This window comes from Pezoporus wallicus, unplaced genomic scaffold (genome assembly GCF_028554395.1).
Source record: "Pezoporus wallicus isolate ANWC-B61680 ecotype Strahan unplaced genomic scaffold, APGP_CSIRO_Pwel_v1 contig_4710, whole genome shotgun sequence".
In the NCBI taxonomy this organism is placed as follows: Eukaryota; Metazoa; Chordata; class Aves; order Psittaciformes; family Psittacidae; genus Pezoporus; species Pezoporus wallicus.
Window position 1 is genome coordinate 367,747 of NW_026640647.1, and position 288,358 is coordinate 656,104.

Sequence of the window (288,358 nt, forward strand, 5' to 3'; positions counted from 1 at the left end):
AAGGCAGCTTATGGGAAAGACAGTAAAACAACACTGACCTCCTGACCATTATAAATTAGGAAGTGCAATTCTAAATCAAAAACAGCACCAGAAGCTCTGGGAATGGAAACAAGCTTAATTCTCTGTTGTGCAAAGAACCCAAGATTTCCGTAGCAGCAGTTCAGATTTTCAGCCCTGTGTACATGTCTGCTTGTCTCATAAATTCCTGACAGTGTGCGTTCTGCTGTCCTTGGGAACAAGCAGAAGCCAGTGGGGGGAGATGCAGGGTGGGTGGCTGGAGATTGGTACTCTTTCCATGCCAATGAGATGCAGAGTTTCCCGAGAGTGGAGAGATTTGAATAGTCCTTTGTTCCCACTGGGGAATCTCTTTGCATTTGAGAGCCTCCTTCTCTTCTGTGTCTACTGGACAGGGTGACCACTGCCACTGCCTTAAAAAACATGCTGCTACCATCAGGAAAGAATGACCCAGACCAGATCTCTAATCTTAAAATAAATATTAATCAGATATAGTAGCATTCACTGAGAGATACTTTCCACATCTGCTTATTTTAATTTTCTGCATGCAAGATTTCTTCAATAACATGGGTCCTGGAGCATGACTGATCTCTAGCAGGAGTGTAGTAGAATATCCCTTTGAGCACAGGGAATTTAGCTAGGGCAGTGCAGGTGAGGTTACATGTATTTTCATTTAAAAACAGACTCTTAGTTCTTTGCTTTCAAAATCAAGATTATGGCACTCTGTTTTTCAGTATATTCATGCCTGGCTATTTACTGTTCTGCTGTTTGAAAAAAGGGTTTCTAATACCTTCAAATACTGATTTAATTAAGTAGACACTTATCTAAATTTCCCATGCGTGTAGAATCTGCTGAACAGAACATATTCTTATATTGAGAAGTGAGATTTTAATCCTCAAAACTGTGTATTAAAAAAACCCATTGTTGTTATATTCTTCCAATAAAATTTTTTTTTCTATTGCATTCATTTCCACTACTCCATGAGACACAATTGTTAGGAAAGCATCTCTTATCTTTAGGAAACAAAGAGTAAACGGAACTCTAGTGAGGCATGATATTTGGATTCATAGAATAGTTTAAATCCAATTCGTTCACATAAGTGTTTCAAATAAAAATATAAAAAGAATTCTATTATTGCTACTCTTCATGACATAGAGTTTGCAGGGAAGAAAAAAAAAAGAAAAAGAAAAAAAAAAGTGTGGTATTTTCACTCTGTTTTCTAGATGAGTCTTTCTAAATATTTAACTTGGTCACCAGAGACCACCACAACTTTGTTGTTACTACTTTGAGATGGTTTTGTGGTATGTTCTTTAACTCAGAGTATCTAACAAAACTTTCCCAAACTTGCCTGTCATAGCCCAAACAGTTCTTGCCAACATGCAGTTGATGTTTGAACTAGGGTTTTCTGTACTGTAATATTAAAAAAAAAACAAACTGCAAGCCTGTATAGAACTTAGCCATGAAATGAGTTCAGATGAGCAGTGTAGCTACATACCTATTTATGATTTTCTTTTTTAATATCTTTGTTATTAGTATAGACTTCAAAGGGCTCAAATACAGGTAGCAATTACAGGTAGCAATTTAATGTTCTTAGGACGGAAAGGAAAGCTACCTTTGAAAAGCAGAACAGATTAATCCATGTATCTAAGCTAGGGTCCCACATTGTTCTTCTATGTATGACACTGGACAGATTAAGTGCCACCACTTTTCAACAGCAGATGCATGATGGGCTAAGTGGCAATATACTAGAGTAAACAGCAAAGAAAAGAATGTGACAAGAGGTCATGGATCAGAAGAAATCCCATTAAATAGAGATAGAGAGAATCCTTGCAGTCCGCCTCCCAGGCCACCCACCCACCAGCGTAGCAGCAGCAGGGCTGAACCCAGTGTCATACACTTCTTGCAGAAAAGCAGCTGGATGCTGTTTCTCCATTCTAGGAAAACAGTGTACTCTGGGACACACAGAGCCCTTACAGTCCAGAAGAGAATGTCATACCTGTCTCACACTGTTGGCAAGTGCAAGAATTGTATTGTCATATTCTTTGACCTACTTGCACATCTTCAGTGCCTTCATTTAGGATTGGTTTTTCTTTGCTTCCAATCACGTTAATACTGAACAGCTCAAGAGTTAAAACATTTAATCTCTGTTCTTCTGTTTTCTGTTTTTTCTGAAGAATGAGTCATATGAGTACGAATGGCCTTTTGTTATTCTTTAGTAAATTCAAAAAGAATATTTATGCTCTCATTAGAAAAACAATAAATCAGCAAACAGAAATATGTGAAACAATATTTAAAAAAAAATCTTGGCTGTATCTTACAGTTATTGTTCCTTTTTTTATTTTAGAAAGTCAAGCAAGAAAGAGTGCTCATTAAACGTGCTGCATTGCTAGTGCTGAAGCCTAAAACCTGGAACCTTTCAGTGCTGAGGACCAGTAGCTGAAGTATAGTCCACTTGAACCCTTCTGGAAACTACATGTACTGTTTGGAGAAACACTGATTTGAGCAGAGACAACAGAGATAGCAACTGGTCCCTGAGCAGGACCAACAAAGTGACTGCCTGATTTGCGTGATGCACCCTCACCTCCTACACAAACCTCATGGTATGAAGGATAACCTACTTTTTAAGATAACTCACTCTCAGATTGCTCTTCTGGTGGATTCAAAGGGGTTTTGTTACTTTAAGATACACCAAAACATGATTTTCTCGTGAATGTGTAAAACTAAACATAGACCCAAATTCATGACAAAATTTGTTCATACATTTATAAATCTTTTGTACCATTTTATGTTATTTTGATGTCCAACAAGCAGAAGTTGTAGAGTACAAAAGCCTTTACAAGATATTCTCCTGCCACAGAATCTTGTAACTGTTTCATGAAGTACTTCCTTAGGGGGATAGGACTGTATTTCTTTAAAAAAGTGAAGTTCTGAGATTATTTCACTTGTATGGTGGAAGTAATTTTGACACCTTGCTGAAAAGGATGAGCATCTTCACAACAGCATGGGGCCAGTGCTCCAACTTAACAGATTCCTTTGCTGGCAACAAGAGTAAGTACGTGTTCAGTGCAGAAAAACCACGCCCTGGCCATAGATTTTTAATTCCCTAGCATTCAGTACACCCAAAGGTCATTAAATTAGCTTGGCTTGTGTCCCTCCTGCTGTGAAGAAAAATTGCTGTGGGTGCATTCTGCTTTACCCGCATGCAGTCATAATGTTGGCTCTGCCTTGAGAACCTTTGCAGCTGTGCTGTAACACAGCTAGTTCCCAGCGTGACTCAGATGAAAGATTTAATTTAATCTGCACAGGACTTTTGAAAAGTTTTTATTTGTAAAAAGTTTTTATTTGTGAAAACGTTGAAGCTGTGCAAAGCTGAAAACAGAGCACGTGTGAACAAGAGACTGTGTCTCAAAAGCTGATTTCGCATTGTCATAGGAAATAATTTCAGTAAAAATTGAAAGGAGAAAGATGAAACGATTTCATTGACTTGGCCCCCTTAATTCTTGTAGTTGTCCATCAGTCATAATTTGTATTACTATAGCTCATAAATAGGAATCATTAAGGAAGCACATGGGTATTTTTATTTAGTGGCTCTAGATTCAGCTTTTCTTGTAGGTCAAATGTTTTTTAAAGGAGGGCTTTGAGAGGAAAATAATGCATTTTGGCATTTGTATTGATTCACTGAGTACAATTTGAGCAAAACCAAAAGCTTCTTTACACTTACCTACCTTGGTTTTTTGTTTTTTTTTCCTTTCTTACCCTCTGCTTTTGTTTGCTATTTAAATGTTTTATTTCAGTGAAACTATACACTGCTTTTAAAATTCTGATCATTAAAATCCACACAGAACAAAAAATATCTATCTTATTCCTGACATTGGGGTAAATGCAATGGCAAAAACCAAAGATTCTCAGTTCAGATTGAGCTCTTCTGGAAAAAAGGGATAGTTGCCAGCATGTTCTGCAGGTCAGAACTTCATGAACTTTTAAAGTAACACTTAGATCATTTGCTTAAGGATGGTCTTTTGGGGAGGTGGACCTGAGGTCACCTGATAAATATGTAAAATCATGTCTCTCATTTGTCTTTTGGAGGCAGAATGTTATTATCCACAAGACCCAAACATGCACAAGGAATCCCAAACTGCACATGTAGCATGAATGCTCCAGTTATCTGACGTAGAGGCTGGTCATTAGTTTTGGTCTACACATTTTTCATGGAATCTGCAGTAGAGCACAAATAAGTTTAAGAATTTAAGTATTTCAGATTCCCCCATGCAAAAGTGCTCCAGTTCTGATATGAGTACCTTTTCCTGTTTAGTCCAGATGCCAAGACATTATATCTCTGGGAAGGTGAGTGTTAAATCAAGGACTACTTACTAAATATTCCAAAACTGTGCGCAGGTCTCAAGGAAAAGGGTGGGTGGATTTATAGATGGCCTGTTTCTCTGCCGAGTATGTGAAAAAGAAGCCTTTGATTATAAAGTGTCCATGGTGTTCAAGGAAAGCTGTTGTGCCACAGTCTGTTCAGGCCAGGTAATTAAAACAAAACAAAATGGTGAATACTTAAAAGGAATTGACTTATGACTGCAAATGGCAATTGCCTCGTGGTTTTGCACTAAAATTATAAAATCAATTCTACAGCCGCTGTTATGTAAAGGTAGCACTAATGAGAAACTCCAGTGTAGCTGAGCATTGCCATTCATTACTTGCTGAACCACAGCAAATATACTGCAGAACCAAAGAAGATAAGGTCATCTAGATTATTTTGGGTTTTTATGGGATGTAATCATTAGGTGATATTTATTATGCTTCTATAAAGAAACCTCAATATTCATTTCTGTACTAATTCAAGCCCACAAATTGAAGACCCAATGCCTATGGGAAATAGTAGGCATCATGGATAAATCTGGATTCCTAATCAAGTTAAAGAACAGCTCAATTTCTAAGGTGAACAATACAGAACTGTTCTTAGAATTTTAACATTACTGCAACAATCAAGTGTTTTTCTGTAAAAATTGAAGCTTTGGTGAAATGGTGCAAATAAGGGTGTCATTAAGGGTGTTCTCTTTTTTTGAAAGGAGAAACTTAAGAAATGTAGAGAAATCTTTACTGTGGTCAAATACGCTGAATAAAATGTAAAATTGAGTATGAAATTGGCTCTAAGTCAAACACTGTGATCAAATTTATTTTTTCCTTAGCCATTTATATATGAACACTTATAACATTCATTAAGTTTCATGTAAATTAAACAATCACTGTGATGAACATGTGGGCATTAATACAGAAAACAGAATGGCAATAAAATGATCTGCATGCAATTTTGATAAACAGTTTAATTCTAATTCTGTACTTGAGAATGCAAAGATCCAGTGTTTAGTCTGTATGCTCATATTAAAGAGAGCTAAATGATTCAATGCAGGTATTATTAAATATTGTGGTTCTAATTTATGTCCTGAGCATAACTCCAAAAGAGAAGAAAACCTTGCAGGCCTGTGCACAAAAATTTGACGCATTTTGTCTTACATTCCAAGATAGCTCAACAGGGCATGGTTAGCTTTGTTGATTGTTATAAACCTGAAGTTTATAAACCAAATAACCCAACCTGTTAAGTAATATGATACTGGATATGAAATTGCACAAAATGATTCCACCATCCCAACAGAGTCAATGAGGAAAATTGGGAGATATTTAATTCATGCCCAAAAGATATGTTGAAAGTAACATCAAATTGTTTAAGATCTCTTCATACTTGCTTCAACCTCTTCCACCTCAGGTGACCCCAGCAGGAAAGGATTACCCAGTTTAAGTGCAAATGTATTTCAGATAAATAGGTTTTGAAATGAGAACTAATACCTTTCAGGTTAAAAGGTAACATTAAGCTGCTCTTGTTTTGTAGTGCATACAGAGATATGGGTCACTTTTTTGGGGATGACAGTTCATGGCATTAATGAATTATTGGTAGGAGGCATGGTTCCCTGGTCACTGTAATCTCAGCAACACTTTAGAACAAATGAATGAGCACTGCTGCAGTCAATGACCTGTATCAGATTAATCCACTGAGAGTAGCAATTAGTTTGCTAATTGTTTTATCAGAGATGCACACTGTGACAGGTTTCTGCATTCACTTTGGAGTCTCCCAAACTTCATAATAAAATTACATTCACAACAAAGCCTGCTTAAGCCAGTTTATTTGAAAATATAAGGTTTTGTGTTCTTATCCTATTCTCTGTAAAGTTTTGCATGGAACGAAGAAAGAACTAGGCTTAAAAGGGATCAGTAGTCATAAAATGTCTTTTTTTTTTTTTTGGTCCACTGTATCTTCTTGTTTGAGGAGCAAACAGTAAAGAAAATGGTGGTGCTTGTTCTACATTCCTGTCAAGTGTAGTAATGACAGAATCAAACTGAATTTGAAAAGTTTTAGTTCACGCAATTGCTGCTTCTATTTGAGACCTTATTTTCTTCATATATTTTTTTTTTACATTTGCTTTCTCCCCGGATCATCCAAAATCATGGTGTGAGGCAGAGATAGTGAAAAAAACACTGGAACAGAAGTGTTGCCATTTTCAGGCCTCCCTTTCATTAACACCAACTGTTCATCAGCAGAAATATCCACTTCTGGGAATCTTTCAGTTTGTGCATCCACATCAGGTACTTACCTTTTACCTTTGTTAGGGAGCACTAAATTAAAAATCCTCTTTGGGCCGTACCCATTGACTCTAATTAACATGAGAAAATGCTTCACCACAGAGGCTTTACCACAGGACTTCTTTTTTTTCACATGCCTATATATCACACGCAGCGCACACTAACTGTTCATATACAGTCTCAGTGTGCATTCTGTACACACACAAAAGTTCCAGATGTGCTGTGTATCTTGTTAGTTGACTTTGTTCTTCTGTAAAGCCAAGGGAAATATTAATCATTCATTTACTGTTAGGGGATGGGTCTTCTTCTCATGTTTCAGTAAAGGGGGTGGAAAAGCAAAGTAAGCCAACTTTTTTCCTATTTAAGGCCAAAGCTGGGGAATGCGTGTGGCTGAGTTCTGTACATGGCCCGGTGCTGGAAGGGCAGGGAACAACCGATGTTGCTATTTTGAATAGATTTTTCTTCCCCCCCCCATTTTTATTTTTGCACAGAGAGTCTCATGTCTAATATTTAGACATGATGAGCTTTGTGCAAAAAGTAACTTTGCTCATTCTTGCCGTGTTTCAACCCTCAGTTATTTTGGCACAACAAGACGGTGAGTAATTCAAGCTTCTTATGATTTAATGTTTTTATTTTATTTTTATTTTCACCAATGATTTTAATAGCTTTTAAGAAATGTGTATTCACAAATCTCACCAGAACCCTCTTCCTTCACTAATTCAGCAGTCAGATATTTAATGCTAAAGCTGAAAGCTGCAGGAGTTTGCATTACTATCCGCAAACGTTTTTCTTCACTTTGTTTTCTTCTGTGATTACAAGGACTTTATAGTGCTGTCTGCCTTAGCTGCATTTGTACTTGTTCTTACTTGTTTCCCTATTACAGACAGCGGAGAGTTTTTAAGCTATTTCTTTTAACTCTTGGAATACCATTTTAACTGTTTAACTCTGTGCTGCCATGAAGTTATTTGTCACAAGCAATAAGTCTTTGCTTCCAGCTTTTTTATTTGAAGTTCTCCTCTGTACTTGTGTGTTTTCCACTGGCACCGTGGGGGTTTCTTTAAATAATTTGCATGCAAAAAAAAAAGCCTTAAAATTCTAACCAGTTTTAATGAAACAGTTTTTAAGAGGGTATATGAAAATATGTCAGCTTATGGGACTTTTACTTAGTCATAACGCAGGAGGGTAAATTAATTCCCTCAGCTGCAATAGTTTGAATTGTGCATCTGCAGGCTGTTTCAGTCCCTCAGGAGACTGATTAGCAGCTGATCATATCTGAGATTCCGTGGGAGTATGTGTGTGTTTACGGAGAACGGGAACACCAAAACCCAAATGTACATGGAATTTAGAGGGGGAAAAAAATACTTTGCATACAACAATTCAACTTAGAGTGAATATAAGTTTGGTATGAGTATTTCAGTTAAACAGATGACATTCCACAAGTACAGCTGGACTTTTTTGGATGTGCTGTGTTCTACTTGCCAGACATTGTAAACCAGAGCTTCAAGATAACACATTTTCCTTTCTTGTAAATAGAAAATATCTGCAATGTATTTATTCCTGCATCAAGGCAATGAATAACCTTACAGACAACTTAGTAAGCAGCAGCCAAATAAACTGTAGTGCAGTAAAACAGCACCCTACCCAACTCTATGATACAAATCATGAAAATGATTACTTTAGCCATTTCACAGCAAATCTGTCTGCTGCAGCATATCTGGAGAGGCACCTCTGCCAAGGAGGGTGACTGTGAGTCCACCAGCAGGCTGTTAGCAGTGGAGCAGTTTGAGCTCAGGGGGCTCTGTGCATGAGCAAATCAGGTAACGTCATCTGCAACAGCAGCATGCCCAAATACCAGCCTCCCTCATCAAGCAGCACAGACACAGGCTAAGCCTTGCAAGGACTTTTTTTTTTTTTAAAAAAAAAAAGAACAGAAAGATGTTCTTTAGAAGAGAAACATAATATACTGTGAACTGATGTTTTTCTGCTTTCCCAGTACATAAGCTGTTCCTTCAGTAATCCTTGGTGAAGAAAATGCTGTAAAATTTGAGCAAATGTATGCTGTAAGTTTTCTCTGCTTATAGCACAAGTAACATAGTGCATACAATTAATATGCATTATGTATATTTTATATTTATATATAAATGTATATACCTATGTTCAGAGGGACAAGTACTAAGGGACCAGCTAATATAAAAAGAAGGAACATCAGTTTTATTTCTCCCAATAAGTAAATCCCCTCTGAATTTCAGGTCTCTTACCCTCACTGTGGTAGTACCCCTGGACACTTCTGAGGTACAACAGATATTTGACTCAAGAAATGGTAAATTTGGGGTAGAAGAACAATATAGAAATGAAATGTGAGGGTGTATTCTCATTTCTTTGCCACATTCCTGTTTCATGGTGTAGTAACATTTCCTTATTGGGCTAACTTCCATACTACTTACAGGGATGTGGTTTCACAGAGACACTGATAAAACACTAGTTATCCCTTAAAATATCTGACTCTGTCCTCTCTTTGGAATGTTCCTTTCCACATATTTGGATATCCTTTTCTCACAGAAAATAATAATTGAAGGAGTAGATTATTAGTATCACTAATTCACATGCAGAGCAGCAATGGACTGGAAACCAAATTTTCCACAATTCATAAGAGAATTTCCAGACATGCTAAAATGCTCCCTCTTGTCAAGAAAAATATTTATATGGTTAGTATCAAATGTAAGTCAATATAAAATTTTCCTTGGAAAAACCTGGCAGGAGACAAGACTTGGCAAGACATTAAGGAAACTGCTCAGTATACACTAAGTTTAGGACAGTCAGATGTACCTCCGGGCTATGGGTTTCTTTGTCTTGCTGTAGTATCTAGGAAATACTAGCATTTGAGTATGCCCTCAGGCTGAACCTCTTCAAAAGCTCAGGAGCTGGATATTGTGGAACAAGGAATTTTCTGTGACTTCTATCCTGGTAACCTCCTAGGATGCTTTTAGCCTGCATGTGAAATCACCTTGACACAATTCAGGCTTCCTGATGTGTGTCCAATTACCATAATGTATTTGCAAGTCATAACTGTTCAAGATAAAATGCCTCCTAGTGGCCGACGTTAAATAAAGCTGGTGCTTCAGACTTGACAGATAATTCATATTCCAGCAATGTATACTCAATTCCAGCATTTGAAGGCACTTTTACATCCTGCATATTAAACTAACAAAAAGTGTAAGAATTTGGAATGGTTCTTTAGGAAAGAAATCCGTCCTCTACCAGCCACCACAATTTGTGCAAGTATATGCTAGCCTTACAGCCTACATTCATCCTATTTATCTTGAGTTTCTAGAGTCAATTAAGACAGCTAATTCCAGAAGACAGCATAATTTTTAGCATGTTAGCTACATTAGAGGTAGTTGGTAGGTTCCACCAGCTACAAAGGAAGCACATGCACAGCCCTGTACTCATTGGTGCCAAAAGGGAGGTCAGATGGATTTGGGCCTGTCTCAGCTGCATCTAAGATGGCTAATGGACATCTCAGTCACCTGAAGTGTGACACTTACCATACATACACTGCATCGTCCTTAAGGAACTTAACTGAGGTGATCAAGAAAATTCGACTGTTCTAAAAGCAGTATGAGAGTAGAGCCAGAAACCCTTCCTTACTATTCCAAATATTGTTTTGTTCTAATGTAATTAAAGCATTTTCCTTGTAATGTAAATATTATCTTGGATGTTTGGTCAGGAAGCTGATTTCTGAGGTAATGACTGAATCCTGAAATATCTCTGAGAAGACTTATTGACCTTTCAAATTACTTTCAGTCACAATTGCAGTTTTAAAATTAGATATAACCACTCCTTGTAGGTTTCAGGAGGCAGAGAACTTTTTATGCTGAGCATCCACTTCTGATCCCCTAGAAAAGAAGGTTGATATTTTAGGAAAACTTGTAAACACCTTGGTTTAGCCATTTTGCTTTCTTCTTTCATTCATTTATAAAGATTTGATAGGTAATGAAGTGGACAGTTATTGCACAGATGCAGTGCATTTATGAGACTGCCAGACTGACATTATTAACACTTACTTGTATGCAACAATGCACATAGGCATTCTTTGTTGATAAATTAACTAGTTTAAGGGTAATGACTATCCTTAATTAGTGAAAACTTTTTTTCCTCAAAGATTTTGGTAATACAGAAAAATCTCCCTTCAGTGTTTGGAAGGTAAAACCAGATGAAGCATGTCTGCATGCCAACAGATAATTACACCATCATAAGTAACCTGGGCTACGTGAAGGTATGAAAGTTGGGGGTTTACTGCTGTTCTTCCTTTTTTCTTAACAGTTTTTTGCCAAGCACACAGCAGGCAAGGTTACACTTAGGAAAACTGCAACATTCCTTTCTGGTCTGGAAAAGTCATGCTAAATGAAAGCCTGGGGAATCCACCCCTCTAAACATTATATATATGTTCTTGGAAATATGACAAATTTCGTAAAGGCATTTTAAATCACACATCCCTGGAAGACATTAGCTTTAGGAAAATGAGACCATTATATATCCTTTCCATTATTTTCCATATTTGTTTCTGATTTGAGGCCAAATCTACATAGACTGATTTTTTAAAAGAGGAGGTGGAGTTGGAAACACCCACTCCTTTATCACATGGGGAAGAAGAAGAGGTAGAAGGGTGTTGTCTCTGGTATGAATATTACTGTTGATGCCTCAGAGTCATTATATTTGCTCCAGTCTTAGTGCTGCAGGTTACAAGCAGATCCTATTTCCTCTTCCAGCTTCTGCAAATGGTTTGAGGTTTGCAATAGGCTGCCAGGTGTCACATGCAAAATCTTAGTTGATGCTAGCCTTATACAACAGATGTGTTCGCTGGATGCTAGGTTTAATAGATCCCATTCAAGAGAAGGAAAGGAGTGAATTACTATCGCGTTTTGTTTCACAGACCGGCTGATAAACTGGATTGACATGGATCCATTAGTCATTGTTCCAATTATGTACTAATATTGTCCAAACCTTGTTTTAATCAGAATTGTGCAGAAAATGGGAAATACCTGACTTCATAATTAGGAAAGTATGCTGTAGGTCACTAATGGAAATGATGCAGTCTGTCATTTAGCATTTTGGATTAAAAGCTATCTCCTCAGAGTTAAAAGGTGAAGCCTAACTGTAGGGGGAAACAAAGTGTGCTTTCCCAGGAGTGGGCACCATGAAAATTATATTGCTTTTGATATTTTTATGGTAGGTTAGTAGTCTGGAGAAGAGCACAAGCCACAGCTGCTGTAAGAGTTGCAAATTTTAATTTGTTGGTTTGAAGTAATAATTCATCAAAACCCACAGAAGTGGAAATTAGTGCAATGGTCATGTCCATTAATACTTCAGATTATGCGGGCCTTTAGTCATGTTTGTTTAAGAAATTAGGCAAAGTTCTTGGCTAAGAAAACAAAACCTGTTGGCCATGGCAAAGATAAGATGTTAACAAAAGGGGGGGAGGGGGGGGGGGAGGGGAGGAGGGAGTGCGTTGGGTTGAAGTAACTGGGTTAGATTCCCACATCATTGCAGAAATTCTAGGTGATGGACCAAAAATTAATTTATTTTTGGCAACACCCCAAAAAAACCAAAACTCATACTTGAAAAGTGTACATATAATCTTCTGATTCAACAGGACAACCGCAAGAGTATTCTCCTTGTGGTAGGTTGGTGAATTGCACAACTCTAACATGGTTTAGGGTTCAGTACCTACCACCTGTACGTCCACAATTTTGAAATGTTGTGATTTTGGATTGAAAAATAGCCTTCAACTCAAACAGGAACAAAAATTTTAGTGTCATCATTTTACCTCCTGCAGTTCTTTACCAGCCTACCCCTCCTTTGACATATTTATGATAATATACCTTGTGCAAAAGGAGAACTGGGCATATATGCAATTCCTTCTCCAGGAGTGGTGCAGAAAGTGGAAGTGTATTTTGCTTCTATACCTTCAGGTCACGATGTTGAGGAGTGCATGGATGGATGCAGAAGAATGCTACAGCCCCTGGCCCTCGGCTTGCTGCCCATCTCCAATCCAGGGGATCTAATGGATTCTTTTTGGGGAGGAGGCTGTTTGGGGCTGTGTGGCTCATGGTGATGTTATCTTTGTTACAGAGATGCTGTATCATGACTCACTGCATTTGGCTTCCCATGGCCATGCTACTACTTGGTACCAGAGCCAGTACCCCGGTTTAGTTACTGCTGCAGGACAGCAACTTCTCCATAGATTTTCTTTCTTTCTTTGAATTTTTTGATTTGTACAGGTTTTGTGTAGCTTTACTGTCAGTCCTCTCTCCAGCTTCCCTGACAAGAGGTGGTTTGTACCTGGAAAAATCTGTAAGGAATTCCCAGAGAATTTCCTGATCTTTCTCCATTCAGCGCAGTCAGACGCTTTGTGTTTCAGGGAAATTTCCATATTTATGTATAGGGACCATGCCATTAATATTTCTCGCATTGCTTTGAGACTCTATAAGAGTTTCAAAGATTAACCGTGTTCCTGGCTGTGGCTAATGAACTGATCTCTGAATCTTTAGAGACAGTAAAAAATTATATGTTACAGGAGTCAGAAAGTCTCTTCTGTGAGTATAAGAGTTAGAGATGTGTGCTTATCCGGTCTTAAACACTGTAAATGTGCAAGGAGGAATGAGTTCCAACATTGTAGAGCAATTCATCTTTCATGCAGAGGCACAGTAAATGATGGTTTTCATTTACACTTTCAAGCAGTCTGTATTTTTTCTCATCTTGTACTTTGTAAAGGAAGTTTCTCTCCATTTTGCTTTTAGAAAACCTATGCAACTTCCAACCGCTGCTTTTATTTATTTATTTTCACTTCAGAGACAATCTTCTTGTCTCCAAGTTTGTGAAGTGGAAGCCTCTGCCTGTTTCATGTCAAAATGACAACGGAAAACATGATATAACCCCCTCCAACAATAACCATTTTTTGGCTTTAGTTTGGATAAACTTCATCTCTGGGACTTCTGGCTTTGTTTAGTTTAGCAGAAGAGATTCCTTTCAGATTAGCTAAGAGACTACTTCCATTTTCCCTGATTTACATCAAACCCTTCATTTAAACATGAACTATCAGAATGAGAGTGAAAACGGTACCTCCTGTAACAGTGTGTGCACATTTTTCTTTGCTTTAATTCCCACAAGTACTCCATGAAGAGGTGTATGCCAGGGAGGAGAAAGCACGCACAAAATATTGAACAGCAAGAATGTGATGGTCGTGATGGAAAGATATATATTTTAAGCTGAACATGTTTTGTTATTTTGAAAGCCTCAGCCTTCTCTTAAAGCTAAAGAAGCACCCATACGGTTCTCAAGAAATGGGGGATGTGACTTGTAGTTTTAAGACTCTACCTGAGTTTGTACCAGGATGGCCTTCAATATAACACAAAGATATCCCTAGCCACAGGAAACCCATCCCTTTCTGCAGCTATTGTCTCTTCCAGTCACTGTGAATTCCATCTTGGAGGGTGGCACAGACACTTCTCCTATCCTGCCAGGCAGCAAAAATTTCCTTCCATGTGCAAAACCTCTGTGGGCTGCAATGGTGCCTTCAGGCTCTGCTTTAGATCCAGCCCCAGCACTGCGAAGGGCAGTAGAATCACAGGAACATCCTGTGCACGTTTGCAGCAGTAGATATGAAAGAATGATCTGTGTCTGGAACTGACTTCCCACAGCAATCCAACACTGCCAGTTCTTGGGAAACTTCTGGACATAATTAGTTCCCACTGCAATTCCCTGCAGTTCACACCCAGTGAGCAGTGGGTGTCTGCTGCAAATATCTATTTTTCTTTATTCTTTCCCTTTGTGCTGCTTCTCTTTTCCTTCCTTCCACTTTCTTTTAGGAAAAGAGGCAAGAGCAAAATCGCAGTTACTTTTTCAAACAGACATGAGAGAAACAGTTGCTCACCCAAACAAAGTTAATGAAAAATACAGGAAGCATCGCTCATCATTCCTGTGATGTTCAGTGTAATATCCACTCTGAGCATCAAAGGAGAATGAACTACATCCCCCATGCTTTCCTTCAGCTATAAGCAGTGAAAATAGAATTCATATTATCTCTAAAAACACTTCTATTTTCATGAGAGGCTCTCTTTAAAAAGTCACTTTTTTTTTTCTCTGTTTGGCTTTACATCTGCTGTATGGTATTGGCTTGTTTTCCTACAGAGCAGTAGTCATTCTGTGCCAGCTGTTTAAGAGAAGAATGTCCTAGAGAAAAAAAAATAATGGGCTGTGTAGTGGGAATTGTAAATCTTTGAAAAGAGCAATTGAAATCCACTCAGACATTTTGAAGATTCTGTGCACAATATCCAAAGGCTGTTGATGGCTTAGTCATTGGCAGGGTGGTCTTCTTTGTTGATCCCTCTTTTTTTTATATGAACAGAATAGCATAAATATGGAAGTAGGGGGAGGGAAAAAGAAAGAAGAGAGGCATTCAAGTCCAACTGATTCTTATCCTATTAGTGCAGCTGAGGAAAGAGTGTTGTAATCTTCTTTCAGTGAAGAATCAAAAAAAAGTACAGAGTCTCTTCAGTTATAAGGTGTCCTGTGTCTCAGGCTCTTCCACTCATACCTTTTAAGGGGTCCAGCACATAAATTCTGGTTCTAGCCCTTTTCTGCTACACAGCGCTGTTTATTCTCACCCTGTGCCAGCAGGCGTTGTTGCTGCACAGAGCAGGGAGAACTAAATGTGTGCCAGGCTTCAGGCTGCCACTTCAGTAGCAATGACTCTGACCTCTGATATTAATAAAAAGTCAGCTCTGTGTTTGAAGGCTCTTCAGCTGACCAGAAGTGTGGATTTTCACCTGATGAGGGTATTGGTTAGGAAGATCCTTAGCTCTTCACACTTGAAAAATAGGCATAAAACTTGCTGCTTAAAAGTTGCCCTAAAATTAAGAAAATTGTCATTTGTACCCTGAGAAAACTCTCACAATACTGACTTTGGTAGCCTTAGGAAAGTGACAATAAGAACGTTGTATCCAGTGTAAAAATAGCCATTTTATTATTCTCTATGAGGCAGATAAAGAAGAATTTCAAATACTGCCATCTGTATCCAACAAACTGTCCAAAATGGATGTGGGGTGAGTTAGTACAAATTGGAGTAAATAATGAATGAGTGCAAACAGATACAAGCAGATGCAACTAGGTTAATGATACTTTATGCGCTCAATCTCCCCTGTCCCCAGCCTTCTGAATTAGAAGTATCTTTCATTTACTGGCAGCCAAAGATGCAATTATTTTCTTTAGACAAGACGCCAGAGTTCATTCATCCATCACTGGAATATGGAATATAAGAACCAAACTCTTCATTTACTTCCAACTTCTGAAATTACAGAGAAATCAAGAGAATAGTGTGGGGAGTTAAATTATTGTAGAATTTGAGCCCCTGCCGCTGTTTTCATTTCTGATGTAAATTCACTATGGCCATGAAGATATGCTGGGGCTGACATTGTCCAATGCATCTGAAAATATAAATGATATTGCCATATGTACTATACTGCATTGTTAGATTTCTCATCTGTTTCAGTCTCAGGAGAGAAGCATTGAATCAAGCTGATTTCTTCCAAAGCAAAACACACAAACAGTATTGCATAAAGTTGTTAGCCCTCTCACTGAGCAAAGGGGAAAGAGAAGATCATATCCCACTTGAAATTTTAATCACCTGATAAAAATTGCTTTAATTACAAAGTTAGGTAATGAAAAACAAATGTCATACTTCCTACCCACCCACCCACCAGAGCCTTTGGGTTTTATCTTGAGAGATGCTTAAAGTATCATGTAGTTACAGTAAGTGTTTTACAGGAGGTGCTATGTAAAGCAAGGTGTAACAGTAATCAGTTTCCAGTGGTTCCCTTTCACTTAGCAGCTCAGAAGGTGAATCTCACTTTCATGGTGCTTTGGATCTGTCAGAGAGGTTGTACAGTCTGGGAAACCTGCTTGTGCATAATGACTTTTCCAGTTTTTCTTTATTCATGCCAGGACAGACCTACTGCAAGAAATGTTGCAAAGAACCCTCCAATATTATAAACTATTCCTTGTCCTAGGGAAAATCAGAAATGCAGAAGTATGTTTTTGAGATATACTCTGGATATAAAGTTCTGGAAAAATGTGCTGGATTTTGTTAAATTTTCCACTTCATTGATACTAGTAATGTTGAGCTTGAAGCTATCACTTTTCTTTAGAAATACATTAGGCCAGCTTCTTATGGAATAAAATTAGAAGTATACATGTGTTCAAGTGTTCAAAATTAAGATTACCTTGATACTTGGACTCGACTGTAGAAGTCTGTATTGACTGCCCAAGGAGTGGGCAGGATATATGTTTAAAGAAACTAATAAATTTATAAAATCATAAGTAATCACATAAGACCTGGAATTTATGTCAGTTACTGCTTGGTTTAAGACACCAGTCTTGCTGACATTTGGCATCATTCACTCTAAAGACAAGAAGCACATTAAAATCAGATTACTGCAGAGTACTGAGAATTTGTTCCAGCATTACAACTAAATAGCCACAAAAAAAGCAATTGCAGATTGCTGCTTATTTTTAGAGTGACATCAAATGGCGCAAAAGTTGATGTGCCAAAAAATATTGTAATAACTGAGAGGATGGAAAAATCTCATAGGCATTTTACCAACAGTTGGAAGAGTGACTGAAAAAAAATGTGCAAAGGCCAGTAAAATCAAGGGAGATTCTGATGAGGCAGTGTTCACCCTTAATCAGGAAGGAATGATACACATTATGCAGAGTATAGCAAAAGAGGTCCATTACTGCTAAAAAGACAGGAGTGTAAATATAACTGAGTTACAGAGTCGACTTGTTGAGAGAGGGCTTTGGAGAGGAAATCCTAGAATAACATCTCAATATAGATGGTCATTCAGGAATATCTTCCTCCCTTACAAAGAAAACCCAAACAATTTAGGCCATGATGTTGTCAAGGAATAGCTAACAACAAAAGGAGTATAACCATCTCCTGCACCTATAAGATGTTTTTCTCAGTGTTTAGAAACAGGTGCAACAATTTTCTGGGCAGCCCCAAAGAAAGCAGCAAGGTGATAGACATACAGCAATCTGCTCTACACTGCCCCTTGTATGAGTCAGTTTGAAGTCACTGTTCTGCCAAAGACAACCCCCACCAACTAAACAAACAAAAAACCCTCCTTGCACTTTGTTTTCCTATTAGCTGTTTTGAAACAAGAAAACTTTTCTTCCATTGTTTTTTATGCTCAACACCAGCTGAAGCTAGTGGGACTGTTGTGTAACAATACTGCTGATGGGATATCACTGGTCCCCATTTCAAAGCGACACTTACAGGGCCGGGTGACCTTTAAAAGTTGCATGAAGAACATAATTCAAGGATATCAACATGCATGCCCGAATAGAACAATTTGTGAAACATAAATGTTGAGGCAGAACAATTTGACAGCTTCACCCACTTTAGACCACATTACCTTTGAGAAGAGCAATAGACCTTTGAAGAGAAAGGAGAAAAATTAGAGTTCTTTCATAAATCACTCTTTGAAAGATCAGGAAAAACCCAGTAATCTTCGAGGAAAATAGAGGCATTTTGTGTTTTAGTTGGTAGCAAATATGGCATAAGGTTATTTTTATAATCCTGATATTTCTAAGATTTCTAAAAGCTGCAGAATGGTTGCAGCATTTGGAGCCTATAAAGACAAATGAATGGAACAAGCAATGACTTGTTTAAAATGCAAACACTTGTTTGTACCAGTGCAGGCCTGATTTCTTGGGGGTGTGTGTTCCATTTTGTAATCTGAAAGACAGATTGGGTAGGTCCAAGCCAAGGACAGTTTGGCTGTATGACATAATGATCATTTGCCTGAGAATCCAGCCTCTTCTATACATTGCTACTGAAACAGTGCATGTCTCCTTTCTGTAATACCTCTGACAGACAAGTGCAGTATTATGATTAACCACCATTCTTTTTTGCTGCTTTCTATTTCTTGCACTGAGTTTAAATAAAGAGGAAAACATCTGGGACTAGTGCAGTGGCAGAACTGTTCAAACACCAGTTTTTTTGGCAGACAAGCATCCCTAGAAGTAAGAAAGCTCTGGTTTCAGAGTGAAAGCACAGGATGTAGCCATCTTTTTTTGGTTATAAAACTCGAGAAATCTGTGAACCTTTCATTCATACTCCTTTTCCATTCCACCCAATAGCAGTTCTTCCTCCTAAAGGACATGGACAAGGAAAGGATTTTTAAGATGGACCTGCTCCGATTTTTCATAGCCTGAATTTAAGTGTTTCATCAAAGTTTCATTCCTTCTACCTCCAGTCAAACGGAGGACGAGCATCAGTACTGTTAAATCTGCAAATATCTAACAGATAGGTACACCCTAATTGTCCCTCATGCACCATGTGAATGGATTCAATTAGTTAGCTGGTTAAGAAAATTACAGCTGAATGTCTGTAGGCCCTACAGTTGAAAAAAATATAATCTTATTAAACCATTTATTTTCTTACATTTCTGCCTCTTTTCCTGACTCCACTCTGAAACTGACACTCTCAGTACTCGGCACTTACCTGACAGGAGAACATGTTGACAAACCAGGCCATTCAGGCTCAGCAAGCCACTTAGTTCATTATGAGTCTCTTTGTTTCCATTACTGACCACGGGATGGAACAAGTATGTTTGATTTTCTTATAAACATCATCATAATACCAGACAGGGAGCCCAAACCATTTGCTTTGAGGTAGACACTGTGGCATTCTTTTCTGCTCAGTAAATGGAAAGCTGCTATGCTGCAGACGCTGAGATGGATTCCTCTCTCTACTCCAGTGCAGGAGAGGATTAGAGCATTTCCACTGAAAAAGAACAATATATCTCCTAAACAGTGCTGGAATACACAATAAATGGATGTGTTTGTTGTAGAAGAAATTTAAAAACACATTTTAAAGTAGTCATCCCATAAAACAAATCACCAAAACCTGGTCAGAGTAAGGAAGCACAGGCATTGTACATTTAAAAGTCCACAAAAAGCAACAGAAAGACCCTTCTTAGCTTCAACAGAATTTATATTTAGTCAAAGTTGGAGGCAAGGGCCTCTTTCATCTCAGTGCTTTAGCCTTTGCCAGATTCACTTTAAATAACAGCAAAATCTGTTTCCTTGACTCATTGTGTTTGTTATCAGATCCTCACAGATCAAAGTTCCTTGGTTTTGTTTCCCAAGCTACCATCCTGCGGCTGTTGGAGGGTAGTGAATCACCTCGTGTGGACTATTGCCCTTTCTGAGACAGAACCAGACAAGTTCAAGATGTTCTTTAATTTCTAACCACTTAGTCATATCTCTGCAAATGGGATATATGAGTCTGCTACTAAGGCAATAGCTGGACATTTGCTTTGTCCAAAATGGAAAAGCTGTGGGTTTTGAGGATACTATTAGGAGATTTTTCCCTTTTGCCATATAAATGTAGTTGTCATGATCATAGCACTTGCACAAATGCAAAGCCAAAAGCAACGATAAAACAGGTCATCTTCTCAGGTCAAAGCACTAGATAACAAATTCCCATTCACCTCCCTGGGAATCAGGATTATGATCCATATGATGTCTGTCACCCTTCAGGCCTACCACAATCATATTTGTTTTCCCCTGTGCACATTTGGGCTCTTTCTACGTACCACACAGGTCCGTTGAGACTAAATGGGGATTTTCCTTTCAGCTTTTGCTATTCGTCTGCTTACATACAGCTGCTACTTAGAACAACATTACATTATTGGTCTTACTTACATATGGCTACTTAGAAAATAGAAAATAATTAAAAATCAGCATATGACAAAGCTTATGTTGCCTTTTCTTCTTTTTCTCACTTTTTATGCTGGCCCAGGGAAATGCTACTCACAGCAAAATCTTTAAAAATGTGAATGCTCAGTAAACAGCATAAATGCAAAGTTAGTCAGGCTTTCAAATATTAAACATAGTTTTGTACAAAATCTCCAACAAACCTTTACAGTAACTGCAGAGAAGTGCTGTATAGCTAAAATATTTAGGTCTTTGGGAAGAAGAATAAGATTTTGCATTTCCACAGATGAATACTGTTGAGTTCTAATATGTTTTTAAATCTTAAGATAATATATATGTTTAGGGAACAATAAGAAAAGCTGGCTAAGGCAAATATGTGACTGTTTTACCACAAGTCTAGAAGCAGTTAAGTCAGCTTTTTTTATAACCTTGTTATTTCTATATGTTTCTTGCCAGTGCTTTAGCACAAATCAGCTTTCCTTTTCCAAAGGATTTTGGAGCTAGCAGTTAATCTTTACAAGAAATGCAAAATGCATTATGTCATAACATGCTGACACACAGATCTACATCTGAACACAGAGGGGGTGTCTTGAACAGACTAAGTCTTCCCAGATGTAAGTTTCCTTTGGAAACCCATTTAATACTTTTATTCTGCCAAAGGCCACAGTGATTTTCATTGCAGCTCTCCTAGCTTATTTCTTAATTCATTTAATGATGTCCAGAAAGTTAGAAGCAAATATAAATGTCATTAAATCCATGCGTCAATTTTTTGTCTCTTTTCCTTCTGTTAAATAATGCCATCTACTGTAGAATAATTGAATGACAACCTTTTACAAATGCAGAGAAATCCACTTTTCTTATTACTGTAAAATTATGTCAGTCATTTTGTGACACATTCCAAATTTCCATGATTTTCATCAATAATGTTGACTAAAATGTGGAAAGGTGAGTATTTCCAGTGTGAAAAATCGGTGACTGAGAAAAGCCTCTGCTTAAGAAAAGGGCAGCTGTCTTGAAAACAATCTTTTCTAACCAGCAGGTCAAAAATATGGGAAAGATGGCCCTTTTTTGCTCCCCGTTCAAGGACCTGTCCTCTTAAGTTTAAGTCAGCAGGAATACATCTCTGGAAATAATAAACAAACAAACAAACAAAAACAAAACACATACAAAAAAAACAAAACAAAACAAAAAACCCACACCAACAACCAATACAAATCAATGAAAATTAAGTAAGGATGAAGAAACAATAGACATGAAAATGCAAATTCTTGGATATAAGTTTACTAGTGAATAAGAAAATTGCTGTCTTAAACACATAGTTAAAAACAAAATGTGGTTTTGAAAGCATACAAAAGTGAAGAGAGATGAAAATGTGAATTTTAAAAATAATAAAACACATCTTATGGGTACAGAAGTGTGTACACTGCATTTTTTTTATATGTATATGCAGTTCATATGACTGTACATTACATATGCACACCGTACTATGTTCTTTTAGATCTATATCATGGTATTTTTATTTAATAATTATGTATAAACTATGTTTTGCCCTAAACTAAAGAAAAATCATCTCTTACCTTCCTCATTACATTTGTAAATGAGAAGGATGTTTTAACCTGTGGAGCTGGGAAGTACTTAAGTGGAATGACAGCTAAGTACATAGCTCTTGGGTGAAGTGGATCTATGCCCACCTGTGTTCCCCAGGGTGTATCCAACCAGTTCCTTTTAAAAGGATAACAAGCTCTAACCTCCCCTATATCTTTGGCGATATTCTGCCTCTCACAGTATACTACTGTTGAGGTCTTCCTCTGTACCGTAAACCACTTATACACTGAGCTACTCAGCTTTTGATAATTCAGGTTTTTCCATGTGTCATTAGAGAGATTACAAACAAGGCTTCATTTTTAATGCTGCACTTGCATTTATTTTTGAGGCTTTTTGCATCTTGTTGTTCTAATCAAACTGGTGGTAAAAACCAACTCTTAACCATAAGACAGTCAATATTTTGCTGTTTGCTTCTTTTAAAACTGAAGTGCAGAAATAACCTAAGTTGGTAGATGGAGAAAGCCTGTAGTAGGGTTGATATTGGGAAAAGAAACCTCCTGTACCAGGCAGTGCCCTGCTCTAAGATTCCCACTCTGGTTCTCCGCAGAGTGAGCCAGGAGGTTTTGGCTGTATTCTCCATTGCCCTTCCAGAGCTCATAAGAGAAGGTGATGTATTTCATGGGTGACAGATGAAAAAGGTTAACATGGGTGAGAAAAAGCATCTCAGTGAGACACTGGGAAGGGAGTAGAATCTGAAAATCTAAGCTCAGTTGTGTACGTGGCAATAAAGAAGGTGAACTGTTCAGGTAGAAAAGGCAAGAGGATTCAGGGAAGATGAAAAGGAATGTTACAGATGGGAAAGATGAAACCAAATAGAGAATGAAGGGACTGAAGCAGAAGCAGAATGAGAAGAGAGGAAACACATCCAGGTGTGTACCATGCCAAATAGCATGGGTGCTGGTATGGAAAAAGATATACCCACAAATACAGAGAGAAAGTTAAACAAAGAATGTGAAGAGAAAAAGGAGACCAATGTGCTAATGCAGTAGTGGAAAAGAGAAAAAACATGATGAAAGATGCCTCATGGGAAAAAAGAAAAAGGGACTGCATAACCCATAGGAATGGACTGCATTATAAATTTGGACTCAGCTTTGTACTACATAATTATGACCATTATAACTCTTTGATGGTATTCAGAATTTTCTGTGTGGAGCCAGTAGCAATTTTAATGTCAGGGCTTTGAATTACATTTTTTGGTATTTTTTCTCTTTTTGAAGGGTGATGTGTAGTCGGTAACTTATTTGATATTAAATTTTTAAGGACAATGTAGGTACACAGATAGCCCTTTCACCAGAATTTTTTGTTTATAAACTTAATTCTTTTGAATTATTAATGGAAATAAAATCTTATTCCATTATTTAATATATTCACTAATACTTATATTTGCAATCTGAGACTTCCAATAATTTCTACAAATTTACAAGGAGGTTGTCTAAATTTGTACTGTTATTTTCATTTTGGTTTCTTAAACTTTCTGGTTGTTGTTTTTCTGAGAAAATCCAAACCCACAATTTAATGTTTGAAGCTGGTTTTCACCAGTATCTTCAAATTCATTATCTACAATAAATTTGATCAGTAGAATATCTGTAGGAAGAAATTCACAAATCCATGAGTATTAGAGATGAATAATGTTTTTTTCTGAATATGCAGACCCTTGTAGCATTTGAATGGGGAAGATGACACAATAATTGCATACCATTTGGGCATTTAATGTGAACATTCTTTTGCATCTATCACATAGTTGACTTTCAAAAACACTTTGAAAACACTTGGTGCTAGCTCTTGATGCAAGATGCTAGCAACGAGAGTGCACGCTGGACAGATGGCTTATTCCGCATCCATGTGTAAGTGATCGTGTTGGCACATGGGGCCAATGATACACTTGTTTGAGAGATCTGGCACGTTTTCATTTTAGCTGCAGCAGAAAATTCAATTGCTAATTACACAGTAATTCAGTTTGACATTAAAATTACTCAAGACAGAAAATTATCACAGATTTAATTGGGCTTTGGATCAGCGTCAGGAGGTTTCCATTGGTGTCTATTTATATATTCAGAGCAGACTGCAATTAATGTAACAGATCCTCCCAATGCCTGAAGAGAAACATTTTGCCTTTTACTTCACATGCATAAACCATATTACAGTAGAAAATAAAACAGAATATCCAATAGCTTTCATGTTATACATCTTTGATTTGGAAAACACATTTGAAATCTAATTGAAAACTATTTTGTCTGTATTTCTAGTTGCAGGATGTACCCATCTTGGGCAGGTTTATGCTGACAGGGATGTCTGGAAACCAGAGCCATGCCAAATCTGTGTGTGTGACTCAGGATCTGTTCTCTGTGATGACATCATCTGTGATGATCAAGAGCTGGACTGTCCCAATCCAGAAATTCCCTTTGGAGAGTGCTGTCCAGTTTGCCCACAAACAACACCTCAACCTACAAGAGTAAGTTTGTTCTCAATGCTGTCACATTGATTTTGCCACCTTCTTGATCCATGTCAATCTCATTTTCATTTAGATGCTCTTAAACACTTTTAATGTTAAGCTTGCCACTTTCTGAGTGTAGACAAATACTGAGAATGGGCAAATTTTGCCAAAACAAATCTAAAAAAAACAGCTTGAACTTTCACAGAGTTTTATCATTTTTGTTAAATTCAAGAATCATTCTGTATTCTGTCAGGTACCAGATCTGATAAATACTTTTTTAGTAATTTGGGCTATGCAGCTGAAAGCATGGAGTCCTTCAACCCAGTTTTATAGAGACAACAGGCACAGATGAAAAGTAGAAAGGGATAGAGAGCATCAATTAGCCATTACATTTTTAATTTTATGGAGAAGCATAGGAATAATGCAAACAGCTTATTTGTGGACTGCATGCTCAATCTATATCCATGAAACTAATGCCAACAGAGAGTTCAACTTTGACAGTTTTCACAGGATACTGCAAAACTGCATTTCTTATCAACTCAATTCAACATTATCCAAGAATAAATTTCCTTTTGCAGAGTTACTGCTGACTTAATGCCCACTAAAGAAAAAGTGATTCAAGCTTTACATCCCTAATTTATCACATCTTGTTTATAGACACCAACATTATGTAAATCAGACTTAAGTCCAGGAAAATCAAGAATGCTAGTGCATGCAAGTCCTCTGACTAAACCCTTTCAGTAAGTGAGCCAGCTATAATGAGCTCTAAGGTTACCTGAACATTTCATCCTTGTTTAAGATCCATGAGATTCTGTTAAAGTACATAGATTTCCATAGGCAGATTGAAGATTCTTATCCAGAAGATAAAAGAGTGAAAGAGATGTGTGCACAGAAAAGAAAGGGAGATTTGTTTCTGAGCTCTATAGTATATCTACTTAAACATGAAGTGTCATATACAAATACATCCCTAATGTTAGTTGCCCCATGTTAGTGCAACTGTATTGCATCCACAGTTACCGGAGATATTTCACTGAACAGTTTTCAAGGTGTAAATGAATGATACATACAAGCATGCTGGAGACATGCTCAGTGCGTGAGACACTGTGCTGTCCTAGAGGCACAGCTCTCTCTCTTGTTGAGTCTATAGATTTTTATTAGTTCTGTGGCTCCTGACACTAAGGGGCATGTGGACTACTTCCTACAGCCTCTGTGTTTGGTACGTAAGAGTTTGGTCAGCCCACTGGAAGCTGTCCTGCTAACTTTGGATGGTATATTGGGGAATGCCACCTTGAAAGCTGCTATGACTAGCAGCTGAATACATAAAAACTGTTCTGAACTATTGAGAATCCAGATAGTGATGTGTAATTGAATTATTAATTGAAAAATAAATAAATAGAAGGACTAAATCTGACAAATTAAAATTAGCTGCATTATCACACTTTAACATGCTGGACTGAGAAGTATACAAGAAAACTGTCACTTACAGCTTCCCACAGTGGATTTCTGTCCCCATCAGACACAATGGCAAAGCCCTACTGACTTCCTAAGTGCCACATTTTTGCCTAGAGGAGAAGTGTTGGTTTTAGTTTTGTTTTCTTTCTTATTTTAATTCCATTTTCTTTCTTTCTAGACTCCTGGAGTAATCAGCCGAGGCCCCAAAGGAGACCCTGTAAGTGTAGTCTTTTCCAAGGAAACTAACAAATCAAGATCAAATTCCTATAGTTCTATATATCCCATTCAAGCTGCTGAGATATTCAGCTTTCACTGATGTCTGCACTATCTGCAGGACTATGCCACAAAGTTATTTTGAACTAGCCCTTTAGCTTCAATAAAACTCTTAAAAAATTAAACTGGAAAAAGAGAGAGAGAGTTTAGACCAAAGTAATTTGGACTAACTTCAGAGACAGCTTAGTCCATACTCTATTAGATTTTTGTTGTTGTTGTTGTTACATTTCTTTCCAGTAGGGAAAAAAAATAAATGAAAATCTATGGACTCCACTATCAGTATTGATTTTAGATTTAGGAATTGATCTGTTTAATATTTCTAGTGTGTTTGATCAGCGGCAGCAACGCTCCAGCAGCTATGAAGGGTTTCCATGTCTGAATTTTGTCTACTGTCTGTCTTTCCTAAATGTTCAGTTGTGGCCTTAGTTATATTTAATAGAGAAAGTTTCCTACCACAATTGCACAGACTTAGTTACAAATGGAAGGATTTGTCCTTGCAGTTGGAGTCAAGTGCCGATGTTTGTATCTGCTCTGTGTCTTTGCAGGGTTCTCCTGGAGCTCCAGGCAGAAATGGTGCCCCTGGCCCACCAGGAGCACCAGGAAGTCCTGGTGCTCCTGGCCCCCCTGGGATCTGCCAGTCGTGTCCCAGTATAAGTGGAGGTGTAAGTCATTGCATTCAGCTTCTACCTTGTTGCCCATAAGCATACAAAGTCATACTGTAGGTATCTATCCCTTCTACCTTCATGCATATTTTGCTTTCAGTAGCATCTGTCTCTTATTTGTGCCTTTGAAAAACACAGCTGAGGGGTAGGTGGTGTTTTCTTGGGTTTGGGCTTTGTCCACAAAATTTGTCTGGAGTGCAGTTAAATCTCTGCCTTATCTTATTTTTAAAAATCTTTTGCAGCCAGATCTGAGGAAGGACTTACCTAATTCAGAAATAACCTGACAAGAAAGAGTGTAGGAGGAAGGATGTCCCCTCAAGCTTAATAGTTAGGGAACTCTCTTAGTTTCCTATGGTTTATCCAATGCATGTTTAATAAAGAAACATTTCTGGGAGACTAGACTGAAACACAGGTCATCTCCTTTCAGGGAAGTGCCTGTTTGTCATGCTCCTTCTTTATTTCTGACCCGCTTGAATTCTCTTCTGAAGAGTTGGACAGAGTAAACAAGAGAGCTGATTTTAACTAAAAGTTCTGTGCGGTTGGATTTGTTAAGGGAACTGAGTCACAGCTAACACTTTTTGTCTCCTATCCAATGGAGCCAGCCTAGCTTTACAAGATGAGATTGCTTTAGCACAAAGCTGCTAAAAATCGTATGTTAAAACAATTGCTGCTTTCGAATATGGACCAATGTTTATAGCTTCCATGTATGTTTCCCACTCCCAGGTAAGCCAAAAAACTGAGGAGAGATGTCTTGCTTTAATTAATTATGAAAGAGTTTGCATCTAAAAGACTAAGCTTCTGGAAGAGGTACCCATGGGATCAGTTAACCAGTTTCCGTAGATGTCACAATAATATACCAAGAGAGCTACTGGTTTTCGGTTGGCAGATGCAGACAAAAGAGAGGTTGATAGGCTGAATTAGTTCCCCATTCTAATGCTGCATCAAAGATATGTGGCTGAATCCTGATGAAAGGGTGCTTCAGTAGCACAGGAGTCTTCATGTACCTGGTCAGCAATGGGACTGGGGCCACAGTGGTTTGGGTTATCAGGCAGAGCACTACATGTATTCAGCTTTTCCTGCTCAACCAATGATACACCATGAACACATAAACTGTGTTAATGCCATATTATTCAACTGAGTTTGCTAGTATCTGCATAATAAAATCAATGTATAAGGAGGCTTACATGGGAATTCCTTGAAAACTAACTGTAGAATTTAGAGTTTTCCTTTTCTAAGCAGTATCTTATGTAAACGGATGTGTCAAAGGTGCTATCTGCTCTCAGGACCACAGAACACATTTTTGATCCATGCCTTAGACTGGAGCTTCCACTTGTTCCAAGAAAAATTGTCCAAAGCATTGAAGCTTGGCTGATTAGGTTCAAAATTGATGATTGTATTTGAATTATTTGGAATGACATAGTGAGTGGGAAGGGAGAAAGGGAAAGGTGGGAAATGGCATTAGGAAAAAAGCGTAAAACTCAGTTTTCTAAGATGTGTAAGTTCCCACACATGAGGTAAACTAAATTATTTACAATTCAGCAAAGAACAGACTTACACATAGGTAAGAGATTTTTTTTGCTACAAATACCCTGAAATGAGACATTCATTAGTCACAAGTAAAAGAAAATAGGAAAACAATAACAAAGTGTTATAGTTTTTAGTGCAACAGAAAATACTTCTTCAGAAAAGAGACTAATAAAGAAAATGGGGGGGAAGCTTAACAAGAAAGCTTCAAACAAGAATAAGAGGAGAGGGGATGGTAATTTTTTTGTTACAGCTGAGGCCCAGCTGCCAAGATGAAAACGGGATGCATACAATGCAGGGAGATAACATCACCATGGCATCAAAAGAAAGCTATTGGCTGGGTTTCTCTTGTGGATTATTTACATACATGGCAGCTGTATGTCAAACAAGTACTGCTCCACAGATAATTATTTCCATGTGTTTGCCATACCAGTGTAAGAAAAGACTTATTTGATTCATAGCAGTCAACTTTTTTCCTTTTTCTTTTCCTTTTTTTTTTTTTCTTTCTGTTTTTCTCTATTTCTTTTACAGAGTTTTTCTCCACAGTATGACTCCTATGATGTGAAGGCTGGCTCAGCTGGTATCGGCTACCCACAGCCCATTGTAAGATGATATAGCCTTTTTTTTTTAAAAAAAAACAAACAAACCAAAACCAAAACAACACAAATTTTCTGCTCATAGATTATACCGATGTATGTATCCTGTTTTTAATTTAACAAGATAAGTTTTAATATAATTGTTGCCTGCAAGTGGAATGAAATGCAAAGTAGCAGTGTGCTTGACAATATCATTGTATTAAGTAACTGTAGGTCATCTGGGGTTTTTGCCTTTTCTATTTCTTTCTTCCTTTCTTCACTATCTTTTTCTTCTTCTCTGTCTATGTTTCTCATGCTATCTAAATATTTATCCCTTTCTCCCTTGCATATATTCCTTGTTTATCTGCTTTGGTATTCTACAAATTTCTTCCCTGCCACCACTTTATAACCTCTTCCATTGTGCCTAATCTGCCTTTACGCACTCAGCAACATTCTATCTTTAGTCAGTATGATACTCCTTACTTGTTTACTTTCCCACAGCTCAAGTTTGCCTGATAACAAGTGAGTAAACCCCTCTTATAATCTTTTTTTTTTTAATGCCAGAAGCAGTCAAAAGCTTTTAACTTTTTCTTTTTACAATTACCATTTTTTTACCCACAGCTATTCAGACTGTGCACTAAGGATGATGTATCTGACTGCTAGGCCTAGCTGAAGTTTTTCACAGGTTTTCGTTTGGTTTTTTTTTTAGTGAAATAAAGCATGGATTGACTAAACGATTTATGCATGAGCTATGCTTCCTGTATAAAATACATTTGAGTGTTGTACCTCATGATTTTCTTTTTAGGCACTGGGATTTAGAGATATTCATCACCAATTACATGAATTGTTCTTGATTTAGGCAATCTGCTATATAGAGGATGTGGTGAACTGCTACTATTTGAAATTGGCTGTTGCTTCATTAAGCATAATCATTTTCAGTCCAATGCTGCATAACTAGGTTTGGGTATTGTGTTGTAACAGACCAAAGCAGTTCCAAGAAAAAGTGTTATTTCTCAAGGTTCCATCAGATCATCTAGTGAAATAAATTTTACTAGTAATGACAGCTGTTTATCATGAAATAGAGTTCTTTGTTTTCTCACCTTTATTTTAATATCTTTATTTCTACTTTGTTCATTTGCTAGTATGATCATCCATGTGTTGGTCTTCTTCAGCCATCCGTTTTTGTCTTTGTTTTATTCATTTATTAATATTCAGTTCCTCACAGTTTTTGCCCATGGCTTATATGTCGTCTACATTTTACTACTTGGTGGCTTAACATGGGATGTGTTGAACTGCGCAGATACCCAAGATACCTTTCAGTTAACAATTATGGCTACTTCTCTCCATTTTGGCATTTTTTCCCTGGAGGTTCTTAGTGATTTTTTTGTGCTCTGTCTCCTGGACTTGGGTTTAATAAAGAGCCCTAGAATGCCTTCAGCCAGGATTGTCTGTATACTCTCAGCTCATATGGTCTTTCATATTGCAGCATGCAATACATGACTGCAAAGTAAGTAACAGAGCAGTTACAGGCAGATGTGACTAAAATTGCTAGAACAAAATAATGTTTGTCATTAACAGTAAATAGACTAATTTCTTTATTAATTTATAAATTTAATTTATTAATTTTCAACTTAAACAGTTTGAATAAATACCCAAACTAAAATAATTTGGAAGAGTAATGAAATAAAAAATGTCAGCTGTAGCACCAACATTTCTCCACGGGTGGTTACCATGCCTGGTATTTTCTTGGTCACACATCTCTCCATTACTGTCTTCCTGATGCCTTCCCACTGCTTGTAGACTGATTTGTATTTTACATTAGTTTCTCTTTACTTGCTTGTACAACCTCCACATATGACTTTCTTCTGCTTGTAGACTGACTTGTATTTTACATCAGTTTCTCTTTACTTGCTTGTACAACCTCCACATATGTCTTTCTTCTTCCACCAGTGAACATCCTCTAGATGAAATACACACATTTGTTCACAGTCTGGAGATGCTGCAGCAAGAAAATGTCATACCTACCACTTTATCTCCTCAGTGTGCACCTTGAAAAAAAATAATGCTTTGTTTGTTTATAGCTGTATGTCTAATCAATTGATTGCAATTGGTGAGTTGATGGCTCCAATTCATGTTTAATCAAACTTTTAACAATTAACAGCAAGGGACTGGACATTGAAGGCACCCTGATTTACCCAGAAACTAACTGCTGTGCCACTTGGTGTGCTTCTTGTCCTAGAATATAGCAAACATTACGACAATTCTCCTTTTTTTAGACAAAAGACTATATCTGTGAACTAGTATTAACATAATATATTTGTAGTATAGTAGTATTGTGTACTGGGTATACCAGTACAGCATAGCAATACTATTAATCTTGTATTACAAAAATTAGGTTCACATAACATATATAATACATGATCTATTCTGATAGAATCTCAAAATATCCCATGAAACACATTATGTGCAATATTAAGCTATGGAATATACTACCAGTACTGCAGCACATATTGATTCTCATGTAATTTGTATACTTCAATTGTTTTGGCTGTGTCAAATGCATGAACAGTGTAACAAAACATTTTTTAAAGAACCACATATAGTTGTAGTAAACCACTGTGTTAATTTTCAAATGTTTTCTGTTTTGCAGTGTCAAATGCTTTCATGGTTGTTGCTAGAGGAATTAAAAACATTAGTAGTCTTCCCAAATTGAGAAATTCCTCAATATTTTACTCCCTTTCTACCTGTTAAAATGAGGAAAAGTATTACTGATTTGAATTAAACTATATAAATTATTGAGGTTTCATCTTCCAAGTCCTTTAGTTAGTCTAGACATCATTTCTTTCTTATGGCTTAGTACTTTTAAAGCTCAGAAGAGATTTAGTTGGTGAAAATGCCTTACTGACAGTAACAAAAATATGACCTTAATTCAATATACCTGTAAGTCCTAAGAAGTCTAGGGTTGTAAACAAAATTTATCATACAAAGTTCTTCTAATGTTTTGTTTATGTATCTGTAATATAGCTCCTGAATGCGGGTCAGAAATTTAAAAAATAGTTTTAGAAAGCAAAATCTGGTGTCAATAGACTCGCAAGGAAGGATATTAGTACCCTTTGGCTCCACCACTGAAGATGTAGGGTTAGGCTAATAAAGCTCAGTTACATGACAGAGAAGCTGAAGCTCATCAACTATCTAACAAATTGAGAGTTCAGTTATCTATTCTTCCACTACAGGTAGCTAAAAAGCTGAGCTGTGGGCATCCTTCTGGGTGTCTAAGGAAGGGGAAGAGTGACTTAAATGAAAAAAAAACAGCCTGGAAAATATCTTGTGAAATATGTTAGCTAAGGCTGCAAAAGGAAACTCAGTGGTCCCTTTTCTGAAGAGACTGTAGGTACTAGACAATGTATTTAGCAATGTGTGTATATACTGCTGCTTCTTTTTTACTGCACCAAGTGCATGTCACTGTGGATTTTTCTCTGTACTAATATGTAAAAATTTATTTCACAGTTATTGGCAACTATTGCAACTACATTAATCTTTATAGTTTTATTACATTAATATAATGACTATCTTTTCATCTACACTACAGAGTGGCTTTCCAGGACCCCCTGGTCCCAGTGGCCCTCCTGGCCCACCTGGTCATGCAGGTCCCCCTGTAAGTTAAATCAACCTTTCCATAATCATCTCTTATTCTTTTTAATTCAGCTTCTCCTTTTCTCTGTCATACATACTAGGTGATTTTCAACTGATAAATTTAGATACTATGCTGAAATTTTTTTTCTGTGGGGTGTCAGCTAAGATTGTCTTAAAACATACCACTGGCATTTGTTAGTACTCCCAAATGTTTATTTATCCAAATATTTAATAGATAAAGGAAAGTGGGAATCCTAATATATATTCAGGGAGCACACAAAGGGTTTGTGGTTTTTGATGTACAGCTCTTTTTAGAGTTGACATTTTAATTCTTTTTTCATGGAAGCATATTCTGTTTGGTTCTGCTCATTTGTTCACATTTCTGGCCACTATTTTCCTTACAGTTAAGAGATTATTACAAAATATAGAAGCACCATGGAATGATGCATGTAATTGTTCACATCTTAACCATTTTCTGCTGTATTAAAGGGCTCTGCTGGATACCAAGGTTCCCCTGGAGAACCAGGACAACCCGGCCCTCCTGTACGTATACATTATCTATGACTGTATATGTTAAAGGCATGATTCTACAAGGAATCATCACTGGAGTGGGTTGAAATTTTAGAGAAAATTCCATCTGTTTACTACTATGTATGTCAAATGTACAAGTGTTACATAACACCTAATCTTTAATTTTAAGGAGACAATGTTTTTTGTTATTATAGTTAATATTAATTATTTTTCTACAGGGACCTCCAGGCCCTGTTGGAATGATAGGCCCAGTTGGTCCACCAGGAAAAGATGTAAGTTTACAATTATTCATCCAGTGATTAATAAATGGGGAGAAAGAAAATTCATAAAATAGTAAAACAGCATAGCGTATTGATACTATTGCTTTTAAGAATTTTTATCGTCTCCCTATCACTTAATTTGACAGCATAACTGTAAAAATGTACATTTGGCTTAGGTATAAATGTCCATTTCAAAAAAGTTTTCAGTGGGCAACTTGATTGACACAATAAAAAAAAAGAAAATAAATTAAAAAAAAGAAGAAAAAGAAAACTTAAGCATTAAATATGTTATTTTGATCAAGTGCAAAATAAATTAGCAGTTATAAAGATAATCAGTAGTCTGATTCCTTCGAATCTTGCTTTGAGAGTTAAAGCTGTTAAAACCATCTTTTATGTCACAGCTAGTAGTCCTGAAGAATAGGTATAGTACAAGGCAGGACAAGCAGCTAAAGTTTTTGTACATTTTGAGTGTATCTCCATGAAAAATAAGTTTCTGTAAACATCTCTTCCTAAAAGTTGGCCTGAAATAAACCAGATTTTAACCAAAGTCTTGTTAAAAATTGAGTTTATAAATACTGGCAACTATTTTTCAAAAGGCAGTAATTTAGTGAACCATCACCCTGCTGTAATTTTTCCCCATTATCTTCGGTGGGAGTTTCATCTGCTTATTCCACCTCACCTTGATCTACTAGGATCAGATCTTTGCAGTAACTGAAACAGTAGCAAAACAGCAAAAAAAAAAAAATCACTTTCTTTCAATAGGGAGAACCAGGAAGGCCAGGCAGAAATGGAGACCGTGGAATCCCTGGACTACCGGTATGGAAAAGCCCCCAATAACAGTGGTCTCCTAATCAAGGTTTTGTTCTCCCAATTTAAGTTAGTTGTGTGAACATGACACACAATGAACATTTGCTTGTGCCCTTAATACAGTAATTATGTGATTTATTAATCCATATTTGTGTGTTCAGGGTCACAAAGGACACCCTGGAATGCCTGGAATGCCTGGGATGAAAGGTCAACGAGTAAGTACTGAGTATAGCTGTTTCTACTATGGTGTTGCACTGTTGTGCCCTTTCAGTCATCAATTCCCAGCTAAAGAGACTGAATCATAGAATTAAAGGCCAATTTCTGGACAATGCAATCTGACATTCCATAACAAAGGCCTTAAATTTTATCTACTTACCTCAATTGTAAAGCTTCATCCCAAATGAAGCTGAAGCATACTTTCCAGAAAACATCCACTCTTAACTAGTAACCATGGAGAGATGGAGGATTCAGAATTGTCTTTTCAAAAAGTGTTCCAATAGCAGGTAGCACTCACCATTAAAAATATGCCCCTTTATATGAGTTGGTCTTGAAGCTTAATATTTTGCTGAGGGGAATTAAGTTTTCCAGAATGTAAGATGAATACTATTCACAGATATATATGTATATTCACAGTTTTATATATATGTATATATATATATATGTATGTATATTCACAGTTTACCTTTCCACACAGGGTTTTGATGGAAAAGATGGTGCCAAAGGTGACAGCGGTGCTCCTGGTCCAAAGGTAAGAAACTATAGCATCTTCTTTGTAATAGGTAGAGTAATATGCTCTACCATTTATTTTATAGATATGCTTTGAATATTACACAATTCTAAAAATCCATCAAGAAACTCATATAATATCTCCATGAAAAGAATTGAGAATCATTCCAAAGAGTAAGACATTCTGAACTACAACATGTCCTGACTTTGTAGCTGTATTAAAGATGAGATTCCAAAATGAAAGGACATGCCTGGACCAGCTGACTTTATTGCGTAATATTGAAGGACCAGGACTTCCTGCCTTTTCTTTTTTTTTCTATTTAAATATTTTGTCCTGGCACTTGTTTATACTTCTCAGACCTCACAGACCTCAGTTCATGCTGATGACACCCAGCACCATGCAGAGAGGAGCTGTCTCATTTTTATGTCTTTTCCTCTTGAATAAATCAAAAAATGTCCTCACCAGAGTTCAGTCTGCCATTAGTGTTTTCTTTCCATAACAGGGTGAAAGTGGTCTTCCTGGAGCAAACGGAGCGCCGGGCCAACCGGTAAATATGTGTATCCTATAGTATTTAAATTGAAGTGCTACTGTCACTTCCTGTTTAACAGAGTTACTCATCTTTCTTTCAACTATAATTACACCACCGCATTCATTGAACAACACTGAGATACGCAAATAAGATCAATGTCTCTTTGCTCCACCATATTATTTTGGAAGCCATAGAACTGACTAGCTTTCTGTTTTCTAGGGACCAAGAGGTCCAGCTGGTGAAAGAGGAAGACCTGGGAATCCTGGTGGCCCTGTAAGAAATTGCAGCTGTTTATCTTATCCAGAAGTATCACATATTTTGTTTCAATATGTTAAGAATTCCTGACATCATAGTTCTACTTTAAAATAGTTGCAATGCAAAGGATTAGAAAACGATATAGTATCTGTAAAATCATACATGAAAATCATACATTCTGTGTCCTGGGTAGTTCTCGGCACCCAACACCTCTCTTCTTTCTGTAGGGTGTCCATGGCAAAGACGGATCTCCAGGAGCAGCAGGCCCACCTGTAAGATGACTTACAAATGCTTGATTTTAAGTATTTGTGTTACTCAAGTCTTGCTGCTTCTATCTGGTGTTCTGCAATGCTAGCAAACCCAAGACTGGGGTTGCAGTGGTTTAAGCATGAGCACTTGAATTAATTATATTTCATAACTGTATTGGATGGGATACTTGAAACGTGCAGTGCAATAGGAGAGCTTTAACACTGTAAATTAGAAAATGCATAAATCCAAAACCAGATTATTGTCAGAGAACATATAGATTAATAGAACTGCTGTTCTCTATCCTGATCAAATTGTCTTATCAAATACGTTATTTAGCTAAGTTGGGCAAAAATTTTTCTTTCCTATCTGCCTAGAAACCTGATCATGTTCACTTGTGTGTGTCATAGCTATACTGGCTTTTTTTTTCCTCCTATACTTTTCTATAATTAGATGAAATTTTTAACATTTTTTATAACTTAATCTCTTTTATGATAGTTTTCTTTTTTTTTTTTTAATTTGCACACAGTAATTTAGCTGAACATGTAAAAGTCAGGGTAAGTAAGATGTAGATGTAATATTTTAGGACTAGCCAAACTTCACCTTTTACAGCATGAATTATATTTGTTATTTTGCCAGGTGTTTCCTTACTCAGAGAAAAATCCCGTAATCAGACATTTTTTTTTAATTCAAGGTTAATTCCATATGGCTTTTACCTTTCACATGAATAATATTTCTTTCACTTTTAAGGGTCCCCCAGGTCCCCCTGGAACTGCAGGATTTCCAGGCTCTCCAGGTTTTAAGGTATTCCACTAACAATGCATACTAATATAGCATTTGGTCCTCTTTCTAGTTAGCCAGCTTATGCCATTATACAACTTTATTTTCTAAGTCCTCCATTTCCTGGCTATTATTACACTGGTTGCAAGCCTAGAACTGATGTATTTTCATATGCATCACAGGAGACAAACCCTATCTTCATAATCTTCGTTAATACCCGCACTAAAATACCATTAGGTGGTAGACCCAATGCTTTATGTTGCATAATGGGAGGGGCTCAATTGAACTTCCCACAACCAGAGGAGTTGTGCAGTATGTGCTGGCTGGAGTGCAATGGGTACTTTGTGCTTCAGCATAGAGCTGATTTGGCTCTTGCACTCAGGTGATAACGATAATTTTTCCCAAATTATGAAGATACCACAGTAGAGGAAGAAATCATGAAGCTAATACTGATTGCCCTGAAGACAAGGCTAAAATGCATTCATTTTCTCCTTTTACTGTTTTTCCACAGGGTGAAGCTGGTCCTCCTGGTCCTGCTGGTTCTAGTGGTAGTCCTGGAGAGAGAGGAGAACCTGGTCCTCAAGGTCATGGTGGGCCACCAGGGCCTCAGGTACATGGGAACTGAGAAGTGATATGCCAGCCTGCACTTCAGAAAGCCCTACATGTCCTTTGGTTTAGTTCTAGGTTACCAGCACTGGTTATTTATACATTTGTTGTTCTCAGGGCCCCCCTGGAAGAGCTGGAAGCCCTGGCAACAAGGGTGAAATGGTGGGTACTCTTCATATGATTGTCTTTGGACTGGGCAGAGTGCAGAAATGCCATGCTCTCTTCATCCCCACCTGCCATTCATTCTCTGCAGGGACCTTCTGGTATTCCTGGTGCTCCTGGTCTACCAGGGGGTCGTGGTCTTCCTGGTCCTCCAGGTACAAGTGGAAACCCTGGAGCAAAAGGCACTCCAGTGAGTTACTAATATTCATCACAACGGGTTTACAAACAAATATGGTGGAAATAGTTCTGATACCATTAAAAGAAAACCCAAACATTGAATTTGTCCCATTCACTTGAGATGGTCTCATAATTATTTTATAATAACAGTAGGCAATTATTTTTCTAAATATATAGGATATTTATCTTTCAGGCATGTGTATATTACTATATATATAAATTATACATAAATGGTAATATTTTCTTGCTTTCCTAAATTATCAATTCAGAAACACACAACAAAAAAACAGCTTGTCTAAACCAGCTACATTAGACAAAATCTGTTGTTTTAAAATCCCAGTTAAAACTGTTTAAATTTACATTGGCTGAGTCCACAGACCACTATACCTAGAAAATTGTACCTACTGTTATACTGTCACTTGCCCCAGCGGGTTCTTTTCTGATAGCCTTACAATGCATGTAGTTTATTGTCAGAGAAAATACTCAGGGACTTCAGGCATCCCAGTGACATCCAAAATAGCTCAGAAACAGTCATATCGTTTTACTCAGTGGTTTAAGATCATATCAGCTCTTTCATTTATTGGATTGTTAAGGAGACCTGTACATCCTACATTCTGGTTCAACCAGTGCACACTAATTCTTTTGCAAAAAGTGAAATAATAAAAATGAATCCATAATTTGAAAGATACTACGTCTAGTTCTTAGTATTTTACTACATCTAGTAGCTCTAGCATAATAGCCTGCTGCAACTCATAATTTGAATAGGATTTTATTCCTGTCTAGGGAGAACCTGGTAAGGATGGTGCAAAAGGAGATCCAGGCCCAAAAGGCGAGCGTGTAAGTGATATTAAAATGCATGCAGAGACTTATTCCAAGGAAGTCTGAACCTTGAATCATTCCTCATACAAAACCCAAGTGCATGTTGTGTGTTGAGACTTCTCATTTCACTGGCAGGCTGGTTTCTTTATTGTTGCTAGGGTGAAAATGGTACCCCAGGTGCTCCTGGTCCTCCTGGTGAAGAAGGCAAAAGAGGTGCAAATGGTGAACCTGGCCAGAATGGCATACCTGGTACCCCTGGAGAAAGGGTAAGCTTCTGTGGATGGACCTGTACATTTTGAGTTCATACAGAGACATCAAACTCTGATGTTCCAAATTGAGAAGAAATGTTGCTCCATATCTATTCTCAACAAAATCCAGATGTGAAACTGGGTTACAAAACTGGGAGGAATTCATATCTAGTTCTCCGTATGAATCACAGCACTTCTCTCTATCCCACTCTGAAATACATTAAATTATTTGGAGTTTTAATATTAAAGCAGCAGGGATCTTACATAACTGGAAGTTGTATTGAAAGATTTGTGCTGAAAAGCAACAATAAACTGTGAGAACTACACGGGGAACAAAAATAAATACAAATTTCAAAATTACTTCTTAGCTAACAAAAATGAACAATCACAAAATTTCAGCTCTGGAAATTGAAATTAATGCAATTTTTTCTACATTCAGGATATGTCCTTATGTCAACATTGTCAATAGGTCTGAAATGTTAATAATGTCAATAATAAAGTTATTGTCAGGTTGTCTGTGTTTGAGTATCTTTATTGCCAACAGGTTTTTTTTTGCTAATAGATGCAATAACTTTCAAAAAAGCATTCTTACAAAGGAATTTGTGAATTGGTTTATTCAGCAAAATAAAGAGCAACATCCTTACAATTCTAGATTTCTGTTCCCAAGGAAATTTTGCTGATCTACTTATAACTCCTCATTTAATAATTGATTCTATTATTTGCTGAAGTTATGGTGAAACCAAAGATGCCCAGTGAACAATGTGATCATACATTTTATCTTTTTTTATAATTCACATTTCTTGTAAGCAGTGAAGACAGTAGTAAATACAAATATTAAAACAATACAATAGAGCTCTTTTCAGTATTGAATAAAAAAAAAATAACTGTTCAAGACTGTTCAAGATGTGTTATTTTTGGTATGAATTTAGGTAACTCAGAGAATAAGTAACACAGAGCAGGCTAAAAATAATGGAAGACAGGCTATAATTTAAACAGGAGGGTTATGTCCAAAGAGACAATAATTTTGTAGAGTTTCTTGCTAGAGTGAAAGGTCATTTCATCTATTTATTTAATAAATTTTCGTAATAATATGTCTACTGTTAAATACTTAACAAAAAGTAACAGTTGCCATTACTAAGTCACACTGCCTATAATACATATTCTGTTCTTTTGTTCGGCAGGGCTCCCCCGGTTTCCGTGGCTTACCTGGTAGCAACGGACTTCCAGGTGAAAAGGTACAAGTCTTTCTCTAAAAAAAAACCCAAAACTTCTGGAAAATCTATTGAATTTGAATGGACAATTTAATGTTCAATATGATACTGATTTCCTTGCTGTGAATTTCAACATCTTTTTTAGGGGCCTGCAGGCGAACGTGGTAGCCCGGGTCCTCCTGGCCCCAGTGGACCTGCAGGAGAACGTGGACAAGATGGAGGCCCAGGACTTCCTGGAATGAGAGTAAGACAAGATGTCTGCAAGAAAATGAGATACAGTCTATTAGAGATGCCTTATCTGAGCTGATGAAATAAAGGAGGCCCATTAGAACTTTTTTTCCTTTAGGTAGAGTACATATATTCTAGTGCAATAGATAACCATGCAGATACATGGAGAATTCAGGTAACATCTGTCACAAGTGAGTGTTGAAGCTTAGTGCATGGCAAACTCTGAGAACAGGGGATCATGTTCAGCTTCATCTATCATGAGATTACTTTAATGTGAATTAGCACTGGATAAGTAAACAGATATGTTTACATTTTAGCAAATTTTATCATTTAGTAAAAACTACTCTATGATTATTATATGTAATACTTATTTGTCCTATTGGGTTTATATAGATTGCTATTTAAATTATTATTTAATAGGTTTAAATGTAACATTTAAATTATACACGAATAGTTATATTTCAATACACTGAAGTATTATATTTATTGCTTATTTGCAATTAAAATAAATAAGCTTTTGGTCAGGTTTTCATAGTACATATCAAGATTTTCAGAGATAACATATAGCATAGTATGTACAGGATGTAACAACATTGTGAACTATACTAAAAACTAGAAACTGCTGATAATAAATTTAAATTCAGAAGTCAGCTTGACTGCAGGCTTCTGGGAGCTAACAAGATTTCATTGGAAATATAAATTAATTACTTAAATTATAACACAAAGAATATTTAAAAACATAAACCAAGTTAACTGTGTTATACATCATGTTGCTTTGAAGCAAAGGTACATAGCCAAAATTGTTTCATTCCTTGATTTTACCATCTGAAATTAGTTTTCTTCCCAAACAATGTAACACCACAGTGGTTTTGTATGTTGATTAATATCCGGTGCTTTGATTATATACAATGATTTTCAGAGAAAGCAGTGGACTTCTAACAAAAGAATTTGTTTGTTTTCTCTCATTTTTCCCTTTAATGGGATGGGGATAGAATGGGAAGAGTTTTAATGTTTATTAAAGAGGTTAAAATTAAACAAGTAGTTTAAAATATATTTTCATATATTTATATATTGTAACCTAATAATACATTTTTTAAACTGAAGAATAACATTTTTTTTTTCAATTGTAGGGTTTGCCTGGAATTCCTGGAAGCCCTGGAAGTGATGGGAAGCCTGGCCCTCCAGTATGTACATTGCACAAATATTTTATACTAGTCCTCCTAGTGACCTTACTCACACACGACAGTATCTACATGGCAGGTTGTTGTCACAGTCAGATTAATTGTCTCTTTTTTTGTTTCTTTTAATCACCAGATCACTTTACATGCTGTGTCATTGTAATAACCTTCTGCAAATCTTACCATTTCATACTGTTTAAGATACAGAGTAGGCAGAAGCTTCGTTGAAACACAAAACACATAAGTTTTGAACAACAATGTCTCTAGCCTGATCTCATCCTCAGTCACTATTTAATATCCTGGGTATTCATTTATTTCAGATTCATTTACATCAGATGGATATTCATTTATATCAGATGTCATGTCTTAATTACTTTTTTGCTTATCCCAGGGCAGTCAGGGTGAATCTGGCCGCTCTGGTCCACCTGGCCCTCCAGGCCCACGTGGTCAACCAGGTGTAATGGGTTTCCCTGGTCCTAAGGGCAATGAGGTGAGTGGGATTTCTCTGCTTCTCTTGTGTTTATGCTTGTTCAGTCACATGTTAAAATAAAGTGCTCCATATAGGAGCTATCTCATACTGCAGCTTTATGTTATTGTATGCAATATTTCAAGTGTAATCTTCTTTTGTAAGGGTGCACCAGGTAAGAATGGAGAAAGAGGCCCCGGTGGACCACCTGGAACACCTGTAAGCTTCATTAACATTTTGTTTAATTATATAATAATTTAATAATGACATAATATTAATAATAATTCGGTGAGTCTTATAAAAATTATATTAGCCCACAACCATAGACTAATTCTGTCTTTGTATAGGGTCCTGCTGGGAAGAATGGTGATGTTGGCCTCCCAGGTCCTCCTGGACCTACTGTAAGTGTTGTAGTCCAATTAGAGGCAATTACCAGTTATTGTCAAGGTGATCTGGCATCTACAAATAGGGACTGTAAATTTAAGGGAAGGAAAATATTTTTAATGATACAAAAAATTTCCTTTTATGAAGACAAATAAAAGAGCTCTTCTTTACCTTTAATAAATTAATACTCAAAACTTATCAAGGAGAAACCTAATTCAGGCATACATGGTGTAAGCTGAAATGCAAAGTGAATTGAAGTCTTGGGAATCTACCACCTATTCAAATTGAAGTGCATTATTGTTCCATTTAGCATGTGGAGCATTTCAGACTAGTATCAAGTATAAATGTTTCTTGTGAATTACATCTAACTGTTGGAGTGAAAAGAGGAAACACTAGAACACAAAGATATGTTAGTCTTTGGGATTGTGCAATGTCATCATCAGACCACAATAAAAAGGCATAGATTAGAGGTGGTGTTAAGGTGTTTATATGTGGAAATATTCTAATTTCTTTTTGTCTTTTATTTGATTCCAGGGTGCTTCAGGGGAGAGAGGAGAACCAGGACCATCAGGTCCACCTGGCCTCCAGGTGCTGTGTGTTGTTTTTTTATTGTTTATTAATTTCTGATGTTAGTCTTTTTAATAGACTAAAAAAAAAAAAAGAAGAAGAAACAAAAAAGAGAGAGAGGAATGAAGGGGCATCTAAACAATTTCATTAGGGTGCATGTCATCATATTTTCAAGTAAGACACATCAAACGAAGTTACAGCTTAAACATTTCATAATTGCAAACCAGCTGGCTAGTTTAGTAGATTATGTCACATAGAACTTCCAGCTATCAAATTAGCACCTCCTCCTTTGTAACAGATTGTAATGAGTTGGGCACACATCATCCTGTCAAAAAAAAAGTCTGCTAGATAGGCAAATTAATGATTTATCTATGTAACTTGGATGATAATACGGTTCCTTCCAATAGGGATTGCCTGGTGGACCAGGACCAGCTGGAGAAAATGGAAAACCTGGAGAACCAGTAAGTAGTGATTCTTTTTTTTTTTTTCCTTTAAAGTAACAAAAAAATACATGAGAAGTCTTCCTAGATTACATTTCCAAATTCAGACAGCTTTCGGCACTCTGCAGAGCAGAGAAGTCTGATTTTAGGAATAATAGAAGAGAGAAACAGGGTGCCAACCACAATGCAGATTTATTAAATAAACTGCACAGATAACTTGCATTTATTTTCTCATTAATAGGGGCCAAAAGGTGATATTGGAGGACCTGGATTCCCAGGCCCTAAGGTAAATCATACAGCAAAGTTTCTTTAGTGACTAGAATAAGTTAACAAACTATGAACCTGGAAACAGAGAACGATGCATTTCTTTGTCACAGGGTGAAAATGGTGTCCCAGGTGAACGTGGTGCACAGGGTCCTCCAGGACCTCCTGGAACAAGAGGTGGGCCAGGTCCTGCTGGTTCAGAAGGTGCCAAGGTACCCACAGAGTTGCTTGTTTTCCTGCTGTTATGTCTAGCATTCAGGTGAATATTATATTTTTATTTTCCTAATAATTTTTTGTTACTCTTTAGGGTCCTCCTGGACCTCCTGGTGCCCCTGGAGGCACAGGGCTGCCTGGCTTACAGGGAATGCCAGGGGAAAGAGGAGCTTCTGGAAGTCCTGGACCAAAAGGGGATAAGGTAACACTAACCCTCTGCTAATTTTGTGCTAATTTGATGTTAGCTTCCCAGGTGACGCTGGGTTTGTTCACATACTCACTTTTGTCCCTGTTTCAGAGGTGCTGACTGTGTAGCTGACTGCTGATTTTGCAGTGTGATATGGAACCTATATGTTGAAAATATGTAGGAATTTTCAACTATTCTAATATATGCTAGATATTTTGCTGTTCTAGGTCTCCTGGGGGAGACGTACATCAGAAGAGTTCTAATGAAGCTAATTAAGGATGAAAATAGTTCGTACCAGGGTAAACAGTTTGGCATAGACTCCATTTTGAATCAATTTGGGTCTTTTTTCCATCAAATTATTCAGTATCTGATGCTGAATACTGGTCAGAATGTCATCCCCAGTTTTAGATTTGTATGACGACAATAAGGAAATCCTGTCATTGAGATACCATCAGTACCAGATCCTCTTCTCTATGGTGCTTTAATTCTTCTCTCCCCACTCCGTGCTTGTCTTATTCTTGCTTTCTTGCTTATGCTTTTTTTTTTTTGTCTTATGCTTGCTAGGGAGAACCTGGTGGCAAAGGTGCTGACGGCATTCCTGGTGCAAGAGGAGAGAGGGTGAGTAGTCTTTAAACATCTGAGAGTTACTCAGTTAGCTTCATACAATCTATCTTTAGAAAATGATTAAATTTAACAGTGCATACCATCTAGGAGAGATAAAGTAGTAAACCCATGTATTACGTTCATGTGGTACAAATCTAGTTTTATAAACTAAACCTAATACTAGTATTTTGTGATTACACCTTCTTGGGTATATATAATAGATTTTTTTTTGCAACCGAGAAAATACAATTAATTGGGTCAATGCTTTGGAGGGAAAGCAGCAATACAAAAGTGGAGAAAATGTTACTAGCTTCTTAAATCTAGCTGATTGATGGGGAAAATGCTGGTTATAGTGAAGCACAAATGACATTATGATAGTAAGTATTCTCATAGAGAATACTTCTACAGGTTACTATATGTGATATATTTATATGTCTATGTAGCATATAAACATAAAATAGACCCTTGAAACATATACATGTATCTAATGACTACATGCAAGCAGTATATGCACCAAAATAATGAGGGATGACAAACACAGAAATGCAGCTTGCATGAGTTGGAGGAAATATAAAAAATTAATTTTGAACCATAAGGTGCACATGAAATTCTCAAGAAAAAAGTCAGGGAGTCTGTCAAGAGATGTTGAGCATATACTGAAGAAATGTGGATAATGGATAACTTGCCTAGCATTGAAAAGACCTAATAACTTCATGTAGGTTTGGATTAGGTTTATGTGGTGGGGGAAAAAACCAAACAAAACAACAGAGAGAATCAGTTAATTGGAGTTCGCTTGTGCTGTAAAATGGTGTGATCTTGGAGTGTCATTCCAAAATGTGTGTGCAACAACACCCTGGCATTGTAGACTTACTTCCATTTAAATATTTTTAGCTGTTTTTTAAACTGAAACATAAATGGAACAGAACAGAGGAATTAACATTGTCATATTTTGATACAAAATATATTATTTTCTAATTGTTTAGGGTAATGTAGGTCCCATTGGTCCTCCTGGTCCTGCCGGCCCACCTGGAGATAAGGTAAAGCATCTTCCATAATAGTGTTTGATACTGTAAAGTGTCACACCAGTGACTGTCTCACGGAAAGAAGAAAAACACATACTAATCATTCTTGTTCCTTACAGGGAGAGACTGGTCCAGCAGGTGCCCCAGGTCCAATGGGTTCCCGTGGTGGTCCTGTAAGTGATAGCACTTTTCTCCCACTGTGACTTTGCCATGGTATAGATATTGGTGTTGTACCTATCCTGTGAGGAACACATATGGCTCGAGTTCAAAATAAACTAAGAACATTTGGCTGTTGTTGACTCAGGATTTATAGGCACTAAGGATTTCAGAAAATTAGTGCTTTTAACATTGTAAAGGGGTTTGAGGGCTGCACTGATAGGTCAAGGCAAGTATGCAGAAATAGTTGTTTCTATCTGTCTTCCAGTTAAGCAAACTTTTAAAAATGCTTATATTTAGCTTTTAGATTGGTAAAACAGCACTTTTGGATCTCAGTTGCATCTGGGCAACACCTTGGATTGTGCTCAGGGTTTTGCAGGTATGACTGAGATCAGTTTGTCACACTTTAGATAAATTATTGGGTAAATCCTGAACAGCTCTTTTTAGAGCTCAGGAGCTCAGGTTAGGTTGTTTTTTTTCTTCCAGAAGCTGATAAGATAAAGAAACTAAAGTGCTGTTTATGGGAGTGTTATCTAACTTGTAAACTGAAGCCTATCTTTCTAACATCTTCCACTGGTGACGTTTTCTACAGGGTGAACGTGGAGAACAAGGTCTTCCTGGACCTGCTGGCTTCCCTGGAGCTCCAGTAAGTATAAATCAAAAGCAATTGAATGTGATTGTCAGTGTTTAGTTTCCCTAAGTTCATCTGCATCTCAGAAAGGCTTGCTGTACCTCCTTTAATATACATACTTGTTACACACGTGATTCATCTGATACTCTTTCTGTACTCAGTCACACATACAGCAACATTTCTTTATGCTTCCCTTCCTGTATTGGTAGATCAATAGAGTTCAACTGCATTCACATTTAATTTTATATTTAAATTCCCTTCAGAAAAGTAGGGTTTCTTATGACAATGATATCATCTGTATTTTTGAGTCGTAATGGAATGGCACTAATTCTCTACAGGGACAAAATGGGGAACCTGGTGGTAAAGGGGAAAGAGGCCCACCTGGTCTAAGAGGAGAGGCTGGACCCCCAGGAGCTGCAGGTCCACAAGGTGGTCCTGGTGCACCAGTAAGTTATTCCTGTTCCTCATTGCTAAAGGAGAGGTTTCTTCAGTTCTCCCTCAGCCTCAAGGTGGTTGGGCCCAAGTGTAAGCATTTGAACTGCCTGAAACTTAATGACACTTCCTATAATTTTAATTGACTTAACAAATCATTTGCTTTATCTGTTTTCTTCCATGTAGGGGCCACCTGGTCCCCAAGGAACAAAAGGAGAACGTGGATCTCCTGGAGGCCCTGTGAGTATCTCTTTGACTTAATCACTGATAAATGATTTTATCTATTATAAAAACCATCACGTCAATGAAAAATAAGACCTTCAGTGGCTTTAAAATCTGCATAAATAAAGAATAATTAAAGTGCTCCAGAAAGAATAATTAAAGTTGAAGTGTTTAGTGATTTTGATTACAGTGATTTTAATATAAGTAAGGTGCCAAAATAGCTTTTGCTCAATGACACAAATCTCTAAAATGGTTTATCTCAACTGTAATTAGATTTATATGCTGCCCTTGCCAAGTTTCTCAGAGCCCATTAGTTTACCTTTGAGGAACATATTTCCCTTGAAGGGAAAATAAAAATGAAAATATTTTTAAATTCTTGTTCAGTTCCAGGACATTTAATTCATGTTTTAAGCAAAACATCTAAATATAATTCCAAGTCAGCTGTTATATAAAAATTGATTGTTCACATTTTTCCAATCTTAAGAAAAATGACAACTGAAAGTAGTGATCTCTTATAGGGTGCTGCTGGTTTCCCTGGTGCTCGTGGTCTACCTGGTCCCCCTGGTAGCAGTGTAAGTTGTCTTATCGCCCTTTTCTTTTATTCTTATCTTGTGGATATATTTAGACATATATTAATACATTAAACTGTATTAAGTTGTAGGTACCTTGACATGAATGTATCACAATCAAAAGCACCCTGAATATGATGTTTGGACTTGAGGAAAAAAAATCTGCAAAAGAGATTTTCTCTCCTCTTATTTCATATGGAATAGCAGTTCATTCACTTACTGTCTTGATACTCCTCCTTCTATTATGGTTTGTTTTCCAAAGCCCATCAGAGGGGAGTCTTTCTCCTGAATCAGGTTCTTGAGTATTGCTGTTGGTGGTATATATGTCTTTTGCTCCTTTATGATGCAAGAAATATTCAGTTCAGGATCTTGAACTGGTGTGCATTTTCAAAACCACATTTTGTAGATCACTGTTGAGGTTTTTGTTTTATTTTTAGTTGCCTGTAGCACTGAATGGCATTAAGATTTCATTACATTGTAACAGAGGAGTTTGGAAAGATTCTTGTAGCAGAAGTTCTTGTCTTATGATATGGCCTGCATCTGAAGTTTAATCTACCAGTGTGCAGTCTTATTATAAAAATGTATGCTGATGCACCAGCTAATTCCAATATTTTGTACAATATCTTTGAAGAAAAGCTGTTTTATTCAACATGCACCTACTTTTGACTCATTGTAAAAATTAGATTCTGATTTTTGATTCTTTAAAAATTAAGACAATACAAAGAATACACTGGATTTTACTATTTTAAGGTTAAAATTATAAGTCATCTTTTGTATGCTGAGATATAAAGTAAAAAAATCTTTTATATTTGAATAAACAGATTTTTATTTTCCATCTTTTAATTACAGATAGATGCAAATTAGAATATTGCTGAATAAAAAGAAAAAGTAGGATTTAATTTAAGGTACATTAAAGTCATCATAATTCTTTCCATTCATTGGCTATACTGAGTTTTAATGAAAGATACTTCATTCTGCACATGTATGAGACACCACCTTAAAGGTATCTGGCACAAGTGACAATAAATCAGCAAGGTCTTCTACTATTCCAAATTTCTGTGGCAGAGCCATGGGTAAGGAATGCGTATCCTGTGTTGGATGCATTACAGCCACTGGGCATCCAAAACATGCAGGTGTTGCATTATGCAAACTGTTAAGTCCAGACAGCAGGAAGAAAAAAAATGTTTTGAAAGTGGTAGGTGGAAAGATTCTTTTTATAAGACCAGGTCAGATTTGGGTGAATAGAGGCTGGGCCTTAAATCTGCCTTCAGGCAATGATTCAAGACTGGCTGGCTTTCATAAGGAAAGACCAGTGCCAGTAAGTGTGTGATACTCGTTCAGATAACACAGATCACACTTTTCTTTTTAAAACTTCTTAGGGCAGCCCAGGTCCCCCTGGTAATACAGGGCCTGCAGGCAAGGATGGGCCTCCTGGACCCCCCGGTAATGCCGGTTCTCCTGGCAGTCCGGGACCTGCTGGAACAAGAGGTGAGCCAGGTGCACCAGGTGAAAAAGGGCCACCAGGCGCACGAGGAGAAAGGGTAAGTACATCTCCAGCCAGGGACTGTTACACCAATAGACAAGGATTACGTCTGTCAAGAATAAGAAGCTCCCAACTGAATGTTAAAGATGCTCAGTACTGACTGCTCTGACGTTTTCTTAAACAGGGGGCACCAGGTGAACCGGGTCCTCAAGGCATTGTTGGTGGCCGAGGTAACACAGGTTTGCCAGGTCTGCGTGGCCCCAGTGGTCCACCTGGTATGGCAGGTGCCAAGGTGAGAGCACATTCACTGCAGCAAAAACATCAAAGTTAACACCACACTTGTAACTCAGCTGCTAAAAATACCTTAGAGATGTAACAAGTAACGAACATGTTGGGGGGGGGGGGGGGGGGGGGGGTTAAATGCTTTTCAGTCCAGAGACAACAGAATTTACAGTTATTTGTGTTTACATCCATAAGATCAGGCTTTAAAATGTCCAGTAACCAGCAGCTGTGAGATGCAAGATTGTCTTTCAACTCTATTATCAAAAGCCCTGGATCAGATTGTCTAGAAGCAAATAACCAGCTTCACACACTTAAGGCAGTCATGGATGAAAAACCGCCCTTGAGATGAATCTCACTTGCAAGTTATTTATCTTTGTTTGATTCTCAGTATGTTTCTTGCTGAAATATTCTTACCCAAACATAAAAATACTTTCAAATACCTCCAGAAAATGTTGTGTGAGGCTTGGTTTGTATTTTATCACTAATACAGTGATAGACTTGCATTTTTTTCCTTTGGCTATTGTTTTGGGGCACATAAGAAGAAACATACTCATTTATTACTTCTTATTTGACAAAACAATAAGGAACATTCCTTGGGCTCAATGACCTTGTGTGAATATTACAAGCAATGAAAAGAAACCAGTTTGGCCAGGTTTTTATCTTTCTTATTTGAGTATTCACAACCACCAGTCACATTGGCCCTTTAAATCATGTCACATTTAATTAAAGATATGTAATACAATGGTATTTCACAGGTACATTATTTTGCAGTAAAATACTTTCCTTTTTTGCTCAGGGTGAAGATGGTAGACCTGGCACCAATGGTGTCCCAGGAGAACGTGGTGCTCCTGGTCCACAAGGTCCTGTTGGACAAAGAGGGCTACCTGGAGAGCCTGGCAGAGATGTGAGTGGATGTTAGACCTTCATGCTAGCTTGTGCATTACAAATGGGAAGCTCTGAGAGTAAATACGCTTTAAGGTTCCCTCAAGTGCCTGACACACAGGGGTCTGGGCAGATTGCGTTCTCATGTAACTTAGCGTAGCCTGCTGTCTCTGCTATAACTTTTACTACCTGTGGGCCACATCTTAGTCTCACTGGGATATGAACATGAGACTACACTGCCTAAATGCCTACAAAATAATGCTGGTCTTCCAGATCCTTTATGGGCCACTCTACCTGCAGGAATTCTTCCTTCTTGAGAACTCTCTCTTTCTTTGATAAATATTCTTAAAGCTTACTGGAAAACAATCTGTGTATGCATCATCTGGTTTATGAACAAACTGTACCATTCTTTTTTCCAGGGTAACCCTGGCTCAGATGGCTTACCTGGACGTGATGGATCCCCAGGAGGCAAAGTAAGGAGTCACCAATATCTTTAGATTGCCAAATAAATGTTACGTAAAGATGACAATATAGGTAGTTCTGTATTATGTAACTTGTGCCTTGAATCTCTTATGCTCCACTGAGTATAGTCTCTACATTGTAGTTCTGTAAAACATGAAATTTATTATCCTGTCAACTGTCACTATCTTCAGGGTGACCGTGGTGAAAGTGGCTCTCCTGGCCCTCCGGGACCTCCTGGTCACCCTGGACCTGCAGGTACCAGTGGTGCACCTGGAAAAGCTGGTGAAAGAGGATTTCAGGTAAGACCAATGTAAATAGCTTACTGCTTATTTAGATATCTTTTCTATTCAAAGTCTATTTCATGCAGTAAAGTGGAAGTTCGGAAGAGTCATACATTTGTCAGTCAAGAGTTTCTTGATGTGTTTTATAAGCGTATCACTGGAAAAGACATCACTTTATACTCTTGATGACTTTATAGAAATTAAGCTCTAAATCCACATACTCCTCAGGATGCCAAAAAGCAGACAGGGCCCACCAAGCCCTATCTTAATTTCCATCCCATTTGGTGCTCATGCAGCATGAATGATGTTATTTATTTAAAATAAGGGAGTAACTTTGGAAGTCTTCAAGTTATTTGAGAAGTGCTGACACCAGCACAGCTTAAGCACTGAGCACCTCACAAAATAAGGAAGGAGTGTAGTGCATGTGGTATGTATCAGTGCCTACAAGCAACTGAGTAAAACTAACAGTGGTAGAAAAAGGAACTGGCCAGTATTCTTGTTGATTATATATAGTGTGTGTGTAGCTTCCCCGTGTTTCCAAACAGCTGCCAGCTTTGAACATATTGCTTATCTGTAAATAAAAAGGTGAACGCATTAACTCCAAGTGATCCATACCATCATCTCCTTATTGTGTCACAGGGTCCACCTGGTCCTCCTGGCTCTGCTGGTCCTGCTGGTGCTCGTGGTCCTGCTGTAAGTCATATTGAAAGTATTTGTGGTATCATACATTTACTATTTCCTATTATTTGGGCATTTCTGTTATTTCTTTTATAAATTCCTTTTATTGCAAACCTACTCTTAAAGGGTCCTCAAGGTCCTCGTGGTGACAAAGGTGAAACTGGTGAACGAGGCAGCAATGGCATTAAGGGTCATAGAGGATTTCCTGGTACCCCCGGTCTCCCTGGTCCTCCTGTGAGTATTTTGCATTGGATTTTGCTGTTCTTAGCTTCTGTGGCTTAGGTCCCAGGTAGTTAGTTAAATTTAATTAATTTACTGAAGACAGATGAAATTAAAAAGAACCTGTGTAATTTGACAGTCAAATGTGTTCAAAAGCCCAGGTTCCCTGAATCAACTTGAAATAAGTAACAGTAAAGCACTAGAAGAAACTGCTGGCAGCTAAAGATGGGTTTGGTATAACCCCTTGCAGGTATGTGTCTGACTTTGTCTGGAACAACACTTCTTGCATTCATTTCTATAGGCTATTCCTGATTAAATTATAAAAGATAAAAGCAAGGGTTTAAATTTATATGTCTATTAGAAATATATGGTAGACAAGCAACTAAATCCATGAAAAAGCTACTTGGACTCCAAATACCTCTCTTCTGTCATGCATCTTCTGCAATAATTAATATTAGGGCAAAATAGGCATGAAATAGTAAACTGCTGAATTGTAAACATATATTACCATGCTGAATAGTTCTTAACAGCTAAAAGAATTGAAGGGTGATAGACAGGCATGTCCTAGGTATTTATGACAAGTAAATATTTAAAAAGGTATTTGTACTGAAAATAATATTATTACTAGCATTCATGATGTGAGAATCAAGAAACCAAAACTCACTCTATTAATTTACCAATGATGGAAGTGTCAAGTGTAAATGCCGCTGATACCAACCTATTTAACAACACAGTATGACTTGTTGTCTAACATATGAGTAAAATATCCATACACCAAATAAATTCTCATTTACACTATGACAGTGAACAGTCAGTTTTAAACATGTATTTCACAAGTGTTTGTCAAATTATTTAAATAACTCTACTGGTAATATGATTAAAACTGCAACATTTTGATCCTACAGCTCTGTATTCTTATGAATACAGGATTTCATCCAGAGCTCACTGATGACTATTGGCTTTCTTGCATTTTGGATACCACATCGTTAATATTTTTCATATGGAGAATATCCAAGGGTTTTTTTTCTGGTTAAAGAATGACAATAATTCTCTCTCATATCTGACATAGTCTTCTTATAAGGTTGTTCCATATAACCCTAAGGATGTTTTCAATGTCTCTATATAAGGCACATCCAGCTAGTTCAAAATATTACTGAGAGGTACCTGACTTTTCTTCATAGGGTCCCCTGGGTCCACAAGGTGCAATTGGAAGTCCAGGAGCTTCAGGCGCAAGGGTAAGAAAAACTCCCTACTTAATGCAACTGGAAGGAAGATTCAGAGTGTGTGTTTTGAAACAAATAGAATTTATTTATTAAAGTTTGTCATCTTAACAAGCAACAGTTAAAGAAAGAGAAAATGCCTGATAAATCATATAGAAATGGTCAAAATATCTCTCAAAGCCTTTCTGAATTTGAGATTATTTGGTAAACTGTTTTGACTATGTTATTTGTGTTCAACATTGTCCTAGGGTCCCCCAGGACCAGCTGGGCCACCTGGAAAAGATGGTACAAGTGGCTATCCAGGTCCAATTGGTCCTCCTGGCCCCCGCGGTACCAGAGGTGAAAGTGGCCCCGCAGTAAGTAAATTGTGCACACTCAAACAAACAAATCTTTAGGGATTATTCATGAAACATAAGGCTCTCCCCTATTTGATTATCTCCCTCAGAAAAATCTGTATTTCACGGACTGATTTTGTTATAGGGTGTATCTAGCTATCGAGGCTAAATCCAAAAAAACCTACAAATCATTTGTACTTGAGTGTAACTATTAATGCATGTTAGTCTCAGATAATCACTGAATTTTGTGTGTAGAAAGGGAAGATAGGATCTCCACTTCAGGTCACGGACTCCCTTTGTATCTTGGGAGCTATGAAATGAGTTTCCTAGAGTACTCCAAAGAGGCCAGTGCTGCAGTGGTCACTAGCATAGTCACTTCTCCTAAAGCCAAGAAATGGTTATTCGCTGGATTTTGGTGCAAAGGGTTCCATCTCCTTCTCAAAGCCCAGACAGAAGGAGGACAGACACAGCCTGACAGAATTAGGAAAAGAAAATTCCAATTTTAAGAAAGTAAAGGCCGGGAAAGTCTAACAGATGTTTATGCATAGCAACTGCCATTATTTAATGAGTAAGTAAACTGCATGTGAGAATTCTATTTTTTTTAAGATTGAGGTGCACACAGGCACAAGTTTTAACTTGTGATCTCTGCTCAACACTATATTCATAATGTTTTAGGGTCCACCAGGCCAGCCTGGTCTTCCTGGTCCTTCTGGTCCTCCTGGTCCATGTTGTGGTGGTGGTGTGGCTGCCCTGGGTGCTGGTGAAAAAGGCCCAGTGGGCTATGGGTATGAATATCGAGATGAGCCGAAAGAAAATGATATCAATCTAGGTGACATCATATCTTCAATGAAATCAATTAACAACCAGATTGAAAACATCATTAGTCCTGATGGGTCACGGAAGAATCCAGCTCGTAACTGCAGAGATCTGAAATTCTGCCATCCTGAGCTCAAGAGTGGTATGTTAGGTTTTAATTTCCACCAGAAATCTTGATGTAGCAAATTTAGCAGATCTTGAGGCGTTTTTTTTTTTTTTCTTTACATGAATACTGTTGTCTTTGAGTATTTAAATGCAGAGATCTGCGATTAAAAAAATTTTTTTTTAAATGTCATGATAAAGATGATAAATGCAATAATAATTTCAAACTTTAATTTACTATGCATTTGCACAGTATATACACTGACTTAACTTCATTCCTTACATGCTTATAACTGAACATTTATTTAAAAAATTGTATGGGAAAAAAAAACCTTGACAAGTAGAAATTGTATGTGTTTCAAATGCCAGTCATATTACAGTGTGCAGATGCACTCAGGATATTTTTATATCATCTTATATTCTGTGGCATCTCTTCTTGTCAAAATTAATATGCTACCTAATTTGGCTCAGGAATCTGGCATAGAGATAAGCTTCACCATCATACAGTCAGATTCTCCTCCAAATATATTAAGTCCCTTAACATTTTACTTATTTTTACCTCTAGGAGAGTATTGGATTGATCCTAACCAAGGCTGCAAGATGGATGCTATTAAAGTGTACTGTAATATGGAAACTGGTGAGACATGTGTCAGTGCTAACCCCAGCACTGTGCCAAGGAAAAACTGGTGGACCAGTGAAAGCAGTGGAAGGAAACATGTTTGGTTTGGAGAATCTATGAATGGAGGCTTCCAGGTAAGAAATTACCTCAGTTATCAGCCTAAAAGGTAATGTACATATTCTACTCATGCACATCACAATGTACTAAATATAGTACTGAAATTAAACTAAGCTAAAAATTTAGTGGGTGAAATAATAGTTATATGGACTGTCCTTAGGCAAGATTAAACAAAAAACTCTTGCTTATGTGTTGTACTGTGCAGTTCAGCTATGGAGATCCCGAACTTCCAGAGGATGTCTCAGAAGTCCAGCTGGCCTTCCTCCGCATCCTCTCCAGCCGTGCTTCCCAGAACATTACCTACCACTGCAAGAACAGCATTGCCTACATGGACCAATCCAGTGGAAATGTTAAAAAAGCTCTGAAACTGATGAGCTCTGTGGAAAGTGAGATCAAGGCTGAAGGAAACAGCAAATTCACATATGCTGTTCTGGAAGATGGCTGTACTGTAAGTAAACAAGACTTTAGTATTGTAGTTTAATAAATAATTCCCTCTAGAAGACTAGACCCATGATCAAGGAAGAGAGAGCTTTGCATGACTTGATAAGGAAAAGACAGAGCTTCACCTAATTGTGGAAATTTAGATTCTGTGCACCAGCAATGTCACTCCTGTAGCAACTGTAGAAAGTTTAAATCTGTGGTTCACAGGTATCTCCTTGCTTTAGAATCAAAGTCAGTGAAGTCACAGTGACCAAGTTTTTATCCATCCCATATCAACTCTAAAACTAAGAGTAGCAAGAATCAGCTTAGTCATACAAAAAAAAAAAATCAATGCTATTCAAGCCATGAGCTATGATTATGGGAAGGGGCAAACACAGTCATCTATCTCACAGAAGCAACATTGCTCACTGTGCCTTGCTCACAGCTGCAGGAAGTACTGGAAAGCAGCAATAATTGATGAGCATGCTGCTCTAGGTGCCTTTTAAGGAACAAATAAAAACCACAGTAACACCATCCACAGTTTCTCCCTCCTGCTGTTTAAGGTCCCAGAAGCACCACAGCAAACTCAAACATATGGCAAACTTACTATTTAAGGATGCATAAACACATCTACTTTGCAACATGAAGAGCAACCTCATTTCTGCTGTCACTTTTTCCTGAATCCAAAACTACTTTTCAGAGTAGCCATTTGTACCATCTCACAGAATGCACAGCACATTTCAGACCTAAGTCAGGGCACTGGCACCACTCCAGAGGATTCTACATTCCACTATTTATCCTATCCCTTATGAGCTGCAAGGTCTAAAACCGTATAAGACCTTGCATAAAAGGTCTAGAAATGAAGAATGTCTACCTATCTACAAGTCTGCATTGCTACAGAGACTGTAACCGGTTTTCATGGTGTTGAGAGGGACACATTGGTATGGAAAGTATGAAGTCCAGTAAACTGTATGATAACTTTGGCCTAGCCCAACACCAATTTCTCTAACATGTTTGGTTTTGTCTTTTCTTTTCAACTTCATAGAAACACACTGGTGAATGGGGTAAAACAGTCTTTGAATACAGAACACGCAAGACAATGAGGTTGCCCGTGATTGATATTGCACCCATGGATATCAGTGGTCCTGATCAGGAATTTGGCGTGGACATTGGCCCGGTCTGCTTCTTATAAACCAAAAATCCTGCTCTTTCTGAACCCCCAGCAAACAGATTCACACTCCAACTGTGCTCCCTTGTTTTAGCCTTGTCAGCTAGTACAGGTGACCATCTGTATCCCAGTTATTTATTAACGAGATTTCTGGGGGAAAAGTCGATTTGATATCAAGGGTTATCTTTTTGCTATTACACAAAGTACAGTAAAAATGCTTTTTTGCTCTATTTTTTTTTACCAAATTCCATTTTCAAAACATGTCTCCGTGGTGCTATAACTTCAACACTTAATAAAACAACACTGCGTTCTATTAGTTGAATGTTAGCCAATTTACAAAGCACTGATTGCTCCCAGTACCAAAGTTTACCCTTCTTTCAAAGATACAGTCCATAAAGCTAGAAAGACCTCCTTGTTTCAACTACCTCAACATGGACAGAAACTGGGATGTGTCTAATGAGTCACACCAAAAATCAATCAAACTAATCAAAACACATTGAACCATGGTCAATTCTGTGGAATTATTGGGTACAAAATTGTCTGTTTCTGTACTGATTAGCTGTGAAGTACAGTGTATTTTAAGAGTTTAACACCTTAATGTCAGTAGTCACCATAATTTTACTGTTGGATTGTATTCTGTTATCAAAGGTGCTTCTCTACTTTCCTGTCATTGCTGGTCAAGACCACTAAAATTAGGGAAGTGTAAAAAACTAATATGATGGTGCTAATGTATTTTTCTCTCCTAACTCTGCAAGTCAGGGTTATTGACTTGCTTAAAAAAAATAAAAAGGGATTTAAAGCAATGGTAAATGTCTCCTGTCAAAGATTATCATTGGCATGTCATTGTTGAGAACTTTCTCCCTTCACTCTGTAAAAGTCAATAAAGATGCAAAATTGTGAACTTCTTCTGTCACATTAACACATTTATAGTGTTGAAGGTTATCCATCTTTATAAGCTTTTATATGGTTGTTGGTCTATTCCTTACAGAGACACATAATAACATATCTTAATAAAACTCCTTGTTTCATAAAACTCACTTTTTAAAATGTATTTTACTATCTGAATCTCTTTCTTTAAACAAGTTAATAAGGCAGGCCACAACTCTGGTACTACTTTAACTGATTTTTCTAAGATAATTTGTTTGAAGGAAAACTCAGTAGCTCTGAGTGATGCAAGTTATTGCATCATACTCTGACATTTCCTTTGTTACTTTTTTCACTCTTATCCATCCAATGGCTCATTTTTGAAGCATGGTAAGCCTCTTTGACTACCAGCATGGATTCATCTCTTACATCAAGAGCCAAAATAGGGCTCATACACCAAGGCAGGTAAGATTGAAGGAAATATAAGAGCTTAAACCTACCTAAGTTTAAATAAATAGGCAGTCATAGGCTACCGCTATCCTTTCAGACTGCAGCTTAAATAAATGTTCTAAAGGTCTCCAGCAGTGCAGGCTGGAGGCAATGGCAGTTTGATGAAGCTGACAATCTAAGCATCTTGGTATTTTTTATGGCCATTGGAGCTGCACAGCTGAGTCATCCCTTGATCATAGCAAAAATTCAAGGGTATGCAGTTACCACAGTAGTTGAGCCGTACCTGAGTTTCAGGCCAGTAGAGGAAAATTTAGCTGTACACCAATATCTGGGCTGTGAAACCGCTCCCAGAGGTAGATTTTGGTAGATGCTACTCAGTCTTTCGTGTGAAGGAAGATACAGAGCCTGCCCCCACATCATTACTGCACTGCCACACATTGCTCTACAGCCCAGCATTATAAGGGTCGGACAACAAGAAGTAGGAAGAAAAAAACCCCAGATTCTTAAAGGCTCTCACTGATGTTTATGGGTTGTGCATCCTCTGAGAACACTTTTAGGATTGCACCAAACAGGGAAAATGGACAGAGAGACGCTGTTTTTTAAGAAACCTCTCCAAATTTGTTATTAAGCCACCATGATTCTGATACGTGTGTACTTTTATAGAAAACTTTGACATAATAGACATATGAAACAGCTCAGCTTCATAAATAAAAATTAGATTAGAAAATAAGGAAGATTTAGCTTCTAATCCTTTGGAATTCTTTAGATTCTAATATTATGGTATTTTTTTACTCTGATTTAATGTGTCAGCCTGCAAAAGGCTTTTATTTTACATAGGAATACAATGAAAAATAAATAAATCTTACTGGACACTTTCAGGTTAGCAACACCCTTACTCACTGTTACAGAGCAGCACATCAAGTTCATAGACTACAGAACTTCTGGGACTAACCCATTTTCATGCAGGTAACTAATAGAGGTCTTTCAAGGCTGGCTGGAACCACCTACTTTCAAGCTATAAGATAAGTTGGGGTTTAGGCATCTATTTAAGTAAGTGAGTGCACCTTTCTTTGGCACATAAATTTAAAGTTGAATTGAATAAATTAAAAACCAAATAATACCATAGGATACACACTTGAAAAAAGAGGCCTGGAGGTGAATGAAAGGCTTGAAGTAATAAGGAAAGATGCTGCTCACACAGTAGTAAGACTCATACATGAACTTTCTCATTCTGATCCACAGTTTCTTATTCAGTTACGCCAGCTAATATGCAAACACTTCGTAACACCATTTACTATGGTTCTTTGGGGTAAACAAGAACAGAAATTAAACAAAAAAAAAAGCAAATACATACACACAAAATAAAAATATAACCACAAAACCATCACCAAAACAAAGCCAAACCAACCCAAAAGTGCCTCAGTTTCCCAGACAATACCAACAGTTTTAACATACCACTAATTTAGGTTTTAATATTTGGTTTGAATGTCACCTTTCCAGCTGATTGCAGGTTATCACCTAAAAGGGTAACTCTTTTGTAGGACACCAGAGTTTTTCTTGTGGTGAAACTGGACTCCCTGACTACTGTCTGTGACAGTGGTCTATTGCAACACCTTTCTGCATTCTTTACAGAAAAGATGTTTGAAAGAAACCCAAAACAACCAAAAAACATGACAAGAAGCCAGCAATCCCTTCTCTAACCAGAAAACTTGACTAGGGTGTAATTTAAAACAATTTAGAAACACTTATGAATCACTTGCAGAAGCTTACCTCCCTTTGGGTGATAGGTAGGGGCCTCCTACCTAGCAGCTGTGTGGCTTCAGGCAATGCTTTAAAAACCCTGCAAGCACCTTTCACAGCCTTTGGTGGGTAGAGCATGAGAGATCACTGCAGAGGCAGCTTGGCTTTAATGCTCTTCCCTGCTGGAGGTAACCACCTAGGGACTGCTACCAGCAACAGAGGAGCCCTTCAGTAACCTTGTGTCTGCAGCTCTTCACCTCAGTGGTAAGTTTACAGTTAGAACCAGGCCAGGACAAACAGTCAACTTATAATGGGGTTGTGATGAACTACTTTGAACTACTAAGTTTTTTTGGAAGCTAATTACCAACAACTTTCCTTGCTAGAAAAAGGAAGTCAAACATTTAAATGAGCAGCAATGTAATTTGTAACCTGTGTTGTGACACCAGTTAAAGAGTCTGTTTGCCGGCAGTAACTTGGAGGAAAAACTGCGTATAACAATTTTGAATTCGTAAGGGGAAAGATCTTCCCAACTCACATCTTGCCATTCTATGACTGTCCTGATAGCATTAGTAGAGAAATCTCATTTCCAGTGTTCCTAGTCAGCTGCATGTTGATGATATAAGCTAGAAAATGAGCTCTGCTGGAGGACTGGTTATTATTTAAGACTAACACATCTTCATTGTAGCCACCAAATTAGAATATATTTCTTATCACAGATAACATACCCATCGCAACCAAGACTGAAACTCTAATGGTTCTCTGAAAAAACATACCAATTTCTTATCACCACAATGAAAGTCAGGTCTGTCAAGCTCTCATTTTTAAACCAAGTGCCTCTCTCCTGGACACGTGAGTAATGAGGCACCAGTTGCAGAGATCTTAACCTATAGTAATATATGAAACTTTTTTTATTGTTTACTATTTTAATACAGTATGTGCTCATAATCAGAAGTCCTTGATTGTATCTTTTTATGTTTTAAAAGAAAATGTGGAGAAATCTGAAGTAATAGGACAGAAAGGTGTTTGGGAGATGAAGAGATGCTTTCTGTGTTTCTACTTACCTGTTTACTGGGAGAAGGTGACATGTAGTTCACCCTGTATGGAAGGATTGCTGTTGAGGATGAATTAAGTCCACAAAGGCCATTGGTCATCATATTCTCTTTTTTGCCATAAGTTCTACCTGGCAAACCTATGCTTATCCAGAAATTTTCTCTCCCAGAGGAGGTTCATGAGATAGATACATTACTCCCTTTCACTATACCTTTAGTCATGGACATCTCTGGATTAAAAGTCAAAACTTCAGTTTTATTGCTGAATCCATATTCACTGAAAGCACACAAAAAATGTGCCAGAAATTAATCTGGCAGATGGAAGAAAAATTGACTCTACTAGCATCCTGCTCAAACTACTGCTGCCTGCTACCTTAGTACTTTTCCAGATCTCCCAGCAGATTATAAAACTTGCAATACTGATAGCACATTAGACACATTAGCAATCAAGCTCTCCAAGTTTCTCCTACGTTCTGTAAATCTCTAACGCATTCCAGTCTAAATTTTTGCATCCCTCTGCTCAGGTCCTCCTGCACATTGTCCAGTCTATTGACTCTACTACAGTGTGTCATGTTTCTCATCTCTGACATTATGTCGTTTCTTCTTTAGCTTGCAGAAAAGAGGATTTCTTTTACCATTCTTGTAGAGATGCTGTGCAATAATCACCTCAAAGGGATGAGCAGCAGCTTCACAAGAAAGCTGGTCTTTTGTACCTAGTTTTCCCTTTGTGACCAAACATATGGTCTCTTGGGGTGGACAGGGTTTAATACAGGTGGTTTGCAATTGTAGTTCATCATATTCTTCACAATGGTTCACTATTTCTGAATAGCATCACAGCAGGTAAAATAGGCTGGCTAAAAACACTGCCTTTGAAGAAATTGAATTTAACTCTCTGGTACCCATCTAGCAACTTTGCTCAAGAAGGCTCCTTTATGGATGTTTTCTGCAGAATATGCTTGAAATTGCACACTTCAACAAAATCTTTAAACTTCAAGCCAACTGCAATGCACTGGACACAAATAATCCAAAATCAAAACTTTTTCTAGCATAAACACACCATTTGGCCAACTAGGTCTACAGCTCCACAGTTTCTTTGGCATTTCTACTTCAGCTATTGAACTGATGATTTTGATTTATATTTTGTCTTTTTTTTTATGTTAATACCATCATTGCCTAATACTGTAAGTTTAACCTTTGTTTCTGTATAGTATTTGCCTGCTTGAAGGAAATCTTTTTTCTTCAATTGCATTTTTTCATTTCCATTTAGCTACATTTTTCCTTTGCTAATTGTTTTACACTGTTACTTCCTGGTATCCCATTTTTTTTATAAATAGCCTCTCAGCGAGGCCAGCTACCTAGCAGGTATTAAATCTTCAGGACAGCCTTTATTTCCTGAAAATAGAATGTAATAGTGTTTAGCAGCCCAATAACTGCACTGCTCAATCTCAAGCACCTATATGAGATAAAAGAAACCTAGGGGCTCTTACCCTACAGTAATAAGAAAAATAATGCTTTTTGCTCTTAACCCATCTTTAGACCTTTTTCTTGACTTGAGGAAAAGAAATCTCCCTCATTCTCCTATATTTGCTTGCTGTGTTTTGTAGACGTTGATTGTGTTGGTTTTATTTATATATTGTACCACCTTCTTTCTTATATTTGTGTTGTTTGATGCATTCTTCTACTCTACTCTACAATCTTTTCAGTTTAAAAAACTTAGAGCTAAGTATCTATAATAGCTACAAGGAAGTTATAACAGGCAAGGAATGAATCTGGGAGGGAGAGGCTACAACATTTGAACTTATGCTCTCATGCACCCAAACCCAACAAAATAACCACTGAGCTAGAGGGGAGCACCAAAACAGAAGAGAAAGGAAGATGTCTGGATGGAAGGAGAGTGGAGATGAGATGCATCTTCAGCTGCTCCACCAGCCTAAAAGAGCAAACATTCAGACAAAATACAAATTTTTCTCCATAGTTTCTCTAAAACAGGTTCAAAAATCCAAAGTTGTGATTTAAAAAAAAAAAAAACACACAAAATCTGTTGTTCAGGGAGGACTTAAACTATCAATTCCTTGTTGGTCTTTCACTTTAAGCATCCAGAACTACTAAAGAGCTCTCTGCAAGAAGGCCCTGATGCAGTCAGTAGGGGGGAAATGACATTTGATGTACACATTCAGAGCTGGGCTCCTCTAGGAAATAGAAAAGGAGCAAGAACATTTTATTATTTTTATAACATCAATATTAAATTATATGGTATATAAATCAATATTAATACTTCTCATTTAAGCCACTGGGCATGTAAGCTGAAGTATCCAATAAACTGTATCACTGTGATCAGTTCTGTCCTCTGTATCTCTTTCTGCTCAAAATAAATTAAGGAAATGTTGAGCAAGAGTAAGAAAAAAAGCCCTGGAGATGGCATTATTGAACTCCTTTCAAAATATACATTTAAATGTGAAAGATCGCTAAAACTAGTCAACAGCAAAAGAATACGCTAATACCTGAATCTCAATTCTTTGTTCATTGTGCTTGCAGATAAACTTTATCTGGAAACATTTATCTTAACCTCTAAGGTCCACTGAGCATATCTGAAAGATTTCTTTTTTACATTTTTTTCCCCTCTCTAATCTAGAATTTATTCTTTCAAAGTTTTCACTTGAAATAAATCCAGAAGTAAAATACACTGTAAAAAGTTGCCAGTGTTAGGACATACTGCTTGCAAAAAGAAATCCAACATGGATTCTGCTGCGTAGCTGCATAAAATCTGAGCTGTGAAGGTGAAAAAATTGTGTTAAAAAACCTCAATAGCCCTATAGACCAAACTGTTGCTTTTCATTCTTGGCTGCTTTATTTGCTCTCTTTGAAATACTAGAAAGGATAGGCTCCCATTACACTGACAGGGCCCCTCGCACAAGTAAGCTCTGCTTAGTCCCAAGCCTGTAATCAGCTGTGTGATTACATACAAAGTCTTGTATTTTATATCTAGAGTTCAGTGGCACAGGGATAAAATCATGACAGTGATACTACAAACACCTTCGGAGCAAACAACAGCAAATCCAGATGATTTGGTTAAAATCAAATTATAAAAGAATCCATAAATCTTTCTTTAAATGTTTAAGATAAACTACCACATTGACTCTACCACTGATGTAAACATAGTGTAAGTGCCAAATTATGAGCAGCAAACAACAGGATTTTACCTTCTAGATGAGATTTTAGTGAATTGTTGCCACACAACTATTGCACTACTGGTTTTGAGAAACCGAGAGACCATGTAAGCTATTAGAAGTCTTGGGGCTCATTGCTCACTGAGGACACGTCAGTTATGGAAAACAATAGCAATGACCATATAATATATGATAATTTAATTTAAATGTAAGCTCTAAAATGATATTATCATAACCATTCTAAACTACATTTTCTACCCTTTCGAGGCCATCTGCAACAAAGAACTGTGCTATATGTTATAGCTGGTATGTATTTAATGCTACTTTATAAATTAAAATCAACTTTTTTGCAAATTGTCAGCTCATTCATTCTAGGTTCATGAAATTAAACCTGTATTTACAAGAAGCTGTGCCACACTGCCTGCATAACAAATAAAGTAGTTTAGAGCAGTGAAATTTCCCCCACCATGCTTTTTAATTTTTTTGTCTGCTTAAAAGGATTCTGCAACACTTGAAGGAATGCTAAAACAGGGAAAGAGATGTAATACGCATGTATGCTATAAACATAGCCAAGAGACAAAAAAAAAGAAAAAAAGACACGTCCAACAACTTGCATTGCAAAAGTTCCTTAGTCAACTACTTGGATTTCCCAAGAGCTCACACTTCAAGTGAGACTTTACCTCTGTGATTCTCCAGTGGTGGTTTTTACAGAATATTACTTAAGACTGCTTTCTAGTTAAAGCTCTTTTTCAGTGCCCAACTCACCTGACTGGGGAAATACTGCATGCATCATATGGAGAGATGCAAAGAGAGGCTTGAAAAGAAAAGAAAATGTCCCTCAAAATTAAATACTCTTTGCCTTCAACAGCCTCACAAAACATTTATAATTACTCATGGATTATAATAGTCTGCTGATGAAAATCAGAGATTAAAAACGAATTTCAAACGAGCACCTATACTCTGAATGTTATTTATTTTGTACATCTGTATAAACATCCAGTAGAGGTATGATCACAGCCACTGGTATTTATTTAATGCTACTTTATAAATAAACTTTTTGCAAATTGTCAGGTCATTCATTCTAGGTTCATGAAATTAAAGCTGTATTTACAAGCAGCTGTGCCACACTGCCTGCATAACAGATAAAGTAGTTTAGAGCAGCAGACCTACCTTTACATCAACATGTTGAAGTAAGCCATTACACCTCAGATTATCCAGTGAAATTAATGTTATCTAAAACTTCTCAGGGATCCAGTATCATAAACTCACACCTGAGTCACATTTATAGAAATTATTTCATGCCAGTAAAAAGAAATTACTGAGCTCCAGCTTGGGTAAAGAAAACCAAACAGATAACATTAGTGTGAACTTGTCAAATTCCCGATTCCCAGTCCCTACTTACGTGTATGGACAACCTTGAAAATGTCAATGCTCCTACTCTTTCAGAAGGAAAGGAATATAAAATTTTGCCTACAGTGCAAATTTATGTCTTGTCCAGAAACTTATCTATCTGATAACTTACACTGACAATGGAAATTGGCTAAGTCACATTGTATTCAGTCTTGAATAAAAATTCTTTCTCTGGAGTCTCAAATAATACTAGTTAGAGGCAGCTTTAACAGGACTGCTGGTGATTACTTCATACAAACTGCAGAATTAGCCCAGAGGGCATTATTTAAAATGCCCTCTTATTCCTATGTGTAAATTACTTCAGAAGAATGTATTCCAAATCAGCCATTCAAACAGCAACAAAGCAAAAGATAAATACTTCTATCTTTAATTTCCTGGAAATAATCTCATATGGGATACACTGGAAGGAATTCTACAAAAGGAAACCACTTGCAAAACGAGAAGCATGTATTTAATTAAATGCTTTGCAAAGATACATGAACAAAACTATGTGCATGACTTTCTTTAGGGATGGCCCCAGCTGTTTATTTTTATTTTTTTTTTTAAGGAACAAAAAAAAAAGTGGAGAGCACAGATGCAATAAAGAAACAGCCTAAATAAGTTTGTACCCACATACTTTACAAAATAAAGCATGCTAGTGGTACAAAACATTCTATATACTGTATGACCAACAAATAAATGCACTGTAACATTGTTCTCTCAAACACCATAAGCCTAAGAGCTAAGCTCTGAAAATGACACTGACAGTAGGCATCTTTCATTTCATCAGCCTTCTAGAGAGTCATTTAGCACCATCACTTTTTTTGTTGATTTTGCCCTGCCTATCTCCTTTCTTGAAATAACAACAGAAGCATAGCACCTTTTGATATCTAAAATAGAAACAGGAATATTAAATGCATCCCAACTTCCAGAGATGAGGTAGCTCATGCTAAGAAATGATGGAACTTTTTTGCCTTGACAACTCAAGACCAGTAAGTCAAATTACTGGGGATGCATGTCTGGATGTCAGCTAAAACCAATGAATTTCTGAATTTACTTTCTTTTTATTAGAAATTGGTCTGGTATACATGTGAATGACTTGCAACGTATATAAACTGGCACCACATGTAAGACATCTGTATCATTTGATATGTAATGGCTTCTTAGATGGGCAAATATTGGAAAATCAACAAGTACTGGGTTTAAGAAGTGTTTTGAAGATTAAGGGTAATGTAATGGAATTACACAGATACACTGGAGAAGTGAAGTCTGGCCTTAAAATTTCAGATCTAGGACACCCCTACTGAAAACTCATATTTACTCCAGTAGTGTTTTTACTTCATAAATTAATCATGGCTATGGAATACTCTTCTGAGCAGACTATTTCATAAAAAGTGCAGGAAAGACAATGCCAAATTAAGATGATCTTGTATGAAGACATTTTTTTCTACAAAAGTCAGATTTCTGTGAATGGCTATTTTACTGGCAACCACAGGAAGACAAACTGGGGTAGAAGGAGGAGGTATGATTGAAATGTAGCCAACAGGTCACAAAAGTGCTCTACTTTTCTGTTATTCAGTATGCATCCTAGCAAAAGAAATAATCCTTAGAGCTTTACATAGTCCCACATTAAAACTATCTATTTTGAATACCTGTAAATTTCAAAATAATTTGAAACAAAAGTGAGGAAAAAGATTGGTATTATTTTTAAAACATGGTTATCAATCCTCTTAAATTGTACTGCTGTACTAAACAGTTTCAATCATTTAAAACAGAAGGTTTGAAAGTAAAATAAATATTCAAAAGGAGGCTGGGCATTTAAAAAGAACCGTATATACAATGCTGATCCAATATCAGCCATTACTTCAAGAGTCTCAGGATTAACTTCAATCAGTCTAAGTTCATGTGTTTAATTGCTGCTGTTGCTGGGTAGTGTGTTAATTTCCCCCCTTCCTCCTACACAAAGCAAACTGGCCCAATTTCAATTCCAAATTCCTGGTCGGTACTGCCAATGTCCACCGGTGCCAAATCTATGATAGGTAAGCGTGCCACATTCTGCGTTCTGTACTCAAAAACAGTCTTGCCCACGTTCCTATTACGTTTCTGGAGGAGAAAAAAAAAAAGAGAAAAACGTAGCCAGAGCTCATGTCAGAAACAGCCCAAATTCTAGCTGGTGAGTCAGTTGTCTGATAGGTCAGAAGAAACAACAATAAAGGATGTTTTGCTAAGCAACAACCCCTGCCCTGTACTGCACCTTGGTTATTTTAAAATGTATGTATCTTGCTCTTACAGCAATGAACAGACACGTCAGATTGACACACCAGGATTTCTCCCTCAAGCCGGACTGATTTTTCTCTATGTTATGAAATTCTTCTCTATGTTTTAATATGCACCTGCACACACAACCTTGGGCCATATTACTTTAAAGCACAGAGAGTACTCTAACTTTTCAAGTGCCAAACTAATTTTAAAAATATTTTGCCAGTATCTTGGACTTGGCTGACAATGCTACTGAACATAAGAAAAAATTACTACTTGATGGGTTTTATGCCCACTTAAGTATATGGGGGACATTTTCCTTTCCAACTCAGTCACTCACAGTACCAGCAAGTTTCCTTCAGTGCATTGCTGCAATAAACTTACCCATCTGGCAGACAAATGCTTGTGGTTATCTGACCAATTTTTGTGATTACACACAATTAAACAAATACTAGGAAGTGCAAAATGCTCATTGACAAGTAGTAATTTGTAAAAATCCTCTAAATACTGCAGACTTCTATTATGTGAAGAATTCTAGTAAAATACTGATTTGATCAGTTACTTCTACAATTCATAACAAAATTCTGCAGCACTTTAATTACTTCTATGGATTTTTTTCTAAATAAAAATGACAAAAAGGCCAAACTTACGGAACAGCTGTCATGAAGAACAGTGTATCTGAATCGGCTATTGCCTTCTGCTTTTATCTCCAGGTCATTGGCCCCTTTCAGAATCACAGCTTTTTTAAGGTTCTTTGTCTGGTCATCCATGTACCCAACACTGTTCTGACAGATGTAAGTGATATTCTGAGAAGCTTCCTTTGATAGGAGGCGCAGGAATGTCATCTGAGTAACAGCTGTATCCCCATACACGAACTGTGAAGATAAATAAATAAATCAACATGTATTTCATAAAAATGAATTAAGAGTTCATGAATTTTAGAAACGTCTATCATTACCATAACCCTTTCCAGACATGACTAGCAGAAGCCCCATTACATGGTTTCTTTTGTAATATGCTACCAGTTAAGGACAAAGAAATGTAAACATCCTGTAACAGGGGCCATTTTGGAGAATTTTGACCATAAAACTGTGCAGCTGAACAACTCAAAGGCGGCTGGGCCCCCACAAACACACCAAGTTTTGGAATGAATTCTGCCTTGTTTCAAAAAGGGATTCAGTAGAAGTTAAACCTCACATATGAAATAGTGCATTAGAGCAACCTAGGTAGGTTGTAGGTAAAAAACATCAAGCACAGAAACCCCTTTTATAGTGTATCTGCTATATTGCAACTTCAGCAACTTGTTTTCCATAGGTTTTGTAATGTATTTAGAAGCATTACAAACAGCCAAAGTTTAACAATATAAAAATTAACTATACATTTGCATATGGGCTTTATTAACTAATTAACTTTCACAGAAGTTTGACAAATGCTTTACAAAGAGCCAATGTTTCTGTAAAAAAAAACAAACAGAAGCTATTTTTCTACTAATAACAAAAATCGGAAATTCATGAGGGTCTTTTTTTTCTCCTTGTACTGGTTTTATTTTATTCATGCTTTATGAATCATTGCAACATAAAAATCTATAGTCAAGACTTACTAAGAATGTATACTTTTCACTGAAACTGGAGAAGAAAAGAGAAAAATCTCATACATTGACACTGCTATTTTATACAAGATGTTTATCCTGCTTAACAGTCTTAGACACACTTGTTATTTAGAATTCATAAGGAGAGCATCTGACTATTACACAAATACTACCATTAGTTATAAAACCTGACAGAGTTTTCAAAAATGAAATACTCCTTTATAGTATTCCTGAAGATATTTTCTTCCTCCAAAGAGCATTTGACTTACAAAACCCCTATGTGTAGCTCTGCAGGCAGCTGAACATGAGCTCTGACATCTTCAGTCATGGTAAGTTCTGCTGAATTTAGTAATAACTGAAAACATCTCAAGAAACCAATCCATACCACATCTGTTCTCAGTATCACATGTTCTCATTTGTTCAAGTTCTGAGCTGTTTTCAGGAGTCCAGTTGATAGCAAGATAGTTTTTTACTCTCCAAATACTAATTTTAAAGATATTTAATTACTCCCTAATGAAATAACAACTGAAAATATTTTCTGTAGTTTTGATTGGATAAACTAGGTATAAAAACAGCAAAAGCTAGTTATTATGTATTTTTCATATCATAAACTTCTGTTATTTGTCAGGATCATAAAGCTGTCTTTGAGACGTTAACACAGCAGGAAAACGCAACAGAAAACTGAATGGAATTTTTGTCTGCCTGGAGACTGATGCGTTCAGCATGGACCATCCTGACACATGTGGTAATACTCACACTTTCTTTAAAAACTGATTTCTAAAGTTAAGTTTTGTATTTTTTTAGGGGTAAAGAGTTTTCCATAACAAAGAGTAGAATTCAACTAAAATGGCAGTGGCTTAAATCTTGCATTAGGGTAAAAGTACTTTTTTTTAAGGCAAGGATAGTGAGTTACTACAATAGATTGCTAGAAATGTTGATAATTTTTGGATCAAGAGAAATAAATCTCTTCCAGCAGTGGTACACTTGTAGCCAACCCTGCCTTAGATGCACTTGCATTGTTTTTCCAAGCTCTTCCTCTGTATACTGTATCATAATAATAACCAATTGAATATAAGCCAGTAAATCAATAGTTATAACGTTCTGACTGTAGTAGAATCTGCCCAGAATAGTAGATGAAGCTCAAAACCAGAAAGAAACAAGTTTCACAGAAATTTTATATATTTAATTACCTGTGATCCTCTGTTCATATCAAGGCCATACCAAATGGGCTTTAAGTCAGATGACCTGCTGGCCCACCATGTTTTACGTGGTATAGTAGATGGATTTGCAGAAATACAGGTCTCTCCAGTTTCCATGTTGCAGTATACTTTTATAGCATCTTCAACACATCCTTGGTTAGGATCAATCCAATATTCACCTACAAAGCACACAAGTTTCAGAAAATGGGGCAAAAACCTGGTAAGGCCTGCTACAAATTATCTCTAACTTTGTTCCGATTTATCTGCATATAATCCATATAAATTAGGAAAGCTCCTAAATGGCATGTTAGCGCATTAGCACCTATAAACTGCTAGTATGGAGCAGCAGCAGCAGCAGAAGAGAATTCTGGACAGAAAGCATTCACAGGTTGTCAGCCCACAGGTAACATTTTGAGCTAATAGCAATTAAGTAAATATTCACAACTGGTGTACCAATGTATCTCTGTCACAATATAAGCAAAATTCCATGGTAATAAGCCTTTCTGAAGAAACATTTCACGGAAGCCTAAAATATTTCAGATTTTAAAATACATTTCAATAAAAAACCTGAATAAATAAATATGGGATACATCAGCATATATAATTTATTGGCAAGAAGAAATACATTTTTGTGAGACATTTTCAAGCTCCTAGTGTGAATGTCGATTTAGGCCATCAAAAATCTGTATTACATTTTTTTTCCAATGTACAAGTATATACTGGAAACAAGACAGCATTATTTATACACACCACTCTTCTTGGATGGGTGGCAAAGCTTCAGGTCATCACAAGTCCGTGCTGGGTGTTTCTCTGACCCATCCGGGCTGCGCATAGTCTCAATCTGGGTGCTCAGTGACTTCAGTGTGGCATGGACTCCTGGGTCTGTTTTGTTATGGTCATCTGGGGCTGCTTCATCTTCAGTGAACTCTGGTAGAGGATCTGCCATAGCATCATCATAGTGTCCCATAATGTCACCAATGGCAGCAGTGAGGTGGCCTGGAGGTCCTGGAGGACCAGGGGGGCCAGGATCCCCTGGAGGACCCTAAGGTTAAAAAAAAAGAAAAGGGGGCAATAGAGGCAGCAGCAGAATAAATACTACACAAAATGATAGTGTCAGTCACCCTAACGCACAAGGAATGTTCAGATACAGATAAACAATTCCCATTTCCAGGAACAGGGGTAAGAGATTAGAACTGCATGTGAGGTACTGTCTCTGTTTCATGCCTTTTCTGCTTTTCTTAATACCTTGCTCAACTTCGTATCACTCATCATTTCAGACTTAACAGCTAGAAGGAGTCACCAAGGAATGGCCTCAGTCCATTTCTTGTTAAGCCATCTGTCCCTCCTTGTTCAAAACCCTACCCAATGACTTTACTTATTAAAGTAGAAGTAAGTGATTTTTAGAGCAATTGAAAAATTTTGCTTCCCCTGAGTCACCACAGGTACATTTTAAATTAGTAAAGCTTGGATAGCAAAGTTGGCACTAGAAACATCTTTACATTCATCCTGCACAGTGCTGAGATTTCTGGCCACAGATATGTGAGATAGGATCAACATCATCCTAACTTGGCAGAACAGGTGTTTTCCTGACTTAGTAGATTTTCCCAAATGATGGGTTGTGAGGTCCTTCTGTCAACCTGACTGTGACACCTGGAGTGCTAATTGAGTCTTAACACAGAAGATACCTGTTAATAAAACATTATCTCCACCTGCAGGTTCTGCCAGCTCTTCTTTGGCAGCAGAAAGTCTGTAACATACCTCCATTTGAAATTTAATGCTCTGGTGCATCAGACAATGTATCAGAATGTGGCATTTCCTTTGAGAGTAATTAATTCACAACTAGTAGCCCAAATGCTTACCACAGAGCACACACCCAAGTTTACACACTCTGCGTGTGACAAATGAAATCTCAAACTTTTATTTCTTGCTTTTGGTTCCAATTTATAGTTGCATGCAATCCACCGTGGAAAGTAAAACTAAAAATACCGGTACATGCTATTTCTTGTACTGTCTCATTACACAGATGAAGTAACTGGACACACAATCTTGCACTCTACCACAGACTTTTCATTCAAGTGTTGGTGCCTTGGCAAAAGTGGAAATACTGATAATTGGCAGAAATTGAAATGAAAAAGGGATACTATAAGCACATGATAAACACAGGAAACCTTATGTCTTATGAGACAATAGCAGCAGAAACTCTCTTCCCTTTCTTACTACTTTATTCTACCTTTTCCGCTTTTTCCCCAAGAGAATCATTCATGTGATCATCCTGATCACACTATTCTCAAATCCCTCTAATTTTCTAATTTATCTTCTTTGGTATAGCCTACCTTATGTTTTACGGCTTAGGGTTTTGTGAATTGGTAACTGTGGAATATGGATGGGGTATTTAGCAAAGGTTTAGGATTTTTTCCAAAACAGCCAATACATTTTTAACTGTCATGGTTGGTATCTGTAAAACCCAGATCAGCCTGAAGATCAGCTGATGTGAGTGTCAGAGTTTGGGCTGTTTGTTTGGACTGAAGGATTTCTTTAATGGATGATGGAGTATGCTGCTAGCAATCAGTCAGATAGCTGTTCTAATTTAGTACCATCTTTGTGGGACTACTGGCTTGAACAACTCCAGATTCCACATACACTAAATGACCTATGCTTAGGCCTGAGGTTTTAAAACCCAGCCTGACAAACAGCTGTGCTGAACTGCAGATCCGTCAGGATCCAGTGAGGTAACTGCAGTAGTAGCCCCAGGCTTGCCTAAGGAGAGCAGAGGTAGATCAGACTGGGACTGTCACAGGTCTGGAAGATGAAAATGAGTAAGAAACAAGCCCTTTCAATACACAGGTACTCTGGCTATTTGTTAGAGAAATTGTATCAAATCTTACCATTTGTCTTGAGCTCAGGGATGTTTGAGGAAGTGGTGCAATGGACTGTAAAAAAGCCTGATAATTTAAAGGTAACCTTTTCCCTCATATTCCCATCAACTTACCTCAGGTCCGGCTTCTCCTACACTCCCTCTAACACCAGGAGGCCCAATTGGTCCAAGTGGACCAGGACTTCCATCTTTGCCAGAAGGACCAACTGGACCTGGAGGACCCTAGGAAGTATAAGAGAAAGAAGGAATGTATTTTAGCATTTAATAACAAAAAAGCAGGTTACAAGCAATAACTTTTCAGGAAGCAAGACAATTATTTGTGTCTATTACAAAACTTTTAAAAATCACCCTTTTACTTCTTCTTTAAAAATAAGAAGGCAGTTTCAACGCTGGTGTTCTGAAGTGAATCACCTCCTTGTACATACCTTGGATCAAATGTATACTTTTTTCCTGTTACAGGAAAACAGTTACGTGGGTTCAATTCCAGGTGCTACATATACTGGAGTAGTGCTGTACACCCACACGTATATGGACTAAGAGACAGACCATCACTTAGAAAAACCAAGGGAAGTCATTGTTCTCCTTTAATTTTGGGTGAATGACATACGCAGGGGTATGACAGGCAAGAGTAGCAATTAGCAGAGCTGCCACATATATGGCTTTACATTTGCTGCAGCAAAATTGTCCGTAAAAAGAGACTGTAGCCCTGTAGTTATTCCGAAATAATTTTTTTTCTAGCTATAAACTACACCAATTTCAATTTTACTACATTAAACAAAGTAATGACTCTACATGATACTGAAGTCAATAAAAGTCAGTGAAATAAAAGTGAAGCAGAAATAAAAATCTGACTTGGACAAAAACAAGCAAGAAAAACCTTAAACATAATACTCACCCGAGGGCCAAATGGGCCTGGAATGCCAGGACTGCCCTGTTCACCAGTAGGACCCTAAAAAGAAGGAATTATCATATCATTGTAACGTTTAAAGCATATTCCTTTAGTTTTAAAGAATTAGGGTGTGATATATACAATTCTGTAGGAATAGGATTTTAATATACATAAGCTATCAGTAGCACCTTTCCCTCTTACAATTAATTTTCATTTTACTGTTCTCTTTTGTCACAAAGTAACAACTATTCACAATTTAGATTAAGAGAATTTACTGGTGCTTGTCTATATCTAAAGTTGTTTCTGCAAAAGGCTTTGCTTTCATAACATTTAGAATCAGACTGGCTTACAAAAGAGTAACTGACAGCACTACTATGAAGTGGAAAGACGCTTTGGATGTGGGGTTTTCTTGTTGAATCTTTTCTTGCATGTTTAAACTTCCAGCTCTTGCACAGAATCAGTGAACAAATGTAAAAAAAATTAAGATTTCCACAGCACTTCCATTCAATTGCCACTGAAATGATGAAGTTTTTGAAAATATTACCGAGATACTGTCACAGTACTCCTAGGATTTTGCATTTGATTCCTTGACTGTCAAGAGTTCAAACACTGGCAAAAAGCATTTCACACTCTAATGTACTTATCTGAAACTATCAACTTTTGTTACCAACTTGTGCTGACAGGTTATAGATTCGGTGACTGGCATAAAATGGAACAAGAGTAGGAGAACACATATCTTGCAAAGCGCAAGTTTACTTCATCACGCAACAGTATTGCAAAATTACATTAAAAATATTAACAAGTACAGACAGGTTACTTACAAACACCTTGTGGGGGAAAAAAACCTCATATTTACCTTTTTTTCATTTTAAATAACTATGTTCCTGATACATTATTTAACTATCAAGGAAATAAAATGATAGTAAAAATAGAACAACTTACAGGAGGACCTGGAAGACCTTGAAGACCAGTGAAACCCCTGTGTCCTTTCTGGCCCCTGTCACCTCGATCTCCATTGTCACCTTTGTCACCACGAGGTCCTTGGGGACCCTGTAAAGATCAGTGTTGAAATGTAAAATTCTGAACTGAATAAAATCCCCAGCCTCAAAAACCTCTCACTCGCTTTTAGACACTGCATTCAGACCCCCTTTACTTCTAAAGCTAGAAAGAAGGTCGTGCTGGGGCAACTCCAAGAACTAATTTTTTTACCAAAAAAAATAAGTAAATAATCACAGAAAACAGTACTATACTTAATTATAGTCTAGCTGTAGTAAATTTAGTCTATTTAGCTTCATAATACAGTCACAAAAAGCTCACAGTAAAGATACTAAATCATTTACCTAAAATTTGTAAGATTGAGAATTTTTTTTGTCTTATTGGAATATGGCAAATGATTTTTGCAGATGAGACTGAAATATTGTGGATCCCTCACAAATTCATAATGATAAAACATAATTTCAGTATGAAATCCTCTATCTTGCATCTTCACTTCTGAGAGCTCCTTTCACCTTCACTATGATTAAAATACAGCTGAAGTTCCATCTCTAACTAAAGACAATAATGTTCAGGCTCCCCAGTACAAATAGTTTGGTTCTATTACCATCACAATTTCACTCTTTCTATTTTTGAAAGTTTTAAACTTTTTATACTAATTCAAGAATCACTGGAAAACACAGCTTCTGCTTTCAATTCTGTATTTCTCAGCCCAAACTGCATGCTAAATTTCTCAATGCCAGATTCCAAATAGCTTATCAATGGCATTATTATTACTAACTACTCAATAAACCTTTCCTGTACCTCATATGACATCTGCTTAGGGACAGGACAACATTCTTTTGAATTTCTCAAGATTCCAATTAATTTTTTGTTCCAAGCTTGGATTGTAAAAGAGTTATGTAATGCAAAAAGATGGGTGTTCTTTGTTTTTCTATTTGGACTGAAGTCAATCTCCTGAGTTTCATTAAGGCAGTTTCATGGAAACAGGTGATTTTGTTATATTTTTGCCATTTTTGTCAAAAAACGTGCCTTTTTGTTCAGCATTCATTTCCTTACCCGTTATTTGAATTGTCAAACACGGACTCCAGCAATTTGCTAACTGAATTCCTACCATCATCTGGACAGCAACAAACTCCAAATAAATAGGCTTCCAAAGCATTCATTATATCTTTGCAGTGTTGCTAAAGACAGCTAGAAAGACTAGTATATCCAAATAGATTTGTACAGGTTTGCAGCTCAGAAAACTACCTGTATCCACTTGCAATCTGAACACTAGAAGTTGAAGCCCTCAATAAAAGTTGAGGCCATGAGGCATTCTCATTTAGGTTCAACTTCTCATGCACTCTCCTCTAAAAAGGAACTCGGATCAAACCACAGCGACCATGGAGTACTTACAGGCAAACCTCTTTTTCCTGCACGACCTGGGGGACCCATCGGCCCTCGAGAACCCTACAAAGATTGCATACAGAAGATATGTGAAGCAATGCACAAAAGCAAACACAAGTTTGTTGTTCTGTTGTTGGGTTTTTTTTTTAATTTAGGAGGTATTTAAAAAAAAAAAAAAAATCACTTACAGTTTCACCTCTTTGACCCGCATCTCCTGGAGGGCCAACAGGACCTGGAGTTCCTGGGCCCCCTGGGGCACCTGGTAAGCCTGCAGGGCCAGGTTCACCACGATCACCCTGCAGAAGATAATTTCAACATTATTGATCTAAAGAAGACTAGACTAGAGCAATGCAACAGGACTCTAGCATTGCTGATCTATTTTGTATCAATTAGAATCCACAAAGATATTAATTCTGTAAGAACTCAAGTCTGAGTTTGTGGAGACAGGTGTTCTTAGCCAGGTTTCCTCAACTTTGAAAGGCACTACTTATTCAAAGCTGTGAAACAATTTCAGAACAAGTTCTCCATTTAAGTTAACTGAATGGAGAGAAAATCTACAGTAAGTCAATAATGGAATGGAGATTTCCAGAAGTGACTTAAGAAAACAATATATTCTTACACGTTCTCCAACTGCTCCATCTCGTCCAGGAGTACCGTCATTGCCAGCAGGTCCCTAGAGTTACAGAATAAAAACAGAGAGTATTGATCAACTCTGTAATTTTGAATTGCCATAAGAACTAGAAAGTTCTCCACCTCTAACTTCAGGTAAAGGAGAATAACCACTGGACTGTTTTTTTTGTTTGTGTGGGGTTGGTTTGTTGTTGGGGTTTTTTTTCATATTATGAGGTTCTATTACTTACCTCTGGACCAGCTTCACCTACAGGCCCAGTGGCACCTGATTGGCCAATAGGTCCTGGAGGACCTTTATCACCAGGTGGCCCTGTGGGACCTTGTTTTCCTGGTGTCCCCTGGAAAAGGTGAGAAATGTATCAAAATTCTAATCACAAAACAAAGCACAAAAAAAACCTTGCTGCCTGCAAAACACTACTCATTAATCCAGTCTGAAGTACCATTTTTAACTTCAAACCTGACAATGAAGGAAAATGTTCTAGGTTTTGAATATATATTTAATTCACTGTGTATTTTTAAGCAGTTTAATTGTGTTATCTGCCTTTGAATAGGCTTTTATTGACTAGGCACTGAACTTGAAATTGGTCTATCTAGCAGCAAATCTCTTGCACACAACCTCTCCTGATATATCAATATGTCTGATGGCATTACCTGCAATAGGTAATGTCTTTCGCCTGGAAAAATATAATGTAGTTTGAAATAAGTAACATGACGTTTTTGTTGCTGTTATTGGAGTTTTTTGGCTTTTGGTTTGTTTTTTTCCCTCCATCTCAACACCAACAAACCTTGTTAGCATGAAATAATTTCTGGCCAATTTTATCTATGAATTGATTTTATTGATCCAGTGATAATGGCAGATCCTCCATACCATTCTTTTTAATAATAGTCCATTTAATGATTTGATCTCCTGGATCATAAGGCTATCCAATAAACATCTATAAATCCTACCTTGAAGCAAAGAGAGCACAAATGGCAATTTTGAAGACCATAATTCACAATTTATGAAATAGCAGTTATAGAGTATTTACTTATACTCAATGACCTTTGGGAACCTAAATGAAAAGTCTGAGATTTTTATTTTTTTTTTTCAAGTTTTTAGTTTTAGTCAAATAGGAACATTGTGGCTAGAAGTCTTAATGCCATTAACCACTTACTCTTGATCCAAGCTGAAACCTTCCCTCATGGCAGAAGCAAAATCTTCCACCTCATGCACCATGCCTGGGATTTAACTATTTACTATTCTCTCTATATTCTCTCCTACAATTGGATTTTTCCAACTTTCTCCTCATGCTATGGGGCACTATGTTCTGAATCCCACAAAGATTATGAGAATGCCCCAGGTGGTGGCATATTGACTTGGTTGTTACTTACTGCAGGACCTGGCAGCCCTGGCATGCCTCTTTCCCCTCGTTGTCCTGGCATACCAACAATACCTCTTTGACCAGTAGTTCCTGCTGGACCAGGGGGTCCATCCGGGCCCTGAAATCCGCAAAGGATAAAACATTACAGTAGCAATAAGGGTAAGTATCAATGAGAGCAAACCTAGAGCTGGCCAAGGAAGAGTTAGTAACATCAACCAGGACTTACCGGCTGCCCATCTTCCCCTGCATCACCCTTGTCCCCAGGACCACCAGGAGGCCCAGCTGGCCCTCGATCTCCCACACGGCCATGAGAACCGGGATCACCACGAAGACCTGGGGGACCTTCTTTTCCTGGCTCACCAATAGGCCCAGCAGGCCCTGAAGCTCCCTAGGAAAATTAAAACACCTCATTACATTGGACCTTTTTCTGATCAGGACAACCAAATTCTAAGGATAGTGTTTTGATTAACTAGAAATGTGCATATGCTAAAGGAAGGCCCAAAGTGTGAATGAGTTAAAAGCTTATTAAAACCTTATTAGTTCATAAACAAGATGAAACAAACATCAAATTATGTCCAAGCTCCCCTCCAATTTGCAATTCCAAACTCCTTTCTCATGTTTTTTTTTTTTTTTAACTTCGGGTGTACAACTACTGCTAAAAACCTCGCCTTTGCCCATTCTTCCCAATATCATCAAGCTAAAGTCTACATTCAAACTTTTAGTTTATATAGTACAAATTCGCATTTTAAATGGACCTTTGTTAACTTTTCAAATACTTTTCAAAGAGTTCACATGTATATTATGCTTTCCATAAATGTCACATTTTGATAAACTCACAGTGAATGCAATCAAAACATTAAAAAGCATAGGAAGAGAGTGACAGTTTTCTGTGTGGAGTTGGAGCCTTACTTGTTGATTGACAGATAATCTTTTCGTGTGTGTGTTTCTGAAAATGTTTAGATATAAGGAATTCTGTGGGGGTTTTTATTTATTATTATTCTTATTTATTTTAATGGATTTTATGATCCACCAATGAAATAGCCTGGTAGGGGGCCCTTCCTTTCCCAAAAACTCTCCTAACTTCAGTCACCACTGAAGGGAAAGGAAAGTAAAGTATAAAGTGCAAGACAATATAGGTTCTTGTTTTGTTCCTGTAAGCAATTAAGTCATTAGAGCAGCTCAAACAACTCGAAGCCTAATTACAGTGTAAAATCTTGCACTAATTTGGACACACTGACACCAGATCAAGCCCAAGACTGATGACTTTTATTTAATACAGTCGGATGTAAGCATGAAGTCACAGAAGTCAGTGCTGACAAGCTGTTATCTATAGCATCAGGCCATAAAACACTTCTTTACCTTTCCTGCTTTATTCTGTCTTAAAGTTTTTAAAATTTATAAAACACACCTATTAGGAATATGAAACTTGACTTACAGTAGGTCCTGGAGGCCCAACTCTTCCAGCAGATCCTGGGAATCCAGTAGCACCCTAAAAAAAATACATCTTAATGCCAACTTTGTTGCAAGAAATACAGCACTAAGTACCTCAGATGTTCCAGTTGAATTAGTAAGCAAATAATAATTATATATTATAATTAAGTTAATATGTAATATAGAATACATTATACATTATTAAATCTAATGTTATTATATGTATTAAATACTATAGAATATATAATACATAATAAATAGATAATATTGCATATTACATGTTATGTAAGTAATTGCAGACTGAAAATCAAGCTGAGCTGAGGAATGATATACACATTATATAAAATTTCAGGACTAAATTATCTGCAGCCAGGCCACAAAAAGTAAAATTTACTTACAGGTGGACCCTGAGTTCCTCTACCACCTTTCAGACCAGGAACACCTGGAGGACCCTAAGAGGAAAGGAGAATGAGAGGGGTGATAGTGAACACCCAGAACATTTTTTAAATAAGCAAGATCAGCCTATGCCACTGGTTCTCTGATTATGTTACTTATACTCACTGGTGGACCAGGAGACCCAGCAAGACCCTGTGGTCCTGGAGATCCAGCATCTCCTTTCTGTCCAGGTTCTCCAGGTTCACCTTTCACACCTGGCTGACCATCAGGGCCCTGTAAGAATATTTAGGAGAGAAATAATATATAGGAGAGACATTAGGTCAGAGAACAGCAAATTTTTCCAGCCTAAAAAAGTAATTTTGTAGGGAATTTCTAGAAGGCAAAAGATAATAGGAGAATAAGTCAGCCCACAAAACACATTAAGCATTTGCTTAACAGTTAAGTTGAAGAGAACTCTAACAGTTCACCACAGTCTTTAGAAGATCACAGATGAGATTTTCTGAACAGTCTGTGAAGTCAGCATTTCCATTTAAAATATTCTGTTATCTAGCTCACATTTTTCTTTTCTTTAGATTTTCTATTTTCCTCATCATCTATTACATACTTAAAAGTAAAAGGGACTAAAAAGGCATTGTCTTTTCTAGTCTTGTTTTTTTCCCTCCAAAGGAAACAGGTGCCTGATTTTTTTTGAAAGGTCTGATACAGAGTATTTAGGCTGTGGGAATGTTTAGGGTATTCAGTGGAAAACTCATAAACCTTCCATTTGGTCCATCAGCTCATTCCAGCCTTCACTACTCATGGCACAAATTTTTGCTGCCTTCAGTAGATGACACTTTATAACTTGCCTCATCCTAATCTCAAAGGAGCAACATAGCATATTCATGAAAATATGAAATCTGGTGAACAATTACATAATTTTATCAACAAAATCACTTTTCAACTGTCTAGGGTATTTATTGGCCCTTTACCTGAAAAAGAAACAGCTCTTTCTGCAACAAAAATGCTACTCACATTCCAGAACACTGCAGTATTACTCATAATGAAGGAAACTAAGCATGTCAAAGCATGACTAAAGGGAACTTATTAGTGTCACAAAACACATACCGGGGGACCAGCAAAACCAACAGCGCCAGTTGGGCCATTTTCTCCTCGGGAACCCTGGCCAAAAAAAATTAGAATAATTGTATTTAACAATTTTCTTTCTATATACAAAATAATTCACAGAAGGATGTTAACTATTTGCTATCATAAACATGCTTACACTTTTGCTCTATTAATCAGAATTAACTTTTAATCATGAAATAAACAATGCTAACTGTGATGTTAACATCTGCCTCGTGTTCAAGACTATATTTAAACTTTCAGAATTTAGAGATGGAAGGCATAAGCAAGCACTAAAAGCACAGTAGGTGAAATTCTGCTCACAACTACTTCCAGAGATGGCACAATTAGCTGAAGAGTACATATTTTATGCATATTCCAGCGAGATAGACTGGGAAAAAAACACAGTAGTTCAAAGATGTATTATTCTACAAGATCAGAATGGCTACGAGCTGCTTCAACTGAACTTTCCACACAACATTTGTTTGGAAAAGAAGGAGCTGAAGGCTGCCAAAATCCAGCACTCCCTAGAGGGGTGGAAGCTGTTCCAGTTTATACTGGAAATAAGATTGCTCTGATTTATGACAGAGACATAATCAATTCCAAGTAGTATGAAGGATCTAGAAGGGCTGAGCCTCTAATTTCCTAATCAAAGTCAACCCTTAAAATCACAAATTAACAGAATATGACAAGAGTTAACATAACTAGAGGAACTTAGGTATACCTCTGCTCTTTGTCCATCTAGACAGTTGTATGTTTACAGTAGTATCTGGTATAGGCATGCTTTGAACAATTAAAAGTGGTGGTGCATTTTCAGGAGTGAGGTAAATGAGGGTAAGTCTCTGTAAATTTTGCCGTAACACAAGTATAGGGCCAAGGGAAAAAATATGCTACTTGTTTTTGCAAGTGCCCAGCATCAAAAAAGAACTACAGATTTTATCTACAAAGGAAGGGGAGGAAAAAGAGGAAAACATATCAGCAAATGAGACAAATGGCTGGAGTCCGGATAAGTGTTATATATTATCAACTTATGTCAGTAAAAAACCGAACATGTTTACTCACAGGGTTTCCACGGGAGCCAGGAGGACCAACTAGACCTCTAGGACCTGGTTCACCCTTAAAATTAAATTAAAGGTTATTATTTCCCAAGTAACTTATTTGACAAGTAGTAAAAGTGCCAATAAAGTGTGATAATATTGAAAAACTTCAGTCGGGAATTGAATAAAAATCTGTTTACCTTTTCACCAGTGGCACCTGCTGGACCCATTGGGCCTATTGGACCAGGAAGACCCTTTTGAAAAATTAAGATGAAAAGAAGTTAGAGAAGTTGTGCTTCAAAACAGTTAATTTAAATCTTTACATATGCTAGTATTTCCATACGATTTTTCATTCCTTTAAAGTCTTGTCCTTTATCTCAGAAAACTTGTTGGGCTTTCTTTATCTAAAACTGACTTGAATTCCCTCTCCCAGTGACCAAAATCCCACATCTCAAAGGACCAGCTTTCCTTCATTCTCTTTTTCACTTACTTCATCTCCTTTATGTAGTGTTTGTGCATAAGGCCAGTGATTAAAAAAAACACCACACCGGCATTATTTTGCTCTCTCAGGAGAAAATTCAGTCCTTTTTCCCCACTTGCACTGAAGCTCCTTCTCTTATGCTAGTATTTAACTGTTTCAATTATCTTTAAAGTGTCCATCATTACTTCTGAAGATTCACTGATATCTTGCAAACTCCTCAAGTGTCCTTTGTCTCTTCAGGGGCTGTTAAGTTGCAAATTTTCCATTCAGACCCATCAGCTCCACGTAATGATCCTATAACATTAACTATATTACCTTCCTGAATATTTAGATATCCCAATTACAGTTCTCTTTAATTAGAAGCAAAATACCAAAACTTGCACCATGTTTGTCTTGAACAAAATTCCCCCTCCCACAAAAGAACTGGTCTGGAACTTAGTTCAAACTGGAGAGAAATATAGAAAAAGAAGGCATTAACAAGGGATACTGTAATGCCATTAATGCTCTAGTGGTCGTTAGCAGAAATATCTGCAGATACCCGACTATAGAATAGGGACGTACATTTAGCTCACCATTATTTTACCCTCTCACCAGTTACTGTAAGCTAAGAACACACCTTATAATGCCTAAGAACTATTTTGTATCCTTGGATAATATCTGACTTGTATAACTTATTCCAGCTCAGAGATGATATTTTTAAGTTAGTGCTTCGGTATACTAAGGTTTCACCAAAGACCTTTTGCTCTTTTAACAATAAATTTAGCCCAGGCAGAATCCTTATCTTTTGAATGTATCTCGCTTTGCAAACACCTAGCAGTTAGTACTCCAACTGGTTTGCAAAACCCAGGATCCTCAGATACATGAGATTCATGTAAAAAGTAACTCAACACTTCGGAAGAAAATATGGCCAGTGCATACACAGCAAACCCAGTGCTTCGGGGATTATTGCACAGCTGGTCTATGCAGAACAGCATATGTAATATGACTTGAAGAGATTCACCACGTTATTTATGCATAGGAGATTCAAAGCTTTACAGTAGAGTCAGTGACTTACTGCCCATATGGGGCTTAGTACATTTACTGGAATTTCCACCTGTGAAACTCAGGACAGACCATGGGGAACTCAGTCCAAACAAGAAGGTGGCATCTGCCTTAGTACAAGAGTAAGAGCTGGAAGGGCTGCTTTTTTGTTATATATATATTCTGCCTGTCCCTTTTTCAATATTTTTACTATAGTCAGCTTAGCTGAATCCCAAATCAACACACTACTTCTGGAAATCCTTTGATATCTTAACTCTCACTATTGATGATACAAAATAGGGGTGTGGGACACAGACATCCCAAGCCACTCTGCACATAGTATCACCATGCTGAATAGCATTTAACTCCATGAGTTGAGTACCCTAGCAAAATAGACAATCTGGTGAGTGAAGAACAGGTCTAAATAGGGCAATGGATTTACTTACTCTTGCCCCGTCGTTGCCAGCTGTACCTTCAGCACCCTTCTCACCTGAGCCACCCTATGGAAAATATACAGAAAGCCTCAGTTATGACACTAGATGCTGAATACCCTGGAATAACTGCAGTATTAAGAGACTGGTGACTTGACTCAAGACAACAGAAATAAACACTTACTCTATCACCCTTGGGGCCAGGTGTTCCAGCGATCCCTCTTTCTCCAGGCATACCTTGAAGTCCTGGTGGGCCTGCATCACCAGGTGTCCCACTAGGGCCTGGACTTCCCTGAAGCAAATAAAGAACAAGTTGCTGTCTATTCATCTGTGAAGTATCTTTGTCTCCAGGCTACAGAACACACTGTGCCTGTGTTAAAGTCTCTAGGGCACTGTTTTAAGTAATAATTTTCTCTTAAATTTGGACTTTATTCATGTCCAAATACTTTTCCCATTGTGTTACTCAGGAAGTTCAGTTGTAATACTGAACTGTAATACTGTAGTCCTTCCAAAGACATTATTATTTACTTAGTGCATGAGAACAGGCAAAAAAAAGAAACTCCAGCATCTTTCTACCTTGATGCCACATGGTTCTATTACACAAAGTAGCTACAGCTAGAAGTTGCCAGGAGCAGAGTGGCTGTATTTATGCTTTGCTTTTCAGAGCTCATGTCTCACATTGCTAGAGACAATCCCTAATTGGGGTGACCTTCTTAAGCCTAAGTAAACAGACTGCAGGTGAAAGAAATGCATGGTGTTTTCAGCATTTTCTTTTAAACGTTCATCCCTGCCAAATGTCTTTATGTAAACTGAAATGGCTCTTAAAACATTGCTAGAAGGTTTTCTGCAGTTCAGAAACAGATTTGCCCGGTTTTACTGAGAAGCACAAAAGCCATTCTAAACTTCAGAGCTATATAAATTAATACAAAATATGATTTCTCAACATTTTAGTATCTTGCAATTTATTAATATTTTTTATACTGGTATAAAAATGGATTTTATGTCACCCTAAAGCCCTTTTCATGAAAGAGATCTTGTTTATACGAGCTATCCCTTTTATAATGAAAAAAAACCCTCCTCTATGTTTGCATGCATGAGCAGTATCATACATTACATCACTGCAGCAACACAAATCTCCATTCAGCTTACCTTTGGACCATCAGGACCATGGCCTCCAGCCATACCCTTTTCACCCTGGAGTCCTGATGCACCTGGTTCTCCCCTCTCTCCTGGATTGCCCCGTTCTCCCTGCAAAATAGAAAATTATTACTTATTTGGGAATCAGGGTTCAGTTCTGGTAGACAAAATCCTAAATACACTGTAAGTGCAGCACTGCTATTTGAACAAAGAGCCTGTGATCAAGTTCTAGGAGAACTGATCAAATAAAAAAAACAGCTTTATGCTTTTATTGTTAAAGGTAGGGGAAATAGCATGCTCAGCCTGGAGAAGAGAAGGCTGCATGGAGACCTCATAGCAGCCTTCCAGTATCTGCAGGGGGCCTATAGGGATGCTGGGGAGAGACTCTTCATTAGGGACTGTAGTGACAAGACAAGGGATAAAGGATTCAGACTTAAACAGGAGAAGTTTAGACTGGATATAAGGAAGAACTTTGCTGTGAGGGTGGCGAGACACTGGAATGGGTTGACCAAGGAAGCTGTGCTGTCCCTGGCGGTGTTCAAGGCCTGGCTGGACAGAGCTTTGCGTGACATGGTTTATTGCAAGGTGTCCCTGACATTGGCAGGGGGGTTGGAACTAGATGATCTTAAGGTCCTTTCCAACCCTACCTAGTCTATGATTCTATGTTGTTCAGCAAACTAAAACCCATCATTTCATAGGTGTAAACCAAATCCTTTAGCAGCTAGTACTCAACGCCACTTCATTACCTACAAAACCATTAAAGGTGGTAGGTTTTACAGAAGCCATTTTAAAATGTATCCATGCTTACAACCATTTTGTTGGTGGGGAAAAAGTAAATAATCACTTTAGCTGTTGAAGTCCACATTCTGTATCAATTGGCAACCTCAGAGAACTGTTACAAATGTTTAAACTCTGATAGAAAACACTTACCCTAGGGCCCAATGGACCAACTGCTCCAGGATCTCCAGGCACACCCTAAGCAGAACAGAATTCACCATTAGAATGAGAGCATTACTTATGAATAATGCCTTACAGTTATGCAAGTTAGAGATAAAAAATTAATTTCCAAAGTGCTATGAATATAGATGGCTAGTTCTATTATTTGTCCGAGACAAGAGCAGAGTCCAAATCAGTCTGTCGGTCAGATTCTAGAAATTATTTTATCCAAAAAGCAGTCCTCAGACAGCTTTCAGACTACATCAGTACATATTTTGAAATAGAGTGGGAAATTAAATTACAAAGAGAAAAAATGGTAAAAGTACTTCATGAAATGAATTCTTGTAACATTACACAGAAATTACCTGATCACCTGGCTTTCCTCCCTCACCTGGAGGACCTGGTGGCCCAGGCAAACCCTGTAAAAAAAGTAAAAAAAATGATAACTAAGATGGTAGGAAATTATGTAAATCCAGGTTTAACTAAGACACCAAGAATATCAATGTAATATTATACCCCATACTAGAGTATGTTGTCAGAGACCCCTAAGAAAAAGTTACATGAATACTGCAGCAAAGTGGTTTTCCTCTTCTAAATGGCAGCCTTTCTTTAATGCTAATTTGTAGGACAAAGGCGTATCAGCCCTAAAAATAAAGTTCTCAATTAATAGAGTTTGACTTAATTAATATTCTATTATCAAAATAATTCTTTGGCTCTGTATTTGGCACATCTTTGGAAAGTCTCCAAATTAAAACAAAAACAACAAAGGTTCTCTCAAGGGATACAGAGCTGGTATTTAAGCCTTTGCCAGTTCAGTTCAGCACACAGCTGATGTGAAAGCTAAGTATCACTCATTACTCTTAACGTTGCTGCCTTAGTTCTGAAGTTGTGTTTTGTTATACATCACTTGCTCAAATTTCTCCAATTGAAGTTGACATCGGTTTTTAATCTTTCTTTAAAAAAAAACATGAATGCACATACCTGAAAACCTGTAGGACCTGGAGGGCCTTGTTCTCCTCTTTCTCCTGCTAGACCCTACACAAAAGAAAGTAGTAAGTATATAGCAAAGGAATATAGGCAGGCCTCACAATTTTTCTTCTCTCTGAATATGTATATTTTCAATTATGTGTTTATTATACATTTTTACTTAACCCCAGGACAAGGCATACCCTATCTAAAAGATGTAATAAAATGCATATCATTTCTCTAGGATCCTCCCCCAGAAGTTCTATGCTGGCATGGAGACACTCAGTTCCATTGAAACTAAGAAAGCTAGGAGTATGAACCATGAGAAAATTTTGCTCCTTGCCCTATTTTTTGTAATGGTCAGTAAAAGGAATTGACCTACTAATATATTATTAAATACAAAATTTCCCATTTTCTAGGAAAAAAATTTCTTTAAATGTTCTTGTAATTTTTTGTTTGGAATCAACAACTGGCATGAAGATAGATAAAAACAGAAGCAGAAGAGCAGTGAATGGATGGAATGACTGGCAGGTAGGCAGAGTGGTAAAAGCTGACTTACGGGTGGGCCAACAGGACCAGAAGGACCAACTTCACCATCTTTACCAGGGGCTCCCTGAATTAAAAATGGCATAGGAAGTATTGTATAGTGAACATATATAACAGAAAAGCATCATATTTTGTTATCATTACAAATAGCAGTCACACTCACTCTCTGTCCTGGGACACCTGCATTGCCTGCTTCTCCGGGTTTTCCAGGATCCCCCTGATTTGCAGAGTTAAAAATTACTGCATTTAGATACTGTTTTCATCTATTAAGATATATGCAAATGTTTAAAGTTAAACAGATCTTTAGTACCAGGTGCCGTACTCACACTACTACCCTTTGGGCCAGGAAGGCCCATGCTGCCTGGCTGACCTCTGATTCCAATTGAACCTGCAGGACCTGGACGTCCATCTTCTCCAGGAGCACCCTGCAGAGATAAAGCATTTTCCACATTCGATTATAAATGTATTTATTCTTATGAATTTATTTACCCCTGTAAAATCCTTGTGTGTATATTATATATATATACAAACATTAATCTAGTTCAGTGCTACAGTTATCAATCAACATGTTTTTAAGGCAGACACAGCTGTAGCCATGCTGCTGGATTTAACTAAATATTATGCAATTTTTATAATAGAGCCACTATGTACAGATACTTTAGTGTTTTCTTGAAGAGACAGTTAGAAAAGATACTGAGTTCAGGATGGCTTAAAAATATTGCAGCAGCTGCTGAACAACAGATACTGCTGAAGAGGCAAAACTAAACGTACAGTATCTGCACTAATTTTGGAGCCAGGAATCTAAGGTGAACAGTTAGAAGATGAACTTGCAGAAATCAAGAAAACTGAAATCAATAAAGTAATTTCAGGGAGCTGGGACCCTTGAATTAATCTGGCATTAACTGAAAATACTAAGCTTTTGTGTCGCTTACCAGGGGGCCAAGTTTTCCTTCAGGGCCTTGAACACCTGGATTTCCTGTCAAACCCTAAAAGTGGGAGTAACATTGATGTTAAGGTTCTGCATATAATTCTAGAACAATAGAGAAATGCAAATAAATGCAAAAGACATGCTCAGTTACTACCATGTATCAAAGTTGTTCATCTTTGTCTTCACTTTACAGCCTCCTCCCTCACTGTCTTTGATCTTCCTTTTTCCTATTCTTATTTTCCCTATTCTTGCTTTTACACCTCTCAAGCTTCTCACAGGCTCATCTTTAGTTCTGCCATTATCTGATCTGTAACATCCCTTTCTCTGCTTTTGTGATATTCCAAATTCTCCTCAAATATTTTTCCTGAAAAATTCTCTAGATGACATGCACCACTCAACTATCAATCACCAGTTTAATGTAGGTTAGACTTCAATTAACTTGGCCCTTAGTTCATGTTATCTGTGGCAACTATGTGCTTTACAAGCACACCCCCTTCAGTTCCACTGGCTGGTCCTAATCAAGGTTATTTCTCCTTCTTCAGAGGCAAGTGGAACGTGTGCTTACCAACATCAGCAGGAAGACAGACATTTTGGCCTTTACCCTTTAAATAGCTCCACTGAAACAAGTCTGTCCTTCTATAACAGCTTCTTAATTCTGCAAAGTTCATTGTGGCTTTCTGAAAATGAAAAATGCTGTTGTTTATAGTGTACTGCTATTAGTTTCTTACCCTTGCACCCGGGAGGCCAGGTTCACCAGGACGCCCAGGATCTCCCTGACCTCCTTTAGGACCAGAAGAACCTGCAGGACCACGCTCCCCTTGGGCACCCTAGAAAGATACCATTAGGCTACAAGTTAAGAGGTGGAACAGCAACTGGAAGGGAAGGTTAAATAAAACAGGTATCTTCTATTAAGGATCTATTTTTTTGCAAACAAGAGTTCCAAATAATTAATGCTTATTATTACTACTACTATTTTTTGGAATGATTATTTAAAAATTGTCTCTTCAATTAAAAAAAATATTTTGGGAATTTTAGAATCCCTGCATTTTTACCAAGTCAGGGATTTACAGAAACACTAGACCAATAAATATGTGAGTCAGTTTCCTGGAAGTGTTAAAAAAAGATAGGAAAGCCAAAGACAGATAAGCACATCCGTTCAAGGGACAAGTCTAGGAAAAACAGTCCACACACAAAGAAAAGGCTTTCATACAGTTACCTGCTACAGAGCAATACATTAAGAAAAAAATAGTAGAACAGGTCAAATCTATCCATATTTCAGCAGGAGGGAGCATTAAGTCAGGGACAAGCAAGCAAAACTGAACATCACAGGAACTGAAAGTGATTTTTCCCAAAAAGCTTTTAGCCTCAAAACATTCAAATCCCTTTTTGGCACCTATCAACTCCTTTTGATCCTGCTGCCAGTGATTTTGAGGACCTGCCTACTTGCCTAGAAGCACACATTTTTAAGGGAACTCTTTCTTTCTATGTATCTCCATGTATGAAAATTTAACAAATGATCCAATAAAAGATGGACACATTAATTTCATTACCTTTGGTCCAGGCAAGCCATCAGAACCTGGAAAACCACGGTTACCAGGAGCACCCTAGGAAAAGCCATAGATATGGGATGATTATCTTAATTTTTACACACCTTATTGAAAATAAAGTACTAGATTTAGGTCTTGGGGTTTCAGTTCATTTCCTTACAAATTCCTTACTTCAATACTTTAAACTTGTCTTTTTTACCACTTGGAGTGGTAACAATGCCAGTGCTTCATTAATGCATGCTGAACAGCTCCTTCTATGTGAACAGTCTCATTGAAAGCAAGGTGACAATTTATACAGGATTAAGCAAGAAATCTGAGATTTGCCTGTCATATCTCCATCATTTATCCTACCATACTATCTGAGGCACTGAATCCAGAAATGAAAGTATCCAGTATAAGAAGAAAAAAAAGATAACTATCCTAGGCTCAGCAGGAGTAGTCATTTTTCTCCTTCTTAGTAGCTGGTGCTGTGGTTTTAACTTTCAGCCTGGGAACAACACTGATAACAGTTGTTGCTAAGTGATGTTTACTCTGACCAAGGACTTTCCGAGTCTCATGCTCAGGAGAAAAAATGACTGCTACTGCTGAACCTAGGACATAGCAGCAGTGGTTTGTGTTTTACCTTAGTTACTGGACTGTTCTTATCTCAACCTGTGGGTTACACGCTTCCAGTTCTCCTCCCTATCTCTCCAGGAGCGGGAGGAGGAAGAAGGTGGGGAGTGAGAGAGCGGCTGCGTGGTTCTGAGTTGCTGGCTGGGCTTAAACCATGACAAACGGTATGAAACTACTGTTAGGAAAATAGTTGGACTATACCCAGAATGAACCTGCGATAAAACTTGTGGTTAGCTCAACAGACATATTATTCCTTTGGATTGCTTACCCTCTCTCCAACAGGACCTGGTGGACCTACTGACCCTGGATCACCTCGAGGACCTCTTTTCCCTTCTTCACCTATAGGGCCAATGGGACCCTGAGCACCTTGTGGGCCCTAGCGAAAGTAAAATATTTCAAAAAGACAAAATTACTGTTAGCTTACCAATCCTCAGGTACATTGAAAAGGACTGTCTTCTAAACATGACAAATATTTTTCCAAATAAAGGAGGAAAAAAAATAGGTTCTGGATTACTTAAAAAGTGCAGCTCTTCAGCATTAGTTTTTCTCTTTTACAATGTTTATAATTTTTCAGTAAGTGCACTTCAAATAAACTAAATCTGCAGTTCAGCTGTATAGCGCTTCTAAAGTCACCTACTCGGTCAGACACAACAATTTGTATTTACTATTCTCAAAAGGGCAAGCTGCAAAGGATCCAAAATTCAGTAAGACTCTAGTAGAAATTCTAACAGGAGAAGAGAGTCAGTGGAAAGGAAATCATTACTTTGTCTGTATTTTTCTGTCAGTTATCACATGATCATTCAACTGGTGAGAGAGAAAAACTAAATATTGGTTGAGAAGTCAAACTGATTCTCATTCTGCAGAATCACTTTTCTTGCAAAATTCATATGATTACAGCATGGAATTAGCCATGCTCTCAAATAATCTTTCACAAATATTAGCTATGTGCTACACAGCTCTTCATACCATAAATGTATAAATATTCATATTATTTTAATGCATGAAGAAAATATAATTAATATATACATAACTGCATAAGTATAAATGTATTAAATACCAGTGTAAAATAAAAAAGGATGCTATTATTATGATTAGCATGCAGACCTGTGTGCTCTTAAATGTCCAAGATCACATGAATCCATTTCATAGGAGATTGGGAAATTGAAATACAGTCATTGGGAGTGTTGCAGAAACCTCAGCAGATGCACTAAGTTTTTTCTGTCCTTGAGTCTTGTAAGGCCTATATTGAGTAGGCGATTTGTAACAACAAAGGATCTGCTTCACCAGTCACTGTTAGTACTGTCTAGTCAGGCTCGCTTTGGTTTGTTCCACTATAATTACCCTCATGATTACGAGCATCAGAAGTGTCTTGAAAAATTTAAGAATCTATAAAATATTCATACCAGCCTTTGTGATTTCTTTTCATCTTATACAATGGAGACTTACAGGTTCACCTTTAGGTCCTGCTTCTCCCTTGAAACCTGGGACACCTGGGTCTCCCTGAAAACACACGAATAACATCCATAAGATTAAAAGGCTGCATAGATTTTTTTGACCATTTTGTATTATGCTATGAAACAGAAAAACAGTTTCTAGTTTAGTGACTAGCTGTAGGCACTATAACAGATGCTTATAATGTTTTGTCTTTCCCCTTAGTGTGCTTATTTATATATGTATATTTTGTTATCAAAACACACTTAAATTTGACAATTCCAGGAGATAACAGTTACTGTTTGTACAAGATTATACAGACACTCTTTTTTTCTTAGACCTTTAAGAAAGCAATCCCAGTATTTTGGGCACACAGAAGATTCACAAGATCCGATTTTGGCATACTCATTAGCAAGCTATTAACTTATTTAAAGGAACTCCACTGTTAATTGTAGAATCACAGTGTGGTTTGCGATTGGGTTGGGCGGGAAGTTAAAGATCACCCAGTTCCAGCCCCCTGCCATGGGCAGGGACACCTTTCACTAGACCAGGTTGCTCAAAGCCCTGTCCAGCCTGGCCTTGAATGCTTCTAGGGATGGTGCAGCCACAGCTTCTCTGGGCAACATGTTCTAGTGTCTCACCACCCTCACAGTAAAGAATTTCTTCCTTATATCTAATCTAAAACTACCCTCTTTCAGTTTAAAGCCATCTCCCCTTGTCTTATCCCTACACACCCTTGTAAAAAGTCCCTCTCCAGATTTCTTGTTGGCCCCCTTTAGGTCTGCTATAGGTCTCCCCAGAGCCTTCTCTTCTCCAGGCTGAAGAAGCCCAACTCAGTCTGTCTTCACAGGAGAGGTGCTCCAGCCCCCTGATCAACTTCATGGCCCTCCTCTCTGGACTCCCTCCAACAGGTCCATGTCCCTCTTGTGCTGGGGACCCCAGAGCTGGACACAGTACTCAGGATTGTGCCTCAGGAGAGCCAAGCAGACAGGGAGAATCACCTCCTTCAACCTGCTGGCCACTCTCATCCTGATGCAGCTCAGGATACAGGTCACTGTTTTAGTTTCATAGACTGACACATTTGCAAGACATGACAATTTCAACAAAGACATCATTACCGGCTGGCCTCGAATACCCGTTGGGCCAGTACTGCCTTGTGGTCCTGGGGAACCAGGTGGACCTGATAAACCAAGGGGGCCTCCAGTCCCTGGAGATCCCTACAGATAGAAAGAAAAGCAACTACAGTAAGGAAACATAATAAAAATAAGAAAATAAAGTGAATTCACTTACATGATTTCTTCAATAGGTGGTAAGATTACTTACAGTAGGGCCCTTAGCACCTGGGGAACCATCTGTCCCTTCAGTACCCTACAGATAACATACCAATCATTAAAATTAATTCTAATGAGAAGGATATTGATAACAAAAGCAGATGATAATTATTTTATCCACTTTGACCAATAAAGTCTGGTCTCATAAGACATTAAATTAAATAAATACGGTAACATATATGATCTACTTGTGTAAATGCCAATTGGAGTAACAATGCAAGCAAGTTAATGTGATTCTTAATCTTTAAGATCTTAAGTTTAAGATTTAAAGTACTTCTAGGATTGAGACTATATAAAGCTGTGTACCTTCAGTTTTCCAAGTTGTTTTAATTAATCAATGAAAAGTTATTTTCAACAAAATAAGCACAAAACAAACGAACGAGACCTTTCCATTCCTGAGAAAAAAGTAATTTGAGTACAAACCAATGTCTATGAAGTTGAGTTGGGTATTAGAACTCCTCACAAACAAGCAACATGCACAAACTAAGCACTGAGAGGCTCAGTTTAATGTACTTACAGGAAGACCTTGTGATCCAGCTGGGCCCTGTGGACCTGTTTCACCTCTTTGTCCTTGAGGTCCTTCAGGACCACGAGGTCCTGTTGGACCTGCTTCACCCTAAGATTTCATAGGGGAAAACAACTGGAGATTATTCTGCTCTACAAAGTAGTGCTATGAAGTAAATAAGGAGGAATACTGATTTTATAAAAAAAAACAATTCAGAATTTTCAATAGTTCATTATCCTTAAAATATATTTTAGTTTACCTAGTTCTGCTTCTACTACTTTTATGTGAATGTAAACTTTAAAAGGACAAACAGAATTTTTCCTCAATGTATACAATGACAAGGAAACTTTCTACAGAGAAGCAGCACTGTAACACCAGTGACTCAGATCAGATAAAAGAGATAGACATCTCTCTCTAAAATCCCAGTATGTATCCACAACTTGGCAACTTTTTTTTAGCTTCAGTAACAACTAAAGCTTAAGATTTGGAAATCAAATACACACAGTCTGCTTAGCTTTTTCGAGTTCAACACAGCTCTTCCGATTTTACATCATCCAATGATCAAACTTGAAGACAGCACCTCCTTTCCAAAGTTTCCATTAATTTATCATATGACAGCTTCTCCAAACATTTATTTAGGTATTATCTGGTGTTTAGCCATACCAAAACATTGATGACATGCACTAAAAGGCCTATCATTTAATTGTATACGTTATGTTAATTCTCTTATTAAGACTTGTTCCCCAAAAGCCCTTTTGTGAATGCTGCCAGCTTCAGAACACAAAACATCTGCTGAACTTGGCTACCTGACTAATTGGGAGTTTCTTCTTACATAATTTTTTCCTGTCATGTGTAAAGGAACAAAGAGGAGCAACTGGGTGGAGGACAAGTACAAGAAATGTAAGGAAGTCGTATGAACCATAAAAGGTGGTAATCATCATGTGCTCTATCATTACGTACATCTCTGATAGGGTTCAGTCATTTGTCTTACCAGTCTAGGTCATCTCAAAAAGTGTCCTCAGCTGAAACTAGAAGTTTCAGCACTATAAGGTTCTGCTTAAATATTGTCTTAGACTAGTTCTCACAACTTAACTTGTAATAATGCATCTCGTTATTCTTTGAATGCACTGGACAAGATTCCTGAGGCACTGCATGACAATCATCTTATAATCACCCCTCAGCTCAAGCAAAAGTGAAAACAAAGACAGCATCCTAACTGTGGTAAATTGCAACTGCTTCATTTGGCCTCTGATTTCTATCTTCCATCTCAAGGTCCTGACTAAGACTGATTTCACAGCAACTCTTAATGACCTGTATACATGTCAGCCTGAACCCTGTGTAGTCTAGCACACATTTTTTATTCTATGGACTTAAGACATATTAACAAGGTATTTTATTTTTTACCTTTACACCTGGAGCACCTGGAAAACCTGGAGAACCAGTTATGCCAAGTGGGCCCTATAAAAGACAGACAAAGCTGTAATTCTGCAGTTTAGATCACAGATTAGTATCTAATCGCTGGGTGAATATGCTTCTGGGATTAAGTGTATTTTTTAGTCATAAAACATTTGTTTATAACAAAAAGAAAAATAACAATAATTTTTCCAAGTGATACCGATACATTTTATAGAATCGTGGTGCAGTATTTTAATAATGTATTTACTGACCAGCAAAGTTACAGATCTTGATTAGTTATTAATGCACAAATTGCAATGTGCACAGTTGACAATTACAGCAATTGTTTTTCAAGTTTAGTTTTTAACAAACTATTATATCCTCTTTCTAGATCTATGGTATTGTTTTATGGAAATAAAAAGATCAGATATGTGTTAAAGGATAACAATTTGTCCTACAGAATGTAGCAAAGGAGAGTTTCACTTCTTTCAGACTTAAAACAGTAATCTAGGAAAAAAGAGAAATACAAGCCACATCTACACTAAAACAACTGGATTGCTAGACAAGTTTTCTGTAGCAAGCAACAAGTGAAAATGACAAGTGGAAATATAACTAGAGGCTAGTTTCCAAGTTTTCAAAATTCACAGGAAAATTCATTCACAAGCTTTAAAACACAGATTTTGTATCAAATTTTCAAGGCTGTATAGACACATACTGCAGATACTTTACTGCTTGTATCTTTGTTCAGAGATAGGCAGGTATTTCTCGAAAAGGAAATGGAGAAGAGGGTGCCCCACCATGAAACACAGTGCTGTGCAGAGGTACACCTTCAGCTCCTGAAGGCAGTGTAGCTCTTCCCAAACAGCATTGTATCTTGAGGCAGTCGATGCTGTGTCTAAGAAGGGAGAGGCTGAGCAGAGTGTAGTATTGAAGTGGCTACACAACTGCTGTTTCTAGAGCAGAATTCTTGGTGGTGCTGCAGAGTGTAGGTTTACCTCATCTGACTGTAAGGACATGAAGTATGGGGCTGGGATGAAAACAGCTGGGGCTGCATTATATGGCAGACTGTCCAAATTCACTAGAAAGCAAACTTTAAGTGTATACACTTGAATATACCTGTACAATATGATATAAACCTTGTTTTGCTAAACAGAAAACTTCCAATTAAGGGTTTTTCAGTAAATCTGTAAATTCTTTTCATTTTCATAATGCTTTTTGTGCTGAACAAGACATTCAACAGATCTTTCTACTGTATTACAAACTCTCTGGATGGTGGCACACAGTGGTTATTAATATTCACTACAACACTGTTCCCAGATGGTTCTGCTTTATCTTTTCCTGATTTTCTTTTTTGTAAAATATGATGCATACTGTAAAAAAAAAAATGTTCTATGTAATAAAGCTTCACTGAAAAACTTAATAAGAACAATCTGCCCCCCAGAGCACTCATTACAGACAACATTTCTGCCACGACCTTGCATGGATTTCTACAGAACTGATGTAAGAGCTCACTAAGTATAATTTTGAAAACTTATGTCCCAGTTTACTGCATCACAAATGCATGTCTGCCAAATCTCTCTCTCATTGCAGGAAGAATTCCAGAATTATGCTGTACCACCTCACTGACCCAAATAACAATGCATTTCATTAACACTTCCTCCAATGAGAAACATATGCATTAAGTACCACTATCTCCCTTGTGACACTACATGGAATTTTACCAAAAATGTTAGCCAACAAGATAACAAGTCCAGTGAAGCTGAGCTCATATATTATGCCAAAGAAAAAAAAAAATCAAGTTTCAGGTAGAATTTCATAGCTCAAGACTCAGGTTGTTTTGTTGTTTTTTTTAAAAAAAAAACAAACAAACAACTAAACAGTTTCAGATACTGAAATATCTTTTAATTGCAAGTTTCTTCTAACGAATTACCCTTCATTCATGATACACTAAATAAAGTAGTTTTGCAGCTTCTAGACTATTTTTTCGTTTCTTATTTCTCACTGAAGATCTTAATAAAAGAGTCTTTTGATTAAGATGACACAGGAAAATGAATTTTTCTCAGGACTTAGATCACTTCTAAATAAAGACTATGCAGGGAATGAAACTTTAATTGCAGACAGTATGCAGGTGTTTGGGGGTGGTGTGGTGGGTTTAGTGTGGGGGTTTTTTTGTTCTTTTTTTTATTCTGGTTTGTTTTTTGGGGTGGGATGTTTCAGGGGTTTTGGTTGGTTTGTTTTTACACAAAGTGGGAAAGGTTCAGGCTGTCTGCATAAATGGACAGAGACTGTCAACCACATCCCAAAAGTAATGCTTTGGAAAAAAAGGAAATAAAAAAGAATACTGCATTTTTTAAAGTGGAAGCTGACTTTACACAAATAGTACAAACTCATCATAAGCCTTCATTTGCAAAAGCAACACATAATTAACTGTTTGTATGTGAATAACCACACTGGCTTCCTAATACTCACGTGAATTCACTCAAACACATTTTGCAAATGCGCTGTGAGACCAAATTGTAGGAGTGAAAGCACCACCCTTTTGATATACTGACATCCACAGTTTAAACAGCCCTGTTGCAGTTGTGACAGATTGTCTGCAGTCATGCAAGCTTTCTTGGTTTGGCAGATATACAGACACAGGCTTCTGTTTCTTCAGTTCAGTGTGTGTCTCTCCATATTTAAAAGGCTATGGTTTACACATTTTTTACTATCAGTTACAGGCTTCTGTTTCTTCAGTTCAGTGTGTGTCTCTCCATATTTAAAAGGCTATGGTTTACACATTTTTACTATCAATTTTTACTAGCAAATGCAGTGAAATGCATTTTTTCTTGCTGAGAATGGGTACAATCTCATTTACCAACTTTGTATGTGAAGGAAGATAATATGTAATTATAAACTGTTTTATATTGCAGTGTGTATCTTTAAGACACTTTCCTCCCTACAGTATGGGCCTCACTTAATGAAAGCAGCAAAGCACCACCCCTCCAATGAAGATGCTAAAGCCTACTCCTCTGCAAATTAAAACCTTTAGATGAAGCAAACCACAGAGTATTATTTCTCAGAGGATATCACTGGAGCTAAAATATGCAGAACTAGGAACCATTCATAGATAATTCCATGTGCCCTTGGCCAACAATTTTCTCATGCTTCTTCAGGTAGTATGAGAAGGAAAGTGATTATCATATAAGGTAACCACCACTATAAGGTGAAAAAAAAAAGAAAGATGATTAAGAAAGAAACTTACCATTGGCCCTGGCTTCCCAGGCATACCATGCTGGCCACGTCCACCCTAGACATGAAAATACACAAGACTGAATATTTATAACATGCTCACCTTCAAGTTAATAGCTTCCTCTCTTCAGACAGGCCAGTAGTTAGACAGTCTCATTGTATGAGCACATAACGTAAGTAGAGCACGTAAGTGTCACAGGGAGAAAAAATACAATAAATACAAAATAAAAAAAAAATACCTGACACTGGATGTAAAGCAACAGAAAGAAATTTCTGCTCAACTATGATCTCATGTCAAAGCTAAACCCACTTTTTCTTAAAAATCAAAATATTTTTAAGACAGTTTTATTACCAGCAATTAAATTATAAGACTTAATTTAAATTGAAAGTCTAAACTTTCATTTTAAATTTTCTCCAGAAAAATCAATACATATTATTTCTATTTCAGTAATTTTTGGTGAAAATAGCCTTTCACAAGAAATTTCACAGAAACGACAATTTTGTGCCACAAAAATATCAAGTGCAGTAAGGTACTTGGCCCTGTGGGCAGCTCTGTTATAAGAAAGTACCATACAGCATTCTTCTTTCAAAACTGTCAACTTTTAAAATATTGAGTAAACGCCTCACCCCACAACACTCTGCTCAGCCCTAACGTTTTTAAGCTAGGGCAGAACTCCCTGTGGAATTGACTAGCAGTTATATGAATAAACACTTCCAGGTTCAGGGATTTAAATTTAAGTAAAACAAGGAAAGAGAAAGAAGATCCTACTTACAGGGGCACCCTGTGGTCCAATTCGACCTCTTTCTCCTGGCATTCCTCTAGGTCCCTTGAAGAGAGAACAAAAAGCACATTTAGGAACTTATCATGGCAGAACACAAAAATGGGGAAAAAGTTCAGTTGATTGCCACATACCCCCCCCCCATGCCAACTCCTCTTATTTTTCTCTTCTTTGCTTTTTACTTTTTTTAACATACTTCCTTTTCCTTTGTGTCGCTTTACACTGCATCACTCTCCAGTGATTTTCTGCTCAATCTTCTTCATTTGTTTTTATCAACATAAATAGGTTTACTGAGACTACAAGCACATCACAGATGATGTGAACAACAGTTACAGAATCAAGCTGTATTTTTCCCTCCTGCAAGTAGCTTATCTTGTCCTACAGCAGGAAAGAAGTAGCAGCTTACATAAACCACTGCAGTCTCACAGGCTTGTCAGTGGAAATAAAATAGACAGTGATTTCTCTTTTCCTATTCCAACAGTATTCCCAATTTTAAACACATTAGAATTCTGTATATACTCACCAAGGACACTAATGCAATCTCATTATTTACTACGTCTCATTCACAAAGTACGTTCCACTTCAGGGATATAACATTCTGCATGACACCAGATGGTGCTTCACAGAGAGATGTCATTATCAGAAAAGGTGCTTTAGTTCCAGAAGCACCACTATGAGTCTATTTTTGCCATGTTATGCTGCTCACAAGTATTATGTTGTCCAAAACTACATCTGAATGAAAATTACTCATTAAAATTTGTATTTGCAGTAGCATTTACAATCCTAAAGCCATTTCTGTAATATCCAGTGCATATGCCACTCACTAGGGGACCTGTTGCTCCCATGGCACCTGTTGGTCCAGATTCTCCCTAGAAATGGAGATGAAATTACACAATTAGAGGAAACAAGTTAGAGGAAAATGGAGTTACATGTTTCATCCCTGTGCTCCATGCTTATGTTAGACCTAAGAGGCAGACTTGCATGTCTTTAATCTCAAGAAATAGTTCTGTCCCACCTGTAATTGTCACCTAACGTTTCAGCCTTGAGCCCATCTTGAAAGGATTGATTCCAGCTGGCTATCCTGTGTTACCAGTGCTTTGAGCTGATGCTGTAAAGATGCTGCAGTACCAGTGAGAGTCAAAAATTCAAAGAGAATAAAATTGCTAGGTGAAAAATAGCCAGTTGGAGAAAAGATATTCTCTCACTTCCCCAGTGCCTTTTAAGGCATAGTTTGTTTTAAGCCAATTTCTAGTATTGTAGTCTGAAAGAGGGGAGTCAGGTTTTAGTTATGCATTGCAATATGATAGGATTTGATTTGATGTTATGTTTTGTGTATCAGATTGTCATATTATATTACATTACATTATATTAAAAAATGTTTCAAAACTGTTTGTTTATCTCTCAATTTGGTGACATAAAGACAACAGGAACCACAAACTGGTCAAGTTTGTACAAAATCACAAGATGCCCATGTGCTCGTACTTAACAGGCTTTGTTGTCTGTAGTATTACGTATGTGTCACAGATAACAACTGTCATTTTGTGTGTCAATTCACCCAATGATATCTTACAGGCCTAAAACTGAGCTCCAGCTGAAACTGACTCGCACTGTTGAACAATCTTCTTTATAAAGCCCAGATATGTCATTGTATAGCACTTTGTATGAATCAAGAGCACAATAGTAACGGGCGATTCCACTTAGCCTCTCTACTTCATATAAGTAGCACTGACAGGAAAGGCTTCAAAGCCTTGTCCAAAACATCTACTATCTTTCATTATTTTGGCATTACAGAAAACATGCTTAAGCATTTAGTTCTTTGGGCCATGAAAATACCTTTGCTCCAGCTGCTCCAATTTCACCTTTTGGACCGTCAAGTCCTTTCAATCCCTGTAAGTTATAAAAATATTGGAAAATTACATTTATATATGTACAGACTGACAGCATTCCTACTATTGTTGTTAAAATAACTCAATATTGGTGTCAAGAATGGCTCTGAGGTGGCAAGAGTAAGAAAGGAAAAAAATAGAGAAAAAAAAACACATGGAATAAAGCTTTTAAACATTTCCTAAATGGAAACCATTTGTACAAGGTACAGTTCCTTGGATTTGGTTTCCTTTCTAAAACAAGAACATTAACAAAAAAATATCCTAAAACAAGGAGGTGGCTCTGAGCCATAGAAAACGTATTTATTCCTCCCCAAAGTAAAATTCTGGCCAGAAAACTTGGTAATTTGTAATCACTCCATGTTGCAAACATATCCACCTCTCAAGGTCTCCACCCTAACGCAAGACTTGCCAACAAAGCAAGAGAACTGTCAGGTTTGTTCCTTCTGAAGCTTGGCAAGGCTCAAGCAAGCTCCTTCCAGATTCCCAGAACATTTGAAAATAGAGTGAAGAAAGGGGTGAAGGATATAATACAGAGGTCAGCTTAAAGGGGAATAGCATAGCTTTTCTGCAAAGCCCTCTCTTGACTGCCAGTAATTCAGCTACAGCTGGCAAGTCTAGTATCTTTATACTGAAACATCATTTGTAAGGAGAGGGAAAATCTTGTCTCTTACCCTGTGCCCCTTGAGACCTGGGAGACCAGGAGCACCAGGAAAGCCTCGAGGCCCCTAAATAGATAAAAGGAAAAACAAATAAAATCCTGATTTCTGCAGACAAATCTAACAATAATGTCGCCAACAGGAAAGAGGATAGCAGCATTAATACTCATACTCCTAACATTCCTTCACCTTGATGACATTACATAGCAAGGCATAGCGTTTGGGAGGTTCTCAGACAATGCAGCCTAACATACTATGAAGGTAGACAGTCTCAGCATTATGCACACTCTCACTGATATTAAAAGCTTTTATCACTTACATCAGTGTATGACCCAACCTCAAATTTCAATAGAAGTAATGAAATAAAACCAGTGGTAGATCAAGTTTTGAGGCCAAATATGGAGAAACCTTAATTAAACAGAGACCAAAACTATCATTCGAAATAATTAGAAACTTAGACCAAACTGCAAACTGTACAAGTTCTTTCAGAATACGTCAGTCAAGTAGCATGATAAGCAACTGCTATTTAAACACATTTAACAATAAAACCGAAGTAGACTTACACTTAATTTTCTATCAAGATTCCAGATCTCTCTTTCAGGAAAGACTGAGTAACAGAGGGGAGCTAGGTGCCTCATGTTTGACTATTGGTCACATGAATTTATAATAGAAAGCCCATTAACATCTTCATTCTCTCAGATAACAATTCAATGAACTGTTTAAACGTATAATTTCTTCCTTTGTGGTGCCACTGAAGCAAAGGTTATAGTTTGTACCTTTCAGCTCAGCAAAAAAATCACAAAGCTATACTGTAGAAAATGAAGCATCATGAAGCAACATCGAAATTCAGAGGAGAAAAAAATAACATCTGAGATCTCAGCATTAGAGAATTTCACATACAGACAAGCTATTTCCTTATTAGCATATATGTAAGAAAGGTCTTTGTCTTCCCACAGTCAATTATATGGACAATGTTTGATCATAAAATTCAGTGAGAAATTACTTCAGATTTTGCAGATTCCTAAAGAAAAAGATAATTCATGAGGACATGAAATTTCTGAAATTAATAGATTAGAGTGTTTGAAATTATGCCTAATGAGTTTCTCAGTGAATAATGATCTCTGTTGTCATACAAGATCTTGCATGTAAATTTGAAATTGTACTACTTATGCTTGTTTATTTGGCTTGTGCTCAGTGGTATATGTATATCAGTTTATAAAACCAGGGCAATCAATGATGAAGCACATACATGGGATGGGTCACACAGCAAAGCGGCAAATTATATACAAGGGGAACCAGCCATCGGGTGTCTCTGTGGCAGTCTACGAGCTTGTCCTTGATCAAGACATGGGAGTACTCTGATAAAATATCAGGGTATCCAGTGGTATTCTCTATAGTGCTGTCCAACTGCAGCAAATCCTAATGCCATTTTGTGTGTATGGGTGCAGTTGTAGTACTTCTTTCCTTCATTAAAGGGTCTTCTAAAAGATTATTTTATTGAGCAAAACAGCTTGATCAGAACAGATTACGACTCCACAGACTACATTTGCCTCATGCAGTTTAGAAAACATTGTCTTTGACCCATAAAACTTAGGAGGAAAGTTTAGCAAACAACATTGCCTTGTTAAAAAAAATTGTTTCTCCCTCCAAGAGATCACATCTCTAGCTGCTAAAAAAAAAAAAAAAAAAAAAGTGCCACGCAATCACTGGATGCTTAAAAAGAAAATGAGGCAGTTTAAGAGATGATACACATCAGATGGTTCCAGCTCTGGAATTTCTCCATTCCCTTTCCAGCCACACTACAGCTCCCTTCCAGGTACAGAAACTTGACTGATGAGAGCAGAACACTTAATATGAGTCAAAATGATATATCTGTTTTATTTCTAGACTGAACCATGGCAAGTACCCTCTGCAGCACAAGCACATATTATTTGGATATCCTTTATTCATATTTGCATACTGAAAATAGATATAAAAATAAAATATATATGCATATGATATAATCCTGTCTTCCCCTGCCCTCAGACTGACCCTTATGAAGTGCCACCCCAGCATAACATCATTGTAGAGTCTCTGAGCACTTCCTGCACATGATTGTGAATGACCATTCAAAACACTGGGAAATGGAAGTACGGTTTGTATATACTATCATCTGTTCCATGCATATTTTATCAATGAAGCAGTTGAAATGTGCACCTGTGAAAGGACTCTCAGGATTAACTCAAGGACCTTTGCGTGACCTGTTTGGTTCCAAGCTATCACTCTGATCTGAATTATTAGAGTAAGCTAACACAAGTATTTCAGAAATTGAATGGCAGAGCTTTGCACTTGTTATTAAGAGAGACAGTGATGATGTAAGTATGATCATTTTGCTAAAATGTAAATAAGCTCTTACTGGAGATCCCGGAAATCCAGGCTCACCGGACTGTCCTGGTCTGCCAGGTTCACCCTAAGGAAAGTAAGAAAAAGAACATATGAAAATAGCAAATGTGAAATTATCTTATCATTCTTCCATTCAAACGAATGAGGACATTCACATCAGTATTATGTATCTTCTCTTTACTGTAACAATTTCAATGATAAAAATCAACTACACACATCACTAACAATGTACATTGGACATAGTTTTCAATCATTTTAAACAAAGAATTGCAGGAACTGAAGACTGAGTCCAAAATGCATCTCAGCATCACAAGATGGTGCTGCAAGGTAGTTTTCCTGTGAATTAGTGAAGAATTTTTTGTCATCCTTACACAGAGTCAAATTACTTTAATTTTCCATAGAAACAGCAATCTAAAACATGTGTTGTAGCATGTTACTTCTTCTGTTCAAATGTTTTAAAATGTGTATAATTTCATTCCAGATAGGTGACTATTTTCTGTGTGATGCAATAGAAAGTATGGTAGAACCAAATGAGAATATTTTGAAGATTATTTAAAGTCCTCCAGCATCAAAACTAACCATTCCTTTACTTGCATCAACCAGGACTCTGGGTTGCAGGAATATGTAAGGCTTCAGAAAAATAGTTTCTGGACAGAGAGAAGGCAAAGTGCTTCACAAATGCAATTAAAGAAACTCATACATACACTGGAGAATGTTCTTAGAGAAGTATCAAGATTTGGCTTCACTCTTCCAAAGTTTCCATTAAAGTCCTTATACACTTTAATGGGAAAGTAGCTGTGACACAAGCAATGGTAACTTTTATACTAAAATATCATCAGTTTCCTACTGATTTCTAAGTTATAAATTACAATTCAAATGGATTTACTGTACTTTGCAAACAAATAATATACATCCACCAGTAAAATCTTAAGCTACTGTTGTGCAGTACATACATACTTACATAACATGTATATTACATATATTTTACATATATGTGCACAATCATGGATAGAGTAATAAAATCAGGAATGACTATAATAAATTATTAAGAAATTTAAAGAATTTAAATACTAAAATTTTGTTGTCCAGTTCCAGGTGTGTGTTATCATTACAGTTCTTCTAACTCATGCGATTCTGAAGAGACACCTCCAATTGCCCCCTTGAATCCCTGGTATGCTGATTTCAAGAAAGACACCTCAGTTGAAGAATTAGCTGAGGCAAGAAATAATAGAGACAGCACTTAAGCCTTAGGTATGATGGTGACATGTAAGGAAAACAAAGGACTGGTTTGAAAAGGGGTGCTAAGATTTATAAAGAGGACGTTGCACTTAATGAGTATGATAACAAAGAAAAGTAAATGATAAAAGTGGTTACAACAGGCATATCTGCAGGTTAGAGACTGTCTCAAAGATGCCAATATTTGTTTTATTAAAAATAAAACAAGATACAAAGAATAACAAACTTACATCTTCACCAGGTTTGCCTGGAGGTCCCTCTGGTCCACGAGAACCAACTGGACCCTAAGAAATAAACAAATTTGTTGACAAGACAATTTAGCCATCACTAAAATATTTACTTCTTCCATTTCAAAGTCTGGTTTTATAAAAACAGATGTAGAAAAAGGATGATTTTAGGCTTAAGCACATTTGCTCAATTTTGTGCTGCTCTTTCTAATCACCCTGCCCCTAAGAAACCTACATTACATTATATAAAAATATAGAACGGATTCTTTAGGAGAAAAACAATTTTAACGCAGTTACTGTTATTTTAAAGCTCTGGCTCTTGCTTTTACTTTTGAATAATTTTGTTGCCTCCAAAACATAAATATTCTCAACGTCTGTGTGCGTTACACTACCAACTATAATTTTACCAGTGCTTAACCATCCTCAGGTCCGTGCTGGGAAAGTAACAATGTTTATAATCATTATTATGTGCATTCAAAACAATCCAAATTCTTTAATTCAGGACAACATACTTCAAACACCACAACTCTTGACTGAAGTTACTTAATGGCTTCAGCTGTGACAACATAGGAAAAAAAAAACCCTGTTCTGAAGTAAGGACATATAATATATTGTTTGCAATTCTATTGTAGAAGTGTCTTACCATAGGTCCTGGATCCCCAGGTTCACCAGGTGGGCCTGTGGGGCCAGCACCACCCTAAAATTAAGCAGAGATGAATACAATTACAAATTCCAAAAGGCAAAAAAAATAAGGATATAAATTAAAATCCATGATAAGGCCAATCACAGCCCATGGGGCTGTCTGGATTCTAATTCAGAACCAGCTCACATTTCCAAATGAGTGGAAGTTGGATAGTAAAATCCCTCAGGCTTTAGATAGATTTGTATATGGCACAGGATTTAAGTGGTAACTTAACACCATGCTAATACTGAAAGCGGAACAGTCACCATTTTGATTACTGTTCCTGCATTAAAAAATGTGTGCTGGGTTAAAACCTTGTTACAGGTCTAACTTTTCTCTCTTGAGAGCAGCATGTTTAAATTCACCTCTAAACGAAGATGCTCTCATCCATCTGTCACTGAAGATGGACATTGCCTCAGAGATGAACACAAGCGCACACGCGCGCACACACACACGCGCACACCAATTACTGTGTGCTTTGCCTCCAACTCTAGCCTGAGGTGAAGTACTTACTTGTTTTCCTTGGAGACCTTGAGGACCTCTTGGACCCACTGGACCCTAACAAAAAAAAAGCCTGTTACACACTAGAAAATACCCTTCCCCAAGTAACATTCATCCTAAAAAGACAGCAAAATTGTCTGCAAGTGACCTCCAAGATAACATTTCTGTGGTCAAATCCTCAGAAAGGCTTTTACTTGGGGGACTGATGTTATGAAATACAAAATGAGATAGAATGGAAATCTTCAAACTCAAAAAGCCACAAGACTGTAAATTAATTAGCATCTGAAAATATGGTCTTGCTTGCTTTCTGGACCCTCACAGTCTCTGGAATCATAGATCCTAGAAACAATCAGAATAACCAGGTTGCTCCACTGAAAAAAAATTGTAATAACAGGACAGAGTTGGTTAAGGTGAACTGCCTGTCCTTGAAGGGAATTCCTATTACTCAGATTAATCTCGTAATGGAATCAATGACAAAATAAATGAACACTGCTGTTCTCAGCCATGAGCTGATAAGCAGAAACAGAGGGATGTATTTTCATGAAACATAAAAACCACCAAAACAGCTTCTAAACAGCTGTGGTTTGTTACAGAAAATCCAGATTTCCCTGTAAAAAGTTTCATGAGATTTTCAGCAAAAACCTCATGCTTAATTGTGACTTGTAATGCGAGGTAAACATAATCTTGTCCGAATGTAATCTTTTTTCTAGCAATACAAAATCATCTATAGCAGACAATAACTTGCATCCTGACAGGGGCTCAAGATTTATTTTTTCCACACACAATTCATTAATTTTTACAAAGCAAAGGTAGAAGGGTTAGGAATAGGCCTTTTAAAAATTCTAATTAACATTAAAACCAAAACAAAATACAACAGTTCCACTGTCAGTTACTCAGTTTACAAGGAAAGGAAAATAGGATATCGCAGAACATGATGAATCAATATGAAGACAGTCAGTGCCAACTGACTAAGCAGACTTTGTGTAAGGCCTCAGAGAGTCTTAGATAGATTAATATTGAAATGAGTCACATTTAAGAACTACAAAAGAAGAGGCCATACAAGAAACACAATGTCTTGAGACAGACTGAGTGAAAGGATTAAGCAAAACGGTGGAGGGCAGCAAAGTAAGTAGGACAGCCTTGTGGAACAAACCACTGTATAAGCACACAGAAAATTCACTGAAGAGAGACATTCATAAAAAAGGGGAGTTACTTGAAGAAATCACCACAAAAGTCAAGCAAAACATCAGATTACCTTTAGAAGTTTTCAAATTGTATTGAAAGTGAGTTTGAAGGGTATTAATAGGGACTTGGAGGAATAAGATCCAGGTACACAAACTCCTGGACAGTGCAATCACTAAGCATGGTTTCACTATGAATGAATGTCAAAAGTAACAGCAAAAAGTGAAACTGTTTTCAAGGTATCACAAAGTGATAGGTACACATAGGGAAAAGAGATAATGTCCAAAACCAACACAAAGTTCTAGCAGAGACTTATGGTGGTTAAAGAGATTGCACAGATGGTAAAAAAATTCAGTGTTACCATTAATTCCCCAGTCTACTAAAAGTGAAGAGGATATCTGAGTACTGAGAGATGCTGATTGTAAAACTGAACCCAGCAGAGAAATAGAATGTCCGTTTTAAAATAATACAGCAAACTTTCAGTTAAGCACTGTTTTCAGAAATACTTTTTTTAAATTACTACCAAAGATCTTTATGTCACTATGTGAAAAGAAGCCTTCCCAGTCTCCTATTTGTTTATTCTACTTTGTGTTATAGATGACACTTTTCAGTTACTCTGCAGTGAATCAAGATATGAGAAAATCAGGAGCTGTTTTCTTTTTTTCCTGTACCTTAATGTTAATAGCTGCTATACTGCAGAAGGAGGGAAGGAAGACAACAAGTAGGCTAGAAGTGGAAAAAGAAGTGCTTTCATTTAACAGAATATGTTTTTCACTTCAGTCCAGTTACTGTGCAAAGCTGCACTACAATATACTGTTCTAGAGGCATAGGAAGTTGAAGAGGATTAATTCCTCTTCGGGTTTTTGCATATACACTCCACTTCCACCCTGTCCTACAGTACAGGGCTAATCTGGTCTTACCACTGCACCAGGCATCAGTCCCATCTGACTGCCAAATCCAGATTTCTCATCCAGTCCTGCCATCTGAGCTGAAAATGGCTGGGGGGGGGGGGAAAAAAGGATTCTTTTAGCTGTCAATCATTGTGGTGGTTCATAAGGTAAAAATCCATGTAACCATATCTTCAATATGTACATTGGCTTTGCAGTGCTCACAACTAAATTCTTGTTTTAATCACTAAAAGTTGTATTTCCTATAAATTTGAGGTGGTTTAAGGCTTCAAAGACCCACTGAATATCTGCTTACTGTTCTGAGTCTATCTCCACTTTAATATTAAACAAATGGGAAAATTGCCTAAAAAGAGAAAAGCGTCCCATGTAATTAATTAGCTTTCTTTCACCATTTTCAAATTTAAATTACACCTTAATTTCACCTTCAATATTCATTCATGTCTTCTAAGTCCTTCTTTTGTTTTCAATTGCTGTGTTTCAAGTTCAGAAATACATTAAGGTAAATGGAAATGTAGCCAATTTTTTGATTGCAGATTGTAACTTTTAAGCATGCTGCCCTTATCCTGCAAACTGAAGGTACTCCTGTTCATGCCAATTCACAGAGCCAAATGCGCTAAAGCAGAGAGAACCTCCAGTGTCCTCCTCCTTCTGCAAGCACATAGTTGAAATCAATTTCATTTTGCCTCATTCAGAGCCAGATCCTCACTCATGGCAGGCTGAGAAGGAGGAACAGCAAATGTGCATTCAAGTCTTTTACGAGTCAAGGTTTTTTTCACATCAGATTGGTCCCCAAACATATTTTCCGCAAGGCTGGTTAACTTCAGAGACTAGAATACAAACCAAAAATACCTTAGATCTCTGGCCACACCTATTCTTTCATATTTTCTGTGGAAATCTATAAAGGATGGTGATCTAACACCCATCCCTGGTGCTTCTGTGATTCTAAGGGATTCCTCTGTGCTGAAGATATTCACTTGGGCTGAACCTGATGGATTCAGTTTGGAAATGTGGTTCAGCCAAGAAATGCTGCCTACATTTGCAAGCCATTGGACTAACATGAATATTTCAGGCGACTGCCAATAAAACTTTACTGTTTTCAGTAACAGTGCAGGAACAATGGAGTGGTAAATCATAACAGCTATATTCTGAACAGCAATAAACATGTAAAAGAATATATACCTGATGAATTCAAACATGTACTTCATTATCAATCATGATTAGTGTTCCATAGTATTGAGGAAGTGGGGGGAAGGAGTCCTGCAGAGCACTGTGTCTGTATCTAGAGCTGGTTAACCCTTCTTTTCACAATTACTTACCTTACTTAATCTTCTCAGTGTTGGTCTGAACAATTCTAGCAAGAAATACACTTAGCCACGTTTTAATTTCTCCCATTAATTATTCTGTCATTTATATTAATCTTTTTTTTTTCTTTTCTGTATTCCTAATCTGGTACACCAGTTTCCGTGTGCTATTGTCCAGAACCACTGGGTTTAAGTCAGGTAGAACTAACAGAAACCTACCAAGGATTTTAGATTTGAGCACACTGGCTTTTCTAGATGCTAAAACCCACTGCAAAAGGTGTAACCCTTCCAAGAATTCTCACGCTCACTTGTCCCAGTTTTTGGCAGAACTTGCACTGCCGCTAGCTGCTGTCCCTCTTGACCAGGAAACACAAACTGTGTTTCACGTTCACTGAAGCAAAGAGAAGTTACTTTTTCTACCATGTGGGTCTGGCCTAACATTCACTTCACTTTCTGCTAAAGCAAGTGTAACACTTACCCTGCTTATTCCATCTGGTCCTGTGTGGGTAGGGTGCCCTGGAGGACCAGGGTCACCAGGCTGGCCAGGGACACCAGGTTCACCATCAATCCCTTGAGGACCACGAGGACCCTAGAAAAAAAATAAATTAGAAATGACAACAGTGTGCAAGGGTGTTCATTAAAATCATTGTAACTGGAAAATCACTGCCATGTTTGCGATAAATCTGCATTTCTATAGAAAGATCTTCAAACAAACAACATCCCTCAAGACCTGCTCCTACCTTCAGATCAGAAGCACTGGCTAAAATTAGTCACAAATCACACACACATAAGTCAACTGCAGTAATTTCTATCACAGGCTCTTTAGGCATCTCAAGTTTCCTACCATTCCATACTAAAGCATATATTACTGCTGAAAAAGTATTTTGCTTTGCACACAGAATAGAGTATCACGAATTTACTTCCTAAAGACATATAGCTCAGATCAGTGTACATACACATGTTAAGGCAACTCCAGCGTAAGGCTGAATTTTTAAAGCCTCCTGACATCATGAGTGGTTTAGACAGCTCATACTTTTGCTGAGTCTCAACACAGTTACACTGCCAAAAATGCAGGGTTAAGTCCTTCAGTGTTGATGTTATCTCTGGCTAGTATTCGCAGAATGGGCTAGAAAGCCATGCAATTGCTCCCCACTTTTGATCCCTAAACAGCATTCATCTTGTATCAAAACTAAAATTAAATATGGAAGCAGCTAATAAATAATAGCAACAATAATAATAAAGATATTCTTCAATCATAAATACAGAGTTTAAACTGCTTGTCACTACTGCTTTCTTCATTAGAATAAAATACTCTGACTATGGCATGGAAAATTTTATACTATAGAACAAGCTCTTCTCTTTTAAGGATCCTTAAACATAAAACATTGAAAGCCTGTTTCAGTGAGTCATCTTTACAAACACAGAATCAGACAGATTGCTCATATTTCCATGTGATGAGACTTGTGTTTCCTTCCAGTCTGTGGCACATTTCATGGAATTAATGTCTGAACTAATACTGTTTTAATTAGTATGGTTCACATGTTAAAGAAAAAGCTTTCTCTTGGGAAAGGGCTACAGTGAGATAGCAGTGGCAATATGAGTCCTGAAAACTCCCAGCAAATCAGCTAATTCTCTTAATTCTCTATCTGTCTTGATGGTCTGGAATTCCTGTAAGCCTAGCAGTGAGGGGAAAAATCTGTTTCTTATCAGACATACATGTACACATACACACCTCTACTCACAGAATGAGTTGTAAATAGATGGTATTCTGAAACAAGTTAGAAGATTTAAGCATGTTGGATGGAAAAAGAAGGTTCTAGCAGAAAATTTTATTATTTAATATTTCTATTATGAACAGAAATACACACTGCCAAACCAAAAAGCGCATACTGCCCAAAAGAGGAAACGAATAAGCCACCTTCTTTTGTTAGCTGTCAAAATAAAACAAAGCGAAACATTACAGATAAACACTGTAAAGCCTATAAAGAATTAATCAAGCTCCCATACAACTACTGATTTTCAATATCTATACCAAGGCACCTTAACAAAATCTGATCTAGAAAAAGGCCTTTCTTTTGTTTCTTTTTAGAAAAGGACCTACTTTTTAGTCACAAAAATCAACTTTCTTCAAGAGCAACACTGCAATCCCCCCACATCACAAATCAAAAAGTCTCCAAAAAGCATGTTTGTATTTGTAGGTAGCAGCTAAACAATGGTATATAACCAATTTTTTTATCAAAATCATGATTATACCTTTATTTCTATTTATTTTACATTATTTACCTATGGGCATGTATATTAAAAAAGCTCTTCCACGCTCTTTCACCAGCTCAAGGTCAGTGAGTTAAAAAAAAAAAAAGAAAAAATGCTCACAACAGGCCACGAGGGGGCAGAGTTTAAACACGCAATTGACTCATTCTTGCCCACTGCTGCTGCTCAGGAAACTGTTACAGGTTTTGCTTGTAACAGAATAAAAGGAAATGCAGATCATGGTAGAATACTCTCAAGCTACTGTCTATTTTAACTGCTACAGCAATTACAACCGACTGTAAACCCATACTGAAACAGAATATATCAACGGTTCTGAGGATGCTCAAGCTTATTTTCTGTCTTCAAAAGATCATTTGTAAACACCTAAAATACTATCATGCTCCAAATGCATTTTGCAAATGCCAATATGTGATTCTCTAGCTATTTCTCTCTCACTGTTACACTAGAAAAGAATCTGAAGTAAAAAACATGCTAACACTCCTGATTTCATTTTACATCCAAGGGTCCAGATATTGCAAAATGTAGGGACCCATAGCAAAGTAGAGTTCCTGCTCACTAGTCAGTAGAAGCTCATTTAAGGAACAAACAAACAAACAAAAACATCCAAAGAAACAAACAAACAGCTTGCAAATGTGCATAGTGGTTTTGTAATAGCAGCTGTCAGTAATGAATTTAGCCAGATTAATTTCATAAAGGGTGCCTGTACAAGCTTACCTGCTCCACAAGGTATTTTAAACAAATTGCAAACAATATGCAGAGAGGTTTTATATAATGTAACTCCAGGTGTGAGATAACATTTTTTTCCCCACCAGTAAAAATACAAAATCCTGCACTAACAGTCACTCCGTATCCAAAATCAGTGTTCTCTGGTCTCAGACCTACACTCTGACATACATACAGCTCACCAGAACCTTTGACGTAACACTTTCAGAGGAGCCGATGTTCCCAACCCCTTGCTATTACTTGAAAGCAACATAATAACCTATGCCAAAGGAACTCAAAAGTGTTTACAGACTTTTGATATTTTAGGTGCTTCTAGTCACCACTCTATAGAGACATACAAGGGATGCATAGCACAGAATCAGAAATTACTTAGCATCCTACTGATAATACTGTCCATTATGAGAGCACTTCAGATGTCTGTACAAACACAGTCAAGATTCCTCTGTGTACCACAAGACTTCGCAATTACTCCCAGAATTCTTCTAAGATCTTGACAGTTATTCATCAGAGAAATATGTAATGGTGATCTAGAGAGCTGCAGCTTGGCATCCATCTCAAAGAGGCTACACGCTTACTCCACTGCTTTAGAAGTGTCACTACCATCTATGGACAACAGGCACACACTGGAGAACAGCACAAAAGGCCTATGCCTAAACCTAGTATTGGTTTGTTCTCTTCTGAGGGATAGAAAAATATCCACACAAATTACAACTACATAGCTCTTTAAAAACTGCTTTTTGGATCACTGAAGCTCTTTGACCTAGCTTTCTCAACAGGAATGTGTCATCTTTGGTATTTTCAACACTCCCTTTTGGCTTTTCTGCGGCTCTCCACATGCAGACAGCAAAGTTCTCTTCTGAAGTCTTTATTTCCACTGAGCAATCTTGATCATATTATTCACCAGCATATCAACATACGTAGCCACAAAATTAACTCCTGCTAACTTTCTGAGCTTTGCTTTTACTTTGAGCCACACAGCTCACTCTGCTTCTGATGCACAGTAGTAACCAGCAGAAAGTCAGCAAGTTCTTAAAAAGGAGAACGTGACGTTCCAGTTTTGTTCTTTAATTTCCTTTTCTTTTAAATCCTGAAGAAAGCCATATTCTCAGACACTACTTTGGGAAAAAGTATGGCTTTTAGTGGAAAGACTGCTAAAACTTTGTCAATTGTCTCAGAGCAGTCAGGTTTCAATCCACCCAGGGAATGGGGAAATGTGAATATTTTTCTGTTTGTTACCTAATTCTTGGAAAATATGAGGAAAGTTCTGGTAACTCTGGAAGACATGGAGGCTGTTTAAAGCCATCTAACCTTTAAGAGGTTAGTCCAGTATTTGATTTCTGAGACACTTAGTAACTTACAGGTCTTCCCTTTGGTCCTCGTTCTCCTCGTGGTCCTTGTGAGCCTGGAGGTCCCTAAAAGAAAGATTAGAAATAGTAAGTACCATTTAAACTAGCTAACAATTAATAAAGCTCTGAAAACACGAAATGCAATGCTTATTTGAAGATTAATTTGTGGGTCTGGGCTTTTTCACATCATCATGAAGCAAACACCTAAAATCACCAAATATTCAATATATTCAATATTTATTCTCAATTGTACATTGCCTGAAAGGAGTAGAACCAGGATGCAGAGGTCTACAAAATACTTTTATCTCTCATATGCTCTGCGGGTTAATTTAGCAAAGGTTTTCTGCATGCTGGAGGCTTTTAACGTGGAGATGTACAAGTCTAAGACACCCCTCCTGCTAGTCCAAAACTGCTCTCTGAGAATGCTGCATCTCCTACTCCTGCTAGATCCCTGCCAGAGAAGTATTCACCAGCATCAACTTCACACAAAGGTCCTCAGACATGCATGTATGACAAGTACATATTCATTCACTTAAGGCGTAGGCTGACCTGAGACTAGTAAAACATCTCACAATCTCCTTGCCTCCTCAAATCCAGCATGGAAAAGTCCTCCTCCACATCATCCCCACAATACAAAACAGAAATGGCAGAAAGTGAAAAAAGCCATCATTGGAGAAACAGAAGATCGGAAAATACTCACGGCTGGTCCCGGGCGGCCTCGTATTCCTGAAACCTAAAGAACACAATATAAATCAAAGTTACCATGCAACATTATGGCTGTATTTTTCATGACTACCCTACAGAAAATTAATTATTGAAAAGTAAATACCAAGACAGAAAATTAAAGAACCAGTGAAGTTGTAAGGTTTTTTGGGGGGGGGGGGGGGGGGGGGACAAAATAAATAAAGTTCCACTGGTTATCTCTTTCTATTTTGTAGTCTTTTGATAAGCAAAATAAGCAAAATCTTGGAAGTATCATTGTTATTCTAAAAAAAGATTAAATAAATGTGTGTTACAATTATTTAGTCTCAAGTTATTGATTCTTTTGTCTGTCTTTGTGCTAGAAAGGTATAATAAAGATAGAAAGTGATAATTTATTTCACCATCTTCCTCAAGTGTCTCTACACTTCCAAAGTACTAATTTACCATTATACCTCCACAAAATTCTAACTATATATGTAAAGATTATGACAGATTTAACTCCATAAATTTTTTCCCCACAATGCAATTGACAGGGATTGCTAATGTTCCCTATGTGAAACAACACAAGTTTGTTTTTTTTTTTCTGTAAATTTTTGTTGTATTTCCTTAATTACTGCAATTTTAAAGCAGTAAAATACACTCTTCTAGGGTGTGCTGATACATGAAGAAAAAAATGAACTTACAGGTGGCACTATTCCAGGTTCCCCTTTTTGTCCCTGTAAGAAAGAGATGCAAAAATGTCAGATGGCAGAAAACAAGTACAATTAACATTACCAGTTTCATCAATACCATCCCTGTGACTGTGACAAATGCTAAGAATTCTCTAAGGAGACTCAATTAAAGTACCTGCGATAGCTAATCCATACAATTTTTTAATGACTATGGACACTGATTAAGCGAAGGCTATAAATTAACAGACTGTGTAACATACTGGATGAACGAAGAGACAAAGTAAAGAAAAGTACCATGATATGTAAGTACTGAAAACATGGTGTAGTTCTGGTTATTGGATGATTTGATTTGTATGAAATGCAGAGCCCAGAGCAGCATTGAGATTCCATTTCTTTAAGGTATTCAATTAAAATTCATATCACTAAACCTATGGACGGAAAATCCTGTATATCCATCTATAGCATAGAGACAGAACACAAAATGATAGCACATAGCTTCAGAGTGAAGGACATGGCATTTGCCAATTGACTTTGAGCTGAATGTGTTGACAACAATTACATGTTACATAAAATAACTAGGTTTATACTTATTTGTGGTAACTGTTTTAATAAGGGGGAAAAGGGGACTTTGTGACAATAAAAAATTTCCTACCTTGTTTATCAATTAATAATAAGCTGGTTACAGTCCATTCATTTCCATTACCTACCTCTGCATAGACAGCTACTCAGTTTTAGTGAGTATATATACTTGATCACCTAAAATATATTTCATTACATTTTGTAGCTGCTTACTATCTTAGAATCTCATTTATGAGAATGTATCTTTATTTCTTGTGTAGGAATAGATCTGCTCTTTAACTGCATGCTATGAGAAATGCAGCCCACAGAACCATGGCTTTGTGCAAGAATGCGTTGCCCCAGTGCTACCTACTGCACACTGGGAAGCCAAGTCTCAGCAAAATAACCCAGTTTGGCTTCTAATGACCTACTTCTAATGACCCACTGCTAGAGATGAAACAACCAAACTACTCAAACTGGAATTCCTTTGATGCAAACAGCAGGGACTTTCAGCCAGAGGATTCTCTATATTTAGGCCAAGATTTTTGCCCGCATCCCAGCATTTTTTCCATGTTGACTGCAATCACAGAATACCAGGTTGGAAGTGACCTCAAGGGTCATCTGGTCAGCCATTCTTTGAAAAAAAAAACAGTCTAGACAAGATGGCCCAGCACGCTACCCGGCTGAATCCTAAAAGTATCCAACGCTGGGGAATCCAATCTCCTTAGTCATAAAAGATGACCGAGAGGAAAGAATTAGGTGTTTTTAGCAGAGCCTGTATTTAAATTCTGTGCTCCAAGGACATTCTTTTAACAGCTGTAATACAATTAAAAAACAAAAAAGGAAATCTTACCTTTCTTCCTCTGCCTATTAAAAAGGGCAAGAAAAGAAAAGAGAAGGAGATTAATGTTTTTACTCTGACAGAACATGTTAAGAGTTGAGTGAAGGTGTTGCAGCTAGGGCCATCCCTGATTTTTGATGCACAGAACACGGTGAATTGCCTAGAGGGAACTGGGGAAGTTCCCAAAGACATGCATGCTCTCTTGGTCAGCTGTGAGGAATCAGAACAGTTTGCAGTGGTGCCTCAGTCATTTTCATGATTGCACAGAATAACAAAAAGCACTTTAGGAAAACAGAATGTCTTACAGGGAATTGTCAGAAGCTGACCTAAAAACTTTAGGAAAGCAGAATATCTTACAGGGAATTGTCAGAAGCTGACCTAACAACTGACTGCGAAGTCAAAGGAAGCTTTATTACTGAATTAATACAAGTGATGTTGATGGACCCACAACATATTACATGGTATTTTTCAAAAGGGAGAGCTAACTGAGGGACTTCTGACTTTTCTTGTTTGAAAAGCATTTGCAGTATCATGTGCCTGCAGTCAGAACCAAATATCCACACTTATATCCAAAAAAATCCTTCAGGGGAATATTTGAATAATACCTTGAATAACAATAAGGAATTCTGTAATTTATTCATTCTGCTTTTATATTTTCTGAGTGCACCTTGCTGGCATTGGCCTAATGCCTCCCAAAACACAGTGGGATGCATCGTCTATTTATTGCTTGCCACATCTTGCTCCATTGCTCAATTACATAGGTCCCTGCTACGTGCTTTTTATCACTACTTTGTTCTATATTAAGTTCATAACAGCAATTATATCTCCTGAAGAAACTGCTTTATTATATGTAGAATGTAGTTCAATACTCAATATTAAAGAGCATTAATTTCTTTTAGGAAAATTGAGGGGAAATTGCTTTAGCCAAGTCTTTCCAGGAAGAAGAGTCTCCCAGGACTGGAAAAGACATATCTTTAAGGTATATAGCAGAAAGTATGCAAAACCAGGAACTTAACAATACTTCATGCTAATTTTGATTCACATGACTTACGAAAGAATCACATGTCCATGTTTCCATTTGGGGGAAACACTTTATACTGTTTACATATTTCTGTTTACATATAACGTTGACATTTATACATCAACTGGAGGGGCCTTGAGTTGAGCATTTTAGTAAATCATGCACTTACTTTACCATGTATATTTATATAATAAATCTATCTTTATCGTAATATGTTTATTATACATGTTTCTCTTAATATATTTACCTTTCAGTTCAAGACGAACCACAAAAAGAAGACAGAATTGAACCTTCTTGAAATATCAAGATGGAATTCAGATCAACCTTTTAGTTATAAAGGCATTTGGGCTTATATCAGTTTCATAGTCCAAAGAAAACTGTTTCCAGAGCCAGCTCTAGTGCAACCCAAAATGGAAGATTTTCAGATTCAAATTTCCACCATGGAAATACTAATAGAAATTTCAGTATCATGAGGTTCCTACTTCTTTGGGCTGTCTCTCCTTTCAAAAGAGTAAACTGGAAAACAAACTTACCAATGGTCGTGTCAAAATCACGTGTTGTATGGGGACACACAGGACAGCACTCTCCTGGGGGCACCTGCGGGTTCTCACACTCCAGCACATCTTGACACTGGATTTCATCGCAAAGAATAGCTCCGTTGTCACAGACGCAAATCTGGCATGGTGAGGGCTTCCAAATATCCCTGTTCAAGTACATCTGGCCATTCTGAGTGCAAGCTATTTCTTCAACATCTTCTCCTGGGATAGGAGACAGAGAATATACAACACGTTTTTCAAATGTGAAATCAAAGGAGTTCTGGACTAGCAAAGAGCACATCTGAACATGAGAAGCAGCATCACATACATGAAGAAAACAGTCCACCAGCATGGCTGAAGCCGATACTGAGAACTTTTAAATATCAGTCATCTTAAATGCCCTTCTTATTTTACCACCATATTTCTTGATCAGAAAGCAGTAAAATAGCGTCATCACAGAATGCACAAACCCACCACAGTGTCAAATGAACACTGCCTCCTAAGTCATTCTGGTACGGATGTCATTCTAGAACAAACTCTGCGTTGAGGAACTCCTGCCATTTTCCTGCTCTTTGTAACTGCTGTGCACAGGGCATTGGAGACACCAAACTGGGGAGACTTCTACAGCACACACTACCTGCTCCCTGATGCATGCAGCTTACACAGCCAGATTTACAACCACACTGAACAGACATGGCAGAGTTTCTTGAAGAGAAAGCACCTCATTTATTAGGGTCTTGCTGTAAGGTAATACCAACACAGAGAATCAAACAGGACAATCAGTCACTGTCCATTGGCAACACCAGTCTCCATTGCAAGGGTACTTGCAGCATCTCCAACTGAATGAAGAGAGGCTCAAATCACTTATTTTGTTTAGGTTTTTATAATCCAGTTGGGCATGGGCCTGCATGATTACCCAGGCAGAGACATAAATTATGCTACGAATATATATGAATCGCATACAAAATACTACCTAAATATTTTAATTATGCATGAGAGACTATCCTATGTGGCCACTGCATTGACTGACTACATTCATATGTCCTATGTACATATTCGCACATTTGTATGAAGGTCATTCTATTTTACTGACCTTGCACATATCATTTTTAACCTAATCCACTTTTTTTTTACAAAAAGTTTCTTTTCTTTCTTAACACTATTTCTTTTCTTTCTTTTCTTTGAATTCCAATTAAGAATTAATTTCTTACTGATTTTTAGAATTCCATTCAATATAGCTTTTGCTCTCTCCTCTCCAACCAATTTGCTGTCACCAAGGCAGAAAAACTTCTCTGGGTTGAATTAATAACTTAGAAATCTTGACAATTTCCCTATTTGACTGACAGCAGCATTTAAGGGGACATAAGGGTCTGTTTCAGTACTGTTCTATCCATCCCAAATCACACATCTGCAAACCAAGAACCCCAGTGCCAAGACACAAGTCACACACAGCAAACCTATTATGCACCATCCAAAATTATTCTCCTGTCCCGTGGGATGCTGCAGAGAAGATTAATCTTACCCATCTGGGAGTTCCATCTGACCACGGAAACATTCCTATCAAAAATGTCTTTGAAACCAGACAATCCGGTTAAAAACATTATCTGAACATTCCCAAACAGCCCTAATTTCTGATACAGGAATAGGAATAGAGACAATTATATTTACCATATATGACACATTCCACTAGTCAAAAATCATGACCATTATTTTTTAGGAAAACCTGTTATTAGTGTAAAAATTAACAGCTCTAAGCACATAGACAGTTACACTGTTCTATGCATTTCTGCCCTAATTTAAACCAGATGTAATCAGAAAATCACAAAGTAATAAATATGAACTGATTTGGAATTTCAGCTTCATCCTTCAACTCAAGTCTAGTTACTCCATCAATATCAGAGCTCAGAGAAATGAAGCAGATGTCTCATTAACTGTTGCCTGCCATCACTTCTGAAGCTTTCTAACAGAAACCGAAATCTAAATTTATACCAGGTCAGCTCCTCTCTTCAATTAGTTCAACCAACTGACAAAATGACTCAAAGGGGTGCTGCAGAAGCTCAGGAGGAAATGTTTTCAGTATGAAGTAAAGACATCAACTAAGTGTGCTCTACAGTCCATTTATGACACTGTGAGAATCATTTTCCAAACTGCAGATCGTATTTTGGAAAGCACTCTTCTCGCCTCTCCCTTGTGTGCATGACATAACACACTGTCTGACATATTTAGCCTTTTCCCCCCAGATGTCTGGCATATGGTCTATGTCTTCTTTAATGTATTATCCACAGAACTTGTTGGGCTGTTTAGAAGAGCAGCAGTATGCATAAATGAAATTTCTAACTTACTGAGCCCAAAGTCAGCATTCTGTCATAACTTCAAATAAACCACATAGCAACTGCTTTGGCAAATCAGAGCTGAGCCAGATGGTGACTAGCTTCTGCCTGGGTAGCCCGCTCAACAGCTGAGAAAGAGGCAGACAAAGGCAGGAGGAAAAAAGCACATACCAACTTCTGGAAGTGCTCTAAAAGTCTGTTTTACTCTCAGATTGCAGATACATTGATAATAAGGGAAAATAAAAACACCACCACCACCAAAAAAAAAAAAAACAAACAAAACCCCTAACCCCAGAATACTGCCAGAAAACACATTTTTTATATTATATCTTTCAATTATGGTTGATGCTTTTAGTTTTCCTTTCTGCTGTAACTGCATTACACAGAGAACAATCTGAAAAGTGCAGCTATTTCAAAGCCAACTCATCCCACAAGCACAGTTTGATATTTTACTCTCAGGCCTGAATTACAGGCATGTTATCCATCACTCCCAGGCCAGGAGAGGCAGCAAACTGTTCTATTATTTCCACCCTGGTTTGGAAATCTGCAAGTCCTTTTTTTATTAGAAAGACAACTTCACAAACTCTTTATGTCACATGTTCTTTCTACTTTTGCAGTTGTAACACAAGGCACTGAATGGCTTGGGAAGCAGCTTTGGAAATACTTAACGTGGCAAAAAGATCTGCTAACCCATTAACAAGCACAGCTCTAATTGGTATTGGGCCTGACTAGACAATCTACAGGGTTGCAAATCCATTGAAGTCAGTGAAAATGAGTTTCAAAGTTGTCTGCAAATACAAAAGGCAAGGTAGAAGAAAAATGCTATGATATATTTAAGGACTCATTCACTCATGAGCTCAGACCTTTGTGAAAGAGGATTTCAATGAAAAGCACAGTAAGTATAATGCAAATATTTTTCTGCTAAATAGTGGTCTGTTGGAGTATCAGTTTTGCTTTAAAGAACTATTTGATCTAGAAGACAAACGGTAACAGCTAATACGCTAAATCATCATACTTGAGACTACGCACATCAACAGTTTGAAGGTAAAGACCTCATCATGCACTGACATACCCAGGCCCAGTTTGGTGACACCACTGAACTTGTACTAATTACTGGGGGAGAAACTCCATACAAGCCACTAGATGGCTGTCAAAGCCCATCACTCATCATGAGCAAGTGTCAAAGAAGTTTATCCACAGTCAAGGCTTACAAGGCACACCCTGCTTGGGCAAGTTAAACTAAGCTCGTTTTTCTTTCAGGTAGATTTCTCTCGAGGTTAATTCCGCTGCTTAATAAGGCAACAATAGGACAAGTGTTTTAAATGACAGCGTAGGAAATCATTCCAGTCTCACATCACCAGATACACATAATTTTCAAAGCAACACCTGTAAATTCTCTGCTGCTCAGTTTGCTGTTGAAAGTCAACCCACATTATTGTACCCTTATTGTTTTCATTAACATCTGGTTCACATCATGAATGTGTAAAAGACAAGTAAAGTCTGGACATGGAACCAGAGAGAAAAAGAAAAAAAAACAAAGGATGGAAAACACCACCAGAAAGAATCAGCAGAGGGGGACACGGCATGACAACACAACACAGTGTCTTGAGCAAAAACACTTTAAGAGAACAGGCTAAGAAGAAAAGAAAGACCACTCCACACATATAAACAGGGAGCCTTGCTGAAGGTATCCTTCTAGAGTCTTACTTTTTCTTGCAGAAATATCCCCAAAGCTGCAAACTATACTCTCCTGTTACCCATCTCTGCTTATAGACAATCTAATGTAGGAGGAGTCAACCACCATTACCTCAGCTGAGGAGATGGCAGGTGTATGATGGAAGGGAATACAGCTTTCAATGCTCTACTTGGGGAAAACAAAAAAAAACGGCCTGAGCAAAACTTGCAGATAGGTAGGTTTTCTGCAGACATTAACAACCGTGGTTCACACACGAAATGGTAAGGGACAGAAAAGGATTTCATCAGAACAACTCCATTACATTGCATTTTTACTAGTCCTACAAATGCAATGATTAAAGGAGCCTAAGCCTGACAGACCTATAACAGTAGAGAACATAGTTTTACAAAGGCAGGAAAGATGATGATTGGCATTGAACACACAGTCCGCCAGTTTTTTGCTTTTTTTCTCTGAGAGGGACTTCTCGACACATCCTGTAACCAAACCTCAATGCTTTTACACTCCTTAACACAAAAACACTGGAACAGAGGAGCTATGGTTATTTAATGAAAAAAAAAGGATAGAAACAAAATGGCTTTAAGCTAAAAAAGGGTAGATTTAGATCAGACATAAGGAAAAAATGCGTCTCTGTGCATGCAGTGAGGCACTGGCACACATTGCCCAGAGAAGCTGTAGCTGCCCCATCCCTCGCAGTGTTCAAGGCCATGGTGGATGGGGCTTGGAGTAACCTGCTCTAGTGGCAGAGGAGCTGGAACTGGATGAGCTTTAAGGTCCCTTCCAACCCAAACCATTCTATGATAATTCTATGATGATGAAAACAGATGGTTCATTTAGCTTTTCAACCTCTATTTGGCATTCTTATGCCAGTTTGTGAAAAGTGTAAGGAAATAAAAGATTACAGAGATACAGTAATTTTTAAGGTTGAAAAAAAATTCTAGAATATGAAAAGCCAAGTTATGAATTCAAGTTATGAATTACGATGTTTAATCCTGCTGACTCACAAAGCAGAGATGCAGAAGTAAATTGAAGTGAAACATGATACGTGCTAACAACCATTTTGCAGATGTACTGTTGTGTGTGTGTGCAGACTGCCAAGAGAGGGACAAGAGGAGGTTGGTGTTAATAATCTTTGACCATCAGCCTGTTGCAACAATAATGTAGGGCTTGATCCAGTTCTCATTAAATCAGTGGAAAAAACCCTCTCATTTACTCCAGTGAGAATCAGCCTGCTTTTGTTTATCTTTTGATAACATTTTTTTTTTGAGTAGTAATAAATTAAGCATTATCCAAATTACCATGCCATGCAAATTATAATGTAAACACCAATTATTTTGAAAATCAGATACTTTTCAGGAGCACTGATACATACAAAACCTATTTTGCATTTTCAGCGCAGATATAATTTATGTTAATAATGATTACTACAACACAGTTTACCTAAGTATTTTATAGTTACATAGACAAGGATGGAACTGGAATCCCTTGCTAATAAAAGGCTAAATGGATCTACAGTTCATTTAATATGAAATATTTGATTCTCAAGACAAAGTCAAATTTTCATTCAGTCATTTAAATTCTGGATACAGCATGCATCTCAGTGAACTTTAGATAACAGCTACTGTACAGCAATGCACTTAAATCCAAATAACTCAGTGTTCTCTTGGAAACACTGACCACTAACAAAGTCTGTAGCACATTGCTAGTACTAAGAGACACAGAAGATGTATATTCTCTTGGTGGCTTCAAATTCAGTGTAAGTCTCCCTGCATACCCAACAGAATAAGCAACGAATGACACACACAGATTCAAGAGTATTATGCAGAGGGTATATTCATTACAGGACTGTCTAAAAGAATTAACTAGCACAGAAGTTCATTGAAAACTGACTTTCTCAAAGTCTGTGGCTTTGTGTTGGTTTATGCCAGCTGAAGGTCTGTTTGAATGTTTCATTTTGAAATTCCCCTGCGGTTTCCTAAGGAAATCAGGCTTATGAGATCCTACTGGCTGTACTGTGACATCTGTGTCCCCAAGCCCATTTGATTCCAGTGGCTAATTTCAGCGAAGACTGACAGAGACCTTGTGACAGAACAGGTCACTAAGACAACTGTGCCCCTGCAAATTTGCTGAGCATACACAGTTAGAAAGAAAAGGGAGTTCCAAGTCCATGGGAGCCAATGAAGGCTCCCTTGCAAAACAAGTGGATATTAACAAATCCCTTTCATTAAACTTTTGGGAATGCATGCGCACAGGCACACAGTTTAAAACCAACCCCGAGTAGGAAACCAAGTTTCATCAGAACTGTCTCTTAGGAAAAGAGGTGAGCTTTTTCATTCATTCTGTTCAGTTCCTACTTAAAAAGAATCCTAGAGGGTAATTTTTAAAGCTGGCAATAAATGTTCTAAAAAGCATTCCACATATTGAAAGTTGCTGAATGGTTTTAATTCCAAATGACTTTTCAATGTGATTGAGGAGGTCACCCCACTAGACAAGGAACTGCAACCCTCTGTGCCTTGTTTTAGAAGCATGAAAGTCCCAGGGTGTTCTCCTAAATGATGTAGGTAATTTTAAAATATGTATTTTGGGAGTGGAAAATTACAGATTCAACTGTATTTCCTGCAGAGTCCACAAATAATGTTAAGTATGAATAAATATTGCTAAGTACCAAGATGCAAGTCAGCTCCCAAGAAGAGTCTTAATTAATTGTTAATATTGCTATAGCAGTTAACCTAATTCTTACTAAAGGACACATCCTTTGTGGCTGGCAAGTCACTCCTGGCTGGCTCTAAAGAGTTCACCCTCTGACACTTATCAAGCAAGAAAACCCAACCTCCAAGCTCTAAACAACAGTCCAGAGGCAGAAAGCAAGAGCAAAACAATATATCCTGACTCAGAAGAAGTAATCTCCCAGGTGAAGGGCTCCAAGTGTGATCTGGCAACTGGGTTTTATCTCTTCCAGGAAATTGAGTCAAAATAAGTAATTCTGTTTTTCGCTCAGCGTTGTGACTCCAGATCTGGCTGGACAAGGAAAACTGAAAAGGAAAAACTAATGCAAGACACCTCTGAATGAATTTTAAATTAACAGTTTATTGGCAGTTTACTACTACTGCTCCACTATTTCCTTAAGTGGGTGGAAACAATACTATCCTATATATGGTTTGCTAGTCTGTATTTTCCCAACTCATAGGTTCATGTATTTATATCTCCGTCAGCGCAAACAGGAGTTTTGCTTGCCTTTTATGGATAAAGTTAATTTCCAATACAGAATAATCAAGAACAATTACAAGACTCAACACATGCTGGATATTGCCACAAAGGCAGGATATTGTGGGATCCTTTCCAGTAAAAAGGATTTCTCTTGCTGGTCTCACAGTGCTATTCAATATTTATCACTGTACTATTCAATTCCACAAAAGCACTTGATGATGTTGCATCTGCATATGTACCACACTGGTCCTGAGCTACTGAGCAAGACTCAACCCTTCTAAACGTCCTGTTTTACACTACAGACAGGACAGGGAACTATGCAGCAGCAACAGTTTGCTGAGAGATGGGTCAGGCAGGTCCTTTTCTGTTGGTTAATCCACAGTCTTACATCTGAATACTTTAAAAGCAGTACTAGAGTTATCCCATGAATAAGGCTAGATGTAGACATGTTATTATTTTGTTTTTCTCTCCACTCTGGTTCACAGGTAGGATGGCTGGACACATCACTCTGTTCCTGAAGGAGGATAGGGTGAAGGAGGGAGTTTGAAGAGCCTGATCTGCCAGCAGTGCTTATATAAATGCTCTCAGATGACAGCAATTAAGTCTCAAGCATAGAGCAGGAAAGAGAATTACTTCCAAATGTCTGCTGCACATAGATTGTTATGGGGAGGCATTCAGGGCATGCCTGAGAAAACACTGCTGCAGATCTCAGCAGTTGGAGCAAATCAGTCAAAAGCTGAAGGCAGTAGTGGGGTGCCTGGTCTCTGCTGAAGCCCACATGGCCAGACACATTGCTTGGACTTTGTCATACAAGGGAGTTACAGTGAAGTCAGTTCAACTACAGCTGCCTGTACCACAGTCTTCGTCCTGACTGAGTGCAGAAAAAGCCTAAAAAGAGTGCTTATCATAGCCAATCATTACATTTCATTATTTCAAAAGAGGCTTGAGACAACAGATATCATTTGTTTTTCTAAGCAAACTGTTGGAGCACATTCTTGACTCTGGGATGACATTTTTAAGCTGAATCACTTTCGTTTGCATGAGGAAAGGCTGGTCCCACAGAAACAGCAGATTCTTTTGGCGGGAAGCTTACAAAAAGAACATGCAGCAAGAGACTGTCAGTGGAGGCAGAACAGGGCCAGGGCTCAGCACTGCTGAACGCTCACAAGTTTCGCAACAAAGGCACGGTCTATACAATTAAAGCAGAATTAAAACTGCAATTAGCACATTTCCTAAAATGTAACAGGCTTCACTCTGGAAGCAAACATGCCCCAGCAGTGGGAATTTTGCCCAACCTGATGCTATTGCTAATTAAAACAAATTTTATCAGGACACAAGGAACTGTGCCTGAGTATTTAAACCGAAGTCTAAACCAGCAAGATTACACTGAAAATGTGGTATTCTTCTACTGCCTACTTTGGCTCACTCTTCTGGAATCTATGAATGTTTGGCTTTTGGTCTTTCAAAATCCAGCCTTGGACTGCTGTGCATCAGTAAAAAAAACAATGCATTTTGGCTGTGAAGAACATTCTTTCAGCTGCCTCCTGTGCCAGTATCAGCGAGACATGGTTTCCACTCACAGAACATTTGGATTCCTGTAGTAAATCTATCAGCGATTCACAAGAAGACATCTTGGTTGTCCAGCCAGAAACTGACTGCCCAAGAAACTAGCTATGCAGGGTAAGACTACACCATGTCAGCTAGGTTCTGAAATCACCGTTTCCTGATGGTCCCAAAACTGACCTTTGGGTGGTTTAGAGGTGGACTTTGCAGTACTACGTTAACAGTTGGACTTGATCTTAAAGGTCTGGTCCAACCTAAACAATTCTATGATTCTATGATTATCTAATCCCAGCTGGACTTTGAACTCCCAGTCATTAGTCTTTGAATTCGATAGCCCCACCAGGTTTTCATTCACTTTGCTGTACAAGCAGTCCCATACTGAATATTGAATGTTTCCCCAATTTGTATATGGATGCTACAGGGGACGGCATCAAAAGCTTTTCTAAACTAAACAGTAACCACTGCTCTTTCATTGTGCACCAAACCAATTACCTCATTATAGAAGGTAATCAGATTTAACCAGTTCAATGGCAAAAAGGAAAATCCATTAAATAGGCAGCCCCTAACTGCAGTCTGATCTTCTCTGCACCCATCTATACAAACTCTTAACAAGTGCTACTGTTTTAGTTTCACCTATGCTATAATACTCAAAGTCTAACTGATAAAATAACCATGCAAAAGAACCAGTTTACCTTCCTTGTTTTGTAGCATTTAGCACCTTTGAAGTTACACAAAATGCGTATGGATGTCTTGCCTTATTACATCTAGAAGAAACATGCTGCTGCCCAAACATCCTCATTCTTTGAAGCTATACACATCAAAGTTCAATAGAAACATATCATTACACCCTGCCTTTTCCACAAAGCTTTTCTACATTGTGATTTGTAAAGTGGACTTGTGTAATCCCCTAAATGTATCCTTGCTGCTAATATCACCCTCTTTTTCACCTAAAAATAAAGATTTGTAATTAGTAAGAAAATTCAGTTCCATAATTAAAAACCCTTGCATTCCAACAGGCTCAGCATTTCAAACTGAAGCAAAAACTACCCCGTGTTTGGGTGGAGTAGGAAGGTATTGCTGGAAAGCTATACTCATAATATGCTGTTTGTACAGCAAAGCTATTAATTTGCTGAAACTCTGGGCTTCAGAGAAATCAAAGAATAGCAAGCAAGAAAGTCTGCAAAAATTCAGGGACAAACCCTCTCTTTTCTGCTACCATTACCTTTACCGCACTTCAGACAGCTCAGTCAGCAAGTTCGGTTTTCAAGATGACATGGAACAAACTTCGGCAGCTCTGAGGGCTGCTTTCTACACAGCATGAAGGGATGAAGGTTATAAATAAGCAGCCTAGTTTTAAGTGCAATCTAAAGTCAATCACACACATGTGCATGAGGAAGAGACAGTGATTTAGGAGTGTCTCATGCCCAAGAGAGAATTTAATTTCTACTCAAGTTAAAACTATTTATTTTTTACAGATAAAGGAGCAGTTTCCTTCTTTCAGTGCATAAAAGTAACAATGTCAGTAAATAACTGAATCGAGCTCAGTTCATTTAAATCAACAGGTTGGGGGTGAGAAAATCTTTGAGGCTGAATGTGAAAGTAAGGCAATTAGCACTGGTTGGGAATTTTTCTACTTTTTTTTTTTTAATATTGTTGGAAAGCAGTGAATTACTGAAATATTAAGGAAGGTACCTTTATTAGATTCATCCACTTGAAAGCCTTTCATTTCATTTTCAGGAAGTTTGGAATGACTTATTTCAGTCAAGAAAACATCAAGGTTTGTTAAAGAGAAATTTATACCAAAAAAAAACCTTGTAAAAAACACCCCAATCAAGCCGAGGAAAAATGTTTTCATTGACCTGACCTGATTTTACCTTTTCCGTCATTCCTGAGTAATGAAACATCTTCCAGGTTGCCTCAATTCATCTGATATTTATAAGCAGCACCCCTCCTACCAGAGGATGTTGGTTGTATATTGCAACTGCCAACATGTCTTAAAGTAGACTCACATTTGCACACTGATATACTTTAATGCCTACTAGGAGAAGAATAGAGCTAGGGCAGGGGAAGAATATCCTTACTCCATTTTGAGAGTATTACATAACTTCATTAAATTTAAGAAGGAAGTTTAAAAAAAAACCCATTTCTTGTTTTGCCTTTATGCAATGGTAGAAAATAGTAGCATTAACCTCGTTCATGTTAGTAAGGCATTAATGCTAATAAGGCATCATAAGAAAACTCCAATGTTTAAGAAGAATTAGAGGTGTCTTTGCCTACCTGGAGACTCTCTGTTACTGCATTATGCATTTGAATACAGTTACATATTTCTATTTCCATTTAATTTTTAACTGCGCTTTGGTACTGTCCCAATTCTTGGTCCGTATATATGAAAAATCAGCATAAAAATGCCTCACACTGAATGTTAAAAAAAAAACAAAAACAGAAAGGTCATCAAAGGAAAAATCCTATCCACCCTGTCATTTGGATGTGTAATGTTGATAGAGGTTTTTTAAAAAGATACATACCAGCCATTACTTTGCTCTCCTGCAGGATTAGGATTTCTGGGACAGAGGAAATTAAAGGCTTTCCTGCAGGTTCTCTTGCTCTTATTCATTGGTTATCATTCCATACTTCAGGGATAAAGCATTATGAACTTCTGTCAGGCAAACAGACCATACTAAAAAGTCTTTGAATGAATTAAAATTCAAGTAGGGATGCGCAGTTTAAAACAATCCAGCTGTTATCACCTCCAGCTACTGCTTGCTTTGAACTTGATCTACTTTTTATTTCCCTTAGTTTCCCTTTCAAAACTACTTTATCATTTTCCAGACCTTTTTTAATTTTATCCTCCTTTTATCCTACTATTGTTTCTTTGATATGAGCCTTTAAAACCCCAAGAAGGCAGCATCCAACTTACAAGAACTTGGATGTTCCAAAGCAAAGTTGTACAAATACTGACATCTTTTTGCACCAGTTCACTCTCACAGCAGAATTAGGAGCTCCAATCAGGTGCATGTAAATGCATAAAATACACTTATTATTTTGGCTGTTTATTTTCCCTTTTGTAAAAGAATGAAAGTCTGTGTGGGGTTGAGAGAAGCATCCCTGCTTAAGGGATGCAGTGTAGATACTAGATTCAAGATAACTTTTCAGGAACAACTCAGAGTATGTGGGCACTCTAGCACATGACTATGCCCCATTGCTAGTATAAACAGTCTTTTCATTGCACTCAGAAATCTGTATAAACAACATAGGGAATCCTGACTTACAACTTGGCTTGTATGTGACCAAACTCCATTTGGTCTTTGAAGTGGAAGTTACCAGCTGGAAGCTGGAATCCTCCACATCATCTTCAGCTCAGTTTAACAATGAAAATATGTCTTAGTCTACCTATCTCCAAAATTACATTATAGTAATACATACCCAGCTGAAAACAAAACAAAAGAAGGACTGCCCTTTTTCTACAGTTACTTAGTCTTCCATGCTATTAAATGATAAGCTTTTGGGGACAGTCATCAATCAAAGACACCAGTTAATGGCAATGGGCTTTAATCTCATGCAAAGCATTACTGTGTTACATTTAGAGTCACTGAAATGTCATGATGCATAGCATGACTTCAGCTCCTTATAGACACCTTTCAGTGTAGCTTTTTTCTCTCTAATGCAGTAGATCAGTATTACGTGACTGTCTGTGGTACAGGAGATGTATCACCAATCACATCTTTCACACAGTATTTCAGAGTGCAATGCAAGCAACAAATTAAGAACAGCCGAATTACTTCTTTCAACTTTACAGTTTAGGACTTTTCATAAATGACCTAAAGATCCTCTTCAGGACCCTGTGGGTAGAGAATTATCACAGGGTTTGCATTTAAACAATAGTCTGTGATTGAAGAAGCTTGACGTATAAATATGACATAAGTCCATTCAGCAGCTCTCTGATATTTTTCAAGTGACTCCCTGGAGAAGCTCAGATAATATTTTGCTTGCTTCAGATAAACTCCAACTTACCACAAGCTCACCTGAGCCTTTCAAGGTCTTACTATTTTTTTCCTCAAAGAGCACCTTCATTTCCTATATTTTTATGTTCCTAATTGCATTTTCTGAACCTCAATACCCTTCCACTTCATCTTCTTCCTCCAACCACCAAAAGCCCCCTCTGTTTCTTTCCCTAAGAGAACAAACCATATTTTTAACTTTATTTCACTGCCCTATGTATCTTTCAGTGTCACATCAAGAAGATACCTTAACATTACAAATTCCTGTTCAAGAACTGCTCAGTAAAATCTTTTAAGTATAAGAATATTATAATCTCTAATAGCACTGACAAAGGTACTCACATTTCTTACACTTGAAGAGAAAGGATGGAAATACGGTGTTGCATCCTCAGCTGATTCAGAGAGCCACAGCTTTGAAAAATCAGTAACCATCAGTCAATTGGATCTTCTCCGCTTTACATCCGCTAAAGATTTTGACTTTCCATCCATCAATTAGCAACTGTTTTTTTTACATAAGTATCTATCGCTCTGTTCCAAGAAAGTTCCCAGAGGATTAGAAGTAGCTGTCATCTATCCACAAAGTGCTCTAGAGGTCTGTGACAATTTCTAGAGCAGTGTCCTATTTTATTCACTTTAGTGAAGAAATGTAGTATTTCCAGTGTCCTGTCTCACTAACACATTCTCCACCTGTGATAATGTAGCCTCCTGCAGCTACTCCCAACAACCTTTTGTGCAAATAAGGCCAAATATGTCAAATCATTAATCAAATTAATTAAAGTGCTTTTAAATATATTTTCTAAAATAAAATGCACTACAAGAAATAAGGAGTGAATATTTCAGTCATTAAAGATGCACACCAATGGTTATTTAAGACTGACAGGGCATCCTCAGGGTTGAGTGTCCAACTGGGTGTACAAAGTATGGGACACACGATTGATCTGCACATACACAGGGGCGAGATATGAACAAGCAAGGTTGCATCATGTATGCAGCAAGACCAAGCTCTTTATGTCATGCCAGGCAGGACTGTCATGTATGTGTGCTGTACCCAGACTTTCTAACACTTAGTGAATGACTAGTACTCAAAAGCAGCTTCCTAACCGTCTTCAAGCATAACATGAACTGCTAACACACCAATGCGTATCTCCTTGGTAGAGTGCTTTGCTGCCTAGCTCTTTTCAAAACATCATGTGAGAGTTCAGACTTTTTAATGGTGCAACATATACTAGATGCATGTAATAATAATAATATTTTCTACTCCTAGACCACCCACAAGACTTTTTGCATACCTTCAGCAGGCCTTTATCCCTGAGTTGGCAAAAGCATGTGAATGAATTCTTCTCTACTTTTATTCAGGGTTTAAAGAAAAATCCTTCAAGGCTTACAGTCTCCTAAGATCTACCTGTTGTCATTAATCTGACTATTACACGTGGCAAAGACAACAGACAACTGCATTAAACAAGTGAAAGAGGAAAGCAGACAGATTTTCACAGATTAAACACACAGAAACTTACCCTGTTTGCTCAAACTTTGTGCGAACAGGTACAGTTGCACTTAATCTAATAGATCAATATCACCACTGACAGATTCCCACTGTTTATAATCACTCTTCAGCACAGTCATCTGCAGTACCATTTTTTAAACAAGAGCGGCAGCATGATGCATGTCTGAGTGTGATCCTCTGTGCTGTAACACTGAGGAACTACCAAAATTGATGAACTGGGGGGGAATATAAAAAGGAATACAGCTTTTTGCCTCTGGCAACAAGATATGCATGAATTGATGTGTTAATGGCATGGTATTAAAGGGAAAACTATGCTACATAAACTGTTCTTACCATGTCCATAACTGCAGTCTTGTATGTTACAGGCATTGAAGAGAAGAGACTATTTTTGTAGTGGTAAAAGTTTGACAAGCAAAGATAAAAACCACTTTACTGGAAACAGATAGTTTACACTGCTATGCTATAGATAAAGTTGCATCAGCATTTCCATAAAAGACCTCCCTGTTTATAGCAGTTTTCAAACTGGCAGGCACCATTCCTACCTCAACTAACAAAATATAATCCCAGAAATAACCTGGAAAAACTGAAGAAGAAGTTATTCCTGAGCCAGCCCTGGAAAAGTGAGAAGGGATGTGTTTGTGGGGGCAGACTGACAGCAAAAAGAGATCGTATCACAGCAGTTCACTGATCTCTACCTGAAAGCAGTCTCTATGCAAGGCCGTATCTTAGTCTGCTTCTGTGGATGTTCATGGCGCAACTGCAGTGATTTCACTGATGCGGAATTGTAACACACGTCATCTCTATAATACATGCATAAATAGGCATATATAATACATATATTTTATGAATAGCTGTAAACCAAGGATAATACCTGTTAGAAACTGAAAATAACGCAGATAAAATAGCTATTTGTGACAGATGGAAAAGGTTATGTCCTAAAGGTTTTAGAGTCTTTGTCTACTGGATGATCTGACACAGATTTCATTACAGTTGAAACAAACGCCAAATCAACAAACAACATTCAGATACATCTCAGAAAACACTAGTTCAGCTTTGTCCTTCCTAAAGCATATAACTGTTTTGATCTAGAACTGATGATTATCTAGGATAGTAGTGTATGTATGCTAACTGTATCTATTGAAAATGAATTTTTTTTTTTTTTAAGACCTATGTAAAAAGTAAATATAACCACGCTTCTTTTGCTACTCAGTTCTGGATCCAACACAGAATTTAACACTACAGTTCAGATTCCTCTAATTTAACAATCACAAAAAAATTTTTCTAACTTCATTAAATTTGGGTCAGGTTCTCCTTTGTACACTTACACAATTCACTTTACATTGACTATTACTTTGTTCTTGTGCTAGAAACTTAGGGGTATTCGAATTTCTTCCTATATTTGGACCACAAATCCTTTCTTTCTTCACAAGGAATTTCCTCACTGTTGGACAGGGGATTTTCAGACAGGGTTTATTTTTGGTTGATGGGGTGTTTGGAGGTTTTTTACTGTTGTGGAAGGCACTGAAAATGAATTAAACACTGTCAATGTGACAGACTAAATTTGTATCAGATGCTGTGAGCTACTGTAGTTACTCATATATAAAACATGTGAATGTACAAAGTGCAACAAAGATTACACTGACCTAAAGCTTGGTAATAGCAATTTTATACCTATAAAAACATGAAAATAAAAATATTTAATTAGATAAGATGTAAATTATATAGAAATACACACATATAATCACAGAAACCCCGTATCAATTAGGTGATACAGTGAATGAATACTCAAACTGAGCATTGAGCTCAGTAGCATTTTGGCACAGGTTTGGCATCTTGTACAGTTCTGTAAGTATGAACACAATAAATTTATATAAATTGATATAAATTTGTGCTCACTTTGGGGCACAGGGTGAATCTTCCCTGCTGATACACTGCAGGACAAAGGTGGAGATGTTTATGCCCAAGATGAGATGCACCCCACTAAGCACAGGTGATAAACTGCTGTATTATATTAAAAACCATGCTTATTTGATTTTAATACAACACTCATCAATTTAGATATCCAGTAATTTGAAACTACTATGGAGTATGTTTAGCAGGTTTTCTCATTTAAATTTCTTCTACCAGGAGCAAATACATGAGGTGAAAATGTGCCTTTCTTCAACATCAGGAGTAAGCCTGACTTAGTGCTAAAAATACATTATGCCAAAATAGAGACTAATCCTTGGGCACTACAACTACTTTAAAAAAAAAAAAAAATATTTCATATTTATGTCATATTTCATAAGTAAGTGATTCTATAGACCTGTATCAACAAGGTTTGGAGATGCAAAATATCTTTTCAACATATTAGAAGAACAGTGTAAGTTATATGGTTTCAAGGCTGATTCACATAGCACAGTTGCACGTGTTTGACTACACCATTTCAACAAACAGTTATAAATAAATGGCGTTCAGAAGCAAGCCTCACTTTGAAGCATTCCTTGGATATAAACAGCCTTGTTGTTTCAGGGCTCCTTACACTTTTGATATTAAGCAAAGCAACACAGTTTACATGCAATGCAGGTTATAATTCAAATATAACAACTCAGAAAAGCACACAGTTCAGAGGTTGCTCTACTCTTTATAGAATCTTGCCTGAAGACTTGTTTGCCCCACCAGAAGCTATCTTCCATGCAATTAGAACTTGAAGAAACAAGTTACAAAAATGACAGAAGGCAGGAGCAGTGGAAGATCACTGGAGGTAGATCTCTTTTGTGAGACCTGCATGTTCATGCGTCATTACACTTGGCTTTGCAGCAGTTCCAAGACACTTACACAGGCAAAGAACGTTATTTGTAATAGAGCTGATTTGTGTACAAGAAAGGAAAAGAGAAACCAAAATACCAAAACCCACTAAAAAAAAACCACCAACAGTCTGACCACCATTACAGATACAATCATTTTCCCAGACCCAGCTAAGTCTGGGAAGGACATTCACTGAAGGACATTCACTAAATCTCGCTCAAATTAATTGGAATCCTGACTCTGTAGGAGTCACTGCAACCTGCTGCAAAAGTGTCAGCAGCACATCCCTGGACAATACTATGTAATTACTTTCGAAGGCTGGCTAAAATGTGGTTAACACAAAACCACCCTAGGGCAAGATTTTTAGTACATGTGAATAATGATAAAATGCAACAATTTTCAAACTCTAAGTAACTCTAAGAAATCACTGTTGAACTTTAATTCTTTTACTGAGGCACAAAAGAGTAATAAAGATTATGTCATGTTAGGAATGGAACCGTGGATAAGAGAGATGATAGTTTCACTATACATCTCTCTAAATGCTAAGCAAATGATGAGGTTCCTAGACTTCAACAGCAAACCAGTCCTAAGGAATAAATTCTCATCTCCTGGTGAGTCAACAGAGAACAGCAGAGAAAGGCATTTCAAGGACTGTAAAGGTCCTTCCTGCTCAGTGAGATGGGGTTTCTCCACAGACATCTTCAGACAGACCAGCACTGTGCTCACAGGGTAAGTTCCTGAGCCTGGGGGCAGCTCAAGCACAGATCTTACCACAACGCCAAAATGGGGCAAAGCCAGCAGGATGCTGAGCCCTGCACTAGCACAAGCTACTGGGAGCTGCTGAGGCCAGCAGTCACTCTGGGAACTGCCTGAATGCCTGCACCAACAGAGCAGTTTGAAAAGACAGCTCACTAAGCTTTATAATTAACCAGTCTTTAATGACTGAACTAAACTGATTACCTTCCCCCCCCCCCCCCCCCCCCAGACACTTATTGCCACTTTGGTACATAAAAGCTTTCTTATATGTTTCAAGAATAGTTACCTTTACTAGACTATCTGTCACCATATGCTTTGCAGGGTGCTTTCATCTCAAAAGTGTGAGTTAATGAAACTCTGAGACACAGAAGTACACAGAAATCTATTTTAAAAAAATGCAGAAACCAAAATATTGTCCTGTGGCTACTAACATCCAGGAGGGATTTCAGTTCTTACAAAGCAGTCCCAAAGAAACTAGACAACAATGGGAGATATAACTAATGACTTTTCCAATACAAAACAAAGCCATGTACTTTCCTCTAAATTGCTCTATTGTTTCCAGTGCTGAAATAACAAATAAGTCCATTTTCAGCTCAAACCCTAACATTTGGATTAATTATCCTTCAATGATTCTCTCCTCCTTCATAAAGATACGTTCTAAAAGCTTTAAAACTAAAACGGAATCCTCTTAGCAAAGTATTTCTGAGAAGTAAGTTTTAAAATATCATAATTGTGTTTGCTTAAGGTAAGATTAACTCAATTCACAGCATGATTGGACTTCTGTTCAATTATTGCAGATAGTTTTGACTCCCAAATCCCTCTTGTTCAAAAGTCACTGTAGAGCTAATGTTGTTTTCCTTCAGTGAATGACTAGTCAACCTCTGATCAATACCTCCAATAAGCACTTTCACATGAATTTCCATCCTCACAGAAAGCTTTCCAATCTCAAGAGACAAAAGAACTTCTGTGCCACGTTGTATATCTATTTTTATATTATAGCAGCTCCCTTTTTTCTAGGCTGTAAGTGGTAGTTTCCTGCCAGATCCACCCACTCATACTGCAGCTTCTCACTTCAAAACACCCAGAGAAGGAATTATGGTTTAACAAAGATCAAAGCTCTACCTAGAAAAAACACTGACCTAGGTTTTGCAACCTAAGTTGTAGCTTACGATCCATTTTCTGCTTCTACATCAGCTGTTCATATCAGCATACATGAAAGTACACCTCTGGACCATTACTGATGTTCAGTCTTGGATTTTCTTTTATAACAAAAAAACAGAATTCCTCCTAAGGGCATATTGCCAGAAGCTGATATTAAGAAACTAAACTATTGACACCATTTTTAGTCACTGTTTCCCTTGCTCTGCCTATAGGTTTAGACTGTGCCAGTTACCTCGTCACTAAGTGTAACAAATACATCTAGCAAAACCCTCACACTGTTACCACAATATTTAGAGTAAAGTTTAAGACATTGACTATAGCAAAAGACACTTCTCCCTCCCTCCCTGCTGCATGAAGGAGCTTGAAATATCACTTTGAAAAATACTTACCCTCAGACATAAATGACTTTTACATTAGAGCAATCCTTCCTCAGAAGTAGCCGGTAGCTTAGGGTTGAGAAGGAAGCAACATTTATCAGCTTTTTTGTGCAGTAAACAGATGGGGAATGCTTAAAATTTACACACATTCCTCAAATTTCCTGTCTACAGCACATAGCATATTTTTTAATGATTTAAGTTTATTTGCAATCTTCATGTCTGTGGAAAGCATAATGGATGCATACTGAGGTGTCCTGGGTTCAGCAGTAGCAGTCATGTTTTTCCTTTGTGTTAACTGGTGCAGTGCTGTGTTTTGACTTCTAGCTTGAGAACAGTGTTGGTGAAGCCGATGTTTTCGGTTGTTGCTAAGTGATGTTTACCCTGACCAAGGACTCTGTGAGGCTCATGCTCTGCCAGGGAGGAGGGGAAGCTGTGAGGAAGCAGAGACGGGGCGCCTGACCCGGGCTCGCCGGGGAGGTATTCCATACCACAGCACGTCATGCCCGGGGTGGGGGGTAACTGGGAGTTACCCGGAAGGACAGGGGCTTCCGGGTGGAACTCGCTTTCTTGGCCGGTGGTATCGTATTCTCTTCCCTTGTTATTTTCCCTTATCATTGTTGTAGTTGATAGTAGCGGTGGTGATTTGTTGCTGGACTGTTCTTGTCTCAACCCGTAGGAGTTGCACTCTCTCGATCCTCCTCCCCGTTCCTCCGGGAGCGGGGAAGGGGAGAGCCCCGGTGCGGGGGGAGGGGAGACGGACATGGACCTCGATTGTTGTCAGCTCGGCACCACTCACTGGGAGTGAGTGAACAAGTTACCTGACTGGGTTTAAACCACGACAGTTCTTTTTGGCGCCCAACGTGGGGCTCGAGGGGTTGAGATAAGAACAGATCTGACTGGATTGATAGTCACTCGTCACAATGCTGATTTATTTGCTCTCAAGGCGTCCTATTGTTCAAGAGAGGAGATACAGAAGGTATACGCCACGGGGTACCCTATGGTTTTACCTGCTGGATCACGGAGAAGACATGACAAAGTGGGATGGAAAACCTACTTCAGCTTTGGAGGAACGGGTGAGTGAACTGAAGAGGGGAGCAAGGGCCAAGACTGATCGTCCCATGAGAGCTACGGCTTCAGTCTCTGGTGAGCAGTTTCCCAGATGGAGTGGAAGAGCTGATTTTACTCCAGCTCCTGTGATAACGAAGAATAATCCCTTTCAACATGACTTAAGTGTCCAATGCTGTGACAACCATTAGAGGGGCCCTGCCTCCAGCCAGGTGGAGGTAGGGGACAATCGGATTTACTGGACTGTGTGGATCAGATGGCCTGGCACATCAGTCCCACAGAAGTATAAGGCTCTAGTAGATACCGGTGCACAGTGTACCCTGATGCCATCAAGCTGTCAAGGGGTGGAACCCATCTATATTTCTGGAGTAACAGGAGGATCCCAAGAGTTGACTGTGCTGGAGGCTGAAATCAGCCTGACTGGGAGGGAATGGCAAAAGCACCCTATTGTGACTGGTCCAGAGGCTCCATGCATCCTCAGCATAGACTACCTCAAAAGAGGGTACTTCAAAGACCCAAAAGGGTACCGGTGGGCTTTTGGTATTGCTGCTTTGGAGACTGAGGAAATTGAGCAGCTGTCCACCTTGCCTGGTCTCTCAGAAGATCCCTCTGCTGTGGGGTTGCTGAAAGTTGAAGAACAACAAGTGCCAATTGCGACCACAACAGTGCACCGGCAATATCGCACCAACCGAGACTCCCTGATTCCCATCCATCAGCTGATCCGTAGACTGGAGAGTCAGGGGGTGATCAGCAGGACCCGCTCACCCTTCAATAGCCCCATATGGCCAGTGCGAAAGTCTAATGGAGAATGGAGACTAACAGTAGACTATCGTGGCCTGAATGAAGTCACACCACCATTGAGTGCTGCCGTACCGGACATGCTAGAACTTCAGTATGAACTAGAGTCAAAGGCAGCCAAGTGGTATGCCACGACTGATATTGCCAATGCATTTTTCTCAATTCCTTTGGCAGCAGAGTGCAGGCCACAGTTTGCTTTTACTTGGAGGGGCGTCCAGTTCACTTGGAACCGACTGCCCCAGGGGTGGAAACACAGCCCTACCATTTGCCACGGACTGATCCAGACTGCACTGGAACAGGGGCAAGCTCCAGAACACCTGCAATACATTGATGACATTATTGTGTGGGGCGATACAGCGGAAGAAGTCTTTGAGAAAGGAAAATAATCCAAATCCTGCTGAAAGCCAGTTTTGCCATAAAACACAGTAAGGTCAAGGGACCTGCACAGGAGATTCAATTTTTGGGAATAAAATGGCAAGATGGACGTAGACAGATCCCCACAGATGTGATCAACAAGATAACAGCAATGTCTCCACCAACTAATAAGAAAGAAACGCAGGCTTTCTTGGGTGCAGTGGGGTTCTGGAGAATGCACATCCCAAATTACAGTTTGATTGTAAGCCCTCTCTATCATGTGACCCGGAAGAAAAATGATTTTAAATGGGGCCCTGAGCAGCAACAAGCCTTTGAGCAAATTAAACGCGAGATAGTTCATGCAGTAGCCCTTGGACCAGTCCGGACCGGACCAGATGTAAAAAATGTACTGTGCACTGCAGCTGGGGAGAACGGTCCTACCTGGAGCCTCTGGCAGAAAGCTCCAGGGGAGGCTCGAGGTCGACCCCTCGGCTTTTGGAGTCGGGGATATAAAGGATCTGAGGCCAGCTATACCCCAACTGAGAAAGAGATACTGGCAGCCTATGAAGGGGTTCGAGCTGCTTCGGAAGTGATTGGCACTGAAGCACAGCTCCTCCCGGCACCCCGGCTGCCCGTGCTGGGCTGGATGTTCAAAGGCAGGGTCTCCTCTACACATCATGCAACTGATGCTACATGGAGTAAATGGGCTGCACTAATTACACAATGAACTCGAATAGGAAATCCCAGTCGTCCAGGCATTCTAGAAGTCATCATGGACTGGCCAGAGGGCAAAGATTTCGGAATGTCACCAGAGGAGGAGGTGATGCGCGCTGAAGAGGCCCCACCATATAATAAACTGTCAGAAAGTGAAAAGCAGTATGCCTTGTTTACTGATGGCTCTTGCTGTATTGTGGGAAAGCATCGGAGATGGAAGGCAGCTGTATGGAGTCCTGGATGACAAGTTGCAGAAACTGCTGACAGAGAGGGTGAATCGAGTCAATTTGCCGAGGTGAAAGCCATCCAGCTGGCCCTGGACATTGCTGAACGAGAAAAGTGGCCAGTACTTTATCTCTATACTGACTCATGGATGGTGGCAAATGCCCTGTGGGGGTGGTTGAAGCAATGGAAGCAGAGCAACTGGCAACGCAGAGGTAAACCCATCTGGGCTGCTGCACTGTGGAAAGATATTGCTGCCCGGGTGCAGAACCTGGTGGTGAAGGTACGTCATGTAGATGCCCATGTACCCAAGAGTCAGGCCACTGAGGAACACCAGAACCACCAACAAGTGGATAAAGCGGCTAAGATTGAAGTGGCTCAGATGGACGTGGCTCAGATGGACTTAGATTGGCAACATAAAGGTGAATTATTTTTGGCCCGGTGGGCCCATGACACTTCAGGCCATCAGGGCAGAGATGCAACATATAGATGGGCCCGTGATCGAGGGGTGGACTTAGCAATGGACACTATTGCCCAGGTTATTCATGAGTGTGAAACATGTGCTGCAATTAAACAAGCCAAGCGGTTAAAGCCTCTTTGGTATGGAGGATGATGGTTGAAGTATAAATATGGGGAGGCCTGGCGGATTGACTATATCACACTGCCACCAACCCGCCAAGGCAAGCGCCATGTGCTTACCATGGTGGAAGCAACCACCGGGTGGCTGGAAACATACGCTGTGCCCCATGCCACTGCCCGGAACACCATCCTGGGCCTTGAGAAATAGATTTTGTGGCGACACGGCACCCCAGAGAGAATTGAGTCAGACTATGGGACTCATTTCTGGAATAACCTTATAGATATTTGGGCCAAAGAGCATGGCATTGAGTGGGTATATCACATCCCCTACCATGCACCAGCCTCTGGGAAAATCGAACAGTACAATGGGCTGTTGAAAACTACACTGAGAGCAATGGGTGGGGGAACTTTCAAGCATTGGGATACACACTTACCAAAGGCCACCTGGTTGGTCAACACCAGAGGATCTGCCAACAGGGCCGGCCCAGCCCAGTCAGAACTTTTACATATTGTAGAGGGGGACAAAGTTCCCGTGGTGCATATGAAGAATTTGCTGGGGAAGACAGTCTGGGTTATTCCTGCTTCAGGTAAAGGCAAACCCACTCGTGGGATTGCTTTTGCTCAGGGACCTGGATATACTTGGTGGGTAATGCGGGAAGATGGGGAAGTCCGATGTATACCTCAAGGGGATTTGATTTTAGGGGAAAACAGCCAGTGAACTCAATTGTATGCTGTTGCCTGCTGTGTAATGCTTTTATAGCCCATCAACTAGATGTCTCCAGGTCACCAGCGACTGGCCCTGACTTCCCTCCAGCCATCATCCCAACAGAGAATGAACTTTGAACATCATGGACCAAATGGACTCGGCAGCATTATAGGGATTGGTCCATGCACTAAGGAAATGATCTTTTCCTCTTGGTCTGTATGTATATGGATGTATATATATGGGAGAGCGATGGTGTATTGAAAATGTGGGATCTGAGCACGACGTGAATGGTATGGAATAAGGGGTGGATAATGTCCTGGGTTCAGCAGTAGCAGTCATGTTTTTCCTTTGTGTTAACTGGTGCAGTGCTGTGTTTTGACTTCTAGCTTGAGAACAGTGTTGGTGAAGCCGATGTTTTCGGTTGTTGCTAAGTGATGTTTACCCTGACCAAGGACTCTGTGAGGCTCATGCTCTGCCAGGGAGGAGGGGAAGCTGTGAGGAAGCAGAGACGGGGCGCCTGACCCGGGCTAGCCAGGGAGGTATTCCATACCACAGCACGTCATGCCCGGGGTGGGGGGTAACTGGGAGTTACCCGGAAGGACAGGGGCTTCCGGGTGGAACTCGCTTTCTTGGCCGGTGGTATCGTATTCTCTTCCCTTGTTATTTTCCCTTATCATTGTTTTAGCTGATAGTAGCGGTGGTGATTTGTTGCTGGACTGTTCTTGTCTCAACCCGTAGGAGTTGCACTCTCTCGATCCTCCTCCCCGTTCCTCCGGGAGCGGGGAAGGGGAGAGCCCCGGTGCGGGGGGGGGGAGACGGACACGGACCTCGATTGTTGTCAGCTCGGCACCACTCACTGGGAGTGAGTGAACAAGTTACCTGACTGGGTTTAAACCACGACATGAGGTATGCAACAAACCAAACTGTTGCTTGCCAGAACAACTTCCAAGCTCTCAGATGCATAGCAAAAAATCAAAATGATGCTGCAGAAATTTATCTTCCAGCATCTTCTATTTACTGCTTACTAGCAGCACTGCCTTTAAAGTGTTATCTCGCATATGGTGAGGAGAAATGTATCCTATTGCTATTTACTATCTTCTGGCACTAGATGTTAATCACAACCAGGCTACAGTTCTGCCATTACATCCCAAGGACCAAGGACTTCAGTCAGCCCCCAGGGAATGGTGAAAATCCTACTTCAGGGAACTGGACACTTGACCCTATAGCAGTCCTTTCCATTGCTGAATGGTTTTGAAACCTGAAGCAGCTGAATGAGACACACACACTTGCACTTAATAAGCACATTGCTCAAGATCTATTCTCTGTTAGCAATTTTTCTCTCAACTGCTTTTTAAAGTCATTTTAGCACTTTGGGCATTTGTCTTTAATGGCAAACAGTATAAAGTAACAGGAAATTTCTTCTTCGTATTTTAAACTAAATCAAGTATCACCTCACACTTACAAAGATTCTGGAAATAGGCATCTGAGCCTAAACCAGAATTTTTTAACAAACAAAAATAACTTCCGTTGGCAAGAAAACAAAACTGCTAAATTACTGATACAGTACGTTATTTAACTGTTTACCAAAAGATGTAGGCATGGACAGATATACAAAGCTGCAAAGTCTTTTCTAGGAACTTACCCATTTGGAGTAGCCCTTTACCACCAAAATACAACAAATGTTGGTGTTCCGGCTGTCCTCAGGTAAGGATTCAGTTTCTTTGCATGTTCAGGAGTCAAGGAATGTTAGCCACAGTCTGAAATACTGGTTTCCCTTTTTCTTTCCACTAATTAAAATCCCCCACAACATTTTAGCTTATGGCTTGTGCATTACATTATAATATCTTGCTCTGTGCTGGACAGCATATATAATAAATGGAAAACAGACAAAATCACTCTGGGATTTCACTCATTCTGAATTTTGAATGGATATATATGCATGGAATTTTCTCCTGTCTTTCAAATAGCCCAGTCTGGAAATATACCGGGTTCAACATACATTTAGTATATGTGTAATAGACATTTAGTGTATGTTCTTGCCAATTAAAAAGGGGAAAAAAAAAAAAAAAAAAAGGACATTGTAACAAAATTGCAGCTTGGGATGGTAGGTTTACATTTAAAAAATTCAAACTCATTTGAGAGTAGGTATCAAAGTGTTTGTATGGGAAGCATAAAATATAGTTCATTGTCCTACTGTCCCATTTATTTTTTATTTATCAAAGTGTAGCAATATAAAGAGGCATTATAGACAGAAGCAATTCATTTAGCTGTGTGAAACCAGCTGTTTGTATGTCAGAAAGATAAAACATATCTCAGACTGCTGTACAAAGAAAAATATCTGGGACACATTGTGATCAATGTACTGTTCCCTCCCAGAAAGAACAAAATAAGCAGGTTATGGGGATTCTTGCAAAAAATATTTTCCTGTATGTGGATGGTGTTGCTATCATGGCCAACAAGTTCTAGAAAAATTCAGTTCAAACATATTTCTTCAAATTAATCATGCAAATAGCTTTACAATCAGTTTTCCATTGAAACCTTTACAGCCATTATAAATGTGTCTACCAAACTTCAATTCATAAAATCATCTATATAGCACTGCAAAGCTATAAACAAATGAACTGCATATCACAGTGCACATTAAGTAGATATACTAAATTACATACAAATAAATATTGAGGTATTTAAACCCAAAATACCTGCACAATTCCTTAAATATATTTCCAGATGTTTCATGTAATCACTGTTAATGTGCAAAGTACAGAAATAATACACAGCCACTCATGGTAACATCACTAAATTGAATAGTAATCACAGACCACCTCTATATGAGTAGTAAGGGTAAATATTATCTTATAAAAGTCTCCATTTCTACTGTGTCTCTACCAATTTTCTCAGCCAGGCAGCTGCAGCTTACTTCTAAGAACAGATATACTTTGAATTATTACCTTCATACCAGGAGGTATCCATCCATTCATCTGAAACACAGGCAAATATTTGGTCCTACTTTCTCAATGAGACAAGAGGTGTAAGGGTCAAATGCTCAAAATATGGTAATCCCTTGAGTTATCTGCAGTTAACCAGGCACCTACATAGAGCTAAGCAATGAAAACAGCTTGCGAGGATGCAAGAGGTTCTAGAAATACGTATTCTGCACAGAAGACTGAGTATGATGCCCAAACTTAGATTTTAATACTTCAGTATGGCTTTAGCCAACCTCCTCCATTATTTGTCTTTCTCTGCATATTAACCTCTTTTAATGAAAGTTATAGGCTTTCTCCCAGTTTACGTGGTAGAGATGTTGGCAATACTCTCAAAGCAGCCGTGAACATAACTACACATGGAATGAATAAACAGCAGATGCAGTAGTGTGCCCCAGCTGCACTAGATGTCCTGATACTCCAAACCTGAGCCCTGACCACAGAGTATCAAAGTCCCCTTCTAGGCATCCCCTAATGTTTATTCCTGAATAAAAACCAGGACACAAAGGGAAACAACCAAGCCAGTACTGTGGAAATTGGTGGTTTGCTGCCAACATGGAACTGGAATGTAGTTAGGACGTAGACCTCAGCCCCTCAATTTAAAGAAAGCTGGAGAAAAAGCAAGTATGTTGTTAGTAGTGTTAGACTGCTCTACAGTCCTCTATACCCCAACATTTTTAAGGGCCCATATATTAAAAAATGTTGAAAAGCTGTTATGCCAAGAATCAGCTGCTTTTAGCAAATCTTTGTGTTTCTTTTCCTGCTACCCTGCAGTTCCCATATATTTTGTACCCTAGATACATTTCATACTCAGAGAACTAGATAAATATAATGAGAGATTGGTAAGGCAAAATTCCTGATAGTAATAGCTACTAACCCAAACATGGAGGGGTGTGTGTGTGAAATAAAAATCTACATTTCATGTGTCTCTATAATTGACTATATCCCACCATAGCACAGAAGAACAAAAGCACATTTTCCAGTATTTTAATACACATGGGAAACTGAAACGTAGCCAGAAAGGCTATTTCATTCAGAAATAGCTTCAGTCTTCCAGAGTTCAGACAACTATTCCATTTCTTTAAAAATATCTCCGAGATCCCAAGGCAGATTAAATCCAAAAAGAATGTGGAATGAAAACCAGTCTGAAAGTCCAGGTTAGCACAAAGCTTTATGAGATTCATTTTCAGTCCTTGGCTAGAGTTTATTTTCCTTCCCATTTACACTCAACAAATCACTACTTGTGCATTTTCTTTCATTCTATTTCATGTTATTGCCCTGACTTACTTAAAATAAAGTCCTGATCAGGTTATGGTACCTGAAATGGTGTTACTGATCACAAGAGAAAAGCATAATCCAGCAGAGGTGCACCATTCAGCTCAGCAATACTCCACTGCTTGCTTGGCACCATCCTTTTTTAATCTGAAATGTATCACCAGAGCGGAGTTTATGAGGAGCAGAGTTTATGGCTAGCAAGCACTACCAAGCAGCGAGAGGACACCATTTTTATAGGCACATAGAGCATTAACTGAAGCCTAATTTATAAAGCAAATTAAATGTGCATCACAGGAAAATGCACAGAAGTGCCAGATATCTGTAGAAATATATGCTGAAGTACAAAAAACCCACCAGCTGGTTCTGTGGGAGTGAGCTTCAAACATCTTTTAATCAAGTATACTCCAGTGTTTCCTCACGTGGTGTCTGCATGCTCACCACACAGTGTGTTTGGAATATGAAAAGTAGGCACATGTGGAGTATTTTCTTTTCAATAAAGCAATGCCCTCTAAAGCAAAGCTGCCTGTTAAATTTCAACTATTTCAGGTTTTCAATTGTTAAAAATGCTTAAGACTTGATCTTCACACATATTGAGCCTTCTAGTCACTGATTACTATACACCACACAATTAAAATGCTCGTATTGATGTGTGGCACTTACTGATACAGAATTGTACACATTACTGTTCACACAGCTTTATTTAAGTAGTGGGTCATGAGTTGCAAAATTCCCCACAAAGGTCCCTTGCTAATTTTCTAGGTCTTTCTGAAGAGCATTTTTATATACAATTATTTCCACTGGAGATGAAACAGCACAACTATAGATCACATCAATTCCCTTCCCTTCTTTCAGCTTATGAGAGTTAAGTGTATTATTTTTGGAGCTATGAACAATGAATTCACATTTGCACCCAGCTTGACTTAAGGCACAAATCAATGTATCAGTAGCAATGATAACAAAAAGAGATGGATTAACACAGTTGAAATAGCTGGGTGTCTGTACACTGTTTTAGAGACCACCACAACATTTCACATTAGTGAACCAGAACAGTGTCCAAGAACCCCAACACCATCAGACACAGTATTCCATCCATGAGCTGAAAAATTCTAAGCCTATTGGGGCAAATCAGAATTAATCACCTATGGACTTAGTTCACAGATAAAGGATGTCATAGTTTATAAAATACTATCAGAAATCATAGTTCCAATACTTATTGTTCTATGCCTTCCTGTCTGCATTAGCTTTACACATAATCATCTCTATACCACTAACTGAAGTTTCAAGCCCTAACAGTTTTCAGAAATCAGCATGTTACCAAAAACTAAAAGGCAGCTAAATTGTTTTAGATAATTTGATCTGAGCATATGAGCAATAAACAGCTTGCAGAAAAAGCTCGCTCATCTGATCTATGACAGGAGTGAGAAACCTCAGACAAGCTTACTTCTGAAACAGAAGCTACACATTTGAGAATAGTTTCCTGCAATTTATTTATACAAATATCTGTTAGACTGTCCCACTCTCATACACACAAAATAAAATTAAGGTATAGTGCAGCACTAAATACCTTTTTCAGGCAATGTTTCAGACTGATTATTTTAAAACTCTTGAACCTTATTTCTTAGCTGTCATTTACCTCTGAATTCAGGTCAATATAATTTTTCTTACAGAAACAGCATAACTGATCATATTTGGAAATTCTGAAGAGCAATGTAAGAAAAGGCATTTAGAAAATATATTATACCATGTTCTATTTAGTTTTAGTCTGGCTGAGCCTTTCCAGGTATTTCAAATCCTTCCTATTTAAATACACATCTAGTCTAATTCAGAAAAAAAACACATAAAGTGTGCACATTACAAATAAAATGCAAAAGTTAAATCTTACTTTGAATTAAAGCTTAGTTTACATAGAATAAATAAATTACTATAAATTTACTAGTCTAACATTCATGGCTTTCACCAAGATTCAGGAAATCTTCTTTATCTCCTGCTATTCATGAGTAGAACACATTTATCATAACTGTAACAATAAAACTCCTTCCAAATATTATCCAGCATAATTATTATTCCATTATTGAATGGAATATTCATATGAAGTAAAATTGTACCTATTTCTACCTTACATATGATTCAAATATAATCACATCTGTCAGTAACAAGGAGTAACAGGATATGTTACCCTCTCTATTCCCATGATTTCATGATGGGTCTGAAGATGTACAGTATTCTTCTTAAAACTACAGATTGTGGTTCCTACAATTCTGAGGGTATAAGCTGTCATGAAAAGAAAAAGTTAATTCTAGCCCCAAGCTTGCGGAAGACAGCTTTAAAATTGAAATTAACTTTAAAAAAATAAGGGGGGAAAGAGGGGCAGAACACTAAAAACTTAAACTGACACAGAAGGCAACTGAAAAGCTAAACTGCTTTTTTTTGGTTTTAACATGACTCATTATTTTATCAGCTGTTGGATAGGAAATTCTGATACATTTCTTTTCATGTAATTCCTTTAGAAGCCTGTATTCAGTACGCACATTCTTTCTTACTAAAGACCTCAGCACATTCTTCCCTTTAATTTCAGTCCCATTCATTCCCTAAAATATTCCTTCACCATCCCCTAAAATTCTCTATTGTCCTTTCAGAAAGGAAGGAATCACCACAAGCACTGCCATTGTCTCCCTCTCTGTCTGGGTTACCAGGTTTCAAATTAGGCCTACCCTATTCATGTTCCACACCTCATATAACTCTGGTTGGTTGGAAAGGAATAAATATAGATTAAGAGATAATCTTACAAAAAGAAAATACATCTGTATAGATACAAATTTTGTTTCTTTGACAGGGAGCAGGACAGTTTTTGGTTTTGTGGGGTTTTTGGTTTGCTTTTCACAGTGAGAAAACTAGTATTAGAAAATGCACTGTAAAATCCCAAGGGAGACAAGATCAGCCATCACCATCGTAACACTATCTCACACAGTTACTTTACAATAAAATCCAGGCTGTTTCTCTACTTTGGCATGAGTAAATGCATGTTAATTATCTAGTGGTGAAAATACATCTTCTTGGCACTGAGGACAAAGCTATCTTTTTGTTCACTTTAGCACAAAATCAGTTTCCAGATTTATTTCATCTCCTATTATTGAAACAATTCATAGAGTCACTTAGAATATGCAAACTCTCATTTTGGTGGCTGGTGATAATCCAAAAGCACCTTTGGTGCTTAGTATTTAATTGGTGCTTAGTTATTTAATTATTAATACACCTGCTAACCATTAAAGCACCACAGTTTTAAGTAGGTAGAAGTAAATAGGCAAAGGATATCCATAAAAATAGCCTCACTACCATTATATACAGGTTTATTCATAAATTTCCTGTTGTAGAACTTCATTTCACGCCAAGGACTGCATCAGAGAAGAATATCAATCTAAACATCTATAAATTAAGGAAACATAAGAGTACAATTGTTCATAGGCAAGCACAGATTTGCCTTTTTCCATAAACCCAACAGGGTTCCACCCAAATCTGAAGTCTAGAAAAAGGTCATCTCAATTTTAAAACTTTCAGGTGGATTTGTAGAAAAGGTCTGCTAAAGTTGAAATAAATCAGGAACACCTCGATAGATTATGTTATCCCTTACTAGAAGTGTGTCCTTAACTCTGTATTTCTTGATCTCCTAACATTCAGGAAGACCCTGCTTTGGTTTATTATCTTGACGTTCTGAAAGAGACCTTTCCTATGTTCTCATCACTGCAGCCCCACTCATTGACCATTTCCTTCCATTTGCAAGGAAAAAAATTAATGCATGAGGCAAGCTGTAACCAACATATTCTATATCTTATTACTGTAGTAAAACAGTAGTCTACACAGACACTAACACTGTAGTTAGCTGATTGCATGTGCTAACAGCCTGTAAGGAAGACCAAATCCACTGGCCCACTGCCATCACAATGGCAGCCACGTTGAGCAGAAGAATGAGGCATGGGGTGAATGTTTTATAATTCAAAATTCCTCCTCCTTAGCTTCATGTAAGACCTCCCTTTTTAAGGCTGTGGTGGCTGGATCACACCCCCCAGCCAGGTCTGAGCCACACAGAGGATGAGACTTGCATCTGAAAAAGGCACGATGTGGCTGGATACCCTGTCTCAGTAGATCCAGGCCCACTCCATAGTTCACAGGAGAGGAAGTCAGATCACCAAGACTCAAGTCAGCTCCCACCAACTTTCACTTGCTAAAAGGTACGATACAATGCCACTTCATTTGTGAATCTAGCGAGTACAGGATGACTCTATTTCAGTGACAGGGTTTCACCATGTCACTGAATGGCAGCCATGGCCTTGCTGCAATCACTTCAGAGTACAAGTGAATCTACAAGCTACAGAGTAGCAAGCAAATCTTAAAAGTCCCTCTAAATCTTCAAAAAAAAAACAATAAAAAGCAAGTGGAGGCATCACAAGATATTATTATATATAGTATAATTATATATTAATAATATTATTATATTCTACTTCAACCATAAGAGGTACAGGTAAGTCCTCACAGATTTCAGTACATTTTCAGCATACTGGGAAAACCCAGCTAATCAACTGCACATGTAAACAAGGCCTTGCAGAACAGTTTTTCATATAGGCTTGTATATTTTTCCTCTGTAAAGCTGCACACACATCCCCTCTGGGCGTGCAGCCTCAGTGGTTTATACGTATTAGGTCTTGTTTGAGCAATGTGGTTGAGGGAAGGTCTCAACTGTATGCTCAAACACTGCTTTTGCACAGAGAAGAAAGTAATCAATAGAGTAACTGCAAATCTGTGTTTATAAACCAGTCTGCTTATCTCCCCTGCACATAAGCAGAAAACATCCTCCCACATTTTGGCTGCATTTCACCTATTATCTCTGAGAGGTTATGGTCTTCTACCTATAAAATATGGGCTTAACAGCAGTCACCTTTGGCAACAAGTGTCCTATTCAGTAATGTTTTAGATCTGTAACAGCTAACTTTTCGTCAAATTAAATAAGACCTTCATGAGCCACACAGCATTAACTGTATTTTGGCTCCATGACAATAACCTCGTCTACAACTATCAGCATCAGGTTGTTCTTTCTTTTTATTTCCAATGTTCTATTTCAAAGTGGTTTATTAGTAACCAAGCTTTAATTAACTATGTTTCCCCAGTTTCCAAGAAAAGCCTATCATCAGCATTGTATGTATCAGAAGCAAGTAAACATTTTCTAAATCTTATCTTTGATCTACAACCTCCTCCTACAAAACATCTACATACCCACACAAAACAAGATAAAGGTATCCCATAGCTAATAAACTCACATTTAATCAACTTGAGGAGTACCAAGCATTCATTGTATTCATTGATGCAAAAAAACATCAAAGGGGACACTCCTTTTTTGCATTATCAAGCAGTTTGAACTTGGTTTACCTTCCCACCTTGTAGAAAACAAGTCAATTAAAAATAAAAGGGAGCACAGGTATTTTGCTTTAAAATCATTTGCAGGTCATGAGAACAGCAAAAGCACAATGATGAGTCCTGGCCTGCATGTTTACTGTCAGGTTCTGGCAGGTCTGCACTATTCAGAGTCAATTTTCCTCAAAATGAAATCCTGACATGTGAGATACACCATTTATATAAGGGAAGGCTATTGGGTTGATATACATCCTGCTGCAGCTGAACTCTGGATTCCTGAGCCTTCATTCCTGCTCCTGCTCTGGCTCCTTACTCTCCAGCTCTAGATATTTACCTCGTAACCTGGATTCCTTGACCTCCTTGAATGACTGACCTTCACTCTCAGAAACCATGGTGCCTTGCTCTGGGCTGCACTTCTCATGACACATTATACAACATTCTATTTGTTCACAGTAATCCTCTCAGTATAGATTTAGCATATGCAAGCATTAATGTGCTTGTTTTTATTCTGTAACTGCACCAGTGATCAGTTGTCTAATTTTCTAGTTAACTCTTTACACTCAAAATAAATTTCAGGTAAAACACATGCTTCAGTCAAGGATATTTTTTTTTTTTAGATTTTATAAAGTTCAAAATATTGCATTAGTAAGTTCAATAAGTCTGTAAATAACCCATGGAAAAAACACAACTGCAGGTTTGCACATGACAAAAATAAGGTCTTCAAGTACAAGGCAGCCAGAAAAACATATACAGACAGTGCAGAAGAAAAACTGAGCACAGGAACACACATTCCTCAATACATTGGGCTTGATTCAGTTGCTTTAATATAGGTCATCTAGTGATATTTTAGATGCCAAAGAGTACAAGACCTCTAAGTAAGGCTAGCAGATATAACACAGGATGTACAGGAAGACCCATGCTCTTCTGGTCTAGCAGCTGAAGACAAAGCAGGACATATTATAGCTTCTCAAATGGCGTGAGATGCCTACATTTAGGCAATTGTTATGTCCCAGATCCAGCATAGCATGTCAGTATGACCCTGAAGTAAAGCATATACTTGAATATTTTCCCAAATGGAATAAAAGTAAGTAGGTTGCACTGACTGGGAAAACCGATTTAGTGCTTCCGTGACAGTCCTTACAGCAATTTATCTCAGTGTCCATAGTCCCAGCATATCTGAAGTGAACAATGTCCCCATTTAATTTTACATTCTAATGTTAATTGTCTCAGCTTGCAGCTTGTATCTGTTTTCTGCATCCACAAAATAATAAACTAATGAGAATTAAACTTGCTGTTTATTATAAATCTACTGAACAGTCATAAAAGTCAAAATAACTGAGATAAACCCACTATAAACAGATAAATATATACTGCTTGCATAACCACTTTAACTAAGGTAAGAGTAGCAGCAATTCACCAGTGGCTGTATTTATTGACCTTCAATTTACTTATAATATTTAGGGTTCTGTCTTGACTTACAGAAAATGTCTTTTATAAAAGGAGTGCAAATGCCTGTCTGCATCCAACAGGCTGTCACATGGTTTCACTAGCAGGTTTGGTCATGCTGTTGTATTCAGGGTAACAGTTGGCACCCCTTTGCAAGCTTCATATTACTTTGGAATAACCTACGCATAGGGCTGGAGGTTTTTTATATATCTATAGAATAGCTGTGCTTTTGTTTGACTCAACTCCAGTTTCAGCTTGCAGGTCTGGCTTTGCAAAAACCCAATGTCTGAATTCAAATGGAATTACTAGGTTATCTTCTAGTTGTAATATTATTTACAGCCTTAAGCCATGCTTTGTATTTTGCTGTATTAGGAACATGAAAATCATTTACTGGGTATTTCGTTTGCATAATTAACATAAACCATTTGCTGCAAATTTTAACTATGTGAGAAATATTTTGCTGGCATGTAGTGCCTTCAGGAGAAAAAGCAGAGTTTATCAGCTAATCCTGAAGTACTTAATACCTCTGATGGATGTAGCATCACAAATAATTTAACTGGAGACACATTTTTGCAGATACCATGCCTAAAAATTACTAACACTCAGATACCTCTTTCAAAACTTATTTTTTCCTGCTGATTTCTTTTTCTATTCATTGAATGAATTCAGGGAAGACAGACTCTGCTAAGTTTCCTGTACAACCTCTTCCTAAGGAGGTTAGGATGTTTACCTTGTATTACATAAAGTCTATATTATACATATTATGTACATATTGTAAAGTACTTCAAATGTGTAAGTACAGTTTGATCATGCTACATTTCTAGATATGATTACTATTCTGAAAGAAGATAATTTGTGAAATTCATAACTTAAGATCTTTATCCACTGTACCATGAAACAGCAATATTTTAAGACGTCATCCATTTACATAAAAAAAAAAGACTTAATTAATTCCATCAAATGATATTGGGTACTTCAAAGTTTAGGAAAAAAAACAAAAACAAAAACAAAAAAAACCACAAAAACAAAAAAAACCAGGTTATATAATATTACTTTGTTCCTGTTTTCAGTTGAGGAATGTGTAATATTTGAAAGTCACCCTTTGTTTCTGGCTGTTCAGCTGGAAAGATTGCTTTTATTGTTGTTTTCTAATGACATGATGTACAGCTACCACTCAACCTGAAGTAAAAAGGGCAAATAAATTGCTTCTTTCAAATTCAGGCCCCAAAGCCTCCCAGTTTAGAACACTGAAATTTTTACCTCTCTGAAACAGTAAAAATAGTAGGCCTATTCACCTTGAGAATTTTGGGGACAGCTACTCACCAAGTATGTTGCTTCCTCTTTAGCTGGCCAAATAAAGGTCACTTTTCAGAAATTTGACCTTAGTCTGCAATAAGTTGGAAAGATAAAAATCACTTTTTCTTTTTTTTTTAGATCTAGGTTCTCTTTAACACCTGATTTGTGTACATAAATAGCTTTTACAAAATTCGGAGCCATTTTCATTATTAAACTGAAATCTAACGCTTTGCTCAGTTTACTCACTTCTTGATAGCATTACTAATTTTGGTGTTAACATGTTAATATGGGAGATGGACTCAGCAATGTTTATGGGTCCCGGCCAACTCAAGATATTCTATGATTATTTCAACATGGCTTGGCTAATCATATATTGTGAAAAGTCATGCAGTTCTGTTCCATGAAAAGAAATTTGTTCCCAAAATTGGCCAAGGGTGATACTGTACTTCATATGCTTCTCTGGCCATGTCTTAAAAACATCTCCAGGAACTGGGCTTACTTTCCTTACTTTGAAGTAAGGCAAATCCACCTGAGATAGCAAGCTGAATAGAACTCACTCTGATATCCCTCAGAAGAGTTTTTCCTACTTCACTGAAGATGCATAAAACAAAGCAAAGGCACAGCAAAGAGTATTACCAGAAGACCAAATTTACTTTTCAGTTTTATATCATCTGACCATTTTATATTCACGCTCTTTAGTTTCAGGTTGTATCTTACACAAATTAAACTTTATGTCACTGTTCCTTAAAAAATTAAAAAAATTTATTAAAGGAAATGGAATATAAAAAGATTAATTGTATTGCAAGAATGAATGACAGCAAGTTATATTTTCTGAGTTATTAGCATTTTGCTAATAATTTTTAGAAGCATTTTAGAGATTGAGATATCTGTTACTTACAAATAGCTACATCACATGCAACATTAACAACACTAGTACTGAAAGTCCAAATACCTACCTTCATCCACTGAAAAGAAATCCATCAGTTCTTTTCTGAGACACTCCACAAGTATGTGAGGTGTTTCTTTTTCAGTTTCTAGAAAGTACCCAGTCCATGCTCTTCAAAGCCAAAATACTCAGTAATACACTGCCGGTCATATTTTAGTATATTCAGTGAACTAAAGCTGAGACTGCCAGAAGACAACAGCTAAGCAAATAATACTGCTTCAGTCTGATTTCTTCTCATGAGCTGGCAATGCCATTATTAACTCTATATAAAGATATCTAGTGCCCATGGTTTCAGCACCTTGTCTTTTCTTTAAAGCGGTTCTTCTACAAGGATATTTCACCCTTTGGTGTGTTTCAGTTGAAAAAAAAGGGCTTCTTGATGCCTTAAAGTGGCTTAGCTTTAGTCTAGGTGTAAATCACCATATTCATACTTGCACACCTGCTCAAGTGGTTTTTAAAATACACTATGCACACTTTTTGGAACAGATTTTACTTTTAAATACTGCATCATAAGTTTTATTTACTTCTTCTATCTGTAGACTTTTCTCTGGTTATAATTAGTGTCCTTCATAGCTCTTAAGAGAAATGTGTTTTCTCCACATTAAAGCTTTGTGAACATAATCATGAAAATGGAAAAACTGCTCCACAGTTGCTTACACTGCCTTGATCACAACCGAAGATCACTTATAATGGGAAAGCACAACTTTAAGCATTTGTCTTCACTTTCTAGCAATACAAGCCGGAACCTACAGCCTTTTCCTTATACCACAGTGACAAACATATCTAAATTCAGAGATGTCACGCTCCTTGCATTCAGATTTAGAATTCTAAGGTCTCATGCTTCTAGCACCGGAGTCAAAGAATGTCTTAATTAGCTTTAACAATAAATAAGCAAACAAATGTAACTTTTTACTTTGGATTTATTCATAAGGACACAGAAAGTGAAATACAAGTTGGGTGGTTGGTTGGTTTGGGTTTTTTTGGAAGTGACTTCCCACCATTACAGCCACAGTAGAGATACTTAATACAGTGAAACAGTCCCATCTCCTCAGGTAACTGAGAGTGCAGTATCTGCTTCACTGGAAAAGAAAAAGCAGGAGCATAATAGATGAAAAGGTAATTATGGAAACTGATGTGATGTCAAGCTATTAAGTATTATCAAATAGATGTCTTCTCAGCTTCAACACACTAACTATACAAGACTTCTTTAATCCATAGCTATAAAAACAAAACCACAGACCACAAAGCTTAACAGCCTTTCCTGCCTCTCCATACAGCCTACAAAATATTTCCATTGCACTTGTGTCCAGATAAACACAACTAAAGGAACTGCTTGTTGGAATGGAATTTTTAAAGCTGATGTCAGTATCATACTTCATATTTCCATTTTCCCAAACTACTACAGCCTTTTTCAGTTATGCTTATCAACTGGGGAAAAATACCCAAACAAACCAAGGCAAAACAACAACAAATACCTAAAAAGAATTATTTAGAGAGAAAAAAAAACCGTATCTCATCTCATTATGATAATCCATTAAGTGTAAGTAGGTCATTCGCTTTCTTTATGCACATTTCCTCGGTTATTCTTGTTCTGAACACAAGATGTTTTACCAATATTTAATATTAAACAATAACTTACATTCAAAAATGCTACTTAAGTGTTGAGCTAATTCTAGGGAACACTAAATAGCACAGAAATTGAAGATCTTAAACTGACAACCCCCTAAGCTTTAAGGGAAATATGTGCTGATTTACAGCAAGGATGAAAGAAAGGTGTTACTTCTCCCATTTCAGTGTTGTCCCATGATCCTGAAAAGCAAGGAACCAGCGAAACAACAAATGTTTCTTCCCAACATGGGACTTGACTCTTGCCCCACTCCAGTTTCACGGTTTGTGAATTCTTTGACCCTGTGCCAAAGTCAGCAATACTGGAAACATCTATGGCAGTGCTCTATCAAGGAGAGTGATCTTCCTGCATATGGGGACAGCAGTTACTGACTTTGTGGAAGACATGGAAATCAGTCAAGAAATTTCCCAATAGTAAAGGACCTGATGTCCAAGTGTATTTCTTTTCTAGTATGTAAAGTTTTCTGAAATTGAAAGCTTAATTTTTCAAAACAAGATAAATCCATTTTTATACAATTTTCTGCCTCTTGCTTAGAAATACAGCAATTTTGCCATAAGAAAAAGAATTTTTAAACTTTAAGTCTTTCCTAAATGTTCCCATAAAAGTCAGGAAAGAAAACAAACAATATCTCACTATGCAAACATACACAATGTCTTGTTTTTCTTTTTTGAGACACACCCTAATATTTATTCATCAACATAATAAACATTTTTTACTTTTTTCCCCACATACACATACAGAGATTCCTTTATATGTGCTTTATCGCTTTCCCCACTCTATTAGGAACTGACAGAAAATATGGGAAAGAACAATATGCTTATTCGTGGACATAAGTAATTTGCTCAACTTTATTCACTTTACTGAACCATAAGTTTGATGATATCCCAATGCTTTATTTAAATAAGAAGATATTTCCATCAGGAGAAGACAAACCAGCTTCCTATGGCTACCTTTAAGTATTATTAGTAGTTTTATTAGTGTCATTAGAATCTATTTTATGGCAACGCTTGGAGCTCCAGCAAGGACTTAGCCAGCTCCTGAGGGATCAGCCAAAAAGATCTGCTCTCTTAGAAAGTTTACAGTGGTAGCAGGGAAAATACTAAGTAATCTGCTACAGATTGGAAATTAATACACTGAAACCTGCCTTTTTCATTGCCCATAATCTTCAACTCTGATGCAAGTTTCCCAGGACTCCAAATGCAGTCATTTTCACGCATAACATTAAACAATATCTGAGCCACTCCTATGAGTTGTCAGCATCAACTGACCACTCACAGGAGTTCAAAACTGGGTCCAGCTTCTCACCCAGAAGGAAAGAAAAGGTCTCTTTCACATTCTCCAATTAGGACTTAAAGGACTGTGAAACTGCTCAGTAACAACATCCCAACAACTGAATGAGGCCCTAATCCAAGCCTTAATTCAGGCATTTCAGGGCTGTGTTGGATGATGGCCCAAAAAGCAGCAAACAACAAATTTTTATTTGTTGTTTTTCCAGCTTAAAAGCGTGTGCATTATGGGAGTTTTGCCTACTCCTAAATTACAGCCTGGTGCTTAGGGAATATTTCCAGAGTTATGGATGTACTTTATATGCAAGGTAAGCATTAGTAAGGATAATATTTTAATTGCACCACTGCTGTGGTTAACATTAGCTACACACACCACAACAAACAGATCAGCACCATACTGGAAACCCTCCAATCATTATACATAATGATTTTACAGACAATAGGGGAAAAAAAGAAACTAAAACATGTGGCACACCTGGTCTCTGGATAATGTTGCAGACCTTTGGCTTGTGTAAGTTATTCCACTGAAGTAATGGAAGCACTGTAATTTACACCAGATGAAGATCCATTCCAAGATCTGCCTCTTCCAAACAGAAATATCATGACAGTATGTCAAATGATCTGACTTGACAGTGCATTTTTTTCATGCATTAGTTACCAGAGTATAACACTGCAAAGGGAAAATATACTGCAGATATTCTGTGTTGAAAAATAACCCCAAAGAATCCTCTACAGACATAACCAGTTTCACTACTGCTCAAGTAAGCCTTTCAGAAAAGTGCTGGTTGGGATTTGGCTTCAAACACAGAATCTAGAAAATCAGAAAACCCAGACTGGTGTTGGCTTTTCTGGGGTTGGAGGGCTGGGTGTGTTATTTTATAGTGTGGGTTTTGCAGGGGTTGTTTTTTTTAAGCCAACTCCTCTCCACTAGAAGCATCATGTTCCAATCTCCCCAATTAATGTGTACTGGGAGTCCCATTTTTACATCTCCATCTACCCTGTCAATAGCCAACAATCTTTGGGTTAATCTAGTGCCAAAACCAATGTTTCTGTATTTTCTCTTAACCAGAAGATGGTAGTCTAGAAAGAACCAGAGAAACAGAAGCAGGACTGAAATTAGGTATTGCACCATCCTGTCCTGCAAATTAATAATCATACCAAATACATTATAACTTTATATTATCACAATTCAAATATACCCTTTGACAGATGTTTGATTACTGGAAATATTCTACCACGGGACAGTAGCTGAGAATGTAAGTTTAAATTAATTTTTTCCAAATAAACCAAGATGATCCTAAACTGCCAGTTTTATTCTGATCTCAGAAAGTTCAATGTAGCCTATTCCCTTGCCTATTACATAGATGGATGAAAGCAGACCACTCCATAGGTTTTTAATCCTAGCTATGCTGGGAAAAGGTTTTGCACTCAGAGCACACAGGGAATTGTCTTTAGTGTGTATCGATGACCTTTTCCAACTGAGTTCTGATTTAGAAAAGGGACTTTTCAACTGTCCCAGTGTTTTCAACAGTGGGGCTTTGGTTAAGATCCAAAACTCCAGGCTTGTTTAATAAGAAGATTCCAGGCAGTCCAGAGCTGACCCTGGCCAGTCGCACTGGAGCTCCAGCTTGCTGACGTGGAGGAGGAATACTGTGCAGGGGACTGAGTAGGTCCAGATGCTTCTTCTCTCTTCAGAAAGAAAATTACAATCCATAGAAGAGGAGCGTGGCACAGCCAGCTTTGTGAGCTAGGAACTTTCATGATCTGTTGGACTATATTCACATGTACACTTTTAACTCTAGCAGAGACACAGACTGTTTCTGGAACACATGTTTGATAGGGGCCGAGTTGCAGGACCTAAGGCAACATGGGGGGCTGGATGATTTCATTTCCCCTAAGCTAAGACAGTTGGTAAACATGGGTATGGCTTGCTGCTTTTTTTGCTTTTACTGTTATGAATTGTGTGGCTAATTGATGACAGGTTGCCTAGAGCCTGGGACAGACCTCCTGCATGAAAGATGGAGTAAATAAATGGTGGCTTGCCTTTATTTCACTGGTTCTGTGCTGATTCCTGGAATAGTAGATTGGCTTAGCATTTAAAGGTACCAGGCTAAAAGAAGGGAGCAGGCTCATTACATACAGGCAGCCTGCATGCCACTCTTGAATCAGTAACTGCTCCTGGTTCTCAGCAGTGGCTCCAGGCACAATCTCTTCAGGTGAAAGGGGTTTTGGCTTCCAATGAATTTTCCTAAGACATTCCCAAGCTCTGAATTTACATTATATACTGCAGATCAGAGGAAAAATAAATAAAAACATGTGAGCCTCCTGAATTAAAAAAATTCAGTCATTTTCTCAGCCAAAATTTTTCTTGTGCAAATAAACCTGCTAGTATCTTGCTCAAATAAAGTGTTTATTACCCCAGTTATACACAAAACCTGCACAGGTGTCTCTCCCTCAAGCTATTTCAACGCCTACTGCATGAAAAGTATTTCCACTACATGTAGAATATCTAAGGTTGTTAGTTCAGTGCCAAGCTGTACAAGAATAAAATGGAATTAAGTTTCCATTTCGCAATCAGCTTGATTCTGAGAGTAAGATTCCATGGTTCAAAGCAGCAATTTTAAATTAATCACATAGTTTACTTTCATGATAATCTAGTAAGGATAACAAGAAAACTGGTCATGTTTATTCAGTATGGAAATCTACTCAATCTTAATTAGGACCATTAATCAATCATGCATCTCCTAATTGTTTGTTCCACAAATGGGAATCAGTACATATTAAATAAACTAATTCTCCCATTTTACCACTGAAGCAATACACCTACAATGAAAAGAACTGTGGAGCGAATGAGAAATTAAGAATTTGTGAATTCCCAGTTTGAATCAATGTTGGAAGGTGACCACCAGGGACGGAGCTGAGGCACAGAGAGGTGGGTGCAAGGAAGGAGTGAGAACACAATGGTCCCTGTTCGTCTTGCTTGAAGCAAGTAAAGCTGGCATGTGAAATGAAGAAATAAAATGTCTTAAGTCAAATAAAAGTGAATTCCCTGCCCAAAACGTGTTTCTCACCTAAGACAGCTGCAGCTCAGCAGCAGGGCTATCCAGTTAAATGCAAGTCCAAATGCTGCTCCACTGCCCTAAGTAAATGTCACATTGCCAAAGTGAAGTTCCCTCCATCGTCCTACCCATACCCAGGAGAGAAACTGCACCTTCTGAAGTCTCCTACTGCCCTGCCCTTAACTGAAGGATGAACAGCAGGCTCACAATCAAGCCTGGGGCAGGCAGGAGGTGTTTATAGATACAGAGCAATTAATTTATTGACTGACAGAACTAAAAATATCAAAGGATAAATTCATTTTTTGCTAAAAATTCCTAATAATTGGAAAATGAACATTATTGTAAAGGTATTAAACAGCTCCATAAGGTCATTCCTATTGTTAAGATTATTTCTAATCAAAATAGAGAAACAGTCAACCTCACAGCAGATACAGATTAGATGTTTCTTCCATGACACAGGATTGAGGGAAGGCACAGCAGAGGGTATAACTAACCATACATTTCCCATAAACAGCTATGTAATTTCAACTTAACTGCACTGTAAACACTATAAAATCCTTCCATGAAGTATATTTTCTATGCACACCTCCTTGTTATGGTTGGCTAGATTTATGTAATTACGTACTGCTTGAGGTCAATATGGAAAGCAGGACTCATTTATTACTGGCAAGATCTTTCCAAAAAGAATATACCCTGAGGAGTCCAGTGATCAGGCACAGAAGCAGAAAAGCCAACTAGTAAGGTACAAAGCTTGTGACTACTTCATTAAGAACATAATTACTCTTCAGAATATCTCAAGGGCAATAAATTAAATTCCACATGCACATCTGGTAATAAACAATGAAAGAGCAGAATAGCATCCATATAAACCTGGTAACGGAAGCATCTTCTTCCAAAGAGCACTGTATATGAAAATGTGTAATAGTCTTTTGCAAGACATCCTCCTGCTATACAATTAATCATTCCTGTTGTAAAGCAGGTGTCTACAGTTCACTGTGAAACATCCTTATCCAGGATAAGGTGGTCACTGTGAACACATCAGTAGGCTGGTTACTGCCTACTGTGTGAATAAATCAGTAGGCTGATTACTGAGGGCTCTCCATCAGTATCCAAAGGGAATATTCAGAATCAGCAGACAACTGGAAATAGATGCTTCACCACTCTATGCTTCCATCACCCTACCTATAAGCAGTGCAACATCCTTAACACATGAAGAACTTAGGCATAATGCATAGGTATGTAGACTCTTTTGGAAGTTGATGCCTTTTTACTATGGTGTAGCAATATTATACTTTCAATTAATATAGAAATAAAATCCATTTCAAAGACCACCTAATACAGTAATATTAAAATATAATTAAGGAGGCATTTTAATAGACCTCAAGAAAAATGTCTCTACAACTTTGTTTCCTGTTTTAAAGCTCTGTTAGTGCTTGAAGAACAAAAAGGTTATTGCTGCCTTGAAACTGGAGAATCTCACAGATCAGAAGATCTTGTAATAATGACTGAAAAACTTTCCTATAAAACCAACAACTAATTAATTTCAGGAAATTTATAGACTATTCACAGGTAATAGAAGTAGAGAATTCAAATGGATGGTAAATCAGAGGAATACTCCTTAATCAAAAATTAAAGTCAGTTTGGATAAAAGGCAGTTGTAACATGTTAAGTGTTTTCTACTCTCTGTTCTGTTGTTCTTATACAGTATTCTTATACAGCCTAACACTTGTAACAGCCTATTCAAAGCTTCAACAGATCCTTCCTTTTTACTAGATAAGGGATGTTCATGCTCAGACCAAACAGTACATGCTAGTACATAGAGACTAGTCATGTTTCTTTCTGTAGAAAGTTTCTCTTAGTAACAACCATCTATAGCACTGGTGCAACATATTACTTGAGCTTTAATTCATATATGACACGCCAGAAACATCACAGGCTACAAAAACCTGTATTTTCCAAGTCTGTCAGACTCTTCATAATACAGCAGTGCATGTATTAACACAAGTGCTGGAAAACTCGGTATGCATTTAGTTGGACTGAAAGCAAAACACTGCCCTTTGGGCATTTTACATGAAGACAATTCCATTTCCAACACTGGAGCTGCCTGGTAGCAGGCTTCTACACGTTTCCCACAGGATGGGAAGGGGAAAATAAAAGAAAAAAAGAAAGAAATAGCATAAGCTAGAACAGATTTAAAAAAAAAAAAAGCAATTTGAGGTGCACTCTGTGTTCTTCAGTAGTACATCTGTTGGTAGGGATAATGGTTAGATCTGCAGTGTCTCCAAGCCTCAAATCTACTACTGATCCCTGAAAATGTATAGCAGAACTATACACAAAGAATGGCACATGCCTACACCACCCTTAGGAACAGGGGCTATGTTTAGTTCATTAATGAACTAAAGTCAGAAGATGAACCATTCCATTAATCCTAACCAGATTCAGTTTTATATGATTATACTGGGAGATAATAGGGATCCATTAAAACCATACCTTTTTTCTTGTGTGAGGGAGGAAATGAGAGAACAAACTAGAGAATGGCTCTTACACATGAGCTTAAAACAGCTTATACTTACACTGTAACCATTATAACTGCTGCACAGTGTCTCGCAGCTCTCTCCAAGAAAAATGCCCTTCAGTAACTATTTGATAAAGCTATACTCTCCTGGATCCTAAAAGTGTCCCAGGTAATCTGAGTATCAGTGGCTAGTCCAGACAAAAATACTATCCAACACCACATATTTCCACTTCAATTTGTCATCTTTCAGCCTATAGACCACCTTTATCTCAAAAGCAATGATGTATTTTCGGCTTTTTCAGAAGTTGTACCGTTTAACCCATGGGTTAGACTTAAAAGTAAACTGAAAACAACAAAACAAGCAAAATGTGTTACTCCTTTTCACAAGAGAACTCTACTTACCAAGCAGTAACAATGAAGAAATTGGGGCTTCGAAAGCAGTGACTCTGGATGTAGACATGAAAAGCAGCAGGATCTTGCTCTCTCGCATGGCATTTTGAAATGTACGCATGTCATCAATTGCTCAGTTGTGATTTCTGTCCCAGTAAGAGAAAGGCAGCAAACTGTCATGCCAGAAAGTTTCTTCTCATGGCATCGAGTCAATGCTCACTGGCATTTATAGGACTTAGACTAAGCCACAGCTGTGTCCTGTTACAAAACAGGACCATAGGAGCCTTCCAGGCACAGTCACATTCCCTCCTATGACCATTGCTTCAGCACAGGGCTCCTGAAGTCTTACTCCAGGCAGAGCTACAGGTTAGGGTGTTACACACATGTCATGGTTTAAACCCTAGCCAGACAGCTTGTTCACTCACTCCCAGTGAGTGGTGCCGGGCTGACAGCAATTGAGGCACACACACCCCACCCCCCCCCCCCCCCCAGGTCTCTCCCCTTCCCCACTCCCGGAGGAACGGGGAGGAGGATCGAAAGAGTGCAACTCCCACGGGTTGAGACAAGAACAGTCCAGCAACCAATGTACAACACAAATCACCACCACTACTATCAACTACAACAATTATAAGGGAAAATAACAAGGGAAGAGAATACGATACCACCGGCCAAGAAAACAAGTTCCACCCGGAAGCCCATGTCCTTCCGGGTAACTCCCAGTTACCCCTCACCCAGCCATGCGTGCTGTGGTATGGAATACCTCCCTGGCTAGCCTGGGTCAGGTGCCCCATCTGTGCTTCCTCACGGCTTCCCCTCCTCCCTGGCAGAGTATGAGCCTCACAAAGTCCTTGGTCAGGGTAAACATCACTTAGCAACAACCAAAAACATCGGTATCACCAGCACTGTTCCCAGGCTACCACAAAGGAGAAACATGACTGCTACTGCTGAACCTAGGACAACACACCAAACCTCAAGTCACTATCCAGATTAGGCACGCTTAATTCAGCCCCAAACTTAAGTGTTTACTGAATATTTTGTAGCTTTCCCCTAAGGTTTACCAGGAGTTCATCTATCACCCTAAGCACACAGATTGCCTTTAGAACCTGGAAAGCCTTATATTGCTGCTTCTTCTCTAGTGGGATGCAAGGACCTTTTCTACATCAGATTTGAGCTCAGAGCAAGCTCAAACAAAAGCCACTGAGATTCCCCTGACCTGCCCTGAAACCAGAAATTGGGCTGTGTTTGCATACTGACATGTACTCACGACTGGAAGCAACCTTCAGTCAAAACCAAATGAATTTGTGCAAAATGACAGCACAACTCAGCATGGCTTCATCTGGGGGATGATTACAAGAAGTCTGCATAGCTCCAATACTCCAGTGATGATCGATTTTAAAAACACTGCTTATATGAAAATAATCTCTACCTGCACTTAACATTTCTCAGTATAATTGAGAAATCATTTCTAAGGTAACTACTATTATTACATGTAACTCACTGCTATATCATTTTTCTTCATTCTTCAGATTAATAGACCCTGGTGTTTGTTGCCTTTTTAAAAATGAAACACTGAAATAGTTACAGTTTTCTTTCATGAAGGGGCAAACAAACTAGGTATAAGTCATCTAATTACAAGAAATAAGGCTATTCACGTGCTTAAAGTCAGGTTCTAAAGTACTCTTTTGAATGGAAGACTTAAATCACCAAATGTTTACTTTCTGTGTTCATTACTTTCAAACACAAACAAAATAAACTGCCCATCTTGCACAGTGCCTGTAAAACAGACAAATTCCATCCTGCAGAAGTTTCCTAGGAAACCAGAGAAGGCTCAAAGAAACATAGAACAGATGGAAAAAGAAAAAAAAAAGTGCTCCATATCCCTCAATTTTAAAACCATGAGAAAGACACTACTAACAAAAATTAGAGCAGCACAATTCACACTGGTTGGCCCTTACACTCTTCATAAAGGCAAACGTGCAGCCTGAAGAGATCAAGATTTAACACTTCTCCCCCCATCATCCCATCGTGCCCCTAAAAATACAACTGAAAAAGGCAAGAAATGTGAAGATTTTGATAGAATGTGGTAAAGCTGAAGATTTTTGGTCTGTACCCTTAAAGGATTGCCAACCTCTCAGAGAGGTGGGCTTACTGAAACCGAACAGCAAGCAATGGTTTATGTGATTTACTGCCTGCAGATTTCTTTACAGATGAGCTAGATTCCACTTCTGAAACTTCTGAAGCGATTCAATGTGAAAATCCATGCAACTCAAGAAATGTATTATTAGCATGATGACTCGGTATGTATATTACAGTAGTACCCTAAGGCTCCATTTGAGATCAAGGATGCTTTGTGCTTAGCACCGCACAAATTCATAGGAAGGGCCCGAGCTTTACAGTAACAACATAAAATCAAAGTATGCCCAAGCCACTCAATCTCAGTATCCAGGTTTAGATAAAATTTTCTAACACCACAGCAAATGTTTCAACAAAATAAAAAAAAAATAAGAGAAAAAAGGAAAAACAGGTAAAAAACAATTTACCTAACTTCAGTCCTAATTTCTGAAGTAGGCTTCCAGCACTCTGCCAGTCATCAGTATAATTCCAGGATTCAGTGCTGTCACAGCAGCCATAATGTTGTGCTGGCTTTTCCTTCCCCACATGGCTCCATTTTCCATGTTATGCTTTGCTTGTCAGCAGGCTTGATGCTTTTTACATCAGGTTCTTCCCTTCCTTTGTTACCAACACATGTTCCAGTACTTTCTGACTCTTGCCAAAGCAAGCATTGAAACATCTGGAAATCATCCTCCATTACTTTCACCAGCGAGATGCATTTGCCTTGGATGTATTGCCCATACAGTGGGAATGTCTGATGTCTTAAAACTTGACATTTTATATATATGTGTATATAGCTTTAAAATACACTACATATATCTCACATTCTATATATTACACTACTCTAAAATTTAACATGCAGTAAGTTCAAACACACATGAATTTCTTTCAGAAATTTAAGCATGCATGCTTTACAGCCCAAAAGATTCCTGATTTGGAAGAGCTTAAATTACAGATATTTAAAATCAATACAGTGCAATACGTTACATTCAGCATTTATTATTTTCCTAGTGCATGGGATTTGAAATGAAATATTACTTTTTCCCCCTGAGTTTCCTTGGCTAGGGGAACAGAAAAAAGCACATTTAATGAACAAGATGACATTTCAGATGTAAAACTGGGAGTCTTTTGTACAATCTGCCTGTAATGATGACAAAGTGCTAGGATTTGAATACCAGGTCTATGAGATACTTAGCTGTGTCTTCAGAAGCTGTTGCCTATGCATTCCCCTTCACTACTCAGAACAACCAAGTGTTTTTTAAAGGTTCAGTTTTATATAATGTAGGAGGGGTAACAAATTAGATGCTGTGTGTTGGAAGATACAAAGTATGCATAATGCAACAACTCTGTCTTGTAAGCCCTTTGTCAAAACTTTTGCTTTAATGCCTCACAAGCCTAAGGAAACCCCATCAAGGCTGATATATAGCATGTGAAAATCTCTTGCATGTTGCATAGAGCCAAGGACTCCTCATGAGGTACAAGCTCCCCCTCACACCCAGTGCCGCTCTGGAAGTTCCTGCCTCCCTTGCTTCCCTTCCTCTTCCTGTGTATTTCTTTACAAATTCCTACTATATGACAAAGAACAGCATCTTTAGTTTTATCTCCCTCTCTGTTGTTACCACCACTTTAGCCTACAATTTTTAGATAATTCTCTTCCTGGTATTTCTTACCCATATTTTTACACAGACGGCAAGTACTTAATTCCTCATTCTCATCTGAAATTTCATTAAAAACTTGTTTCTTTCCTGAACTAGATTACAGAAGACTAATTGTGAAACCATGAGATTTCATCCACAATAAGGATTCATTACTCCTAATCATGTTCCTGTATTTTATTTTTCCCGCCTCTCATAACAGCAACATTCAAGCCAATACTAACTTTTAAGATTTCATGAGAGAGTGAACCAAATGCTTTACTAGCAGTCAAACGTTTTTACATCAACACAGCATTAAGCCATCAAACAACAGCCTTTCAAAATTATTGGTGGGGGAACTCTGCAATGTTTTTCCTCTGTAACAACTGCTATGCAATTTATAATTCGACAATACACACAATGACACAGAGATGCTACCATCTGCAAGTCTGATCTCCAAAATGTTTTTGAAAGATCTGTTCATACTCCAAAGACCTAAAGTTTAATAGATTTTCAAACTTGATGAATAAATCATGAATAATTTATTATAATAAATTACCTGTCCTTGTAGAAATAATACCTGACAGCTAAAGACACCTTCAGCCAGATCAGTATCAGCAGCCATGCTGTTAGGCAATGTTAAGCCAGGACAACCCCAGAACTATACCATGTTTTGCTAACTAGAGCCCACAATGGTTAATCTTAGCTTTGCTTGATTTAGTTGGCAGGCTTCTATATGCCTGATCACAGCCACCTCAGCTAATGCTTTCCTTTCTTGACATTTATTTCCTGTGCAAAGCATCACCACCATTGGGACAGAGACACATGTGAACATAAGTGATATTTTGTGATGGGAAAAGAAATCTAATTTAGGGTAGTTAGATACCACTACAGTAGCACTGATGGCTTAAACCTAATCATATATTCTATCCATATATCCATATTCCAGGAGATTTCAACTACGTATCTCAACAATGTGCCATGGTATGCTGTTGTCCAACCACTGAACCTGTGAGTCTCAGTATTTGGAAAACTTAAGACGCTGCAGCTGAGGGGAAAAAACACACCACTTTAAGGCAGAAATAAGACAAAAGTAATTATCATAGGATAGTAATCATTATGGTATTACATCACATTTTCATTGGATCAAAAGATTTGGTAGAACCCTGTAAAGAAAATATTAGTGAACAGCTGAGTGGAAAACAAGCCACTGAGCACACACAGCTTCTGTTCACTGCTTCTGCTTTAGTTTTTTCCTTAAACATTTTTTCTTGACCTACTGGAACATTTAACAAGACAGAAAACAGAAAATGATTAAATACCAATAAAGGTCCACCATGATTTCCTGGAAGAGAAAGGACTGCTTTAAACAAAACCCTCAGCACAACCTCTGAGGTTTATTCTTGTAATACAGCTAACCAAGAGGTAACCAAGAAGAGGTAACGGTTTTCAAATGAGGAAAAGTTTATTCCTGGCTTTTAGCTTGTATTTCATTAACATTTTATCATGCTGTATTAATCTTGGAACAATTGGGCCAGGACAGACTCATGATGATACCTTTTCCTCCCCCCTTCTCCTGCACTACAATGTCATTGTGTCTTTAATCCTTCACTTCAGATGGTCAGCATGCAGAGGGATGCTGGCAAGCATTTCATGACCAAAGAGTATTTGGAGAAGATACTGTATGGACCTTCTCAGCCAGCCATCTACTGCACAGCAGGGAACAGGCCTCAGTGAGACAGTTTACTCTTCTGTTCCTACTCTAAATGAGTTCATGTCCAAAACCCTGAATTCCTGCCAGCAGTATCAGAGTCGCTGCTTGTGTTTCTGTTCAGCCACATTATCCAAAGAACAGGGGCACAGAGATTCAAATTAATTCTTTAGTCCTCCCATGCTACCATTACATAGTCCAAAGGCTATAAATGAAAACAAGTGAAGACACAAAACACTGTGGAATTTTTCCAGTATAAACCCAACTCCATTATATCATTCTCTCAACTGCACAATTTACACAAAGCTGCAGAAAAATACAAATTCTCCAAAACTCCAATCAACTTTCAGCTGGCAGCAGCATGGCCAAGGAACAACCTTAGACCAGCTCTTCAAAGACATGACCTGTCTTCAGCAGCTAGTAAAACCAGAATCCCAAGGGCCTGCACTGAATAGAGATTCCCTGTACAGAGAGCATCCCACCGCTGGCCCTCTGACAATCATTCTTAGTCTTCGTGCTTATATAACACATGACCTTCCTGCAGCAAAAGCGGGTGAGATAGTGGGATAATGGAATTGGTTCTCACTACAAGAATAAAGGCCAGCACAGCAGGCTATGAAAAATGTATGTTGCTTACTAAGAAGATAATTGTAAGCTACGGTTTGGATATTTTAATTGCCACAGCACCAAGGGCTTATCAGCATCCAGAGCTTCCTACATGCTATTCTTTTCATAACCATAAATCAACCTAGAAAATATGAATTTATAGAACAAATTGGTGTGACACTTCCTTTGGACAGTATCACTCTTTCATTCTTTCTGGTAGTTCAGCAACAGCCCTAACTCTTCAAATTTCTCAGAATTTAAGTCAGGAAAAGCATAAATCGCAGAACATAATCTGTGATAAAAACTGTAGAGAAAAGGTGTAAATTGTGCACAAACGCATTGATTAAAGATGTAAACAGTACACAATGTTACCTGATGTACCTCTCAAAGTGTTGTGTGACTTATAAGCCATTTTTCTCCAGCTTTAAAGTACCTGCTTTCTTAAGTAACTGAAGAAGACTTACTTTATACTACTAGAAGAAACACATTTTCCTCATTCCCTTCTCATTATGCTTTCAATTAATTCATCAGACACTATAGTTCAAATTACACCAAACCTTCCTCATGTGATGGGACTCAGCAAAGCTTTCAAAGGGCAGTTTAACAAGGTAGGTCTGCTGCAGCCTGAGATTTGAGACAGTGAGAGCAACAATCTCTCCTCGTGCTCTGAAAGTTCAAACTCCAAGAAGCCTTTGTCAAAAAACTTGAATTCCAAGTTAATCTGATTAATTTATTCATTTTACTCTGAAAGTTACTTGGTTTTGTCCTGTGCATTAATTAAGAATAGGTTCTATTTTTTATAAAATAAGTTGAAGTGCAAACACAGTCTCTCATCTCCAACCCAAGTGAGAATCCATTGGATTGGCACTTTGATTTACTCTAAGAATAATTTTCAAGGAAAAAAAACAGCTATATCACCAGGACTGTACACAAAAACATGCAGGGTCACAAAGACAAACATGGGTGAAACAATCAGTGTACATATAAGGACAGACCACATGTCTCCAGCTGGAATTTTGACTATTTTTTCATTATTACTTTATTGGGTTTTGGCATTGAGTTCATTGCCTTTCTCTGTATATGGAAAAATACTTGCACACGGGCCATGAACATCTGCTCAGTTTTTCTAAAGGATCATAGCGTTACATGAAGGTCTGCCTTTGGAATTTGTGCCTCTCCACATTTACGCACAAGAATCCCTACGTTTCTTTTCTCACAAACCAGCAAAAACTGAATAATGTGGCAAGATGAACAGCTCTAATTCTAACCACAGAAAAAACATATAACTTCCTTTTAACCCAGATAGAAATAGTAAATACCACTTAAACAGCAGGAGCTGTTCCTAAGCAGGGTTTTGGTGGACAGTTGTTTTTAATGAAAACATCTAAGGAGTTAAACAAATTTAAAAGGGCTTTTTTTTTATGTCAATATACACTACTGTTAAACAGGACCAATCCTGCAATGTTTTACATGAACAAATCAACCCAACAGAAGATTATCATCCTGAAAAAAGTTGCAAAGATGAAAGGACTTCACCAAGAAATGAGTGTGAGCATGCCAAAACATGAATGAGAGCATGAAATGACCATTTGGTTTCTATGGGAATAATCTATATTTGTAAACATTGTGGGGGAAAAAACGCCTGCACTAACAACCACAGCATGCAATTACTCGTCAACCACAAAGTATGTTCTAAAAAAACCCAAGCTAACGTGGACAGCTTAACATGACGCTCAGTTCTATGTATTCCATGATTTTGAGCAGAAGTTTGCTCAATCTGAGCAGGAGGATTTTTCTTGAGAGCTGTTCTTGTGGAAATTTCTGTATAGAGTCTCTTTCCCACACTTTTACAGGCAAGGAAGGCAACCACAAATATTCTAAAGTCATGAGTCAGTCCCCAAAGAACTGTGATATTTTTTTCTAATACATAATTGATCCTCATGTTCTGCTTATTTAGAGCTATAATCTACTTTCAAGTTATTTGCTATGAATAGACACACAAACTGATACCTACATGCATGCACACACACGTTCATGTTTTCTCACTAAGAAAACAGAGGCACACATGCAAGTGAATGATCTTAAGATCTGGAATTTTGTGGGGAATAATTAAGTACAGGAGAACAGCTGCTCAGACCCAGTCAGCATCAGTTTATGAAAGGCAGGTTACTGCCTGACTTAACCTGGTGTTCTCTAGCAAGGTGATCCGCTTCATGGATGATTTTGTCTACCTAGACTTAATAAAGGCTTTGACACCATTTCCCACAGCAACATCCTGGAGAAAACCGCTGCTCATGGCTTGGACGAGAACACTCTTCACTGGGTAAAAAACTGGCTGGAGGGCCAGGCCTAAAGAGTGGTGGTGAGTGGAGTTAGATCCAGCTGGTAGCCAGTCACAAGTAATGTTCCCCAGGGCTCAGTACTGGGACCAGTTTTATTTAATATCTTTATCAATGATCTGGAGAGAGGATTGAGTGCACTCTTAGTAAGTTTGCAGATGACACCAAGGTGGCTGGGAGTTTTGATCTGCCAAAGGACAGGAAGGCTCTGCAGAGGGATCTGAGTGGGCTGGGTCAATGGGCTGAGGCCAGTTGTAGGAGTTTCAACAAGGCTAAGGGCCAGGTCTTCCACTTGGACCACAACAAGCTCATGCAACCCTTTAGGCTTGGAAAGAGTGGCTGGGAAGCTACCCAGTAGAAAAGGACCTGGGAGTGTCAGTCAACAGCCTGCAGAAGATGAGCCATCATGTTTAGCTAGAACATGAGTTTGCCCACAGGTGGGTAAGAAGGCCAACAGCACCCAAGTTTGTACGAGACATACTGTGGCTAGCAGGACTAGTGAAGTGATCATCCGCCTATACTCAGCACTGGTGAGGCTGCAGCTTGAATACTGTGTTAAGTTCTGGGCCCCTCACTACATGAGAGAAATTGAGACCCTGGAGTGTGTCCAGAGAAGGAACAGGAAGCTACTGAAGGGTCTAGAGAACAAGTCTTGTGAGGAGCAACTGAAGGAACTGGGGTTGTTTGACTGGAAAAAAAGGAGACTCGGGAGACCATATCACTCTCTAAAACTGCCTGAAAGGAGGTTGTAGTGAGGCAGGTGTTGGTTTCTTCTTCCAAGAAATGAGCAATGGGACAACAGCAAACAGCCTCAAGTTGCTCCAGGGGACGTTTACATTGGGTATTAGGAAAAACTTCTTCACTGAGAGGGTTGTCAAGCACAGGAACAGGCTGCCCAGAGAGGTAGCTGAATTACCATCCCTGGAGGTACTTAAAAGAGGTGTAGATGTGGTGCTTAGGGACATAGTTTAGTGGTGGATTTGGCAATGCTAGGTTAATAGTTAAACTCAATTTTTTAAAGGTGTTTTCCAACCTAAACTTCCCTCAGTAATTCCCTTACCTCCTCATAGCTAGAGAACTTTCCCATGCCATCATATTCCCCACAGTGACAAAACTGCTATGTAGTAACCACTTTCCTCCCTAAAGATAATGTCTCCAATATTAGGGAGGGATATAGGATACATTTAATAGCCCCCATGCAATCATGTGAGCTGTTTCTGTCTCCTTTAAGGCCAGTTAATTCTCTTCCCTTTGCATGGTCTTCAGACAAAGTGAAGGACCTCAAGAAATCAAAGGTGGCAAGAGGATGATTAATTCAAGTTGAATGACTGTTGTTTGGTTTTGTTTGCTCACACTGTCAAACAAGACAAATTAGATACTTTTGAATCAATACAAGAACTCACACAGATCTCAGCTAAAGTATGGCTAACACCACAGGAATGAAACAGGGAAAGATACATCACCACAAAATTCAGAGACAAGGATGTGTTGCAGAAACTGATGAGAACCTAAAGTATAGGACTGCAGTGAGAAATACAGGAGATGGTGGCAATAGACCATCGCTGCCATGCCCATGTAGAATTTGCAGACAAATTGGCTCAAATGAGGCAACTCCCACAATTTCAGCTTTGATTCAAATTTTCCACTGAATGTCTAAGTTTTCTTTAACTTTTTGAAGAATCACATTTACACTCACAAGTGGATAGTAAAGTGGATCCAGAAGCATGCACTGCTTCTACTAGTACTTTCCTCTACCCTGAATCCTAAGGAAAGAAGAAAGATTATACACTGTGTGGAAATCCCTACACCAAAGTTTCAGGGCTTCCAAGCATTCCATGCTTATACAGCACAATTTCAGCCATCTCCTGGGCACTTTTTGGCCCCACTGCATGTCTAAACTAGTCTGGGCCCCTACACAGAAATTAAAACCAGGATCTTATAGTCTTTTTAGGATTTTGCAGTGCTGACTTTATTCCTAAATAGCTTTTAAATAGGCACATTTTAAACAGCTAGTCCCAAAATGACCAATTTTGTTGTGCTAGGTTTGAAAGTGTCAAGTTTTTCCACAGTTTTATGCGCATTTTAAGAGTAAATACTACATAGCACTACCAGCCAAGTGCTCTTGAGCAAAAGAGATCAATGTGCAAAGGTTCCAAGAGAAAAAAAATAAAAATATAGAAACTGGCATTACTTAAAAGCACAGCAATGGTAAGTGCCAAAAAAAAATAGAAAACAGTTGAAGTATTACAATTCTTTCATTAATGTTTTTAAACCATTTTGCCTGATTATATTCAGCTTATCAATATCACTCACCCTTATTATGATAAATTCCATAACATACTTCTGCAAACACTATTTATTCCACTGTGGCTGAGGTTAGCAACAAGTATTTAACATTTCTGCTTTTTACCAGCCATGAGAAATGGTAAAGCACTGTTTCTGCAGATACCTCCAATATTTATCACAGCACCTATATTCAAGTGACAAATTTGACCAACTGAATGGACCCAGGGAAGCAGATGTACAGGCAGAATCACCTGCACAGTGATACAGTGTACACTGATGTTAGACCTGTGCGTAAGTACTAAACCCAAGACAAACTAAGGGTAAAAACCTGCCCATGTTGGAGCACTTGTGGGCTTTATTCAGGAATTAGAAAACCCTTTCTGAAGCAATTAAACCAGACCAATGTGCAGGATGTACCCCCCTCCTTCTACCTCACTGTGCACCACCCCTCACAACTCACTCAAGTAGCTTTGGGATTTGGTGGGGGTTTTTAACACAATGAACACTGGAGAAAGGAGCCTCATCATACGTATGGTAGACAAAAGCTATTACACTCTGAAACAGCAACATCAGTAAGTGAAGTAAGTGCAAACAGATGTCACTAATTTATTACAATGTATTTTGCTCTCTGCCTTACTACATACCTCTCAGTTTCCTCAGCCAGCAGCATATGGGGAGTACATCCCAGAAGGTGTTGCTACATTATTGGCTCATCCCATAATGTCCATAATAGCACAAACTAGTAAATGACACTTAATAACCCCGCTGAAATCTCACTTGTTTTTCTAACAGAAGTGATTATTTTTGCTAAATGGATACCAAAAAAACAATGTTTTTGCAACTCTTGCCTTTGGTAGTACATGTAACTGAAAAATGCATAATATATGCTTCCCTTTATGGCAACTGTATGAATTACACTCCCAAGGTTACACGAAGTGCCCCCTCTGTGGGACTCCTTACACAGCTGTGCTTAGTCAGGACATAAGTAGAACACGAGTTTCAGAGTTACTGCACTGGTTTATTCATCAGGCTTTGACTCCTCCTCACTTGCTGCTTACTGCCAGAGAATTTCAGTTACCAAAAAAAAAAAAACAAAACAACCAAACTCTTAAAAATACGCGATAATTGCAAACTGTATTGCAGGGTAAAGCACAAGTGTCTCTGTTGGGCATTATTTGCAAAAGAAGGCAGCGTTACACAGGAGAAGCCTAGGAAGCACGCTGGGAGCACAACAGCCACCGCCCGTCCCGCAGCCAGGCTGCTCGCACTGCAAGAAAGCGACCGTCCCAGCTCATTCTCCTCACCATCACTCTCAATCCACTCAATGATGCTTAATCAAAGCGGCTCTCAAGCAGCCACAGAGAGCTCAGGTTGCGGGGACAGGTACACTGCTCGCCAGCCCTCCTGCGCTTGAGCTCGCCGCGGCCCGCCGCGGCCCCAGGGAGCCCGCCCGGCACCCTGCGCCTCGGGGCAAACGGCAGCCCCGCCAACATAGGGCGGGGAGGGAGACAGAGGGAACGGGACGAGGAGGGAAAGGGGGAAATAACACAAGAAAAGTTAGAAAAGCAGCAGAGAGGAGAAAGGGAAATGCACGTTTCCGTGCTTCCCTAAAACAAAGAATGTAATAAAGCAGATGTAGTTGAGCGCAAACGGCTCCGCCCTACGAGGCTTCTGCGTTCAGTCCTCCCCGGCTCTCTCAGCCGCCCCGCAGCCCGCCCTCAGCCCCGTCCCGAGCGCTTTCTTTTGTTGAGAACGTCCCGGTCTCCCCGGCCCCCATCCGCGCCCCAAACCCAGCTCTCAAAGCCTGCCTCGGCAGAGCCCCGGCTCCCAAAGCCTCCCTCTGCCCCCGGTCAGAACAACGCACAAACCTCTCTGCCCCCTGCTCAGTATGTAAAAGTCTTGTTACTCCTGTACCGCATAGGTTTTCCGTTTCACCTACTATCCAGATCGCACACGAAGCACATTGTTTGCTACGAGTGGGAATTATTGCCGGGTTGGATTTTTTTTACAAGGGGGAGTGAAACTCACCACCGTCGTATTCTTCCTCTTCTTGCGATTTTATGGTTACAAATCGGCCTAATAAAGCAGCCAGGATGAAAAAAGTTCTCGTTTGTACCCAGACTGCCATCACGCCTTGGTATCAGGCATGTATCCTCCTGGGCAGCAAAAAGCGGAGAAACGTGAGGTTATTTTAGCACCATGAAGCCAGCCGGAGAGTCTTTCTGCCGTTCAGCATCAATTCCAGGACAAAGTCTGCGAGCACTCTTTTTCAGCACCAGCTCCAGCGCAGTCTGCAAACACTCCTTTCAGGGGATGCAGCTTTAAATAGGAAGAATGCTGCCTCCACTCCTCTTCCTGCCCCTTTTCAGCTCGTTCAGGCTCCTAATCATCCACTCCCTGACAAGCAGCAGCCTGATTGATGGTAAAGAACCGAATCAGAGCTGACTTCGCTTTTCCTTGAACTTTTCTCTTTACGAGTACACTTGGCAGGGTACTTTCCTGCTGCTGTGTAGTGCATGTGCTGTGTCAGGACCACTCAGTAATAAAGCAAAAGCATAGTTCCGTAAGAAGCTGTCAGGAAGAGAAAGCCTGGCTTTTAACACACACAGTCTATACCTCCTGGAAAGGGAGGGTATCCCCCGTTTGGAGCCGGCTGCCTTATTAGGAAAGTGATCCCTTCCAGCTTGCCGAGCTGCCCCCTGCCTCGCTGTAACTGCATTATCAAACGGGACTCCAGTCCCTTGAGAGGGGCCGCAGAGCCACCCAGGCAGTTTGTTTCAGGAACCTGTGGATAACCTCCTCTACCTTTCAAAGGGAAGGTTTGACTCAGGTTAATTATTTCCTGAATACTCTTTCTTTAAATGCTTAGTGTGCTCAGTGTTCACTGTCCTGCCTGTTGGGAAGACTAGTGCAAATCTGTGGAAGATGCTCTACACTTCTAACACCAGAATGATAGTCTATCCAATTACCTGCTTTTCTCCAAGGCTCTCCACCCTTGTTCGCTGAAAACTGGAAACCTACCTAGGGCCCAGCCTAGCATTTAGCCCTTAACAGTGTTCCTTAATTAGCATTCTAGTGTTGGCACCAAGATGATCTGTCTTTTGTGGATCATTTGCAACTGGGAGCAGGATGCTAGCCTTTTTTTCTTTCCATGGTGTTTATGGTCTGCAGAAAGGAAGCTCAATCACTAATCTCCATATTTGCTAAGAATGGGATTGTCTGTACCTGCTGCAGGGAAATACAGATGCATCTGCTTGAAGGTTTTCTAACGTTCAGCCATTTCAGCTTGAGAACAGTCCCATTTGAAGTGGATATGATGAGAAGTAAACCTCTTTGCCTGGATTTAGGCACATTGGAAACAGCACAATTTAGCACTTCTCAGTGATGCAAAATGTTAAAGCCTGTGAAGTTTTTTTTCTGTCTCTTCAAAAGAATAGCATGTGCAGAAAAAAGGTAACCCAGAAAATGCACTGCAATGCTAAACCAAGACTACCTTAATAGCAGAACTAAAGATAAATGTAAAACTATGCTGAAAAAGGAAAAAAAAAACAAAATTCCCTGCTCTCTTGCACCGTGCAGTCTTCCCTCAGCAATCTTAAACTCATACAGGGTTTCACTGCAGGAGTGTAGTATTCGACAGTCCCTGTTGCTTGAGAGCAGTAACTCTCTGAAAGAGAAATTTTGAAGCTCTGCAAGCCACTACAAATGAGAAGCAATCATAATCATTGGTAAGTATCACTTGAGAAACTCAGAACTGGAAATCAAAAGTTAATATTTGTTAACCTGCCCAGTCATAGCTGAAGTTCTGTTTTGACGGATTCATGAGTACTTGCTCCGGTTTGCTAGTCTCCAAAGTCTTATGTTTTAGATGTCATACTTCAGCAGGACCCCAAGAAATCTCCCTTGGATAAGGTGATATTATATGATGCTGGCTAGAAACATCAGGTGCTTTAGACACTATATCTAGTTTAGAACCAGATCTGACCTTTGCACTGTTCCATGTGCTCATTAGTTATGAAAGAGCAGCAAACAAGAAAGCTTACAGCCATAACCCAGCACACTGCCATTGCTAAATCATCATATGAAACTATATTATGCAAAATCACTGCGCACATTAGAAAAGGAAAATTACACATTTTTGAAAACCACATTACTCAAGGCTTCTCACAGTGAGAGGTAACCTGTCACGGTAATATGTACAGAAATCAGTTATTTAAGAGGAGATAGGATGAGAATATGGACAGTGTTCTGAAAAGACTCCTCTGCTCCTTGATGAAGAGCCATTACAACAGATATGTGGGTGTTTCTGAACTATATGCTACTAACTGAGAGGATTTGTGTGAAACTTCTTACAATAAAGTTGACAACTGCTCAGAGAACTCACAGCTGAAAGTCCTCTATGGAGCCTTGGGGAAGCTACAGTGAAACCACAGGGAATTCAGACTACCACAGAATCATAGGAATGGCCACACACTGGTAAAACTTGCCTTTATAGTTGCTAACTTTGTCCTCAAAATTAGATAACAAGTGCTGATACTTATTTTCCCACATCTTATGTCTGCAGCAGGTTGGTAAATTCTTACTGTATTCACAGCAAGAACGACCCTTACAATCGTCATCTCTTACAGCCTCCAAGACAAACACCAGAACAAGAACAGTATGGAATTATGGTGACACATTTTTTCCCCAAACAGCTCTTTGAGAAAAAAATCAGAACCATCCCTTTTACCATTTTCAATGGAACTTCTGTTCTGAGGACTCAGATTTTCAAAGGTACCTTCTGCCATTTCAAGCCTAGTCTCTCGTTTGGAGAGATTCCTATAGCTCTATTTAAAAGTTGCCTTTCAAATCTATTTCTGCCTTGGTCCCACCAACAAATTATGCCATATTAACTAAACCAGATGCACAACAGAATAGAAAAGGATGTTAAAGCGCTTAGTAAAGCCGTCTCCTTATGCCTCCTTATAAATACTTCTTTTCATCATGGATCTACATTTAAAGAGGTTTTCAGTTTTATTGCAAGCATCATAAGTAGTCATTGAGTCCATCATTTTTCATTTAAACAAATTTACTTCTAGGCCTAAGCTGTTTTGATAGCATTACATTGGATAGGAGTGATAGAAATTCTTTAGTTAGCACCACTGTAAACAGGGTCAGACTAAACAAATAAGAGTGGGCAGATAAATAATTCCAAGTATGTTCAGCGTCACCTCCCCCCTCCTCCTCTCAACAGGAGAGAAACCAACATTGCATAGAATACCACTATATATTTACGCAGCAAATTTTCTCCACTTTTGCCATAGATTTTAGGATTCTGTAAGAACAGAGGAATGTGGAATATAGCAAACTAGCCTAAGGTCATACATTCAGTAGAAGTAAAGCCAGATAAAGACTTTTTGGAGCTCATTTCTCTTCTGTGCCAAGGAAAACTTATACAAGCTAAAAATTCCTTGGGAGGAGAATCCAGGGCTGTGACTTTTGAAGACAACGCACCTTCAATCTACAATCATTACACATTATGCTTAGATTATGTAACAAACCCAAATTTAGTAGGAGTGGTAGGACCAACTACTGCCCTCTTTGTCTAGTACATCTCAGTAGAGCAATAGATCTGAAAATCCAGAACACAAAACCAGTCTCTTTCCACCAGCAGGAGATACTTTGAAACTGGGACAGTCCCAGCTACCAGTTTGTGACTAATTTCTGACTCCCAGGAGATGAAAAAGTGATATGACAAAAAAAGAACACTTTCTAATAGAATCATAGAATAGTTTGGGTTGGAAGTCACCATTAAAAGTCATCTCATCTCATCCAACCCAAGCCCCTGCCTTCAATAAAACAGTGCCATCTTCAACTAGATCAGGTTGCTCGCAACCCTCTCCAACCTGACCTTGAATATTTCCAGGGATGGGACATCTATCAAGTGTTTCACCACCCTCACTGTAAAACATTTCTTCCTTTTACCTAGTCTGGATCTCCTCTCTTTTCAGTTTTAAAACCATTACCACTAGTCCTATCACAACAGGCCCTGCTAAAAAGTCTTTTTTACAAGCCCCATTTAAGTACTGAAAGGCCACAAAAAGGCCTCCCTGGAGCCTTCTCTTCTCCAGGCTGAGCAACCCCAACTCTCTCAGCCTTTCCTCATAGGATAAGTGTTTCATGCTTCACACTAAATCAATCAGATGCTTTCAAGTTTGAAAGGTCTTTTTATCAAATGAAGAGAAAGAACAAAACAAAAGCAAAATCTTCACACAAAAGCAGCGTGTGCTCCTTTATGATATTCTCTAAAAACTCTTCATGAAACAACAGCTGTCCCCAAAGCTAGGACACTCCAAGAAATTTGAAGCTACAGTACTTTGAAAACAATTAATATCCGGTCTGTTGATACCAATTCCTATATTTTAGCCAATAAGTAGGGACTGTATGTTACCTGACCTAAAAATCACATGTGAAATTCAAAGTTATTCGAAAGTCAAAGAGTAATAGATAAAGCTAGGGAATGCTACTGGGTAATTGTGGGGACTCAGAAAATATTTAAATACAATTCACAGGCTTACACCTTTCAAAATCTTCAAGATAGGCCAGAAAACCCAAAGAATTACTAGACAAGGATGCCTCAGAGCATGCATACATATGAGTAATTAAAATTCATATATCCATGAGGGTCTGTCTTCAATAGAGTTTAGTGACCTTTCACACTGTTACATACAGTGTGACAGTGCTCCTGTTTTGAATTAGCATGTACCAAGCTGACAAAAAAATGCCTTCATATACATGACCATGCTATCTGCTACAAGTAAGATCCTGGACTGCTCTTTCAGCAGCAATAGGAAGTAAGTGGGATCACAGAAACTGAGAAGAAGCTGTACTTGAATTCAAAAAGTATCTATCTGTTCAAAAACAAGCAAGATTTTTAAAGGCAATGATGTTTCACCAGAATGAGCTAAAGTCATTCTGAGAGTTGCTATCAAATTTTATACAGACAGTTCAATCCATGGTAAGTGCTGTTTGAAATTTCCACCTTGTATAAGTTCTTCGATCGCACAGTTTTAAAAAATAGTAACAAAAAAGCAGCAAACTTACATATCACATTTTTAGTCACAAGACTATAGTCCACATAAAATGTTTTATTTCTTAGAATTAAACACCAAAATGAACACAATGGAAATCACATATGAGAGAAAAATACTTATTTTCCTTTGAAGTGTGTTCACTTTGCACTTTTAAGACCCTTTACTGCATAAGATACCAGTTTTCTTGTTTTATACAGGTCTTCCATGTAGTAAAAGGACAGAAAATCCTGTTATGTAAAAAAAGAAAATTTAATAGGAAACTCAGAAATTGGAAAGAATATAAACAGAAGACCGTGATACTACTTTTAAATCAGAACTTTACATTGACTAGATTCCAAACCATATCACTTAAAAATCCTAATCTGCTGATAAATCCACCAAAAATCTAGTCTCATCTATAAATATTAACAAAGACACATTTATATTCTAGTATTATATGTTATATATAATATATATAATATTTTTATGTATATAGTATTATATATTATAGTAACAATGCAAATGTTACTGCCCTTTTGCAGGAGAATTTTCTGACCAACTTTTGGGTAGAAAGGTTGAATAAATGAATTTAAATCAAGTCCTTAACAAGAAGAGGGAGGAACTGTATTTTTCTTGTTTACATTCAAACTTTGTAATGTTGTTTCAGTCAGTTTTAATTTGGGGAAGCAGGATGATACTTTGCTTTTAAATTGTTAGTGTGGGATCTTGGATTATGTCAGTCACCATAAGTCTGCTTTTGCTATGAACAATTCCAAACCCAATAAGCTCAGTAAAGTTATTAGCACTGGCAGCCTTTCCTCCAGAATGCCTCAATTAAACTAAGCTCAACATTAGTCTAAGCAAAAAATCAAGAATAATTAGGGAAAGTCTTGCATGACTTCTGTAAGTCATAATTATTCTTTACATAGAACAGGAAAAACAGCATCATTATTTCATTGTTTATTACAAATTCATTGCCAAGCTAGTTTTTGTCTAAGAGTTTAAACTGATTAAGTGAAAACATAAAAGGGCCACAGCAAGCTACCCACTTAAATGGCAAGGGCAAATGCTAACCTGTAATTCAAATAGACCTCAACAGATGACAGGCCTTCTCTGCTACTCTTTTCTATATTATATTTGTTTTATATTACATTCATTTACCGCAGGACCCTAAGATAATTTGTACTTTTTTCATTAACTGAAGGTCCATGCAAAACTAAAGTCCTATCCAACAAGCAGATTCACATCTCCAGTCATTTTTCTGAGACAGGGAATCAGTGAAATCAAGGGGACTGTAAACAAGGAATTTGGCTGAAAGTTCATTTCCAGCCCTCTTCAGGAATAGATTTGTTAGAAGCTCTGTTGAGGCTCAGGATTACTTAATCACCACCTCAAAGCTTTATCCACAGTTTTAAAAGAATACTGCAGTGATTGTTTTATACTCATTTCACTGGTACCACTTTATTTAAACATCTCCATCTAAGACTATGTGGAACTATTTTGTCTTATTGTCACAGATACCAGAGCACTGAATGATGCTTTAATATGCTCAGTGCAGCCCCAGGCATAAAACCAGCCTTTTGGTAGCTTGTCATCTTGTCCTAGCATAACAGATCATGTCTTGGGGGTGCTGGTCGATGAGAAAATGAACATGAGCCAGCTTCAGTGTGCGCTCACAGCCCAGAAAGCCAACCGTATCCTGGGCTGCATCAAAAGGAGCGTGACCAGCAGGTCGAAGGAGGTGATCCTGCCCCTCTACTCTGCTCTTGTGAGACCTCACCTGGAGTATTGGGTGCAGTTCTGGTGTCCTCAACATAAAAAGGACATGGAACTGTTGGAACAAGTCCAGAGGAGGGCCACGAGGATGATCAGGGGACTGGAGCACCTCCTGTATGAAGACAGGCAGAGAAAGCTGGGGCTGTTCAGCCTGGAGAAGAGAAGGCTGCGTGGAGACCTCATAGCAGCCTTCCAGTATCTGAAGGGGGCCTATAGGGATGCTGGGGAGGGACTCTTCATTAGGGACTGTAGTGATAGGACAAGGGGTAACGGGTTAAAACTTAAACAGGGGAAGTTTAGATTGGATATAAGGAGGAAATTCTTTCCTGTTAGGGTGGTGAGGCACTGGAATGGGTTGCCCAGGGAGGTTGTGAATGCTCCATCCCTGGCGGTGTTCAAGGCCAGGCTGGACGAAGCCTTGGGTGGCATGGTTTAGCGTAAGGTGTCCCTGCCCACGGCAGAGGGTTGGAACTAGATGATCTTACGGTCCTTTCCAACCCTAACTATTCTATGATTCTATGATTCTATGTCATTAAGAAACAAAATTACATATTATCTGTCATTTAGAGTTTAAGCTGTGTTAAGTAATGGCATGATTAAAATCTTGCATGCTTATCCATTGTTGTTGAAGGTTTTTGTCTGTTGCTGTTACTTAAGTGGATGCAATTACTGCAGGTTTCACAAAAATATTCAAATTCAAAAATACTACAATTTATTCTCACAAAGCGTAAGGAGCATTAATGACCCCACTGAGAGGACAGTAAGATAATATGGAGATCAATTGAACCTTTACTGCCCATTTCCTTAATAAAAGCCACATGCAGATGGAAGTCTAGTATTTATTTGCAAGCTAAGGACTGAAGAGTATGGGTCCTAAAATATCAGAAGCAAAATAACTGTATTATCACAACCTGCTGCTTGGATCTATGTTCAGCTCTCCTGCCTGTATAGTCATTTCAGTTTGGGTAAGAAAAGAGGACATGGTTTCTATTTTTGGTCTCGGGGACTAACATCAGCTGCAACTAAGACTACATAATATTTGACCAAAGCATTGTAAATACACTGGCCAATTTGTTTTCTTTTCCTACCATCACACTTTAAAACAAACAAACAAACACACAAACACATAACTGTTAGGGTGGTGAGGCACTGGAGTGGGTTGCCCAGGGAAGTTGTGAATGCTCCATCCCTGGCGGTGTTCAAGGCCAGGCTGGACGAAGCCTTGGGTGGCATGGTTTAGTGTGAGGTGTCCCTGCCCATTGCATGGAGGTTGGAACTAGATGGTCTAAGGTCCTTTCCACCCCTGACTATTCTATGATTATGATTCTATGATAAACAAAATCAACCAAACACCATTGATCTGCAGCCTTACAGTTAATTCTGTAGAATATCCAAAGCTTCCAGATCATTTACATGAGACAGGCCTCAGGAATAGAATTTAAGTCTCTAGCAAAATTCCTACCAACCATAACAAAGGAAGTTCAGGATACAGTCTTACACAGCACATTGCTCCTAAGTTACACCTTATTTCCTAGAAAAATAAAAATGCTGAATAAAAACTGTCCACGCTCTATGCCAGTTAACAGAGTTGGCCTACAGATTTGAATTGAGAATGGCTAAAGCAGCAGCAGCGCTCCAGGAGAGCCTTCAGAGTCACCAGGTTACTCACAGAAAAAAAAGTGCAATAAACAAAGAGAGAAAAGGAAGGGAAAGGAAGGAAAGGAAAGAAAGGAAAGGAAAGAAAGGGAGCCAAGGCAAGGCAAGGCAGGGCAGGGCAAGGCTGGGCAAGGCAGGGCAGGGCAGGGCAAGGCAAGGCAAGGCAAGGCAAGGGGAAAAAGGAAGGGAGGAGAGGGGAGGGGAGGAGGAAGGAAAGCTTTACCTGGAGTTATGTTGAACATGAGGCTTTTTCAGTGGTTGCTCCCGGCCTCAGTCTGCTGACTGCCAGGGAGCTATGGGGGAACCACCCTGGGTGGTCTGCAGAAGGCAGTATCTTGAGCAGATGAGGTACTGTGCAAGCTAAAACTGGACATGGGTCCAAGAATTCCCCCCCTTAGGAGGGAAACACTTAAAGGGCCACTGAACTTCAACCCTGCAGCCCATATTTCTTCCTACAACCATGTGAAACAAAGTACCCATGACCTTACACACACTATAAAGTAAGACTGAAGGGATCCATTTACACAGGATACTGTTTCTCATGTAAAAAAAACCTTAGCAGATGTTTAGTGAATGTTTGATATAATGTCACACATTAAACTTACATTTGCCAGAAAATCTCCATTTCTAATCATACCAATTGTGTCCTGGAGAGTCAAAAAGCATTTGATTTCACTCGCTCTCTAAAACTGGGAAAGGTCTCAGCTCCATCAACAAAAGGATTTTAACTTCTTCAGAGCATCCTTACTGGAATTTCTCAGCTTTTTGTAAGGTAATCTTCTTAAAATACAACCTCATGAAGTTTAACCATGACAAGTGCAAAGTCCTGCACCTGGGTAGGAGCAATCCCAGGCACAGCTACAGGTTGGGCAGAGAAGAGATTCAGAGCAGCCCTGTGGAGAAGGACTTGGGGATGTTGTTTGATGAGAAAATGAAAATGAACCGGCTTCAGTGTGTGCTCGCAGCCCAGAAAGCCAACTGTATCCTGGGCTGCATCAAAAGGAGCATGACCAGCAGGTCGAAGGAGGTGATCCTGCCCCTCTACTCTGCTATTGTGATACTTCACCTGGAGTATTGTGCACAGTTCTGGTGTCCTCAACATAAAAAGGACATGGAACTGTTGGAACAAGTCCAGAGAAGGGACACGGGGATGATCAGGGGACTGGAGCACCTCCCATATGAAGACAAGCTGAAAAAGTTGGGGCTGTTCAGGGTGCTGAGGCACTGGAATGGGTTTTCCAGGGAAGTTGTGAATGCTCCATCCTGGCAATGTTCAAGGCCAGGTTGGACAGAGCCTTGGGTGACATGGTTTAGTTTGAGGTGTCCCAGCCCATGGCAAGGGGGTTGGAACTGGATGATCTTAAGGTCCTTTCCAACCTTAACTATTCTATGATTCTATGTTTTAATATCTTTAATATTTTATAAGAACGGAGAGAAGAAACAGATTTAATAACTTTTAAACACCTGCCTAGAATAATGGGGTTAGTGTTTATCATGCTTTAAAGGATGGTGATAGTCTAGATGATTTCTTCAATTCTTTACAGCATTGTTTTCTTTCAGCAGGGGAACGTTATTCATATACTATTTATATTCTCTCTCAAAAGTGAGTCTCTTCATGAAACCAGAAAACTTGACATGTTTTTAGTATTTTCCATGTTGACACAAACGTTTCCTTTCTCTTTGAAGCATCAAGGAAAATAAAACTGTGTCAACATTTACTAATTAGGGATGATGAATAGAAGAAAGGAGAAGAGCAACAACAGCAGAAGGAAGTAATAGAGAAGAAGCAACAAAGGAAACAGCATTTGTGTAATTCAAGGCTATATGACTGGAAATTATGCATCATACTCACACAAAGGTAAAACAAGAAAAATTTTCTCTGAGAGAGCTGTAACTCTAGCGCTGTGAGTGTTGGTGTCACTAGTAGAACTATAAGTCCAGGACAACATTAGATAAATGTCAGTACAGCTGCCTGGCTACTTATGCTGGATTCAAATACAGAATGCAAAACAGATTCATTAAGGAGAAAGGTTCATTCTGACCCCCTTATTTTTCCATTTCCTTTCCATGCTGTCTTCTTTCCAGTATTTTATAGCTTTTATGAGCTTTCTTGCACTATGATTTGAATACATGTGTGGAGCACATTTCCCACTGCCTCTAAAGATGAAGTGCTAATTAAAAACATAGTGTCGTCCAAAACAATCCATCAATTTTACATTTAATTTTTGCTGAGAAAAAAAATTGTTAACTGAGCCTTTTAAAAGATTCTATTTCAGACCTCTTTATGAGGTAGGCTTATTTTCAAAGCTATGGCCCATCAGCAAGTGGATTTTCATCTGGTTAAAGGGCTGAAATATGTTGTTCAGGGGAATACCTATCCTCCATATTCACCAACATTTTGGTTTTGCCTCAACTGATTGCTTTCATGATATATTTCAGGAAATCAGCCTTTCTTTTTGAATTCTTTTTAAAGAATGATAGCTTAAATGAGCCTCAGATAGTCTATAAAATAGTTATTAATGCTTAAAGGATTGTTTTACATTTTCTTGGTAGCATAACTTCTTTGTTTCTCAAAGATCCCTAGGCCTATAAATTCCCATGGTAGCTAAAAACTTATAAAGAGTCTCCTACCTCCTGTTACTTATGTCATTTCTTACAGCAGCTGAAAAACTTGGTGGCATTGCAGCACGTGAACACAGCCTCACCTTGTAATCCTTGATTCAGTAATGGGTTGGTTTAAAACATAGTTGGAGGTAAGTAATAGCCACAGTGGGTGACTGGACTTCTCTTTTTCACTCAGCTAATGACTGTTTCATACCTGGGAAAGCTTTAGAGTTCTTGTTAGAAAGCAAGGGTTTGTATAAAGGGTATATAGTTAAGTACTTTAAAAGTACCATACCATGTCACATATAATCTCCTTCAGATCTCCCAGGACATTCATTTACACCTGTGTTAGTTCAGCATGTAAATCAAGTCTAAACACCGCTACATATAGCAAAGACCACACAGACTTAGCTACATACAAAAAAGACCCAGAGAAAATGTGGGTAAAACCCTCAGATCTCTTTCACTGTGCCTATTTCCATCACCTAGTATGTTCTCCATATGGATCCTCTGACCAAACCTCCACCACTGTATCCCACAGCAAACTGGTGAGCAGACTCTATGCACTGAGTCTCCCACAGCTCAGCAAGTGATGCAGCCGTAGCGCTGCAGGCTGCACTGCAAGTATGTGATAGAAAGTTGTATTTTAACACTTTTCTGTGCTCATTTTATTCCATGTCTGCCACTAACTAGTTCTTACTGTCACGTATATTCAAACTTTATTGGGCTAAGCTTTATTCACTTAATCCAAGCAAAAACACATCCACAAAAACTATAGATAAGAGTTCATTGCAACTTGCATTTCTTCTAATCATGATTGTTGATTAGAGACATCTCATATTGTGCTACCACTTTGATTATGGTATTCCCAACAATCTTTCAGGTTATTTTCAAAAGGATTATTTGGCTTGCTTTATTCAATGTGACTTCACATAGTATTGTCTCTTAGATACATTCCCAACAACATGTTTTTTAAAGAAGAGGCCTAATAAAAGGTACTTGATGTTCCACAGATTTTAGAATACCAGGAATTAAATATAGCCATAAAAATAGTCAATTACAACAGATATTTAAACATCTCATATACTGGGTAGAAAGCACAGATGAAAATGCTGTTTCAACTTCCACATACTTCCAGCATTCAACACTGCAGTAATTCTCCTATGAAGAGCAAGGTTTAAATTGCATGAATGATACTTTCAAGCATGATGAAACAGATGCTTTTGCTTAGTGTTAATAAAAACTTACCTTTTGCAACTGGAATACAATCTTTAAATATCTGTTAATATTATGATTTCATGTACACTTATGAAACTTGAAATAGAAAATGCAGCAATTTGTATACAATTTTAGTGAAGGTGGAAGAATTTTCCATGGTTTTTATCTGCTTCTTGCAACTCCTTTTAGAATTATACCTAAGATGGGAGACTGGCACGAAATCCCAGCCCTATTCTACTGAGGATAAAGGAAAAAAAAATAATGTAAAATCTTGACCTCATTTATTTGCATTCAAGAAGCCTGTGACAATGTCCCACTGAAAAGAAAGTAAACACTTACATGTCAGAGGTAAAGTCCTGTCATGAACTAGGCATTAATCCCAGCCTCATCTTGTAGCACTCCTTTAGGAATAGTTGTCAAAACTGTCACAAGCCCCACTGAAGTCAGTAGGGCTCCATGCAGATGTTGACTCAAGGATGTGGTAAAGTCTTTAAAAGTCACCAGCACTTAGTAAAATATTCCTAGGTTTTGGATGTTCTCCAGGCCTTGCTTAATTTACTGAATATATCTTCTATTTTTCTTTCTTTAGCCTTTTCAAAATCTTAGACTAAGGCTTGTACACAAGCTCTAAATAATCTGGTAATTGTAATGTATAGAAAATACGTAGAAGAAGGGTGGGGAAAAAAGTTAGGAGTAACTTCTCAATGCCACAGACTTTTGACAGCACTATGTATACCTTTGTAAGGGAATTTTTAGGCCCCGGGAAAAAACCCTCTTGAACTGTGTAATAGAGGAGTTTCCAGTGAGTGTAGGACCCACAAATCACAGAGGGCTTGTTGTACTACAACTTCAGTATCAATACCAGAAGAAACTCCACCCACTAACCTGCTAAGCCATGTTCCTGAAAGGGACTTCCACCATGGCTGAAGGTGAACAACCTGTGTGTCAACAGTGAAATAAAGGAATACAGACTTTATGGACAAAAAATAAGGCAGATGGAAGCTTCTACATTCTCCATAACCACTGACTCAGGTTATGAGACCACAGTGCACTCAGTCTTGTAACAGCCATTTGAATCTTCACTGCTAAACTTAAACCAAAGTATTTTAAAAGCCCACCATCTTACACACAGGCTACAACAGACCATCAGATCACCAACCTGAACTTAAAACACACTTAGACTAGAGGAAGTACTTACTTAGGGTGGCAGAGAGATGAACATTTTTTTTGGCATAGAACAAGTCTGCACAAACAGGAACACAGCTGAACCTGGTACTTTTTACAGGATCGAAAGTAACTGAACTGAAAAAAAAACCAAAACAAACCCAAAACTACCCAAAGTTATACTACATAGGAAAGAAAAGAAGAGATACATAATCTAGAATGATTCCTCTGTTTTCATAAAGTTGGATCATTTTCAACAGCATACTCCTTCAGTGTTTATTGGAATGTTTTTGAAACTCTGGATATCATGTGTTGTACCCAAAGGGACATTAGTTTCTACAAGAGTGGATGTTTCGGTAAAATCCTTCAATCCATCTAAAGACTGTTTGTAATTGTTTATTTCCAAGCTTTATTTAGTGCCACATTGTCACAGTCATATTCAAACCAGCACTAAATGCCCTTTCTGAACACAGAGGTCAGCAAAAGCCAAAAAGGCCAAAGACAAATGCTGCTTTTCTACTGATGGTGGGACATGATGAAAATAAACTGCAGAAACAGTTACTTTAATTGAAATACTGGAACTCACGTCTCTGATACTTATCAGCCTTCATGGATATCATTCTCCACTGTCTATACTGATATTCCAAAAATAGTTGTGTCTTGTTCACTCACATTCATTCAAGGGCTACTGAAAGGCTTTAATCCTATAGCTTGGCTTATCTACATTATTACTGCCTAAGCATACATGTGCCCAGTATTGAGGACTGACAAAACTAAAGTTTAATCTTCCACTGCTTCTTTAGCAAGCATTCATGACCTACACCAGGCCTATGAAACTTAGTCTTTCTGCCAGTTACCTCTGTTGGTCCTGGAATTCTCATAATCAATCTATTTCTTCTACCTCTGAAGGCAAAATTTATGCCTAAAACACTTCTGTAATCTGTCATTAGCTCAAAGTTCTCAGTGAATTCCTTTTTATATCGTTGTAGTATTGTCACAGTATCCCTTTAAAAGCAAATATACTTTTAAAGGAAGACCTAGAAAATATTACTTTTTCACATTTAAACTGCTGAATGCAGGACTGCTGTGAAATAGGTCAGCAATATAATTACATGTATACTCAGAAACTTAAGGACTAATTACAGAACTTGTTTGCATAAGTCAGGTAAAATCAATGCAATTCTTCACCTATGCAATACTCTGTTGCCATTATGGAAGTGAGAAAAGGTTTAAATAGTTAACTGAAGAGACATATTTTTGTAAGAAAACCAGCTGTGTGCCAGGCTTGGGAAATTCAGCCACTAGTGTTCAAATAAAAACCATAAAGTATTTTGAAGTCCCAAGGTCATCAATGCACCTGTGTAAGCCTCATTAAACTATACAGACATTATACGTATTTGTTGAGGGCAAAACACTCCCCCACAGCTGCAGCTGTTCTTGAATGACTGTAGGCCAGATTATGTTGTAAAATGGGCAAAACTGTATTATGTTTCAGCATACTAATCAACTCTTTTTGCTTTGGGGCTCACCTTAGCCTGAGGCGTAGCTCCAAGCAGGAGATATGGGGCTGCAAACAGCTGTGGCTCACAGTGTCCCAACTCCTTCAGTTGTCTACACACTGCCAGGGGGACAACAAGGTTCTCAGGCTGGCAGTTTAAGGGAAGGTGCATCTGAGTGGCTCAGCCTCTTGCCCTCTGAGCTTTCCCTCTTGCTCAGAAAGAGATCTGGGCATGAGCATAGCTGCTCCCCTGTCTGAAACAAAAGCCAGGAAGGCTCATGAAGCAGCATGAGGGGTTGGACACAACTGATCCCTTGTTTGGCAGATGTTCCTTAGGACTCATTTTTACCTCTTGCTAAGGTTTCGAATAAATCATTTTAAATCACTGTGAAAGCTGCTAGGGCTTTCATAGCAGGTCAGGGCTAGGACAGAGCCAAGCAGAGGATGAGGGGAGCCATGACTTCTGCACAGCCCTGGGAATCAGTCACAGGCCGATCCCAGACACAAAATACATCACTGACACGAGGCTGAGGGGTGAACTACTAAGGAATCAGTAATCTCTCTCCTGACAGTTGGTTCACACTGCTGTACTGTCCTGCATATCATGCATTACATATTCAGCCATAATATTTCTGTTGCCACTCCTTTACCACCTTCCCCATCTTGCAGTATTTGAACATTTGCCAAAAGTGAGCTATATCATTATTTTGTAAAGGAAGTAGGTGTTGAATGTGTGGTATTGCTTTCTTTATACCATTTATTAACCATACAGTAGTAAAAATAATTTCAAGTCATATTAAGTTATGTCTAAATTTTCTGTCACAGTGAAACCTGAATGAGAAATGTGTTCCATTTTATGAATTGGGTAGCTGGGAGGATCTTTAGGGTTATGAGTGTATGGACAGCTTAGGAACTTTAATAAATAGCAATTAACATCTGTCTTTTCTCTAGTAAGCAGTGTTGTATCATTCAGTATTTTGGAAGTCATCACTTGAACAGAAAATTAAATTTCAGAAAATTGTGCTAATTTATTAGCAATTTATTTACCTTTGTGCAAAGGTAAAAACTTAATCCCAAGGCATTTTGTTTTAACAACATATGAGATGCAAGCAGGGAGACAGTGTGTACCTACCAAGTACCTGCAGTCCATATTTGCCATACACATACCTTATTTTCCACTGTTGACCTCCCTTTCACTCTCCACTCACTCTCCATTCCCTCCTTTCTGGCTTACAGCAATGGTTGCAGCTAAAAAGAAAGGCAGAAATGTGTCCCAGTTTGTGGCTAGTCAGGCACTGAAGAGTACTGCAGTTGCTAAAGGAGGCAGTGGCACAGAAATACAACTTCCTGGCTTTGCCAGGGGGAATTCCTAAACCATGGAGGTTTTATTTCTATAACTAATGCTATACAAATGACTCCAACTTGTATTCTGTGCTGGATGCAGATGCATGGTAAAAGACCTGGGATATAGCAGGACATAGGTTAATGTCCTGGCTAAGAGGGCTGCTCCCCTGTGCAAGTACCTAAGTGCAAGTACCCAGTTTAAGACATTCAAAGGTCTGCAAATTTCAAGGAAGACAATTGTGGCCATGTTAGGGCAGGTGAGAAACATGAAACAAATCATCCCACTTCAGCATCCTATCTTCTTCAAGCAACAGGCATGCCTGAGTTTTCCCCTTTTCATCAGACAGCCAAGCATTCTTCCCCTTCCTTTTCCCTTCACGCTATCCCCTCAGCAGCCTGCCACCTCCTTTACATAGTCCTGCTTCCATGAATCCCTAACCAAATGCATGATTCACTTCACAGAGGTGTCCCAAAAGCTGGTTTTATTTCACAGCTTTGTATTTCCCTCTCAGCTGTTAATCTATTTGCTCCTTCCTCCTTCTCCCCTTTTCCCATTAGAATGTAAAAGTTCGTTTTCCCAGCAAGGCTAATAAGACAATAAAACAAGCAAAGAGATTGTGAGCTTTATTTTGGAACCAAAGAAATAATAACTTCTAAAAAAATAACTTCCTTTGTATTTCTTAATGCAACATTCAAAATACTTTTTTTTAATATTCCTTAACCAAGTTCCCCAGAAAATACAGAGAGAGGTTGGAAATCCACCATTATGCTAAGCAGAATCTTCCTTTGCCCCGAACAATGAGGTTACTACAGCTGCACAGTCATCTGCTAGAAATCCCTCTTGATGAAGCACAGAAGCTACTGTTTTGCTTGAAAATTCCCCACTGGATTTGGAAGTTCTAATAAGAGGTTCATGTGACATGCGGGACTGAAGGACTGATTTGGGGAGTGCTCAGCATTTACTTAATAATAGGAGGACTGAAACAGTAATAAGTAATTCCTATGAAAACTTTTTTGCTTTTAAGCGTATTGAGATTTGATTTAGTTGAATAGAAACATAATATCAACTTAGACTAGCTATAACTATTCCCAGGGTTTGGCTATAGCAAGTGAAATTACATCAGCAAACCTACTGAAAGTAGGATGAGTCACATTTCAGTCTGTTTTCATTTAAATAGATTTTTGACATTTGTGGGGTAAAACATTCCAGTTGTAACCATTGCAACTGGAAAATGATGAAAAGGTGAAATGTGAAGAGGTTCTGACTCACTGGTTAGGTTTTCCTGACTTCAACAAAGCTCTGAAGAAATAATGACACCTTTTGTGATTTGCAGAAATAATGACACAAGCCTTGTGAAAGGATGCCCAATATATTTCTCAAATTTAAGGCACAGCCTATTACTTGCCCAGAAAAGGAATCCTTATTTTTAATTAACCTGGTAGGTATATGTTATGTGAAAAGAAAAAGTGACAAACAGGATGAAAATAGGGGACAAACAAGTGACACCAAGAACCTTGCAGGCTGCTCTCCAGTTTTGAAATTGACACATTTTCATCTACCTAAAATTACTTTTGAAAATATTTGCATGCCTGGGCCAACCCTATTACTTACTTTACAGTACTGTGCAATGGTATGTATTCTATGCAATGGTATTTATTCCCTAATTACCTTATTCCCCAATTGCCATGCTGTGGTACCTGTGGGTTAAGTCTAGGATAAAAGTATTCCAGCTTCTCCCACCACACATGCACAAATCAGTAGAACAGCCTGGGAAATGGGCAGAGACTTCTTGTTTTCTGCCCGCAGCTGATAAACTGATGAACACTAAAAAACTCCAGCTTTCCAAGCCAATACTTTTTCCTTGATGATTTTATTCTTCCTAAAAGTCTGAACCCCATGCAGTGAACTGGTATTCATGTACCAGTTTACAACATAGCTGCGCACCAAAATGCTGCAGTTAAAGATCACTAGGACACAAGGACAGGGGAAAGGGACCAAAAGTTAGCATAGTCCCACCTTGTTTTAGACAAGAAAGGAAGATACTGAAGAGAGAATATCCTGACAAAAACTGAAATCAATAGTAATGGCTTTGTTATGCCAGTGTTTTCACCTAATGGTACAGAACAGAGCATACATGAATGTCACAAAAAAAGCATACAAACATCTACCCTCCTAACCAGGATTTCCAAGCAATGCTTTTTATTTCTACACTGTACAGTTTTAATCTACTTTTACTTCCTCCTTTTATCTCCCTACTGAATTGTGTCTTGCCAAAGAGATGTTAGTCATCATTTCCAGAGAAAAGTGAGGAGAAAGGGCTTCACTGAAGATGGTATGGTGAATGCACAGGAAGCTTCAAACTTGCTACATCTTTTTCTTTTTTTTAATTTCAAAAATGGAAGGGAGGAAGAGGAGGGGGAAAGGAGATAACTCAGAAATGCCTGTCTTGCATCCCTATTCTCATTATTGCTCTCCTGAAAGTATTGCATCAGTAGAGAAAACCACTTAACAAATGTACTGATTGAAATACTGCTTTGTTACATTTTTATGGTGCCCAGAACTAGTCACTTTGCTTATTTATGGGACAATTTCCACAGAAGCTTTTTCCCAGTAACTTCGTAACCTTGAATCCATCTGTGACTGAAAATCCTGGGAACTACCATGCTGTTATGGATGAGTCAGCCACTTACTGTAAAGAACCTGGACACACATTAGCAAAGATACGCTTCTCTCTTCCTTTGATACCAATTCAGGTTTGTTAATTGAGCCCATAATCTATCGTTGATGCTCAGTAACAACTTCCTTTCAGTCTCCTCTTTGCATCTAAGTTCTTAATTATCACCCCACTGCCATACAAATCAAGTAAGCTATTACTATAACCTCAATTAATTCCAGTAAAACTGGGTCACAAAACAGGTAAAAATAAAACTTCCTTTTCAAAAGCCAAAGTTTCTTTGGAATGAAAAGCTTTACAACAATACACTAATCAATATCCACAATAAAATATGCCTTAGAGTCAAAAGATCCCCAAGTCATTGCCAGTGAGATCCATAACTATCCTCAACCTTTTAGAATTTTACTTACAATGTGGAGATGGCTTCTAGCATAACATAACATCCAAAAATCTGAAGTGAACTGATTAGCAATTACTTGAAAGGAAAGAAGTAATAACTGCATATGAAAAGTCACAGATGATTATGCTGAAAACCAGTGGAAAAATGCTCATTATGGGATGTCAGGAGAGATCACAACAATCCAGGTGGAATATCAGCAATACCTTAACTGAAATTTGCCAGTGTCCACAGATGATACAAGAGTTTTATCAGTTTACCTGTGTGAAAACTTCAAATACTTAATTTACATGATAAATGCAGTTGAAAGTCCAGAAGTGAAGTCAAACCATTACACTAAAAAGAGAAAAAGCCCACATACCATCCTCTAGACATGAGTATTCCTGCCCTCAATACTGCTTAGGGCTTTATTTCAATTACTTTTATAATGTAGAAGTAATTTACTTTTATTTGACCCAGTGATGGAAGAAGAGGATTTGGAGTCAAGAAGCTCAGCATCCAACACCATTCCTCAGTAATCAGATGAGCCTATAGGCACTAAGGAAGGCATCCCAAGTTAGATGTAAGTAAAAGAATAAGCAGGAAGGTGTAAAAGAATAAGCAGGAAGGTGTAAAAGAATAAGCAGGAAGGTGCAAAAGAAGAGCAAGGAGGAAAGAAGAGACAAGGAAAAAGTATTTAATTGTGTGCCTAAAGATCTCCATGTGACCATATTATATTCATACTGCCAGATTGGGAAGGAATGACCAGACTGTTGATGTCTTGGAGTGCATCAAGTCCATAGGGAAAGATGCTATGATTTGCCAGTGTGCAGGATACCCACAAATTACAGAAGAAGGCTGAAGATGAAAACAAAATAATTGGTTTCTTCTATGAGACAGTTTTGGCTGTGGAGTGGTAAACCTGTCACTCAAGACTGTGCTCAAGTCCTGCCAGCTCTGTAGTACAAAAATGAAGTAAGCTTGACATAACAATATGAGCAGGCATCTGAGAACTAATAAGGGCACTTATCACAGGGATTTAATTAAATGTGACTCCTTGAATAAACCTCTTGGGAATCACATACTTCATCAAACCATCTGGGAACACCTGACTGTGAAATACCTATCCAGCCTGACATGAACATGCTGCATCCCTGCTTGCAGCTAACACACGTGGGTAAGTACAGCTGCCATAGAGGTATGGATATAAGTAGATGACACACAGAGTGAGAGCTCCCCAGTGCTATTGCTCCTCTCCTGCTCTGAAAGCCTATATGCCAGATCCATGAGATTAAGAATCAGAGAACAGCTACAGGGCCAGGAGCATGTAGGCTGCTGACAGAAAAGCAGGAAGAGAGCTATCAAGTTTCCTAGATGAAATTTCATAGGTTTACCTGAAGTATCATTCAATACAGAGTGTAGAAGCTTCCAAGTAAAAAAAGGATTAGTTCCTACATTAATGGTGATACTTCTCATTTTGATAAAAGACCAAAGAGGTAAACATAAAATTAGCCTTTATTAATGCAAAGTAGAAACAAACAAATCATGTTAGAAAGTCTGTCTGCTTGTTCAACTTTTATTTGAATTCCACAGCCTCTATATGATAGCTTCTCTCTGATCACACATAACTTTTAACTTACAGTAGTGAAATCAGTGCCCTTGCAGCAATGATTTATGCATTGCTTTCTGCATTGCCACATTTGCTTCTGTGGATGCTCTGGTGAGCAGGGAACCCACATGGGTTGAGGAACTGTATAAATCAAGTAAGTTACTTTCTCACTTTGGAAGTCCTTCCACATTCTGTGCCCTGCTATTTTAATGGGTTTCAGTCACTGCAAGTCTAATAAATGAGATCTTTTTCAGGTAGCTCTCAGTTTTACCTCATTACACTTGGTATCCTAATGAGGAAGGAGAAATGCAATTTAGTCATATCCTTGCTCTTTAAAAGCAGTGATGAATGATTCTGTCCTGCCACCATGATATAAGAGGATGTAATGTGGGCTGCTTTTCTATCAGCATGCCCAGATTTGCCTGTGGACACTTTTCTTTTATGTCTATTTGCTAGACATGTCACCTGAATGGCACATATAGAGGAAGCAGTAATATTAAACACATTTTCAGGCAGAGAAATCTGTCCATCATGTAAATACAAAAGACAGCAACTGGGCAATGCTGTTTTCTACACTGTCATTTCACTGAATTTGTGTCCTGCTGTATGGCTGTGTCACGTGAAATCATTCTGCAAAAGCAGATGACAAATGTGAAATGGATTTTTAATATATTACTCATATTTGCTTTTATATTATTTGTATCATTTTACAAACATTTTTTAATAGATCATCATCTTGTTCCCCAATACTACCATAAATTTCTCTTAAATTGACTATCACTTCAATCTGATTTTTTTTTTTCTTATCTTGGAAAGCTAATTTGGCTTTTTTACAGCTCTGAGTGTTCTGATCTTAACAAGAATACGATTTATACTCATCACTGAGTGATTATGTCACAAAACTATACTTCCAAGATTTTGTCTAGGATACACAGGTTGGAAAAAATTCATCTCCTGATGGAATTTCTTTCCACCTAGGCTTGTAGAAGAAAGGCCTTTTTCACAGTTGCAGCCATGCATAATAAAAGGAAAGAGCTGTATGCCACCTAACAGGAGACTCCAAATGATCTAACATTTTGCTTCCACAGCAGACAGCAGGTTGATGCTCTGACTGTAGTGGCACAGTTGACAAGCATTTGTGGGACTTAAACCATGTCATTTAAGACATGGCCTGGGGCCAATGCAAACCTGCCTGCTTTCATCCTCAGGAGCGACAGCTGGATTTTCACTTCAGGGAAAGAAGAAACTGCCCATTACACCTACTGGTAAATGAGTTGCCAGAAATTTGACTATACAGCTAGCCAGATGTGGAACCCCACAAGACTAAGGAGAACCAGATAATTAAACGAATCAGGTATGATTCATCTTTCTTGCTCCTTGTGAAGTATTTTAGAACTCTTACTGATGTCTGCATAGTCAGCATTTTATTTCAGCAAAGTTCAGGGAGGGAGAGGGACCACAGTACATTTTTTTGTGGGTGTTCTCACAGATTTAGGAATGGCCATACTAGTTTAATTAAAAATGAGTATCTCAGAGATCACACTGGGAAACCAAGGATGGAGTTTGAAAGGTGAAAGCCATTATTTGTAGTTCCTGCAACTTTTTTCCCAGGAACTAGCTATGAACATTTGATCCAAGTCATTAAGTGGCAGTTAAAGAAACTAAGATAAAAATCCAAACTTCTTCTTCTTGTTATTGGTACAACTGTAATGTGGGCATCTCTATGTAATCACAGTACAGGGAACAGAGCACTATTCACAATCAGAACACAAGCATTTATCTTGGGTTGTTCTGTGGGTTCACTATACTTTGGCAAGTCACTAACTTTATGTCTTAATTTGCACAGGCTGGAACAATAAAATCAAAGAGAAAATACCCTTCACTGCTGTGAATTTCTAGTCAGGCAGAAAGTTGAATTCCTTCTACTCCAGCAAAGTAAAATAAGAATTTCCAAATCTTCTACAAAAAAATACCCCAAACCCCAACACTTCTGAACTTTCATTTTGCAAAAAAGCAGAAGACACTTAATTTAGATCTTTGTATGTGTTTCTGGAGTTCATGAAGCTATCTGAATCACTGATAGCCTACCTCTCAGGCTGTCATGAAATCCAGAGGCCTTAGACAGCAGCATATATTGTTGTTAGTAATATGCTGGAGTAGTTTGAAGACATACTCATCTTCATAGACAAAATAAGGAAGTTGGGCACACTTAACCCTTACTAATGATTTTAGCAAACATTTATAATGCAGCTGCAAGGGAAACTAACAGAGTAGAAATGCAGGACTGCCACCAATTAAGCAAATGAAAACAGACTGCAGAGGAGCTGGGAGGGTCTGAGGATGAAAAACTCACAGAGTTGGCTGCAGAGCATCTTATGATGTTTCCCAAAGTTATTAGTTGTGTTTAAAGACATAGAAAAAGCTTTCAAGAAAAACAGAATGATTTAACCACTGAGATTTCTGCTTGAAACAGGCTATTTGGAAGGGTGGTTTTTTAGTGTTTTTTTGTTATTTTTAACTATAACTAATCTAATGCCAGCATAAACTCTGTTTCTCTCTTACTGCTAAGGTTTTTTCCAATATCCAAGGTACCGTTGACACATGTCTGCTTTGGAAAAGGAAGAAAAGGAAGGTTATATACTCAGACACTGGTAAGGCAGTAAAAAGAAAGTAGCCTAAAAGCCTGAATACCATCCATACTGCTCTCCCCTCATTGACTGACCTTGCCATGTCATCATAAAAGGCTAAAAGATTGGTCAAGCAAGATTTACCCTTGGTGAATCCATGCTGGCTTCTCCTGATGACCACCTTCTCTTCTGCCTGCTTGGTGATGACCTCCAGAATTACCTGGCCATTCTTAGCGATAAAGACTGATGCAAAGAAGGCAATTCAGTAATTCCACCTTCTCTGTATCTTCTGTTACCAGGACACCCATCTGATTCAGCAGTGGCCCTACATTTTCCCTTATCTTCCTTTTGCTGCTGATATACTAGTAGAAGCCCTTCTTTTTGTCCTTGATGTCCTTTGCCAGACTCAATTCTAAGCAGGCCTTAGCCTTCCTTGTCACATCCCTGCATACCTTGATGGTGTTCTATAGTCCTCTTGCTTGGTCTGTCCCTTTTTCCACATCCCATAACTTTCTTTCTTAAGATTTACTGGGAGCCCCCCATTCATCCATGAAGGTCTCCTGTCACCTTTGCCTGATTTCAGAAGCAAAGTCTTGAACTAATATCAAAGCTGAGAGAAAAAAAAAAAAACAAACACCAAAAGCTAGAAACTACCTTGTGCCAAGTGCAGAATCTGAGGCAAGTTATATGGAAACTCACAGTAATTCACCAACATCTCAGTACTCCTTTTTTAGCAAACCAGTAGTTCTACATAGCAACTGAGGAATGGTAACCAGCACAGCCACTTTATATGTCCAAGTTTCCCATTCAGTCAAGATACTTTCTCTGGTGCAGAATCAAAAGTTGTCAAATAGCTATAAATCATGTAATGATGCTTCTTTGCTTGCATTTCAGAAAGTTAGACCAAACTAGTTCATCTGGGTCATACAGGTTTTCTTTCCACCTCAGGAAACATTTTTTCTATTTGCAACCCTTAAGAAAGATGTGACAAAATGGACTTCACAGATCAGATTTAAGTGCTCTGTTTTGGGGGTACCATGCTTTCCTGGGAGATCTAGATGCCCTGAGTTCTTAAGATTAAGCTCAAAGACAATCACAAGTGAACAATTAGACATATTCATTTCAGTGTACAAAAATGCAATCATTGAGTTTCATATGTTTTTACAGTGACATGGATTAGCAGTTCTCATTCCCCAAAATAGTTGCATCTGTCATCATTTATGTTCCTACCAAAGTAGTCTGGTATTTCAGAACGGTTATGCCTCTCCACAACTATGTGGAAGCAAGGAACTTAAGAAGAAACAGATGAGGGAAGAACAACTCTATTTTGACCATTTGAAAGTGGCCCCAATTAAAAAAGCACAAAGCTTTCTAAAAAACAGCCTTTTCCCCAGTTTCCTGGGAAAGCAAAGCTCATTCACTTTATCTTCTCTTTTTAATATGTTTTCAAGAATGTTTTTTAATATTTTTTCAGTGCAACTACTGCCTTTTGAAATCTGATTTCCACCTCAGAAATGTCAATTTTCAAGATTTAGAAATTTGTTTTACAAATTCATATAATAATAATGATGATGATGACAATAATAATAACAATAATAATAATCAAGAACTGGAATAGGTACTTTTGCATGCTACTTAAGGAGTACATACAAAATGGGGCATTCATATTTCATAGCCTAATTAATAAAATAACTTTGCTAAGCAAACAAGAGCAAAAGGCAAATCTCACACATCTTTGAAAAGCAGATTAAGTGGATTTTCAAAGCTATCACTGGCAACTGTTGCATTTATGCACTAGCTAGAAACTTATTTGTAATTGACCAAATATTTTTAACTATGAAACACATCAAAACAACTTACGTAATTAAAAAAGTATTATTCTTCATTCCAGTCTTTTTATTTGCCTCCAAATTCTTTTTCTTAGGCTCCTCTAGAAACCTAACACTCATTTCAGGCTTTTCTACAATTACTAGATGTTTATAGATGTTTCACCTATTGACTTATTTCTCCCCACCTTACTTAACTAAATTCCATTGGTGTGACAATAAAAATTAGCCTGCTGGAAGAAGCATGTACCAATTTCACATTTGAGCAGTGTGCCTGCATGTTCTACTCTACAGCAAGATACTATGAGGTGTTACTTCCTTCTGACTTTATCACAGTCCATACTTTGGTAATATTTGCATCATTGGTATAAACTTTAAACTATGTGTCCAAAGGCTCAACACTGTTGAAAAAATTATTATAGAAATAGATATAAAACTCATTTAAGTGTCAAAAACTTGAACCCCAAAGGAAATATTGCACTATGACTAGAAGGAAAGATTTGGAACAAACATCTGGGCATATCTCTCTCTGGAGAAACTCAGAGAGCATTCTCCTGCAGCAAGAAGGGAAGCAAAGCAGTGTCACCTCCTGCCTTGTCAGCTGCCATATGCTGGGCACTCCTGCTGAATGTTTCTCCTGCACTTCTGGAGCAGACTTTTCCAAGTGATTAACAGTTTAGCTAAAACAAGGGAGATCCCTCCATCTTCCAGTCATCTCTCATCAAATTCCCTAAAACCACACTTCTCTCCCATTTTTTTTTTCCTTTTTTCATTCGAGGTCTCCTGTTATCAGCATAAATCTATCATAAACAACTCGCTTCACAGATTCCTTCAACATTAACATTTCCCATTTTTAATGCTCTGTTTGAGCCAGACATTTGTGTTACAATTTTATCTCATTCCTTTCTTGGCTATTAGTAACATTGTACCCCATGTAATAAAAAGTGAATTGAAATCTCAAGGCCGTCATGAAACCATTCATGAGTTTAAGTAGAAGTCATCTTACAAAGCACCATTTTGGCTGGTCAATGACAAAAATTGTTAGCTCTGTCTCAAAAAAAAAAAACAAAGTATTTGCAGAATAATATGCACATAGATTATATGCATATTAATTTTCTGTCTTATATTCCTACAGAACCTCACCGCAACTGTTCTAATTACCAATGCCAATAAAATAGAATGACACTACAATAATTTGGTTTGAGCTCTCTTTTAATAATAATCTCCTATATTCAGAAATGAATTAATTCGTACTATCTTGCCTAGCTACCATAAACAGCTAAGGGCAGAAATTATGGGTATTTTCATTTAGAGTAGGCAATTAAAAACTATTGTGTTTCCTAAACACATTGCTACTGCGTTAGGAAGATTATATTTTACCCTTTATGAACACAGTTTTGCTCTCCAAGATGAAATACCACTAGTGCCACTGAAATCAGTGCAGAATCAGCATGAGCAAGAAAATAAGGTCTGTTTGGGCCAAGTGTTTCACATTAAGCATACAATTGCTGGCATAAAAACTAATTTCTCTCATGTTCATTTCCCTTAAGAAAGAACAGGATGTGACTCAACAGAATGCATAAGTCATTTAGCAGTGCTCTGAAGCACTCTGTATTGCTAATTTGATTCTAAAAACCATCTGAGGGACAAACTAAGACTTGATCTTATTAATGTCTTAATAGTGAAGTGTTTAATTTTGGTCCACTGCAAATGCTGTCCACTGTTTAAAACACATATGCTATGTCCCTTTAGTACTCACAGAACTGTTGCTATTTTGCGGTGCTGAGAACAAAACTTCCATTCAGCAACCCCTGAATTCTGTACAAAGCTGTTTCAAAGCCCAAACCTGCTGCAAGCCCTGCCTTTCAACAGAGAAATATGCCAAAAAAGTTTGAGCAATGCTGTTCTCAAAACCACTGCATGGCCTAAATGTAAATAATTCAAGACTTAGCACATCATAGACATGTCCAAAACTGAGACACAAAGTTAATACTGCAGTAATATAGCACATGGTAGTAAAGCTATATGGCAAATATAGAATCATAGAATAGTTAGGGTTGGAAAGGACCTTAAGATCATCTAGTTCCAACCCCCCCTGCCATGGATAGGGACACCTCCCACAAAACCATGCCACCCAAGGCCTCGTCCAACATGGCCTTGAGCACTGCCAGCATTCACAACCTCCCTGGGCAACCCATTCCAGTGCCTCACCACCCTTACAATAAAGAACTTCTTCCTTTTATCCAATCTAAACTTCCCCTGTTTAAGTTTGAACCAATTACTCCTTGTCCTATCACAACAGTCCCCAGTAAAGAGTCCCTCCCCAGCATCCTTATAGGTCCCCTTCAGATACTGGAAGGCTGCTATGAGGTCTCCATGCAGCCTTCTCTTCTCCAGGCTGAACAGCCCCAACTTTCTCAGCCTATCTTCATACAGGAGGTGCTCCAGCCCCCTGATCATCCTTGTGGCCCTTCTCTGGACTTGTTCCAACAGTTCCATGTCCTTTTTATGGTGAGGACACCAGAACTGCACACAGTACTCCAGGTGCAGTCTCACGAGAGCAGAGTAGAGGGGCAGGATCACCTCCTTTGACCTGCTGGTCACGCTCCTTTTGATGTAGCCCAGGATACGGTTGGCTTTCTGGGCTGTGAGCACACACTGAAGCTGGCTCATGTTAAGTTTCTCATCGACCAACACCCCCAAGTCCTTCTCCTCAGGGCTGCTCTGAATCTCTTCTCTGCCCAACCTGTCGCTGTGCCTGGGATTGCTCCGACCCAGGTGTAGGACCTTGCACTTGGCATGGTTAAACTTCATGAGGTTGGCATCAGCCCACCTCACAAGCATGTCAAGGTCCTTCTGGATGGCATTCCTTCCCTCCAGTGTATCAACCGGACCACACAGCCTGGTGTCATCGGCAAACTTGCTGAGGGCGCACTCAATCTCACTGTCCATGTCAGCAACAAAGATGTTGAACAAGGCCGGTCCCAACTCTGATCCCTGAGGGACACCACTCGTTACTGGTCTCCAGCTGGACTTTAAGCCATTGACCACAACTCTTTGTGTGTGGCCATCCAGCCAGTTCTTTATCCACCGAGTGGTCCATCCATCAAATTGATGTCTCTCCAATTTAGAGACAAGGATGTTGTGTGGGACAGTGTTGAACACTTTACACAAGTCCAGGCAGATGACATCAACTGCTCTACCCCTGTCCATCAGTTCTGTAGCCCCATCATAGAAGGCCACCAAATTGGTCAGGCAGGATTTCCCCTTAGTGAAGCTGTGCTGGCTGTCACCAACCACCTTGCTGTTTTTCATGTGCCTTAGCATGCCTTCCAGGAGAATCTGCTCCAAGATTTTGCCAGGCACAGAGGTGACACTGACTGGTCTGTAATTCCCCGTGTCATCCATTTTCGCCTTCTTGAAAATGGGGGTTATATTTCCCTTTTTCCAGCTGTTGGGAACTTCACCTGACTGCCGTGATTTTTCAAATATGATGGACAGTGTCTTAGCAACTTCATTTGCCAGCTCCTTCAGGACCCGCAGATGGATTTCATCAGGTCCCATGGACTTGTGTACGTTTAGGTTCTTAAGATGGTCTCGAACCTGATCCTCTCCTACAGTGGGCCTAGGGTCTTCATTCTGACAGTCCCTGTGTCTGCCTTCCAAGACTTGGGTGGTGTGGTCAGAGCCTTTGCCAGTGAAGACCGAGGCAAAGAAGTCATCAAGAATCAAGTCATTATGACTCAACATGTCTAAATTTCCCCAGAATAAAGAACTTACATATGAGGGATCAACCCTATCTGCTTCAAATAGCAAAGGACTCATCATTCTGTGATAATTTTCAGAGAACTTAAGAACCTTATACGTGGAGACCACCCACTTCCTTTTGATGTAGTTCTGCTAAGAGTGACTCATCAAGAGTGGCACAGAAAAATGCATATGGGGAGTCTCGGAGGACAGACCCTGTTTTCTGTCCCAGAAGCAAGATTAGGTGCAAATACAGGAAAGGATGCCTAGAAATACCGGACTGGACACAGAACAGTTTTAGGAATCCACAGAGGCTCTCCCTGCTACCATCTTATTTGCCTCAGATCTAAGCAAAGGAAGTGCTTAATCAGCAGAACACCACATATCAGACATCTTCTCACAAACCTTAAATATTCTCAGGATTCCCAGTATTAAAAGAAGTACAGAGATTGCTTTCTGGCAATCCACAGATTTTGAATTTCACATCAGGCAATGATCACTATGAGAAAAATAGGACAATCCTGCAGTTTGCAGAGCATCTATCTGGTACACTCAGGTGCATAGTGAGTAGCTGCAGTGTAATTACACAGATGTAGAACAGTTATTAGCACCATCTAAATTAAATTAGGGGATACTGAAAAAAAATGAGTACCCTTTTCACTATGCCTCCCTTTTATTGTGACATTTGAAGTTTTTTATTTAGAAATATTGTAATCTTGGCATCACTTCACCTAATGACTGCCTTTCATGTGCATCTGACTGCCAGTTATATCATTCCAGAAGGCTAGCTGTTGCTGGCCTCATCATCATCTGTCAGGTTTTCCACTGTAAAAAATAAATACTGTAACCATTCAAAAGGGTGAGAAGACGGACAGATTATAACGTTAAGAGTAGTAGAAGTGACTTAGAATTGAAAATTTTACTATATCTTTTTACAGCAAACATGAAGCCTTATATGCACCCATGGTGCCTGTGTAATTCAGCTGAAAATGCAAGCAATCAAAATCAGCCTATTTACTTGCGCTGCAGAAGACACACCTGCAACCTGACTGAATTTTTAAGGTCACATGAATTTTTCATGGTATGCTATTAAATGCATTTACATTATTTTATAAAAGCCACCCACCTGCTACACACCAGCTTGACTCTCCAGTTCTCAATCCTGCACAAGATTATTTACATTTGCTAAGTTCCTAAAATAAAAAGTCATCTCTACTTACTTACTTAAAGCAGCTCTGGGGAAACAAGGAGATTCCAAGGTTCAGTAATGAAATGTAAACATTTTGACTGGTAGGCTTCTAATTCAAATGCAATCCACTCCAACAATAACTGAGAGTTAAATTATAGGATGACTACACAGGTGATCTCTGGTTTCAAAATTATTTTCTAGTGAACAAGTGTTATTAGTACATAAACTGTCATAACCATCCATCAGGAGATGCCCTGGAGGCTGAAACATGCTTTAAAGTTGTCTCTCTGAATTAGGATGAGTACATTAGCAGCTTGACCTACACCTGTCCATATCAAGTCTGTTCTAAGATGAATTTCATTTTTTAGCATTATCAACATGACATACCTTACAAGTATTACATCTGATTAAAAAAAAAAATAATCGGAGGCCTAACAGTTTTGACAGAATCCTTTTAATCTCCAGTCATTTTGCTAATACACTGCCAAATGAGAATTCTCCCTTCTCAAAACTCATTTACTTTACACTAACATATACACTGTAAACAAACTTCATTCAGTATATATATATTTTTATGTGTGTGTATAAATATGTATCAGGGCAGTATACCCCAACAAGGAAACAGTTACAACCTCCTGATCCCCTAAATGTGTCTATGGCCATAAGAATATCACAGGCACAAAAATCCTTGACTCCTGTACCAAAGACCATTGCTGTGCTACTAATCATTTACAGCATTGCAAACTCCTCATGCTGTGATCTCCACAACAACAAGAATAATTGTTCAGACAAAGGTCCGGATCATATGAGGAATCAAACAATCACCCAACTGAAAGAAGACGACCCATCAAGCCACTTAGTGCCATCATCTGCCAAAATACCACACTATACAGCTCCCTAGACATGTATGGCATGTTCTCCCACTCCATATTTTAACATAAAGTTTTAATTACTTTTTTTTCCTGCTAAAACCCTCATCTACAGCCTGCTATATCTACAGGCTTGCAGGTTAGTATCTAGAAAGCTGCTTGGTGGAAAAGGACCTGGGAGTCCTGAGTGATGGAGCTGAATATGAGCCAGTTTGTGCCCAGGGAGCCAAGAAGGCCAACAGCATCCTGGCCTGTATCAGCAATAGGGTGGTCAGCAGGACCAGGGCAGTGATCATCTCCTTGTACTGAGCACTGATGAGGCTACAAATCCTGTGTTCAGCTCTGGCCCTCACTACCAAGAGAGACATTGAGGTGCTGGAGCGGGTCCAGAGAAGTGCAACGGAGCTGGTGCAGGGCCTGGAGCACAAGTGTGATCGGAATGGCTGAGGGACCTGGGGGGTTCAGTCTGGAGAAGACTTGGGAGGGACCTTATTGCTCTCTACAACTACTGAAAGGAGGATGGAGCCAGGAGGTGGCTGGTCTCTTCTCCCAAGTAACAAGAGATAGGACAAGAGGAAATGGCCTCAAGCTGCATCAGGGGATGTTTTGATTGGATTTTAGGAAAAATTTCTTCACAAAGAGAGTGGTATCAGAACAGGCTTCCCAGGGAAGTGGTGGAATCACCGTCCCTGGAAATGTTCAATAATCATATAGACAAGGCCCTTAGTGACATGGTTTAGTGGTGGACTTGGCAGTGCTGGGGTAAAGGTTGGATTTGATGATCTTAAAGGTCTTTTCCAAACAAGCTGATTCTATGATTCTATCTCACAAAGCCTGAAGATTAAACTGATACATTTTAGAACAAGTTTATTCTTCATACTTTGACCTTGTGACTACTGCTTAGAAGACACCCCTTGTATGTTCTTTCCCTCCCTCCATCACAAAATCAGATTTCAGAATGTAAACTCAACCTATGTGTTATTTTACTGAGCATTCAAAATATAAACCATTCATCTAATCAGTTGATATCTACTGCATCACAAGACTGACCATTTCTCCAGATTTTCTGATGAAATGCCGCAATATTTTATCAGCAATATGACAAAATACAGAAAAAGGCATAGATTATATTTTTCATTTTCCAAATAAATCAAGAGCTATTGATTCTTACAAAAGAAGCTTGCAAATACAGATCTCAGGAAAATTGCTTTCACTCACTTTCCTCCAGAAGTAGCTAAAAGTGTACAAATGTAGGAGTGGCAAATTCCAGAGGAACTTCAAATAGATTATTCTATTTAATCTTATTTATCATAGGATGGTACTAATCCTTCCTTCCAGCCATGTATATTAAAGCTATATTTAGATACTGAGAAGTGCAGGCAGCTTGCAGTGAACAAAAACTGTCATTGGCCTCATTTTTGATTTACAGTGATTTTGGAACTTGCCTCCTTCCATAGCCACTCAGATGGATTCTGACATAAGTCTGAAATGACTTCTTATTTCCCAAGAGAAAAGTAATAAATTGCTGAAGCTTCCAGGCATCTCTTGAGTGGCAACTCTCAGCATAATCCAAGGGTGAAATCCTATCACTGTGAAAGTCCTACTTGCATCTGAGATTCCTAGATTTCAAGCCAGTCTCCATTACCCTGACAACTAGCAAGAGCTTATAAATCACTGCATTCTGCAACACTTGCAAACATAAATCTGGGGTTAGGGTACAAAAATACATACTGAATGACCATTTTAATTATCAAGGAAATATTAAATCATTATCAGCTATTTCTTAATCAATTTAACAAGAGGATGAGAATATGAACATATAGCTGCACCAAAAGGATATTTGCCAAAGAAATCTGCAAACACGACTTCTAAAGAGCAATTGCTTTTTGAAACCTTAGGAAAACAAAATCTATTAGAGATTAAAGAACTTTATTTTCCCTCACATCCAACTGAACAAAGACTGTAAGAAGAAGCAGCATGGTGGTGATGGTTCTAGAATTGTCAGATTCCTGTTATGGTAGAAACATATATTTAAACAGTAAGCTTAAATGTACTTTTAGTTTCAAGTACAGATGTTTGTTACTTATTTAGGTATAAGAAAATGCTTCCATGTACCCTATATGTAACACTAAGATAAATTGGGTTTTATTCTATGTTTTATGTAACAGACAGCAAAAATTAAAAGGTAATAATACAACTGTTGGCCCAGGATATTCACCATGTCAGATTAATGCTGCCTCACGCAACCCTCTGCAAACATCTTTCAAATGAGAAATATTTAAGTACAACCCTTTTTATCTTTTCACTGAGAAAAACATTTTCTTTGGGGTTCTCTCTGAAAATAATACACATTTCCCAGGAGCCTGTTGTATAGCTTCTTTCTCATTTTCTTTTGTTCAAAGGAGCTGGTATATAAGAAGCAAAGACAAGATCCTGGTCTGGAAATAATGCTCAGACACATCCTGCTGAAGACATACATCTTGGTTTCTGCATGAGAAGCAATATAAAGATTTCCTGTAGGCAAAATTAAAAAGAATGCTTCTTTAAAGCATGTCTTCAAAAGTCAGTCTGCTGCAAAACTTAAATCCTACTCTTGGATGGAGAGGGAAGTTTCCCTCCTTCCAGTATCCTCAGGCTTAGAGATACCAGGCCTTCTCCTCACCGTTTCCTCTCACAGAGATTGCCAGCTCACCCATTGCAATACTTCATATTGCAGTGCTAGACATTATTACAAAAGAAATTTCTGGCAATTTCATCCTCAGTATTGGATTTGGCAGAGAAGAAAAGTTTTCTTCACAGCCAAATACCTGTTGACCTATTATCCCTCAGGTATGTATCTGATCAATTCCCCCACAAGTGCTAAAACAAAAAGTAAACCTGATAAAAGGCAAGGAGGAGGGGAAAAAATAAAAGGAAAAAGAAAAAGAATTCATCATTTCAGAAAATTTGGTGGGGTCAACACAACGGTGAGAAGCTGCTGTGTTATCACAATAGATTTCTTAGACATGAAGCTACTGACCCTGTGCATCCTGCGTGTACTTATATATATACAAGAGAATCTGTAGTGGGTGGATGCTTTATTTAGGCAAGTGTTACCCATCTGTAACCACGGAGGGGAGTTTGGCAGGGAATTCTGGAGTTCCCTGCTGGAATCTAGCCAGGGCACTGCAATTTACCAACTCTTCTGTTCGAAAATCAGTCAGAGAACTCGCATATCATATGCTAAAGGACATTAAAGGACATTAAACAACTAGAAGGTGATTTCCTCTGCTTTGTTCTTTGCAGGCCTATTTGTACCCGAAGGAGGTATGTGTAAAACTCCTACCTTTCTAAGATGACAGATTTGTATACCAATTTTGCACAAGTATTAAGAACTATAAAGGCATAATGCAACTGCAATTCCAGTCTTTATATTGGAATAACCTACAACTCTTTTCACAACCATATGGCAAGTCTCATTACTACCTTCAAATAAAGAACATCCCACAGAATTAATTTCTTTAAAATTTTAAAGAATTGTAACTCTAAAATCTCTAAATATCTAGAACTAGAAACTAAAATAACCCAATATCAAAAAGATCAAAAAGTGGCAGTCCGATACTGACAAAATTTGTGTTTCTAATTAAATATTATCCACCAAGATGTTTTAGTGGTATATCAACAGACAACAGGAAACAATTCACAGAAGGAAAGCACTTTGAAGTTCACTCCTTAGGCTTTGCTCCTGACAGGTTAACACATGTCACTAAGTACAGAACACAGACACAGGGTACATGGATTCCCTGACTTTTCATGGTCATGTTACTCAAGTGAAAGGATGTTCAGCCTGATTTGTGTGCATAGAGCACTTCTCTGCAAATACCAAAGAACAGCATACACTGCTGCCACCTCCGCTGCTCAGGCACATCTTTTGTTTCATACAGAAACTCTTTGGAAAAGATAAGAGTTTGCAGTAAGAGCAGTGAATTTATTTCGCATCTGTTGGAGAGTAAAAGCAGAGCATTTTGCAGCCCAGCTTTGAAACTGCATGAAAGTAATAGCTGTAAAGCTGACTCACTCTTTTCATTTCACAGGGAAAACTTCTACAGAGTAAATGGTTATTTCATGAGCTCCCCAGATTGCAATGGAAGACATGTCATGAGTGCGAGTTAGCTTGGAGAAAAAGACCACTTTCTTCCTTGTCTGCTAAGCAGAGGTTATGAAATAAGTTGATGCGTTCCTTCGGAAATTCATGTTTTCCTGCTCATATAACCTGAAACCCCCAGGCTTGCTCTCTTAAGACATACAGTATTTCTGCATTCTGTTTTTCAGTTGGAGAATCTACTCATTGCATAGGATACCAACATCATAGAAGAGTTTGGGTTGGAAAGGACCTTAAGATCCTCTAGTTCCAACCACCCTGCCATGGGCAGGGTCACCTCACTCTAGACCATGTCACCCCACACTAGACCATGTCACCCAAGGCTCTGTCCAACCTGGCCTTCAACACTGCTAAGGATGGAGCATTTACCACTTCCTTAGGCAACCTGTTCCAGTGCCTCACAATCCTCACAGTAAAGAGCTTCTTCCTTGTATGTAACCTGAACTTCCCCTGTTTAAGTTTAAACCCATTACTCCTTGTCCTATCACTACAGTCCCTGATGAAGAGTCATTCTCCAGCATCCTTATAGGCCCCCTTCAGATACTGGAAGGCTGCTATGAGGTCTCCATGCAGCCTTCTCTTCTCCAGGCTGAACAGCCCCAACTTTCTCAGCCTGTCTTCATATGAGTGGTGCTTGAGCTTCCTGATCATTCTCATGGCCTCTTCCGGACTTGCTCCAACAGCTCCACATCCTTCTTGTTAGGGACACCAGAACTGTACACAATACTCCAAGTGAGGTCTCATGAGAGCAGAGTAGAGGGGCAGGGTCACCTCCTTCAACCTGCTGGCCACGCTCCTTTTGATGCAGCCCAGGACACAGTTGGCTTTCTGGGCTGCAAGTGCACACTGAAGCCAGTTCATTTTCTCATCAACCAATACCCACAAGTCCTTCTCTGCAGGGCTGCTCTGAATCATTTCTCCACCCAATCTGTAGTTGTGCCTGGGATTGCCATAACCCAGGTGTAGGTTCTTGCACTTGGCTTTCTCAATGGAGAAAGACTTCCACCTGAAAGCAGTTTATTCAGACGTGTAATAAACCTCTCTGCAGCCATCCCCACTCCGCATTGTGCCTGGAGCACTTGCATTGTCTGCAGGTCCCTTTCCCCACAGCAGTTCCAGACAAACACCCTGCCTGCTCCAGTGACCTGAGGTTTGGCTGTCCCCACTGCAGGGCCAACTGCAGTGCCAATCATCTCCTCAACTGGTACAACTCACACAGCAGTATATTTAGGCAATGCAAACCACTCCACTTCCCCTTAAAAGCTGCAAGGGAAATTGCAGTGGATTTAAATTCCGTTCAGGAGCCTGTCAGATAATGCCTAGCCAAGAACCTTATCAGCTACTGCAAGCAAGACACATCTTTTTCTTATATTATAAATGTAATTTAGAAACCAAAGCTTTAAAGAAAGCACCTACTCTTTTCAGTCTGGTTACAAAAGATGACATCATTGGGCATGGATGGAAGCTTGTAGCTGGATTTGCACAAACTGCTCGCAAATGCTGTTTTACCCGAAAAGTGTTAAGCCTCATGGAGTGGAAAGTATTTTCCAAATCAGAAAGCCTTTATAGTGTACTATATATGTTGCAGGGGCTCTTAAAATTGCTTCCAGACAGTGCTGTTTTTATAATTCAATCACAAAAGCAAAGCCTATCTATTACCATAGTACAGCTTTAGATGAGAAATGCATGTCTTGTAAGTCAACTGATGGCCAAACTGCTGAAGGAAAATTTAGATGCAAGCTCAGATAAAACATTAAGGAGGTTAGGACAGGAATTCTGAAAGTCTTCTCAGATACTCACTTTTACTGTCTGTGGGAACTGTGCATCTTGACTTCTGGCAGTTATTTGTTGATTCTTTTTCTCAGCAAGATGATCAAAAGTGACTCTCACTGCAGCAGTTGCACAAATGAAACAAAACCAAAAAGCACTGACTTCTACTTGCATGCATAGAAGGACAAGTGAAGTGTAACAAGAGAGGACCAGGCAGGCAGACACTGCAAGTGGTTTTGCTGTTCTTTGAATCATAGCATAATAGAATGCCAGGATGGAAGGGACCTCAAGGATCATCTGGTCCAACCTTTGTAGGCAAGCATGACCTAGACTACATATCCCAGCACCCTGTCCAGTCAAATCTTAAAATGCCCAGTGTTGGGGAGCCCAAAACCTCCCTGGGGCAATTATTCCATGGCTCATTGTTCTCATGGTAAGAAATTTTCCACTTGATTAGCAGGAGGCAGAATGAAAGCCTATGGCACCCACATGAACTACCCATAGAGCTTATAAGTCCTTACAGTATGTTTTTGCATAGTTAAACTCTCTCAAGCTGTTCCCTGTGTTTGAGAAAAGAATGACCAGAAAAATTTCTTTTAGTGAGGTTGGGAAGTCCTGCATTCTTTGAAGGGAGGGAAAGAGTTCCAAGCCTTGTTATGGTCCCTTCATTACTGTTTAACTTGGTCTGAGGTGACTGAATTTTCCTACTGTTTTTTATAAAACAATATTCCAGATCTGCATGGGAGCCTTGAAGTTCCCCTTCCACCAGCCTCTCAGAATCCCATCGGATGTTACCACTAAGCAATAACATATGGCATTTCTGCATAGCAATAACCTGGAACTACTGCTGAGACCTGGCAGAAGGAGAGTCGTACTCACAATATTAATTTCCTTCCATATAGTTTCCACTACATAATATATAGATAGGCCTTTGTCTAGCATACCAAAGCAATGCTCCATGCAGCTTTTCATAGACCAAGCAAAAGGAGACCTTTTACTCATCTCTAGAGTATATATGGAAACACAAGCTAGGGCAAAATGCCAGACATCACAAAAAGCTGAGACCACTACCCATATGGGTTTTCAGTGTGTTACATCAAAGGCACATAATTTACAGTTTAACTTTGAGAGATAAATTGCTAATACCTAGTATATAAGCAGGGAACTAAAGTAATTTGCAAGTGCCTCTTTAAACTTTCATCTGGCGGCTATAAAGTTAGCTGTCAGCAAATTTCACACAGTAAGTGAATAAGCATTACAAGGCTGCAACAGTTCCCATACCCCTGTCAAGAAGAGTGGGGAAAGCACTGCTTCGGTGGGATTTGACACTGCGTTCACCACTGCATTCCCTTCTGTGTTCTCCACATTTCTAATTATGCAGTATGAACACTTTTCTTTCTACAAGTGTGGAGTATTTATTAAATGTTTCCAGGCTAAAAAAATATATCTAAAAATATCTACTAAATTTCACTTTCCCAGGGATGTTCAAAGAAACATATTGTTTACAGTTCAACCCATTCTGAAACTGGAAATGTAAATACAGGCAAAATTGTTGATTTGTTAACTTAATCCAAAAAGACCAATTGTACCTCAGACTCTTAGGAAGTGTATTTTTTTTGTAAGTATATTGAAGGTCTGTCATGGGGAAACACAAGATTTGGCCACCATAAACTTTCAGATTCTTATTCAAAACAGCATAACATGGGTTTAAAACACTATAAAACTTCAGGTTTTGGTTTGTGGCTCTTTGGGGGGTTTTGTTTGGTTGAAGTTTTTTTGGGGTGTTTGTATTCATTTATTTATTAAAACTATAGAACAATCATGTCAACATTTCAGGTGGTTTGGAGGTTTTTTGTTCTTGGGGGTGGGATTTTACCTACACCTCTTGTACAAATTTTTTCATACATTTCCATCAGCGTAATTCTCTAAATAGTTTTAGATCCCTCACCACATTTTATTACACATTTTCATGCCTAACACTTTAAGAATCCACAAACAAAGCTGCATTCCTAATGCAGCAGTTATGGCACAAGCATGCAGGGAGCCATGCAGCCCTTTCCCAATACTCAGAAGTACTCCAGGAAGTTTTCAAAGAATAGGATTTCACTGTTCAACTACAGTTGAGTATGAATGGGAATACCTCACTATACAGCTGTGAAAAACCTTCCTCATAAATCACAGCAGAATTCAGAAGCGCTGTAGAAATAATAGTCATCTATTTCCAAAGAACACCATTTATTTTTTAGAATAAAATTTCCTAAAACAAAACTTGATTTTCATCATATTTTTACAGGACTTTTCCATAAAACATTAGATAATGCTAAATCACTCTTCTAGACTAACAAATAAGAGGGAAATTGTTAGTGAAAAAAAACCACTTTTCTCCTCTGCTACATACTTAGTAAAGAGTCCAAACTACTTGATGAGAATCACAGCTAAGAAAAAACCCACACATCTGTACGGCATGGAAAAACATTAATCCCACAGTGACAAACTTCAATGCTTTAACTGCCTGTTAGGCAGAATTCCAAAGGGAAGAGAGAGGAAATAAAAGAACATGAATTCGAAATTCATAACATTTGATATTTTCTGTTTCATATAGAAGAAATACAGAACTAATTCATTCAAGTCCAACCCTACAAACTTTCTATCAGGCAGACACTGCAAGCACCAAGAAAATATTGTTACTAGTTATTGATTATATAGAGTTTTTACCGCTGATTCCTCCATGTTCTTTCAAAATACTGACTGATTTAGCAGCCCCAGAGCCATGGGGTTTTTGTGTGTCATGCCCCTGATTCACAAGCTTCAGATGTTGTCCTGAAAAATCTTCTATTTCCAAAACTTTAATAGAAAAAAACAAAACATAACAAAGATTTATCAAGCCCTTAGAGGATTATGTGCAACGAAAAAGCCCATCTAATCAAGTCCTTGCTGGATGCCTGAATGTTGTAAGCCCACTACATTAAAGGGTGGTAACTGACACCTCCAATGAGTTTTAGTGTAGAGCAGGGAAGCAAGCTCACATTTTATCCCTTTGGCTTGTAATTGTTGCACTGTATAATCCCGTAGTACCATACCAGCTGGATTAGTATCTCTGGGACAGAGTTGACTACTATGAGAATGACGGAGGGGAAACATTTTGAGGTATCTTTGAGATTTAAAAAAATTGCAATGGCATTTTGTCCACAAGAAGAAAGCTTATTCTTTTATGACTCCAGTAGAACAAAATCTTAAAATTTAAAGGCTCAGTGCTATTTATGATCAGTACATTTATGATCAGTACATCTGTACGAACAGCCCCACACCTTCACTCATACAGAGAAGGATGAAGGATTCTTGGCTACTGTAAAAATAATACCAGAAATGTCATTAGCTGCAAATATAAAGCCACATTTTTCTTAAAGTTGTGCTATAAGGGGTTGCTGTATATTTTTAAAGTTTTCTGTTCTTACCATTGTCAGTTATTCTTAAGACACACCATTCAGGCAGAGGCTTGCTAAGAAACTGGCCTATTTAAAAAAAAAAAAACAATCTCCAGAGTAACTGCAGTTCCTCTAGTGTTTAAAAGACAGCAAATTTTAACAGGATGGGATTTAGTGTAAAAAAGCTTATTTAACAGTGGAATAATGAAACTCAATGCTGGCTGTGATAATGAAATGCATGTTTTTAATTTTAAGATAAGATACAGATATTTATTTTAAACCAACCTTGAGAGCTGGTTTTGTTTAGCTGTGCTCCAGATCAGTGATTCTTCTTTCACCCACCCCATGGAAGCAAAAGCTAGGATAATGTTGTGGGTACTGTAAATACAGAAAGCATCAGTGCCCTTGGACCTACTCAGTGAAGTATTCGTTAAATGTGTTAAAATATTCAATTTTAACTGGAAAAGGTTAAAAAAATAAAAAAGCCAAATTAATTTTAGCAATGTAAGGCAGAAATTGAGTTCTAGACATTCCAGAAGCTGGCAGTACTAAGCATCAGTAACTCGGCCGCTATAACAGCATTTCTATTGCACACACTGATGGAGTCCTAAATATTCTGGCCAACCTGATCTAGATGAAGATGTCCCTGCTCATTGCAGGGGGGTTGGACTAGATGACCTTTGGGGATCCCTTCCAACCCAAAATATTCTATGATTCTATGGTTTTAAGAATAAAATAAGAATCACAGAGTATTTCTGCTAGTTACTGCGTATAATCCCTTCTTCAGAATACTCTATCTAAAGACTCTGAGATCCAGCCTTTTTCACTAAGAATGTTCTTTCTTGCCAAGATGATCAAATCTATTGATAAAAATAAAACTTCCAGTTACAACATTATTTCTAAAAAATCATATATTTTGTCTCCAAACAAGTGAGGCTTTCCTTCTGTAATGACTGTTGCAAAGACATGTGTATGCACAGAAGACAACTTCCAGAACTTGGATCTAGAGACCCGCTGTATTTACACCACACAATGTAACCATCATTGTGATTGTTAAACCTTTATCATAGCAGATAGGAATTCTGTTTTACATGAAATGTGGTTTTATTTCACTGGATTTTGGATGTGGGAAGGACAGCGCAGCAACCGGGGCTCAGCTAGGGCCAGAAATAGTGAAGGGACTAAAACCTCCTGGGAAAGGAAACTCTGGCCGAATGCTCAACTACAGCCTGACTGCCCAGACAGACCCAGGCAGGTTTTACAAAAGACCAGGTGACTGGTCCAGCCTGAACAACTACACACAGTGCAGTGGCACTCTGGTGTTCAAAACCAGAATAAAGCTAAAACCAACAATTCTTATGCTATAAACTCTTTCAGAAGGAGAAAAAAAAAAAAAAACAACATTCAACAAATAGGTTGTTGTCTAAATGTCTTTAAGATCTGCCCTAGGCATCTTACGTGAATATTAAGATGGATAAATACCTCAAATAACCTGGATTTAACCATCCTATGATTCTAAATCTCGAGTAATGACTTTGCTTATTTGTCTGCAAAGGTATGAAAATTATGAAAAATACAAAAATTTATCAAAATTTAAAAAAAAACCAAAACCTCAGAAATTATCAAATAACACAAGATTCAGATTTACTTTTGCAAGAAATCATGTTCTTTCTTGGAGTAACTTAAAAGATATTTTAAGCTGAGATACAGTTTATGGAAGCTCTGAACAGGAACATGATACTGGATGAACTGGACAAAGCTGTCTTACAGAGGTCTATTACTGAAACTCATTAGCTTCCCAAAAATATGGGAAGCTAATGCTGATGCTACAGCTTCCTAGCTACACCTAGTTACCAGAGGTCTGGAATGGATGGACCCACAGCCCATAGAGTAACAGATGTTCTTGTGTGGTGAAATCTACTTGTTCCAGTTCTCAGCACCATAGCTTTGGCTAGTCGTGTTACCTGCACTGAGGTAGTAAACATAACAAAACTTAATTTTCTGTAACTGGTTTTCAACTAAGAGTTATTATCAGAAATGCTGTATGAGAATTAACTCTCCACCAAATGTATACTATATTCCTGGTGGTTTTCTGGACCTGTAAAAAACTCATGTACTGGCTGTATACTTTACTCAGACTTCTTTTTCGCAAACAGATCACTATCTTCCCACTGTGTAACAGAGGTTTTGTGATCAAACAGTTCCACATACCAGCGTGGCCAAATTTCTTTTCCAAAATACAATCTGTGCAAACTGATATATTAAATTGGGCTGAACATGGGAGCAATCTATGGCATGCCAGACAAATGTCACACTGCATAGCCTGGTGTACACAGAGACAAGTGATAGCCAGGAGGTACCTTGCTCTGTTTGCTAGCTGCTATGAATGCCAACTTGTCAACCAGAATTTCCTAACAGGGAAAATGAAATTAACTGCCACATGAAGAACCCAGTAAGAAGCACAGATCTAATCAACTAACTTAATTTATGTTAAACAGAATTCTGTCATGTTCTTGACGCTGAACTGCAAAAAAAAATCACTGTTCTGTAACTGAAGGAATGGAAAAATGTCAAGAAAGACAGGACTGGACAAGACTTGTGAGTCATTACAGAGCTATCCAAAGGGATACAGAGGTCATCCACTCACTAGAATGTGGGCTGAAACAGTCACTGATTTATTTTCCAAGAATCCAAATAAGAGGCGCTCTCAGGGGAGCACAAGACAAGAGACTTTGCCATCACTGCAGCTACAAAGAGATGACTACAGTTAAGAAATTCTGGCAAATGTTAGTGGTTACAGTAGTAAGACAGTGCTGTACTCAGAAAACTTTGAGAATGTAAGCACTGATAGGGAAGCAAGACATTACAACATAACTGGTTTGTGTTACTAAATTTATTAATTGATTTATTCATATACATTCTTATCAAAGATCTAGACTTTGAGCTCTAGTGCCTTGAGCTCATTTTATGACTGAGTGTTAGAAAGTAGCTTTGAACATCCCCCTAAATTACAGAGTTAGTGGATATTCCTTGCTAGGAAGAAATATAGGTCATGTTATGTTTATTGCTGTTACCTCCCCCTCTCATTCCACAGAAGTGGTGAACTCCAATTACTGTTTTCAGACTAGTGGAAAAGACAAACATTTAGAACTACTTGATCAAATGAAAAATTAAGAATATAAAATGTGATGATATTATAAACCAACATTTCTGCTTTAGGTTATGGTTCAGCCTGAACTAGGCTAAATGCAATAAGTTACAATTTTATTAAATATATTATTAATCTAAAATTGAACCAATAAAACCCTCAATTCTAGGGGTCTAGATTATTTAACTTAACTTAATTGTACAATATGCTAAAATACAGATATGCTAAACCACAAAACCTTGGCTAGGTACTACTTTCTTCTTCCTTAATTTAAAATGGCCTTAATTTAATCTGCCTGGCAGAGGCATGTTTTCACAAATTCAGATTGTTTGTGTGTAAGTCAGGCAGAACTCCTGGCGTTTGAGGCTTTGCAGGATGACTTCGTGTGCAGCTCAGCCACTTTAGTAATAGGGAGACACAGCTCTGGCAGCTGTACTAATTATCTCTGTAGCACATGGGACTGCACATTAAGGAAACTCAGATATCAACAGGTTAGAAGTAGCAGAAATTACCTGACATGACATCAAAAAGCACTGGTCCCATGTAAAATTAAGAAATACAATTTTAAATGAGGAATTGATAAAGGCAACAGAAATACATGACCTCAATCTTATAGAATCACAGAATCATAGAATAGCTAGGGTTGGAAAGGACCTTAAGATCCTCTAGTTCCAGCCCTCTGTCATGGGCAGGGACACCTCACACTAAACCATGCCACCCAAGGCTCTGTCCAACCTGGCCTTCAACACTGCCAGGGACAGAACATTCACAGCTCCCCTGGGAAACCCATTCCAGTGCCTCACCACCCTTACAGTAAAGAGCTTCTTCCTTGTATGTAACCTGAACTTCCCCTGTTTAAGTTTAAACCTATTACTCCTTGTCCTATCACTACAGCCCCTGATGAAGAGTCACTTTCCAGCATCCCTATAGCCCCCCTTCAGATACTGGAAGGCTGCTATGAGGTCTCCACGCAGCCTTCTCTTCTCCAGGCTGAACAGCCCCAACTTCCTCAGCCTGTCTTCATACAGGAGGTGCTCCAGTCCCCTGATCATCCTCGTGGCCCTCCTCTGGACTTGTTCCAACAGTTCCATGTCCTTTTTATGTTGAGGACACCAGAGCCGCACACAATACTCCAGGTGAGGTCTCACAAGAGCAGAGTAGAGGGGCAGGATCACCTCCTTTGACCTGCTGGTCACGCTCCTTTTAATGCAGCCCAGGATACGGTTGGCTTTCTGGGCTGTGAGCGCACACTGAAGCTGGCTCATGTTCATTTTCTCATCAACCAACACCCCCAAGTCCTTCTCCTCAGGGCTGCTCTGAATCTCTTCTCTGCCCAACCTGTCGCTGTGCCTGGGATTGCTCCGACCCAGGTGTAGGACCTTGCACTTGGCATGGTTAAACTTCATGAGGTTGGCATCAACCCACCTCACAAGCATGTCAAGGTCCCTCTGGATGGCATTCCTTCCCTCCAGCGTATCAACCGAACCACACAGCCTGGTGTCATCAGCAAACTTGCTGAGGGCGCACTCAATCCCACTGTCCATGTCAGCAACAAAGATGTTGAACAAGACCGGTCCCAACTCTGATCCCTGAGGGACACCACTCGTTACTGGTCTCCAGCTGGACTTTAAGCCATTGACCACAACTCTTTGTGTGTGGCCATCCAGCCAGCTCTTTATCCACCGAGTGGTCCATCCATCAAATTGATGTCTCTCCAATTTAGAGACAAGGATGTCATGTGGGACAGTGTTGAACACTTTACACAAGTCATCAGTTCCATAGCCCCATCATAGAAGGCCACCAAATTGGTCAGGCAGGATTTCCCCTTAGTGAAGCTGTGCTGGCTGTCACCAACCACCTTGCTGTTTTTCATGTGCCTTAGCATGCCTTCCAGGAGAATCTGCTCCAAGATTTTGCCAGGCACAGAGGTGACACTGACTGGTCTGTAATTCCTCGGGTCATCCATTTTCCCCTTCTTGAAAATGGGGGTTATATTTCCCTTTTTCCAGCTGTTGGGAACTTCACCTGACTGCCGTGATTTTTCAAATATGATGGACAGTGTCTTAGCAACTTCATTTGCCAGCTCCTTCAGGACCCGCAGATGGATTTCATCAGGTCCCATGGACTTGTGTACGTTTAGGTTCTTAAGATGGTCTCGAACCTGATCCTCTCCTACAGTGGGCCTAGGGTCTTCATTCTGACAGTCCCTGTGTCTGCCTTCCAAGACTTGGGTGGTGTGGTCAGAGCCTTTGCCAGTGAAGACCGAGGCAAAGAAGTCATTAAGAATCAAGTCATTATGACTCAACATGTCTAAATTTCCCCAGAATAAAGAACTTACATATGAGGGATCAACCCTATCTGCTTCAAATAGCAAAGGACTCATCATTCTGTGATAATTTTCAGAGAACTTAAGAACCTTATGCGTGGAGACCACCACACTTCCTTTTGATGCAGTTCTGCTAAGAGTGACTGGTGCGGTCAGAGCATTTGTCAGTGAAGACTGAGGCAAAGAAGTCATTAAGAACCTCAGCCTTTTTCAAAGCCAGAGTAGCCAGTTCTCCTGATAGCTTTCAGAGAGGGCCCACGTTGTTCCTAGTCTGTCTTTTATTCACAATGTGCCTATAGAATCCCTTCTGGTTACCTTTACATCCCTAGACAAGTTTAATTCTAACTGGACCTTAGCTTTCCTAACCTGGTCCCTAGCTTCCCAGACAACATCCCTGTATTCTTCCCAGGCCTCCTGGCCTTGCATCCACCTTTTATAAGCCTCTTTTTCCCCTTTAAGTTTCCTCAGCAGCTCCTTATCCATCCAAGGAGGTCTCCTGGCCCTGCTGCCGCACTTCCTTCCAGTTGGGACGCAACACTCCTGAGCTTGTAGCAGGTGATCCTTGAATATCAGCCAACAGTCTTGGGCTCCCCTGCCCTCTAGGACCATATCCCACAGAACCTTACTAAGCAGGTTCCTGAAGAGGCCAAAGTCTGCTCTCTTGAATTCCAGAGCAGTGAGCTTGCTGCACACTCTTCTCACTGTCCTGAGGATCTTGATCTTGACCATCTCATGACCGCTACAACTGAGGCTGCCCTGGAGCATCACATTTCCAACCATAAATCTATTTTAATTTATGATATAAGGCTGAAAAAAAAACAAAACCCAAACATGCAATTTGGGTGGTACAAGCTGATGACATACAAAAGTACAGTTAAAAAGTGATTAAGTCTATAATTCCATGAAGTCACCTTCTGTCAGCTGATTTTGTCACAATCCTGTCTGCCACAAACTCATCATGGACATTATTTTCATGCTCAAAACTCAGTTTTGTGCAACATATGGGCTTTTTACCTGTTTTATCTGTAAGTAGAAAGAACAATCACCATGTTTTGCTTTTGCTTACTGCTCTGAAACCTTTCTGATCTCAGTAGCATTTTCTAGGTGTTGCTAAAGGAAGGGCTGGGCCACAGTAGCCATGCTAAAGGTGACCAAGCTTTGAGAGGTTTCTTGGTGCTTCCATTGTTTTATAGACTGCTCCCTCTCTTCTTGCTTCAGATGCCTGTCTTACCACCGATTATTGTTTGATGCAGGCTTTGACTCAAAAGTAAGGAAAACAAACAAAATCAAAGTTATGACTAGGCTCTCTAACCACCGATGATTTAAACTTCATGTTGAACCATTAAAGCAGAGGTAGCATTTTGCAGCCACAACCTTTCCTTTGGAAGATAACATATGTCACTACCTTTTAACATTTTTAATGGAGTATGTATTTTAAATGGGGAAACTAATCACAAAACCATGAAAAATCACTATGCCAGATGTCAATATAGTAGAAGAGGAATCCCAGAGATATAACAGACTGGAAGCCACAGTTCATCGAGGAAGCCAACCTGGAAAACATGACTAGTGCTGTGGGTAATGCTAGAGTTCAAACATCTGTCTTTTCTCCCAGAAAAGAAAAAACCCACACCCTGGAATTTTTTAGAGCTACATATATCAATCCATGTTCTGAAAATGCTGAGAACTTTTATGTGCCATTTTCTGTCTGCATTTTAAGTAACCTCACTCTGAGTGTAGGCATAACCCTTCATTTTTTGTCTAGAAAAGATGACTAATATGATTTTAGATGGAAATGCGCAATTTTGAAAATATTATCCTGTGTTTTGCATCAACTGTCCACACCAAGATGGGAAATATTAATCTTTGCAGCAGTCTGCTGCACACAAATAGATTCATTAAACAGATGCAAGATTTAACTCCACGCTCGTGATGAATAATTTGGAGCAAATTTAGTACTAGGAAAATAAAGCACAAAATTTATTAAAGGAGGAAATGTGAGAAAGAACATCCTTCTCATTCTTGCCTTCTTAGAAGGACACCATGCTGGGCAACTTTGAGGAAGGACAAAGAACTCTGCACCCTGAGCCAAAAATGGGCAAGAAGAGAGTCATCAGCCCTCATGCTTGGAAAGCTGAGTCCTGCTCAGTCATTACTTGCAACACAAGTGTGTGTGTGAAAATCCTAGAAAACAACACAATGCTTATAAAGGGGCATTCTTCTGTCTGACTTCCACTGGTGATTAGATTTATGATCTGAGAGACAAGTTGTTCACTGGCATGAAAGTCAAAAGGATATAGAAATAGCTAGAAAGTTCTGAAGCTGAAATAGGATTTGGATTGGTGTCACTGAATTAGAAGATGACAAAGTAAATTGTGTACTGCACTTTTTTCCCTGGACAAAGTGCACAAAATAAAAACCATACAAATGAGAGATCTTCAGTTTTTTTTAGTAAAGCAAGACAACCCTTACTGAAAGACAATTCCTTTCAGTGATCAAAGTATAACCTCATCTCTCAAAGCATTATTAAAATACCATTCCCATAACATCAGTTGGTCTTACTACCATCAACCAGGAAAATTTGAGTAAACGGAGTATTTAATTTGCAGGCTTACTACGCAGCTAGAAATACACTATCAGGTTGTAATTCTTCAAGTATAATAAGCTATAATGTGTGTTGTGGCTACTTCTTGGCTTCTACATATTTCTAAAATAGACCATTATTTCCATTTTTTAACCAAGTTATTACTGCTTTAACATATGTTATATTACTGCTGTCAGAATATACTTAAACAACTGATAACTTACTTTGTGGAAAGACTTGGAAGTATCAGTCAAAGATTATGCCATAACAGCATTATGTTCAGAATAGGAAATAGTAACAGAGAGTGCGTGCAGCACATGAGACAGCAAATCACAGACAGGACTACAAGGTAATAAGTAGATAGGGTAAAAAGCAACTTAGAGTTAATCCCCTGTCTAAATACTGCTAGGTGTTTGGAGGTATCTCTGGGTTGACAAGAGCTATAAAATGGCCAGCAGGTGGGGCTTGGGGCTCAGTTTGCAGGTTTTTTGTGTTTGTTTTTCTGTGTGTTGGGTATTTTAAACAGAAACCTTTCCTGACTGACAGGCTTCAGGAAAAGCAGAGAGGTTGCTGCAAATGAAGATGTGGTCAAGTTGTACATAACTGGTAGCAAAAAGATGTGGGTGAGCTAGAAATACATTAGTTAACAAATAAGTAAGGGATTGGATCATCAGACACATTTAAGACGTTATTAATAATCCTAAATGTAAAATTTAGAGCTTATTTTAATTTTTCTTTCATTAATAAAATTTAGTTGAGATAAAAATTCTCTTCAGGAGAAGCATCTGAACTACAAGTAAAATAGTTTCTGCTGGAAGCTAATCTACTGAAACCACAAGCTCTATATTGAATAATATTGAACAGGTTTGTAACTGTACTGAGGGCAAGAAGTATGTAATGGTCACAGTAGTCAGAGTGCTCTGAGTATTTATAAAGAGCATTGACATTAAAGATGATTACAGGTAGAAACACATGAAAAGTCTTCTCTGTTTAACGTATTTACTTTACATAATTGTATATAGTCAAATAAAAATCATAGAAAGGTTTGGGTTGGAAGAGACCTTAAAGATCATCTAGTTCCAACCCAATAAAAAGTATCAGCTTATTAATATGGCTTTTTCAAACAGCTGATCTAAATAAATACACAGCTTTGTAGAAATTAACATACCTTTAAATTTAACTACTAGAATCAAAAGAGTGAATAACTAAGGGGAAACCTGTAAGAAATTGCAGATAATCACATTCAAAAGAGCATAAAAACCATTCCAGTTCCTCTTTGTGCTCCCAGTATTCTATACGGACAGATATCACTTTCTAATCCAAGTTTGGTTCATACATTTATTGGAATGATTGCATTTCGATAGTGCTTTTATCAATAGTTCACTAGCAGGTGATGTCAACTCACAGGTAGGTTATCACCATGTTGAGCTCCTCAGGCACTTGCTCAGCCTCTGGTGCAGGGGGGGACACACAGATGTGCCCTTCTAAGCTTGCTAGCACAGGCCAACACTGACATCTGGTGCCAGCAGAGCCATTTTACACTGGGGCAAAGATACCTTTACATACAGCTCACTGAAGAGTTGCTAGTTTGACACCAAGATAAATCAGTACCGCCTACTCAGCACAAAGCCACATCAAAGTGGTAAAGAAAGGAACGAGTGAAAATACAAAGGATATACTGAAAGCCAGGAAAAGAAAGTGAGAGTACGTTCACAGTACTGTTTCCGCAATGCACTTTTCCCAAAATCATGGTATTAGCTGTCATAGCTAAAAATAAGTTCAACTGCTGCTAAAATAGGGAGTTCACTATTTCTATGAGAACAGCATTAGGATTATCTTTGCCAAGATGTGCAAAGCTTGCACACTAGAAAAGCACAGGAGCTGTATTCTGAATACAAGTGCTTGAATGGTGGCTGGCATGAGCTTACCTTGCTTGAACTACTACAACCACTACCTGCTGCATTTTGTGGTGTGGGGAATCACCCTGTGCCAGGACTTTTGGCTACTTGCCCACAACAATCTGCCCATAGGCAGTGGGGCATTTAGCCCAATCCCTATCAATAGTTGAGCACAGGCTGGGTTTGGGATACCAGTTTTGTGTTGTGACTGTCTGAACTAACAAGGAACTAAACTTTTACACTGCATTTGGTTCTGCTAACAGCTGCGAGCTCATGTCTGTAAAAGATGCACAAACCTGCCACAACTACAAGCCAAACTCACTATTCTCTCATGCAACTAGCCAACAGAGAACTATATCCAACAGAGAACTATTTCCAACGTATAGCTGTTCTGTGCATCGAAACACTTTGCAACATGTTCTCATTCCCATAAGGAACTCAGCAGCCAGCAGACTGTTGTAATAATATTATTTGCAAGAACAGACCTGGAAAAAAATGTCTTTTTATTATTCATCTTTGTGCCAGTGCAGACAGGATCCTAATGTACCAGATGTTTCTTATTTCTTTTTTTCTAAACTGCACTTGGGGTTTTAGTATTTCTAGAATATGAGGGTTTCAAACAAAGAGATTTCTGTTACCTTAAGAAATCCAGTCTAACTCTGCCTCAAAAATCTGAGATTATATGAGTAAAGCTTGCTTGCAAGAAACACACTGAACTTCCATGCAAAGTGAACACTTCGGGTAACTCTTGGAACCCCACCTTCCTGAAAACATGAAAACAGTAATAAGCTCTGCAAGTTCCATGAATGGAAAAGCATTCATTATGTGAAGTTTTGTGGTTTTGGGATGGAGAGCTGTGCTTGTGGGTTGCATTTTCTTGCCTTTTTTGTTTTGTTTTGTTTAAACGGAGATGGTGAAAAATACTGAAATACCAGAACTATGTAGAACCCTGTATTTTGCAGGGAAAATACAGGAAAATATTGAGGATTCTGAATGCATGTGCAGGGAAGGGGGTGAAATAGCATGTTGACTAATAAAATGAAGTACAGTTTGTACAGTTTGTGCAAAGTGTTACAGATCAGTTTTCAGTTTGTCTTAACTAAGAACACGAGATCTTTTTTAAGTACCACAACTAATCCAGCAGGTGCGTGACTGAAGTTTTAGGTCTTCCTGCTTGAAAGAGATGACAGTACATTTCAGTTCTCTAACCCCTAACATGAAGGGGCTTCTGCTATAACAAAATATGAGTATAGAAGGAATACAGTTTACAGCACCTTATTTTACTCACTGCGTTTGGAATTCAGTGTTTGGCCACTACAAGAATTATACTTGAATTATGAACAGTCTCTAAGCCCTACATTAGGAGTCTGTATTACTTTTGAAAAATAACTAACTCAAAGAATGTGGAAAACAAAATGTTACTCACATTCTCTGGATAATAGATAAGACAGAAGGAATTCACTGGGGAGGGGAATGAAAGCAATTCAAGCACAGTAGCAGACAGTTGGGCAAGACGCAACGGCAAATGAAAGTCCTCACAGCTACTGCAAAAGATCACCATGCAGTTTACAATTTCAAGTAACACTATATTGCAGTGAAGACCCAGTCTGTCCTCTGATTTATTTTCTGTCTCACATCCTGATTTTCATCAGACCAACAGCTTATTAAAGAAGGATGGGTCATTGGTTTTCTCTCCTAATGACCTGCACTAAAATCAAGCAGATGCAGCTGGCTGCTTTACCACTAGTTTAACTACAATGGTAGACTACAATGTTGCAGCTGCATTCTCAGTGCCAAAAAAAAAATCACCTTTTTGAATTATGCCTTTACTTACAGCTTATTGACTTTCATATCTTTAAATCTACTACTAAGTATAAACAATGAGAAATCAACATGGGTAGCCAGGCTCCCTGTGATACAATCTGCTGGCATAGTGAAACAAAGCCTCCCTATATTTTCAAAGCATCACATGACAATGAGTAATAAAACACTGAACTACAAAATCACTTTTCTTTTAATATTCTTGCAATCTAACACTTTTTTTTTTTCTCCTGTCAGTATGTGTGGAAATTCAGGCCACATCATTACACAATTTTAGGTTTGGACACAGCCTCTCTGAAGGAAATAGTATCATGTATGACTGTAAGACTTCCATGTCTTATTTAAGGTTTCATTTGTATTGCCTTCTTTTTCTCCTTTTTCCCATCCTTCCCACACTTAGGACAAAGGGGATTCCTGGTAGGTCCTTATAAACCCAGGTCTCTGGAAAAAAACTGTAAGAAGTACGCAGGGGCTTGAATTTCCAAAACATGCTCAGGTTTTGGGGCCTGTCAGGGCCTAATACACAAATGTCTTCAGATTTCAAACAAACCAACTAGAAAAAAAAGTACAGTCTCAACTACAAGAGCTAAAAATGTAATGGATACTAAGTTGATCCTCTGTGCAACGTTAGCAAATATCAGTGTCTGAAGATTTTCCATTCACAGAAGCTGTCCAAGCTTGCTTATACTCCAAGCCTTTCCCGTCATGGTAACCGTAACACATGCTGAACTACCATCATAAACACATGCTGAACTACCATTCAGTCATCTTCCCTCTTAAGTCTGCTACAATACAAAACGCTTATTTCTTAGGAACAGTTTTTGCACAAAACCTTCACTTCTGTGCAACCTTTCTTATCTAGCACAGCTTGGAACCACCAAGCATCCTTTGCAGGCTGTGCTGATACTCTCTGATGCCCACCATAGAGCCACTCTCCCAGCCGGCACCCTCAACAGCTGCAGCAAAGGCAGCAGGCATGGGGATAGCCCCAGGAAACCCCAAGTTCACCAACATGGCTTTGTTCCCTGGGCAAAGGCACCAGGACAGAGTGAAACTTTCACCCTTCCTATCAGTCAATGGCATGAAGGTCTTGCTAAAGCGAGGTTCAAGTTTCCACTGACATCAAACAGGACTCTTCACAGGCACTATGGAAGTAAGGCAGGCATCGCTGATCACTGCAGTCTCTGCAGAGGAATGCCTGACTTCTGAATAACAAGTTATTAAACAAGATACACAAGTACTGTCAAAAAAAGTTTATAGGAACCATAATAATATTATAATAATTACCATAATTGGACTCTTCATTAGCGACTGTAGTGATAGGACAAGGGGTAATGGATTCAAACTTAAAGAGGGGAAGTTTAGGTTAGATATAAGGAAGAAGTTCTTTAGTATGAGCATGGTGAGGCACTGGAATGCGTTGCCCAAGGAAGCTGTGAATGCTCCATCCCTGGCAGTATTCAAAATGAGGTTGGATGGAGTCTTTGGTGACATGGTTTAGTGTGAAGCGTTCCTGCCCATGGCAGGGGGGTTGGAAGTAGAGGATCTTAAGGTCCTTTCCAATCTTTACTATGCTCTGATTCTACGAATAAGCATTCTGAGACCAGCTTCAGTATACTGTGCATATTTTTTTAAGCACAGTTTAACCAATTTCAGTTAAACCTCAATATAAACAATAAAATTGCTGGGTTTCATATAGATTTCACTGGGATATGATTTTAGCCTGAGATGTAACACTTCAGTACCAACTGTTCCACACTTTATAATGTGTGAGAAACTGTTCCACACATAAACGTGTGAAAAGCCACAAATAGATTTCTCTGCACTGTAGATTAGTTATAGAAGAACTGCTCCATTTCACTACAGAAGAGGTTTACAACCTCTCAGCCTGCAAGAAGTGCTTAGAGTGCTTTTAAACCAACATTGTATGCATTTGCAGAAGCCTCAAGCTGGCATATGACTCTGTCTGGTGCTCTGGGCACCCCAGAATCTGGGACCAGGCCTCCAAGTGTAACCATGGGGAACATAAAGAGCCCAATTCAAACCCAGTTACAGTTACATTGCCTTCAGAAGTTGACTGTATGCAGAGAAATTGTTCTCTTACCTATACAATCTATATCACCTACCTTGTTCAGTCTTATTTAATAGCAAAGCTCTCAAAATTCATTTCTAGAGCTCTGCTGATCCCCTACTCAGCAGCCACATATCAACAACTGCTTTCACTTTGGCTGATTACTCAGAACAGATCCTAAAAATGTAGAGATATATACCTCCAACACCTTCTCTCAACAGACTTATGTGCTCCCTGATGCACACTCATTTGTGGGCAGTTTCTTACAAGTGCATGTGAATCTACAAGAGATTACCAGGGGAAGCCAAGAGTCTGCAGCCCTTGCAGGCTTTGCACCCACGTCAGAAGTAAAGCATGCTCACTAATGTACACTTTATTTTCTTTTTTTAGAAAAGCACCTTTATATTTGCAACAAAAAATGAGAGAAACAGATTTTGCTGTGAGAGAGATATATTGATTAGTAAGCTGCAGAGTGGGGCTTGAAAGTCTGGAGTGTACCCATGCCTGGAAAGCTTTATTACATCCATGTCACCACAGTGACATGCAGAGAATAGCTGGGACTGTCCTAGATTTGACTTCCTAGATGGTCAGAAAAAGTATTACTTTCCTTGCCTCTTTACAGCTGCCCTTTCTGAAAACAAACAGATTTCTAGCATACTTCAACAAATAAGACATACAACACTGGATTTTCTGCCACTGTCATGCATGCATTCCTCTGGCTTTACTCCCTGACATTTGACACAGAAGCCTGAAAAAGGGACCAAGTTTCATGTAGTATCTGATGCAGAATATAAAAATATAGTAAACAATGGATTTTTTTCCCTTTATTTGAACCATGTGTCTTCTGCTCTGTAATCTACCACAGATGGTACTTTTCTTGTTACATACATGTAGCATACACTGCTTTTAAGGAGTTATGTGTTTTTTATGATGGAACAATATAACACCATGAATTCAAGCAAACACCTTTAAAACCAATTTGAAATGTAGTTTATAAATTCTAGAGGAGCACAAAGCTAACCATCACTGATGTACACATAGAACGGCTAGTAAGGACAACAGAGTAACTATTTGACTACAGCAAGACAAGGACAGATGAGTTCAGCTGTGGATTCTTTTTAAGCATACTCAACAGTTGTAAGCATTCAGAGAGACCGTTTCACTTCTGGTTTACACGCTAGTTATCAGGCTGTTGATGACTTCTTCGGTTTCAATTTAGAGCTTGGAAAAAAAAAAAAAAGGCAAAATAAAAATCAAGCATACCATTTAACACCTGTAAAAATACCACTATTCATGGATACCTAGGAGGGGTCAGGAGAGAAAATCTGAACACAGACAAAAGACATTTCCTTTGGCCATAACAGATTTTTTTTTTTATCAGATACATATATGAGGTCCTTTATACAAATCCTGAAAAGGGTTTGAAAGAGGCTTTAGACTAAAAACTGGTCAGCCAGTTGTTAGGAGATCTATGTGGTTCCTCTGATGTAGGATTAAATGAATTAAGGGTGTATATATATTTCAGAGAGGTACTATTTACAAGTGTGTTGTTGTTCAAAAATTGGTTTGATTAATAAACAGAAAATAATTTTGAGAACTGGATTAAATTTATGTGTCCATGAGATAATAGAAAGCAACAAGAGCCACATCCTGCCTATTACAACAGCAGTCAGCAGTAACGTGCATTCTAAGGGAATTTTCAAGGTGTGTGTCTTTCTGTGAGGAATATGTCACAGTTTAAGCCCAGCCTGTAACTCAGAACCACACAGCCGCTCACTCACTCCCCCTCTTCTTCCTCCCCCAGCTCCCAGAGGGATGGGTAAGGGAATCGAAAGTACGTAACTCCTACGGGTTGAGGTAAGAACAGTCCAGTAACTAAGGTATAACACAAACCACTACTGCTACCACCAATAATAATAATGATAAGGGGAATAACAAGGGAAGAGAATACAATTGCTCACCATCCTGCAACTGATACCCAGCCCAACCCCAGCAGTGATCTGGGCCTTCCGGGTAACTGCCCCCAATTTATACAGTGGGCATGATGTGCTGTGGTATGGAATAACCCTTTGGTTAGTTTGGGTCAGGTGTCCTGTCTCTGCTTCCTCCCAGCTTCCTCTCCTCCCTGGTAGACCATGAGACTCAGAAAGTCCTTGGTCAGAGTAAACATCACTTGGCAAAAACTAAAAACATTGGTGTTATCAGTGTTGTAGCCAGGCTGAAAGTCAAGAACACAGCACTGCACCAGCTGCTAAGAAGGATTAAAAATGACTGCTACTGCTGAACCCAGAACAGTATCCACTCCTTATTCCATACCATTCACATCATGCTCAGATCCCACATTTTTCAATATACTTCATCCAGTCCATTAATGTTGGGCTCCATCTCTTTAACAGTCTTTCAGAGCAGGACAGACTGCGTCTAGTGTTAGTACTGTTGCCTGCTGATGACATCAGCGAACTTGTATGGTTACTGCTGAGCCCATCTGATTTTGTCAAAGTTCATTCTTTGTTGGCATGATGATCAGAGGGAAGTCGGGGTCAGTCACTGGTGACCTGAAACAGCTAGCTGAATTGAAAATCCAACATGCAATACAAGCAAATATACATTTTGATAGTTTAAAAAAGAAAATATAATTAACAGTACATTTTCATGCACTCAAGTGACAATTTGATTTACTTAATTTTTAAAAATCTAAACATATCTCTGCATGTTTAACATTTTTACTTGTTCTCAGAGAAAGAATATTAATTTTGGTGCTTGCAGACAGGTGAGATTTTTGAGACTTCTCTTGATGCTTCTCAGTCTGTGTAGTTGGGTAAATGGTGATCAAAGTCCAATTAATAAATTACATCAGTCATTCTTCTCTCTGAATATAGAATTACTTCACTGGTCTCCTACAAACAATGGAGAGTTTCAAATGTGGATGAACTTTGCCATCACTGGAAGTTAAACGAAGAGTTAAGTTTGCTTTGACATTGCAGTCCAGGCTGTGAAAAATAGGCAATCTCTACTACCTTACATTACAAATAGGGAAAACTATCTCTGTTTCCCATATCTTACATACACATGTGCTTTCTCAAATGCATATCAGAAGACTGTCACTTCGGAAGTGAACAATGAAGATTAGTTTCACCACCACATCATTTTAGGCTGCCTTGAAAAGCACGTGCAGAACAAGCCAAAATATATAAATGTCTTTTAACCAAAACAACAGAAATGATTTGTCAGTCAGATAAACAGATCCAGCATAAAGCTCTGATATAAGCAAAATATGTCTATAAAAATTCTCTCATAGATTATTGCGCTGCTTGCCAAATCAAAACTTAAAAAGAGATTCAGCATATGGTTTGCAGATCAGATAGTTTTCACAACTTCATAGTTAGGTTTTCTGGTTTGGTTTTAAGAAACAACTTGTACTTCATGTACCACATTTGTTAATCAGTATACCATTTTCCTGTGGTCAGTTTCTGCAGCTTTCATTAAAATGTCAATCCTTCACATAACTAAGCCTGAGGCAGGAAGAGAATACTACAAACTGAGGTCTTGAAAAAATCTGTAGTTATTGTAGTCATGGTAGTGACTGCTCTGGAACAAGTTAATCTTACTAAAAGATATTTCTTATTAAAACAAATTAGAGAAGAAAGTCAAGCCCACAAAAGCCAATCAGTTATTTCCGTTCTTTTTACGCACGTGCAAATCCTGAGTTACAACTGAGAGGGAATGCTCTAGTGCTTGAAAACTCAGGGTCTCACAAGAGTGGAGTAGAGGGGGAGAATTCACTCCCTTGATCTGCTGGTCACGCTGCTGGGGATGCAGTCCAGGACACGGCTGGTTTCTGGGCTGCAAGTGCATACTGAAGCCAGCTCATGTTGAGCTTCTCGTCAACCAACACCTCCAAGTCCTTCTCCTCATTGTCCAGTGCTGTCCAGCCTGTAGTTGTGCTTGGGATTGTCTCAACCCAGGCACGGGACCTTGCAATTGGCCTTGTTGAACTTCATGGGGTTTGCACTGGCCCACCTCTCAAGAGTGTCCAGGTTCCTCTGAATAGCATCACTTCCCTCCAGGATGTCAAATGCACCACACAGCTTAATGTCATCAGCAAACCTGCTGAGGGTGCACTTAATCCCATAATAATATGATTGATACTTCTTCATATTTCTTCTTGGCTAAGACAAGAGCTAAGTGCTATTAACTGCTGACTTTCTTGGACTAGCCTGTGGCAAGATGTCTCAAAACCAAACTCCTACTACATTTCAAAGCTCCATATCTTCTCCAGAGGTAGCTTCTTAGTGCAATTAATATTTCAAAAATACATTTTCTCTGTCTGAAATTCCTTACTTAGTACCAGAAACACAGGCTTTGCTAGAAGGTTTTGTCATGGAAAATCCTATCATGAGAGTGCTATGTGTGGTTTCATTGTCCAAAAGGGCTATAAGCATAACCAGATGGGAAGATCTACTAAACCCCCCTTATTTTTCTTTCTCTAAAAAGCATTTATTGCTGTGGTAGTTTAGAATTTAGTTAGCCAGTGATTCTGGTAATCAATGTATTTTTGTGAGGAAATGATCCTGCTTTTGTAAAGTGCCAGCACCAGGCATCACTGTAATTCTGAGCTCAGCTGCAGATCCACCATAAGCAAGGGTAAAATGTTGTGCTAACGCCAAGCATACAATAAAACTACTTACTGAAGTCCTCAAATTCAGAATTACAGTCATAACATGGCAAAGAGAGATAGTGCAGGTGATACGTGAAAAAATATAAGCACCTCTGTAAGCATAGCTTAGTGTTGGCATACCAGAGAAAGATTTACAGGACAAACGTAAGCCCATGAAAATGGTTTCCCCATTGATTTGGATATGAACTTTAATAAATGCTTGAAATCAAGCAGTAAATAAAGTTCTTACTGATTTACAAAGCAGTGGAAGCTGCTATGCTACATACCTAGCCAATGCAACTCCAAGGATTATCAATGAAGTTCAGTTTCAGGGTATTTTTGTTTGACAAGAGCTTTAGATGGTTCTGAATTACTTTTTATGTCATCAAAACCAGTTTGACATAATCTCTGGAATATGTGATACTTTTTCCCCAGTTTTATTCTCCTCCTGTAGTTTTATAGCCCCCATTAAGAGGAAGAGCAAAATCTCAACTTCCCATTCCTTCACAAAGCTAATCCAAATTTTGTCTTGCTCTGCTTCAACTCTATCTGAATGATTTGTGATGCAACAGAGAGAAACTGAGCCTCACCACTAAGTCATTGCTACTTGCAGTAAGGTAAATGAACTCCAGTTCAAAGACAAACCCTCAGCAGAGCCAAGAGGCTGGACCAAAGAACAGAAAGGAAGAACACTCTGTAGCACCCATTAAAGAATTTCAAAAGCTTGTTTCAGTTTGATATCTGCTGGTATGTCTCCAACCAAGTTTTGCTTCTATGTATATGAAGCTGATGAAAGTTAAATCTACAGTCAGTGAACACTTAAAATGGTTCATTGTTTGGAAATAGGCTGTAAAAATCTGTATAATATGAGCAGACCTAACTACTTGTATTTCTGAATTAAAAAAAACAACCACCCAAATCAACTGAATAATAAGAAAATAAAAGAAAGCCTGAAACTACAGTACATAGTTGAAGCACAAATTTAACATGTTTGCTCGAAAAGGTATCACTAGTTCTATCATAAAATGCATTTAAAGAAAAGCTAAGGATCAAAGGCTTCTTCTGTTAGTGATGTACAGGATAACCTGCAATTTCTCCTGCAAGATTGCTCCTGCAATTTTGCAACAAATAAATATACTGATATTTAGGGGGCAGGGAAATTTCATAGCATGCCCTATGGGTCCCACCAGCAGAAGTTGCAAACGTCAGTCACGCAGTGACAAGAGCCAGCAAAGACGCCATCCAGGAAGAGTCAGTCTCCTCCAGTGATGAGATTTGCTGCTGCAAGTCAGAAACCCTCTCGCTGCACTCAGGGCATTGCAGAGTCCCTGCCAGAGCTGTCCCACAGCCTTTCATGGCCCCGCTCCTTGTAGCGCCTTGCTCTGCTCACAGCAAGTGCCCAGGAAGGGGACACACGAATCTCACAGCTTCGCTTCCCCAACAGTAAGATAGAGACTGAGCTCTGGCTTACACCAGAGCGGGGAGGACAAGAACAACCCAAAAGTGCCACAAGCCCCCTTCCCACTTCCACCACTGCAAAACATTGGGAAGTGCACACATCAGCATCGCAGGGCCAGTGGTGTCAGCCCCATCCATTCCCCTTGGACACAAAATTCACCTTCCCAAGAAACACCATCGGGATGGGAAACCATTGTGGGCATGAGAAACCATGACTTAGGACAAGGAATTGTCAGCAGGGGAGGAAACCATTGCAATGGGAAGCTGTTGGTGTCCAATAGCTGCCAGGCTGCTGGAGCAGCCAGGACTGGTGGAACGTTGGGTGGAACCTGTTGAAGAGGCAGTTGGCCCAAGCCCAGCCGACACCAACCAACAGTCACAGCAGGTACAGCAGCAGCTCCCATTCCTCCCAATGCTCCTGCCCTCCAGGTAACCCCCCAGCTGGCTCTGCCTGCCAGTTTCTCACCCCATCACCTCTTTCTGCTTCTCCCAAAAGAGAGGTTTCCCCTCCACCTGCCAGCGCCATTGGAAGTGTCTGATCTGAGCTCTGGCTATGCTGCCTCCCATGATGTCCCATGCATTACCCTCTGTCCAGGGGCTGCCGGTGTCCTTCGGGCCTGCCCAGGACCAGCCTGTTCCCTACCAGCTGGGGCAGGGGTGTCAGGGCCCCTCGGAACCCTGAGGCAGCTGCTGCAGCTCCCGTCTGTGGTGCCACTCGCACCCATGGCACAGCTCCTCTGAGCCCATGGACAGGAGGTGGCCTCCAGCAAAGGCAGAGCAGCCTTGGAGGACACCATGCCCACCGCCAGTCCCCACCAGCATGCCCTGACCTCCAGAACCACCGTGAAGCCCAGAGGTGAGGCTTGGCGGGTTGAGGAGCCTGAGAGGGGGCAGTCACACTGAGCAAAGCTTCCATCGTCCCACACTTGGCTTGCCTTTGGTTGCTTTCTCAGCTGTGGTGACCACCCCAGCTGAGGTGTCTGAGCAGGGACCAGCTGCATTCGTTAAGGCCTTTCCTGAGTAGCCAGCAGACACCATCTTCAGCCATCGGCTTGCCTGGCTAGACACTGCAGACAGAGACGACACCATCTCTCACGTCCCCAACTGGGCCGCCTTCCTCCAAGAGTTCCCTGAACTCTCCGAGTATGTTGTGCAGGGTGGTGGCATGGTGGTGCTGTGGCTAAGGGACACTCAGGACACTTGCTCTGATGTCTTCCATTTCCCCAACTGTCTCACCATCACCAATTTCTTCACCAACTTCATCAATTTCTTAGGGCACGTAGTGAGTGATGACTGCCCATTGGACCAGGCAGTGCTGGCACAGCCTCCCGACACTGATCACACCACAGTGACTGCCAATGTTCCCAACTGTTCTGACGAGGTCCTCCACAAGCTCCCAGAACTCTCCAAGTACACAGCAGAGGGCAGCTACCCCAAAGAGCCGGTGGTGGCTGGGTTTGGGGCTATGGAGGACACAGTCCCCAATGTCCCCAAAGTCCCCATCCTAACCAGCTCCCTCAAAAAGCTCCACCTCCTCTTGGTGTACAGGGCAGAGTACAGCTGCACTGTGGAGCTGCAGGAAGGAAATGACACCTTCTGGGATGGCCTCAACAGCCTTGCCAGCACCACCTCCTACAGCCCAGTCCCTGACCTGCTGCAGCACTGGGTGGAGAGCAGGAGAAGCAAGGGCTGCTTGGTGACACCAATGCTGACCCCTTCTGGGGGGTGGCAGACTCCCCACTGTGGGACCCACAGGGGAAGCAGGTCAGGGGGTCAGCAAACCTCCCACCCTGGCCAACACTGAACAACTCTGAGATTCCTTCTGAGGAGAGCTCTCTGGAGACCTCTGTGCAGAGCTACAAGAAGTCTTCAGAGGCTCCAGGGGACGGTGCTGTGGAGAGTCCCTGGAAGGATCCCGACAGCTCCTGCAGAGAATCTGCTGCTGAGCCTCCAGTGGCAGCCAAGGGTGGTTCTGACCCACTTGCCACTGGGGAGCCCCCAGGCCAGCCCCCCCGCTGCCCTCCAGCACCATCTACCCTGCAGAGCCACACTGGTGCAGAAGGCACTGCACAGGCAGCCCAGCGTGGTTTTGAGCCACTTGCCACTGCCCCTGGGCCTTGTCTCCCACCAGGGGGTACCCAGATTGGCAGAGGTGGGCTGCAAGCAAGCCAAGCACCCAGTGCCAGCTAGCATCAACAAGGAGCAAGAGTCCTCTCAGCAAGACCACATCCTGCGAAAGAAAAGGAAGAAGACGGAGCCTGACCAAGCACTAGGCAATGCTGTGTGAGGGGCAGACCGATGGGGACAGCATGACAATGGGCAGCAGCAGGCAGTGGGCAGGAAGCAGCAAAGGGAGAGCTGAGGATGTCCTGCACTGACCAGCCCGCCAGAGCAGGTGGCGCGGCCCGGCCACCATCTCACCATCCCCTGTGCTCCCAAGCAAAGATGATTCCACCCCCCTGACTGAGCACTCAAAATCGCAAGCCTGAAAACAAGGAACTGAAACCATTTCAGTGGTGACTGAAAAGTCCCTTTGCCACCCAGGACTGGGATTGCTCAGCTCCTGCAGCACAGACTCTTTGAAAGTACCCAGTTGATGCGAGTCTGGGCAAAACTGGACTTGTGGCACCCACACCACCAGAATTTATGCTTCTATAAGCAACAGTGCAATTACAGCTGTAGCACTGCTCCCCCTTCCACACTGCAGCAACCAACATCATTCACTTCTCTGCCCCACTGCACCCATGTGCATTAGTATCCTTATTTCAGAGTCACCCCTGCATCTGAAATAATGCTCCACAATATTCATCACTGTCCTGAAGAAGTGCAGAGCTGTGCCTGCTGTCATAAATAAAACCCTGCTCCAACCACTGACCTGGTGGATAGGACCTCTGCACAGCCAAAGCTGTTCCCACATTTAGGCACCTTCAGGACTCTCTTTGAGGAGTAGAGGCTGAACTCAACCATGTGCTGTCCCACACGTAGATGTCTTCAGCAGCTTAGCACCAATCTACACCAGCTTGAAACCCAGCTGATGGCTATTCATGGAAGTGTCTGAGAATTTCAAAGGATTTCATATCCTTTGAACACCCCTGAAGCCAACCTGGTCCTTTTGCTAGGAACCAGCACGTTGCTGCATATGGTGCAGGCCTTGTTTCAGGTTAAACAACTATCTAAGAATGCCACCAAGAGACACTCCCCGAGGCTGGACCATCATGAGTGGCAGGGTATGGGGACAGCATGGACAAGCACAGATCACTGGCACCTGCAGTGCTTTGGAACTTCACCCCTGAACAAGTGTAAAATCCAGACAAACTAGTAAAACACTTACAGACAAGGTGTGCTGTGGTCTTGGCACCATCAGAGAGGGACAAACCACTGCAACGTGCTGGGTCCTGGCCCATGCCTACTGAGCCCTGCTCAACACTATCCCATACCCTCAAGGGGAAGATGTCTCTAGATCTGACGGCAAAGAAACAGACACAACAGCAACTCCAACCCCAGCAACAGACACTGCAGCTTTTGATGGCAAAGAAAGAAACACAGCAACTCCAATCCCAAGAACAGGAACTGCAGCTATTCAATCCCAGCGACAGACACTGCACCTACTCCAACCCCAGAGACAGACACTGCAGTTACTCCAATCCTAGCAACGAACACTGCAGCAACACCAATGCCAGCAACAGATACTGTGGCGAATCCAATCCTGACAACAGGGGTTGGACTACTACTCCAACTCTGGTTGCAGGCACTGCAGCTGAAGCAAAGAACCAGTCCGTGCCGCTGTCCGTCACCCCTGTACAGAAGAAGACGCAGACACTGAAGTCACCTCGTGTAATGAAAGAGGATGAGGCAGGGCCAGCACAGCAAACAGAGGAAGAGGCAGAATCAGAAGTAACCTCTCAATCCCTGTCCCTGAGTGAGCTGAAGAATAGATTAAAGGATTTCACCTGCCATCCAGGCAAGCACATGATCACCTGGCTGCTCCGATGCTGGGACAATGGAGCTGGTGGCCTAGACATGTCGTCTAGTGCATGATTCATGTGGCAGAAATTGGTATGAAGTACACCATTGTCACACACCAACTCACTGGCAATAACGAACTACATACATATAGAGGCGCCAGTGGTGAATGAATTCACTTGCCAACTTCAAATATTAAGAAAAACTCTCTTCCTCCCAGTGATCTTACATCTTGGCTGTGGGAAAGCAGTCTGAATGATGGGAGAAACGGTTGCAGGAATTCCAGCAGCAAATAGAGGAGAGGTTCCACTTCCCACCTGTACACACCAACATCTCAGTTACTGACAGTAAGCAGCCTTCATCTCAAGAGGGAGGATACAGAAGGTACACTCCATAGGCTTCCCTGTGGTTTAACCTGCGAGACCACGGAGAGGACATGAGGAAGTGTGATGAAAAACCTACCTCAGTCCTGCTTTTCCTAGATGGAAAACCTATCTACCAGTACATGAACAACCATATATGGGGGTTCTTCCAGAAGAGACATTGCTCCAGTCTCTGGGAGACAGCTTCCCAGACAGAGTGGGAGGGCTGACCTTACACCTCATCCTAAAGTCATGAATTCTAATCCATTTTTACAAGAAGTGGAGCATCCTAGGACCAGGCATAGAGGGGCCCTACCTCCAGCCAGGTGCAGGAGTGAGAAAACCACATTAATGTGGTATGTATGATTAGATGGCCTGGCACATCTGAGTCACAGAAGTATAAGGCCCTTGTAGACCCCTGTGCAGAGTGTACCTTGATACCATTGAGCGTTAGACACATTTGTATTTCTGGAGTGAGAGGGGCATCCCAGTAGCTGACTGTACTGGAGACCAAAATCAGCCTCAATGGGAAGGAGTGGGAAAAGAACCCACCCCAGTGCGACTGGCCCAGAGGCTTCATGCACCCATAGCATAGACTATCTCAGGAGAAAGTACTTCAAGGATGCAATAGGGTACCCATGGGCTGGTACTACTTTGCCTGGTCTCTCTGTTGTGGGGTTGCTGATGGTCAAACAACCACAAGTGCCAGTCATAACCACAACAGTGCACTGGCAGCAATATCACACCAACCAGGACTCCCTGATTCCCAGCCATGAGCTGATCCACAGACTGGAGAGCAAAGGAGTGATCAGCAGAACCTGCTCACCCTTTAATAGCCCCATGAGGCTGGTGTGAAAGTCTAATGGAGAGCAGAGACTAACAGTAGACCCTTGTGGCCTGAATGAACCATACAATAATAGAATGGTTGGGGTTGGAAAGGACCTTAAGATCATCTAGTTCCAACCTCCCTGCCATGGGCAGGGACACCTCACACTAGACCATGCCACCCAAGGCTCTGTCCAACCTGGTCTTGAACAATGCCAGGGATGGAGCGTTTACCACTTCTTTAGGCAACCTGTTCAGTGCCTCAGCACCCTCACAGTAAAGAACTTCTTCCTTATTTCTAATCTGAACTTCCAATGTTTCATTTGAACCCATTACCCCTTGTCCTCTTGCTACAGTCCCTGATCAACAGCCCCTCTCCAGCATCCTTGTAGGCCCACTTCATGTACTGTAAGGCTCCTATGGGGTCTCCATGCAGCTTCTCTTCTCCAGGCTGAACAGCCCCAACTTTCTCAGCCTCTCTTCATAAAGGAGGTGCTCCAGCCCCTGATTATCCACGTGGGCCTTCCATGATCCTCACGCCCCTCCTCTGAAGTCACACCACCAAGCACTGCCGTACCAGACATGCTAAAACTTCAATATGAACTGCAAAGGCAGCCAAGTGGTATGCCACAATTGATACTGCCAATGCCTTTTTCTCAATTGCTTTGGCAGCACAGCGCAGGTCACAGTTCACTTTTATTTGGAGAGGCTTCCCATACACTTGTAATTGACTGTGCCAGGGGTGGAAACACAGCCCATGTGCTATGGACTGATCCAGACTGCACTGGAACAGGGGCAAGCTCCAGAACACCTGCAATACATTGATGACATTATCGTGTGGGGCGATAACAGCAGAAGTCTTTGAGAAAGGGAAGAAAATAATTCAAATCCTGCTGAAAGCCAGTTTTGCCATTAAACAGAGAAAGGCCAAGGGACCTGCCCAGGAAAAACAGTATTTGGGAACAAAATAGCAAGGTGGACATCACCAGATCCCCACAGATGTGATCAACAAGATAACAGCAATGTCTCCACCAACTAATAAGAAAGAAGCACAAGCTTTCATAAGTGTTGTGGGTTCTGGAGAACACACATCCCAAGTTACAGTCTGATTGTAACCCCTCTCTATCACATGACCTGGAAGAAGAATGATTTCAAATGGGGCCCTGAGCAACAATAAGCCTTTGAACAAATTAAACGAGAGATAGTTCATGCAGTAGCCCTTGAACCAGACCGAGGCAGATATGAAAAATGTGCTGTACACTGCAGCTAGGGAGAATGGTCCTGCCTGAAGCCTCTGGCAGAAAGCCCCAGGGGAGACTCGAGGTCAACTCCTCTGCTTTTGGAGACGGGGATACAGAGGATCTGAGGTCGGCTGTGCTCCAACTGAAAAAGATACTGGCAGCCTATGAAGGGCTTCTAGCTGCTTCGGAAGGGATTGGCATGAACCACAGCTCCTCCTGCCACTCTGGTGGCCATGCTGGGCTGGATGTTCAAAGGCAGGCTCTCTTCTACACATCATGCAACTGACGCGATGTGAATTAGCACACAACGAGCTCAAACAGGAAACCTAGTCACCCAGGAATCCTAGAAGTCATCATGGACTGGCCAGAGAGAAAAGAGTTTGGAATGTCACCAGAGGAGGTGACATGTGCTGAAGAGGCCCCACTGTACAACAAACTACCAAAGAATCTATCTGCTGGAGAAAACAGCCTGGGTTATTCCAGCCTCGGGCAAAGGCAAAGCCACTCATGGGACTGCTTTTGCTCAAAGACCTGGGTGCACTTGATGGATAATGTGGGAGGATGGGGAAGTCCTGTGTGTACCTCAGGGGGATTTAATCTTGGGTGAGAACAGCCAATGAACTGAACTGCATGATACTGTATACATGGGATATTATCACTTCCATGGTGGCCATACACCCATCAGCATGCAACAATCCAACACCACACACTATCCATCTTTCCTGCCCGGAGAGACTCATGGCAGATGGAGCCCAAGTCATGGACTGAATGAAGTCAATGAACATTTGTAGGGATGGTCCACAGACTACAGGAATGATATCTCTGTGTGTGTGTATATATAAATATACAAGTATATATATACATATATAAATACATACCTCTGAAAGGACAGGAAAGGTGATGGTGGAAAGTGTGAGACCTGGTATGACATGAATGCTATGAAATAAGTGGTGGATAATGCCCTAGTTTCAACTGGGACAAAGCTATTTTTTTCCCTAGTAGCTGGTGCAGTGCTGTGTTTTGGCTTCACTCTGAGAACACTGCTGATAACACACTCATGGTTTAGTTGTTGCTCAGGAGCACCTACCCTGATCAAGGACTTTTCAGTCTCTCGTGCCCTGCCACTCGGAGGGGCACAGGAAGCTGGGAGGGAGCAGAGACAGGACACCTGACTCAAACTAGCCAAAGGGGTATTCCATAATACAGCATGTCATGCCCAGTATATAAACTATGGGGAGTTACCCCAAAGGGAACGATCAGCACTAGGGTCAGCAGGTGGTGAGCAATTGTATTGTGTATCACTTGTGTTTATTAGGTTTTTCCTCTTCCCTTTCTCTTTTAGTTTTACATTCTATATAAATATATTATATTGTACTTTAGTTACTAAACTGTTCTTATCTCAACTCGCAGGTTTTACATTCCTTTGATTCTCCTTCCCTCCCCTCTGGGGAGGGGGGACAAGAGGGGTGAGTGAGATGCTGCATGGTGCTGAGTTACCAGTTTGTGGTAAACCATGACAGTGGCTTACGGACAGAATTGTTCCGTTGCTGTGAGTCAGACTGTCATCACAACCTGCAATCGGCCCTCAAAGACCACACACAAACACTCAAGTCAAGTGCTAAACTTGACATTTATGATCAAAACAATAAAATTGCCATCACAACCAAACCCCATCCTAAGTGGTGCTTCTGACTGCTGGAGAGAGCTTGACCATGAAATAAGGAACAGAGGGGGTTAGGAGTTCTTTCTATTTACCTGTTCATACTGCACCCATGTAAAACGGTTCTCTATGCCTCTCCTACCACCTTCTCAGAAACTGAACATGCAAAATCCTTAACTAAGGATGCACTCAATTCCCAAACACCACCATGGGGAGAAACAAAAAAGTATCCACTTGCCTTACATGTGATGATACCCAGCACGAGCAGCCTCTGAAAGGACCCCAAGGCTGGGACCCAGAACATCAGAGTCACACTTAAAAGACAAAGCCCCAGACAAGCCCCCACCTCCGGCCAGTAACTCCAACCCTCCTTATTCTCCTTCATGAGCTGGCACCATTGCTCACCTTTGCTGGCAGTAGCTAGTTCCCTCAATGAGATATACAGGCCATTCTGAAAACAGGCTGTGTCAGATCTCCAGCACATGGCCCCAGATGGGATTCTGGAACAAGGACACCAACCACAGGACTGCCTGCCTGGACCCTTCTCATCCTTTAGACACAGGAGCCAGAAGCAGCCCCCAGACTGCTGCAGAGCCCCTTCGGAGCTGCCTATTGATGCAAATGCTGGGACCCCAGCAGCTGTTTGTGTTATATTGAGAATGGATGCATTCAACAGCATTGTCAACACGCTGGGAGAGATGGAACATGCCACATCTGGCAATGTATTTGTACTCCCTTGCTCCACAAACAACAGGCCCAGAAGCAGCCTTGCCATTTAAGCTTCTTTTTCCTCTTGTGCTCATCCTCATTCCACTGAGCTCACTGACACCAGTGCCTTTGCTCAAGCATAGCCCACAACAGCCAGCATGGTGAGCCAGGGAGGAGGCAGGATGGCACTAACACCCAAAAAGCTCCCAGCAGTCAGAAGTTGGCAAGTCAGAAGCCAGGTCTGCCCAGAAACAACACTGAAGGAAGTGGGCAAGCTGAAAGCAGGCAAGGAACAGCAGAAGGTATTCATACAGGTATTTGATTCAGTACTGTACAAATACATAGCTCTCAAAGGTCATATCTCACTGAAAACTGCTCAGAATGAGGGTCAAAAACCCCATGAAGTAACATCTCAGAAGGATACACACACAGCTTACTCCCCAGCCTCACAAAGTGCTTGAAAATGTCACTAGAAATCCTGCAACAAGACAAGAACACTGTTTAAGGGTCTATCACAAACATCTGGTGGCAAACAGGACTGCTGCCAAGCTTACCTGATACTCTGCATTTCAGTTGCTTTAGAAAGCTAAAATCTACCAGGAGAGAAACCAGGTATGCAGCTCTAACTAAAATCTGTGTTCAGCCTTATGGAGGAAAGTTTACTCTTCTCTTTGTTTTTAAATACTGTCCCAAGAAAATCAAGTCATTGAAGACTGAAAAACAAACCACTATGGAACAGCTCATTTGCATCTAGGAAGGAGCAGACCAAATGATACAAGCAGAGTCTCCTCAAAGAAGAGGCTTCTGCAAGCAGAAGAGGTGAAGCAGGCCAGTGGAACACTTCAGAAACCATCTCCATTCCTCTACTTGCTACAGAGCCACTGCCACAAAGAGTAGAGTAGTGCAGGGAGAGGCAGAATATGCCGTTAGCTCACCACCCTCTGCTCACAGAGTGCCAGCACACATCCTCCCAGTTGACCCTGACATGTCTGTCAGAGGCAGAGATCCCTGTACAGACAGAGGAGGTGGTCAGACCTGCATCAGACCTCTCCATTTCCTTCTTCACCCTCATACTGGGGAATTGTCTCAGCTGGTGGGAGAAACAAAGCAGAAGTGCAGAATCACTCATAGCCTAAATGCTATCCCAAAAGTCATAGCAGGCATCCTGCCTGCACTCCTGATGCTGGTTATCCCAGACACCCAGCATTGGAGCAAGAGACACTCCATGCTGGCAGCTCAAGGCTCCTCAGCCTGGCCACTGCCTGAACCAAACAGGAGTTAGTAAGGACATTCCTGAAATTGAAAGTCAGAAAGGATACAAATTCAGCTCCTTTGGAAACCTCCAAATCCTGATCAAATCCAAACAGTTATGTCGTGCTGCCAGGTTTTGATTCATGCTCATGTAAGACTGCCCAAAAAATGGAGACAAGAAGAGCATAGAGAGGGGGCGCTGCAGCCCAGACCCAAGCAGCAAAAGTAGAGAGTCCTAGGAACCTGAGCCGCCTTTCCCCAGGAGCAGCTACGTGCAACAGGCACGTGGCTCTACAGGCTTCATTCTCTCCACGGCAAAGCGTTAGAGGAAGGTCTGCCCCTGTGTGTGACAGGGACCACCATTTCCCTGGCTGTCTGCCAGCAGAAGAAAACACAGGCAGAAAAAAGAACCCACCAATCTTGCTTTATCTGCCATGATGCTGCTCCAAAGTCGGTGGGAGAAAGCAAGGAGAAAGAGCTGAAGACAAGCCAGTGACAAAAAAGGCTTCAGACAGAAGAGGACAAGGGGAATAAAGAAACAAGAGTCCCACATGAGACTTGGAAGCAACACAGAAAAATGAAGATATAAGAGCTATCTTAAGGTTACATGATCTACAAAAGAGAGTCCTAAATCCACATTTTTATCCACATTAATGCTGTAATCCACATTTTTACCTTGAGGCTCTGAAATATTCCCAAATCCTATAATTAGAGAATTCTCTTTCCATGGATCAAAGACAGTGCAGAACTGTAATTCTCACTTTATTGAAGTAACCTTCCTCCACACTGCAAGAGGGCAGGCAAGAGGAGCAGAGTCCAGATGCATGGACTGCACGTGCTTGCTCTTGACTGGCGCATGCTCATAGCAGTGCAGCTGATGCGCGGATTGACTCCACAACTCGTTAAAGTTGTAAAGTAGGTATGCTTTTTATTCAGTGCTGAGACGCACGGGGATAATTCCTCAAAGTCATGCGTACCTCAGTGTTGTTTCCCTCTACATTTATTCTCTAAAGTTATATATATTCATAAGGTTGCACAACACGCCTATACATATTCATGTCCTATCCCCGCTTCGTATTATAATGAGCCAGAAGGTCCTCTGCACCTGCGCAGTGCCCCCTCTGGTCATGGGCAGGGGTCTCAAGATGAAGTAACTGAGTCTTCCTCCTGTGGGTAGGGGTCTTCAAGATGAAGTAAATGAGTCTTCCTCTTCTTGCACTTTTCACCTTTCAGTCTTCACATATGGCCTTAGGGTTTGGTCGGTATCCCAGCCATAAACCATCTGCTTCTCCCCCTTATCAGTAGATTCAGGTGTCTGCTTTTCCTTATCAATAGCTGCTTATCAATAGGATCAAGTGCCTGCATTTCCTTATCAATAGCTGCTTATCAATAGGACCAAGTGTCTGCTTTTCCTTATCAATAGGACCAGCTGCCTTTGTTCTGCTTAGCAGGCATTTACAACAGACAATACTTTTGTTTAAGCAAGCAAATTCCTCTAACCCCCTTGTACAACCCCCCTGTACATTGGTCAACTCTCTGCATCACAGCCACAAAGCCATTAAAATGGAGCTGATGAAATCTTCTGCATGTCACATCACAGCCAAAGCAAGGACAGAAAGCCTGCAAGCCCCTACCCAGACACCCCAGATGTGGACTGAGGCCACATCTGTCAGAGGCACCCACCCCACCATCAGCTGAGGAAAGACACCCCAGATCAGCAGTTGTCCTGCATCTGCAATTCCAGACAGATGCAGGAAGCCGAGTCTTCAATACTTGGAAGTTTTATTTGCAACGTTAGGACTCTGTCATTCCCGTTCTCATCACCTGATAGCATTGTCTGAGATGACACAGATTTTCCAACTCTCTTCAAGGAGGCTTAAAAAATAACTTCCCCCGTGCCTGTCTCAAGGGTAGACTGACAATAAAGTGTGCCCCACGCTGCAGTTACAGTGATTCTAAAAACAATTACATAGACATAAATTATATATATATGAATAAAAACTCCATTAATGAGATAAAACTTGGATTGTGTATTGCTGCCTCTGCAGTAGTGTTTCTAAACCAGACACTGTAACTAGAAGATTAGAGGAGTTATGGAAAACCTGACCTTTCAGCTGAAAAAAATTCACCGTCTTATTTTAGGAATCATTTAACTGGCAGTTGGTGCACTTGGCCTTTCATCTGTTCCACAGCATAAACTCTGACAGTCTAACATCCCTCACTGCTGGTCAGTTCAAAGTGTGCATTTTCCAGTGACTATGTAATTCGGGTTTGGGCTGATGTCATAGCTGCCACTCCAGCAGACCCACTGAAAACATAAAACAAACACATCCACAACTTCAGCTGCTCTCCAAACCAAAAAAAAACATGTAATTGCAGAAGGAAGCTACACCACCTTATAAAGGGGTTTGCTGCACAGCATCTGTTTTACTCAGAAATGCTGGAGATTCTTAACAACTAAAAGTACACACAGTTTAAAACACTTACAACTCCAGAGCAACAACACTATGCAGCATTACAAGAATACCAGATACGCCCCCCAAGACTTTCTCCAGTTGAAACTGTAGCCATAAAAACTAAATGATGCAACCGTAGCACTCAGCAAAAGCACAATTCAACAGACACTCTCTCGTGCAATTGTTTTAATTCACTGTAACACAAGAATAAAGAGTGATGAGGCTGCTGCTTGAAAAAAAAAGTTTATTTAAGGTATCAAACCAGGCCTAAAATACAAAAGAAAATTCAGTGTTCCTTCAAAATGGAATCTCTAACAGAATGCTGAACAAATGGGGAAGGAAGATTAAAAACTTTTAAAACATGTAGTTGATGATGCTGGTTGGAAGGCCAAAAATCCATTTTCATGCACAAAACACTCATTTCCCAGCAATATATATTTGAGAAGAGATGGACAGAAATAACTCAAAGGCATGCTTTGGCAAGTGCTTAATGAATGAGCTTACTTTCCTCTTAACTTAAAAAAAAAACATGCTATAGACATGAGGTTCTGCACTTTGTCATAGCAAGGCCAGGTAACAGATACAGTAAAGTTTTAGTTTTAGATTTATGAATCAGAAGATAATGGACTTTCTGGAAAAAAAAAGGATTGCATAAGCGGTACTAAAACTGTCAGCAAGAAGCAATTGATAACGCTTCTAGAAAAAACACTTATGAAGGCTATTTCTGCCAGTGGTCTTCCTCAAATATACACAGGCGGGAACTATTGCCATCAAGAGCATTAAACATTCCAACACCATAATGCAAACTACATAACGTGTTACTTCGTTTTCCTTCAGCCTCCCATCTCCTTTTTCTCCATCCTCTTCCTTCATGAAGGAGGGAGATGATCATTAAAGTGTGCTCTGAGTTACTTAGGGTTGAAGTATTTCATTTCCTTCGCTGTGGTTGCTTCCTGAAGAAAAAAACACACCACTGTACAAAGCCTGTGACCTGACAGGGGCAAAACACACACAAATCAAAAAGTGATCTAATTATACTTTTAAAGCTACACATTTCAGAGCAAGCAAATTCCTTGAACTGTGATGACTCCATTTACGCTGTTGTTGATTTCTTCATCCTAAAACTGTAATGATATCTTTCTTAAAAAAAGAAACCTTCACACAGCAATTCTTAATAAATGTTAAAATATCACTGTGATTTTTCTTCTGCTTTTGCAGGTGGGGTTTTGTGTTTTGGCATGAATAATTTAACCATGCCACAGTGTCTTGGAATTAAAAAAGTTTACTGATTAGCCTTCAATAATAATCTTATTTCTGCATATTCTGAAAGAAAGTATCTGTAAAGAATCAATAAAACAGAGGAAGCTTCAGTTTCCTGATGAAGAGATTTACTACCTGGCTACCACATGCCAGTGACTAGCAGAGCATGACACTGACTTTTCCAGCTGTGTCTGGACAGATGCTGCTGGAAGATTTTCTTATTCATCTCATCAGCAATTTTCATAAATTAGGTGAAAGAACACCTCTGAAACAGAAATTCTGAGTAACTCAAAGCACAGTTTAAGCTGGAAACATCATGTGCATCACATGACAAATTCCATCCTTAATGCTATTAACCAGGGAATATCCAATATTTTGTGCAGTAGAAAGGAAAGTGACACACTTTTAGAAGAGTGCCAAATAAAAATGAGGGAAGATTTGGCCATCAGTTATGTCTATGCTGTCTTTCTGCTCCTGAAAAATGCTGTTGCTTCTTCTTCTCCAGAGCAGTAGACGACCTTCCAGCAGTTTCCATCAGCAAAGAATAAAGTGAAGTTCCTGGTTGGCTGTTGTTTCTACTCAGGGGGTAGGTGCTGACCAGGTACACTGGAGTTACAGTATGATAAATAAACACTTTACTGATTGCAAAGTTGCCCATTAAATGTCAGATGGGTAGAGACTGAGGAGAACCCAGGCTCTAACTGGATAATGCGTCACAAAGATCTTAGTTATCTTTGTCAACCTACCAGCTATTTATTAAATAAATATTAATTTAATATTTATTTAAATGTTATTTAATAATTATAAATAATTACTTAAATATTATTAAATAATGGGCCTTAAAACACAAAGGTAGACCCTGCTGGTCCCATTAGCCAAAGGCACAGAGAAGAGCCAAGATAGCATAGAATATCTTTAGATAGTAAGCTCAAATGATCACATAGATGTCTGGTTTTCAGTTTTGTTTTGGTTTGTTTTTTCAAGCAGTACTAGTTAAGTTTGCATGAAATAACAACCAAATAAATCAGAAAACTAAAAAGAATGTACTGTGAAGTCAGGAGGTGAATTCCATCAGCACATTCAGCATCTCCTGACTCCTTAGCTTGTAGTTAGAAGGAAGGCTTTCAATACAAAAATATTACTACCCTTATGAACACTGAAAACGTTTAAAAAAAGAGTAAGAAAATGTGTTTAGTTTACTAAACCCAGACAAGAATGAAGAAACAAAAATTATTCTTAATCTCACTTTTAAAAACCCAACCTGAAAACAGTGACATGCACATTCATATTTCGTACTGTGTTTGGAGAGCTTTAAACCAAGAATAATTTCATATTAGCTGTAATGATCATTCTTAAATGCCAAATAAGACTGATGTATTTTAATTCATGTTGAATGTCTCAAGAATACAAAACAAAGCCATTGTTTAAGTTAGCTACTACTTCAGCATCTTTTTTTAAATGCCACATTTTCAGAAAGCAGCATAGGGGATTGAGAGAAAATAATCTCAATACTGAACAAAGCCACACGGAAGCAAGAATGCAAAATATCTGTATTAAGAGCATTTTGCTGGAAAATCCCAAACTTCTCTACAAAAAGTAAGACTTTTGGTGCTCATACATGGAGCCTGTGAACTGCAAAGTTAAGAGTAATAGTGAAGTAAATAGTGAAGAGAGACGTACAGCATGAAGAACATCAAGAATAGCTGTGCAGTGTACTGCCTTGCTCCTCCTAAAACGTCTATACTTTTTCAGTGTGTGCTTGCAAGCATATCCCATAAAACTGCCTTACAATCATTTGTACAACTGCAATGTACAAATTACTTTTGTTTTCAGTTTGCCTCCTAAATCCATGTATTCCTGCATTGATGCTTTTATTCTGCAGTTGTAAATCCAGATTAGAGAATTCCTGTTTCTCCCATCTCCACCTTTTATGGCATCATCTCTAGTATCAATGCCAGCCATAGATCACAATTTACATTGCTAACTGCTATATAGTGCAGTAAAGTTAAAAGAGCTATGTGGGGGATCAACAATACATATGAGTACTAAGCCCCCATACCAAAGTTGAACACAAAAGAACCAAAATGATCACCATTTAGATCATCATTTTTAATCTTAAATTTTAAAGCCTGGTTCTCAAAAAAGGTGGATACTGTATTTCTCAGTGAAGACAGGTAGTTGTGAACAAACTCAGAATGGGAAGAAAGGTATCACTTGATATGGCATTACATTAAGTGTTTGGAAGATGCTGGCTTTGCCCTGTTCAATGCAGGAAGGTATTCTATAGATGTCTGGATTATGCAAATTAAGCAGAAATATTTGTTTTCTAAAAATATTGTAGTATTTGCACTGACTTTCAAATAAGACCTCAGGAAAAAAAAAAAAAGAAGAAAGCAACAATCAAATTCCCCCCCTACTGTTACAGTCACTAATACAAATGCCTATTCTGTGATACAGCCACAATACCAGGACTGCTGCTGCAGTAGGAATACGTCTTCTCTTTTCCTACTAAAAGCCATATATTATTTTGATGAATAACACATCAGAGGTTTGTTTGGCTGGTCTAACAACATGATGAAATGCTTTTTCCACTCTAACTAGAAAAGTTATTCCTATTCAGCAGATGAGTTAGGACTTTGCTTTCCTCTAAAGAACTGGCTTTGAAACAGGTTTAGGCAACACCTTAAAAATAACAAGACCTGGATTCTTCTACTTTCTGGGAGGGTCAGTCCCACTGAACTTCACTCTGAGTAATTCCTGGAAACAGAACCAGACTTTAAGATGCTGAAAATAACTAAAGCTAAAATATTAAAGAATAGTTTATATGCTTGAGTTATCTGTATGTAGAATATTGGTAAAACACAAGTTCCACCACTCAGAGAAGGTGGGATATGTAACGACTGATGTTGAATACCTTTGCAGAATACATGTTGTTAATTATCTACATTAGCCAGTGTAACTCTAGGCTCCTAATGTATTCTCACATCAAAAGTTTACCTGCAAGTTAAACATAGCAGTCTCATGTTTCTTTTCTTCAATCCACAAACAGTTCATTATCATTTGCAAAATAACGAAAGGAACAGAAGAGATTCACTCCTAGCAAACTACGAACTACTGAATGACATTCGTGTTGACAACTGTATTTCTTTCATCTCAGAAGGACTTAATCTTTTTCCTACACAGAGTAATGCCCACCTAAAAGGACCTAGTTTATTTAGGATGAGATACAAGCTTTTCTGTTCTCCCACCTAAGCACCATACACTTTAAAGTTCAAATATTTTGGCACTTATGTCTCGGTACAGAACAAGAAGTTATATACTTCAAGCAAAACGTTTGGTATGGGAGAAGGTATCTTTCCAAGCCTTGGCTGTACTCCTAAAGGCTGAATGAAATTCAGGCTTCTTCAAATTTTGGCCAGTGCTTCAGGTTTTAGGGTATTTTTTACTTTCTTAAAATTAAATTCATAGTCTCATGACTCTTAACTACACATTGTCTGTAGACTCCCCTCAAATTTGCTGGAGAGGACTAAAAGGAATTTATTCAGAAAGACTGTCTTGAAGACCTCTTGCTTGAGCATTAGTAATTATTACTTTATTTATTCTAAAAAATATGAGGTCACATTCTGGAAAGCAAATCCCATGTTTGCCAGGGTACAGGCTTAAAGGAAAAGTTAAGCCTTTAGGCAAAGGGCAAGTTATTCGCAACACTCTCCTCATTTATGGTAAGGTCTCCTGGAACTAAAGAACACAGCTGAAATGAGTTGAAGGACACTTATTTTCATGAAAGTGAAGTAGAAGCCTCTAGTTCATTCAAAACAAAAATGTCACTATTTTGTTTTCAGTTAACTGATCAACAAAAATCTTGCTTACCAGCTGGGTAATGACTCATAAGGCTCCAGCCACTCCTCTATGCCAAAGCATCTTCCAAAGTGTGGGGAGAATGACTTAAAGGCTGGCTTCAGGTAAAATTAATTCATCAGGGCTGTCCCCTGAATCAAAAAGTAGGAATTTTGGCACAAAGAAAGTACAGAAACGATTTTGAAATGGTGTAAATAGATAAAAGTGAACTAACAAGAGGGAACATTATGACCTGATGCAGGTTCTCTAATATGTATCACAGGTGTACTCCTCCTAAAGCTCATACAAAGGGGGATATCATTTAGTACTTGCTATGGTGACTATTTATTAAGCAGCTACCAGTATCTACACAGTGTATATTTAAATATATACCTTCTTGCTGTACATGAATTATGACTTGCTCACACTCATGCTCCGAGAGCTAATTTATTAAACACCAGTGTGTAGCATAAGGTGCTCAGTGGTTAGCTCAGTGGAAAACATGACCAAACTGTTCCTCTGCCTGCTTCTCACTCAGCCCACTGCCAGAACACTGTGCAGCTGTCAAAGGGAAAGATACAGTAGTCATATAAGTTGATCATGTTCTACAGTTCCTTCAGGGATCACAGGAGTCTGTCTCAGAGAAAGCCGTAAGTGAGCAAAAACAGAGCTGCACACTCTTGACATTGTAGAGGGGTTAAACTATCATCTAGCCCACCAAGGTTCCCCGTTTTAGCAACTCCGTATCTTTAACAGTTTAAACAGGAACTAGGATTTCTAAAGCTAAGCAAGACGAAAATAACCCCCAAAACTGTGTAGAAGTTATTCTTATACACCCTTTCTGTCATGACAGTCACCTGGTGATCCATCACTTCCAGCTCCTACAGACAATCACCACTTCCCCAGACTGTTCTCATATGCCTCTACTAACAATAATTTTCTGTCTGTGACAGAAATATGTATTATTTGACTTTAACCTTCTGACGCAGAGATCCAGAGTTTCACATGAAATAATTTAAACTGAGTAAGAAAAATGCTCATCACACGACATTTTTACATCATAATTGAAGATGAAACTATCAAGTTCAATTATAGCTTGATCTTCATACTTTAAAACTTGATTCACATACTTAGTAGCCCACATTTTATGTAAACCTGTCGGTTTGAATTACAAGGACCTATTATAGATAAAATACAACTGCATACTTTTTTCAGTGCATAATTCCCAGTCAAAAAATCCAGCGCTTCCATTTCTAATGGAATGATCTAATGAAAGTGTCTGAAAACAGATGCTTTCCATATTATCCTCAGACAAAAGTGGCTGGTATCCTCCCAGACTGGATGACACTGCCAGTGGCAAGGTCTTTTCCTTCAAAGGATTATCAGCAACCTCTCCCTCAGGTACTCTCACTATACTCTATGTAAATTGCATCATCCACAGGCAATACAGAAATAAACCTCTATAAACCTCCTTCTGTTCTCCTACTGAGGGTAAACAGTGCCTATATTATAAGCGATTTTTCCATTGTGATGGAATTGCTGCATGGCTGCAAACTGAAAAGCTGGATGTTCACACTTCATGCTGTAGTAGGATTGCTAGTGAAAAAAATTTGGGAGGGATTCAAAAAGCGTGATAAAAGAAGCCTGTCTTTGTTGCCAGAAACACGTTCGTTTTACCGTCTGTGAAAGATTAGGCTGCAGTTTCCATTGTTTAATTTAGAAGTTCTCATTTTTTTCCATCTATATGTAACTTAATGGTTAATGAAGTGAGAGACAATGGTGAAAACCAGAAACTCTTGATTTCACCTGCACAGCAGAGGGAGCTGGCACTACAGTATCTCTTTAACTTTCTCAACAGACTCTCAAAACTCTAGATTAGTTACCATATCTGGAAAAAAGACAAATGGATTAGTTACCATATCTGGAAAAAAGACAAATGAAAGCAATTCAGCTTCATGCCCTTCTAGTTCTTTTTACTTCTGCTGATCTTCTGCTCCAACTATAAACTGGTTCTTGGTGTGCTGATCACATTCCATAAACACCATTTCTGATCTTAACCTTCTCGGATCCTTTCAGAAGGGACACAAAGGGAAAGCCAGAAGTTTCAGCCTAGGGCCTGCCTTTTCAGACTATAACAGTTTACAACATTCAGCTCTGAATATTGTCTCTCTCTCTTTTCCAAACCCCTCACCTTTTCCCCCCAAATGTGCTGTTCTGCTCAGCATCTTCCAAGAATTCCTGGTGTGCTTAGTAAGTCAGAAAGCTAGACGACCACATTGAGACTTGTTCCTTCACTTGTTATATGCTCTGTTCAATACTGTCAAAAGAAAAGACTGTTCATATTTCTATCTTCAATGCTATCTTGCTTTGCTGTCTTGACTCCTCTCTCCTTTTTCATACATTTCTTCTTTCACTGCTGGAAAACTCAACTGTCCTCTAGCTTTCAAAATCACAAGAAAAAATACCTACTCTATTGACACAAAAGATTTTCCTCTTGCCCTTGAAGGAAGGGAATTTTCATCTGTCTGTAGCTAACATTAACATGCATCTTTGGAATCTAGCATAAAATAAGAAACATATTTGAAAGAAATGCCTGACAGATACCAAAAGCTATTTTTCAGCTTGAAGTTTTGAAGCAAAATTATTACAACAAATGCATCCACAAATAGAAAATTGAAGCTTTAGGTTTCTTTTTTTTTGTTGTTGTTTTGTTTTGTGTTTTGATTTGGTTGTTTGGTTTTTTTTTCAAGATTATTCCATTTTAGTTTCAGGTGACTGTGTTTTTGTCATCTGGACATTGTGGGTCACAGCAGGCTCTGTACTGGAAGCCTGTGTAATTCAAAGCATGACAAGTATAGGACTTTTTCTTTTTGGACTTACAAGGCAGCAAACAGACTGGTTTGCAACTGAACTATAGGTAGTATGTTTCAAAAAAAGAAAACATTTCTATTTATTTCAGTCCATATCAGAGGGGTTTGTTACAGAACTTTCATATTTATTACATTTTACTTTGGCATATGTTTTAGTTCCTTCCACACAGCTATAAATCAAACACTCCTCCTGCACACACCCAGAACAGACTTACTACGACGATTCTTCTTATGACATGGAGACACATAGCCAAAAAAGAGAAAAACAAGGAGAGTTACCCAACTAGCCAGTTTGTTCCAGATACCCGCTTACCAGACACAACCAACAAGGTCTGCTAGTCTGCTAGTGTGATGGAAACAAAAAAGCTTCTATTACCACACTATACAAGAGTGACACTGAGAAATAACCTTTCATCAGTTAATGCTCAGGTTCAAGTAACAGAGAATTGGGAAAACCTGCAGCACTGCCCATGGAAATAGTTTAGAAATACAAAAGTATTACAGTTCTTTTGTTTGTAGGCTCTTAGTAATGAAGACCAGCATCCAAGTAAAAGTGCATTAAATTCCACTCAAATCATCTAACATGGCACTCTCGTACACCAGTTGTCTTTCTTTTTTTACCTCTATTGAAAACTTGTAATCCACAAAGTCAGAAGTTGGTCACCTCCATGGGTAAAGCAGGGGTGCAGCACAACCACTGAAACAAAGTGCAGACGCAAGCACATGTCAGCACTTGCCATGTGGCTGAGGTCTGGCTTTCCAGCTTTGCACAGGAAAGCTTTGTTGTATTTGGCAGTCGTTCTCTTGTGGAGCTCTCAGGCTCTTTCTTTCGTCTACAGATATAATTGCTCAATAGAGGAAGAAAATGTAGCCAAAAAAAGTCAGTGGCAGATACCTTTGCTATTTTACTTTGACAACCCAGATTATTTTGGATATTTAACAAGCTACACATCCTCTAGGACAAGATTATTTAACCTTCATACTGCTCCTCAGACCTGACAGTTACTTAACAGCACAGATTGCACAACAGTCATCATGTGGCTAACAAACAATATATTTTACACAGAAACTGAGCACTTATCAAACTCTCTCCCTTGCCAGCCAGGTACTTCAGTTCTTCTGATGTCATGGGAGAGACTAAACATTGCTGATTCCTTTTCCTGGTCCACACAGAAGTGTCTGGAAGCACTACAGTGACAATATACTTAAGTCTCTGGAGTAAGGGAGGGCCTCACATTGCTCAACAGCTCATCTGCTGGCTGACCAAATTGGAGATTTTGATGTCTCTGGCAGGGGCTATGTCTGGCCTTTCACAGCCAGTAACCATGAGTTCTCATAAAGGATGACAGCTGCAAGTTTTGGGGAAGAGTGGAGGCAAAATATTTATCTACAAATGTCACATATAATCTTTTTTAAACATCTTAGAAATAGGAAATGCTTGCATGCTATGTCAATATAACTGATAAAAGTAGGCACATGGCAGATTCTTACTGTAGTTAAAGGACATTAGCTACCCAGACACCTATTGAGGCAGCAAAACAGCAGGATACACCATCCACTAGTCTGTGGAATATGTTGGTGACATTTTTCCTCAGAGACAGAGGAAATTGCTGAGGATTGTCAGGTTCTTTACCACTGATATTCTCCAAAAAGCTTTTCAAAATTTTCTTGCATTACTTCAATGGTGCGCAAGAGGAAAAAAGCAGATAAACCCTACCAGTTGTCATATACACTGGGTCACAACCTTACCCATTACATTATCTGCAACAGGATACCCACAAGTTCTGAAGTGTCACTCCCATTGATCAGACCTATGAACATTTGAGACTCCTCTGAGACTTCTCTCCCATTAAAGATAACCATCTCCCTTCAGGAATATTTCCAAAGTTAATGAAAATAATGAAAAAATAAGAGTCTGTGCTCACTTTCTAAACTGCTTCTCAAAACGTTGTGCAGACATTTAATCATAATGAAGTCATGCAAGAGAAGTGCCATTTTTCTCCATGAATTCCAAGTTTTACAATGAGGCTTTTCCTAAGGACACTAAAAATCGCACCAAGACCCCAGTCTCTTTGGCCTGTTTCCTCCCAGTTCCTAGGTACATCATCCACTGCTAAGCCCTATTCTTGCTGATTTCAACAGGGATAGCATTTAAAATCTCAGTGATTCTCAGCAGTAGGGAAATAACACAGGTCAAATGAAAACAGAACAGTAAAGTCTACAATCTGTTGCTCTGGGGTTGGGAATGGTAAGAGCAGAACACTGTTTACACAGGCAGTAATGCACAGTTACAGCTGGGCTGTATCAGAAGAAAGGCCATGAAAATTTGATAGGCTACAAAAAGAGAGTTTCTAAAGAACTAAGAGTCTCTCCTTTTTAATCCAGGACCTTTCTGTAAACATTACAGTACTTGCTTCCCAGCAGGGACAAAGCTTGGCCTCCTTTGGTAGTGGTAAGCATATAAACCAATAGAAATCTTCAAAGATATTATGGAACAAGAAACACCAGAGATTCAGTAGCTGCTTGAGGTAAACAAGCTCACAAGACTCATTTAATCCACACTCCTCTCACACAGTATCCTCTGTATCCTTGCTTGCTGTCACTATTCAAAGAGAACAAAACCTATAAGCAAGATCTTGACACAAAATAATATATTCTTCAAGTATGTCTGTCTCCTTACAGCAGATTCTCTGCACAGAACAGTGTCAGTTCAGAAAGAAGTTGAAGATGCAAGAAGTTGAAGATGCACTGTTTTACTTACCTGGATATTTTTAGAATACTCAGCATCTGCTAAGGAAGCTCTGAGTTGCTCTGTTTCCATTTTTGTGGAAAGGAAAAAATATTCAGCAGAGCCAATGCCTTATCGATAAAGTAACTTATAGTCATTTAGTGTCGTGGCTGATTATAAAGGTCTTACTCTCATTTATACCAAAACTTCTTTTTGCTACTGGATTAGTGGAGAAATGCCGAAACCTAAAGGCAGCACTGCGCTTCTACATCCAGCTGGTAGGAATAAGCATTTAATAGCAATGGCATTTGACTGGCATTGCCATCACAGAAGCGTACAATACATAGCATCTATTTTTCAATGAGCGAAACCCAAGCTGTAAAATGCACGTGTATTAACCCTCTGGCTCCACTCTCTCTATTGGGCCAATCTAGAAGGTACTCCCAGCACTTTATCTACCAGGCACTCGCCCAGCTGAAGCCCTGACTCTTCTATGATTGCACTGGTACAAGGCACATATACATGCATAAAATATAGATGCATAAAATGCAGGTGCACAGCTTTTAAAAATTGCCTTATGGAACAACATATACATAGGATTATATACAGGTGGCATACATGGGCTAAAAGACTATTCACAATCTGCAGACAAAAGCACAGCTGTACTTACATGGAGTTCAGTTGGCACCATATCTTCCACAGAACACCCCTTCCAAAGGGAAAGGCACAATCCAGTGCACCAAGAAAAGGTCAAGCACATCTGCAGCACCATAATGTGAGCTTCTGCTTGCCTTTTATATTACAGCTCACTTTATTTCCATAAAGGGAAGAGATGATTAACTACTAGAAATAGCCACAAAACAAAGCCTATTCCCTTGTTTCTCATTAAAAAAAAAAGGAAAATGCAGAAATTCATAAAATAAGAAGAAACATCAATGAAATCCATGTTGCATCTAATATGAATTCTCCATTTTGTTTATCTGCAAAGCTTCTCACCATGTCATTGCCTCCCTCCCAGGTAACTGACATCTACTTATGATAAAATATTATCCTAAAATACTTATCATATTTCTGTTTGCAACAGACATTCCGAATAGCTCTATTGCCAAACTAAATATACTTTAAAAATGTGAGTACTTCCTGGCCAATATTTCCAAGATACTTAACGTCTAAATCAAACTATTATGGGGTGACTTTTAGTCTTATAACTTCCAAGAGAACAGTGCATTCAAAATTAACCATTTCAAATTAAACTGAAAGTATACTAATTACTCTGTTTCACATTTACCAGAGACGGAAGCATACAAAGAGATTAAACTACTTAAAAGATGTAAGGAAGAAATTCTTTACTGTGAGGGTGGTGAGGGTTGCTCAGAGAAGCTGTGGTTGCCACACCCATGGCAGTGCTCAAGGCCAGGTTGGACGGGGCTTTGAGCAATCTGGTCTAGTGGAAGGTGTCCCTGCCCATGGCAGAGGGTCAGAACTAGATGATCTTTAGGGTTCTTTCCAACCGAAACCATTCTTTGCTTCTTAAATGCTAGGCCAACCCCAAGGGGAGTGGCCTGCAGGCTCCTCCATTAAACGACACTAGTCAAGTTTATCCTGCAGCCATGGGGCTTGTGAGGCACACAGGCTGTGGGCCCAGCAGCACAGCACAGGCCTGGACATGCGCAAGGGAGTCCCAACTACCATGGGTCATGAACTCCTCCAGGTACAAATGATCTTCCCATCAAGACCACTACTACACATGGTAACAGCTATTAGGATGAGCATTTACAGTTTAATTCTTGTTATGGTTTTGCCTTTGGTTGACATGTTTCTATGGTGTCAGGTGAGACAGTACCATCTGTTGAGCACCACAGAGGAAAGAACAGGTCATATACATCAGAGTCACCATGGGTCACTGCCTTCCCCTCAACTGTAGCGGATACAGAAGCAGGACACAGGCCTGCAGTTCACAGCAAGGCTAGGCTGGAGAGATATCTAAGTGACACCTCGGCTTAAGCAACCTCTGCTTTTCCAGCATACGAGGCACTAAATACCCACTTTTCCATGGTGCAGCCATTCTTCTAGCACCCTCTGGTGTTCAGAGCAGCTATAGATCGTAAGGGGGACATGGCCGCATTACAAACCAACCTTCCTCTCCGGAAAGAACTGTTTTCCCAACTGGAAAAAGAAAACTACTAAAGTGTTCCACTGTAGAAGCTCCCCAAACAATATATGTTCCTCTAATATACTCAACTGTAACCTCTGTCATGTTAAACTTGCTTTCAGTAAATAAATGAAATGCTAGTTTTGTTTACCACAGAAAGGAAAATTTTGTAATTTCCCTTCAAATGAATACATTTCCCAAACTGGAAATTAACATGTGAATTCACTACCTTTGTGTTAAGCAAGTTTTATACAGGCAAATTGGTAACATCATTTGAGCCAGTCACATCACCTCCTAAATGACTGAGCTATTAAAACAAGCAGCCTTTCTCATCTCTTATTTCATTACGTAAGACTACAGGGCATCAATTTCAGAACCTTCTTCTACTCTTTACAATCTACAAGCTGGTTAAGAAAAGGAAAACAAAAAAAAAACCTCACTACAACAATTTTTTCAATTAGTTTGATTTATGACGACAAAAAAAAAAAAAACACAAAAACAAAACATTCAAGGCCAACACTGGAGTTTACAAACAGATTGGAATTTGAAAAGTACCAGACACACTTGCTGAAACCTCAGCCAACAGGGATTTGAATGTCAGAGCAGGGTGCAGGGGACAGCAAGGGAGCTGACCATAGCTCTCTTTGAGTGGTCTTCAGAACAATGACACATAGCTCGGGGGTACTCTGTTAAGGTGTAAGGTTGAGATGAAATAAGGTCCAAGCAAGTAAGAAATCTACTGAAAAGAAAGTCAAATGTAAAACAGAATTATCATTTCAAAACAGTTTGTGTCCTCAACTGTATTCCTGACTTTATGAATTACAATGGCACAGCAGCACACTGCACCCTGCCTTATAGGACTGTCATTCTGCACCCTTGAAGCCAGAGCTGTGGTTTTCTCCTGATTGCTCTTGCATTCTGTCATTTATATAGGCTTTTACAAGGGTTTGAACAGGAAAGAAATTTACAATCTAGACACTGTACATAAATCCAACTACTTACACTTGTTTAGAAAGAACACTTTTAGACTATTTTTTACAGAGTTTTGAAACTCTGGGAAAACAGTAACATGAGGCAAGACCTGATCATAAGTTGTATACATAACCTGACATTCATTAAATATGAGACAAGGTTTTTAGGATCAAATTCAAATAAGCCATATGCCAGCAGTACCAATGCAGAACACTGTTCCCCCACAGCAAAGTCACAGCTTTCAGCACTGGTTTCTCTGCTTCCAGCAGCACAGTTAATTTGTATTTCCCTTCCTTAAGCATTAGAACCCAGTAATGCAGCTACAGCTAACATGGTTTCAGTAGCAAAAACCATTTGATAGTTATGATATAGAGGTGTTTGTTTTTTTAACTGCATGTGTACTGAGTATTTGTTCTAAGTAATGCTATTCAAAGACATTAATCATGCTATTCCAAATGGAATTGGATTGTGTCACTATAGTAGGCTTGGTATTTGCCCTCCTAGTTTGGGGGTAGTCTTGAGTTCTACATGGCTTACTATCTTCAAAGCTTATGACAGATTTCTTAAAATCATAAAATTAAATGTGTATTACAACAGTATAATAAAAACCATATGTATTAAGACACACAAGGTATTTGCCTTGATGGATCAAGAAAGTTGAACAGGCCAAGTTTCTGGGTTTTAACTGGGTTGTAGCATAGACTCAAAGAGACAATTAGACTTTCATTAATATGGATTAAATTAAAAGGGTCTTTTCCTAAAGACTTTGCTTCTTCCCCCATGATAGAACTCTGGCTTTACTCAGGCTCCATGGCTCAGAACTCAATCACGTCCTACTGTCCCACACAGGAAGAGCATTAGAGTGTCTCTGCCTTCACATCCTGAAATTTTCACCAGAATGAGAGCCATAGCCGTAAAACCCAACAACTGCTGTCAGTCAGAAATTGTAAATCCCACTCTCAGCTCCAGAAAGCACACACTGTTTAACTGTGAAGCCCTTGGAAATTAGGAGCCATGCTTATGGCTGCATTATGCTCTCTAACAGCCATACCCAGTTCCCTATAACCACAATACTCCAACATATGCACTACTTTCCCTGTAGGATTCTCATCATGTAGGATTTCCCTGTAGGCCAAGTGGCCTACAGCAGATAATCACAAATAGCCCCCCTGAATGCACCTGTTATTGTTATTTGTGTTCAGATATATGTATATGAAGCGGGACTGTTTAACAAACAATTACAAACATACCAGAGATTGCCTCAATAGCATCAACAGCAGCCCAAAATACACACCTGAACAAGAACCCCATCTACTATCCTAGACCTGAAGTGAAGGGCCCAGACACCATCTATCATGACTTATTCCTGACATTCTGACAGGAGCTTTCCTCCAGACATGAGAACATTCACACAATTGATACAAGGTTAACCAATGTACAGGGAGGTTGTACAGGGGGGCTAGAGGAATTCACTTGCTTAAACAAAAGTAGTGCCTGTACCTATCATGCCTACTAAGCAGAACAAAGGCACTAACCATTGATAAGGAAAAGCAGACACCTGGTTCTATTGACAAGGAAAAGCAGAGGCCTGATTCTACTGATAGGCAGCTATTGATAAGGAAAAGCAGACACCTGAAGGGGGAGAAGCAGATGGTTTATGGCTGGGACACCGACCAAACCCTAAGGCCATAAGTGAAGACTAAAAGGTGAAAAGTTCAAGAAGAGGAAGACTCATTTACTTCATCTTGAAGACCCCTACCCACAGGAGGAAGACTCAGTTACTTCATCTTGAGACCCCGCCCATGACCAGAGGGGGCACTGCGCAGGCGCAAAGGACCTTCTAGCTCACTGTAATATGAAGCGGGGATAGGATAGGACATGAATATGTATAGGCGTATTGTGCAACCTTATGAATATACATAACTTTAGAGAATAAATGTAGAGGGAAACACTGAGGCACGCATGACTTTGAGGAATTATCTGCGTGCGTCTCAGAGCTGAATAAAAAGCATACCTACTTTACAACTTTAACGAGTTGTGGAGTCTATCCGGGTATCACTCTCACTCAGCAAACTCACACTTTGTCCAAGTCCAACGAACAGAATGACAAAATCTTTAGTTAGGGTTGCAGGGACCTCTGGAGATCATCCAATCCAACCCCTGCCAAGGCAGGGCCACCCAGAGCAGGTTATGCAGGTATATATCCAGGCAGGTTTGGAACGTCTCCAGATGCCACAACAAATCCCTGGGCAGCCTGTTCTAGTGCTCTGCACCCTCAGTGTAATAACGGCTCTTCCTCATGCTTTAGTTTACGACCATTGCTGGGCACCACTGAAAAGCCTGGCACCATCCTCCTGGCACCTGCCTTTGTGATATTTACATACATTAATGAGATACCCTCTCAGTCTTCTCTAGGTTAAACAGGCCCAGCTCGCACAGTCTCTTCTCATAAGAGATGCTCCACACCCCTCACTGTGGACAGTTTTAACAAAAGATAACAAATTTTTAGCTCAGCCTTTCTGCCTGCTCAAACAAGGAGTTTCACACTCCTCCCCTCAGATCACCGTGCCTGCGCCATTCCTGATGCGGGCAGACAGCTTTCCCTCGCAGCGGCACGGGTCCAGCCGCCATCCTGAGGCCCATGCAGGAGCGCTGTCCTTGGCACACGGCCGGGTTCTCCCCGCGGGCAGCGGCAGCACCGGGTGGGCTCTCCCCGCGGCATACGGGACACGCGGCTGTTGCGCTGCCGACTCCGAACGACAGACCGCCCCGTGGAGCCACGCGGCTGCACGATCAGCCCGCCACTTATACATCACAGCCAAGGAGCCAATCGGCGGCGGCGCGACACCACCCCGGCCGCCATGCCAGGGTCGAGCGGAACTCAGTGTCGCGGCTGGGCACCGGAGGAGGGCGGGGCGGGGCGGGGGAAAAGTCGGAATTCTGCCTGGCCAAGATGGTGGCGCCGGCTGCGCTGCGCGTGGTGCGCTGTGGCGGTGGCACCATCCACCGCGCCAGGGCCGTTTTCTCCTCCGATTCCAAGTAAGTGGGGCTGGGACCTGGGCTTCTACCGTTAGGGGCGGGGGATGTGCTCCTAAGCTCTGCCGCGGTGACGGCTGCCCGCTGGTGCCACTGCGGCCTGGCCACTCCCGGGGGTGCGGGTTAACGGCGTTGCTTCCCCCCCGCCTCCACGCTTCAGGTACCTGCTGTGTGCCTCCGGCGACTTCGTGAAGATGTACAGCGTGGCTACTGAGGAGACGCTGCGGCTGATGGGCGGCCATGCCGACCTGGTGACGGGCATCCAGCTCAACCCGCACAACCACATGCAGGTCTTGGGGGGAAGGAGGGTTTGGCTGGAGGGGTGCTCCTTCTCCTTGGCCGAACCTAAGTGCCGCTGCGGGGTGTCTGGGGGCTGGCTGGAATTTGAGAAAGGGTTGGGAGCGAGTAGAGCGTTGTTCAGCTACTGTTTATAGCTGGAAGGGCAAGCCTTAAGGCTGTTTTCTACAAACAGAAAAGTGAAATATCGTATGGGTTACACTGGTTGAAGGGAGCAACGGCAAAATGGAAATATCGGCAAAATTTCCGGGTTTTCATTTTGCTGATTTAAGGGGGGGAAGAAGCATGCAAGAAAATCGGTAACATTTACTGTGGTTGGTGTTTGAACCTCTGCATCTGCCGATACAGATGCAGATAGGACTTAATGCCTTTAATTTGCCCAGTGGCTCTCTACTGGCAGCCTGCCTTCCCTGTGCGCTGCTGCTTCCCCCTGTGCGCTGCTTCTCGTGCCCTGGCTCTCAGCGTGCTTGGGGTTTTTTGGTGTTACACGCAAAAAAAAAAGATACAGTTGCCCAGATGGATTGCACACTATGTATGTAAAATCTGATGCAAAGATTAGTACTTGTTCACATAATGGATATCTGTGTGTACACTATTAGTATCAAGTGTTTAAGCATAAATATTTGTTGGTTCATTTACATTTGGTGAAAATGTATGTTTCATACCGGAATAATAATGTTGTATTTCCATTGTGCTTTCTTTGAAGATAGCACAGAGCTGGTCTGTGTCCTGTATTCCTGCATTTTTGGTGATTCAGTCACTTGGAATCAGTTCCATTGATCAACTTTTAAGCTGTGATTTTATGTAAAAGCTGGCTTTGATATATTTTTTTTTTTTTTTTTTCCCTCAGCTCTATTCTTCTTCTCTTGATGGCAGCATTAAGCTGTGGGACTTCATGGATGGCATTCCCATTAAAGTATGTTCAGTCATTCTTGTTGAGTACATGTCAGACCCAGAATAAGGATTTCTGCAGCTGTTACTACAAATGGGCACAAATCAGTCTGAGGTGTGCTGTTCTGCCATTAAAACAGCCTGAAAACTGTCTGTCTATAGCATGATAGAATGTGGTAATTGTGTGTGTCCCTGCAGAAATTCATGATGATGCAGAATCTTTTTTTTGGGAGAAAAGGTGGGATACGTACTGACATGTAACTTTGCCCCTTGCTGCAGTTCAGAGTCCAGTGTAGCTCTTGAGGAGTGTGCTGCAGTTCGTGATATGCCAATAGGAACTGATATGATGGCTTGAAAATGTGTGCTGCTGACTGTCCCTTTGCTCACGTTTTCTGCTAAAGAGAGGCACTTTCCTATAGGTGGACCTTCTACTTTGTATTAGGCGTAAGGTACCTTCAGGTTTTTCAGTAAATCTGATGTCTTGTATTTTTAGTACTGTTTTAACATTTGTATTAGTCCTTCTTAGAATAAAGGTCTTCTCATTTATTGTAGAATTGAGAATTTTAATGCATCAGTTTCATTAAAGAACGCGTGTTTTCAGTATTGAAAACAGTACACAAATGTCGTAATTGTTGATCTCCTCATCTTCTTTTTCTTCAGACTTTCAGTGTAGGATCCAAACTTCTGGCACTGTATGCACTTCCTAGTTCTGAGGATTCAGTATTTGTAGTAATTCCAAAGAGTGGTGAAAGAGGTACAGTATGATTAGCATCATCCTTGTCATTCTGTGTCTTAAGCTGCTGTCATGTCAGTGAATGGTATGCTGCAAGAACATGCTTTAATGGCTTATTTTTAAAAGTATTTCTAAGTCCTGTGCCAGATGTCTGCAGTCCTGCATTTTGTACCTTTTTTGCTTTGTTCATTCTGTGATACCTGCTTTCTAACATTTGTCTAAAAGAGTGCTTATTTTGACACACATACTGCATGCATATGTTGTAGGTGAAGTAAATCTTTAAGCAATATTGACCATGGTACAGGGTATGCTGCAGTGCTTGTGACTGTTCACCCACCTTAAGCAGCATTAACATAGATAACTTGTCATATTTAACAGCATGCCTAGAAAATTTATTCCTTAAATTTTTTCCAACATAAATATGAATATAGCATGACTTTACTCTTAACTGTATTGCTACAAATGTTACTTCAAACCAAGAGCAAATTCTATGTAACTTTGCTTGGGTTTTGCTTACAGTTGCACTGGTATTCACTAGCTGGTCCTCAATCTTTGATATTATTGTTTCAACCAAAATACCTGGAAGTTAATTTTGAAAGGTATTAAAAGCTTTTTCACACTTATAAAAAATGTTGGAAGATACTGTCATAGAACCATAGAATGGTTTGAGTTGGAAAGGACCTTAAGCTCATCCAGTTCCAACACCCTGCCATGGGCAGGAACTCCTTACCCTAGACAGTGTCGCCCAAGGCTCTGTCCCGCCTAGCCTTGAACACTGCCAGGGATGGAGCATTTACCACTTCATGTTAGTTTTAAGGTGGAAAGGGTGTAAAGCTCGTTTGTAAGGGACATACATAAACTTGTTCATAAAAGCCTTTTGATAACAGATTTTTCTTTGCTCAGATGCATTCCAGCTGGTCTCAGTTAAGCTGACAAAAACAGCAGGCCAAGATGTGGAAGCCAAGGAATTGTCAGTGGTTTTGGATGGTGTGGGTGCATCACCAAAGCATCTTGCATTTGGAAGAGAAGTATATTCACCTTTTGGGTTTTTTTTTCTTCTCTTGGGTGTTGGTTGGGTTTGGGTTTTTTTGCCTCTCAAATGAATTATATGCTGTTATGCTTTTATACAAGCACAGCAGCACAGAAACAAAACTGAAGTTAAATGAGTATGTCAGACCTACGCTTTCTATTATTAAAATGATAGTTAAAATAGGAAAATATTTACTTAACATCAGCTTATATATTATCTTCAATTATAAATATTTTGTAATATGATTTTTTTCTTTCATGTGTCAGAACACAAACTATGTCCTAAGTTGTTGTTTTACTATAACAGGGTCAATATGTGGCAGCAGTAAAGGAGGCTAATCTCCAAGTTTATTTTTTTAAACAGAAGCAGTTGAACAGGTAAGAATGAAAGTGTCGGGTATTGATTCAGTGAGATACATCATAAATGTCTCTTAACTGGTGATGCGGGCACACATTAGTTTACATTTATCAGCAGCCATTTGATTTTATGCTGGAGGGGGTATAGTCACTATGTAAGAAGCCTCCTGTAGAGGCAGACAGTGAGGTGCTACAATAGCAGCTTAGCTTTTTAGCTCAGGCATGTATTTTTTTCATATAAATGCTTAGGCTGATGCTGGACTGAAACAAGTGACGTAGTTTGGTCACGGAGAAAGGGGAGGTGGGGATGGAGAAGGAGAGAAAAGGAGAGACAAATCTTTCAGCTTGATTGAAAGCAAAAAACTAATGAAATAAAGAGAAAAATATGTCACGTTTTTTGAGAGTGCATGTGACGATAACAACTTGGAGATGTGTGGTTTTGCTAGTCAGAATTATTTGTGTGTGCATTAGGTGATCCTTTTGAAGCTTTGTTTACCCTAATATAATTAAAGTTACTTTCTAAACTCTTGAAGGTTTTCTGTAAATACAACGAAGACAAAAAATAGAAGCAGTCAGTTCACTTGCATAGCATGTCATCCTACAGAGGATTGTATCGCAACGGGCCATGCTGATGGAAAGATTCGCCTCTGGTATGCATGTTTTGGTTCAACTATGTACCCCATAAACTGATGTGATCATAAGAATTAAGTGAAACCTGAGCAAAGCAGTCTGATTCACACATAGCATTGCCATTTTCAGAAGTCATAATGAGCACTGAATGGCAAAGCTCTGTGAAGCTGCAGTACTGACACACTGACTTCAAGGTACAGCTTCAGTTTAATATCATATGGGAAAATAACTCCTTTGCTCCATGAATCTAAACTGTATTTGAAAAAGGTAATGCAGAAACAGCTGAAATAACTCTTTATGGGCACATAGAGGCCTAGGGACAGCACACTAGCAGAATTGCATGGATAAGAACAATACGCTTGCCAAGTTCCTCCCCACTGCTGAATTGCTGAGTATGTCTAAGGTATGCAGTGTGCACCAGGAAGGTGCTGAAAACCTGCTGGCACTGTTCTTTCCCTCCCTTTGCATCACTTGAGCATACAAGAAACCCTAGTCTAGAAGTTAGAGGAGGGGGTGATATACTTAAGTATTTCCTTTCATTTGCTCTGTTGATGTGCTTAAAGAATTGTTCTGTTTCTCCCCACACAGGAGGAATTTCTACCACAAGAAAGAGTACACGTTTTCCACACTGCACTGGCATCATGATATTGTCATGGATCTAGCTTATTCTGTGGAGGGTGAGTAAAAAAAAAAAAAAAACCAAAAAACAAGCAAACCAATGCTCTTGAAGTCAGAGTTGCAGCAGGGAGGGAAAAATCAATAGAAGTTCAAGTTTGTCTATTAAGGAAGTAGTATCTAGAACTTCAAATATGTCCAGGAAGGATCTGAAATGAAAAAGGAGGCAGTTCTTGTTATATATTTTGACTGGCATTCATAATATCAAATATCTGCCTTCTCTCTTCGAATGTGAAATCCAACCCCTCCTCTTATCTCTTTTACCCCCACTGATGAGTTCTTCCCAGAGGCTTGTTTGCCTCCAAATAAAACAAGCCAGTCTTGTCTGAGCTCAGACCTAGTGGCAAAAATACAGTTAACTTTTATCTGAACTATGCGACCTGAGCTGTTCTCCTTAGAGCATTTCTTACTGCTAAGTACTTTTGTTAGAAGGAGGACAATTCAGCTATGTTCTAGCGCAAATAATTCAGCTGATTCAGACAGTAATAGGATCTACTACTCCCAAAACAGATTAAATTTTAGCACAAATTCTTGTTACTTCTTCCAAGTTTCTGTAGCAATTTGACGTGGGATGATGAGAAACTTATCTTTGTGCCCAGGCTCAATATGAGAAATAATTGCTTTGTTCATGACAGTTTAGGAAAGGCTTTCTAGAGACTTGTTTGTCATTGTAAACATGTATGCTAATAATACGTTTTTTAACCAAAACATGTAACTGTATTTTTATTTCTGGAAAAGGAACCAGCTTGCTGAGTGGTGGAGTTGAATCTGTTCTAGTTCTGTGGCACAATGAATCAGACTGTCGGAAGGATTTCCTTCCTCGTTTGGGATCTCCTATTGAGTACATCTCCGTGTCATCTGATGGCTCTCTCTGTTGCACCTTGCATAGAGACAACAGTAAGCCAAAACGTATTTTATGTGTTGCTTAATGCAAAATGGAATGCAAATCTTTGAGCTTTATTTTGTTAATTTCAGATGAATTAACTAGATACTACATAAAAATTCAGTATTGATCTGAAAGAACAAATGCTTTAAGTGATCTTTTGCTCTTTCATTAGTTTTGTGAATGTGCCTGGTGACTGCTGTAACTTCGCTGTCCATCTTGGTGTAGGGTTGTCATAGATAGAGAAAAGACACATTTATAGGATTAAGTACAGCTGGTTAAGGTCCCTGCCCAACCATGAGATGTGGTTATATTGCAGAAGTTTATCACAACACCTTCTCTGCTTTTCCTTTCAGGAATTACAATTATCAACAGCAACCTCAGATTTTCCAAGAGTATTCAGGGGCTAATAAAAAGTAAGTGCAATAAAATTTGCCTTCCACTTTGGAGGCAGAATGTCTCACTTTCCATCTTGGGTAACTTGTCATCTTTTTGTTTCTAGGTATAGATGTGAAGACTGGTCTGGTGGTTGATCCTAGAACCAAAGCTTTGGTGCTGAATGGAGAGCCTGGCCACTTGCAGTTCTATTCTCTCCAAAGTGATCAGCAGCTGTTCAGTGTAAGTTGGATGGGCTTATACTAAAACTTTAACTTAAATAAGTCATGTATCAGAACTTATCTGGGGACTTAATATGGCAAATGGGACAAAAGCCAGCAGCTATACTGTGAGACTGGATTCCAAGTTTTTTTCAGCTTTATCACAAGATCCTTATACTTGTGAAGCATAGCTAAATGTTGATAGTTGAATAAATACATACAGTGTGTTAAATGTCAAGAAATTCTAGGTTAAATCCCCCCAATTTTTTTTTTTTTTCATCCTTTCCTACAAGGAAATTCCATAAGAATCCGTAGAATTCTTGTGGAATGTTACATGCCCTAATTATACTTTCCCCACATTATTTTTGTATGCCAGAGCCAGTCAGTTCTAATTGGTGCTTTCAGAACATCGTTTTCCCATGGTTTTATAAATGATACCTTTAAATCTATACTTGAATTTTGAAATTTAATTTTGGCCTTTTTGTTTTGCAGCTGGATATTGTTCAGCGACAATACATTCACCAGGCAGGTTTAAAGCAAGTTGACTTGGTCAAGGTTGCATTTAGTGCCCGAGGCAAGTGGCTGGCAACAGTGGAAGAGAGAGAAGAAGCAGCTGACCCCGAGCTACAGTTGAAGCTGTGGTTCTATGATGAAGAAACACAAAGGTAATGATAATAAAACTGGCCTTCTAGGTGTCAAGATCTTAAGTATTACACAAATTCTGCACAGGCTTTATCTTGCAAAGGCAGTTTTTCCAGATAAAAAACTAGGAGTACCCTAGGGAGAGTTTACCATGCATGCTACATGCATCTGAAACAACACAAAGTTGACATAAATACAGATCAAAAATCATTGCTCTCAGTCTGATTCACTTACAGTAATCAGACAAGCTGTTTTAACCATGGGACTTAAATTCACATATTTTCTTGGTATTAAAAATGGCCATGGCCTTGAAGGAAAGGTTTCTATAGCTTGTTCAGTTTTCCAGCCTCTGTCTAATCCATCATGAATTGATTAGTCCTTCTAGGGTACAGATGATTATGATTTTATAGTTGATTTTTTTCTTTAGCTAACATATGCATCTGGCTCATACACTTTCCCTTATTTTCTTACTAAAAAATTATATATTTTTACTATAAGTCATTATTTTCTTAAAGAAGAAACAAAGCAAAACAAAGTTGATTTGTGTAGCAGATACGTGACTGATGTTCTAAGTACTAGAAAGACTGCCCAGAGCTCAGGCTGAATATTTGAGAAATATGCTTGCTTAGTGATAATCCCTTCTTAGTGCTGGGCCACAACCGCTCTTGCTGTGTGGAGGTGATTAGGGAAATGTGATCTGTAAATGCAATACCATTTAGCTACCTAATTAGACAGAATTTGCTTTGATTCCTTTTTTCCCTGCCCCTTTCAGAATCACCTTAAACTGAAATCTTTCCCAAGTTCCAAAATGAAATAAAATGGCAGCTTCTGTTTTTTTTTCCTATAGCTTTAAGCTGAATACTAGGGTAAATACGCCCCATGAGGACCACATAACAGACATGTGCTTTCGTGACATGGATGAATGTCACGACTCTCCGATACTGGTAACAGCTGGCAGAGACTGTGTGTTTAAAGTCTGGGTGACGGTAGAAGACACTGATCCAGAAGGTAAGTATTGTCACATGCTTGTCATCTTGTGACATGCTATAGAAATTCTTACCCTAACTTCATCCTGTCAGAACTAGGGCCTTGCGTCCCATGTTTTTACCTATTTCTGCAGTTGCATGAAGTATCGTGTTCTCCTGAGGATCCTATGTAACAAGAGTTCTGTCATAGTTTTGTAGTTCTATGGATTGATGTGGAGGTTCCTGAAATAGCAAAGGCCTTCCTGAACTTGCTGCAGAAGGGAAAGGCAGCCTCTGTTGATTGTTTAAAAGTGTAAAAGTAGAAATTAGTGCTGGCTTCTGTGGTGTATTTGCCCATCAGGGACAGAGCAGAGAATGCTCAGGTAGAAAGATTCAATGTGCTGCAGTTTCTGTTAGTAAACTCATCACTTCAAAGTAGAACACCCTGGGATGTTTTTAACTGCAGCAGATCTCTCAGTCTGCCTCTAGATGGTGCCATGCATTTTAAAGTAGTGAACTGTTTCTGGCTCCTTTTTTACAGGCAGGTCTTTCAGTCATCAACTCGTCATTATATAAAGGGTATCCTAGCATAGGGTGAATTTATTTTCCTTTCTTTCCTCATCTTATTCATGTTTTAAAAGCATGTTGTATGAATTTATTTATACTCGGAAGTGTATGTTATGTGGTAAGTACATCACTTTGCTGTTTATTTGATGGTTATTATCAGCATTGGGGCAGGTATCCCAGTGGGGTATACTGGTTAACCAATACAAAGCTGACCATGCTGATGGGCCACTGTGATCCTCAGACTTCATGTAAATGAACTGTGAGCTTTGCTGGACTCAAATGCATCCTGTATTCAGATTTTTAGTAATGCTTGTGTTCTTGCTACAGTTTAAAAGAACAGTATGTTTCAGAACACTAAATGTTGAATCTCCTTCAGTATCTTTTTTCCTTTTATCTAACATCTGTGTGTTTGAGAACCCAGTTAATGTAGTTGGCAAAGTAAACATGAATATTGTACCATGTCAGTCTCAGGATTCATTGTTTGAATGCAAAACTGAGGACAAATGAAAAACCTAGATGTTTCATGTACTAGAATAATACAGAATCTCTGTTCTCTTCAAAAATGTAAGACTTCTGAAACAAATCTGTCTTCCTCTTGAGATTATTTTGCAGCTCTAATACTTGAATTCTTCTTTCTTCATGTATAAAATTGAATTAACTACCTTGTTTGCTCAATGCAGCACAGCAGAGTGTGAGCTGGAGCTGTGACTTTGTAGGCAGCTACCACAACTACCAAGCCACAAACTGCTGTTTCTCAGAAGATGGCTCTTTGCTTGCTGTTAGCTTTGAAGAAATTGTCACTGTGTGGGATTCAGTTACTTGGGAACTTAAGTGTACGTTTTGCCATCCACCTGGAAAAATAAGGTATATTTATCATCTATTTTTTTATGTCTTGAACTCTCGGAACAGAAAGAATCAATTCATAGCAGCCCGAGATCTCCTGTATGTTCATCTAATCATTGAATTTAACAGTCTTAAGTTCATATATAGAAAAGACTCTAAAATGGCTTCTAGGTGGCGGGTAACATACTGTCAAAAATAGTAAGATCAAGTTTCGCAGTTCCATCTTTTTATTTTCTTGTGACTTCTGTACCTCGCTTACTCAAATACGTGTCACTGCGCGCGTAACAGGAGTGTGTTAATAGCCCTTTTTCCCCATTAATCTAGGGATGAATCAAAGTACTGAAAAAGTATAAGAAATTTGTTCTTTATTCATGCATGCATGCATAAAAACAGTAGTTATATTGATAAACCATAAAGGTATATTGACCTGGTTATCTGTATTATAAAATAGATTTCTTGATCCTTTCTAACCTCTGTGGGAAAAGCCACGTTTGCCTGGCAGACTCTCTCAGCATGCTCCATTGTGTGCTGTCATGATAAAAAACATCCTGAAGGTCTAGATGTTGTTCTATTGTGTAAGGATAATGAGGAATGGCATAGGTTGATGGTAGAGATAAAAAACAGACTTGAAGAATAGGACAACCTTAATATTGAGCTTCCTGGACTGTACTAAAATTCAGCAGTTTCTGATCCAGGTAAAGTACCATTTTTCTTAAAATAACCTTGAAATAATAGGACAGTAGGTGACCTCACAGGTTCATCTACTTAATCTGTCTGCTAGATCTCTGTATCTAAACAATTCCTGGAAAAGGAAGATGCTACAAACCTTCTATTAGCATTCTCTTTTAGTGCAGAGGTTTTTTTCTACCTGCTTCTGAAACTTGCTTCTCATAATCATTTCTGCTTCTGTATTTTATATACCAGCTTCCAGGAACCACTTAAAATGGAAAGCAAAATGTTGTGTAGTCACAATGTTTTAAAGACTGTGACACAAAGAATCATAGAAAGATAGAGAGATTTCTCACTTCCATGTTTGTGTGTGTATGCTTGTAATCTTTTCTTTTGCATGATCAAGTGTGTTTTGTTTCTACTGGCCCTCTAAGATTTGAAATTGAGAAACATGATTCTGAAACTGGTGTTCAGGAAAATTGTGGCAGGCATGTAAGTCACACCTTTACTGCATCTATGGTGAAAACTTCTCTTGACAGCTTGGTACACTGGCAAGCTTTTCCCAGGCCAGCTTCTCCTTTTGTTGTAGCCTTTATTATATGCTGTATTAAAAGGAAATAAATTACTCTGGGACTGTATTAATTGCATAACTTTAAAGGGTTATGTTTTAATACAGAAATTACAACCCTTATCAGTGTTTTTGAAAACTTTCTATAGCATTAGAAATTAGAAGGCTGTTGTATTGCTGTCAAACAAGAGAATGGGAAATTAAAATAAGTGAAAACAAATCACACACTGTCTTCAATTGGAGCAGCCTATAAGAATAACTTCTACTGCCTTTCTTCTCTAGTGCTTAGAGCAATGGTAGGAATTCTTTAAGCATGGAATTTATTTTCCAGTCCCAGTGTGAACACTTACTATTACTTAAGGGTTTGAAACTTGTCTAAGAGCTTAAAATCACGCCTTGAGTTTGGAATGTTGTAGGAATATATAATTGTTGTAGATTTATGCATACTTTTAAATCTTCCAGACCTATCTGGTGGCTCTGTGTGAAGTTTTATGCCACTAGAGATGAAAGCAAAAAGCAAACTTGTAAATTAAATATCAGAACTAAATCTTAACAGAATGTTTGTGACTTGTGAGTCATCACTACATAGAGAAACAGATGAAGTCTGAAGGTCACTAACTTGTTTTGACTTTTTACTTCTGTAGGAACATCTGCTTTGGGAGACTAACATGTTCCAAGTACCTTATTGGTGCCACTGATCATGGCTTTCTGTGTTGCTGGAACCTGCTCACTTGTGCATGTAAGATCAGCTTAAATGTTTGCTAGTGTGGTAACATTTAACACCTGAATTTACTATGAAACCTTAAAACAATTCTAGTTTGATTCCAGATTGACCCCCTACAAAATGTCCTATGGAAATATAGTAATTTTCATATTTCAGGCAAGATAGTATCCTGTCTAGCATATATGCACCTTGTGCGATGTGCAGAGTAAATTCTAAGTTAGATGATGGATAACACAACAATAGGTAGTATTTCATGGTAGCGTAGATGTTGATAGTATTTGTGTATTTTAATCCACTTAGGAATAAATGAAGTTGCGTGCCTTTTCCAGAGGTAACGACCCTGCGTGTCATTCCCATTTAACCTTCTGTGTGGCAAAGTAGTGGGATAGAAGTGAATGCCACTTCTTCATTTCTGGCTGCTGCTGTGTTTGCTTTTCAGTGGAATGGAGTGCCCACCTCAACGTCTTAGTTCTGCAACCTGATACCCTGTCAGAACATATTGCTGCTGTCTCGTGGCTTTCCAAAGAATCCAGCTGTAAGTACATGGGCTTCTTTGACAAGTAAGAGTCAGTGGAATTTAAAGCTATGAAAGCATAATTTCTAGAAAAGGTTTTCCTGGAATTCAGCCCCATGAAAGCCATAAGACAAACTTGAGTCTGTGTTTGCACCTGGGGGAAGCTGAGCCATGTCTGACAGCAGCAGTCAAGTCAAGTATGTTGGCTTTCCATCTTCTAACAGTTAGTTCCTGGTGCAGGATATAGCACACAATCAACCATGCTCTCTGGGTGAGGATCTGGAATGTTCTTGACCCTCTCCTATAAATAGAAAACTGGTTGAATTTTGGAAAATCGCCACATTTTAGAGCTTTAACTCTAAATTATGATTATGCTTCCTAGAGCTACTGTTCTACAAAAACATTAATTTCCAAATATGTTCTCTGGATTGAAATACTGTGAAAGCCACGTTCTATTATGTAGTGAGGTTATCCAGTTATAATTCTTGCAAACTAGTGCTTAAAGGCAATCTTGCCCAGCCCTTACTGGCAATGGTACACAGGGCTTTCACAGCTATTCAGGAAGGCAAAATGTCATGATTTAAAGAGAAGGTGTTCTTGGTTTTTTACAGTGTTTGTGTTTAAACCAAATGAGCCACGGCCAGTCTATATCCAGCGAAACCTTTGTAAAGAGAAGATCCTGCTTGCTGCCTTTGTTCCAAGAGATGAACCTGAAATGACTGGCTCAGAAAAATACCTTTGGCTAAGAAGTTCCCAACTATTTTTCCTTACGGATACGCAAGTAAGAAATAGTGATGGGCAGGTGGTTCTTGGGGAAGAAGTATTTTCCTGAATGTGGATTGATACCGATTCAGAGTTCTGCTCTGTTGAGTGTAAGAGTTTCTTTTTGTAATTTCTGGGCAGTGTAAGCCATGCTTTGTTCGTTATTAAAAGCTTTCAACTGTTTTTCTACTATGTCATTCATCCACGAAACTAGATATTTTGGGAACATTGCCTATGCTGTTTAACTTCAACAGTCACCTAAAGCTGTATTGCTGATTATCGAAATGTTTCATATGATATTCAATTTTTCCTGTAATTTTTGGATGGGTGGGGAATTTTTTATTTGCTTTCCCAAAAAAATGAATACAGAGCCTCTGTGTCTGTTCCTGCTTCCTTTGCATTTCTTTATAAAATAAAGAAGAAGATACCTGCTGCCCTCTTCCACTTGACTGACAAAAGCTTTTGAACCAGTTGAAAGCTTCCACAGGCAAGGTATGGGAATAACAAAAGCAGTTTCACATACTATAACTCTGCTACTTTGTTGTGTATTTTAGGAGCTTTTGACGCTTAGCACAAGGTCTCTAGAAGAAAGGCTCACACCATCCAGCAAACAGGTACCTCTTACAGAAGCTCTGACAGAGATGTACAGAGCAGTTCAGAATTCTGCTGGTTTGTTTATCAGATTCAAATTACCTTCTGTCATCAAAATGCACACCAGATCCTTAGATGGGGTTATAGGCACTTGGCTGAAGGGGCAGTCATCTGTATTTGCTTATTTTTTGACAGAATTGCTGTTCTTTAAAAAGGTAAAAATCCTTTTAAAAAGTAAAAGGAAGTATTAGTGAGCTGCTCTCACCTTCCCTTGTTTTCCCTGAACAAAAAAAGTTATACTTTCCTAAAGGGATTCACAGAAATGAAGCAAAACCACTTGATATTTGAATAAGCTCTTCACTTGGTTTCTTTAACACTTGGAACCTTGAGTGTAGCTTGAGCTGCACAGTCTAATGAGGATGAACAGTTGTCAGTATCAGTGAGAAGGAATTTCAAAATTACGTTTCAGTTCGTACTTCTGTGGAGAAGTATCATGGGAAATTCAGTCCTTTAAATTCATTTGAAGAAAAGTGTTTCGTATCCATTGAACAGAACAAAACAGCAGCACTTGATTGATTTGTTTGGTTAGATAAAATAGATCAACATATAGGTTAATAACTTTCTAATACAAATTCCAGTGGGTATGTGGGTACAAACAATCACTTTCTTTGGAGGGTGGGGAAGTAACTCAGTACTCAAGGTTTATTGAGCTAGGAAAATGCTTCCAGTTATGGAATTAAGTTGCTCAGCAGATGATGCTGGGGTGTAAATGATCTTTTAGTCATAAGTGGAATCTGAAAGCCATACTTAGTGTTTCTGGCACATGCACCAGTTTCAGTATTTGGAAGTTAATTGGTACATCAACCAACTAAATCTGGTGTTCTTGAACCACAAATCCTGGAAGGTTTTACTACCTCTGTGTAGGATTCTCTCAGGATGTCTGCCAGAGAATGAGTACAAAGAGCCATATGGCTCAGTTGAGTCAAATTTTGTCACCTCAGTTGGTTCTGAATTTCGATAACTCAAAACGAGATAGATTTGTGACACTAAAAGTGTAATTAAAACTTTCACCTTTTTCAAGCTGGCAACAGAAGAAAGTCTTCCTGTGACCCCATTTAGTTTGCTACTGGGAAAGCACAGATGTCGGCAATCACAAGAGGATACAGACCTTAGAAAACTAATTGTTCATAACAAGCATGAGCAAGATTCACCTGCTGTCAAAGAGGTAAGAGTAATTAAGTAAGTGTATGAGCAAAATCACGACAAAAGCTTTCATAAAGCTTCTGTTTTATTTTTCAGCTTTTGCATACTCCAGCACATGTTCTGCCATCTGCTTCTTTCCTGTGTCCTATATTTATTAGTTCATTGCTCATCTCCAAAGAGAACAAAAGGTAAGAAAAATGGAAGAACTCTCCCTAGTTATTGAAGTTATTTTAAATTATGTACATCTTTGTTTAAAGCGTAAAAGCAGTTTTCCAACACTCTTCATTCTTCTGTTGACATAAGTTAGCTTATCACTTGATTGTGGCAAGGTGTTTTTTAAAATAACTGAAATTTGGGGAGAGATGCAGAGTGGCTGTGTAGTCTGTTGGTTCTTTGCTGTTATTTTTACTGTTCTTTGGCATAATGGGCTTGTATGCAAAATGTTTGCCTTTGATACTCAAATGTTCTGTATGAATTTAACATTATTCCAGGGATTTAATGTTTTTAGTGCTATTTAAGATAAATGTCAGATTCTCAACTTTGATATAACTTTCTGCATGATTCTTAGTTTTGGTTTCTAGATAGAGCAAGAGGTTAGTCCTTAAATTTAATCTTAACAGTTTGTTTAGAACTCAAATTTCATTCCTAATTAAAATCATAGACTCAACTCAGTTGCAAAATCCTTTACATCATTAAGTCCAACCATTACCACAGGACTGCCAAGGCCACCACTAAACTATATCACTAAGGGCCTCATCTATGCTGTTTCTGAACACTTCCAGAGATGGTGATTACACCACTGCCCTGGGCAGCCTGTTCCAATGCCTCATCACTACAAAATCAACAAACAACACAATCTGAGTGTGTACTGTGTAGTGTACACTCCACTTCATAGTGTATACTGTGAATACAGCTAAGATTGTCTTATAGTGCATTAATCCCAGTTGAATGGAGAAGTTTGATAGGTACTTAGAATGTATTGTAGCTTGCTCCTCTGAGATTCATGCATGCTGCTAAAAAATGAATGCAGGCACAAGGGTTATGACTATAGTCTTGTATTAGGATTAATATCTTGTCGCTTAGACTGAAGCCAATTAAATGCTTGCATTCTTTGTGCAATCTATAAAAGTCTAATGAAACTCTACTGAATCGGAGATGAAAATGTGTCACTGTGTTAGCGGCCATCCTGAATTTCAAGAGACCAGAGAGAAGATGGTTTACACTCCCCGGGCTTATCCAGAAAAAGACCGTGTTTGCATCGCTTTTGATGCATGTTATATTCTGTCATAATAACAGTGTAGTCAATTCTGCTATGTTGTGTTGGCCAGTATTGCTAGCTTTCTTACTGGGTGACACAAGTAAAAGTCTTTTTGCCACATTAGCAAAACACTGGCAAAAGTCTAATACAAGGAATGTATGGAAACTTGCATGTAGTTTCAGTACTGAAGAATTTGGGAGTTCAGGGGCCTATGTAAATATTTGCGCATGTAGATTTTGTACTTTGACATGGGTAACAGCATGAGTGCACATTTAAATTACTTAGAAGGGTTGTAAGATTGGGCTCTTGAAGAACGACAAGAATATGTCACTGTATAGATAGAAGACAGTATAATATCAGTGTTTGACCATTTACATTTTTTGAGTGATAAATAGTTTGTATTAGATGATTTGGGGAGTACTGTTCTGTCATGCAGGTCATTCCTAACAAGATTAAAAATATATACACACATTTGAATTAATAGTGTTAACATTGATGTTCTAAGTGGCAACTGTTCTGTATAATTCTTTGCAAGAATGCTTTCTAGTTCAGCGCAAGTCTAACTCTTGAAGTCGGAAGCAGTCACTGCAAGCACCTCCCTATGTTTAAAAAACAACTTTTTCCTTTTCTAGTAATGCTAGATCTTGTAGAAATTTTTAAGACCAAGTAACCCTTTTCTGATTTGAAAGGGAAGAATAGCCTTCTTAAATATTATCTCCTCTACAAGTGTATCCAGTGTTTCTGATCCTGTGAGATTATAACTTCTTACATAATGATCAGCCTGTTCTGACATTATGCATGATATTTGGAGAAAGAAAAATAGTTTCTCTAAGTTTACTTAAAACAGAGGACAGCTGAAAAGCCTGAAAAATGTCTTGTAACTGAGATGGCAAAAGAAGTATAGCAGTTTGCAAGTACCCTGAGATTAAATACTAAAATCTAATATTTACTTAGTTATTTGCATGATAATGTACCTCTCCTATAGTATGTGAGAGTATCCATTAATTGGGTTGTTTCCAATCATCTTCTTCCAGTGCTGAAGAAGTTGCTGATGAAGTGGAAATGGAAAGTGAAAAAACAGATGATGATTTGTATGAGGAAGGAGATGTGACTGAAATGGAACAAGAAGATACAAATCCTATGGAATTGTTAGGAGAGATGACATGTAAACTGTCTAAATCTCAGGAAAGAGAGCTACGGAAATTAAGAAAAATGGACTACAGTTGGCTATCAGCTTTCTAAATGGACATCTTTGGGGTTTTATACTGTAAACTGAAGGTTTTGTGGATTAAATATTCATTTAAAAAAAAAATCAAGTCTTTTGGCCATAAATCTTAGTAACCTCTACTTCCATAAGCAAGGAGAACTGGGGGAAGGGGTTAAAGTTCAAAAAAGCAGGTTCTGCTCCTAGGTTGTTACTGGTTCTTTGTGACCTTAGAAAACGTTTAACCTGTGGGGTTTTTTTCCCCTTACAAATGTATTTAAAAGGCAAAACAGTTCATTATCTGACTTGTGATCTGTTAGCAAAGTGACAGCTAAGCTTCCGAAAATCTCCCCCACTGAGGCTGGCCTACTGTTGCCAAAGCAACAGGACAAAGAACTTCAATTAAAACTGCTTAATTCAAGATCTGGTAGGGGAAATCAGGGTAGTTTTGGTAGTGTTGTATACAGGTAAGTAACAAATCTCCTTCTCCTAGGAAGTTCCTTTCTAGCTGTTGATAGCGATAACAAACGGTTTAATATGCCTGACTGTAGAAAGTTGTTACCTGCATACTTGCTAGTGGTCATAGAGTGTGGAGATTCTTGGCCAATAGGGTACTTACGTAAGCACAGTCTCTGAAATTTACAGGAAGTAAAGGAAGACACGACAACAGTCAAACTACAGCAGTTTTCTGCTTTTGGATTTTTCTCCCTGTTCAGATAACCTTCTGGTATATGTACCTGAAAGAAATCATAGCTCCCCAGGTTATTATGCAGTTTGTATTTCCATCCTCTTATATACAGATCTAGAACTGATAAAGCCTTTTCAGAACCTTGGACCCAAGGGACTTTTCTCTAAATTAAAAGTTTCAATAGAACAAATAGGAAAAATGTGTTAAGACTGTAACTGACAATTGACAGCTTTTGGAAACTCAGAGGTTTATGAAACAAAGTAGAAGGGGGAAAAAAAGGCTTAGTAAACAGATCCCCCCCAGTATGAACTAATCTAGGAAAGACACCAAAAAGTTTGTCTTTTTTCTTAAGTAACCTCAGACTTCAGTTCTGTGGAAAAACAAGTGCAAGTTGAATAGAGATCCAGGCACATGTATCAGAAACACTGGCTGCATCAAAGCCTGGTATTGTTATTGTGTCAGTGGCACTTAAGTGTGGCTTTAAAGGTCAGAAGGAAATCTCTCTATTTGTTAATGTGGAGTTTTTTAAACTCCGCATGTTGTGAAAGTAAAGTGCTTTTCGGGAAAACAAGCAGGTATGAACAAGAGACCATTTAGGTACAATTCAGCTCCTAAAGGTGCAAATTCATTTTATGTTCAGGTAGTAAAGCTATATTTAGGAATCTTCATCAAGAAAAAACAGAGTTGTTGCAGTTATGTTTTCTAAACTTTGCCTTTACTAAATTCATTTTGCTTCGCACAGTCAATTAAATATACTAGGTTAACAGAGTCCTCACTTTGAAGTTTTGTGTGTATGTTTTTTCTGCTTGAGCAGGAAATACAGTTGTGGTTATAGTTTTGCTGATTCAGTAGGCACATTCTGACCAACCTTTTTGAAAAGGTCTTCTGAGAGATATTGCAATTACAACAATGAGTTCAGAGGGCTGCAACTCATCTGTGCCTGCTTTGGAATGCTTTATTTTTAAAACTTTTTTTTTTTCCTGCTGTTCCTCAATATTTGTTTTTTTGAAAAACAGGACTTTTTTTCCTATCTCAATGGCCATGAAAGTTCTCTACGTTTACTACAATGCACTAAGTCAAATCTTAATTTGATTTTTTTGGCTTCTGCTTCTTCCTTCTAAAAGCTACTTCGATAACGAATAATAAAATCCTTAGAGAAAGATTTGACACAAAAAGACTTATCGAAATACATTGAACTTAATCTCATGATTCCAGTTACATGATAAAAGTGAATAGGTATTTAATACCTCTGCAAGAATTAGAGGCCAGTGTTCAATAATTGGGGGTGCCTTCTGCATCACCCCAGGATGGCGATTTTTCACAGAAGCAGTACACCTTTCTTTAGGTCTGTCCTAAGCAGGAGCCTAGAAAGGAATTGCTTACTTCCAAATCCTCCATTCGAACAAGTGGTCAGATAAGCAAGAGGACCTGAAACAGCAGCAGCTATGAAAGGCATTATAAAAAACAAATAGATAAGGACTTACAGAAATGGATCATGGCAATGGGGTTTGACTGAGATGCTGCTTCTCTGTGACATTGCTCTAAAAGTATTGGAGAGGTGAGCAGTAATTTTAACCTACTGGTTCCAGTTAAGCTTAGTTCCACTGAGACTGAAAATCACCGCTGTGCATTGGTATTTTGCAGCCCTGGACTGGTTCTTAGTAAGCAACAATTCCAACTCATAGTGTGGTCTTTGGTGGGCAGACTTGACAGGAAAACTGTTGGAAAGGCTGATATTACTACAGTCAGTGGCTTTATTTCCTCTGTTGCTCAAGAACAGGGAAACCATAAGAACTCCAGATTGTAGAGTGTGCTTTAGCATCACCTCAGTGTTTGTATTTCACATGTATTTCTGTCTTACAGTCATTTGGATGTCTAACCAGTTAGGTACCTCAATCTGCCAATTCCCAGTCTGCAATGAATTTTTCAAAGCATGCAGTAACAGCCAAAATTAGAATCAGCAGAGAACAGGACAGATGTAAACAACAACTTGAAATATAATTCAGGGAGACTTCAACAAACATTCGAGTCCAGGTATACTTAATCCTGACAGATACTTGTCTGATTTTGCAAACCTCTGATAAATAAAAGTCATGCTGTTCAACTATGTGATCTGCTCAAAGCTTGCCTATTCTGACAGTCACAGTTTTCCTTATAAAAGTAACCTTTCTTTCTAGCAAAACTTCTCTTCTTCCATGTTTGTTGTGAACAAGTAGTACTTCAGATGCAGAATCTTTGCAGGGCACCATTCTCTCTGGATACACCAGTTGGATCAAACGGCATGGGCATTAGTTTTGGCCTCTGCACAGCATTTCTTTGGGGAGTTAAGTAGTAGATTATAATTACGTAAACTGGAATTTAGCCAGTGCAGAAGGGTCACTCACCTCTAAGGTTGCAAAAGACATTAAAATAATACTCTGAACAGCTCAGGATTTTAACTGCTTTCCTAACTTAGTGTGTAAAGGGGAGAACTTGTCACAAGAAATCATTACTGGATGGCAGAAATCATGACTGAAATTTGTGTTACTGTAAAGCAACTCAGCATGAAATCCTGACTTTTCAAAAATCATTGGCAAAGCACACTTTGACTTTATAGTGTGGGGACAGAAAGACATACCAACAAGTACTAAATCTTAAAATACTGCTATAACAGTGGGTTTAGTGTTATGTTTGGTTTGAAAGTAAATATAGTCCAAGCTACGTAAAGAACTTCTTAATATCATTCATACTACACCAAATGAAGCCCTTTAGGTAAATAACACGATGTGGCTGTAAGGAAGAGTTACCACACATCTTTGGGAATGTATGTATCAGCAGTTTCAGAGGTTGCAGGTTTCACAAATGCTTTGAACACATAAGCACTCACAGTGGGATGAAGCATCCGCACCTTCCAGCTAACATCAGCTGCTTACTTCTGCATCCCCGGTGCCAACACAAGCTGTCATTGCCCTCACTGGAAACTAAGCTGAGGAAAGAATTCTGCTTATAATGAAACCAGAACATACACAAAAATAGTTTAAGATGTTCACAGAACACCAGCCAAATTCTACCAAAAGAGGGAAGGACTTTTCTTCAAGAGGTTTGTGTATGTTCTGGAGATGAGGTTTTAACATTACACACGCACAATACCACTCTTTTGTCCCAGAGCCCGTCCCTTGTGCTAGGAGAGCTGCAACCACACC

At 39.0% G+C, this 288,358-nt stretch overlaps 3 protein-coding genes across 4 annotated transcripts; 2 read left to right on the forward strand and 1 right to left on the reverse strand.

Annotated features, from left to right (window-relative positions):
• Positions 1 to 7,021: 7,021 nt before the first annotated feature.
• Positions 7,022 to 57,631, forward strand: COL3A1 (collagen type III alpha 1 chain). 2 transcript variants are annotated; one of them, XM_057419818.1, is made up of 52 exons: positions 7,022 to 7,249; positions 24,288 to 24,493; positions 26,106 to 26,144; positions 26,746 to 26,771; positions 26,808 to 26,862; positions 28,918 to 28,989; positions 32,551 to 32,616; positions 33,084 to 33,137; positions 33,344 to 33,397; positions 34,148 to 34,201; positions 34,354 to 34,407; positions 34,887 to 34,940; positions 35,422 to 35,466; positions 35,668 to 35,721; positions 35,931 to 35,975; positions 36,700 to 36,753; positions 37,241 to 37,339; positions 37,453 to 37,497; positions 37,589 to 37,687; positions 38,458 to 38,511; positions 38,652 to 38,759; positions 39,923 to 39,976; positions 40,098 to 40,196; positions 41,311 to 41,364; positions 41,750 to 41,848; positions 41,990 to 42,043; positions 42,172 to 42,225; positions 42,743 to 42,796; positions 43,183 to 43,236; positions 43,457 to 43,501; positions 43,593 to 43,691; positions 43,787 to 43,894; positions 44,444 to 44,497; positions 45,466 to 45,519; positions 45,624 to 45,677; positions 46,253 to 46,306; positions 46,630 to 46,737; positions 46,910 to 46,963; positions 47,464 to 47,517; positions 48,894 to 49,055; positions 49,182 to 49,289; positions 50,076 to 50,183; positions 50,581 to 50,634; positions 50,815 to 50,922; positions 51,544 to 51,597; positions 51,709 to 51,816; positions 52,983 to 53,036; positions 53,270 to 53,377; positions 54,032 to 54,314; positions 54,840 to 55,027; positions 55,216 to 55,458; positions 56,476 to 57,631. In XM_057419818.1, exons 1-52 carry the CDS (start codon positions 7,171 to 7,173, stop codon positions 56,620 to 56,622), a joined length of 4,347 nt encoding a protein of 1,448 aa, XP_057275801.1. In that variant the 5' UTR covers positions 7,022 to 7,170; the 3' UTR covers positions 56,623 to 57,631. The 2 variants fall into 2 exon arrangements, with proteins under 2 accessions (XP_057275801.1, XP_057275800.1); XM_057419817.1 differs by having other exon boundaries at positions 26,746 to 26,862.
• A 7,998-nt stretch (positions 57,632 to 65,629) lies between these two features.
• COL5A2 (collagen type V alpha 2 chain) lies at positions 65,630 to 178,618 on the reverse strand. Its single transcript, XM_057419774.1, has 54 exons — positions 178,066 to 178,618; positions 119,309 to 119,533; positions 117,767 to 117,780; positions 116,368 to 116,400; positions 115,683 to 115,715; positions 114,995 to 115,048; positions 111,121 to 111,231; positions 109,354 to 109,431; positions 107,264 to 107,308; positions 106,712 to 106,765; positions 106,072 to 106,125; positions 104,619 to 104,672; positions 102,239 to 102,292; positions 101,515 to 101,568; positions 100,506 to 100,550; positions 99,676 to 99,729; positions 98,916 to 98,960; positions 95,681 to 95,734; positions 94,289 to 94,387; positions 93,764 to 93,808; positions 93,559 to 93,657; positions 92,456 to 92,509; positions 91,278 to 91,385; positions 90,401 to 90,454; positions 89,579 to 89,677; positions 88,855 to 88,908; positions 88,249 to 88,347; positions 88,086 to 88,139; positions 87,936 to 87,989; positions 87,392 to 87,445; positions 86,776 to 86,829; positions 86,405 to 86,449; positions 85,487 to 85,585; positions 84,522 to 84,629; positions 84,353 to 84,406; positions 82,606 to 82,659; positions 82,431 to 82,484; positions 81,372 to 81,425; positions 80,433 to 80,540; positions 80,270 to 80,323; positions 79,876 to 79,929; positions 78,667 to 78,828; positions 78,451 to 78,558; positions 77,310 to 77,417; positions 77,069 to 77,122; positions 76,638 to 76,745; positions 76,459 to 76,512; positions 75,010 to 75,117; positions 74,074 to 74,127; positions 73,293 to 73,400; positions 71,054 to 71,345; positions 70,295 to 70,482; positions 68,167 to 68,391; positions 65,630 to 67,360 (listed from the first exon to the last, which is right to left on the reverse strand). Exons 1-54 carry the CDS (start codon positions 178,163 to 178,165, stop codon positions 67,214 to 67,216), a joined length of 4,488 nt encoding a protein of 1,495 aa, XP_057275757.1. The 5' UTR covers positions 178,166 to 178,618; the 3' UTR covers positions 65,630 to 67,213.
• An 89,152-nt stretch (positions 178,619 to 267,770) lies between these two features.
• WDR75 (WD repeat domain 75) lies at positions 267,771 to 284,596 on the forward strand. The gene is made up of 21 exons (XM_057419815.1): positions 267,771 to 267,890; positions 268,048 to 268,177; positions 269,035 to 269,100; positions 269,736 to 269,829; positions 270,712 to 270,836; positions 271,145 to 271,215; positions 271,728 to 271,844; positions 272,413 to 272,501; positions 273,238 to 273,396; positions 273,739 to 273,798; positions 273,885 to 274,000; positions 274,471 to 274,643; positions 275,468 to 275,628; positions 276,833 to 277,016; positions 278,877 to 278,971; positions 279,396 to 279,491; positions 280,082 to 280,251; positions 280,787 to 280,846; positions 281,905 to 282,048; positions 282,123 to 282,214; positions 284,319 to 284,596. The coding sequence occupies exons 1-21, from the start codon at positions 267,805 to 267,807 to the stop codon at positions 284,524 to 284,526; spliced, it is 2,496 nt and encodes an 831-aa protein (XP_057275798.1). The 5' UTR covers positions 267,771 to 267,804; the 3' UTR covers positions 284,527 to 284,596.
• The last annotated feature ends 3,762 nt before the right edge of the window (positions 284,597 to 288,358 follow it).

Coding starts and splice junctions, on each gene's coding strand:
- COL3A1 (XM_057419817.1), top strand. CDS start 7,171: ATGATGAGCTTTGTGCAAAAAGTAACTTTGCTCATTCTTGCCGTGTTT. Junction 34,408..34,886: donor CTGGGATGAAAGGTCAACGA/GTAAGTACTGAG, acceptor CTTTCCACACAG/GGTTTTGATGGAAAAGATGG. Junction 47,518..48,893: donor CTGGTCCCCCTGGTAGCAGT/GTAAGTTGTCTT, acceptor AAAACTTCTTAG/GGCAGCCCAGGTCCCCCTGG.
- COL5A2 (XM_057419774.1), bottom strand. CDS start 178,165: ATGGCAGTCTGGGTACAAACGAGAACTTTTTTCATCCTGGCTGCTTTA. Junction 115,716..116,367: donor AACCTGGAATAGTGCCACCT/GTAAGTTCATTT, acceptor TGTGTTCTTTAG/GTTTCAGGAATACGAGGCCG. Junction 88,140..88,248: donor CTGGCCCAAAGGGTAGTAGT/GTGAGTACGGCA, acceptor TCTGCAAATCAG/GGGGATCCTGGAAAACCCGG.
- WDR75 (XM_057419815.1), top strand. CDS start 267,805: ATGGTGGCGCCGGCTGCGCTGCGCGTGGTGCGCTGTGGCGGTGGCACC. Junction 267,891..268,047: donor GTTTTCTCCTCCGATTCCAA/GTAAGTGGGGCT, acceptor TCCACGCTTCAG/GTACCTGCTGTGTGCCTCCG. Junction 278,972..279,395: donor GAACCTGCTCACTTGTGCAT/GTAAGATCAGCT, acceptor TTTGCTTTTCAG/TGGAATGGAGTGCCCACCTC.